The 221,099-nt window shown below is 49.8% G+C and overlaps 14 protein-coding genes and 6 non-coding genes across 28 annotated transcripts; 9 read left to right on the top strand and 11 right to left on the bottom strand.

Moving 5' to 3' along the window:
* Positions 1-538: 538 nt before the first annotated feature.
* FDXR (ferredoxin reductase) lies at positions 539-30,241 on the bottom strand. Of its 4 annotated transcripts, XM_074922013.1 has the most exons (15): positions 30,155-30,241; positions 27,794-27,924; positions 25,184-25,252; positions 18,867-19,201; positions 10,315-10,412; positions 9,036-9,131; positions 7,650-7,772; positions 6,982-7,095; positions 6,368-6,469; positions 4,929-5,036; positions 4,631-4,715; positions 3,784-3,983; positions 3,343-3,514; positions 2,697-2,870; positions 539-1,976 (listed from the first exon to the last, which is right to left on the bottom strand). In XM_074922013.1, the coding sequence occupies exons 3-15, from the start codon at positions 25,198-25,200 to the stop codon at positions 1,846-1,848; spliced, it is 1,755 nt and encodes a 584-aa protein (XP_074778114.1). In that variant the 5' UTR covers positions 25,201-25,252; positions 27,794-27,924; positions 30,155-30,241; the 3' UTR covers positions 539-1,845. The 4 variants fall into 4 exon arrangements, with proteins under 4 accessions (XP_074778114.1, XP_074778115.1, XP_074778116.1 ...); XM_074922014.1 differs by lacking the exons at positions 18,867-19,201; positions 25,184-25,252; positions 27,794-27,924; positions 30,155-30,241 and adding an exon at positions 11,061-11,127; XM_074922015.1 differs by lacking the exons at positions 18,867-19,201; positions 25,184-25,252; positions 27,794-27,924; positions 30,155-30,241 and adding an exon at positions 10,505-10,535.
* A 26-nt stretch (positions 30,242-30,267) lies between these two features.
* Positions 30,268-56,238, top strand: OTOP2 (otopetrin 2). The gene is made up of 8 exons (XM_074922166.1): positions 30,268-30,283; positions 50,449-50,636; positions 51,261-51,698; positions 52,179-52,315; positions 52,960-53,018; positions 53,675-53,808; positions 54,261-55,150; positions 56,068-56,238. Exons 3-8 carry the CDS (start codon positions 51,293-51,295, stop codon positions 56,236-56,238), a joined length of 1,797 nt encoding a protein of 598 aa, XP_074778267.1. The 5' UTR covers positions 30,268-30,283; positions 50,449-50,636; positions 51,261-51,292.
* On the bottom strand, positions 37,113-47,431 carry USH1G (USH1 protein network component sans). 2 transcript variants are annotated; one of them, XM_074922048.1, is made up of 3 exons: positions 47,102-47,431; positions 38,236-39,477; positions 37,113-37,506 (listed from the first exon to the last, which is right to left on the bottom strand). In XM_074922048.1, the coding sequence occupies exons 1-3, from the start codon at positions 47,263-47,265 to the stop codon at positions 37,503-37,505; spliced, it is 1,410 nt and encodes a 469-aa protein (XP_074778149.1). In that variant the 5' UTR covers positions 47,266-47,431; the 3' UTR covers positions 37,113-37,502. The 2 variants fall into 2 exon arrangements, with proteins under 2 accessions (XP_074778149.1, XP_074778150.1); XM_074922049.1 differs by lacking the exon at positions 37,113-37,506 and having other exon boundaries at positions 38,232-39,477.
* Positions 56,239-64,068: 7,830 nt separating the features above from the next.
* On the top strand, positions 64,069-69,710 carry OTOP3 (otopetrin 3). The gene is made up of 6 exons (XM_074922090.1): positions 64,069-64,459; positions 65,550-65,686; positions 66,420-66,478; positions 67,115-67,233; positions 67,876-68,807; positions 69,540-69,710. The coding sequence occupies exons 1-6, from the start codon at positions 64,069-64,071 to the stop codon at positions 69,708-69,710; spliced, it is 1,809 nt and encodes a 602-aa protein (XP_074778191.1).
* Positions 69,711-72,530: 2,820 nt separating this feature from the next.
* Positions 72,531-103,780, bottom strand: HID1 (HID1 domain containing). 3 transcript variants are annotated; one of them, XM_074921732.1, is made up of 20 exons: positions 103,537-103,780; positions 95,233-95,382; positions 92,778-92,948; positions 89,947-90,060; positions 86,981-87,087; positions 86,395-86,511; positions 85,428-85,650; positions 84,970-85,026; positions 84,733-84,873; positions 84,232-84,322; positions 83,428-83,579; positions 82,091-82,169; positions 81,284-81,448; positions 79,900-80,127; positions 79,271-79,404; positions 77,450-77,497; positions 76,132-76,212; positions 75,647-75,738; positions 75,179-75,337; positions 72,531-74,714 (listed from the first exon to the last, which is right to left on the bottom strand). In XM_074921732.1, exons 1-20 carry the CDS (start codon positions 103,600-103,602, stop codon positions 74,651-74,653), a joined length of 2,439 nt encoding a protein of 812 aa, XP_074777833.1. In that variant the 5' UTR covers positions 103,603-103,780; the 3' UTR covers positions 72,531-74,650. The 3 variants fall into 3 exon arrangements, with proteins under 3 accessions (XP_074777833.1, XP_074777834.1, XP_074777835.1); XM_074921733.1 differs by lacking the exon at positions 77,450-77,497; XM_074921734.1 differs by lacking the exon at positions 77,450-77,497 and having other exon boundaries at positions 76,132-76,194.
* Positions 103,781-106,560: 2,780 nt separating this feature from the next.
* CDR2L (cerebellar degeneration related protein 2 like) lies at positions 106,561-127,061 on the top strand. The gene is made up of 5 exons (XM_074922222.1): positions 106,561-107,056; positions 119,615-119,727; positions 121,031-121,179; positions 122,120-122,284; positions 124,101-127,061. The coding sequence occupies exons 1-5, from the start codon at positions 106,978-106,980 to the stop codon at positions 124,984-124,986; spliced, it is 1,392 nt and encodes a 463-aa protein (XP_074778323.1). The 5' UTR covers positions 106,561-106,977; the 3' UTR covers positions 124,987-127,061.
* Positions 127,062-130,320: 3,259 nt separating this feature from the next.
* On the top strand, positions 130,321-133,442 carry MRPL58 (mitochondrial ribosomal protein L58). The gene is made up of 6 exons (XM_074922018.1): positions 130,321-130,503; positions 130,822-130,858; positions 131,715-131,774; positions 132,437-132,519; positions 132,627-132,796; positions 133,085-133,442. Exons 1-6 carry the CDS (start codon positions 130,342-130,344, stop codon positions 133,167-133,169), a joined length of 597 nt encoding a protein of 198 aa, XP_074778119.1. The 5' UTR covers positions 130,321-130,341; the 3' UTR covers positions 133,170-133,442.
* Positions 133,443-133,932: 490 nt separating this feature from the next.
* Positions 133,933-134,005, top strand: TRNAR-UCU (transfer RNA arginine (anticodon UCU)). Its single transcript has one exon. It is a non-coding gene; the product is annotated as a tRNA-Arg (tRNA).
* Positions 134,006-134,785: 780 nt separating this feature from the next.
* TRNAR-CCU (transfer RNA arginine (anticodon CCU)) lies at positions 134,786-134,858 on the bottom strand. Its single transcript has one exon. It is a non-coding gene; the product is annotated as a tRNA-Arg (tRNA).
* Positions 134,859-135,269: 411 nt separating this feature from the next.
* On the top strand, positions 135,270-135,342 carry TRNAR-CCU (transfer RNA arginine (anticodon CCU)). Its single transcript has one exon. It is a non-coding gene; the product is annotated as a tRNA-Arg (tRNA).
* A 464-nt stretch (positions 135,343-135,806) lies between these two features.
* On the bottom strand, positions 135,807-135,879 carry TRNAR-UCG (transfer RNA arginine (anticodon UCG)). Its single transcript has one exon. It is a non-coding gene; the product is annotated as a tRNA-Arg (tRNA).
* A 3,041-nt stretch (positions 135,880-138,920) lies between these two features.
* On the bottom strand, positions 138,921-138,993 carry TRNAR-CCU (transfer RNA arginine (anticodon CCU)). The gene has a single exon. It is a non-coding gene; the product is annotated as a tRNA-Arg (tRNA).
* A 139-nt stretch (positions 138,994-139,132) lies between these two features.
* Positions 139,133-139,205, bottom strand: TRNAR-UCG (transfer RNA arginine (anticodon UCG)). The gene has a single exon. It is a non-coding gene; the product is annotated as a tRNA-Arg (tRNA).
* Positions 139,206-145,750: 6,545 nt separating this feature from the next.
* On the bottom strand, positions 145,751-148,818 carry ATP5PD (ATP synthase peripheral stalk subunit d). Its single transcript, XM_074921671.1, has 6 exons — positions 148,698-148,818; positions 148,173-148,303; positions 147,405-147,501; positions 146,469-146,540; positions 146,091-146,153; positions 145,751-145,954 (listed from the first exon to the last, which is right to left on the bottom strand). The coding sequence occupies exons 2-6, from the start codon at positions 148,292-148,294 to the stop codon at positions 145,823-145,825; spliced, it is 486 nt and encodes a 161-aa protein (XP_074777772.1). The 5' UTR covers positions 148,295-148,303; positions 148,698-148,818; the 3' UTR covers positions 145,751-145,822.
* Positions 148,813-159,537, top strand: KCTD2 (potassium channel tetramerization domain containing 2). The gene is made up of 6 exons (XM_074921669.1): positions 148,813-149,208; positions 150,735-150,843; positions 151,502-151,593; positions 152,292-152,387; positions 155,315-155,440; positions 156,030-159,537. The coding sequence occupies exons 1-6, from the start codon at positions 148,915-148,917 to the stop codon at positions 156,057-156,059; spliced, it is 747 nt and encodes a 248-aa protein (XP_074777770.1). The 5' UTR covers positions 148,813-148,914; the 3' UTR covers positions 156,060-159,537.
* A 9,279-nt stretch (positions 159,538-168,816) lies between these two features.
* SLC16A5 (solute carrier family 16 member 5) lies at positions 168,817-176,651 on the top strand. The gene is made up of 4 exons (XM_074922108.1): positions 168,817-169,036; positions 173,062-173,205; positions 174,205-175,071; positions 176,410-176,651. The coding sequence occupies exons 1-4, from the start codon at positions 168,817-168,819 to the stop codon at positions 176,649-176,651; spliced, it is 1,473 nt and encodes a 490-aa protein (XP_074778209.1).
* Positions 176,652-182,759: 6,108 nt separating this feature from the next.
* Positions 182,760-184,538, top strand: ARMC7 (armadillo repeat containing 7). Its single transcript, XM_074921697.1, has 3 exons — positions 182,760-183,000; positions 183,079-183,222; positions 184,180-184,538. Exons 1-3 carry the CDS (start codon positions 182,934-182,936, stop codon positions 184,515-184,517), a joined length of 549 nt encoding a protein of 182 aa, XP_074777798.1. The 5' UTR covers positions 182,760-182,933; the 3' UTR covers positions 184,518-184,538.
* Positions 184,539-185,829: 1,291 nt separating this feature from the next.
* NT5C (5', 3'-nucleotidase, cytosolic) lies at positions 185,830-191,962 on the bottom strand. Its single transcript, XM_074921696.1, has 5 exons — positions 191,780-191,962; positions 187,106-187,206; positions 186,968-187,028; positions 186,064-186,178; positions 185,830-185,972 (listed from the first exon to the last, which is right to left on the bottom strand). The coding sequence occupies exons 1-5, from the start codon at positions 191,960-191,962 to the stop codon at positions 185,830-185,832; spliced, it is 603 nt and encodes a 200-aa protein (XP_074777797.1).
* A 1,001-nt stretch (positions 191,963-192,963) lies between these two features.
* JPT1 (Jupiter microtubule associated homolog 1) lies at positions 192,964-204,369 on the bottom strand. 2 transcript variants are annotated; one of them, XM_074921700.1, is made up of 5 exons: positions 204,187-204,369; positions 200,941-201,083; positions 200,208-200,305; positions 198,270-198,297; positions 192,964-193,949 (listed from the first exon to the last, which is right to left on the bottom strand). In XM_074921700.1, exons 1-5 carry the CDS (start codon positions 204,240-204,242, stop codon positions 193,786-193,788), a joined length of 489 nt encoding a protein of 162 aa, XP_074777801.1. In that variant the 5' UTR covers positions 204,243-204,369; the 3' UTR covers positions 192,964-193,785. The 2 variants fall into 2 exon arrangements, with proteins under 2 accessions (XP_074777801.1, XP_074777800.1); XM_074921699.1 differs by having other exon boundaries at positions 192,964-193,934.
* A 7,996-nt stretch (positions 204,370-212,365) lies between these two features.
* On the bottom strand, positions 212,366-219,302 carry SUMO2 (small ubiquitin like modifier 2). Of its 2 annotated transcripts, XM_074921805.1 has the most exons (4): positions 219,075-219,292; positions 217,223-217,354; positions 213,977-214,048; positions 212,366-212,450 (listed from the first exon to the last, which is right to left on the bottom strand). In XM_074921805.1, the coding sequence occupies exons 1-4, from the start codon at positions 219,093-219,095 to the stop codon at positions 212,388-212,390; spliced, it is 288 nt and encodes a 95-aa protein (XP_074777906.1). In that variant the 5' UTR covers positions 219,096-219,292; the 3' UTR covers positions 212,366-212,387. The 2 variants fall into 2 exon arrangements, with proteins under 2 accessions (XP_074777906.1, XP_074777907.1); XM_074921806.1 differs by lacking the exon at positions 213,977-214,048 and having other exon boundaries at positions 219,075-219,302.
* Positions 219,303-221,099: the final 1,797 nt, after the last annotated feature.

The raw sequence follows: 221,099 nt of genomic DNA, 5'->3' as shown, positions 1-221,099 counted from the left end.
GGGCCAAACGCTGCCCTTAATCTGTTATCACAGCCCAAAAACTACCCTGAAGCATCACCAGTTTGGGAACAGCCATTTGCCATGCTCAGCAGAAGCACAGTGGCCTGTGTGATGGCTACAAAAGCACCGCGACATCAACATTCAAGGCCATGTGGAAGAAAATGCTGGGGAGGAGCTGGCTCATCTCTTCCTGATACCTGCAGATTTGATGCATCCACAACCACCCCTTCACCGACACATTTCTGGCAGGGCTATCTACCAAAACAGCTGCTCCCTGCCCTGAGCACAACCCCCTCGTATCCACACCCCACTTTCCAAAGTGCTTATTCACCTCCAAACCCAGAGCTGATGTAATCTCCCGCTCAAGAGTTCAGCAGTAGGACTGCATCAGCCCCGAGACGTAACGAGAGCCACATCACACAAGCAGCTGCTCGACAAAAGCTTTATTGCTCGTTTGTGTACGAGTTCCCAGTATCACATTTCCTGAGTTTCTTAATGAGCTTGCAAATGAGATTTAAATAGAAAAGGAAGGGGGGCATAAAGGAAAAAACAGAGAAGCCAGAGATCTCCCTTTGCTAAGGTTGGACCAGAGATGGGTGGGAGTACAGTGCCCCGTGGGCAAGCCCTCAACCACAGGAGAGGGCCTGGCAGAGATGGAGGTTGAGCGTGGACCTGAGACAATCTCCCACCAGCTGCCCTGTCTCGATTTACCCTCTGCTTCCACCGCAGAGCCTGATTTGTTTCCAACACACAGCCACCAGTAGTTACCATTGTCCCTGTTTCCACAGGTCAGAGAGGAGTGGTCGCAATCCTGCAGTGCTCCTGCTAGGAGCATGGGGGGTCAGGGACAGGGTAGGTGACAGGAGGGACAGGGGAGGGGACCACGCTGGCACAGCCCCTGCACCACAGATAAAGAGATTATGGCTCATGGCTTGTAATCTGGTTTAAAACCTGACACCACCATCATAGTCAATTTGGGCTGAGAGGCATTTAATAAGCTTCAAAACACACAGGCCAAAAAAAAAAACCAGCCCCACCAGTGAATGAAATGAAAGGGCTCAAGGCATTGCTTGCACCAGTCAGCGCTGGCAGGTACCAACCAACACAGGATCCCTCATGATCTGGAGCAAGGCAATTACACACTTGTTATCCTAATCCACCCCACAAGCCAGAACCCAGGCCCTGCTGGGGTTTAACTGTGGGAGGCAGAAAGCAAGTTAATGCCCTTGTCTGTCTGTTCAGAGCTCACAACAAGCGGAGAGCAAACAGTCCCTCCCTGCATGAGAGGAGCTGCCTTGCCTTGGGACATGTCGCAGGAGACACAGCGCTCGGCTGGCTGCTCCAAGATTAAGGCAGTCACAAAGAAGCCAGACTCAAGCAGCAGGTCCAATTTGGCTTTCCTGGAAGGGTTTATTAAAAAAAAGTTATTAAAAGAAGCCTGCTTGGGCACCAACGACAAGGCAACAAAGCCATTTGGCTTGAGGCTTAAAAGAGAGGCAGCAAGACGCAAGGAAGTTTCTCTGTGCGACTTGCCACGGGGACGGTGCCTGGCCAGGACTCCTGCCAGCCACACACCTCCCTCACCTGCCCCGGCCAGTTCATTAATGCTCGAAGGACACGAATGACAAGAATCGTCCCCAGGAGCGGCAGCCGGCTGCAGAGGTGCAGGGTCAGCCAGCAGCCTCAGATGTTTGGAGACATTCACTTTGGGAACTCAAGTTCATCGTTACTAGAGAGGCTCAAGTGTCACACACATCCCCAGAGCGGCCACTAGCCCCGGGCACAAGCCCTGTGCTCCTGGCCCTGGCTGTAACCCGCCACCGTTCCATCCCCATCGCTGCTGCTTTAGTGACCGATCAGCCGCAGCATCTCCTGAGGATCCACTATCTTCTCTCGGGGTTTGCCAGCAGCTTTGCCTCTTGCCACTTCAGCAGCATCTATCTTCTCCCAGTCCGAGAAGGAAACAGGACGGACCCCTGAGGTGACAGCGAGAGACAGGAGAGAGAAGTTAACCACGTAAAAACAAGTTCAGCCTCACCTCCCTGTTAGCAGGGACCTGATGTGCCAGCAAACCTTGCCCTTTTCCAACACAGCATCAGACTTCAGTCTCACAAGGGAATAATAATTTCTAACACTGCAAGGAGAGGGATGGCAGGTTCCAGTCAACTCGGATCAGTCGGACCTTTGTGAGCCGTAACAACGGCGAGCACAGCACCACCTTAGGGGACAGAACGTTTCCAGTTCACTGTTAAACCTCAGACGGTTAAGAGCCAGAACACACACACTTTAATTGAATGCCTTTAAACACAGCAATAGCAAATTACTCTCTTGGGCATTTTAATCTTTCCCCCAACTTGCCTGGAAGGATTAATAGAAAAACCACCCAGGAGCAATAGCTCACTGTCTAGGCAGCTGACAGAGACATTTTACCCAAGGTCCATGCTGTTTTTAATGGCCCTTCCCAGAAAGTGGTCGTTAACCTTAGCAGTGACACCAAATTTGAGGAAATTCAAGTCCCGCTCTCCCTGAGCTTTGGAGCAACGGAACAGCAGCACAACACATTTCCATGGTTCAGACTTTGCTCCCAAGAGTGGCTCACAGGACTTGCTGCCCCAGGATACCCAGATGCAGGAGGAGTTTGGCTGCTTCATACCTTCACGCTGGCTGCTACCGCAGTTCACACCCCCCCCACTGACCTCGGCTGCGCAGGATGCTCTCCACAGCCCCAAAGCCTTCTCTGGAGGTAGACACGTCCAGCACACCCCCCTGGAGATCCTCCAGCACTGAGTGGGCAGTGTCAAAGCTGTCGTTCATGGTGGTGATGATCACACCCGTGGGTCCTCTCTTCACCCACCCACTGCAGTACAGACCTGCAGGGGCACACAGAGCAGCCAGGCTCAGTCCAGCACGTGGCCGTGCTACACACTCCTGGCAGCAAGTCCTTGCCCTGTCCCTGGGTGTCACGTCAAGGTGCAGGCAGTGGAAGAATCCACCCCTGCGGTGGGAAAAGAGCACGGCCCTTCGACGGTGCTGTCACAGGGATTTGTGTACCTGCAGACTGGCACTAAGCAGCCGTATCGCTTCAGTAACGGACTCCAAGGCCCAGTAAAACCACCACAAACTTCAGCGCTGTTTGCTGCAAAACCAGACACCCCTGATGTGAGCTGGGGGTGGGCCAGGTCTTAACGCCTGACAGGCAGTTCATTTCCTCAGTTTCCACTCTCTGAGGCATGCAACCACCTTGTATCAGTGCCCTTGGAGAATGGAGCTTCCCGCCCCAAAATCCCCAACCCACCAGCTGTGCTCAACACACACCCCACACATACCCCTGCAGCCACAGACCTGGGACACCCTCCACCCTGCCCGAGCTGTTGGGGATAACGCCGCGCTGGGTGTCGAAGGGTACCGCTGGGTCCAGGGGCAGGCTCCGGTAGCCAATGCTGCTGAGCACCAGCCCACACTCCACCTCCTCCACGTCTCCAGTGGGGATGGCTTTGGCAGAGTCACCTGAGCCCTGAGAGAGGGAGGAAGAGGCTGCTGACCACCAGTCACCAGATGCAGAGCAGCAGCCTCCTCCAGTCCCCTTTGGCACCCTGACCCCTGGGTATTTGCTAAAGGCCTTTCTGCAGCAGCACGGCAAGAGCTCCCAAGCCTGCCAGCGGCCACTCCAACCAGCCAGGGCACACAAAGCCACCTTTGGAGAAATTCCCAAGGGCTGCAGCAGTGTCCTGCTCCATCCCTGCAGCCCTGCTAGGGCCATACCAGCTCCCCCCAAGCCCATACCTCCAGGCGGGTCAGGGCCAGGCGGATGCCCCTCGCTCGCCTCCCGTCTGTGGTGGGCAGCACCTCCTGGGGGCTGCGCTGGAACTTCAGCCCCCACTCCCGGGGAGCTGCTGCCTGCACCTCCATCGGCTTCACCCCAGGCTTCTCCAGGGCCGTTTTGATCATCAGCTCAGTCAGTCGCTTCCTGGGCCTGGGGGCATCTAGGAAAAAAGAGAAAGCTTCAGGACAGGAACCTCAGCAAAAGCCCCTCAGGACATGGCATGGAACCAAGGTCACGCCAAGGCAGTTTCAGTGGTCTGTGAGTGTCCTTTTGGAGTTTGTCACACTGATGGGACTCCAACGTGTTTGCAATGACAAACCACAAATCAAAGTGACCAGGAGAGCTCCTGAGGCTTGAGGCCAGTGGGACACACAAATCAAAGCCTGCGATTTTGCTGTCTTGCTGGTGCTCAGAGGCAGCAGCCTGTGGAGAAGAGCAAGTCTCTGGACATGCTTGAACTCAGTGTTTTCTTTTTAGGTCTGCAGGAAGCTCTTAAATCAACAGCCTTGGGATCTCTCCTGTAAGGTTCCCCCAGCCCTCCCACATCTCCTGCCCTCATCACTCAGAGAGCAAGCATCACTCCCAAGCAGCACAGTGGCTGCACAAACAGAGAAACAGGCTGTCCCCTTGCCTTTGTGGCCTCCTAGCACTCTGAGGACAAGCCACATCACGGTCACCTGGCTTTCACATGCCATGCATTAAGTACAGGGCAGAGTTTCTCTGATTCTGAGCATCTCCAAATCACTCCTGGATGCTTGCCTGTCAATGTGAGTCCCTGTCCGGAGGGGCATGGCACATTTCCCTCACCTTTAATAGCATTTTCGAGCTCTGTGAAGTCAGCAGGGTTCAAGACAGGTCTGGCACCAGGCAGGTTTATCATCTCTCGCAGCTCCTGGGAATTGCAGGCAGGAAGATGTTACCTCCAGGGCAGAGAGGTTGTCCAACAGCCCCATGCCCTCCTCCCCCAGCAGTCCAGGCTAGGAGCCAGCAAATGGGTGCACACAGGTTCCCCACCCATACCTAGACCATCTCTCCGCTCCAGGGACAGGCAGCCTGGGGCTCAACGCTGGGAAACACAGCTGCCCTCCAGCACCCCCAGCCTTACCTTGATAGTGAAAGCAACTTGGAGAGGTCCCCTCCTCCCAACCAGCCAGACACGCTTCACCTTGCTGCAGGCAAGAGCTGCCAGGGAGCCGTCAGTGATGTCTGTCTTCTGCAAGACAGAGACAGGAGAGTGGGATGAGGGCAGATCTGGAGGGAGCTGGGGGGAAGGTACAGCCTCTGAAGGTGAAAAATCAGCAGAAAAGCAGGCTGTGCATGCAGAGAGCCTGGGAGAGGATGGAAAACAAGTAACTTCCCTTTGCACAGAGCTATTTGCACAGCTGGTCCCTCATCACCAAATGTACTTTCCGAGGCCATAATGCACTAGAGGTAACGAGCCAGCACCCCACAAGACTGCCTCGGGGGATCTACCCAAGTAGGTTAACCTTGGGGCTAATGGAGCAAACCTTTCCAGTGATCTCAATTTTGGGGTGCCTGCAGATGCTGTTGAGTGACTTCCCAGCTCAGGATATACAGGCATTTGGGCGAAACCCACTGCAAACCGCAGCTCAGATCACCGCCTGCCTGCCCCAGGCAGCTCCCAGCACAAACACAAACATCACCAGGGCTCAAGCGACAGTTGGCATCATGCAGCAACCCCATGCTCTGTTTCAATCGTGTGCATGTATCTAGATTGCAAGATCTTTTCCAGAGAAGCCGTGATGGGAGGGACACCAAGATAAACCATTCCAGTCCAATATTCTTAACAGGACACTGCCTGCACACCCTGGCACTCATTTCCAGTGCCATGTCCTTTGCAGCACTGCTTCCCAGCTGGGTTTAGCCACTGCTTGGCAGTGCCTCCAAGTTGGTTTTTTGATAATTTAATTTAGATATTAATACAGAAAACTGTTGCACAGCTGTAACAAACCTTGTAGCATTTCTCCAGGAGGGAGAGCCTTTGCTGCCAACATCTGGGGCAGCAGCTGTACAGAGCAGCTGGTGCACACCAGTTCCCAGCTGTTTATAGGGCAGCATGGCAGCAGGAGAGGTCCACCAGCTTGGACCAGCCACCAGTGTGCCCAGCACTACCAGCAGAAACCAGGCTGCTGCCCTCAGCTACAGTAGATAAAAAAAGTCCCAACAGGAGAAGCTTCTAGTTTGGTGGTGGAAAAGGGCAAGCAGCTCCTCCTTTGCTTCTTGTAGGAAAGGAAGGGATGAAACTCAGTTGCCAACCTTTTAGGTACCAGCAGCCAAGCAGGCAGCAGCAATCCAGAGAGCTCTGCAGCGTTACCCAAGGCATGGCCACAGCCTTGGATCACTCCCTACAGACTGTGAATCCACAGAGTGCCCCGAAAAGGCAACAGCCTTCCCTGGGGAAAGATCCCAAAGACAGGAGAGTCTGAGGTTTTGCTGAGATGGGTGGGAACCAGCACCCACCCAGCAGGGAGTGAATGTAGGCCCTGGGCTGCCTCTGGGGTGCAGAGGACCCCTGTGACTCACCCTGAGGAAATGCAGCGGGGAGAGCAGGATGCGAGCAATATCCAGCGCCACGTTGCCGTGACCCAGAATCAGCGCTGTCTCACAACTCAGGTCGGGCTTCAGCTGTGGGGAAAAACCTGTCCATGAGTGAATCCACCTGGCCACCATGACGTCCACCTCCTCGGACCCGCTCCTGTCACCCAAACTCCCTTCCACCCCTCTTTTCCCCAGAAAGAGGTGGTGCAGACAGGGAACTCCACACCAGCCTCCTCCCCAAACAGACAGCAACCCAGCCACTCTGGGCACCCCGGCCGATCCCTCTCACCCTCCTCCTGCAAGGGCATCTCTGGGAGCAGGAGCTGTTTTGGCCAGAAAGTCTCCACAGGCCAAAGCACAGCATCACCCCCCAGGTTCCCATCTGGCCTGGCCAAAACATGCTGCCAGCCTACAGAGCCAGCTAATCCGCTCTCACTGATGTGCAAATTGTTCACATTTCTACCATCTAAGAAGGATTTAACATGGTGCCTGCTAATCTTTTCCAATTGCAGGCCTTTCAGGATTTAATCTGGAGCTGAATGCATGTGTTTAGATGCAGGACAGGGAGGAAGGGCAGGGAAACACATCACTGTACTCACATCCCGGTTCTCAGGCAGTCCATTGTACCAGCCCACAAACGCTCGGGCCGAATAAACACCAGAAAGATTCTCCCCTGGGATCCCCAGGACCCGGTTATCTTCAGCACCATAACTCTGAGGAGGGAGCGAACAGAGTCAGAAATGTCACCGTGCACAGGGTTAGATACCAAAACACAGATCTTCCCTTCCAGCTGCTGCCAGGGACCCTGCACAGCTGCCAACCCTTCCTGAGGGCTGGGATACTCAACGGAGGGGCTAAACACAGGAGCTTCATCCACTCATCCCCCCGGGCTCCAGAGCCAAACTTGACCTCCCCTTGGGCTGAGGCGGAGCATGACAAGCTGAGGACTGAACAGGAGGGACAAATCCATGTTGGGCTGAAACGGGTATTGGCCATCACAGGGAAGAGGTTCCTCAACCACTGCCCCTTGCAGCGGGGTTTCAGGGACGTGCATTTGCTGCTGTGCTCCAGAACATGCTCCCTGCAAGGCTTTGGACAAGCCTCGCAGCATGTGAGCTGTCCCAAGGTCGGGGAGTGTTCACCATGGTAATTAGGCACTCAGAAATGTCTCACCCAAACCCTCTTCCCAAGATCCCAGTGGGGAATAATGGTGCCCCGTGACTTCTGGGGAGCTAAGGCAGGCCTGGCTCTGAGGCACGGTACCCACCAGCACCACGGCGTGGTAAGCCTGCCGCAGCTCCGCCACCGTGACGTCCCTCCCCACGCTGACGTTCCCGTAGTAGGCGCAGCGCTCCGAGCGCGCCGTCTGCGTGAAGGCGTTGATCACGTTCTGCCGAGATCAAACAAGCGCCAGGGAGTTACGTCCCAGCCACGGTCGGGGCCAAGGCCTGCTGCTGACAGGAGGTCCCCATCCTCGTCACCCCCAGCCTTGAGAAGCTTCTCCCCCTCTCCAAGTCAGTTATTCTGAGACTCTTATCTGACAACAGCCACAGATAATTCACACAGAGATAAGCACAGCTGTGACTTGGCACTCTTTCCACCACCCTTTGTGGAAAAGAAAATCCATCTTTTGCACCCACCTAGGGAGGGCCCTCTGATTAAACCCTGCTGTAGGAGAAAACTCCTTCCCAAAGGTGAGGCTTAGTTCCTCCAAACAACCCCTTCTATCAAGGGTGCTGCCTGCCAGACCCCCCCCTGCCAGCCTCTCATCTCAACCCTTCCTGAAATCCACTTCATCAAGAGAGGACACAGAGGAGGATGGTACCCAAAGCCTTTTTTTTTTTTCTGAGCTATTTGGGCCACACAGCAAAACAACCACCTCTTCCCCTGCAGCTCCCACTGGACTCAGCCTGGTAATAGGACAGATACCACTGTACTGGCGACACTGCCCCAAACCCACACCCGTTATGTCCACTCCTCCTCTCTCAGCTCAAAGGGATCCAGGCATTTTTGTCTGATGACGTCCAGGGATTAGAGGAAACCATCACAAGATATTGCTGCATCTGGATCTCCTGTGTCCTACCACTCCAACCACCTCCACCCCAGGTCAGACACAGCAGATAAACCTGGGAACAACTCACACCCACTGCAAGGCAAAGGAAAATGGTTGATTTCAAAGAGCTCCTTGGCTGAACTTCTCCTTGCCCAGGTGTGCATCTACAGCCCAACTCCATCACCCCTAATAGCAGATCTGTGCATTCCCAGGCACCCAGAAGGGGCACAGACTGATCAAAGGCAAACAGCAACTGCAGCGAGCAGGCAAGATCCTGCCAGCATAGTTTCCTGGTACAAAGAAACCCCTCTGTGCTCCTTGGTCTTGCTCTAGGCCAGACTGACCAGCACCAGGAGCAGCATTTCCCATCACAAGCCCCTCTTTTGACCCACTGCCCAGAGCCCTCTTTGTCCCATATCGCCCAGCCACGGCCTTGCTGGGTCTCAGCACGGACAAGGAGGAGATCTGGACGTCTCCAGTGTGACAGCTCCACACCACAGCGAGCCCTGAGGCACCATAAAGGACAGCGACTGCCTCCCCTGCACCCACCACCACCGCCACCCTCAACTGCACAGACAAGGGGAGGAAGCCAGCACCAACCTTCACTTCGGGGTGGTCTGGGGCCACCCCAAAACGGACGAGCCCGAAGGGAACAGGCAGCTTCTCAAAGATGTCCACTCGAGCCCCGCCGTGGTGCTGCAGGAGAAGGAAGTCACGGTTAAGGGATGAGGACAGAAAGGCCACATGAGCCCAGCAGCTCAGGAGGGACACACAACGTTTGCCTGCTCCTGAGGGAAATATGGAGCAGGAGGGAAGGTTGCATCAAGATCCCAGAGCCAGAAACAGCCTCTTCCAGACTCTTCCATGCACACGATGATGCTGTGCCTGTTACTGCCAGCTCAGACCGCAAGGTGTAGTGAAGAGCGTGACCCCAACCACCACCAAGTACATCTTGTGGGGAGCGCCATCCTCCTACCTACCCCACAGCTCCTCTTCCCCACTAACTTGCTGGCTGTCCAGTACCCGGGAAGCTGACAAAAGAGCCCCCACACTGGCTAGCAAGCAGCCAGAGCAGCACCCTGGGTGCTGGTGAGCCTGCCAGGCTGGCTGCCAGGCCCCCACAGAGGTGCCCGTGCCCTGAGATTCCCCTGAGCTGAGTCACCTCAGGGTCGGAGCTTTAGACAGATGTTTTGCTGCAAGGCTTTTGTTATCTTGTATTTTGAGTCAGCCTCTTCCAGGAGATTAAGCAGCCCTGAAATTTGTCCCTGAGGCTTAGTAACAGCTATTTTCCAACACATACTGGAGACAACACAGCACAGTCTAATGACGGGGTTAAGCTGCTGCATCTCTGGTTGGTGCCAGCAGCCCAGTTCTGTGCTCAGGTCTCATTTCCCAACAGAGACCCGACTGCCCAAAGCACTAATGATTACAGACACCAGGTAAAGGATTACCCGTGCACCTTAATTCCACTGAGGAAGGCAGGAGGGCAGGTCCTGCACATTCCCTTTAACACACAGTTAATGTCACCCCTGTTGTGTGACAACAGCTCCAAGCCAGGCAGATCTCTGCTGCTTATTTGATTCTAGAAAAATCACTTGAGCTGAACTTACAGCAACCCAGCCAGGCCTGGGTCTGGTCCAAATGGCCCCGGGGCAGGGAGGACAGAGGCAGCAGTGCCCACCCCAGGCGAAGGGGCCCAGGAGGACCCAGTGAGGTCTGGGCTGCCCCAAGCAGCCCCCCAACAACACAGACCTGGCTGGAGTGGGGTCAGGAGCCCACAGAACCACTCCCCAACCCCGTCAGAGCCAGGCAGCATGGAGATACCCCCCTCAGCAGGCAGGTGCCTGCCCTCACACGGGGCTAAATCCCACCCCGGTACCTTGAGGATGTGCTGAGCCGTGTAAAACCCCGCGGGCCCGCTGCCCACCACGCAGACACGAGGAGCCGGGGCAGACGAGGACAGCCACCGCTTGAGACCTGGAGGTGTGAAGGACAGAGAGGACATGAGGCCGCAGGAGGTGCCGACTCCCAGGGCTGGCCATAGCCCTTCCCTCGAGCCCAGCACCGACCCAGAGGGACTCGTCCCCCCGCGCCGGCCATGGCGTGCAGCCGGGCGGCAGCGCTCGGTCGGGGTTTATGTACGAGCCCGGCGACGCGGCCCCGGAGAGGTTTGAGGCGGAAACACCTCGAGGTCAAGGCCAGCGGCCCCCGCGCTGGGCCAAGCCCGCGGCCTTGGCGCTTACGGCTGGGCCGGGATGGGGCCGGTGGTGCCAGAGGGGCTGTCTGCTGCCCCGGAGAAGGGCACCAGAAAGCACCATACCCGAGACACCCCCGGCCTCGTGCACCGGCAGGGGAAGGGGCGTCCCGGTCCCGGTCTCGGCCCTAAGGGTACCGAAGCCCCAGTACTCCCGCCCCGGAGCACGGTGTCCCCCGGCCCCGCGTCCCTCACTTCCCCAAGGCTGGAGCACGGGCCTGCCGGGCACGGTGCCCACAGCCGCTCAGGCCCACAGCCCCGGCTCTCCCGGTCCCGGCTGCCCCCGAAGCCCCGGTCCCGCCGAGCCCAGCACACGTGTCCTCCCCCCCGGTGCCGGTTGCCCCGTGACGCCGCCAGGCCCCGCCCCTCACCGCTACCGCCCCTCCAGCACGCGCCGCCCGGTCCCATCCCGGCCGCCGCCGCCGCTGCCGCCACCGCCGCCGCCCCGCCCCTACTCTCCGCCGACCAATCGCGGCACGGGAGAGCGCGCTGCTTAGCATAACCCCGCCCCCTCAGCGCCGCGTGGCCCCGCCCCCTAGCCGGCAGCCAATGGCGACACGCAGTAGCCACCGCGGCAGGCCGGAAGCGAGCGGTACCATAGAGAAGGAAGGACGGAGAGGCCGACTCGCGGCCGGTCTTGCCGCCGCTCTCGATGGCGAGGCCTCCGCGGTATCCCGCCTGCCTGGGGCTCCCCCATCAGCACCATCCCGGTGGCTGCTAAGTGCGTTGTGCCCCTTTATTGCCAAAAGTGATTAACTGCGGAGGTCTTCCGCGGGAAACCGAAGCTCTGACTGAGTTTAAGCACACCACTGCGCAGCCGTCCACCCCTGGCCAGGAGGGATCCACAGCATCCCCTCCGTAAAGGATAAAACACTAGTGCCGGAGGCAGCGGATAAATGCTGCTGCCAGAGCTCCCCCCAGCCTCCCCCACGGTCCCTGCTTTATTTCCTCCTTAATCCACATCACTCGGCTTATTTCAAACTACCCACACCTCCTGTGCAGGAGCACCCCATCTTGCTTCAGCCCCTGAGCAATGTTCCAGGCAGGAAAATCATTCTCTGTGGGCCCAGGAGATGTTTAAGGGTTGTACAGATGCCAAAGCATGCAGACAAGCACTAACGGGGCTTTTTAAAAGCAATTAAGACCGAGAGGAGTTTACAGCTAGAAGCTGATTTTAATAAGGGTCATAAAACCCACACGCTTTCTCGCACAGTCTTGAAAATGAGTTCATGGCTTTCTGCAAAGGCATGCTGAGCATGGCAGCTGGCCATATGCTTCCGTCTGCATCCGCTCCTTCAGGGTGTTTGCAATGAGGACCAGGATTTCCGACAGCTTCAGTGCCTGTGCTCAGAGCCTCCAGCCTTAGCTCAACACAGCCATTACCAACTCATTGCTCAGAGAGGCGAGGCTGGAGGCACAGTTCCAAATATCAGCATTAATATCATCCACAAAAAAAGCATTGAGTTTAAATCTGGGCCATCACTTGAGGCAGAAATTTGCGGGGTTCTAAGCACAAGTCAGAAATCTCCCTTTTCCCCATTAACCTCTGCTACATCTGCCACTTCTGACAGGGAATAAACTACATATTTCCCAAATCACAAGTAACGTCCCGCTGGCTGAAGGACCTGTGAACACTTGCCTTTAGATGGCACTGCGTTAAACAATATCCATGAAATCCGGCTGAGGACAGGGCTGTTGTTCCCACCAATGCTTAGAAACATTTTGGGATTGATCTCTTTGCAACAGGGGAGGAGAAAGAGCATTCTGTGCCCACAAATGGGGACACGTGAGGCTCAGATTACCCCAGCTGAACCAAAAGCACCTCTAATACGTGCTCAGCCCCCTCCTTGGTGGAGCCAGGAGCGCCACTAATTTGGCACATTTAGCATAATTTAACTCTGATACTCAATTAAGAAATTAATCATGAGGGAAGGAGTGCACCTCTGGGGAGGGTCTCTGCCACCCTCCAGCCCTGGGTGACCCCCCAGGAGCACTCAGGCCATTTGGTCCAGCCACCTCCCACAGCTTCCTCCCCACCTATAGACCCGACATAACCCATGCTCAAAGGGCGAGAATTTGCCCTTTGGATGTTTCACAATGTTCTGGATTGATAAACCTGCATGGGGCCAGTTAGAGGTGACTCAGCAATGCCACCAGCCCAGGGCATCAGCATCCCCTGGCCCCCAGCCCAGGATAAATCAGTAATTCCCTGTTTCTGGTGCCAAAGGGGTCACACTGGATGGATCCAGGCCCAACTTTCCCCACCTCCAAGTCTGGATCTGCTACACAAGGACATGCTGTGGCCATTCCGGCTCCAGCCCCACGTCACAGTGGCCACATGGGGACCCTTCGACAGTGGATGTCCCTGCAATCGGTGAAGGAGAACATGGGAGGACAAATACCATGGACTGTCTCCTGCAGCCGTCACTCTGCCACGGGCCAGGACCAGAGCAGAGCATCCCTGTGCCTCAGGACACATTTGCAATGTAGAGCCCTATAAATCCCAGTTGTGAGGCTGAGGGGGTCCAGTCCTGGTCGGGGGGACAGCATGAATCAGGGAGCAAAACCCCAGGCTCAGAGCAAAGCCTCCCAAAGCTCAGGGCCAGCACTGACTTCGGTGTTGGTCCCACTTGGGCCAGTTGTCTTTTCCGCTGCCAGCTCCCCACTGTGACACTACGCTTGGACTTTGTCATAGGTCTGGCAGGTTTGGAACAGCAGAATGCCCTGGGAAAGCCAGGGACGTCATCCCAGAGGGGGCTGGAACTGGCCACGTGAGCATCCCACCCACTGGCAGTGGCTCAGTGGGCCGAGTTCACCCTCCCTAAGCAGGAAAAGTCTCCCAAGCTCTGGAGAGCGGCCAGAGCCTCCAGCAGGTGATTCTCCCACTAAACTCGCAATAGCAATTACGATGTCTGGGGTCACCTCTGGCACACCAATACCGATACCCCACAAGGGGAGAGGGTCTTTCCCCCAGCCCTGCCTTGGGCACTGCAGGATACCAGCACGATTTGCTCTGGCAACAAAACCCAGTAATAAAGAAGATGCACTTCAACATGTTAAGGCTGAATTTGCCAAATCATTATTCCTACAAGGGACTGATTTACCCCAAAAGTCAAGCAAAGTGCAGGCAGCAGTGACACAACCCCCTCCCCACAATTAACCTTTTCCCTGAGCCCCCGACCACACATTTTCAGCCCCTTCCTACGGATCTTGGCAGCTCTCAGCCAGAAACCAGCTCCAGAAGCTCCGGTCACGGTGCCGCATCCCCAGCTGCAGCCCCCCAGGTCCTGCTGCAGGGAGACCCCAGCCAGCAGATGGAGGTTTTCTCTCCCTAAGCGTGAAAGCAGAGTGGATAAAACTAAGCCCTGGCTGGGAATAACTGGGGGACACCCCCCTCTTTTCCTGTCCCCGGCGTTGCACCGCCCAGCTCTCCTCCTGCAGTGGCTCTGTGCATCATTATCTAGCCAAAAGCAAGACATCAGGGAGAGATGTTTCCTACGTGATGGTTTTATGGAGGCGTTTGTCTGTGAGCCCTGATCCTGCTAAAACCATCCCTGCCACAAGTGCCCCATGGGAAACAGCCCCCCGAGTCCTGGGGCCCCGTCCTCACTGGATGCCCACCAGCTCCGTTATGGGGGGAGCGTGGACCATCAGCTCCTCGTATCTCTGCAGGAAGAGCTGGAGCCGGGAGATGTAGGTGTCTTCATTGTATGGCAGTTTCTTCTGCTTCAGATACTGGGAGACGATGGGTTTGATCTGCAAAGACAAAGGCAAAATCACCTCCATGGGGGATGCCCCAGTGTTTGTACAAGGTTCCCAGCCTGAGGCATTGCCGAGCTCCCCGTAAGGTGCCCAGAAAACCCGTCCCACATGCCCAAAATGGGGCTGGAGACCGCAGCACCAGCAAGAACATCTTTACCATGAAAATTAAGAGGAAGGTGGTTTCTGATTGCAGCAACACGGGGATTCCACCCTTGTAAAACACCTTTGTACGGCTCTGGATTAGGAGAGATGCTCTAATGAGGCTTTTAACGAGTGCCAGCCACGCATGCTCATCACTTGCACCCATCGTTATTCCCACATGCCCACACAGCCAGCTCAGCAGCAGGGCTGGGAGGCTGCTACCAGCTTAATTACCCCTTCCCTGAAACACACCTTTGTGGGAGGCAGGTCCTACCGGCCCCCTGAGCTCAAGCAAAGGGCATGACCCAAAACCCCCTGGTGCTCCTGCTCCCTCTATTACTATTACTTAATTTTTCCCCTGACCTAAGACTGAAAATAAGTACATGGCATTTAATGAGTGGAGATCCCATGATGAAGGGCAGTGCATGGACCTGCCCTGGGATGCCCTCAAGCAGGGGCAGCACTCAGAGCCCACGTTTTGAACACACCCCCCACCTCAGAGCAACAAGTAAGGGCATGATGAAAATTATGGGGGGTTTTGCCTGAACGCTGGCTGAACCAAAAGCCAGGTTATGCAGTGCTGGAGATGCTTTCCCAAGGGAAGAGTTGGGAGGATCCTGGAAGGTTGCTGCTGGCTGGAATGGTGACCAGGGGATGGAGCAGGGAGTGGAAACACAGGAGAAACAAGAGTGGGGATGGAGGGAGGTGGGTTAGGGGCTGTTGCAAAGCAGTGAGAAGTTTCTAGCATGGGGGGAGCAGTGCAGAGGGTTCTGGTGGCAGGAAGATGGATGGTCTCGTCCCCATGTCACCCCCCAACATGCTGGTCTGCCCCGCAGGGCTGTCTCACCTTGAGGCACATGTTGTCAGAGAGGCTGGGGAAGAGGTGATGCTCCACGTGGCAGCTGATGAGCGAGTGGCCGAAGGACCAGTCGAGCAGGGCGTTGCGAGGCAGGTTGAGGACGCCCAGGCTCATGAGATGGATCCGCTTGGGCTTCCGATCAGCCGCGAACATGGGAAGGCCGATGTGCTGCAGGAGAGGCAGGGTGGGCACCCCGCAGCACCCGCCAACCCCCAGACCCTTCCCAGAGGAGCCAACCACTGCTCCAGTCATGTGAGGGCACGAAAAGTGCCAGCCAGGCTGAGCCACGTTTTTGGATTTGCCTGCAACCCCCGAGCTGGGTTTGTCCCTAAAGTCACCCCATCCTGTGCTTGTCTGTCCACGGAACCACCAAGGAGCACTCAGGCTCTGTCCCCACAACGCATCCCCACTTTGAGCCACCAGCCTCTCACTGTCCCAGGACCTGTGATACCAGCTCCACCTACACACACAAACACACCAAACCCCAGTCCTGCAAGCCGCCACAGAGGACATGACCCTCCAGCCCTTCACACCCATCTGCCCTGATGTTCTCCCAGGGCCACCACTTTCCACTCCAGGACCACCAGCCTGATCCTTCCCATGACAACATCAGCACGAGGGACGTGACAAGAGAGGCTGCTCGCCTTAAGCTGACACAAGCCCCAGCCAGCAGCATCAGGGCTATGTCACCAGTGCTGGGTGGTGGCTGGCCCATCTCCAGTGCCATCGGGACATCCTGGAGCTTCAGGTGTCTACCTGGAATATGTTGACATGGATGTAGGGATGGGCCAGGAGGGACCGGGTGAGCAGCATGCAGAGCAGGGCGGACCACGGTGACTGGAAGCCCGAGACGTGGAGCAGCACCCAGTAATGGCAGTAGAGACCCAGAAACATGCAGCAGAGGGTCCGGAGAGCTGCTTTCCACTCCACGTTCCTCAACAAATCTGTGCAAGGAAGAAGAGGCAGCACATGGGCAAGGTGCTGATGATTCCCCACCACTGCTGCTCCAGGGACTGCCTGGCATGACAATAAATCTACAGCCCATCCCATTCTTCATCTCCCTTTCCCCACCCTCCAGGTTGGCCCAAAACCCCAGCCCTGCTGACCTGCTGGATTTTGGGGCTGGGGCCTGTAGTTCCCCCAGGGCAGTGGGGCAGAGGCTCCAACTGTGCGTCATCACATGGGAATTCGGCTGCATCTTCATTTCTTACAACTTGCCAGGTCATTGTCTGTGTTTTTGGCATTGCCCTGAGCTGTGTGTTCAGCCCAACGGGCTGGGCCTCCTCAGCCTCTTACTATTTTCTAGGCTCTTCTCCCCGATCGTTTTCTGGCACCATTATTTTCCCTAAGCCATTGCCTCATCTGCCCAAGCTTGTTGCATCCTGTCCCCTGCAGACCCCCACACCTTCACCTGCCATGCAGTCAGCAAAGTCACCGTGATGCTCTGACCAGCCAGAGACCTACATGTGATGCTGAACCCTGCTATGGCCAAGGGTCTGAATCAAGGGTGAGCAAACCTAGGGCACTTCAGGCTCATGATGGCTTTTCCAACACAAGAAAATGTGAAGCGTTTCTGAGCACCAGAGGGATGAAGCAGATGCCTTCCCTGAAGCAGATGCAACATCACCTGCCTTCACTGCAGCCCTGTGTCCCACCATGGACTGGTGTAGTTAATGTGATGCCTCCAAATGAAGCAGGACCCTTTGGTGGGGTGAGACCTGGATGGTAGCAAGCTTATCATACCCAGCACCCCATCCCAAGGCGTTTGAGACACATACCAAGTGCAACCAGAGGGGTTATGATGGGCACTGCAAGAGGCGCGATGAACATGTAGACGTAGCGGTTCAGGAAAGGAAGCTTCCAGGTGCTGGAGTCCCCCAGGCCGATGACATTGGTGTAACCATGGTGGATTTTCACATGGTTGTATGTGGCTTGCTCAACCGTGAAAGCTGAGCAGAGCTGGGAGGGAAGAGAAAGGAGGAGATGCCAACAGCCACAGCACCAGGGTCAAGCACCACCTGGCTTGGACTCAGAGGAGAGGTGCTCAGGGGAGATGCTCCACACTCAGCGGAGATGCTCTGCACCCAGGGGAGATGCTCTGCATCCCACAAACTCCAAGCCAGTCTGGAAATGTACTTCTTAAAAGTTAAGCACTGGAAACCATTCCCACCATTCCCCACAACTCATTATCCTGCTCTGCACCCCCACAGCCAAGACCGACACAAAACCCCACAGCCCAGAACACCACAGGAGCCACCCCCAGCTGGGGGCTCAGCCCCCACCCCGCTGCCTCCAGGCAAAGCCCCACAAGCAGGGATGATCCTGATGCTCCCTGGTGTAGCATCGCTTTTCATTTAACCCTGCTGCACATGGATCAGGAATTGGATTCATCTTGTGAAGATGAACAGTGGCTGTTCCTGATGGGCTTGAGGGTGCTGGCAAGGTGCTGATGAGGCGGGGGGGGCGGGGGGGTGGGCTGATACCTGAACCCCCCATCCCTGCTCACCTCAATGAAGAAGATGGCCCACACTTTGCCCCAGGACTTGGACTCGGTCAAGGCGTTGTGGCTGGCCAAGTGGCTGCCCTTCACAGTCAAGGTGTGATGCACCACGCCGAGGGTGAGGACACCCACCAGGAAAGGGGTGGCCTGGGCTGACCGCAGGCACAGGAACCCTACAGAGAAACCAGCTGGGCAGGAGCTCGTGCTCCTCCTCACCTCTCCCTGCTCACGGCTGGGCTGGAGCTGTTGCTACACCCAAACATGCCAGCCACTGCCCTAAACCTGTTTTTCAGACATAGTTACAGGTATTTAAACTGCCTGAGCCAGAAAGCTTCCCTCCACACTGCCCTGCATGGCTGGACCAGCCACGCTCGCCACCATGCTGAAGGTTTGGCCACTTCCAGCTGCGATGTCACCAGGTTCTGCTGGTCCCATCCCACAGCTCTGGCTGGGATCCCACTGGTGACAAATACGACCCTGACAGGATTTCAGCATCCCCAGGAGTTCAAAAGCAAGAGAATGCACCAGCTTCAGCTTTCCAACTGTGCTGCTGAAGCTCCGTGCTCAACCGTGTCTCACTCACCAGCCACGGCCAGGGCCACTGTCACCAAAACCACTACAGTTTCCCTGCCCCATGTCGGGACATGGATGGGACATGCTGCTCCCTGTCCTGCTGTGTGCCCATCTGCCCAGGCACTGTCCCCTCACCCCAGGCTGTACCCCAGGTGCTGCCATCACCTGCTATGGGTTTCCAGTGGGGTCAGGGTGCCCCATGGCACCGAGTGGTCACAGACTTAAAAGGCTGCTAATAGGCTTCCAGCACAAAGTTGTACCAGCAGTGCAAAAGCTGCGAGGAGGCAGCGGGACCCCCTGGGACCCCTCTGGATGCAGTTTGGGAGGGCTGAGACGTGTTACCTGCTGGGAGCAGGAGGAAGCTGCAGGCAAGGATGCTGATGTCCACGCCGTGCCGCTCCCACCAGCTGCTGCTCTTCACCACCTTCTGCACCAGCTCCGAGAGCTCGGCCATCAGGGCTTCCTCGTGCCGCCCTGCTCGCTGTGGGGTCCCCCCGGGCATCACGTCCCCGCCACCCAGCGCTGTCCCCGGCTCCCTGCCCTCTGCCATCGCCTCCATCCTGCTGCTGTCAGGTGCTGGTGTGCCGTGGAGCAGGGGGTCCCCGGCTCTGCTGACTTCATCGTTGACCCGCTGTCCCCTCTGCCTCACCGGGTCCCCATCCTCCAGCGGCATCTCCCTGCTGAGCAGAGGCCACTCAGGGCAGCACCCACGGAGGAGCACCCACAGCACCCCGACCCACTGCAGACGGGCTTCCCGGCTCCTTCTAAAGGACACGGGAAGGGCAGTGATGGAAAAATAATAAACAACCCGAGGAGGACGCAGACGGGGGAGACAGCCAGAGAGCCACCCAGCCTCCCACACCAGGGACACCCCAGCCACCACCCGGCCACCGCAGCCCCCTACTCACGCCAGCCCTGGCACGGTGGCTCTCCCGGCGTTGGCCGCCCCGGCCAGCCCGCGCAGCACCGCACACCGGTGCTGTACAGCAGCGATTTGGAGAAGGGAGGAGCAGGGGAGGACAGGGAGGAGGGCAAATGCAGATTAGCAATGGTAATAATCCGCCCTGGCGGCCCATTTCGGGGAGCAGCCGTTGCGGCAGGGCCATGGGGAGGACACTGGGCCGAGGGCACGGGGAGGCAAGGGCGGCGGAGGAGGGAAGGAGTGGAAAAAATGATGGAGAGAGGCAGTGGAAATGCTGGAGACGAAGGAACGGAGTGCCAGAAATAGCCCCAAGAAACCCAAGCGGAGCACCGAGGACGGGGATAGGGTTTCGCTTCTGCCGGGGAGCAGGAGCAAACATAGCCTGTCCCGCCTGAGAGCCGTTTTGGGGAGAAAACCGGCCTTTTTCCACGGCAAGGAGCAGGCTGCGGGAAGGAGGGGGCAGTGCACGGCTGCGCAGCTGCCTGCCCGTCTGCCTGCCCCAACTGCTGCTGCCGAGCCGCTCGGCACCCTCCTCCGTGCTGGGGGGGACGCTGAGCTCAGGGGCACCCATCGGGTCACCCCAGAGCTGTGCCCAGCAGCCACGGCACGCAGCCCTAACCCCCACAGTGTCCCTCTTCTCTTCCAGGCTGTTTTCAGGAATTTGGTAAGAATTTCTTCCCTTTTCCATTGCTGCCTCCTGACTAATCACTCAGAGACAGCACAGCCACCCCAAAAGCTTTGGGGATGCCTGTGCACAGTCTGGGACCTCCTGATCCCAGTTTCTTTACAGAGGAAGGCCAAAAACACATCGCTTCTCACCGGGTACAGGATTCCTTCTTACTTTGCTATTTCTTCTAATCAAAAACAAAATCAGGTCAACTGATTCACCAAAACCTTGATGAACGCTGACATCTAACAAGTCCATAGACAAGGCTGGTTTGCTGTACCCACTGCTGGGGTACCCCAGCCCCAAACTGGGAGAGGTGCAGCACCTCCAGTAACAGCACATCACTGCAGCGACTCGCAGGGAAGCAAACCTTGCACCCAAGTTTCTCCAAGCCCCAGAGGACTGTCATACTCTGCACAAAAATTAATAACAATTAAAAAAAAAATCACACCTTCTGCAAAAGGGACAGAGCCAAGGGTGCATTAGAGACCTGCTGAGGTTTCATTTTGACTGTAAGAGCTTGTGTCATGAAAAATTCCCAAAGCCAAGAGCGCTAGTGAATTACAGCAGCATCTGAAGCCCAGCAAGCTGCAGGGCTGGCTGCAGCCAGCTGGGTCAGTGATTAATTCTGATACACAGTGTGGCTTTCATTACCTGCTCATTAGCAAGGGAAGCCTGTGGCCGGGAGAGCACCTATGGGTGCTGCTGGGCCAGGGGGAGGTGGATGTCAGACCCGACGGGTGCTTCAGGTGGGGCTGCTGGGTCCACTCCTGAACGATGACTTCATTACCATCATCACACCTAGGATGTCACTGCGCAGGATGGTGGTGGCACAGTGACAAAGCCCTGCTCTGAGGGTGCTGGGCTGCTCTTTGGTGGGGCCAAAGGTGAGCAGTGGTGGAGCTGCCATTGCACAAGTGCAGAACAGGGCAGAACTGGTTATGTGGTGGCAACCGAGGAGGAGGTGAGTATCAGCCACACTTCCAAGACCAGCATGAGCCATCAGGGTCCCACTGCAGCTGGCAGCGAGCATGCCAGCATGCACAGGAAGAGACAGGCACGTGGCATCGCTCAGTCCTGTGCTGCCACTGGGACCCGAGACCTCCTGGGAGAAGAGAAGAAATAATAGGTTGAAAATCATGTGGGAGAGGCTGAGTTTTGCCTTCTGGGGAAAAATGTCCAACCCATAAGAGCCTCTTCCTGGGAGCTGCAGCAAAGGTGGGAGTCACAATGCTCACAAGAGATCAGCAGCCATACAGAGAGTCTGCAAAGCCATAAGAAAGGCTGGCAGATTTGGGGTTATAGCCCTAAATCTGCCTCCTTGCTGCCTTGCAGAGCTCCATTTTCAAAAGAAACTTTTAAACCCCAGTTTATATCTGATTTTCCACCATGCGCAGGCCATGCCATGCCATCACACTGACCCCACTAAGACTTTAGGGATGAAAACAAATACTGACTTGGCCCTTGCACCATGAACGCAAACACCTCCAATTTAGCAGGAAAAACACATTAAAGACTCAGAAATCCTTCAACATGCAGCAGGGCAGCAGGAGGGGATCAGCGTAATCCCTGGAGCAGTAAATTCTTGCCGCCAGCTGCCGACCCTGCAGCCGTCCCTCGCCCCAGGCAGTACGGGGGTCCCACAAACAGACCCCGCTGCCTCTGAAGGCAGCTGCCAGCCCCGAGGGAGCCCCAAGGATCTGTCCTCCCATGTCACTGCTCCCAAATGAGGAGAGAATGCGCCATTTTAGCATGGCACAAGGGCACACATGCCAGGCTGATAGGACGCAGTGGCTGCAAATGCTCCCAGCCGATCCCCCTGGGGTCCCCCCAGCTTGTGGGACAGAACCCACTGCAGCCCCCAATGGGGCCTTTTCCAGTCCCAAATCCAGGAGTCATTTGCAAAAGTCACGGGGACAGAGCCCCCTTGGCAGACCCTCTAGCCCCACAGCCAACCATCCTGTGCGCCTTCCTCCACCTCTCCCCTGGCTGCCACAGCTGGACACCCCAAAGCCACCTTCCCCCCACTTCTGCCATCACTGGGGCTGGGGGATTTGCTTTTTTAATACCCTAGTTTGAGTGGGGTTCCCCCTCCTTGTCTTTTAGGCCAAGCACATTTGTGTAATTAATGTAATGAGGAATTAGTTACTACCGTGCTCTCCCCAGCAGGGAGAGCCTAAGCACGGTCCTCTTTCCCTTTTGGGGTCTGACAGAGCCACTGTGTCCTCAAGAAGGAGAAACTCGTGGGGTTTAACACCTCACCCCAAGCCTCTCCCTGAGCCTGACGGCTGAGTGAGGAGCTCCATCTGCAGGCAAAACCCTGTCTCCATCACCCCTGAAAAGAGCTCTGTTCCCCCAAATCCAGGCCCTGGCACAAGGGTGCTTGGCACATCCTCCACTCCGAGCAGTTCCCACGGCTGCTGCCAAGCCAGGAGCTCGGCCCCGGTTCCCACTCACCCACCCACACCGGGGCTGCCCCACGGCCAGCTGGGGCACCCCAAACCCTCCATCCCTGGGGCTCTGGGATGAGAAAAAAGTGAAGGACAAGCTCGGGAGCCTCAGGGCAGGCACCAGAGGGAGTTGCAGCTCCATGCAGCGGCGGCTCTTGCTGTCATTTTGCCAAAACCACGGGATGCTTAGCCCTGGGCTGGTGGACTCCCAAAAGGCAAGACGGAGCCTGATCTGTGTGCTGGGGCAAGGAGCTCTCAGGGGGGGTGGAACAGCCAGCGAGCCCCAGCCCACGGGGTGAAAAGTCCCCTCCCAGGGACCAAGACCTTGGGTGAAACCACAGCCTCTCTCCAGCTCCGATGGTGCCAGGCTGGGACGGGGCTGACAGGGGTGGTGAGATACCGGATCCGTCTGGAGCCCTTCAGTAGCCCACGTGCTCCTAGCCCTGTCAGGACGTGGCAAGGCCATGCTTTTAACCTTAAATAAATACCCTTCCAGGATGTCTTGCTGTTTGCAGGACACAAACAGCCACTTCGGGCAATGGAAAACTTCCCGCTGTGCTTGGCAGCTCCAGGAAGAAACTGGATCCCAGCGCTGGCTAATCTGGCCGATCTGTTTGTGCCAGCCGGCGTGGCACAGACCGGATGGCGGTGAGACGGGGCAGACAAAGCCCCACTGCCCTGTCTGGGGTCATGCACGGGCTGCCAGGAAGGCACTGTGGACAGAGGTCGATGGTCTTATTCAGGCTCTAGGTTGGTCCAATGTCACCTTGTGCTGCCCAGACACCTGGAGAGGGAGGCGGCTGAACAGTAGAGCCCCACAAAGGGCCCACACCCCCAGTGTCATTCACACCACCCTTTGTATCGCTGCCTTATTTTTCTCATCCCTGTTTGATTCCCAGATGTGTGCTGAGGGGGTCACATGTCAGGAATTACTCTGCTAAACCTCAGTGATATTCACCCTGGGATGAAAAGACCCGGCAGCAGCCAGGTACCGCGATGTCAGCTGAGCTCCTCGGTGCTGCAGGCTTTAGGGGCCACATGGTGTGGCAGGACCTGAGCCCTCCTGGCTCTGGGGTTGGGACGATGGTCCCCCATGTCCTGGCCAGGCCAGTGTGCTGCTGTGCTGCAGGGATGGACCTACTAGCATCCCCCAACTGCAGAGTGGGGACGGACCCACAGGGCTGCCCGTGTAGAGTGGGAGGCGCTTCCTTGCGTGGGGTCGAGCACATGCCTGGTATCAGCTACATCATGGAGGGGAACGCAACCACCTCCCTTCTCCCTGTTTCAGTAGCCAACTGCAAACACAAGAATCCCAAAGCTCAGGGGCAAGCCCCAGGTGTAAGTCTCTGCCTTCTCAGGGCAGCAGAGGCTGGTGCAGGAGGTTTATTTGAAGCCAGCTGTGCATGAAAACCAAACCCAGCACAAAGGCCTCCCTGAGCCCACAGAGCCCTGCCCAGGGCTCAGAGTCACAGCACCAAAACCCATCCTCACCCATGAGCACCCCAAATGCCCCCAGGGGACCTGCTGCATATTCACCACCGGCCCTTTAGGCCACCACCACTGGAATATCCTGATACCATACCCAGACTGTGTTTTCAGTTTTATATATCAGCAATGAATAAAGGAGTTGTCATCCACCCCCTGCTCCAGCGCGACTTAATTTCCAAAGCCTGGCTGGAGGTGTCAACTAATCACAGACTTCCTCCACTTAGCAGCTCAGGGCGAAGGTAATCACTGGTTTGGGTGCCTCTGCTCTTGCCCCGACCGAAACTGCTTGCCCCCACCCCTGTCCGTGGCGTCACTGCCTGGCCAGGTGTTACCCAACGCGAGCGCACAGTGGAGATGCCGTGGGCTCTGTCCTGCTCTGCTTCCAAAGTGCTGAGCCTGCTGCCAGTGGTACCACCATGAGATGGTTGAGGCCTCTCACCCGTGGGCCTGGCAGCTTTTTTGTGACCCTGGAGGGCTGGGGTTCTCGTCCTGACTACAATGAGTCCCAAGAAGGGAACCAGCCATCAGGCAGTGATCAGAAAGACACTCTTGAGCACGGTGCTGCACCTCCAGTCCTCAAAAATTACATTTTTCTTTGTAACCACAGCACTGCACAACCCGAGCCCCCCGAGCCCCTCAAGGTGCCTACCTGGTCCCCAAGCCCAAGCCAGCGGGGCCAGCCACGGCAGCTCCCCAGCATCCACCCACACAAAACTTTTACCGCTTGGTGTAAGCAGGGTAACTCCAGGCTCCATCCTCTGCCCTCTCTAGGAAAGAGGGATGTTTCCAACCTTCTTGGCATGCAGAGGGAAGATGAGGACCCTGAGAAGGTTGTGCCAGAGACGGCACTACCCAGCACTTGTCACCTCGAGCTGATTCATGGCCAAGCAAGGGCCGTTTGCTGGGGTGGCTCAGTGCCGCTATCCACGGCTGCTTTTCAGGGCCAGGGCTCCCTGACAGCTCCCACCACCAGCTTCATGGGCCAGAAGGGAAAGAGGCTGGGAAGGAGGGTAAGGGCTCGGAGCCAAGCCTCTCTTGCCTTCTCCCCCAGGAATACATGGACACTCTCTGGCAGGGCTCTTGTGTTTGCCCTGTTTAAGAAACCAGATCTAAAGTGAGCACAGACCAGTACCTGTGTCTTAATTCCATCGTTGTTCTTTGTGGAATCAGGAGATGCTGAATTCACAGAAACCAGAAATCCCTGCAAGACAGAAAGCTCCCTGCTCATTAAGAAGCCCATGAATGTCTTAACTGGCAAGAGGAGGGGTTGCATGATGCTGCCTCTGCACCCAGGATGGGCACTGCCCTCCGCTGTGCCCAGGACCATGCTCTGCCCTGGTGACAACTTTGCCCTTGCATGGAGGGTTGGTGCCACCCTGGGTGCAAACAGCAGTTGGGTGCCACAGTCCACAGGCAGGTGCCCGATCCCACGCTGCTCGGGCCGGAGGGGAGGCGAGGGCAGCCAGGGCTGTGATGTAACCTGGCGTGCCCGAGAGGCAGTGCCTGGAAGGGAATGAGCCGCCCAGTCGGTGTGGGAAGCCAATGCGCTGCGTCACTCCTTCAGGCTGGAAATCTGGTTGGGAGCCAAAGGGCTGCCTAAATCCAGCCGGACTCCAAGAACGCACCCCCATCTCCCCAGTTCTCGCACAGCTGTAACCTACTTCCCTGCTTTTGGCTGCTGCGGGGAGGTGGTGGTTGAGCCGAGGGGCTTGGGAGAGGGTCTGCTCTCCCAGCTCCATCACACACGGAGGGGCTCCATCTCCCTGCCAGGCTTGGGGATGCATCCAGCCAATAGCCCCCATGTCCACCCTAACCATTACACATGGGGCAGCCCCAAGCCCTGCACAAGGGGGACTGACTTTCTGGGGTTGATCTGTCCCAAGCCCACCTTCCCCAGAGAAGAGCCCGTCCTTCCCGAGGGGCACAGGCAGCCCACCAGAGCCCTGCCGAACTTGCCTCTCACAGGTGCCACCACACTGAGGGAAGTTTTGTTTCTTCTTCAAGGCAAGCGCCCAGATGCACCCTGCCAGCCAGAGGGATAACTCACACACTGCCTGGCAGCTATTTCATCAGCACGGCTGGACCCATAAAACCAGTTAGCTTGGAAAAACAGGGACTCTTCTAATAATACCTTTGGAGCAGTGGTGCTCTGGATCTCAGTCCACCAAGGGAATATCTGGAGGAGGTTGAGGGTCAGCTCTGGCTGGCACATGGCTGCATCCCCAGCCCTACCAGCAGCACCAAGCCAAGGAGTCATCCTCCATCACTAGTGCCTGAAAACTGGCATTTTGTAGCTTTCTAAGAAAACACAAATACCAGGAAAGTTGCTAATCCTGCAACCAGTTTTGCCACAAAAGCAGTCTCCCCAGCACCATTCCTCCAGCTTTCACCTTCCTACCATGTTGTGGAGAAATCCAAGGTGCTGCTCCTTAATCTCAGCCTGGGGAAGCAAGAGCCACCCTGACCCAAACAACCTTGATGGTGCATTTTATTAACAACTTCAGTGAGGCTCTGCTGGGATCGGGGTCAGCGGTGGCCGGAGCTCGCTGGCAGGAGGGCAAATTGGGGCAAAGCGAAAGAGGGAGGAGGCCCATGAAAAAAAAATAGGGCTTAGAATAGAAACCAGGTTAGGGATAAACTGTAGGTGGTAGGAGCTGTCATGGCAGGTAGAGCTGGCTGCGGCTGCCAGCCCAGGGGACCTGGGGGCCTCTGAGCTATCCTCAGCATCCTCACCAAGTTTGCATGGTTGCCAGTCCTCCAATTTTGGGAGTCGCTGGGCTGGAGGGCACAGGGGCAAGGGGGCTACAGTGAGAAGTCTGGGTGCAAAGAGACCAAGACCTCAGCCCTTGAACCGTCCCTTCATTCTGCAAAAGCTCTTCTGGCCCTTTGAATGGCCAGTGCTTGGGACTGCCCCTCCAGAGGGTCCTTGTTGCCCCAGGAGAGCTGCACCCAGGGCAGTGGGATGGAGACTCAGCGGAAACAGAATCTCAGATAGCAGTTCTGCAGAAAAAGGAGTAGGGTTTGTTTTTTGACTTTGTTCCTGAATGGGAAAAGAACAATCAACAATGAACCAAGCTGACCGCAAAGCGAGATAAGACTGACCTCCCGTGGTGCTCCAGGCAGCCGGATGAGCATCACCGGGCACTTGGCACAGCCCGGAGGGCTCCCCCAAAATGCACAGAGGACTCACAAGGTGCCACTGGCACCACCCTGGGACCTATCAGCCCAGAGAGCCCACGGGCGGCCAGATCCACAAACAAACACAGGAGTCGTCCCACAGCCACGTCCCCAGCTGGGCGCAGCCAGCTGGAGCCAGGCAGGGAGCTGATAGCGGGATTTGCTAAGCGAGACTGGAGGCGGTTCTGGGAATAACTCTGCTGCCTGGCATGATCCTGCTTCCCAAGCAGGATGTTGCCTTCCGGCACACGGCATAGGCGATGGCCCCGGAAAACCGGGTGATTTGCTGGGAGAAGTGTGACTAAGACTCATGGTTTTTCGGAAAAAGGGGTGAAACCAACCTCCTTGAAGCTGATGGAAAGTCCCCATGGAGTACCCCAGGTTCACCTGGCACATGGACCAGTGACTTTCCCCAGCCCATGGACCATTTGTCACTCAGGATTTCACTCCATCTGCTCCTGACAGGGGGAGAACCATGTCAAAAAACATCCCTGTGACTTCCATTTTCCCCAAACAGGAAGTCTCCCTTTTCCATAGTGAAAAGTCCTGTGGTCAACAACATTACCTTTCCAGAAGACAAGTCCACAGTGATATTGTGAGTGGGTTCCTGTGGCCATCCTCTGCCCCTCTGGAGTGCCAGGCATGTTGCCCTCAGTCCCTTGGGAAGGCTCAGCTGGTGGCAGGGCTGGTGGGGAGCTGGGGTGAGGAGGACATTTGAGGAGAGAGAGCAAGTGCTGCCAGCACATAATACCCAATAATTTTGGGTATTAATAATACCCAATCATTTTGGAGAAGAATCAGTGTAAAAAGGTGCTTTTTTTAGTCTTCAGTCCCAACACAGCCTTATCCTGCTGTCAAGTCTGGGACAGCTCTTGGCATCGTCTGCCCTTGGGGTGGTGGGGAAGGAAGCTTACCATCCCCTTCAGAGAGAAAGGCAGCCATCCTGTGTCACCTCCTCCAGCCCCTGGTGTCCATGGGATGCCTGGGGAGACCTGGGGACCTGCTCATGCACCCCTGGCACGGAAAGCCACCCAGGAGGCACCCACAGCGCCCAGCCCCTCCACCTTGTTCAGGGTCAAACCAGGCCCAGCTTGGGGATACTGGCCCCAGCCGCAGGACTGGTGCTCCCTGGGGAAAGGTGGTTTGAGCACGTGGCATCCCTGCCTGGCGGGGCTGAGAGCAGCCCCGGGCCGGGTGAGTAACGCCTTCGGCCGGCTGCCTTGAATACCGAGGGTTTATCTATCACCTGGTGCCGGCGGGTGAGGAGGCATGCTGCTCCGCTGGCACCTAGGGGCCCCTCTCAGCACCTCCAAAATGCCTCCTGGGGAGGGTCAGGGAGCCTCTTCCTGCTCCTCTGAATGGGGCTGACCCAGCTCAGCACCATGTCCCAGTGCCATCCCCTCGCTTTTCTGTGCCCTCTCCCATCCACTCACTCCAGGCAACTGGTCCCCATGCCCTGCTCTTGCCACAGCAGAGCACTTGCCACCTTCTTGCCAGAGACCCTGCTGCCCTCCACCCCAACAGCCCAGGATGTGTCTCTTGGGCACATGGACACCACCAAGACCATCTTCACCCATCTCCAGTTGGCTTTTGCCCCTCCATGGGTGCTGCCCAGCCCACTGTGCTCCTCCAGGAAGCCTGTATTTCCCCCGTGGGTACCACTCCAGAGTGCCACTGCCACTCAGGGCTTTCGTGAAGGATGCACAGCATGGGGCAGGGGCTGGGCTGTCCCCATTCCTGCAGACAGTATTCCAGAGTGAGAGCAGAGCTCCAGTCACAGACATGCTGATGCTGCTGCCAGCACCCTGCCTGCATGGGCTTGTATAACCTCTAACGTCAGACAGTGATGGGCCACGACTGAGCCAGCTTCTGCTTCCCTCCTTGCCTGCACCAGCCTGGCACCACAGCCATTCATGGGGCCCAAAGCTCCAGGGTCTCACTCCCTGGGGACCCCTGCAGCTGCTGGGTGCACCATGGGTCCCTCTGCCCAGCAGCCTTCCCACAGGGATACTGGTGGTTGCTGTCACCTGGTCCCCACTGCAACACAAGCATGCTCATCCTCCACCTCAGGACCCTTTGGGGCACGGTCCTCCTTCACATGGAGCATCCTTTGCTGTTGTCTTTGAAAGCAATCAGTAAAAAGGGATACTTCTACTTCTCCCAGGGGAGAGGGGGCAGGATGTGGCCAGGGCTGCTCCCTGGCCAGTGTGGAGATGAGCCCAGCACAGCCCCACAGGTGCCCAGAAAGCCTCCACCTCCCCAGCTGTCCCTGGCCTGCTTTCCAAACTCGATCAGCCAGGTTTCAGGGTGCTGGAGGTGTGCCAAATCACCAGGGCAGCAGGGCAAAGGCATTCCCTGGCACCAGAGCAGGCAGGACACTGTGCCAAGAACAGCACGCGTGGCTCATCTCCCTTTCCCAGCCCCCAAAACATGAGCAAAACCCCTGGGGAGATGTTGTCTGTGGGTGCAACCGGTGGCTGACTTGTGGCTGCCTATCAGTGCCGTCGAGGACTGCGTGGCCCCCACAAAACCCACAGCCGGGGTCCACACACCCCTGGGCATGGGTAGTCGAGCCCATCCGCTGCTGTTGAGGACCCACTGTTGCCCCTCAGGCATCACTTGCAGGTTGCAAAGTGCCGCAGGGTTTGCTTTGGTCCTTGGCGCTCTAACGTAAGGAAGCGGGCGCGCAGTGGGGATGAACCCTGCTTTGTAGGTCAGAACATGGAGGTGCAGGGCAGTTAGGGGATTGGGCTAGGTCAGCCCGTGAGTCAGTGGCAAAGGAGGGACCGGCGCGGCGGAGGCTTTATTAGCTGATGAGGGGTGGAGCAAGGCTCCGCAGGCAGGCGAGGAGCCACGCCAAGACACAGCATCGACCGAGCGGGGTCTCGCTCTCTCGCCCAACGCGTCCCCCAGCACCCCGACTCACCGGCGATGCGGCCCCGTCCCCGCTCCTCCTCCTCCTCGCCGTGCCCCTGAGGGGCAGCGGAGCCGCTCGCCCCCTGCCGCAGCCCTAAACTCGCCCACGGCGCAGCCAGGAAGGTGGTGATGGAGCAAGGTCAGTGAAACAGGTTTCTCCTCCTGGGTTCCTCGAGCAGGCGTCCTTCCCCGTGCGGGCTGGGGAGCTGCAGACTTGTTGACAGCGGCTCTCGTTAGCTCGGTTATTGAGCGGGGCCGAGCTGGGCTCTCAGCTCTGGAGGTAGCAGCTCAGATGGGGTTATGGCCACTCTGTGCATCTCCCCATCCCTCTCCAGGTGGGCAGCTGTGCTGCTCAGCCTTCCCTGGCCTCGTGGGAGCCCCCTGCTCCGAGACACCAGCGGGGCTGGGGTGGCTGAAATAGTGGGTGTTCCTGCGGAACCTCTGCTGTGCCGGGGACCCAGAGGTGTTTGGGGGCTGCAGCCCCAGCTGACCTTGGTGCTGTGGCCCGCAGGTGCTGGCACATGAGCCAAGCAGCTGGTGCCAGGCTCACGAGTTGTTTGTGGCTGTGGAGAAGGGCCAGGGGGTTTATCAGAGCTGAGGTAAAAGGCAGCATCCAGGCCAGGTGCCAGGATCTTCCCGCTGCTCCATTCAGGCCTTTCGCCGTCTTGCTGGAGCTGCTGCGTGTTCCTCTGCACTGCCCTTGGCTGGTGGCACCACACACCAGGAATGGGGAAATGTGGAGGTCAGCCATCCCATCCACGGGCACATTTCCAAAACACAGCCAGTGAGCCTGGGGGCAGTGTCCCAGTGGGGCACCTGTGGGTGAGGGTCCCCACTGCCAGAGCCAGGTTTTGCCATGACATGGCTGCGCCAGCCAAGCTCTGCCGCTTCCTAGCAGTGAGGTAATGGGTCGGGAACAAAGGGATGTTGCAGCAGCCAGATCCATCCCTGGCACCTCCCATGGGGGCAGAGCCCATCCTTGGGTGAGGGCAGCATTGTGCTCAGCCCGCTGCCAGCAGTGCCCTGCTGCAACTTCCACCCAGGGATCAGCAGGCTGCACCTTCCCAGAGATGGGAAGTGAACCCCAAAGAAATCCATCCCCACCAGGGCTTAAATGCTTGCATAGGACTTAGTGCCTGGGTTTAGGTGGTTTCTGTGCTCAACCACCCCTTGCAGCCCTGCGCTTGCTCCTCCCAGTGCTGTCCCATGGGGAGTTGGGTGGTTCAGCCTTCGCCTGGGCATCTCCTCCGGTGACAGTGGCTCCTGGTCCCACCAGGACCTTCAGGGTTGGGTGGTTCTGCTGTCTTTGAAGAGTGCTGTTGAGTTGGAGCTCGGTGTCCTGCAGCAGGAAAATATAATTGTTGTCAAAGTATATCCTGGAAGGTTAATACTCAGACAAAGATCAGGGACCGTGAGCAGTGGGAATGTTGTTCCTGTCCCTCTGAAAAAGTGGGAGGTGAGAGGTAGTGAAGAAAACCAGGATCACTGCCTGTTCTTGGAGCTGCCCCGGGGCCCAGGCTGGCATCACGGGGCTCGGCCACAAGTGGGGGTCCCCAGTGCCGCAGGGCAGGCGGTGCTGCGGGGGCAGCAGCACAATGACACATGCGCCCATGGGCGCTGGCTGACCCCACGCCACTGGGGGTCACACAGCCCCCCAGCACCTTCCCCACCCACCTTCCTCCCACCGAAGTATCTGGGGCAGGATGTACAGGCCCTCCAGGGCACCAATCCTGCAGTGCCAGTGTTCAGCCCAGCCGACCGCATGGTCTCAGCTAGCAGCGCTGCCACGGAGCCGCTGTCGGAATTGTCCATAGGGTTTCCCACCCCTTTCCCACCTGCTGTCACCTCTGGGACCCACGTGCCCCCCTGCTGGTGGCACTCTGGTTCACACAGGGGATGCCCTGTTGCTGGGGGCTGCACAGGGCTGCTTGGTGCCCTCACCTCGTCAGTGTGGAGTGGCACGGAGTCAGCTCATCACTGGGGTTAGAGTCAAGTCCTCCTAAACCACAGTTCCCCACAGCTTTGGCATCCCCACAGCAGGACCATGCTGTGCCAGAGCTGGCCAGGAGCCTGGGTGTCAAGAAGGATCAGGGATGTCCAGCAGCTGAGGACAAAGATCAGGTGGTGCCTGTACTTGCAGCACACTTATCCTCAGCAGCACCCTCAGTGCTCAGCAGGATGAATCCAGACCAATGCCACGTACCTGGCCGCAGCCACATCTTCACCCCAACTCATAGTCCCCAGCTATGGGACCTTAAAACCCTCCCTCTCTCTGTGCTGTTGTGGAAGGAGCCCAGGAGAAGACGTCTGCCTTTTCTGGCTCCACACAATGCCATAGCTCCCCCTTAGCCCCCAACCCACCCAGCCTGAGCACTGAGGGACTCTGGGGGGGCCTCGCAGCAGGGGCAATTCCTTGCATGCTTCTGCAGGAACAGCTCCATACCTCTGCTGAGGCTGGAAAAGGTTATTGCAGCCACAACCCCACAATTACAGAGCAAACCTGCGCTCTGGCCCTGAACTGAGCCCCGTGGGAGGTGCTGCCCTGCTCCTGATGCTCATTCAGCGGCAGTCAAGGATTTTAGCTTAGCATGCAGGAGGGAGCATCTCCCTACCCTGCACCTCAAGTAAACAGCCTACCCGCACCAGGCACCGCAGGGAGGCCACCAAAGGCAGATGGGCCTGGGGCACCGGTGACACCCACACCTTGCTCTACCCCAGATGCCCCCCAGGGATGCTCAGTGCCATCTGCAGGTGCTCCTTCAGTCACCCCAGCTGGGAGCAAGCCGGGGTGATGGGTGCTGGGACTGGGTGCTGGGGAGCTCACTTCGGCCCTGAGACCCTCGGTGGCAGAATCCACGGCATCGCCTGATATTTTGCAAACAATTATGAATTGCATGAAGCAAATGTAGGAAATAATTCATCCTGTTAATACCTAAAGCCAGCATTAAAAGAAAATTACATTCCATTTCTTCTGCTTTCCTGGCCTGCTCAGCAGCTCTCTCAGGTGGACACATTGAGCCGTGTCCATGTTGTGCCTTTCAGGGTGGTTTGGTTTTGGGAACAGCCATGGAGGGTCCCAAAAGCTGTTGCAAAGCCCCTGCGAGATGCTGCATCCAACCCAGGCCATAACAACGCCACATCCAGCCCTGCACTCGGCTGCTGGGGGAGCAGTGGGGGGTCACGGTGCAAGCTCATGGCAAAGCCGGGGTGTGCCGCGGGTGCTCTGCATGGAGCCCCTTCCCGCTCGCCTCCATTCCTGCCACCGCACGTTACTCAGCTGCTCGGCCAGGAAGTGAATCCCCGGCGGGATGGGCAGGAAATACTTAAGCAAGTGGTGTGCAATGGTCTGCGCTGGCCTGGCAGGTCCTGGACCCCAGTGTCACCCTCTGGTGTGGGCACCATGGCCATCACTGGCTCCGGGTCAGGAGGGAGGAGAGGAGCATCAGGCAGGGCTGAGGAGTAGGTGCTCCTGCCTGACAGAGTTGCCTCCCCGTGGTCCTCTGTACCTGTAGAACCCACCTGGTGTCCCACTGGCAATGTCCCTTCTCAGTTCCCATGCCAGCCCCATGTGGCATGGTGACCCCAGTTCTGCTGGCAGCCTAGGGGACACAGCCATGTCCACCCCAGGCCAGCCACGGTACTACCACTGCACACCCTCCGTCACCCCCAAAAACCTCCCCTGCCTTCTCCCTCCTCCAGACCACAGTCTGGGAGCCCAGCCAGCTCCTAAGGATGGGGAGACAAAAGCACCTGAGTGACAGCAAGTGCCACCACATCCCCTTGTAGCAGCTGCATGGGGATAAGGCCCAGGTCTTGAATCGGCATCACTTTTGTGAGCAATGCTCCTTCAGTCGAGGAGCTGGGGCTGTCTGGTTCAAGGATGGGGTGTCTATGCCACTGTCACGGCCCCTTGGCCTCACTCTGCTCCCCACACACCACCTCCTGCACCACTGGGGACTGGAAAATACATGTCTAAGCTAAAGCCAGGGGACTGGTTTTGCTGGGAAGCCCAATTTAACATGGGCGCAGGGTGGTTTGGCGTTCATGGCTTGGGGCATTGAGGGACAATCATCCCCAGGCTCACAGGTTCCCCACTGGGAGATGCTGCCACCCACTGCCACAGCTCCTGCAGGACCTGTGCTGTGTCCGACTGCCCAGGCGCCGCGGGCAGGTACGAAGGCTGGTGTTTGCTCACTGGCAGCACCGGCTCGGGGAAACCTGCTGCCTGGCTTGGTTTCTGTTTGGGAGGGTATTTAAGGGTGTTCTCCAGGGTGTGCCAGCCCTGGCCTCCACCCTGCTTTCACAAGCGCCCTCCCCGAAAGGAGTTTGTTGTTCTCAGCTGTGGAGCAGATACGATTAGCACCAGCGAGGTTCCCCCGCAAAGGCTGGGCTGCTGATGGGCAGAGCAACAACGGGGCCTGTCTGTGAGGACCTGGGGACAGCCACATCCCCTCCCCGCACCCAGGGCAAGAGGAGCCTGGTTCCATCACGAGCCTGGTGGGATGCAGGAACCCAGCCAGCTGGGGGAGAGTTGGAAACTAGGAGATGTCTCCTGGGCTGAGGGTTTCAAACACCCTGTCCTGCAAGGGCTGCATCCCTATGCTTCTTGGGAGACAACGTGTTTGGAAACTGCAGACTAAACCCAAAGCCAAGTAACAAGCCCAGAGAGCAGGTGCTTGCTCTGGGGCTGTCAGTGCCTCCGACAGCCACCCCCATGCCCACAGACCGTCCTTCTCACCCCACCTGGGGCAGCTGTGGGCCTGAGCCCGTTTCTTGGGCTCTGCCACGCTGCATTGGTGCTGTTCTGGTCTCTCCCTGCGGCTGTGGAGGTGATCATGTTGGTCTTGAGGCTCATCAATCCTGAGTGGCATTTCTGGGCTCGGTCTTAGCTGTGTGGGGATGTGTCCCATGGCACTTGGGTACCGTCACATCCCCAAACCACTGGCTCTCTGAAGGAAAGACAAGCTGGGAGAAGGGATCTCTGTCAGCATCAGCCCAACATCAGCAACTGCTTGGGTGCTCCTCAGCAAAAAGGCAAAGTTAGAGAGTGTGCAAACCCCAACTGCCTGGCAGCCCTCAAATACCTGCTGCATCCCAGTACCCGGCCTGTGAAAGGCTCCAGCAGGTGCCAAGGCAATAGATCCACTTCTCCCTGTCATCCACTGGGATAAACTGGTCCCCACTGCACCAGAGTGGCAGTGATGTGAGCCAGGGGAAAATTTTCCCCTCCTGTGTCCAGCACAAACCCAAAGGCATGATTCATTGCTCGGGGAATTGGAGCTGGTTTGTGGCAGGCAGCTGGCACTCTGCTGGTTATCCAGAGCCAGGGCAGAGGGCTTGGGTGAAGTCACACACATGCATGAGGAAGGGGGTGAATTTAGCCACTGTAACCTCACCTGAACGTTGGCCTTAGGTTACAGGTCCCGCTCGCAGCAGGACTTGGTGGCCATCCTTCTGCTGGCCCGCATCCCTGCTGCCTCACAGCCCCAGTGGGTCCCATCCTGCTCTCCCAGATCCAGTCCCGGCAGAGGGAGCTGTGACATTAGCACGCCAAGCCACTGCTCTCCCTGCAGGGATAGCAGCCCTGGCCCTTGGAGAGGGACCAAAGCAAACAGTGCTGGGGCCCTGGCACCATGCAGCCTTCACAAAGGACTCACTGACTCAGCACATCTGATCGCTCACCCTTTTGCCTAGAAATCAAGCCAAGAGTTATGCAGAACTTGTAATTTCAAATATAAAAGCACTTTTAGCTCTAAAATATCATGTAGAAAAACTTCTCAGTTTGTATCCATAAAGAAAGATCTTGGACCTTCAGCACAGCAGTGGTGTTTAGCTGATGCCAGAGCATCTCTGTGTGCAGTGGCACAAGGCTGGGACCCCACAGCTCTCCTGGTGGGGCTTCAGCCACTTGGGGGGCAGTAGGACAGAGAGCCACCTTGCAAAGTGTATTTCTTGCTTGCAAAGAGGTTTTTTCCTCTCCTACACACACACACACTCCCCCCAGGGGACACACAGGGAGGGAGCAGCAAAGCTTCTCACCAAAAAAATCCCCATCCTCCAAACAGCAAATGCACAACCTCCCCAGCCCCGAAGGGCGAGCATAGTCCAGATCCCAGCCAGAGCCAGGGTGAGCACTGCCAGGAGTCACTGTGCTCAGGTCATTCCTCATCATGTGCATCCTTGAGATAAGGCTCGATAAGCAGTACCAGTAACAACGTGCGGCATTTCTCTGATCTGGTAGTTTGCATCACAGTCTGAAGAGGCGCATTGCCAGCACCCCATGGCAAGGGGCTGTTGACTCTCTCCCATTAGGATATGTCACTGCCCAGGTGCCCATCCTGCTGCTGCACCCCAGAAACCCTCCTGCCACCCAGGAACCATCCGTGTAGGTAAAATAGTGCAGTGGAGCTGGGAGCTGAAAAAAGAGTGCAATGGTCAGCAAAAGATGTGATGGCTCTGTGCAGAACACCTAACGCTACAGTTCAGAGCTGTGTTTTGAGCATTGATGCACCAGGAATACTTGGAAGAGGGTCTGGGCTGCAGCCCTGAAAAGCTCATGGAGGCAAAAGTCAGGGTCCTTCGCACACAAACTGCTGATGCAGCTCAAGTGCCCTGGAGAGATGGGACAGAAACCTTGCCTCCATGGGACAGCCATTAGACCACTGGAAGGCAACTATCGACATGTTCAAACCACCGTATTCATTTCAGATTGTTGCCCTCAAGACAGCACAGACTGGACTCACAGACACGCTGAGCACCTGCGGGCTAAAGTCAGGGCTGGCATGTCTCAAGCTGAACAGCCCCAAGCAACAGTAACCAAAACTCCCTTCTGAAAACACAGCAGCAAACAACACAACCGAGAACAAGGAGCAAGGCCAGGACTCCCCATCCTTCTGCTCCACCAGCTCAAACCACAAATCAACCACTTGCTGAAGCAAGAATGGATTGTAACGATTTATTCTGGGTCCCTTTGAAAATACCATCATGCATCACCTTCCATTCATGGCTTCGTGTGGTCTCTCAGCCTCTGACAGCACAGTGTCCTAGCCAGCTGTGCAGCACACCTCTTCCTCCAGCGAGCAGGCAACCATCATCCCTTCGAGGTTGGCAGGTTGGAGCTGCCTAGTCCGACCTCAGCAGTCGTCCCTCCACACCAGGTACCGCCTGGGAGCATCGCGCAGACAGGGAGCGGAGCGAGGGAACAGGAGGGCAGCCCAGAGGGACTGGTGGGGATGGCTGTAGCTTTCAGCTGCCCCAGGAACGGAGTCTCTGGCTTGTGTTTTCTGGCAACTTAGAACTGGGTTTGTTTCTTGATCATTAAAAAAAATAAAATAAAATAAAATAAAATGATGCTGCTGCTATCTGCAAAGGGAAAGAGAAAAATCTGTCAGTACCTTCAGGATCCAAGACAACTGTACTGAAAGCCTGAAAAAGCAGCAAGAAGCACACAGATATTCAGAGGCTGGGAAGCACAAACAACACAGTGGATTGGGGTGTCAGTGGACGTGACAGTGGGGAGACCCACACTAGTGCCTTCCCTTCACCTCTACAGCAGTCACATGATCCTTTGAACCAAACCAACCAAACCCTGGAAACACCATAAAATGGCAACAACTCCAACCCAGATATGCAATCTCCAAAGGTCTGAGTAAGATCTCAAGCATTTGGGGAAGGATTCCCAATGCCACTGGGCACTGCCGTCAGCCTGCTCCCACCAGGAATTGTGGTTTATTTCTTAACGCCTTCAGAAGGTGAAGAGTCAAGACAAGCCTGAGCGTGGTTGAAAATCTCAGCTACAGGGACTCAGAAGAATCAGACCACAGAGCAGTTTGCATTCATATAGGTTATGAAACAAAACAAGGGCTTCATGTCCTGCCCAGCCACATCAGAGCTGTTGAGTAATGAACTAACACTATTGCCACCTCTCCGAACTCTCATCGTTTCCACACGAGCAGGAATTTGCCCACACACAGAAGACTGAAGTTACCTGGACTCCTACTCTTCCAAGTGGATTGAAAACAAGATCTTACATTATCCACATCTCCACCTGCTGAAGGGTTTAATTGCTCGGAGGCCCCATCTCCTACTTACAGTTCAGTGTCTACAATGACATCTGGCTTCTCCAGAGTCTGTCGTCTCCTCTGGATGGCATCCACAATCTTTTTCCTGGGGCCCAATGGAATATTGATGCTCTTCAGGTCATTGTCTGAACATAGCATGAGGGCCTCCAAGTCAATCTTTTCCTTCTTCAAGATGGAGATAAACTCAAACATGTGCAGGGAAGCCAGAAAAGTCTCCAAGGGGCTGGTGTCTGGTTCATCATCATCATCTAAGCCCAGCTCCACCTCATCCCAGGGTAGCTCCTCCGCGTTCCTCTCCTGCAGGCTGTTGGCACTGCCAATGCTATCGTTGAGACTTGGCGAGCGCTGCAGGCGGCTCCGCAGTTTGACACCCATCCCGTCTGCGCTGTCTTCACCCATCCCACCAGCGTCCTCCCGGCCGATCCCAAAAAGCCCGCTGCTGACGTAGTTGCGCCGGAACACCATGGTGCCCAGCCCGGGGCGGTTGAACAAAGAGTCGTGGCCAGAGTCGGTGCTGACTTCCGAGTGGGCTGAGTCCATGTGCAAACCCGGGTCACTTATGGCACGGGAGACAGTGTCTTCATCTGTGAGGAACATGTCTCTGATATTACGCCGAGTCCACTCCTTGGGGCTGGCATATGTGCCCTGCTTCACAAACATGACATCATTCCCCAGCTGCAGACCAGACAGAGACCGCACACTTTTCCTCCCATCCTCGTAGATCTTGAACGTCCCATCCACCTGCTTCTTCTTCTCTAGCTTCTTTTGTATTTTCGTCTTTCCCTTGGCTGTGCCATGGATGGTGGCTTGTGAGTATGGCAGGGAAGTCACCATAGACATGTGTTGGAACTTCTTGCTTAAGGTGCTACTCGAATAGCTGGAGAAGCTCATGGTATCCGAGTTATCCGACATCTCCTTTCTGTACCGCTTCTCCATCCTTTCATGGTGCTTCTTCTGCAGCTTCACACAGTCCTTAATCCTCCGCTCTGCGTCCCGAAAGGCCTTGTCCTTCAGTTTGCTCACCAGCTTGGGGTTAAGGCTGCTCTGCTTGGCAGCAATAGAGTCCAGGTATCGCACACACTCCATGTGCCCCTTCATGGCTGCCATGTCCAGCGGGGTGTGGTAGTCATTGTCCAGGCACCAGATGTTGGCCCCAAAAGAGATGAGGAAGGAAAGGCAGTTCAGGTGGCCGTTGGCTGCTGCCAGGTGGAGAGGGGTGTTCCCCCAGATGTCACATTTGTCTGGATCGCCCCTAGACAGTAAGAAAATCAACCAGTTAGCATGCAGGCATGGCTGACAGACTCTTCTCAGATATTCCCAGCTGTGCAGGGCAAAATCAGCTCCACGAACTGTTGCCTCCTCAAAATATGAAGCTACACAGCTCTGGCCCCCGCAGCTTAATTTTAAGAGGTCTTCTGGAAGGGTGCACCGCTGACATGGAATCACATGCCTGACATGCAAGTCTGTGGTAGTTCCCATGACTTGAATTTAGCTCTCAGGAGACATATGTTCCTGCACCAAATCAGCTTTTGGAGGGAGGCAAACCAAATTCTGAATAGTCCAGAACTGAGATACGGGGCTGATTCCAAGTCAGACCTTGTGCTTGTTATAAAATTCCAAATCTCAAACATCTCATTAAATTCTAGTCAGATTCTATCTTCAAATCTTGACTTTATTCAGATTCTGCAGAGAGACATCCCAAAATCCCTCTCTATACAGCACATCCTGTGTGGGACACCAAGGGGTCCCACCATGATGGTAGCACCACCATGAAACAGCCATCCTCAGCAATGGTTCTGGAACCCACCAGCTGTTACACCTTCCTACCCTCCCATTCACTGGTGACTGGGGAAATCTGGGGCACAAAAGGGCACGTTGCCAGTAGAGAATAAGAGCAAAGTTGCTAGCATTGGCCTTGGGGTTGGGGTTTTGTGGGGTTTTTTGCTGTACTATGTAGTACTTGGTCTCGACTGCATGTCTTGAAGCACATTGGTATTAGCACATCCTGAGAATCCAGTTTCAGAGAAAGTGGAGATTAGGTTTCTGCACTCCTCAAGAGCTGGACGCTCGACTAATGCCATTAGCATCTCTTCTCACACCGTGCTGGCCCCTGCCCCAGCAAGCTGCTGATGGGGCATAACTGCTTGCCCACATCTCCTGCCTCCTGTGAGAGAACAGACACAAACTTAGGATTCAAGGGAAGTCTGTCCTGACGCTGCTCTGTATTTGTGATCTGCTGAAACAGGAGATAGTTCACACCCCTGCTGGCACCAGCCTTCGCCTGAGCGCGTGCGCTAATGATATGCAGCCAGCAGCAGTATCTGTCAACAAGACGCTCTCCCTTTGTGCACATGGATAAGGCAAAGCCTTTTATTAAGGCTGTGCAGCTCCACCACCCTCAGGAGCAACTCCCCGTGGGCAGCAGGGCCCTGGCTCCTTCCCATTTCCACACCACCCTTTCACTGAGCTCTAGAGGAACCGAGCACTGCCCCTCCACCACGAAGATCTCAGCCCCAGTGACACCAGGAGTCTGGAAGGCAAATGCACACTTGAGACCCTCAGCCTGTGTTACTTTACTCCGTGCTGCTTTAGGACCTGTGTTGAGCTGGGAGCAGCAAGCCCAGAACCCTCTCCCAAACCCCACATGCTCTGTGCTACGGCTCGTCTCACTTGAAGGAGTCTGAAAACTACCTCAGAGAAAGAGCACGGAGATCACGGAAGCTGAGGGACTTCTTTCCCCTGCTGCTTTGCATCTGCACCACTAGCACCCATGCACAAGACCCAGTAACAGCCTCGTCCAGCACATTCCCCCTCCCATACTGCAGGCAGGCCCGTCGCTGCCCGCTCCGGACACCGATGTCCAGGGAACAGCGGGGCCAAAGCAGAGCAACCCAGCTGGTGTCATGACTTGTTTGCAATCCTCAGGCTTTGCCAACATCTCAGCTATGTAATACTGAAGGGAAATGATTCTGCAAAAGACAGAAGCAATAAAAACAGTGTCCAGAGGTTAAGCTGGAGATTATTTAGACACAGAGTGTGAGCTTTCTGGCTGTATTTCCTGACACCTGCTATGAGGTGTGCTCAGCTTTCCCCTTGTGGGAGCATCAGCAGTAGCTCCATATGCACGTATTTTCATAAAATTTTAGAAACTTCATAAGTACAACTTTGAGCCAGCTGGCAAATTCAGCAAGTTAGTCAAAAGGTTCAAAACTGTGTAAGGGCCAAAGAGACCCACAAACCCTGCAGGACTTCTGTATCCAGAACCTTTGACATCTCTCATAGAAGCAGAGAGAGGCCTCAAAGATGGGTGCTAGGGAGAAGGGCATGAGATCACAGGGTTGAGGAGGTGTGAAGCCAGTAGAAGGAGAGGAGGAAGCTGCCAGTACTGCGGCAATGCGGAGTTTCCAGGAGCGGTATCTCCCCAGCCCTCGCCTCTACACTCATAGTGACATGTCCAGGCTGGGAAATTCATGGGGAGGATAAATATTTGATGAATTGCAAGAGAGCAGTAAATTATTGATGGAGCTGGATTAAAGAGCCAGTGAAACTGGAACTGCTGGTGCTGTCGGTGGGACTCCAGCGCGTGGAGGGTTGTTCGTTTGTTTACATGTGCTCTGAATGGGCACATGTGTGCCTGACGTGCAGGCAGATGAGACAGGGCACCATGAGGGTCCCAACACATATATGGACTCAAAATGTGGACAGTGACTTAGCAGAGGACTCACTAGAAATGATCTTGCTCCCCAAGCCAAGAGTATGGATGCTCGAGCCATAAAGTACCTCCCAGAGCCCATTCTCCTGTCTGTCTGGTTGAGGTGGCAAAGAGCGAAGCCAGGGAGGTCTCAGTGGATTCATATTTAAAGGTCTACTTTCCTCGTACTTTTTACTACCTCAGAGAGTGAGTGAGGGGAAAGAGCATCAAAACCAGCTTTCCTCCGACATTGCCACTGTCTAGAAACAAGAGTATTAGAGCAAAATTAGATCTCCAGGTCCCTTTGCCCTATAAATGTCTGCCGCAGGCGCTAAAAATGCATCAGAAGGAAAGAACAGCGACTTGCAAAGTAGAGGTGTTTGATCTGGCACAGATAATAAACATGAGGCCCTCCCTCTGGCAGGTGTCTGTCCCAGCAAAACTTCACCTCCAGGGCGCTGCACACGAGGAGATGCTGACTGCAGGGTCCACTAAGTGGGAACGTATTTTAATAACAGGTGTGAAGTGCAGCACATCTCAACTTCAAAGCGTTTTTGAGTGCTGAGTCAACTCCTGTAATAATCATTATTAAAAACGCTGTTAATTGAGCCCCTTAGGTGGACGTGTGCATCTCCTGAGTCACTGCATTTGCACCATGACTGGCACACTCACTCCCTTCCTGCTGGTTTTTCCCCTCCACTTCTCCCATAGGATCCCAATTAGTCGGGGAATCCAGCGGCACTTACATAAGTCCTTCCCTGGCTGCACGTGTGAAGTTCCTCTGATAGCAATGGGCTGGCTCACCCCCTGGTTCATGGGTGTGCGTGAAGGATCAGGCCCTCAGACCAGGAGCCAACCGTATGCAGAGTGTCTCTGGCTCCCATAAAACATTTTTGGATATAGGAAAAGGAAAAAAAAAACATTTATGGCTCGAGGGAAAAAAGCCCACCAGCTTCAGCGTAGCCAGTCAGGGAAAGGACCCTAGCAAAGCCTAGAAATGAGCAGAAAAGATGAGGGTTTGGACCCAGAGTAGAGCCTTGGGTCCTGTATCCCAAGCTTTATCCAGGTGGTGGTAGGTCAAGGATTCAGCTTTTCTCTGAGTTCAGATGCCCAAAAATCCAGCACAGATGCTGTAGGTGAGGTTCATCTCAGGGCTCTCTGCCTCTCGTAGCAGCAAAAGCTGGGCTAGCAGTTAGCGTTACTGGCGATCATTAAGGCTGGCCGTGCTGTGGCAGTGCCTAGGGGCACGTCTCCCGCTCAGCACTCCACCATGCCCAGATCTCACACTGACTTCCAGCAGCCAGCTCAGGCGCCGGAAGCGACAAAGCTTTGACAGTGCTCCACCCTGCTCCTTCACCTTCCCAGCAGGTCACCACCCCGGGAAAGATCCCCACCAACACGGCCACGCTGCTCCCAGCACCCACGTGGCCGCCAGCCCTGTGGCGTGCAGAGGATGCACATCACCTTCACGTGCCTTGCTGCAACCTCCACTGCAACCCTGACCCAGCCAAGGTGACGTGACTCCCTCGAGTGGCCGGGCTGATGTCAGGAGACATCTCATCCCCTCTAACCCACTGCTGAGCCACTCGCACCCCTCTGTCATTAACACCCAAAGCATCTGTGATCCCCATTTTTTGTAAGAAGGGAAACTGAGGCACATCTCTGCAAAGAAACACCAGGTGACAAAGCTGACTGCAGACCTGTCTAGCAGAAAGACACATCCTCACCTCTCCTGTCGTCCACTCCAAGGCAAGAAAATCCTGGCTATTTCCAGACAAGGCTCCCAGACCTATGGTTAACTGGAGCTGGACTGATGCCCACCACTGCCACAGCAGTTCATAACAAACCACGCTGAAGAATTACTGCCTCTGAAAAGCTGCAATACTAAATGCCAGTTAGCCTGCCTTTTCCCAGCCATCATGTTAATTGAGTTTGCTTCCCTCACTGGAGTCCAGTCAGGAGGAATAAAAAGGCTTTTTGTGTTGCAAACCAGAAGGACGAGCCACTGCTGATCCCTTCGACTCAGACTCTCTCTCCATCCCCATGCAAAGGTGGCACAGAAGCACAGACACATCACTAGCTGTTACAGACAGAGCAATGTCTGCTTCCTTACCTCTTCTGTGTGGGTTGAGATGATGAACTTTCCTCAAGGATCCACCAACAGATTTATTATACTTTCTTTCCCCCTCCCCATTTCAGCCCTACACCACAATCTGCTGAACATACAGGCATATGAATGAGGCTCCTTCACTGATGCCAGAGCCTAGATAATCCTGAGTGTCCATTAGCTTGGCCTGAAGCGGGGCACGACAATCAGTCGTGATTTTTGCCCCCAGCAGCCCCTCTCCCACAGCTCTGCTCTCTCAGGGTTAGCCTCTGGCCAGCCTCACCAGGACATTTCGTAACAGCCTGGCCCCAGCACTTAATCTCTGAACTTGTCTGGGTACCAGTATCACTGCCCAGCACCAGCAAGGAGAATTCGGTGTTTCTTGCTGCCCCAAGACTCTCCCATCACCCTCTGTGCCTTGGCATCCCCCTGAAATGCAGTTGGAAGCTGACCAGCCCCTTCAGACCCTGACACTGCCTCCCAGCCCATCCCTGCACGGAGCCAGCCCAGCCCCAAAGCCTCCGCTCCCCCAGGCACTACCCCATGCTGCGAACCCACACTGTCCTCTCTCGCAGGGCTCTGCGTGCTGAAGGAGGAATATTTTGACAGCAGAAGCCAGAGAGAAATACCCTGACATTTTAGGATACTCAGGGGCCCTTCCTCTTGCCTCACAATTGTTATACCGCAGGTGTAATAGCAACATATCCAACACAGAGTTAAGTTTCAACTCTGAACAAGACTTAAATACCGTTGCACATTGTCCTAAGTATTAGCAGAAAGTTTGCCCACGGGCTCTCCTGGGTCCTGCATGATTGTCCCTCTCTGGCACCCCCATCCCCAGGCTGGGGCTTTCCTGCCTCTTGCAGACCCAAAGCCGGCTCCAGGGAGCAGAGGGTGTCTGCCTCTGCACCAAGCTGAGCAGCAGCACAAGGAGGCTTCACGGATCTCTGCCTGGTCCTGGGCAAGGATCTGACACATGGAGATGAATGCATGGATGAAAACGCATCCTGCAGCCCCACAGACATACACTTTGCTCCACCATCCATCACGTAAAGGGCACTGGGCTTTTGCCAGGCTATTTTCCCTGTCAGGAACAAATGTATATTAGGCTGTTAATTAAACAGCAGCCAAGCTGCACTCGGACATGATTGAGCCCACAAGGACCTTTTAATCTGATGTGAATTTATAAAAGGGGCCCCTCCATGGCTAAGCAGTCCTTGGGTTTTGTGGGGAGGCAGAAACTGCTGGCTTGGATGTGTAGGTTGGTAGGGCAGGCAGTGGTGCTGCAGGGTGTCCTGTGATCGAGGCAGGCAATATAAGGAGATATAATGATATAAAGAGATGTAAAGCCTTTGTGCTTTCTGGAAAGGCATTCATCCATGGTGTGGGCCTTTCAGACTGACTTCTTGGCCATCAAATAGTCTTTGGAACCATTTCTAGCTCTGGGGTCCCCAGAGCTCCTGCCCTTGTCTCTTTGGCTCTGGGTGGCGATTCCTCTCCCAGCAGGAGCTCAGAGCAGGTTTCTGCTGGGCACAGTCCCTCCTGGGAGGTACACAGTCAGTCACACAGCCCCCACCCAGGGAATCATCATGGGGTTCTCAGCCCAGGAGCATCTCAGGATGCACCACTCAGAGCAGTATCTTGCCCTCTCCCCTCTGGACTCTGAAATCATCTCCTGACCGCACTCCTATTGCATCAGGCACTCAAGGACTTCTCAGAGTGACTCTGTACACAGCCTTTCTGACCTCAGGATCTGAAAATTAAATGCTTTACAATGGAAGGACAGCAACGTGTGTGGGAGATCTGTCTGTAAGTACAGCTGGCCAGGGCCAGGGGAGCCAGCTGAAGGTTTTGTACAAGCAGACCAGAGTATCAGGAGATGTGAGAGCCCAGGAACAGGCACAGTCGAGATGCAGCTGATCAGGTGCAAGAGCTGCAAATGCAGCCCAGGCTGGGCACAGCAAATCCCTGCTTGGGAGCTGATGGCCCCACCTAGCCCTGACCCAACATGGAGAAGCAAAGCCATTTCAACAAGGCATGATGTACATCCAGGCTGCTGGCCTCAGCACTATTCCTCAATATTAGAAAGAAACAAATCAAAAGCAGCACTGCCACCAACCTCTCAAGACAAGGCAGAGGCCACCCCACCTTGGATGCCTTTAGATGCCTTTAGCTCAGAAAAGCTACCAAAGCAGAAGGAACCATTGGCACGTTCTCCCTTGGGAGGTTGGTACAAACAGGAGAGCCAGTGCTGCTCAAGAAAGAACTAGGGATGGCTGATCTTGCCTTAGCACAGACCTTCTTGTGCGGTTCCCCCAACACCAAAATGTAAACCCCCCCAGTCTGACAAGTCCCCTCGGTTCCACTCCCTTCTCTCCACCACATCCACGCTTACAGAGCCTGAGACCCTCAGATTTGGCAGTCCGGGGTGAGGTACTGAGACACACATCAGCATCAAGCAGCTCCCGTGGGGGAGACTGAGCTTAAAGAAATCTGCTCTTGGGGAACCTGTTTCTGAATACTCTGGGCTGCAGGTGCATGACAGGCTGCCCAGGGGTCACAAACTGAGACCTCGCTTTGGGTAAAACAGACAAGTGCCACCTACTTCCAGCTGGCACTGCATACATCTCTCTGTGAGCATTTCTTGGGACAGAAGGAGCAGTTATTCCCTCTGCTCCCTCATTTAAAAAGGCTTTTTTTTCATGGCAGCAACACAAGGGGCTTTGCACTTCAGCTCTGCCTGTCTTTACAGGACCTGACACGGGACTCAAAGCACTTGCAGGGGGGACTCAGCCCCGCCTGGGGAGCTGCAGGCAGGGTTTGGGGCAGGAGTGGTTATAGGCTCAGAGGAGCTGGGAAAAAGCAGAGCAGTTGTCAGGAGTGTTGGATTAGACTCAAAAGCACCACAAAGAGAGAAAAACAACAGAAGGGAGTACAGGAACAGGGGTGTTATGGACAGAAGCCATAGTTTTGTGGGGCACATGCACCCACACTGACCTGCAAGCAGGGAGGGGGGAGAGACGGGGTCCCAGCTACTCTGTCCCCCAGGACCAGCACCGTGCATTCGCCCACGCTCACCCTCTGCTGACAATGAGGCGCAGGGCGTCCAGGTTGCCGTGGTAGGCGGCCCATAGGGTCGGGGTCATGCCATCCTCGTCCGGCGAGTTCAAGTCCTTCTTGGTGGCTTCCTTCAGGAGGTCCAGGTAGCCGTCCCGGGCTGCTCGGTGGTACTGGTCATTCATGGTGCAGAGCAGTCCCTGGGTGAGCTCATGGGTGCCCAGGGGGGGCTCAGAGGATGGGCATGGACGTGGGGAAGGGGGAGCTGCCAGGAGGGCCCAGCTCGCCTGGCTCAGCGCCGCCGTACCAGGACACCTGAGAAGTCCTGGCCGGGGAGGCAGGAGCTCCTCCAAGCCCAGCCAGCCAGGCTCTCCAGCGCTTCCCCTGGGTCCTAAGCATCCTCCGGCCCTGACGGCTCCTCATGACAAACCGTTCACGCACCACTCCACCGCACATTAAAAGCTCCAGTTAAGCAGCATCACTGTGTCAGGCTCACAGGGTCGTGCAGGGACAACTCGCCAGGTCTATGTGTCCCCTAAGCAGAGCAGCCTGCCAGAAAGGCTCATGGGCTGTATCCTGCCCCATACTCCTGCATGCCCCTCGCTGTAGCTACCCCATCTCGAGTGAGGGGCAGCAGCAGCCACAGGAGGAAGCACGGGCTGATGGGGCATGAGCCCCCCACTGCCTCCACTCGCAGCCCTGTCAGAGCAGGGCAGCAGGTGGGGCCTGGTGGGGTGCTCCTGCTCCATGCAGAGATGGCCGAGAGCAGCTTTGTGACTGCCTCTGGTTTCAAAGCAACACCGGGGGTGTTCACAGATCCGTTTTTCCTGGTTAAAAAAAAAAAAAAAAAGAAGAAGATATAGATATATACATGTGTGTATATGTGCATATATAGATATACATATGTATATATACATGTACACACATGTATACATACATGTACACGTACATACATGTATACATATATAGAGGGAGATATATATATCACTATATATATATATATATATATATATATGTCCCTAGGAAGACAACAACAGACCCAGTCACCATCCCTGCCCCCCAACTACCCTGCCTGTACCCACAGGACTCTATTTTTCAGGGACCTGCACAACAAACTGCACAACAGGAATCCACGTCAACCTAAGTAACTCATACGGGCTGGAAAAATTCCTTTTCTCACTCCCTCTCCCTCTTTGGAGACCAAAAAAAAAAACCCCAAACCAAACCCACTCCCGTCTGTAGCTCAGTACTATGAGGTGCTCAAGGGGCAGTGTCTGGCCTCCACCGTGCCTTTTATGCTGACACAGAATTTCTGGCTGGGGTGAGCCTTGCAGGGAGCTGGACGGCCCCAGGCAATGCCTCCAGTGCAGGATTCCCGTGCCCCGGGCACCCTCTGCTGTCAAGAAGAGACAGAGCCAAGCCTGGATGATGACCAAAGTACTCAGGTTTTACAGCACATTGCGCCCAACGGTGAATCGTACCCCCTAGGACACGCTGTCACAGAGGAATTTCCTTCTTGTCCTTGTACATTTTGCCTACCATGTCCTGGCTCCGGGGATGGAAGTCTCCAGGGCTGGACCCTGAACATCTGCCACCATGGCCCTGGGCCAGCACACGGGGATTGAAGAGGGTGAAGGCAGAACCAGAAGATGGGTGAGAACAGGGAAAAAAGTGCAAAACTGGAGAAAGACTGAAAAACAGCAGCAGAGAGGGTTAGAAGGTAATGAGCAGAAAGGAGGAAAACCAGAGAGAAATACAGCTTATTTTTGTAAGCAAAAAAAAATCCCCAAGACAGCAGGGTGACCCTAAAGCAGTCCCTGGTGCACCCACACAAGCTGCAGTGATTAACCCCTGGGTGACCAACATGAAGTCACGGTCCCGGCTGCCCGGGGACACCTGTAAGTGCACCAGAGAGGGTCTGCTCCTCGCAAGGTTTGCTCACATCGGCAGATTCACACTCACCAGCTCAGACTCCTCGGGCGAGTCCTCATGGGATGTAGTAGACATCGAGGTATTTGCCACTGTAATCCTTCCACGTGAAAAGCAGCATAGTAATGTCTGCAATTCATTACTGAGGTTATTTAATGATTCTTGTATTATTACTAATTAAGCTCATTACGCTGTATGGTGGCTCCCAGGGGGGGACAGGGAGCATTGCCCAAGGCAGTAAACGCTCTTTCCCCTGTTCTGGTTGTTAAGGACAAAAGAGGGAGGATAAATCAGTGCATTTAGTCCAGGAGGACTCTGAACCTCTGGCCTCTGCAAGCCATCACCATTATCAGCTCAGATTCATGGCACGGGGCGGGGTGGGGGGGGTGGGAAATGTGTGTCTGCGCTTCCCCTGGGAAAGGCTACAGACAGAAAAGATCAACCGCTCACCCCAGAGAGGAACCCCTAAGGATCAAGGCAGAGCCACTACTTGTAGCAGCCGGCTGGTGGCAGCACGGGAAAGATGCATGAAGGTCTCCCTGGGCTGTACAGTAGATCCTGAGCGCTCTCCTTCACCATCCCGCGCAGTTCGGTTTGATGCTGTGCCTGTAGTGCTGCAAGAAGCAGGGTGGTGAGCAGGCAGGAATGGGACTGAGAAAATGCACAGCAAAGAGCCCATCTCTGTGCTTGCCCCGGAGGAGGCAAGCAGCAGGGACGTCTCCAAAAGAGGCGTCCTCATGAAGGAATAAAACTTGTCCCCATCCACTCAGAACTGCCCTGTCTCTACCACCAAAATGTAAGAGCTGGGGTAAAAGAGATCTTGAGCAAAAACTCTCCCCTCACCTGGCAAGTGCTTGAATCCCATCTGCGCTGTGGTTTGCAATGTGACTTCCTTCTCCTTGAAAGGAGAGAAGTCAAGCTCCTGAGGGCCAGAGAAAGGTGATCCCACCCGGAAAAGGCAAAGGGTGCGTCAACAAAGGGGATCATGGACGCCAGTCCCCAAATCCTGCCCTGCTGTAACGCTAAACCTTCCTCATTGTTGCCACCATGGGTAGAAAAAGATTGAGCTACCCTTGGCACTGAATAGATACAAAAGCAAATTTCTTCCTTTTCCTCAAAAGCATTCCAGGCATAGAGCATATTTATGGATGGAAATAGTACAGGGTGAGGCACAATATTTATTGTGCTCAGTTAAGCAGAAAGCCAAGCCCAAAATCATCAGCAAAGATAAGTTCATCACCTAAACCACCTTCTCTCAAGGGAAGAGATCCCACGCAGGTAGGGAAGATGGGTTTGGCAGGGTGGCTTTGCTCTATCTGTGGTGACCATGACCCTGCAACCGAGCGGTCTCTGCCATGCTTAGCAGTGCTGTCACCTCACACCCTCCCCGGGTAAATAACCCTTATCTCCTCATCTCTCTCCTATTTCCCCAAAATCAGCTATTGCACAAAATGGATCACATGAGTTTCTCTGAGAAGCCCACGAAGCACTGCTGTCGGCTCCAGACATGGTATAAATCACAGAGACATCCCAACAGGTATAAATGCTTTGGCTGACCAAGCTGCAGCAACGGGGAAACTTCTCAGCCTGCCAAGAGCAGAGATTTGGATACCAGGCACCAAAACAGGTTGGTGGAATGGCTTTGTTTGAATGGTTACTTTGCCTTGTTTCATACTTTTTCTTGAGAATCAATAAGTCCCCGGCTTGGCACAGGCAAGAGGCTTTAGTGGGAGTAACAGCAGACACAGCTTGCATCCTTCTTACAGGAACTGGTTTAAACCATGATGTGATGCTTCAAAGACTCCCAGGGCTTTCTTACCTTTCAGTGGCCTGTTCCTCAGCCAGGAAGTATGACATTTTCTTCAGAATGTTTAGTGGTTGACATTTAGAAATCAAACCACATTGGCCATTTGCCCCAGGATATTTGATCCTGTAAGTGCTTTCCTGGTGCTTTTCCAGTATCTTGCATCAATAAACACCTAAACGCTCTGTGACAAATTAGGCATGCTTTGTTAAACTGACCTGGGATCCCCCCCCATGCAAAAGCATCTTAAGCAAGAACTCAGCCTTCAGGGAACCAGGAAGAGAAAGGTTGAAAATGAGCTCATCCCTCTTCTTGCGCTCCCTGTCTCAGCCTTCCCTGTTCCTCTGATACGTCCTCTCCTCCTCATCACATGCTCTGCTTTCGTCCAGCCCTGGACTATTCAAAATGAAGTGACGCCTCCCATTCATGGGGCTCTCCTCCCAACAGCATTAACCCTCAGCTAAAGCATTAGCTGAATCATGACCGAAGAGCCCGTGCGGAAGGACAGTGAGATCAGACGCCCCAACTCCAGCATGGGCTGTGGACACAAGGATGACAAAGCCAGCCTGGCTTCGAGCCAGATAGCATCTTTCAGTCACCAGCCTCATCAGCCCCCCTCCACTCCTGCCTCCAAGGAAGTGTGGAAAAAGGGCGGCCGCATGTTCTCCATCCTGCTGGCTGTGCACTTAGCCCTGCTGGCCTGCACACTGGTGAGCAGCGGGGCTTTTGAGAAGATTGCTGTGCATGACTATGATGTCTTCTTCCTGCTGACTGTCATGATGCTGATAGTCATCATATGGATCATCTTCTACCTCGTTGGCACCTCCCGCTGCCCAGATGCCATCCTCTGCAAAGACTCCCACGCTGGGCCCATCTGGCTGAGAGGTAGGAGCTCTCGGGGGGGTAGGGCTGGGGGTGAGATGCAGGTGGACAGTTCATGGGGGCATCAGTTCTTTCAAGGGAAACAGCAGTCATCTGGGGCACAGTCTCCTCCCCTCTTGCCAGGGCCTGGCACCATGCCCTGCTCCTATTTAGTGGAGGGAGTAGGTTAGCTCCTACTCCCTCCACTGGCTTCACTGCCAGGTCTCCCTTTGTCTGCAAGGGCTTCTGGTACTTTACACCAGCCTTGCCATTGCTTTTGCAAGAGCTGTGAGTCAGACTACAGGGTTGACTGAAAATCCCTTCCAGCCAAAATTATTGTACACTTCTGTTGGTGTCAAGATAACTTGGGTGCTGGGAGAGGAAAAACAGAGGTAGAAGCAAAGCCTCTCCATGACAGTAGTTCCTCTTCTTCCTCTCATCTATCTGGACTAGCCCACATATGCATACATCTGTCCAACCACAGATATTTTGTTTCCTCAACAGGAGGCCTGATCCTATTTGCCATTTTCAGTCTTGTCATGGATGTGTTCAAAATAGGATATTACTCAAGTTTCTACAGCTGCCTGTCTGCAATCAAAATAATCTACCCCATTGTGCAAGCAGTATTCGTGGTCATCCAGGTGAGATGGTTGTACTCTGTCTCGGGGATGGGTAGAGAGACAGAGCCACCAGCAGAAGCAGCTCTGATCTTGTGGACATAGTTCAGCTCCACCAACAGCAAATGCAAGTGTCTTAACTCAGCCCCTGCCCAGCTCACATCATCCTCCAACCACAACTTCCAGCTGTGGCAACTCACTTTAAAGCATTGATTTAAACTTGTTCCCTTCCTGGGACATTCTGGCTTATGTCAGGATGGCTTGACACAAACTCTAAGCAGCTCCTATCCAGCCAGGTCTCCTCTCCCATGAAGAACAGAGGGAGAAGGACAGGAGGACTGTCTTGAAGTTTGAAGTCCTACACAGAGGACCTCCTGCTCTGGGACAATACCTAGAATGGAAGAGGTCAGATAGGGACAATTTAGACAGGAACAGGGGCTGACCATGGGCAGAGCAATGGCAGTGGGACAGGGCAGGAGGAACAAAAAAAGAACAGACCACATCCAGCAAATGGCCAGGATTATGGGCTGGTAGGCTAGGCCCAGATGGACCCAAGCAAAAGAGGCTCCAACTTGCTCTCTGCTGAGCAGGGAGATCCCTGCTTCAGAAAGATGTGATTTGCTTTCTTGTTTTGTTGGAAATAACTTCTTTCTTTTTGCCCCTGTCAGACGTACTTCCTGTGGATCTCTGCCAAAGACTGCGTCCACGTACACCTGAACGTTACCAGGTGAGCAACGCCACTCTGCATCCCACTGGCCCAGAAGACCTGGGCCACTGCAAACCTGCAGCACTCTCTCACACAGTTAAGATGCAACAAGCAATCTTGCTTAATGCTGGCCAAAACTAAACCTGCTTAGTCTCCAGCTAGCCTTAGATCCTAGCTCAAGTGGTTGAGGTTCATGACCCATGGATCTAGCAGGGTTGGTATTCAATTCAAGAATACAAGCATTGCTCAAAGCAGATTAGTATTAAATTAATAATTAGCGTTAAATAAAATGATTCATAGCTGACTTTTGCTCCCCTGGGGAAGGCAACGATGCAGTGGGCAAGCCTCAGGCTAAAACAAGATCTTGTCCACTTTTGCAAGACTGGATCCTACTGGAGACCAATCCAGACCTATTAAACCCTTCACTATTGAGAAGCTCTTCCAAAACCAACAAGAGAAATCAGGTCTTGCTAATTCTCATGATTATGAACAAAAAATAGAAAGAGAGTGAGAGCAGCAAAGCAAAGGTCAGGATTTCTAGCCTTGACCACTAGAGCCCTTGTACCACTTCGGGCAGCTCCCACAGTCCCTCTGAGCACTTGCACATCTATAACATGGATAGGAGAAACATGGCCTAGAGCCATTGCTTTAATTTCATGAACCTTCTTCTTCTGTAGGTGTGGCTTGATGCTAACACTGACTACAAACTTAGCGGTGTGGATGTCAGCAGTGACAGATGAGTCTGTTCACAAAGCACATTCAAAGTTGAAGAAGAACATGACAGAGGAAATCTTCAGATGGATCCTGAAAGGTAATCTGCCCTTTTGTGAAGCCATCTCGTCCACAGAGGGAGCCCATGAGGTAGAAATTGTTCTGCAAGTCAGGTTTTATCCCTTTTCAGAAGGCCTATTGAGAGCTGAAGGTTCCTTTAACAGAGCTGCTGTATTAAAAGCCAGGTCTTAAAGTTCATTTCTTAAGCTGTATCCAGAGAAATCTGAAAGGTGGAAAGCCCTGGACAATTGGGATGGGAATGAAGAAGGGAAGGAAAAAGAGAGATTTAACCTGCCACCTAACTTCTTCAGAAAGAACACGAGCATCAAAAAGCTGAGGTTGAAGTGTCCTTGTTTTCAAAGTGGTCACATAGTCTTCTGTCCTTGGTCTTGTTTTGCACTGGCCCCAAGTATCCAGTTCTTCAGTGCTGCTAACGAGTGCTGGCTCCTTGTTTTAACACCACTGCATCTGTATGTTTTTATCTTGTTTCAGCGGGAATGAGGAGTAGCTCAGCCGAAGAATGCAACTGCAACAGCCAAATCTGCCAGGTCTTCAAGAACGGCTACTTTTGGCTGTACCCCTTTAACATTGAGTATAGTCTCTTTGCCTCTGCCATGGTCTATGTCATGTGGAAGAATGTTGGACGCTTCATAGACCACCACTCCCACCACATTCACCGCCTGAAGTTCAGGCTCTTCCGAAGGACCTTCTTTGTAGGCATCGTGTTGGGCCTCATCATTCTGGTGAGTGGTTTGGGAGTCCTTATTCTTTATGAGGTGCAGGTAAATTCCAGCACTGAATACAGCAAGAAGAGCCAAGCACTCACCATGTACTACATCTTCAACATTGTCTGTCTGGGCCTGATGTCTCTGGTCTGCATTGGTGGCTCTGTCATCTACCGGTTTGACAAGAGAGACATGGATCGGCACAAGAATCCAACCAGGACCCTGGACGTGGCCCTGCTGATGGGTGCAGCCTTGGGGCAGTATGCTATTTCTTACTACTCCATTGTGGCCATTGTAGCCAGCACACCAAGGGACGCTATCAGTGCACTCAACCTCACCTACGCCCTCCTAATGATTGCTCAGCACACCTTCCAGAACATCTTCATTATTGAAGGCCTTCATCGGCAACCCCCCAAGGAAGACCACAAACACGATTCTCACCAGAAGGATCTCTATGGACTCACCTTTGTCAACATCAACGCAGTGTCCCTCCGTATGCCCGACAGTGGCAGCGCCTTGGCCCCTAGTGCTGCCTCTGGCACTGAGGCCATCCATCCTTCTGACCTCGTGCGGTCCCTCACCGCCCCCAAGAAGATGAACTGGAGGAGGAAGTTCTTAAGGGAGATCTCCATGTTCCTCCTGCTGAGCAATATCATAGTGAGTACATGCAGAGAGAAGAGTTTGTTACAGTGGGGGAGAGGGAAGCAAGCACAAGGGAGAAGTGTCTATGAAGGAAAGGATGTGGCCCATGCAGAAACAGTCCTTTCTGTGCCTCTGCTATACAGAAAGCACATTTACTTACATTTGTATGTGCAGAGAGCTGGGATTTCCTTGTCACTTAAAAGCAAGAGCAACTGCCCTGGAGTTAAGACATTTTGGGCTATGCCAATAGACCTGTCACTTATTAGCACAATACCAGACAATAAAATCAGTGGGTACAAGAGAAGAATCAGTTTCAGTATTTTTATTGGGTATTAGCTGATATGTAGAATAGATTACTAAAAGAAATAAACTACATTAAAACTTCCCTTTACACCCCCAAAGAACAGATGTAAAGTGGCAAATACCTGGGGTGAAATCTGGGTTTTCTTGAAAAATGGCAGCATATCTCTTCTCAAAACCCATGGCCTAGGAGCCCAAACACTGATCCAAGTTGCTGTGAGGAGAAACTGGTCACTGGTAACTTCAGTTGGGGTTCCCACTTTCATAAGCAGCCAGGGGACCGCAGTTTCCTGCAAAAGAAACGTAGGATTACAGCTGCACTTCCAAAGCAGCCAAGCACATGCTATGTCTCAAGAGAACTTGCAAATCCCCAGCTAGTCAGTCACATCATGTCCTCAAACTGATTTTACACATAAGCTCACAGAGAATAAGCTGACAACCCCCATGCAACCAGATACACGTGCTGGGTGGGCTTCTGAGCAAGATGCACACAACCAAGCCTGGGGAGACCAAGCTGCTGCCAGCTCAGCCCTACCCAGGCTTGCTTCATCCAAGGAGTTTGAACAGGTCAGGTGCTTGCTGTACCACACACCTTTCTCACTGCAGTGTTATTTTCCCATTTCTTCAAACAGCTCTGGATCATGCCAGCGTTTGGTGCCCGGCCACAGTTTGACAATGACACAGAACTGAACTTCTATGGTGATTCCATGTGGCCGGCCATCGTGGACATTTGCCTGCCCTTTGGGATCTTCTACCGAATGCATGCAGTGGCCAGTTTGCTGGAGGTCTACATCATGTCCTAAAGAACTCTCTCACAAGGAAGATGAGATCCTCCTCAACCAATCCACCTTCTTCCTACCCCAGGGCTGAGAGACTGCCCAGATGTCCTGAGGGGTCCCCAGCACCCCTTGAATCATGTCCCCTTGCAGTGTTGGGGCATTTATGAACTGTTAGTGAAGATCATCCAAACATAGTCCAGATTTTATTTTTGCTACTTGTGTGTGGATGTGCATGTGTGTGTCTGAAGTTCTTAAAGCTTAAAAGAAAAAAGATAAAAAAAGGAAGGTGTAATTACCCTTGGTTCATGTGGAGACTCACCTTCCTTCTCAAAAGCCTGTTCGCTCCATGACACTGATGTACTCCTCAGCGGGTGCTCGGCACCCTCAGACAGTCAGTGCCTGCCTGCACGCAGAGACCCCGCAGGTACGAGGGGCTAACGCAGGCGTGGAAGGCAAAGAAAGGGAAACCACTTCAACTTCTGGTATGGCCAGTCGGAAATCACTCCCCTGCAGAGATGTGAAAAACAAACCGGTGACCACCAAAGGCTTTGGGAAACATTTTAATCTTTCCTCTCTCTATTGCCCTTTATGCTGGCCCTCTTGACTCTTCCCTGTATCAGTCCTTGCTGTTTTCCTTCCTCTCCAGGGAGGCATCACTGCTGCTGAGAGGGTTTGCTCACTGCAGCCTCCCCTTCCTGAGGGCCAGGTCGTCTCTACAGGAGAGCTGTGCATGTGGTGCTGGGCTGACCCTGATACAGGACTGCTCTAAGCACAGGTTTTTCCCAGTTTTCCTGAATCAGGGCTTGAGAAATATAAAGATCATATGGGCAATACAGTCTGGGGAACGATAAAGAGATTTGTTTTTCTTTTTTCTTTTTTTTTTTTTTTAAATAGATAATGATTTTTTTAATATATGAACATTTTTGTACGTGAAGTTATTTATTGATTTTCACTGTAACACTGAACTCCTGAAGGGACCTTCTGTGACCTAAAACACAGAAATCAATCTAATGCTTTGGACAATTTGATCTCCCGTGCCCTGAAGGGATGCTTGTGCTGCACCCCCAAGCCTGTGCGCGCTTTGAGGCTGAGAGCACAGCCCCAGCAGCCAGGCAGCCCTGTGCATGTAGCAGTGGGGCCCCAACACAAATTTCTGGGTGCCTGCAGCTCTCCGTGAACCACTATATGATTGAGGGGGCTTTCAGAGCTGAACTCCTGGGCTGCAGGAGGTAGAAATGGGCCCCTTTGCTGTACCCAGAGTCCAAGTGGAGCCTCAGAAAGCCCAGGCCGCCAGGTCGAGAGGGTGCATGACAAAATGGCACAGCTGAGCTTTGTCTCAACCCTGAGACATCAGGGTTTACTGTTCCAATAAAGCGTTTATTGTTCTGTCAGGGTTTATCATTCCAATAAAGAACACTGCAGAGGTAGCAGAAATCATCAAGCCTTTTCCTACGGACGTGTGTGCATCTGCCAAAGGAAAAAAAAAAATAAACGGAAATCACGGTACTTGAAATGGAGTGATGTGATTTTCCACCTGCCAGCCCAGGTTCACGTGTTTCAAACCTTTCCCCTCCAAACTTAGATCACCAAACCAGAAGGGACCAGTGCCTCTGGCTGGTCTGACACCAGCCTGCCTGCCAGCAGCCTTTGTCTGAGGCGGGTAAAAGATGGGGTAAATCCTGATTTCCTCTGCCCCCAGAGGACTGCACCAATCCAGCATCTCTGGGGTGGGTCAATCCTTCCTTTCCATTGATCTGATAAAGATACAATCTCTCCCTAGAAACTTCACCTTTCATAAAACAAAAGCCTTATTAATTTCGACTGCAGGAGCCACAGATTAAGGCAGAAAAGAGACGTAAACGGTGCACAGACGTCAGTCTTACGTACACTCCTACACATTGTTTTAGCACAAGCTGCTGAGCTCTGACTGGCACAGGAAACATTTTTAATCACCTACTCTGTTCCTGGAGGGCACATCAGATTTTCCTCCTATGCACTCTTGCTGGTGTCTGGTCCCAGGTTCCCACGGCTGGGCTCACCAAGCCAGGCAGGGCAGAGTCTGACCTGCTCTTTTGTCCCAGACAGTAACTGTAGGGGCACTTCTGCAGATAAATAAACTCAGAATGGGTGTAAGGAGAAGCCCACGACAGCCCAAGCAGCACTGATACAGGCAATAATCCCAAATCAACCCTCCAGGGTGGCGGGTCAGCAGGAACCACAACCTCCAAACACAAGCAATCATACCAGGGTAAACCAAAAAGGCTCTGGGTACAGCACAAGCTCTGCAAGGCCCCTTGCTAACCTGAGGCATCTCCAGGCTGCAAGTGCAGGGGCAGAAGGGATTGCCAATCAGGGGCTGTGTTGTTCTTCTGCCCTCCAGACACATACATTCATCTTGGGAGAGGCAGCAGATGGAAAACAACCATCAGTGAGCCCTATATATATACCCAGAAAGGGGGACAGAGGGCAAGTGAGCACCCACAAGTCCAAAAAGAAAAAAGAACAAAACCAAAACCCAAACCCTAAGAAAACCCCATTGTAAACACGGGCCCTGCTGTGTGCTCAAGGATTGTCTAACAGAAGGTATCAGCTGTGTGCAAAGGGGTGACCTCCAAGGCTGATGAAGAATCGGCCAAACGTCTCTGGGCAACTCCTCCCAAACACAGCCAGCACCCCAGGCATGTCACCCAAAGCTGGGTGCACCCCCAGAGCTGGCACTGCCACCCCTAGTTGCGTGGATCTATGCCCTTCCCCAGGACTCTGCGCTGTCACTGCCCCCTTCACCATGGACCCGGGACACGGCTCCTCACAGCCCAGCTAAAGAGTCTCTCCCTGACAGAGAGTTTTGTGAAAGGCAAGAACACCCCAAATGCAGAGTACCTGAGTAATGTGAAGGGGTCCCGCTTGGTCCTTTGTACACATGTCCTCGTGACAGATCCCTGCGGAAGAGCCCTGCTGTTAGCTCCATTTTCCACACCTGGGAGAAGGGAAACCGAGGCATGGGAGCTGGGCAAACAGAAAGCCTGTGTCAGAGCAGAGAATGAGGCTGAGCCCCCAGGCCACCGGCAGCATCCTGCATTAGGGAACGGGGAACAGGAATAACGATGTGCCTCAGGGTGACTGTTTAAATGGTAGCCCTGCAAATGAAGGGCTACAGAAAAGCAAAGGGCTGCCCTGAGGCTCTCATGTCTTGCCAGGGGCATCCAGTCTGGCTCACTTTGGCATAAAAGCCACCTTGGGATCAGAGTGCCTGCTGTGCTGTAGAGGTTTGGTGGGAGTACTGAACCCCAACAGCAAAAACCACTCCTCAAGGTACGGCAGGGTTAAGAACCCAGCTCTGACCATGCTCAAGGAGCACCAGCCCTGCAGATCCAGCCCCAGGACACAAGCCACTGTGTGAGTGCCAAAAAAGGTTCTGATTCAGACCCTGGCCTGAGGCACACGGTGCCAGAGCCAGCAAGGGAGAGCAGCAAGAAGGTGAAGAGACAAAGAGCAAGAGATCAGAAATCACCGCTCAGAAAAAAGTAGGGAAGACCATAGCCAAGGCCAGAACTGAGTCATCATCCCACTGCTACCAGGGTTTTGCATCCCCTCCTCTGCTTCTTAATCATCTGTTATTTGAGGGTGAGTTTTGTTTTAGTAGTGGGGGAAAAAAAGAAAAGCCTTTTTATCTGGGTGATTGGGTCTGAGGTGTGTCAGGGACAGGGGAGGAATCCAAGTTAATTATTATCTGTCAATATGGCATCTGGAAAGTGGATGCATTGAGAAGGTCACAAGGCTGGAGATGAGGGATGGGTTTGCAGCACAAGGCAAGGTGCAGCCTGCGAGGAGCAGGGCTGGTGCCGGGGTGTGCTGGGAGCCAGGGCAGGAGGTGGTGGTGGAGGAGGCACTTCCCAGGGACCAAGGCAGTGGTCCTTACCTGTAAGGAGAAACAGCACTGGCAGGAGATCAAAGAGACCTTCACTGAGGGCAAGCAGGGAAAACACAGAGCCGTGCTTCACGAGTGGAGCCAGCACATACCCATGGAGGTACAGGGAGGGACGGAGCTGGGGCCGTGCAGCACGGCTCACCCTCACCCTCACCCACGCTGGATGAGGCTGCTCTCTACAGCCACCCCTAAAGGTGCTCACTCACCAGCCCCACGGAGACGTCACCAGCGCGGTTATCGGCGGCGAAGAAGGAAGGGTGTGGGCCGGCTGGGGAGTCGCGAGGCGCACGGCATTCCTCAGTCGGCCTTTGGGCAAACACAGCGGCTGGGCACGAACCTCCTTCCTCCCCGCGTCCTGTTTACAGATCCGCTTGGCCCAGCCTGAGTGTTATTACTGCTAAGTGCACAGATAACGCCATTAATAAGCACACTGCTGATAGCAGAGGGGCAAACATCGCTCCTAATGTTTAGCAGCTTTCTCTCAGCCTCTGAGTAAAGGCAGCTTCTCCAGGGCAGAGCAGAGCAGTGATTTATGTGATCGATCCAGTTAGTTCAACCCATCCTCTCCCTTCCTGCCTCTCTCCTGCGTGCTTGCTTACTTAATGACTTGGTTAAACCTGTGTCAATATATTCAAGTTAAACAGCTGCTCTTCTTCAACACAAAGGCCAAATTAGGAGCATTAACCAGTCTCCCAAGGCTTTACAACTCCTCTGGGTTCAGTCGCAGCTCCAAAGCCACAAGTGGGCAAGTCAGGGTAGGAAGGATGCCTCATCTTTGCAGCCCAGACACACAGTCCCACTGGCAAAACCACTGGGGCACAGCAGGGCCTGAAATAAAATGTTGGAGTTACCTTTAAAAGAAAAACCTCCTGCTTCACCCAAACTTTTTTTCCCCAGAATATATTCAGACTCCTGGCCTCCCAGTTCTGCAGAGCCACCCCAATTTGGGACCATGGCACTGAAAAACAGCCAGGTTTGTTAACATCTTGCATGTAAATCATTGGCTTTTTGTTGAACAAAGAGGCCACCACATAGCTCTTGGGAGATCCCAGTTCCCTGCTAACCTCTAGAATGGGGTCCAGAGAAAAGCCAGGCAGCTAAAGACAAGCCAAATTGCACTCAGGAGATCCCAGAGCATCAAAGCAAGGACCAAGAATATGGTCATCCAAGCAGGCTGGAGATGCTGATGCTTCAGAGAAAAGCAGAACAAATCGAGCCATGGATATTCATAACAACCTGCCCAGATGAGAGCGTCCAGGCTCCACCACAGCAGTTCAACGGTTTGGTCAGACAGTAAACATGACCGTTTTGCTGGCAGACATTAAATGCAGCAGCTACCCCAGTGCACACTGTGTGTTCTTGCCCAGGAGCAATGGGCCCCTTTCACTCTTGTTTTCCATCCCTTTCATCACATCCCCACACATGATAACCCGTGCTCCCCCACCCACTCCTACCCCTAATCAGCTTCTTGGGAAGTGTTTCATGGCTCTGAACGCCCAGCTCATGTGTTTGCCAGCTGCAAGAACACCAGGGCTTGGGGGTTCATCCAGGGACACACAAACAGCTACTCTCCTTCCATGAAGAGGTGCTTCCGCTCCTGATGGACCCTCTAGACTCCCCAACTCAATCAGGAATGCCAAATCCCCATTGCCAGCCACAAAACCAGGGGGATCAGCTCACCACAGAGTCCCAAGACAGAAATCGGTTTGCCCTGCAACAGGAGAGGGAACAAGGACAGCAAGCTTGGACCTAAAGCACCCCCAACCCCGCATGGCTGAGCCTGTGGGGTTTGCACATGAGTGTCTGGCTCTGAGATCAGCATTGATAGGTCATAGCTATCACCCCCAAAAGCAGCAACCCTTCTGCCAGAAGTCCATTAAATTGGCATCATCCCTGCACCTAGGCTGGACTCTGAGGTTTGCCTTTCGGGTCAGTCTGGGTATCTGTGCTCTGGATAAAGGCACAAAGTAATGGTATACTTGAGAAAAAAAATCTTAAGATCTACCTAAAAACAAGGGAGTGGGTAACTCAGGTGGATTTTAGCCAAAGCAGTGTGGCTAAGCACTCCCAGCACAAGCCTGTGCCAGGAGATTAGCTCTATACTTGCCCGAGCCATGGCACAAATTAGTCACCGCAGCTTGTGGTTTTACCAGTTGGCACATCCTGTGCCGAGGCCGTTGACATGGGGCAACTCAGCAGGTGTATAAAGGAGCTAATCCCCATTGGCTGCCCATGGCAGAGTCGAGAGCTTCTCACTGAGTAATTAGTATAATGACAATAATAGGCCCAAAGTAAACAAGGTGAAAAAAAAAAATCAATGGGCTGGGAGCAGAGGCCGCAGTCAGCGGAGAGCAGTCCTGACGGCTTCTGCCACCAACTTGGTCCATCGGAAAGACTCACATGCATCCTGGTGGTACTCCAGCGAGTGGTTTTAACATCGGCTGTAACCGAGGCTGTGCTGGCAGCTGCTCCCACTTGGCAGGCAGCGGGAGGCTGCAGGGAGGTAAGGGCTGGGGCTTGGCTGCTCTCAGCAGCACGCACTGACTGGGTCAAGGGGTTGGGTCCACGGCAGCAGCTACTGTGTGCAGCTTGTCTGGGCACTGGGGTACCTCCTGATGCAGCCTGGATGGGTTTTCATCTGATCCTTCTGATTTTATGGCCTCTCCTCTCCCTCCCCTGTTCCCAAAGCAGAGGAGTTATGGCCCTAGGAGACAGGAGGGCATTTGCTCCTGCACTACTAAGTTAGGAGAGTTTTGGAGCCAAATGGGGAAGAGTTTAGGATCAATCTCCATTAACAGAAGTGCACGGAATCCCCAGAGACCAAAGAGACAGAGCACGTCAGTGCATGTGCAGAGGAAGAGGGAAGCACTGAAACTTCAACGCTCCTCAGACAACTTCTCTCCTAAAGCCTCAAGACAACTACATCTGATTCTCCCCATCCTCAAACACATCTCAGGGGTCTGCTTTCACTCCAGTCACCTCCCACTGCAGCCAGAGCCGCTCCCTGGAGTGAAGGCACCTTCCATATACTGAATCTATAGAGGCTGATCTTGCCCGGTTGCTGTACACAAGCAAGGAGGTTTCTCTCTCACGGGCAATACGGTACTACTGAGAATTTTTCAAAAGCTGAATAGAAAAGCTCCCAGGCACTGTATGTCTATCTGGGCCAATCCCTCAAAGTTCTCTGTGTCAGTGTGCTCACGATTCTGTGTTTTTTCCTCTGTGCTACAAGTAGAAAAAGAAAGAAAACCAGATATTAACTTTGTCTCAATCTCAGCCTGCCTGGGTAGGAGGTTGAATCTTTTCCTGGTAGCTTAGATCAAAACTTACAGACCCTCATTTTATTCTCTCCAGCTCTGCCACAATTTCCACGACCATACGAGGAGTGTGGTGTAACTCTCACAGCCCCAAAACACAAGGAAAAGGTTGGACCCATCAACCAAAATCAAACAGCTCTGAATTTTAGAGCAGGTCTGAGCTTGCTCTGTATTTCCACCTAACCCTTACTTCAACAAAAGGAAAGGAGGAAACCTGAACCCAGGGCTGTACACAGAGGGGTGAAAGGTGAGAATAGGAACTGTTTGGGCACCTCTCGTCCCAAGGGCTCCAAGTACTGGTGGAGCAGGACAGAGACATCAAATACCCATTTCAATGCAGGTGTCTCTGGACAGTTTTTGGCACAAGGACCTTTCCCCGGTGCCCTGCAATGACTCTGTCCACCAGGACATTTTTAATGCCTAATTTGGGCTAAACGCCAATCTTTTTTCCCCCCTCATCCAGCTTCTGGAGAGGGAAGGGAGGTCACCACACAAGTGTTTTTTACAGCAGAGCACACCACCTCTCATCTCAGCATGTCCCCCACCATCTTTCTTACTTTAAACCTTCCCTTTGTTCAATGCAGCAGGTGATCCCCGGGCAGATGAGCCATGTCAGGCAACAAAGTCTCGAGGCAAAAGCCCTGCCATCACTGCAAGAGCAGGTCCACGTCAACCCCACCAGAGACCTCCACAATCCACTATGAGAAGTTCTGGCTGTACCGTCACTGCTCTTCAGTGCAGCAGAGTGACAGGCAAGCTCAGAAAGCTGGGCAGCTCTTCTCAGGGCTGCTGGCCATGAACGTGGTGTTTCTGGGCAGTGCCTTCATCAGCAGTATGATTTTCAACCACGTGGCCATCACACTGGCAGATGTCTGGATCCTGCTCTCCATCCTCAAGGTCTTGTGCCTGTGCTGGATCATCTACTACCTGCTGGGCACCAGCCGGCAGCCGCACGCAGTGCTGCACCGCGATTCCCACGCTGGGCCCATCTGGATCAGGGGTAAGTTCTGCTTTTATTTATCGTGCTTTCCCCCTTCTTTGCAGTGCTTGGAAGATAAAGAAATTCTTCCCCTACTACTAAAAGAGCTAGAAGCCACAGAAGATGTAGTTAGGGCACTGGGAATCTCAGCTTGTGGTGTGAGGCTGGGGGAAGACGTGGGCATAGTGGAGGCCACAGAGGAACCAGAGCAGCCAGGAAAGTCTTGAACTTGGCTTCCCTTCAGCCTCCAGTCCAACTTTGCTGTGTGGCCTCTTCCCAAAGCACAACCCAGGCATCTCCCACCTGCAGCCCAGCAACGGAGCATGGTGGGAGAGATGAAGGATTTAGGCATAACCACTTTGCAAAGTGAGAGGAGAACCACTAGGTTTACCCTCCAAGTGTGTCAATGGCCCCATGCCACCTGCACCCTTATTTAACATCACAGCAATCCTGTTTCCAGGGAGATTTCTGGCCTGTGAGTCACATCCCAGTGACACCCAGGCTTTCCTGGGAGATTTCCCATCAGTAGTTGCCCCACTTTGTGAAATGACAGTTCTCTAAGCAGCCCTGCCTCTGGTCTATTATGGAATTTCTAATTAGCGCAGTCTTGTCAGCTAAGCACAGAGAAGTAAAGGGAAGAAAGCTACAAGGTACCTGAGTACCTAAAGCTGCAGAGAGGCTTTCATCCAAGGCACACTGGAGAATCAATTAAAGGGTCCAAACATCAGCAGACAGGTGCTGTCAAAGGCCTCAGCAGAGTTGTGTTCATCTCGGGTTTTCTCCACAAGACAGAAACCACGACCTGCCATTAGCTTACCTCTGTCACTCTAGATTACACAGAAAAGGCAAAAAACCCTCTTCCTACCTTGCATACAAGCACAAGAAAATACCTTGCATTGTCTCAGCACCTTAAACCAGCCAAAGCACACAACCAGGTCCAGGAATGAGGCTCTCCTTTGACTCTTTCTCTCAGAATCATGAGACTTCCAGATGGGAAGGTCTCCAGCTCCACTCAGATCCAAGAGGCATGAGGGCTCCAGTCCCCAGGTGGGCTCAGATGCTCCCCAGACACATCTCTGTTTATTTACTGGTGCTTTTGCTGTTTGCCCAGGGTCAGTGCTGCTGTTCGGCAGTTTCAGCATTCTCCTGAACGTGTTTCAGATCGGCTACAGCGCAATTCTCATCCAGTGCAAATCCAGGGTGGAAATTGTGTTCCCCAGCATTGAAATCCTTTTTATTTGCACCCAGGTATTACCCTTCCGGAAGCTTGTTTACTTTTTTTGTCCCATTTTTTGTCCCATTCCTGGGAGCCCAAGGGGTGGGGGGAAGTGGGGAGACTTGGGAAAGTGGGTGCACGTGAGGCATTCTCATGAGCATTGAAGTATCACATGCCATTTCAAATACCACCCCACTCCTCATGTGCCAGACTGAGAAAGTAGTAAGATTTAGAAAGAAATCACTCTAGCAATACCTGACATACTGCAGGATCCAGAGGAGTTTGTTTTGAAGCATCAAAGCAGAGAGAGAGGAGAGGAAATGTCAGATTTTGCCAGAGATGTCTTTGCACCAGTCCGAGATCCAGCCTCTCTCTCTATTTATTAATTCATGTCCCCAAACAAAACCCTTTATGCACAGAAATATCTCACACCCTTTGCAACTCGTTACCCTGATACCAATCATCATCTTTCCAGGCCCAAAGACATTTCTGAAAAGTAAAGTAGTTCCCATCTCAGCAGCAAATACCCACATATACAGGACAGGGAAAGCAGATTGCCTGGATCTGCACTAGGTGCAGGCACCTAAGGATGCCAGCACATGCCTCAACACCAAGATGCAGGTGCACACATGCCCCAGCAGCACTTGCACAGAGGCAGGTTTGCTCCCACTCAGACATGTGCCTTCTTGCTTGCCTGTCCCTTGCCACCACGTGTGCGGCAGGCTGCCAGCTTCACTCTGCTCACATATTATTATTGATTTGCAGGCTTTTTTTCTGTGGCATCACTCTAAAGACTGCATTCAAGTCCAGCACAACTTCACCAGGTACAAAGAGGGGGAAAAAATTGCCTTCTACTCCTCTAAAGAAACCCTTTCTGTCTGCTTATGCTTATTTCTGCTAGAACTGTCTTCATCTGATCTTACACAGACTCTCTATACTCTGCATCACACAAGAACCAAGCCATGACTTGACCAGACCCATCCTCCCTCCACTGACCTGGGCTTCCCAGTTCTGTTAGGTTTTCTCTTGTGCCCTGGAGCACTGCAGAGCTTGTTGCTTCCTCCTAACCCCAAATACCTTCCTGCTGCACAGCTCAGGGACAGTTCACTGACTGGAGAATGAGGTGGGGTGGCCTCCCCATTCCCATCACTGGGAGATGTCTCAGCTTTCCCTCCCTCAACTGCACCCAGACCTAGGCCAGTTTCACCAGCACTGTCTGCCCTGCTCCTTTGGAAATGGCCAAATGGGAAGGTACTCAGCCCTATTTGTGTGTGTAAAGCCACACTCCAACACCCATATGCAGAACAGGCACAAAGGCACTGCGTGTGCACACGTTTGTGCACGCATCTGTGCACGGGGAAATAAGAAGCAAAAGGCAGCACCACATGGCAGGTGGACACATAGGTCATAAACAATCTCCACAGGCAACACACTGTCGAAGTGCCTTTCTCTTCTCCCAGGTGTGGGCTGATGCTGACCATAGCCACTAACCTCCTCCTCTGGCTCTTGGCCGTGACCAACGACACCATTCACATGGAGATTGAGTCTCAGCTGCGTGAGGTGGAGCAGCGATTTGCAGGCAAGGCTCTTTTTTTCACATCCCTCTGTGTTAGGCTGATTTAGATGACTTCTAGACAGACAACAGTTCTTGATCTCGGCAACTCAGATATCACAATCAGTTCCCCCAAATGCTGCAACTTCCCTGTTACTGGAGGTTGTCTCGAGGAGATGGGCTGCAAGGGGAGAACATCTTCACCTGGAGTTGAGGATCTGTTATAAAACCCTGCAACTGAGGGCTAGGAAAGGAAAAACCCACCATAAATTAGCATTTTTGCTCACATTTACCTGTCAACTGCAAGCAAAAGATTGCCAGACCAGAAAAGACTCAAACATAATTGCTGTTGTTTTCTTTCTGAGGATACAGGGGAAAAGGGGAAACTAATATGCCAAGGGGAGAGATAGAGGAGGCTTCACTATGAAGAAAGGGGTGTCTCTCTCATCCAACACCTATGTTATGGTATTTAGGAAGAGACATTTGCTAAACCCTGTTGTTCTGAATCCTGACAGCCTTGAGGGCTGAGTGGTAATCACTTCACTTCCTACTGATGGCTCTTTCTGAGATAGACAGATGTTGTGCCTGCTCTCAAGAAACTCCCAAAGATAACCACAAAATCCAGGCCATCTCCCTCTTAATTGTTGCCTTCCTCTTCTCATGCTCCAGGCAATGAGACTGCCTCATGCACATGCCCAAACACAACCATCTGCAAAATCTTTCAGAAGGGCTACATCCTGCTCTACCCCTTCAACACCGAGTACTGCCTCGTCTGCTGCTCCGTGCTGTATGTCATGTGGAAAAACGTGGGGAGACGCATCAGCCACCACCATGTCCCTCACATCAAGCCCAAGTTCAAGCTCCAAGGGGTGGTCTTTGGGCCACTGCTGGGCGCCGCTGCTGTAATCATCGGGATCTGTGTCTTCATGATGTACCAGATCCAGGCCACCGGCTCAGCCCCCAACCGCCAGGTCTTCGTGATGTATTATTCCTACTACATCGTGCTCCTGCCCCTGATGAGTGTGGGTGCAGTGATTGGGACAATCATCCACGCCTTGGAAAAAAGGGAGCTGGACACGCTGAAGAACCCAACCCGCAGCCTGGATGTGATCCTGTTGATGGGGGCAGCCCTCGGCCAGATTGGCATGTGCTACTTCTCCATTGTTGCCCTTGTGGCCACTGACCCCAGGGACCTGTTGAACAGTCTCATCCTGTCCTATTCTGTTCTCCTCATCTTTCAGAACATCACCCAAAATGTCTTCATCATTGATGGGCTTCACCGGCAGCCCTTTGTAGCAGCAGCTGAGGCCATACACACAGGACACATTGGGCAGCATGCAGCAGCTTCAGAGTTACCTAGTGAAGAGGAAACCACGACCAGCAGCGAACAGGAGCACACGCAGATGTCTCCTGGCAAAGAGGAAGAAATAAAAGAAGAGCAGAATCACGAAGCCCACAGCCAGAGACGAGTGAGCATGCTGGAGCTGGGACAGGAGATCCGGAAAGCTTCTCTGTCCTATATCCACAGCTACTCTCACCTGAATTGGAAGAGAAAAGCATTAAGGGAGATCTCGTTCTTCTTGGTTTTGTGCAACATCATAGTAAGTATTGCTCTCTCTGCCATGTCACAGCTTTGCTGAGCCATGATGACCTGTGATACCGATGTGCTCTCCTTGTCTTTCTCTTGAACTGCTATTCCAGACAGAAAACCTTTGCCCACAGTTTCAACCTACTGGTGAGGCAAGTCAAGACTGGTTTTGCTGCTTATCCCCCACTCATAATTATAAGGTCTCTCTTTTAACCTAAAAGTCAAATATGGCTACGTTTCCTGGGTGCAGGAAGGAGACAGCTAATAAAACTTAAGTACCAAAATTTTAACCTCTGAAAAAGTTAGCAAACTCATTAATGGTGCTTCATGGAGAAACACGAGGCACGAGCAGTGAATCTTTGTTAAGGACGAGTCTCCAGAATTGAAACTCACCCAATAAAGTATACTGTGCTCTGGGATCTTGAATTAACAAGGATCTTAATTGAAGCCTTAATCCAGTGAAAACAAATTGGCCAAGGAAATAGTGAGATTCTGTGAAAAGAGGAGGCTGGCTGGGGCAGAATGAGGCTATCATTAAGTTTCCAGGAATCTGACAGGATTTGACTTACAGCAAAGAGTCAGCAGCATAACTAGGGGATTCTCCTTCTCTTCCCTGGCTAGGAGACTCCTCTGAAACCCCTGAAATATTCCTACAACAATTTAGGCCAGCGCTGAGATTAGAGTGCAGGTAGGACACAGTTTGTCATCCTCTGACTTGTGCTCTTTTTTCCTTACATCTCTTTAGCTGTGGGTCATGCCCACATTTGGGGCTCACCCTGCCTTCGAGAATGGACTGGAAAAGACATTTTACGGCTACTCCACCTGGTTTGTGATCGTGAATTTTGGCCTCCCACTGGGTGTGTTCTACCGAATGCACTCTGTCGGGGGACTCCTGGAGGTCTACATCACAGCCTGAACCAAGCTGAGTCCCCACCCAGAGGCTGGGGTGAAATAATGATGCTGAACAAAGATGCAGTAAGCAGCAGATATGTACATGGAATTTTCCTCTTCATCTTCTACTTTGACTTCTTGCACAACATCTCCATGAGTTTCAGAAGAAAAGGAAGTTGGTTTATATGGCTTTGAGTCTATGGTGAAAAAAATGATAATATAAACAAACTATCTTACTGCTCTAAGGAAGTGTGCATGCTGGTACTTTTCAGTAGTCTGCCAACAGATGCTCTGTGGTAGCTACTGGGACTTTATCAGCTCCTATTGAAATCTTCCAGATAAAAGAATGCAAGAGCAGCCTTCAACAAAAGCAACAAAGATTGACCTACACTCCACAGAACTTCAAAAATCCACAGTCAAGGACCACCAGCCCCACCACTGCTCAGCAACCCACCATCCTGCAGCACAGAAGAGACATATCAGTACCAGCCACACCAGAAGCACATACAGTTACACTCATTCAGAAATGAGCCAAACCTACACTTTTTATGTGCAGTTTTCAAAAGATGCTGGTAGCTGCTTTAACAGTCAGAACAGGGACTACTTCTGTTTGTTCCTGGTGCTGACACCTGGCACATCAACTTGTGCGAGTCTCGTAGGACCCAGCCCCACTGCTTTTGCAGCTCTAGGTACCGAAGAGCAGGACAGGCCTTCAGACTGGTTCGGTGCATCTCCTCGCATTCTCCAAAACAGAAACTCTAACGTTACCTTGCCATTCTGAGAATAAACACTGTTTCTTCTTACAGGCACTCACAGAGCCTCAAGTGAGAAGCACTAGAGAAGTACTGTGCCTGGTCCCTGACACCACTCCTGCGTGGTGTCACCAGTGTGTGCTAGCAAAGGGCCCACCCTTGCACACAGAGCTAGTTCAAGAAAGAGCTACTGCCCAATCTACTGTGAATCCCTCCCTACCCCAACACTTTGATCCACAAATCGTTTTGCAAGGTGCACTGTGTGTAAGGGAACACGGCTGCACAGCGTGGTGCGTGATCCAAGACCCGTTAGTACTTGTTCCATAGGAGATGCTGGCTTTGACAGCACACAGGAGAGCAAGGGGGCTTGTGACTGTGGGTCCCAAATACAGAGCCTGGTGAATGGAAATAAAGAGAGATTCATTTGTCATGTGTATCCTGTGAAATCTCTGGGCCTGCTCTGCACTCAATGACCAGACTCAAAGTCTGTTGACATTGACTTACACCAATCCTGTGTTCAGAGGTTGTATGAGATTTAAGGGCAGGCCTCGTTCTACAAATCAATCAACATCTTTCATGACTCTTAGACAAGGCAAAATAGCACAGTACAAAAGGCATCTACATTATTGCTTCTGTTCCTCTATAAATCAATCCCAGAAGCAGTGTGGGTTTAGAATCAGAGCTTATTTATGAGGGGGATTTGCAATCCCCGAGAAAAGCAAACTCTGCCAAGACAGCAACAATGATGAGAGCTACAAACTTCTAAGCACACATGTCCCACTCCCCTTAGGATTCAGCATTCAGGCAATGATAGCACCTTTCTGTGAAACTGTGAGAATGATTGCATGAGCATGAACTTTGCCCAGTAAGTGTTTTTACTTAGGCCTATGTCAACAGAAATATGTCATGAGAAATAACAGCTGGATAAATTAGGCTCCAATAAAGTTAATTATTATTCTCATGTCACAGTTTGTACCAAGGGATCTACAGGAGATACATGTGAAGGTCTGGCCCTTTTAAATGATGAATGGGATCTGAAACTCTCTTCCTGGTTATTGACAGCTTGGAGACAAGAAATGCTGTACTTCATGGGCAAACCCATGACCTGGATTTTATCTGCAGTGTAATAGATAAAACTCTGTTTAAGTTACTGAGCCTTTGCTGAGCAGGTAACTTTAGATGTCTCCCACTGAGGTATAAATACTGGGTCCCGTAGGTACTGTGTACAAGTATGGACTGAAAGAGAAGTCAGTTTGTGATTGCATGCTGGTAAACAGATGGACTGCCTGAATACGTGATTAGCACAAACAGGGGTGAAACCCACCAGCTCTAACTCTTAATCACAGCCACTATAGATCAGGGAAGCGATCAAGGCCCTCTACATCATTTCCTGTCAACACCCAGTTCTAACAATTCAGGTGAAGGTAAGAACTCCCATGACAGTCAACAGCAGAAGCACTCTTCCAGACCAAAGTGAAATGTAGGGTCCAAGGTTTCAGCCTTTTCACTTAGGAGGGTTCTATCTCAGGACTGATCTGTGTCTACTACCTCCAGGAGGGGTAAAACCACGAACACACTGTTTGTATGCAGCTAAAACTGCCTTTGGCTCTTCACAAGACTGACAGCAGGGCCAGGCACAGTAATCCAAAAGCCTCATGAGAAGTGAGCTAGCTGTGACTCCTGAATCCGACACAGCCGTGACATGCAGTGGCCCACCTGCTCCTTTGTCACCTGTCACCTGTGAGTGACATCCAGAGCTCTCTCAGGGCCCTCCCAGGGCCATGGTGCCTGGTTTATGGGTGCAACTGCACAAAGGTTTTAGTACATGGTTCACAAAGTCAGGAGACTTGATCCTGTTTGATCCAGTTCTTTTTCTGTGCCTTTTAAGGCCATTGCCTTTGATGATGTCTCATGCCATAAATATAGAAATGGCCAAAACCACACAGTTCAGGCTCATTTTCCAGACTCCAGTCTTCATTTCTGTTTCCAAAAAAAATCCACACACCACAGAGGAAGCCAGCACATGGTGTTGTGTAGCAAAAATCATCCCAGCATAAGACAAACAAGATTATAAACATTTCTGGGAAAAAAAAATAAGCAACCAACTGCATGTTTCAGATAATCTTTATCTTTCTCTCTGTAAGTAAGCAAATAGTTTACAGTGCAAGTTGATTCCACAGGACAAGGATCAGACTCCAAACACCAAGAAACAAACAAGAAGGTTTCCAGAGAAACTCACAAAGAAACAAAGCAGAAAAGAGAGGATGGAAGAGATCATGAGAACCAGCAGATCCATGGGAGGGAAGAGGCAAGCACGTGGGACACAGGATGCCCCATTCCAGCTGTGAGCTGCAAGTGCCATACAATCAGAGGCTGGCCCCACCAAATCACATTCTGATATGAGAGAGATTCCAAGTAAAACAGAGACCTCACCCTGCTTACGTCTGAACAGAGATGGGGTCAGGATGGGAGTAGTGCTAGACGGCAAAGTGGGTTGGAGATGGGAGGCGGGTGGGGGAATAACCTCTATTTCACATATTTCTTATCCTTCAGAAAACCGTTCAGGTTTTAGTTCAGCTTTTTACTGGCTTTCAGTGCCCCAAGAAGGAAACCACCTGACTACTAGTTAGCAGGAGCCAGCACTACACTAGAGCAGCACTCTCGAGGAGAGCATGGTCACGTTGCTAGCGCTCTAGCTTCAAAACTTAGGCAAGGGTTACAAGACACAGAAGTGTGCACCATACCCGTCCCCTTACTTTAAGGTGTGAGACCAGTTTCCATGGAGTGATCCACTGGTTCTAGGCTGTGGCAAACAGCACATGGCCAGTGACCCTCCCAAGAGCCTGAATACCAGAGCACAAGGACTAAGCTTTGGTGGAGAGGGAAGGGTATCCATTCATGACAGGACCCCTAACGTTTCATTGTCTAAAGACCACATGGGTCTAAAACAACAGCCCCTCCCAGCAGAACACAAAATTTGACTCAAACCCCAGGATGTCTCCACCTACCCATGTGCAACCCCATGCTGCTGAACCAAGCCAGCAACAGCAGGTCTCCCACAAATTCTAATTCTGGCTTCCCAGACCTTGCATGCTTGGAACCCAATACATTCAAGATCTGGTAACTTGGTCACTAGCAAAATGCCCTGAAGAACTGAACTTTGCTTCAGCACTCTCCACTCCCTACTGATATGGAGGTGCTTTTCCTCCTACAACTTCCAAATTCCTCCTACAACTTCCCTGAGTGCCTCCTTCAACCCCCTGCCTTAGACAGTAGTGTGCAAAAGACCCTTCCACTCCCTGCATTGCATCAGCCTGCCAGGCAAAGATGGAAGGATATGGTTCCTTTCAAACCCAGGTAACACTGCCCTTTCAGTCAACGGGAGAAGACTGGAAGAGTTGAACAGTCACATCTCTTCTCCTTGCTCTCACTGAGCCAGTCTCTCTCTCCCTGTGTGCTCAGATGGATTAAGCAGGGCTTGACAAAGTGACACACACTCCATTGCAACAGCCCACCATGAAGGACAGGCTGCTGGGCCTGGAAGCCAAGGAAAAGTCATGCCACACCAAAGCACCGGCTACTACATAACTTCTTAAGCAGCTTTCCAGGAAAGGAGTAGAGAGATTCAGAACTGAGACACAAAGTTTTCCTTCAGCAACTTCTCCTTTCATTCAGATGGGAAAGACTTCCCTACCAATATGCAACTGAGACACCAGGGAGACACCTGCAGCCAGAAGGGATGCCCGGGAAACTTTATGGAGCCACAGGAAAGTAACTGCAGCTTCCAAACCCCATCTCCTGCAGGAATAGCAGCTTCTCCCTTGAACCCAATTTACAGCTAGTCTTTTTCAATTAAATGCTGACTCTGACCAGGGCAAGGACAGGGTCAGATTGGTTTCCAAACCACATCCAGGAGATAAAGAGTAACAGAAGAGCTAAGAACAGTCTGATTTCTAGTGCAACCGCAACGACGGACAATCCCTTCGACATCTTTCACTCAAGGTTCATGGTGAAGGGTGAGGGAAGAGAAGTGAGCTGGGGGGAGGGATGTCCAAGCAGGTCCCAATTAAAGCTTTACATGACAGGGAGGTAAATGAAGTGATTGTCCTTTTGGTCTCTCAGCTGGATGTGAAATGCAGGAATAGCTGTGACGAAGCAGCACACAGCAGTCCTTAGATCCAGTGTATTTCTCTTAGTAGAGGTAAGTGCTCTCTTAGACCCGTTGAATTTCAAACAGCTTCACATCTGTGTCATACCAGATAGGGGGATCCACATTCCTGAGACAGAAAGACAAGAGCCATGTTACTCTCTGTGGCCAGGTACATAGAATTCAAACCTCAAAGCCGAGATTACAGGAGCTGGCTACACACAATGTCTTCCACTTTGCAAAAGAGGAAATCACTGTTTGACAGACAATGCACCTTAAAGGGACAACAGAATCTACAACATCCCACAAAGCCAGAGCTTTGCATGAAATCTCTGCACCATCCCCTCTAGGCAGCTTTTCTATTGCCTGCTGTTGCCAATTCCCAAACAAGCAGTTCTCCCAGAACAACCCCCCACACATCACCCGCTCAAAGATTTGAAGCGGCTGATTCATCCTAGTGTCTTCCAAGGGAACAACATCTTTCTATCCTGTAAACATAAGACAATCCAGAGCTGGCCAAGTGCATGCAATTCCCTCTCCAGGCCCCCCTAAAGTTTGGAAAAGACCAAGTTAGACTGCACCCAGCTGTTTTACCTCAAATAAATAACTCCCCACATGTAGGTCCGGAACCACATGGCAGTGCCCGAGTTAGCCTGGTACTTGCGAATGAGGATGGGGTGAGGCACAGGCAGCAGCCCCACCAGTGTGCCATGCTGCAAGAACTTGAGGATCTCTGATTCATCAGTGAGACCCCTGCAAAGACAGAGAGCAGGAACATCCTTAGCATGTCCCACAGACACCCCCAAAACTGCTGCAGCGCAAAGTATCACAGAGCTAGCGACGATGGCCACCAAGAACACACATCCTCTCCACTGTAAAAAAGAGTTGAGAAGGGATCAAAGAAGAAGATTGCAAGAAAATAACAGGTCCTTTGCTGAGACCGTGATGCTCTTTCAATTATACTTTACAGGGTTTCCCCTAGAGACCCTCCAAAATTCAACTGCCAGCCTCACAGAGCTCTTTACACACTGCACAGCCCTTTCTCTCCAAAAATGTACCTACTTGTCAATGCAGATCTTCTCCACCTGAGGGACCAGCACCTGTAAGAGCCGCATGATTGTCTGCAGAGGAAGCTTTGACTTCCAAGACATCACCTGTAAGGATGAAAGCCCGAGTGGAATCAGTGCAATGAATTAGTAGTTTTTCTACAGTTATCTCCACAACAAATGAGGTTGACAAAAATCACAAAGGTGGTGGATGAACTGCACACACAACAGCAATACAATAAATCCTGGAACTTCAGAATTATGAGCCACTCAGTGAAACTAGCAGGGCATTGGTTTAAAAAAGGTAAAACAAAATACTTCTTTGCAGGTGGTAGTAAACTTCTGGCGCTTTAACCGCAAGTCAAAGACACTCCCCATGAGGAAATGCTATTCTGGGAAAGTCTCTGCTGGAGAGGAGAGGAGAGGAGGAGGGGGTGGGGTGGCATTTCTGCCACAACTCTTTCCCCTCATTATTTATTTCCTCTGTCCAGATTCCCTTACCCAGTCAGGAGTTGGGGTCCACTGTCCACTGGAGGATGCACTAGAGAGACGCCTTCGATCCCGCTGGTGATGTGATGCCTCCTATCAATAAGTAATAATTTTTTAAAAAACAAAACCCAAAGAAACTAACAAAAGCAAATAACACTTAAGACCAAGAAATACAACCCATTTTCTGCTGACTTTCCCCCCCCAGTTTTCCCAGAGCACTGCTGGGAAAGACAGTTCAGTCTGTCCCTAGAACAGATCAAACCTTTGTTCACCAAAACCATATGCTTTGTCCCAGTGAGTGTCAATGTTTGATGGGGTTAAGTTGTAGTACCCTGTGGCAAGGTCACAACTCATGTCACCACTGCTGACACTCTGTTGAAACAATCCACAGTGGGAGAGTTAGAACAGGATAGACAAAAAAGACATGCTTGCTTCTTTTAGCACAGAGATTAAATAGCTAAAGGGCACAGCTTTTCAGACCTCCGTCTACTGAGTATCTTTAGGATTTTTAGTGCCCAAAGAGTCTTTTTCCAAGGGTGGAGTCTCACCAATTCCTACGTAACAACCTCTGCCCCTTAAGGAACGACACACTCATACCCCACAAACACAAACACCATCACTAGTCACTTTTTGGAAAGCTCTGGTCAAAAGTCCAAGACCCAATTTTCTCTTATTCTTCTCATCATCACCATTTTCATTTCTCTTATGCAAAGACACTACTAACACTCCAGCTTTCCATATTCATGGTGGGAAGGAAGGAAATAACCCTTTAAAATCACTATCAATCACTGCAGGAGGTAAAAATAGAAAGGCTTTTCCCTTTTGCAATGCATCCTGACCAGTCATTACTACAGCCTAGAGCTGACTTTTCTATGAAACAAATAGGAACAGCACTTCCTTCCAACAGGCATCCTACACCTCCACACACATGGACTCATTCACACGTCACCTTCGCAACCAAAAACAGCAGGCTTGAGGCAGAGCTGTGCTGCAACCCCCTGAAAGCTGACAGTGTTTTACCAGTGCTGTTCTGACTGGGGAACAGCTCAAGCCAGCTGCTGGACACAGAGATGTAATGACCCATGATGATGTTTCAGCAGCTGCTGGAAGAAAACCTTTCTTCTGCAAGTTCTCAGCCAAGATCTTACTTAATGATGACATAATTAATTGTATGCTTAAGACATCTTGCTGACCATGGGCCTTCATCTGGTATCAGGGAAGGCCAGGAAAGGTAAGGAAAACTGGTCCTGGGATATTCAGGAATTCCGTTTATTCCAGTTTATTCAAAACCTAAACAGCAACATTATTTTGCAACGTTTGCAGCTACAACCTTATCGTTCAGCCTGTTCAGCTTCAGTGCCGTGTCCTCATCAAGCTTCTAAAAATAAAATTCATAAAAAGATAAAAAACTCTGATTTCCTTCAGATGATCCCACCCTCTTCCTCTTTTCTTCTCACTCTCCCACAGCCCTTGCCCCCTCACAGCTGCCATCCAAATGCTGGCAGCCAGCTGACACATTTAGAAGAGGTAAGATGGAATTACACTGACATATGAAGGCTGTTGAATGTTTCACGAGACACTTTTGAAATGGTTATGACTGATAAAGGAAGAACATTGCAACAGATAAAGGAAGAAAATTAAATCAGTCATAAGGGTGGGTATCCTAAAATTTATCCAGTATCTCTTACTAATTTATCTTAACTCAATAGGTTGGAACCAGGTTGGAATGTAGAAAGAAGATAATATTCAGATAGTCTGAAACACCACAAACCCTGGAGACAGGCGTGTGCTACCCGAAGCGCCATGTGATAGCAGCGATGATTCTCCACATAGCCTATCCCACACCCACTTTACTGCCCCTCAACCTCCTGTCTGCTTTTTGGCCCCCACCCCCCAAACACTGAGACATGCAAACAGTATCGCTGCAGCCAGGTGGGGCAGTGAATGGCAACTCTGTGTGTAACACCAAAGGCCCACGTGCACACACACACAAGCAGAACAAGTGGAGGATCGGGACATAAGGGTATAACATAGGAGGTCTTCAGCCTGCTCCACTGGATTGCGATGCTGCTGCAAACATCCCCCTTTTGGATCCCAATTGTGCAGTACTGTCCCAGCCAAAACCATATCAAGAGCAAAACAGTCTGAAAGATTCTTGTAGCACCACCACAGCCCATAGCAGCCCATGATAAAATGCATCATCCCAGCTCATGACCTCCTGCCCACACCTGGTGAGAGCTGGTGGGTCAATCTGGCCATCCCAGAGAAGACTAAGAGAGGAAGAGCTGGGAAAGTTATGCCTTTCACCATGGGGTAGCCACACCTCCCTGTGCAAACAGATACATGTTCTCACTGCAGTGAAAGGGCTCAGCAGACAGTGAATGTCAGGCAGAGCATGAGGCAGCACCAGGTGTATAAACGTGGCCTTGCTGAAGGAGGAGAGGACAAGCAGCACAGCCCTTGTAATACACCTCCTGCAAGACAGCCTAGAGGTTATCAATACTGGACAGGAAAGGACACGGACTGAGGAGTTAACAGAGAACAATAAAAGACTACTGCTCCACTGAAACTGGAAGACAGCTGGTTTATAGCTCTCGATGGGAAAAACCAGCAAATGCCAGAAGGCTGACATTACTCCAGGGCCTAGGAGGGCAGCGCAGCCTTGATTCACAGACTGCAAAGCCTCTGTGTCATCTACATGGCAAAGCAGCCACCACTCTGAGAGCAGCACCCAAGCCAAGCCCTCGTAGGAACACACTGTGCACACCACCAGCTAGCCAGAAGATTCTGGAAGAGCTCTCCATCCCAGAAAGGAGAGGAGAAAGAAGCAGCAGTGAGAACCTGAGTTGAAAAAGCCTCTGGATCAATAATACATCCTTTGCAATTACACACTTGCTGCTCTATCAGTAACTTTCAAGGTGGAAGAAGCTCTAGTGTCCTAGCTCTTGTGTCACTAGCACAAATGTGAAACACCCAAGATGATGCCACAGTACTTCTGAACCACAGTGTTTTCTAGCACAGTGCACGTGTACATATTGCCTCTAATATGATGCCCTTCTTCAGCGGGCCAACCAGACCTCTCCTTCTGAGTCCCTCATTTTAGTTCATTTCATACCCCAGACCTTCCCTACGCACCAGTATCAGGCCTTACCCCACTCCAGAGCTCCCCATCGCTCCCAGCTGAGGGCGGGTTACTGTCTGGAGGCGGCTGTGAAGACTCAGGCTCCAGTGAACGCATGGTCCCATCCTCTGATACCTGCGACTTCTCTGTGAGCTTGTCAATTCCTGTGTTCAAAGAGAAAAAGCTCAGAAACACAAGTAAATTAAATTCACTTAAAAGAGGGAAGCTCTCTGCCCTACCATGCACAGACACCCTATGCATCTGCTGACATCTGAAATGCTCTCCTTTCAACAGGAAAAGCAAGATCTAGACTTGATTTCACCACCTCAAAGGAGTTTGTTTGTCTCTAGGAAAATGCCCCCTGATGCAAGAGAAACACAAGTTCACATGGATACAGTTAAACTGAGGCAAAATGTCAAGATTAGGACAAATGGCAAGGTGGACTCTAAGTCTGAGAGGAGAAAACCTCAAGGCAGTTTACTTTGACTTGTTTGTGATCAGCTTAGGCAAACTGATCTGAAACTCAGACTGGAAGGCAGTAAGTCATTCACAGATGTAAACTCTTAATCTCTCCCACGCCCAGTGAAAGGGTGAGTCTACACCGTATCTCACAGAGAAAACAAACCTCTTCCCTGTTACAAAGGTAAACTAAAGCTGACCTGGAGTAGCCACCAAACTTGTCTTCAGTGTCCCTGGTTCAGCGGGGGCAGCAGGACGTGACCCTTCCATGGATACCCCATCCTGGGAGTTGGTGCGAGAAATAGGCTCAGGCGTTTTCTTCTTGCGCTGCAGACCCTTCTGGATGGACTGTGAGTCCGTGGGTAAGTTGGCCAGCTGGTGAAATACATTCCGCTTGCGGATAACAGCATAGACCAAATTTGAGTTCCCTGGGAATCACGGCAACAAAATGAGCAGAGAGTAAGACTCAAAGAGCTCTGCCAATACAGCACAGCTCACAGGGTACACAAAGCATGATTGTGGAGACCCCGCAAGCTCAGAGAACCATGCTTCCACCCACAAAGGCAATGACACGAGAAAGAAAGAGCAGAGCTCGATATCCTCTTACCAATTACAAAGCAGTACAGGAAATTCAGTTAAATCCTTCCTAGGCTGGAAGGCTGACAAGAAATGGCTTAAAAACTGACATTCAAACAACTAAGAAGGAAAATGGCAGTTTAAACCACATATCAGCACCTATTTTGGAAGAAAAGGTTGTTAGCCAAGATTCGACATTTCTCCATCTTCAAAGGAGTTCACAAAACAAATCAGAGGCATTCCATCTGAGGAGAAACAAGCTTGAAATAGCAAAGCCAAAGGGCCAGAATTCTTACTGTCTGCAAGGTGGCAGAGAACAGAATGAAACCATCCCCTAAAATAAAACACAAATCACAGCCACAAAGGCCGTTTTAGGACCTGGTAACCACCACTTGAGAGATTTCTATTAGGGAAGCAGAATGGCCACTCCTGATTTGCAGTTTTAAAGCAAAACATCAATTTTTGAGCAGGTTAAGGGACCTCACTCTATTACTTCCTTGAGGTAAAAGGCTGTCATGCTTTTAAGAGGGAAAGCAGAAGGCATTTCCTGGAAAGGTATTAAGTGCCAGAACTTTGTTTGGATGGGGCTGTTTGATCTTCAGCTCCAGTGACCTGCCAGAGCAGAACCAAGAAGCACTTTTAAGAAGGAAGTTGTTTTGTCCCCTCACCTACATTGCTGAGCAACATGAGCAGTCTCACAGCACCATCCAGCCAGTAACAATTTAAGTGTTACACATTCACTTTCTCTTCTCCTTCCCTTCCACCACACATCTTATCTTCTGTTCTGCAGGAGACTGAGGTTATGCTGATATGCTACCATCTCGTTTTGCTCTAACTCAATCTGCCTGGGTCTAACACAACTTCTCAATCCTAGGCAAGTCTCCATGTAGCTGGTTTTTAAAACCTCTCCCCTTCTCTCATCTGTTTGGACCTTCTCTGAACTTCCACCTCATGTTCTCTTAGACTAAACCAGTACAAACCCACTAAATACAACAGTCAGTCTCTTACCATCAAACTGGTACTGAATGATGTTGTTGAAAACTTCCAGCAAGAAGAAAACGAGATGGTGGTTCTGGACAGCAGAGAACAGGAACCAGGTGGTGGAAAAAGCCTCCAGGAGATGCAGCAACTTGTTAGCAGCCACCATGGAGAGAGACTTCAGATACGGAGACACTGTGGAAGGCAAACTAATGAAAACTGGAGAAAGAGCCAAGGTGAATGTATTCACATAAATACACCACTAAAATGTTGCTCTTACCATCCTCCCACCCTGCATTTCTCAGAAAACCTCATGGAATAGCTGAGCCCAACAGGGTTCCACAGAAACATTCCCAAATATAAAAGAAGTGAAACAGAAGTGAAACTACTGCCTAGTAAAAGCTGGCAGTTCTGCTTTTAGAGGAGAGGGTCGTGTGTAGTTTTACACTAGTAACATCGCTTCTGGTGTGCCTCCTGAAAAGCTTACACAACTGAAGCCACCTGGACACTCACTAAAGCCCAAGGGAAGCTGCTGCCACCGTGGGGAGGTGGCACTCCCTGCTGGAAAGGGACAGCACTGCCAGCCACGCTCACCAGGCCTTTTGGCAAATGCCACCCCAGAGTGGCTCCAGGGCTCTGCTGTCCCACCCACTGCTCCATCTGGCTGAGCCCAGGCTGGCAACTCCAGCACAGACTGGAAAGGGTTAGTCTCCAGCAGCAGCCACTGACACTGGTCAGTGTTAGGGGGCACAGGCAGGAGCGCAGGGAGAGGGGAGTGAGAGCAGCCAGAGCTGTCCCCAGTGTGGGCTACAGCTTCACACCACACACAGTGCTTACCGTTCACAACGATGGTGAGCAGGCAGTCAAAGAGAGGCTGCAGCCGCTGATGCCCACTGGTTATGATCTTGTGAAAGACCTATGGTAAGGAAGGGGTTCTTGAGCAAGGTAGCACACCTTACTGAAAGTGCCTTCTCAACCAAAACCAGTGCCACCCCCACACTAATCAGTTCCTGACACCATTCCTTCCTAGGCAGGGCCCTGCACACTCCACAATTACACAGGTGGGGAAGGCTGCTCTCGCTGCAGACTTGCACTCTGGGAGTACAAGCTTTCATTTACAAGGAATTCTTCGGGGATGTGATGAGGGCTCTACAACACTGCAAACAGAAACTGACTGTGAACTGTTCCAAAATCACAGGCAGCCTGAGACAAAAATAAACTACCAGGAAGTAAGAAACATCTTCACCTCCAATAGATTTTGACTCTTGAACCCTGACAATAGCTGCTTTAAATACCACAGAACTAATAATTTCACATTTATATTTTAGTGCAAACTTCTAACTCAAATCCTTTTCTTAACTATACCCTCAGACATGGGAAGATCCAATCTTGGCCCTCCCACCTCTAGCTGGCATGCCTGTAGAGAAGACCTTGCAGCATAAAGAAAATACAGAGATGATCTAAAATTAATGGAATGTAACAGCAAAACACAGTGTCAAGAACAGTTTTGGTGGGCACATTTCTTCCTACTCCTTCTAACAGGAATCTCCTCTTGGAGGTTTATCAGAAGCTGCTGAGAGATTCCTCTCTGGCAAACGAGCACTAACACGACAGGAGGGTAACCTGAGTCTGGTACTGTTACACACACAGATGTTTGCAGGCAGTATTGTGGCCCTGAGCACTACAGACTGAAAGATAAATGAAACCTTGCAGCAACCCAGAGCTGTAGGGTTACGCCTGGTATCACTGTTGTTCCCATTCTGACAGACGTGCCCCACACAACTCTGGTTACTTGGGATGGAGCCAGCAATGCAGTCAGATCTCCTGCCTTCCCCACCTGCAATCAAGTCTGGTGGAGATCATGCACCCATCCCACTCATACCAGTCCCAGAGTCCTCCAGACATCAATCCAGCACCACCTGGGATCCTGGTTCTTGAGATCATCTCATGCAGATGGAATTGTGGCTTATGCATATGCACCCTGACAGACACCACCTCAGAGTTAACACCCAGCAAGGATCCCACCAGTGCTTGGATACATCCCACACACTTTCTAGCTACTTAACAGGCTGGCCATCTAGGACGGATGAGTATATTGAAGGAGATCAATAATTTGTGGAGGTATGAAACAGGAGTTAAGAGGGACAGAAAAGAACTGCTGGAGCTAAACTCACTATGATGAGCAGATCTGCATGTGTCCCTGTAAAAACAGGGATGTCCATAGGCACTCGTACGGAATACGGCTTGTTCAGTCGAACCCCGAAGTTACGCTCCCCACTGAGAAGCAGGAGGATAAAGACCCCAATGTGCATCAAGCCCACTCGCGCTGCAGGAAAAAAAAAACAAAAAACAACCAAAATCCACACATCACAGTGAGGCCAGTGGACTCCTGAAGACAGAAGGGCAGTGAGGGGAGAGGAGAAACACTATAGGACTGAAAGTAAAACCACACAGACCAGACCATCCCGGTAAGAGACATGTCACACACAGCTCCCTTCATTGTCAGTACCAGCGTCCTTCCCAAGCACATGTACAATGTTAAATCTTGGACAGATCATGCTTTTCTTCATTATGATCCTGTTGTAAACCCATCATCATAGTAGAAAAGATCTGATGACTTCTTTCCACTACCCAGTGATGGAATTATATCTGATTTACACCAAGGCAAGAGCAGATTGCTCATTTCTCCCTCTTCATGGGATCAGGGACACAGTTTTTGACATAAGGACTTAAAATAAGTTAACACATACTAAGGAGCTCCCTTCCCTGTGCTGTGGTATAGATCACATCCTGCTTCTAGTCTGTTAGAAACATTAAAACCCAGCTAACCGAACCACTCTACTCCATGTCTGTAGAAGGCTATGAACATGCACTGGAAGTGCTATCATATCTATGTGGTAGGGAGGAACCATCTTAAAAACAGTGTAGCTCAACTATTAAGCACAAATCATTCCAGATATTGAAAATAACAAACTTACACTGGTCTGCTCTGGCATCATTGAGAAAATACAAGATTGGGACAAGGATGTCCAGAACATCGCTGCTCTTCAGCACAAAGAAGAGGAATTTCTGGAAGAAAGGGGAGGATTTCAGACAATCACAAGCATATCTGGTTTTCTGCATCATCCGAAGGACTCAGGACAGGTATCCTCAAGCTAATTAGTCTCTTGAGAAGGTTAGAAAGGCTGGTGTCCGCATCAGCTCTTCAACCCCAGTGTTACTTGTAGTTCTTATAATACTTGCTCCAGCATTTGCCTCAAACACTGACCTTGAGGGGCTGTAGGCTCTCTCACAAGCTGTCCCTACAGCCAGACCCCCCTGCCCATGCAGCAGGCTGTGGTGCTGCTGACAAGAGTACCACAGAGTCACTGCTAACTACCTGCACACAACTCTTCACCAGGGCTTGGCGCAGTCACAGCCACACCAGGCTCTGGGCAACAGGAGAAGGGGGCAAAGCTCAGCAAGAAGCAGATCCACACCTTGTTGAAGTCACAGAGTTTCCAGAAGAGGACGAGGAGTTCCTGATGGAATTGGATCTTCTTGGCAGAGTTTGGCAGGTAGGTCTGGACCAGCGGGTTTGATAACAAGCGGGCCACTCCTTTCAGGATGAACTGGAAATCCTGCCAACAGACCAGGAAAGAGACTGTGGTGGGCCCAGGGCTCAAGCAATCAGCATGGAATCAGACAGGAAATAGTTCAGGACAGGAGCACTTTACCTCCTCTCGGTGTATTCTTGAGAGGTAATTCACAAACAGATTGTCTGGTCCAGGAGGCTGCATTCAAAGAAAACGAGTGAAATGCTTACAGGCAACAGGGTTTACTCAGGAAGTCAAAGTATAACAACTAACTCTGGGGGCTAACGTCTCTCATTTCAGCTTTCATCTCTGAATGGTCCAGTTTTAAACGCTAGTAGACAAAGCACCTCAGGGAACAGTAAAGTCAGGGTTTTTTCACTTACATGCACCTGATTCAAGTCAATGACCAAAACGTAGTGGCTTGGTCATGTACAGCTGTTTAACAACCTACAGGAAAGAAGCAGGACTGGCCCAGAGACAGCAGACTGCAAGGAGAGGAGTGGTGCTGGGCCCTACAGGTCAACATTCAATGCAAGCTGGTGTAAGAGGACCACAGGGAGTTCAGGATTGCAGCAAATACAGATTCCAGTGTCACTCACATCCGCATCATCCATGGCCGTGCCAGTGGTCGTGCCATCCACGGTGGGGCTGGAACTGGTGGAGCTGTCATAGTCCAAGGTAACAATCAGCACCTGGGCTGCCTCCTCCACCAGTGGCTCGCGGTAGTCAGAGAAAAGCAGGTGATTGTAAGGAATCCCATAACCCACTGGGTCGTAGGCACAGACGACGTTCAGGAGTGAGGTGAAGAGTGGGAGCGCATGTCTGGGAGGAGAAAACATTCTCAGAAGGCAGAAGCAGGAAGCAAAAGATGCTGCCTTGAGGAGGGACAGACAACTCTCTCCCCAAGAGTTTGTGTCATGACAACACACTCGTGTCTTCCCTAAGAGTGGCCCATGACTGAGCCACCTAGAGACAAGAGCTGACACTCCAGCTCCCAGCTGGTCTCCTGGAGTACAGCTGAGAGGGAAGAGAAGGTGAAAAAGGCCGTGGGGCCTCCCAGAGGAATCCTGCGCAGCAGTGTGAAAAACGGGACAGGACCTCAAAGCCCTCTAGACTCTGGAAGGACAAAACTGTCTGGCTTCAGCCAAGACTGCGCTCCCTGAGATGAACAATTGTCACCTGAGGAGCTGAAAGTCCCAGTGAGACAATGTCACTAGAGGGCAGCATTCATCCGCCACCCACACCACAAACCACCCGCGGCGGGGCCACGCCACCATCCCCACGAGGGAACGGGGTCTAGAGCAGCGAACAGGATCTGCCATGTCCCACAGGGCAGGGATCAGTCCTGCAAATTCCAGCGAGAACCAAGCTGTCCCTTCTTTTGCTGCCGAGGAACAATTCTCATTAAGTAAAGATGCTAATGGGGTATATGTAAGACAGGGACAAAGAAAAAGGACCACAGCTCCTTAGCAAGTTCTATCATGCCCATTACGAACACACTCCATGGAAGATTTGAAAGCATTTCTTTCTCCCCCTGGCACCCAGTCCCCCATCCTTCACACTCACCTGTTCTCCGTAGAACAGAAGAACTGCACCCAGGGGTTGGCATTGCTGCTGTCCGAGGAGGGAGGCAGATACATGGCCTCGGAGAAACAGGTCAGCAGCAGCTTAAGCAGCTCTGTCCTGAAAGGAGGGAAGCAGAACCAAGGCCCGGGGCCATTCAGGAGCAGGGACTGGGTACAGGAGGCACAATCACTTACCACGATAACACATAAGGAAAGCTCAGTCCCTCCCCACAGAGAGCTAAGCCCATTCCATTTTGTCAGTAATACTGCTGTCACTGGCAAAAAGCTCAGCAGAATTGCTGCCTTATGAAAAAGAAATACAGTACAGAGCTCCTAGGCATTTTCAAAGCAGCAATGTTTTGCCAGTTCCTGTTGCAGACACCCTGACTCCCATATCATATTACAAAAAGCTATTCAAAAGGTCAGATGTTTGGTGGGGTTTTTTCTGTGTTGCCAGTCCTGTTAGCTCAAAGGAGCAAAGAGAAAGCCCCTTGGGAATCACAGATACACAAGCAGAGCCCATCTCCCCTAAATCCCACTCTCCTGAGCCCAGTTTCTTTCCATTCTGCCTTTGCAGACCCTCTTACCTATTCAAGTCATGGATATAGTTAGGCTGTGGAGAATGAGCAAAGCCCACTCCTGCCTCCCAGATGTACTCACAGCTGTCAATGGAGTGGATATCTTCTGCTGTGTCCTGTGGAAAGAAATAAGAGGTTGGACCACAGAAGGCAAGAGCAAAGACTTGACAGCACTAGTGGTATCCAAGGCAGTTCAGTCACTGTCTTTAGCAAAGAAACCAGGAGAAAAGCATCCAAACACTCAGACTGTACATACCAGCCACACCCAGGGAATATCCCCGACAGAGGACCTCTCATCTTTAACAAGTACTCAGCACCATGCAGAATGAGGCCCTTCTTCTGCATGCTAAGGTGCAATGTTAGCCACCACCACCTAGAAAGGCCACCCAATGCCAAACGATCCAAAACACATCCTGTTCTCATTACTGGATGTATCAGCATCTCCTCTGCTTTCTTCCACATCCCATGAAACACAGCCCGGGGGTCAGGGCTTTTCATTTGCAGATCAAGAGCACTACACATGGGGTTCAGTCCTGCTTGACACCTCGACCCTATCTCGGAGCACATCATGATGAGTTTACCGACATAACAATGACTCGCAGCGCCTGCACCCCAAAAAGGCAGAAGAAGCAGCACATTAACCCTCACTGATAATAGAAGCGGATATAGCTGTGACTTGCTTTTCAGAAGGTAAAGCAAGAAGGTGACTGCGAATATGTTGCTTCTCCTAGCCAGAATGCTCCCAGTCCCTTGCCAGCTGCTGGCATGACTCCCAAGCTCTTGCTTTGCAACCTGAGGAGATGAATCACAGCAGTTTGCCCTTCTTTGTCATGGACAGTCAGGTCAGGGTTGAAGCAGCTTTGTGGAGACAAGCAGTCATTGAAAACAACCTGTCGACCCTCCAGGAATGACCAGGAGCAACGGCCCAGATGTTTGCATCAAGTGCACTTAGCACACTTTGGCTGTCTCTTTTCTGAAGCTTAATTAAGCAAATTCTACACCTGCCTTTTTTCCTCCCTGCACTCGGGGAAAGCAGATCAGAGGGCTGTTTCTAATTGCTCTGGGTTCCTACTGCATAGCCTCCAGCTCTTCCTCCCTCTCAAAGGCACTGATCTCAGGACAGCAGGGCTTGAGGGCAACCAAGATGCACTTATCATCCCAACCACGACTCCCACAAAACCAGTGTGCCGACAGCAGCTACTGCTGGCAGAGGCAACTGCAGCTTCCTCCACAGTCCAGGCTTTTCCTGCCTTACTACTCACTTCCTACAGATAGGCTGGAGTTCACCTGCTGTCAGGTTTCTCACAAGCTCCTCAGAACAACTCCTGCTGAGACTGAAGAGCCCAAGACCTCCCTCCACAACCAAATCTCCTGCCAGGCACAGGCTTCATGGAAGGAAATGCAATTACACCCACAAACCTGCTTCTACCATGTGTGACTAAGTAGGAACGCTGGGAGGAGACAGCATGTTACCAGCCATCATTACAGCAGCTCTCCAGGCCTAAAAAAGCAGATGCTGATGTCTTCAAAGAGCTAAGCCTTCGCAAGTGATAAAAAAAGAGATGCAGGCACTGTGCATGACAAAGTGATCCCCAGTTTCTAGCCATAATTCCAGGGCTGACTTCAATAGGAAGACAAAAACCAAAAGAGTATGGGTCACTCCTGGGACTCCTTTGCCCATTCCCTCCCAGCTCTTGCTCTTCTCTTCACTCAACTCTGCCTCAGCAATTATCCACCACAATCTGTACCTTCAGGGCCACACACTGTTCTGCCACAAGCAGGAGATGGTTGTACCCATCTCTGCTCTTAACCTGACCCAAAAGCATAGGTCAGACCAGATCAAGGGAGGGAAGACAGCTAAGCACAGACTGCAGAGGCTGCAGGCAGCAGACAGACAGCAAACAGCAAGGAACATAAAGCATTCACCATCCCATCATGTAATTCGACTTGCCAGAGCCCTGGAAAAGCCAGGCTGGCTGCTGCCAAGGGAGAAATCACAGGTGCAGTGGTAGGGGTCTCTCCCAGGAAGAAGTGTTGTCACCCCAACTTGTGCAATCCATCCTATGTGACAGCACAAGACAAGGCCATCTCTTTCAGCCACACTCCCACTTACTCGTAGCACATACCTATGTGGCTCTGATCCAGCCTCACCCCCTCTTTCCCAGGTGACAGATTTTAACCCTGTTTCTACCACCCAGAAATCTCAAGCAAGCAATTTAGTACTCAGGTTTGTCAGGGATTTTTGCAGCCATCAAATACACAGTGGTCTAGCATGTTCACTTTTAATTTACTTCATAGCTGTATCCAAAAAGAGGGCTGCCCAGTTTTGTTTACAGACTGGACCTACAAGAAGCACCAGAGTCGGTGGTGGGGAGAGAGAGAGGGGGAGGGAGGGACATGCACCAGAATTTGTCCTTAGCACACCTGGTAGGAGACCCCTGCTTCAGGGAACTCCTCTGAAGTAAAGACAGTCACCGCAAGGATCAGAACACATTTGTCTTTGCTACAGTGATACAAACAGGAAGAGAAGGTGGAAAGACACAACAGAGACCATCTACTCATTCAGATCACAGCACCTCTGATCAGGCAAACACCTGCTTCCTGCCCCAGACTGCACCAAATTGCCAGTGAAAGGAACAAGGTGCTAAAGGTCTTTGCTCAGCTGGCAACAACAGAAGAGCAATTGTTTGCCAGCATAAACACTTTTTCCTGAGGGGCAAGCTGTAGTGCAGGGGTAAGCACCAGCCACTCCAGCTGAGACCCACCCAGCTGTCTCAAAACATCTGCTTTAGAAGCACAAACACCACACAGTGAATCCAAAATGTTGATCAATATTAGTCACTGTGGGTTCAAGCTCAGCGACTCCATGTTTTCCTGGATGCAGGTTTGCAGAAAGCTGCTGGAGTTTTCCAGGATATCCCCCCTACCATGCAGCTAAACTACCTCTACACAGATAATCTCATGATTCAGCTTACCACTGTGCTCCTCCGGTGGCTCTGCACAGTGAAATCAGGACAGAAGAGCAAGTCTGCAACAGCAAGGAGCAATGACTCAGCCAGTGGCCGGGCATTTTCATCATCTTCATCTCCCTAAAAGCAAGAAACACAGAAGAGTATTGTCAGCCAACGTTAGCAAAGACCACACAGTAACGCTAGTATAACACAGCAAGAGAAGATACACTCCCCCAAAATACACAGGGAGTCAAGAAGTTACATAGGAATAAGAGGGAGAAACACGCAAAACCCAGCCAGTACAGGAAAGAAATTCACCCCTGGAAGGTGATGACTAAACAGCAACAAGCTCTTTAATGACACCAAACTGAGCAGACAAAGGCCTAGAGATGCTGGGGAAACAGAAAAGTAGCACTGGACCTTGCCACATGGAGATGCTTGACTTCCTGAAGACAAAAGGAAAAGGAACCATTTACAAAGAGGGTTTTACAGTCATGAAGGAGAGTGATTTGGATGGTGCACAGAGACAACAATAGGAAGAAGCCAGCCAGCAGCGATAAGGTGTAAAACCTCTCCAAGTCCTGCATGGGCTGCCCAGAACTGGAGAGGCTGTGTGCACCACGCCAGGGGCTGCCTCAGCCTGCCATGGCAGAGCAAGCACAACAGCACAGGGGATTTTGCCATCTCCAGCGTTCAAAGCAATCACTCAAATCATGCATGGCTACTCCTCTGCAGCCGTTGCCACGGGAAACCTTGCCAGATCCTGCCTGTCAAAGAGCATCCTGGATGGGAGGCCTTCCCCACCACACACTGGGGCTGAAGGACAAGGCAGGGAGCATGAATGGCAGGAGCTTATCTACCTCAGCCAGGCCTCTGTCAGCCTGTGCATGACACACAGCTCTTAAATCACAGCCATCAGCGAACAGAGATAATAGGCTGTGTGGCTCTGACGTGTGTCTCAGTGATAGCAGGCTACCATTGAATACATCCAGGATGTAAGGAGAGGCCTAGAGAGGATGGATGGACCCAGCAAAGCTGGCTTTTACTTGAGCTCACAGTCAGAGATGAAATGACAAGCATTAGGGTACAAGGGGGTTTCTTTCCCAAGAATGTTCTTTGCTAACATTGCCTCAGCTGCCAGAAAAAGTCCCTGCAGAATCTGGCTACCACCACATCCAAAATGGGTAACACACAACAAACCAACTGATCTGTACACAATACAGACGCCCCTACAGGGAGAAGACACCCACGCTCCAGGAGCTCTGCCATCCATCACTGCATCTTGAAGCAGGCCAAGGATAAGCACAGAGATATTTACTATCTGAGGGCCCAGGCATACCATCATCTTCCCCTTCAGATCCCAGGGAGAAATCAGCCTTCAGGCAGCAGAGATGTTGCTCCTAAATTAGACGTGGCCCCAGCTTCCCTAACGTCTCAGGGCTTTATTTATTATCCCCTGCCAGCCTTACAGCTGCTTCTGCACATGGTTAAGTGATGGAGCACACTGAACTACGACAGTTTCACTGATATTTAGGAGGCACAACACAGCGGGAGGGCTCCCAAACCCAGCACACATGCACTGGGCTGGATCGCCTTGGGGTGACTTCACCACTCCAAGGCTGAAAAACTCTCTCTTCCAGGTGCTGAAGAAGGTGGAAAAACAATTCTAACAGAAGCTTGGCTAGATCAGAGCACCAGGCACCCCACGTGTCCCTTCCCCAAACAAGCTCCTCCATTGTTAAGCCTCTACATAATTCCCTGCAGGGATGAAAGGACAGACAACCACCACCCTCCCACTCACACAGATCACACAACAGAGCAAGGCTAGGAAAGACTTCCCTTCCCACCACCCAGAACTTCCCCTTGAAGTGCCTTGGGCAAAACAGATTAGAGGTGACAGGTAGAGACAACGTAAGGTGCAAGGTCTGTACTGTACCAGCCACTGCTGATCCTTTATAACCTCCCCAAACACACTGGAGCACACTTAACGTTCAGGCAAAACCACATGCTTCAGCACAGCCATGCTGACCTGCAGATTCAGAAACTCACAGGAGAGTGCTCTTTATGCACAGAGCAGCAGCTGCCAAAGGAACAAGCAGTCAAATATGTATTCCTGGTCTATTTCAACACTATTTCTATTTGCAGGAGATCCTAAAGCACTTCCATCCCATTCCTTTGAGAGACACAGAAAAGGACTACCATGCCTGCTCTCCAGACAAAGAAATGCAGGGAGGTTCAGAGACTCCCCTGAGGTTAAACACATCACTGACAGAGCCAGAAACAGTACCCAATTCTTTAATCCTAATCCTTTCGGTACTCTTGCTCAGCTGTGGGCTTCACCTATCAGGCTAGGCCCCTGGTTAAATCTGTACCCCTCAGTTCATAAGCAGGGTATTGAGTCATGATGCTGAGAATTTATCTTGCTTTAAACGTGACATTGTAGAATCAGTGGAAATGACATGCTATTTCAGTTTGACCTGAATCTTAAATCAACTTCAGTTAATGGGATAAGGTCATTTTGGTTTAGGAAAGTCATACAGCCTTTAGTACTGGTCTCATGTCCGATTCACACCTTCAGTTATACTGGAGAAGCCTTCCCTCACATACCAGTGCTCTTACAGCTACACACTCAAGTGAAATATTCAGATGATACAGCAACCTGTGCTAAACAAAGCAGCTGAGGGTGAGAGGAGAGCAGCAAGAAACAAAGGAAGGAAAAGAACTTAGAAAGTGCCACCTAATTTCTGACCAAATAGAAATAACTGGAATAAAGTTGCCCCAAAAAGTAAATAGGTCTCCTTGCTGCAGCCTCCCATTCACCCTCCAGGAAGAAGAATAAGTGCCAAGAGACAGACCCCTCCTCGGCCAGCCCCAGGGACAGTTGACCAGAAGAAACCTCTCCAGTCTGGGTCCTCGAAGATGTAAGGCAGGATACGGGTGAGGAGCCGGCAGCAGTTCAAGACGATTTGCCTCTCCTTCTCTGTGTGGCAGCCACTCTCTGCTCCCTGCACCAGCTTCTCCACAGCCTGAAGGAAACAAAATCAAGGCAGGTAGCATTAGCCTGGACACAACTTAGCAAGAGTGGAGCAGGTCTGTCCTGCTGGTGACACCCTCACGTAGAGTTATAAGCAGTTCTTGGAGCCCATTTTCTTGGGAGTTCAATGGTACAGGCGCTGTTGCTGTTTGCAACACTGCAGAAATAGGGTTAATGATCTTAAACAGACCTTCCTGAATTTCTACTCTCCCCTGCAAGAGAGCTCAGATGCCAGGACTAATCCTGCAGCACACGTGTCATGCCATGTGAGACAGACAGCCAGCACCAGAAGGCTCCTTCCAGCACTGCTCCATGACACCACACACTGCAAAAAGCAGATCAGATTAATCAGCCTCATCAGGCACAGGAGAGGCAGGCAGAACCAAGGCAGCAGCACCGTGCTGCACGGCGTGAGGTGCTGGCAGGGGAAGACTGCACAGGAACACACAAAGTCTGACAGATCTGTGTGTTCTGTTGTGATTACAGTGGGGACACCTCTCCTGACTCGGGAGGTGGGAGCTAAGCTGCTGTCTGTGACTCTTAAGTGACCCTGGGAATAGGACTGCTGCTCTGGAAAGAACTTCTGGGTCTCTGCAGTCCATCCAGTCACTGCTGAAACTGCCAATGGGAACCATCACACCGAGTTTTTCAGAATAGGATGTGGGTCTTGCCAGGCAACAACCACAGTCCCAGGAGGCATCGGCAGACACAGAGCAAAAACGGCAGCTCCTTTCTCCAGCAGGTGCACCCACTTGCTCTTACTCCCTGATCCCAAGGGGAAACTGAGGGGGAATGAAAGCCAAAACATTTACCAAGAATTCACCTTGCTGCTTTTTAATTCATGAGGTCATGTGTCCCTGCTTATTTTCATAGCAGACTGTCTGGGTCACTGACTCCGCTAGCCTGCATCATCGCCTTAATGGCTACTTAAATGCTGTTTGCGTAGTCTCAGTCTGTCCACACGCTACTCTGTGACTAAGCTTAACTATTTTTTTTCACGCACATTTATGACTGCACAGTCTGAGTCTCCAGCCATGACTGTAAATGACATTTCAGCCATGCTGCTGTGCTCTCCACGAACATGCAGCATTGCTAAGTCCAGTGGCACACTGCACCAGGCACAGGTCAGGGCCCTCAACCTGGCAAAAGCACTGCAGGAGTCTGGAGGCTCCTCTGACCTGATATCCCAAGATCTAGAGCTCCTGGATAAATAGCCCTGGAGTCACCAGGTCTCCCCCCAACACCTGCTTTCAGCAGGGAGAACAGCCCATATTTCAGTCTTGGTTTGGGGGAAAAGGGACACAGTCAAAGTAGTTATGTAGGAGTACAGGTCTCCTCAGCCCTTCTCAATTCCCAAGTTGCTGATTGGCAGAAGCCAGGAGACAGCACTAGGGAAGAACCATTGCATTTTTACTCATTTTTGTATTCCTTCTCAAGTATCCACTACAGGGGTCTGCCTGAGGCATGACTCTCAGTCAGAGGTACTTTGGTATGATTCAGTAGGTTTCATTCACATTTTGTAGAGAAGGAAAGAAAAACAGGACAGCAACAACCATTTAAAACTGGGAAAACACCATTCCAAATGTTTCCAATACTACAGATTCAAAGCTACTCTTTGCATGGCTCAAATCAGGAGCATTATTAACACCTGCACTTTCCCAGGCAGAGTAAGCCTCACTAGCTTGAGTCCTGCTCACCAGCTTGACAATTTGCCAGAGCTGGCAGGGTAGGAAACGTGAGTCAATGTCCCTTATGCTCCACACAAGGACGTGGCAACACCAGAAGCAGCATCAGGGATGTTTTGATGTCACAGCAGAAGGAAGAAAAGTCTTAAGATCTCCCTCAAACTTCAGCCAGGCACTTGTACAGTGACAATCTCCACATCCCTCTGGATCTATTGGCTTGAAGCCAGACTGATGCACGGTGAGGAGCAGTCAGATGCAGACAAGGGATCAGATGTACCAGCTTCACCACAAGTATGCAGCCTTGGCACAAAGTCCCCTAAGCAGGAAGCAGTTTATACAGCAGGCAAGACCCAAGAGGGTAGAGTGAAATATAGGAGGGGACAAGAGGAAAAAGGCTCCAAAGTGAGCAAATGCCAGCTGTGGTCTGTGCTAAACCAAGAGAGGAAGGGCTGAGAGTCAACACCAGGAGGAGACAGGGACAAGCAAGCACATCATGTGGCACAAGGAAATAATATGGTACCTGTCTCCCCTTGGGAGCCACAGGACTGGTTATCCAGGGACACCCCCCTACTAGCACAGCACCAACTTTACCTTATAACACAAAGTCGCCAAGTTTGAAGGTGATTCTTCTCTCACTGCTCGGATCTCTGCAGCTGGTACAAGGGCAAAAACATCCTGCACTGAAGTGGCTGTATCTGCCCAGAACTGGTCCCAAAAGGCATCATCTGTTGCCTCCACGGGCTGTGGAGAGACAAACGTGGTTACAGATGTAGAACTACCATTCTATGAGATCCAAACATCAGCCATTATGGCTGGCTTGGGGATGGGACCAGGCACAGATGAGGTTCAATAAAACAGACTGGCACTGGTTTTGTACCTCAATCTCTTTGTTACCAGGGCTGTGGCCGATTTGATCGCCCAAACAGAGCATTCCCTCAGCAAGAGGGTGAGCAACAAGACATTTATGTGACCAGCTGCATCAGACTGGGACTCCCCAAGTCTTCCATGCATTCACAAGATACATGAGACCTCCTGCTTGTCTGCAATCTAGGGCGTGTATTACAAGATCTTCACCAACGCACGTGGGCCAGGCTGCTCTCGTGCTCTGTCACCTTCAGAGCAAGCCAAGGATGCCCTGAGAGTGCACTGGAATTACTTCTGTTGTAACCAAAGTCTTGAGGAAGCAATCAGGGATATCACACATTAGAGCACAAACAGACCCACAGAACTGACAGACCCACCTCAAAGCACTTAGGGATGCAACAGAATTGATCTTGCTGAATGAAATATTTATAGGGAACTGGACTCAGTGCAGCTGGTCACTGCCAAGGCTTTGTTCTTAAAAAGCACTAAGTGTGCAATTCAAAGAGTTAGATGGAAGGAGAAGACTGATACACCAAAAAAAATCAATCTATTTCAGACCTGTGGTCTGAGAAGCCCAACCTACCCCACATGCCTGGGAATAACCTCTTTCCGTTACCTGTTTTGGCTCTGCAGATGCAGATAACCTCCTCTTTTACCAGCACTGTTGTCCCCTTTTCACAGTGAGAGAACAAGGATTCTCCTCAAACCCACTCTGAAACCCCAGTGATAGGGACACTGGCCATGAGGATGGTCTGTTTGCCAGACTGCAGCTGGAAAGACAGCTCTGTACAGCTGGCTGCAGAGCCCCAATATTATTCCCCCATGCTTCTTCCTGATAGTGTGGTATCTAGTCAAAAATCAAAACAACAATGATGACAACCTGGGTATCAGGTTATATGTAGCTGAACAAAGTAGATTGGACCTTGCTTTGCCTTTTGTGGCTCTGTAGAGCCAGAGAGCAGCGCTGACCATTCAAGGGGAAGCAGAGGCTCAGACACAACAGGCCAGCGGTGCCTCCAATCCTGCAGAAACACAGCCATGACCTGCCACTCCCCAAAAGGTGAAAACGCCGGCACTGTTTGCTGAACAAGAATGCATCTCCATTACACAACATCTCAGGCATCCAAAGCCTGGGAGCTTTCAAGAATCAGGAGAGACTGAACTTTTCAGCCAGTCTAAAACTAAGCACAGCTCTTCCCATCTGAATGCTAATACTTGCCAAGATACAGGCATCACCCAGACAAGGCTGGGAGCGCTCATCCAGACCCAAGGGTCCAGCTGCAGGGGTGGGATAAATACATGCCTATTTATACCAAGCAGTGTGAAAGAGGTAGATCCAAAATTTTGGTCAGAAGAGGAAAATATCAGCTTTTCCAGAGGAGTTTCCCCAGCCAAGCCAAGGCACGGTGCCACACTCGGCAGGTCAGGAGAGCCATCTGCCTGAGCAACCCCAGCACTCAGCTTGGGGTGAGGGGGAGCCTCCTGCCTGTGACGTGCACCAGCTCTAAAGCAAACAGCAGCTCTTGCTAACTGCGATAATCAGCACCGTGGGCGGGTCTACCATGTCAGATGGCAAAAATATGAACATGTGTTTAACTTAAACAATTCCTGCCCACTCCCAGCTCTGCTGCAGCAGGCAGAAAATTTGCCCAGCTTTATGCTGTTTCTAAATGCAGCTAAGACAGGAGCTCATTCACAGCTCTGACACGGAGAAGTGCTGCATTCCCCCTTTTGCTATCACCTCCTGAATTAACAGCCACAGTCTTGGAGCAGGTGATGTGTCACTACCACCCGAAGGCCAAAAAGTGAGAGGGGCTGGCAGGCAGGCCGCCCCCAAACTGGTATAGCAGGTTACTGCCCTGCAGCTCTCTGCCTTAACGCTCCAGTGCCACTGAGGCTGCTTACTGCTTGTTCTGGTCCTTCCAGCCATGCAAACGCTGTTGCCCAAGCAACATTTCAGTCTTTAAAAACAAAACCAGAAAAAAAAACCCCACATGTTTAGGCATCTTCTTAAACTCTGCCCTAGTGCTGAAACCCTCTTATCACCTGGCCACCAAAGCAAGTTCCCACCAAACCTCTTCCCAAGGGAAGAGCAACTTTTTCTAAATGGTTCAAGATCACAGCTCCTCAGAGGGGATCTGTAGGAACAGCCAAGTGTTTACAGCCTGACTTTCAGTATCCTGAGCGTGTGAAGAAGCTATGTGCTTTGTAACCTGGGCATGAAATACTTAAATGGAAGCAAAACTATTTTGCATATCTCATCTCTAATTACACTCCCCAAAAAGAGCCAAGTATTCGGAAATCCAATCTATGTAATGCACAAAACATCCTACACTTCCTACACCCCCTTTCAAACCATGTACCACAACCGTATGTATAATTGCCACATGTACCTACTGGCTGCCTGCCACAGCCACTCCCACCAACAACAGTGAGCAGCAATTGCTGCTAATTGGAGATCATGCATAAATAATGGCTTCACTCTCATCTAGAGGGGAAGCAGAAAACCATTTCCCTCCAGTAGAAACCAATCCCTTTACCTCCCACTAGCCTGAGGCCTTTTCAGAGGCTGAACACAGCCGCTATTTTACAGATGGTAACACAACAGCTAAGGCAGACTGAAGAACACGGTCTCTGACTAAAACTACACAGAGGTAGAGAAGCATAGCAGCAATTAGCCAAGCTGCAACGTTGGATGCTGCAGCCACATTAACGTCACGGCTGCCATCTTGGCAAGCAGATTACTCTAAAACATCATTTCTTTCATTTTTAATAGCTGCAGCAAGTCAGCTCCACATCAACAGATGGTATCCCATGCACAATTCTGGGACACGGTTCAGTACTGAGTCACTCACATCCCCATAGCCCCCCTGTTTTAATTAACAGTCTGCCATCATGAAGCAACTCAATCCACATAATATTCATCTCCTTGACAGAACATTATGGGATGTTTTTAAGCTGATTGTATTCCGCACACAGCATCTCTGGGGATCTAAATATCCATTTCCTCATGCGGAGCTCACCCAACGGCCTGTATCTAGTTCACAGAGAAGAGAAATATAAAGACCTAGAACAGCCTTGTTCACCAGCCATGGATATCTTCATTTGGAAATGTCAAGATTTAGTTACAAGCGTTGGTTCTGCACATGTTGCAGTAACAAATCCCACAGCACTGCAACTAGCCTTGACAGTGCTTTAACCAGAAGAGCTCACGAGGAGCTGAATTCTCACCAGCAGTGCTGTGAGCTGAGGCCACTTCGGATCCTCCACATCAGCAAAGACCTGTCCCCTTTTGAGGAGGGAGCTGCAGCACAGATAAGAGCAAGCCTGATGCTCCTCCAGTACAGTGCAGAGAGCCAGCTCTGCACCAGCAGTGCAATGAGAATGAGAACGTCATCATTGCCATAAGAGTTGAGGGATCAGTAGCTCTGGAAACACAACCCACAGATCTGGAGAGAAAAGAAGTTCCTGACCTCCCCCCACAGCCCACTGCAGAGGCTGCTGAAGTTACAGAATTAACTGTCAGAGACCCGCTGCCTGAACCAAGTTCTCCACACCAAAGGGATGAGATGACCATAGCACAGCACGGTTGCCAAGAACATAGTGGGCAGAGCGGAGGTGATGTGACATCTCAGAGTGGGCAAGGAGGGAGACTTTTGCTTTCAGTTCACCTGGGCAAGGTGTAAAGACCTTCTACCCACACAAATGCAGAACCAGTCCTACTGGACACCTCCAGTCTTTATTTCCCAATAGTTTTAAATGTTGGGTTTCAGATTCTTTAAAGCACACTACACACATGTTGCAGGAGTCAGAAAAGGAAGACTCTCATCTTGCCAGCTACTGAACAGAAAATCACGGCCCTGAACAGGCAGTCCCCAGGAAAACAGGATATGTCACAGGAAACGGGAAAACAGAGGGGAGCTGACCATGTCCTATAAACAGGAAAAGGTCCCAAGGCACAGCCTCCCTCCATTCGTTACTGTCTTCAGCCTAACGCGAGCACCACCTTCGCTTTCTCTTTCAGACACCATCCCTCACAAACTCAAGCAGGGTGAGTGCACCTTCCTCCCAGCTAAGAGCTCTCTGCACTTACACCTTTATATTGAATGCCTATTCCCAGCAATTCCTCCAACAGGGCCATACCTATGGACTGTCTTTAAACCAATTCTACAGTTGCTGCAAACCATTAGCAGAGAACCCAGGGGACAAGCAGCCACTTGTCTTGCTTCTTGACAACACGCCAACTGAGTAACCCACCAGCCAAGGTAGCAAGGCATCTGGGGCAGGGACTCTCCTTTTTCTGCAACTCCGCAGCAGAGAAGGTCTCTCATCCCTGACCAGGGTTTTTAGCCAGGACTATGCAAGCTCAGATAACGTGTAACAGCAGTGTGCTCCTTTCCACCATAAATAAGGTCGAACTGTGGACTGTAATGACCAGAGAGCCATTCATGCAGCACTTGACTGAGCTCTAGGAGATCAGGCAACCCTGCAGGGCCAGCGCATTAGTTTTGAGGCAATTCACACACTTTTGTATCACCTGTTTGTGAGCCACTGTGCAAGAGGAAAGGCTGGGGACAGATTTATTCAAAATGTTAGTAACTAGTAAGATTTCATCCCTGCTGCCAAGGACAGCAGCTCCACACAGATTTCAGAGCAATAGAAAATTTTTCTATAGGATCTTTGCAGTCAGCAGTGCAGAATCAAGGAGAGACTCCACAGGAGTCAGTTGCCAGTTCTCTGCTCCCACAGCAGAGACAGTGTTACAAAAGAAACTGGAAAATGGGATTTGTAAAGTCTGGCAGAGAAAGTCTAAGACAAAAGTCAGCTGCGTGAAGTGTTAGTTACAGCTTTGCTTTTAAGACAATAATTTTGGTTTTGATCGACCTAAGACACTTAGACACTGGAGTCAAGCTTGAATACTATCAGAAACAGGCTACCAGAAACCAACCACTCTAAGTGCAAGATGTGCTTTTATCAGGCTGAAAATAACAGCCTGTTGTACTACTGCATTTCCACATCAGGGAAAAAGAAAGGACTGGAGTCTGTCCCTCCTATTTGATCCTTTCTGTCTCTTTAAAAGCAGCGGAATAGCTAGCATCAAAATCTAACAAGCTGGTTCACAAGATTAAAATGTCTTATCTTCCAGTCGGTTGCTTGCAGGAGCCATTTAACCGCCACGCAGCTGAGAAAAGAAAGCCCATTTCCCCGGCTGGTAAGACTCCCAGCTTCAGTTCCCTGCTCTGCCACTGATTGGTTTTCATTTCATACAGTCTGTTTCCCTTCACAGGGGACAGCATTTTTATGGACAATTTAGTAAGGCTCACATATTCTCTATGATAAAGAACACCTGGTTTATTATTAAAAGGGTGGGCTCTATCAATTTAAAGGAGTACAGTGTTATGTAATATATACGTATCATTTAAAAATCCAAGAGACCATTTCACCATGTGTGATTATAAATATACATCTGTAGCATAAGTTAATTCTTTCTTTATGGTACTACTTCCCTTTTTTAATCATTGAAATCATTCCAAAGTGATTTTTTTTTAATACTCTTACACCTCGCAGTTTCTCTTTGGCAATTAAAAAAATCAATTAAGTCAGTTTCATTTGTGCCCATACTCGGTTCAGCTTTCAAGTTCTGGGCTCCACATGCTCTACAATCATTCAAGTGCTATGTTCCTTACAGATTGAATTTTTTTTAAAATGTTAACACAGGAATACTCATTTTTTAATTAATGAAAACCTGGAGATTATAAGAACTTATTTTTTAAGAAAAATTTAACTGCAGTGCCAACTCTGAACCTTTACCAGTGAGTGAACAGTGCTTTCTGCTCAAGCACTTCCTTCCATCAGAGCCTTAGGAAACACCACATAGTGCATTACTAAACTCGTGGTTTCATGTTACCAATGATTTGACAAAAACCTATTTGTCCAGCTACCTAATGTCAGAGAAGGCTGCAAAAAACAAAGACATCCTGCTGAAGAAGCAAAGCATATTTTGAGCTAATAGCTTTGAAGGATTTGCCTCTGTCCATTATTGCAGTCCGGTTTTGAATCCAGGGTCTCATGGACTAGGAGGGTACATGGAGCTTGCTGCTGGTATGAGCTCAGAAGGCTCCAGGAGAGTCACACATCCTGCACAAGCAAACACCAGTGCCCTTCTACGGTATGTAAATATGGGAGCGCCAATACCCCACCCTTTTTCCACATGGCAGTTAGTCTCACCTAGACCACAAAGATGTGAATTAATCCAATCAAGAATGAAGCTTTTTATCCTTCCATTATTCAGGGCCCCAGTGAACCTTCTTTCATTACACACATCAATAAACCAGGGGAGGGGAGCACTCTCATCTTGGCTGGCGATGTGAAGGATTGCCTCATACAGGATTTTCTTTGTGAACAGCAGACTGAGAAGATCCCTGTAGGCTTGATTTCCCACCCTCCAATCTCACTTATAAGCACGTTTCCCAGTGGAGGAAGGATAGACCAAAGCTGAAGGCATCTGATCTATTTGGCATCCAGAAGAGACTTTGGAAGAATCTTAAAACTTTAACTCATCCACTTCTCTTTTTGCCTAGGGATGTTGTGGAACATCCACAACTGGAGGTTTTTAAGAACATGTTCATAAAAGCCATTTCTGAGCAATGCAGGTAGAAGTGATGCTGCTTTAGAAAACATAAACATGGTTTCTCAAAGGCTATTCCAGCCTTACCATCTGTGATTCATTTCCCAGTCCCAGTCTTCATCTCTTGAGTTTTCACAGGTTTTCTCCTATTACCTTTGCCTCTTTGCATCCATTCCCTTTTCTTCTGAATTCATTTCCCATCGTTAAATATCTTTCTGCCATCATCCCCAAGTTTTCTTAGCAGCTATTAATCCCTCATTGCCAAAGGTGGATCATAACAGCAATTCTCCATTGTAGCTTAGAACCTGAGATGTGATTTCTCAATATAGCAAAATCCCTCTCCTCCTTAGACAGGAGGACAGCCTACTAATTTTCTGCTAGTATACTGCTGCTAGTGGGCTCTCAACTTAAGACAAGAACTAAGCTAGGTCCCAGGACATGTGCAACATCTGTTGGACCTCACCACCCTCCCTATACACAGTCCTAACTTCCTTTCACTTAATTTCTTCTCCTCTTCAGCCTGCAGAAATAAAGCATTATTTCACAGGTCACAGATGGAAACTGCTTCTGCTGCAAAAAGCTCTCCCAACAGCATGGTTGGCCAACAGCTCTTTCAACTGACTACCACAGAAAAGCAGGGCAAGGTTTGCAACCAATTATTCAGGAAGAAAAAAAAAATAAAATATACAGAAAAGGGGGCATGGACAAACATTGTGGTGTTGCAAATCTGCAGCTGAATACATGAGGAGCTGTGGACATCCCTTATGACACCAGCCTCTCAGTCTCCTACCACAGGACGCCGTTTAGCGAAGCACAAGATGTCAGAGGCGGCAAGTGCCACGACACAGGCACGGCCCTGCCAGACCTGACACTGTCCCCCGGAGCCGGCTGGTGCCCCCAGGTACAGCCCATGCCCCTCCACAGACCAGCGACTCGGAGGATGGCAACTGCTTGCCCAGACCCCCCAGCCTCAGGGCAAGGCCTCATCGCCACAGCCTGGCCCCGAGCCAGCCACGGCCGAAGCCCCGGCGGTGCTGTCACCTCCGCCCCGAGCCCCGCGGGTCCCCATCAGCCTTCAGCCCTGTCCCCATGCCCGAGGCACCCGCGGCGGCCCCCAGCAGCGGGGTCGGGCTGCGGGGGCAGCGGCCCGGCCGCTCCCTTCCCTCGGTACCGGGGGTGTCTCAGGGCAGGGCCGGAGAAGAGGGGCCTGTCAGCCCGCCCCAGCTGGCTCCGAGCGTTCCCGGCCACCGCACAGCCGGGGGAGGCAGGCGGGCGGCTCCCGACATGGCGGCCCCCCCTCACCTCACCCGCCTCCCGACATGGCGGCCCCCCCTCACCTCACCCACCTCCCGACATGGCGGCCCCCCCTCACCTCACCCACCTCCCGACATGGCGGCCCTCACCTGGGTCTTGGTGGTGAGCTGGATCACCGCCTTCCTGAAGTTGAGCTTGGAATCGGCGCTGCCCATGGTGCGGCCCGGCTCGGCGGGGCTGCGGCCTTCAGCCGCGGCGGGCAGAGCCGGGCAGAGGCGTCCCTCACGCCGCCGATCCCGCCTCCCCTGCTCGGGCCGCCGCTGCCGCCATCCCCCTACCCGCGCCGGCGGCTCTCCCTGCCTGCCTCCCTCCTGTCAAACCCGGCCTCGCAGGTCCCGGCCCTCCCTCCCCTCCTCCCGCATCCCTTCCTCCACCCACGGCCGCAGCTCCTCCTCCGCCGGCCCCGCCGGCACCTTCCTCCTCCTCCCCCTGCCTCAATCTCCCCCCTTTTCACATCTCTTCCTGCCACCCCTTACCCACTTCACCCCTTCCCACTCATGCTCCTCCCGGGCAGCCCCTTCCCTCTCTCCATCCTCTTTTCACCCACACTTCGCTCCCCATGGCCGCGCTCCCCCTGCACCCTCCCTCATCTCCCCTTTCTGTGAGGGCCCACCACAGAACACGGTTTTCCTTTATTTCACCCTCCTCCTCCAGCCTTCCTCACTGTCCCCTCTGGCCTAAGCTCCCTCCACCTTCTCTGCTCCTCACTTTCCCTGATAGCCCCCTTTTCTTCCTCAACCTTTGCTTTCTACCCCCCCATCAGCTTCCTCAGCCCCCATCTTTCCCTTTTTTGCCCCCTTCTTCCTCCCCTCTGCCCGCAGCCTTTGTTCCCCGAAGGCCCTTTGCTTAGCTGCTCTCAGGCACAAGCCCCATGACAGCTGTCTCTCCACAGGCAGAGATCCCGGCCGCTCTCGGCAGCCTGGCCCGAGCCCAGATGGTCAGAGGTACAGCGGGATGTCGGGGGAACGGCCAGCTCCAGCCTCTCCCTGCTCCTGGGTTGAAAGGGACCCAGAGCGAGTAGACTTGGTAACAAGTACCCTGTGCAAGCATCTTACAAGGAGCTCGTTGCATGCAGCGGCCCATTAACCCATGAAATTCAACCCACTTGCAAGGCAAGGATGTTTTATAACCCTGGGGACTGGGAATTCAGGATTTAGCCCTCACTGAACACCTCAAAGCAGCTGTTTGAGGTGATGCAGCGTTGCCTTTGAAGCTATTGTCACTGTTTTCTGCACTGAACAGCTCTGTGAACTGCAAGCAGCTCTTTTTGGTGTTGCTGAGTTACATTTCACATGCTCAGCTCTGCAAATCTCCTTTCTTCAAAGGAAATGAGGTAATTCTAATCATTTTGCAAAAGAAAGCAATGTGCTGACTCCCCAGCTGGGGCAGACTGTGGGAATTCTCATTTGTTGGCATATAACCTGTACAGAAACCATCAATGTTTGATTATATTAAGTGACAGGTCAGATCTGAGACATTCTTGTAAAACCTGCAAGAAAAAAATATTTTCACAAAATCATGTCATCTGGCTTTTGCTGCCAAAGAGCCTAGGGCTTTGCATCCAAGCACTCGCTCAGTATGGCTACGCTATACAAATAAATGAAAATAAGTTACTGGTAGGAACAGAATAGTTTTCACAATTATTTTTCACAATTAATAGAACAGCTCGGCTGGACTAGATCATTGTAGGTCTCTTCCAACTGCCTGACCACTTCAGGGCTGACCAAAAGTTAAAGTATGTTATTAGCAACATTGTCCAAATGCCTCTTCAAAACTGACAGACACAAGGTAATTAAGATTTTTCCATTTCTGTATTAAAATCACTTAGGTACCAGTCAGAGATGGCTTTCCCCCAGACACACCAAAAGTGCTTGATTAACTTTGCTGAGTTATAAATGCCAGGTTAAGAGACTCCTGGATTCTGGTCTGCAACTGCATTAAGGCAGAAGACTTTTCAGGCAGTCACCGAACTTTGGGAGCATGTAGATATAATAAGGAGATCTGTGAGGAGAGAAAGGGAGAGGAATTGCCTCCAATTTATCTCTTATTCCCTGCTTTATCTTCCTCCTCTGCTACTGTACACAAAAGCTGAGTACTAGCCATCACTTTAATCATCCAGGGGCTCTCAGCTGCCTGTCACTGCTGGATTGGACAGAGTTTTCCGACACAGATCCCATCTTTTCTGGATGCAGTCTGCTGCTCTTGCATAAACATCTTATATTGCCTTTTCTGTAGGCACCACTGCAAGGTAATGCAATCAAGTATAAATTCAAGGAGCTGCATCACACAGAAGGAAAAAAAAAAAAAAATCATCTAAACCCACTGTCACATGAGTTAATTTCGACCTTAGAGTCTCTGATGGATTCCAGGGCTGACAAGGACAAATAAACCCCTTGGAGCAAACTCAACACTAGCAAATAGGAGAAGGGCCACTTTCTCTAACCCTTATTCCCTTAAGCTGAAAAGCAAGTACCAAAATCCCAAGTCTTCTCTGAACTTACTTGTAAGACACATTTCCTCCTCAGAACTCTACAAATCCTCATTTCCCTCAACTGTAAGCTCCTTCCACCCTTCAGAAAGACATAAGGGTTTGTTCTCAAAAATAAGACCTGCATCAGAAGCACTGATTTCTCATCAGGGTGCAAAACAGGGAGAACACAGAGGCAGAGGAAGAGCTGGGGAAGACACAATGCTAAGGTGCCACTGTGGGGCGGTTTTTTCGGGTTTTCCCTTTCATAGTTCCAGCCAGGCAGCTTAGAAACACCCCCACCTCGAAGAGCAACCCAATGCAAACCCACCGAGGCAGAGAAGGCACTGACATCCCCACTCGAAGGGTCCCGAGACTTGCCCAAAGTCCCTGTGAAGCCCATGGCAAGGCCAGGACATCCCAGCCAGCGCTGGAGCCAGCCCTGCTCCGGGCTGACCTCCCCGGGGGTGCGGGGACCCGGCCGGCGGCATCGTAGCAGGGGGGGGGGTCTGCGGGGCAGCTCCCTCCTCCTCGCAGCCCGGGTCACCCCCACTTGCCAACCCCAAACCCCGCTCCCTGCAGCCCCAGCGGCAGGGCTGGGCGGAGAGGAGGAGGGAGGAGGAGGAGGAGGCGGCGGCCGGTTTCGCCTCCCCCCCCCTTCCCTCTCGCCGGGTTTCCTTGCAGCATTTCCATGCTAGAGGTCTCCACCGAGCTGCGGAGAGAGGAGCTGCCTGGCTGCGCCGGGCCCTCTTCCTTCCTTTGTGCATCCCCCAGCCCTGTGCAAGCCGTGCCCCCCCGCCCCGGCCGCCACGTCCCCGCTTCAACCCCCCGCCAGGAGCCCTCCCCGGCCCTGGAGGCAGGAGGAAGCCGCCCCCCGGGGCAGGCAGAGCTGGGGCAGCGGCGAGGCGCCGGGTGCCACGTCCTGCCACCCCCTCCTTCCCGGCCGGGGCACCGAGGCCGCATCCCCGCCCGCATCCCCGCATCCATCCCCGCTCCGCATTTTCGGCGGCGGCGGGGTCCCCTTTGGCGGATGCTGCGCGTCTCCCCGGGCCGCTGGTGCTAAATGCTGAGCGCCGACAGGATGGAGGAGTTCCAGAGCGAGGAAGAGGAGCCCTGGTACGATCAGCAAGACCTGGAGCAGGGTAAGGATGGGGACACCCCGCAAGCTGGCAGCGATGGCAGGCCAAGGGGACGCAGGGGCAGGAAAGGGGGCAAATCCCCGGTGCAGGAGGGTGGGATACCTTCTCTCAAGACTCATATTTGCTTGTGCCTCGTCCTGCAGCGGCACCTCAATGGAAATCTTGGCTCTGCTGCTCCAAACCACTGTCCTGGCCATGGAAAGTTTAAACCCGACGGATAGAGACAGGGAGCTCAGACCTGTCCTGAGCATTAAGGGGGTAAAAGATGTGGTGTGTTACATCCACAGGAAAGCTGGTTCCCCAGAAAACTTGCTGCAGGCAGAATCAAACATGAGTAGTTATGACATTGCTTTCATCTCAGAGCGGTCACAGGTAGAGTTAGCAGGTACATCAGTTAGAAATTAATACATTGGAAATGTGTTGCTAAGCTGAGGATGCTGAAGGTGCCTCTCAAAAGCTTTTGCTGCCCAGGACCAAATCCAAAGGGATCTTCAGCTTCTAAGTCACCTAATTACTTCCGGAGATTTTTCCAATCAGCTATAAAAGCAGGAGAAATTGGGAAGAGAAAAAAAAAAAATAAATCAAGGCCAAGTTTCAAACAGCAAAACCAGTCTTGTTCAAAGATAAACATTCACTTGTGTAGTTTGTTTTGAAGTAACTGTTTCTATGTTTGCACTAGCTCTATCTAATGTTTATGCTAAGGCTGGACAGTTGGTAGTTGTGCGTATTTGGAGCTTCTTTTTATTTTCTTTTCCTTAACATTTTGAGTCAACACTCAATAAGTAAATAACTGGAAGAAGTCCTGTTTCAGGCCTACGGCCTGGGAATGAACTGAACTGATTTGTCAATGCATAGGGTAAAGTCATTCCTAAATACAGTACCCCTCCCACACGTTCTACTATAGGTAGGGTACGGTTATATATTTGCTTTAGCCAGCTGACTGTCAGCAGGGACATGTGGTCCAGCTGCAGTGCCTCTGCCCACCATTGCTCCAGTACATTATGTCATGATTTAAAGTTTATACAACTTCAGCTGTAGGGCAGAGGCCCAGGAAGGAAAGATAACCAGCCCCCCCAAGGATTGTTGCAGCTGTTTTTTAACCCCAATTTCTCAGTTAACAGGAAGTATCAGTAGCGGGATACTGGGCCCTGTTCTTTGAAACACAACGCTCAAATTAAGCAAGGGCAGAGCATGGAGATGGAGCTATCAGCTGAATAAACAGTGCAGCCTTTGAATGCTCAGAAATTCACATTTCTGGGTGACGTCTTCCCAGGGCTCACAAGGGGCCTGGGCAATGGTCCAGGGGCAGCATGCAGGCTGAGGAGCAGCAGAACTACAGATGAATATAGGGAGTGTTGAACAACAGGGGACGGATTGATTTTTAGCCTAACGCTGTCCCTGGTGTCAGGTTCATGAGTCAGCACTGGCACGGTACAACTGGCTCACAACAATAAAACCACCTTCCCACTGCAGGCCAGGTTCCTAGCTCTGTCCTGGCAGTATAAATGCAGAATGACTGCCTCCAGATGATGGATTGATGCTGGGGATAGACTCCACCTTTGAGCACATACAGGACTGGAGGAAAACACAGACCCAAAACAAAGCCCAGCTGTGGGGTTTGCAGCCTCCTGTATGAATGGGGGCTGCACAGGCTTGCACCAACTCAGAAGAAGAGATGGGGAAGGCTTTAACTAAAATCAGCCAACTGGAAAGGTCCTACAGGGTAATTAAAACCATAATTAATTTGCATGATGCACAAAGCATCATGAAGGACAGTGCTGGACTTTGTCCACATACACTGCGCCTTTGCATTACAGCCATAGTCATATCCGAAGGTCTTTGGTGACAGCACAGCTGTGAAGCTTTTGGTTTGGAAATGGGGGATGGAAGTACACTGCAAGACACCCAGCGTAGCACGATTAGGAGGCGGTTAGGAGGCGGTCACGGGCTGGCATTACTAAGAGGATCGGCATGCCAGCAGCCCAGGGTCGCGCAGAAACCCACGCCTGGCAGCAGCGCCAGGAGGGAGGAGGACAAAAGCATAGGCTTAAAGACTGTTTCTTAGGCACGAGGGGTGGGAGAAACAAGAAACAACCTAAGGTAGGAGAGCAGAGAAGGTTCTTCTGTGAACCAGTTGGTTGCTGGGCCTTTATCGTCATTTTACAGCATCATCAAATATTTATTACATTTACATCCAAAACAGTTTGCTAAGCAACAGATGGCTTAACTGGGAGCTCTGTGATGATTATGTTAATTAACCATTTTAGCACCACAGAGGAAATCATGCCTCCAGCTCCACTCCCAGCACCTGTTACTTTCCTCACCATCCTCCACAGAGCTTTGCCTTGCTGAAGTAACTAACTTCTTCAAGAAAATAAACCCTAGTCACTCTTTTTTGCCCCTGAAGTGCCTACAGTGACTAACTGCATCCACCACATGCCTTGGAGGCTGCAAGATCTGGTCTCCAGCCTCAAGGCCCATCCAGCCTCATTCACATGAAGTGGATGTCTTTGAGATTCCTTTACCTGTTTCCTAGCATGCTGTAAGCCTGCGTGGTTCAAGGCATTGTACCAAGATGCTTTAGCACAGAAGCAGAGACTCAAATCCCAGCCAGTAGTGGTATCCTCCGAGATGTTTCATTCTTATGATTGTTCCCTCTGGGAAGGCTTGCTAATTTGAAGAAAATGGTAAAAATGGAGCTCCGATTGCTTTGCATATTTCCAGGCTTTCTAAGCATGAATAGATGTCAGTGCTGCTTTGGTTCAGCCAAAGCCTCACCTTCCAGGGGCTGGGGAATCCATGCCTCCAAGTGTTAAAACCAGAATACAGTGATAGTGAATCTTTTTCCAGGCATTGAGAACTGATGATGTGGCTACAGTTGCATCATACCCTGTGCACAGAGTGTACGTGCAGTCAGACCCCAAGAGAATGAATGAGCTAAAATTAGAGAGTCTGAGCTGGGGATAAGTGGGGACACCTTTTCTGTTCATCAGAAGTGTTTGTGTTCAGAACGGCTGCATGCCAACTCAATTGCATCTGGATCCAAACAGAGCAGAGACCAGTCCAGCAGCTAAATCTGCTAGCCACTTCCAGCCTTCATCTTCCCCGCAGCAATCTCCCAGGACAAGTCCTCCTTGCAGTCACTCTGCTGCATTCCCTGATCTTTCGAATCTCCCTATCTCCTTGCCAGAATTCAGGTCTAAGCCAAAGAGCACAGAGTGCAGCTCAAGAGGAGGGTTCTCAAAGCCATCCTTGTGGTCTCTGGAGCCTAAATACAGCCTAAGTGCTGGGGTGTTCCCTCCCATGTAAATAAAACAGCCTCACACTTCTCTGAGTTAGCCAGCAGGACCAGAAGTGGTACAAGAACCAGCATATCATCTCATTGCCACTGCGAGACTGATGGTCCTCTCCTCCTGGGGAGCCGTAGAAACTTTTGGGCCAAACCATCTGCAATGCAGGCTTAGGACTTTACGGCTGTAACCTCTAAAGGTCTCCAGATATAAGGATCTTATTTTAATTCCTCTTCCTCCTGCCAAGCATCTGATTGCTTGCATGCTAAGAAGGAAAATGACACAAGGTGCTGAGCTTGCACCACTCTCAACTCATCCGTGTAAAGACAAAGGGTCACCAGTGCTCTGGTGATCAGCTCTTGACATTGGGGTGAACCCAGGGGATCAGTGCTAGCACCCACTAGCACCCATACCTACCTGTTTTCTGCATCACCCAGCCTACAGGGGTTGGTCCACAGAGCTGCAATTCACTATCAGCTTGCCCAAATGATTCACTGCACTGGGGAGAGGGTGGTACCCCAAATTCTGTCCCTCATGACACAGTTATCCCAGCAGTCCAGCTCAGGACAAGCCACGCAGCTTGCCTGTCCTTCAGGACAACAGTTAACTCGCTGTCCTTCCTCCCCAGCAGCAAGCCAGAAGGACAGAGTTTTGTCTGCAGTAGCTGAGCCACTTACTTAGCAGTGCAGTACAGCAGGTAGCTTATGGAAGTGGAAAGTTTTCAGTGACTAATTGCAGAGCTGCTTGGGAATGACAAGAGGGACTAGAAAAGTCACAGGAGACAAGAAAATGAGATGACAGTTAGGTTAGTCCAAGGAAGAAATTAGAGTCTCCAAATCTGGGGAGGAAAAAAAATATATATATGTATTTTCCTAGAATAAAAATTCCCCTGTAATGTGAAGGCAACAAGAAAACGGAGCATAAGAGAGCCCCACAGGATCGTCTAAGATCTCCCTCTTGATATCTCTCACAGAAATTCCTTCCTACATCTGCTGAACCCCAGGCACATACTTCCAGCTGCAGGAGGGAGCAGAATTAGAGGAACTGCTGGAAAGGAAAGAAAGAGAAGCAAAGGGAAAAAAGAAAAAAAAAAAAATAATCAGAGTTTTCCATTTCTCACATCCTGAAACAATCAGCGAACAGTGGCATTTCTCCTTGGCAAGGCCATGTGTGAAGGATTTATGGCCTGAGTCCTGAAGGACATTCCTGCCACGGCAGCCCTGAGCCCCAGGGACTGGGAGCCGAGGCACCAGACACTAACACCCTGCACATGGAGGCTGTCCCTCCACCCCAGCATTTTCCAGTCCTCTTTCTTTACTCCTGTACCAGTCAGCGCTGGCTGGTGACAGGGTGGATGCACTGACTCAGTGTGCCAGTCAGGAACCACTTAGAGCCGTGACAGCACCAGGGTCCAATCCTGCTCCTGCTAAAAGCACTGCCAGCGCCAGGCTAGTGCACAGCTTGCTTGCTCCTGCACACACTCGATCTCTGCTAAAAGGCCTTTCCCAGAGCAGCACAGTGGTATATTCCCACCTCACCCAGCTAATACATCTGCATGCTCACACCAAATGCATCATTAGGACTTCTAAAGCTTCTACTTAACCTGCTCAAAAACACATATGTGGGCCAAGAATTTATAAAAATATCTCTGATACAAAATACCCCGGAGAAATGAGACCAGATGTTACACAACTGCCAATCTTTGCACAGCTGGGACTTTTAAAGTGATTTTATGTTAGAGTTTGTTCTTTGGGTTTTTTTCCATGAATATTTAACAAACAGTTGTAAACCTTCTCTCCAAAAGGTTACAGTTCTTTTAATAGTTTAAACAGCCTGTTCTTCTGCAGCCTTCTGGGAAGTCACTCCAGTTTATCCCATGTGCAGTGCAGCTGCCCTGGCACTGCTCAATTAACTTGTCTCCTCCTGAAGAATTCAGTCCTTTGAATGTGTAGTAGCCATGTCCATGCTGACCTCTTCCAATTATGCAGCTGCAGCAGTGTCAGCTGGAGCTAGAACATTATCATGCCGTCTTCCAAGTTTTCCTGGCCTACAAGCAAGCGTTGAGCCCTGGGAAGGCACACTGGGAAGGCATGGCTGAGCACTGGTCTCTGCAGGAGGAGGCAGAGCAAGGAGCAGCAGAGCACATCCCCCCCGAGCATCAGTCCTGGCTTTAGGGACACTGGTTTTGGTGTTGGGCTTCTGAAAGAGGCATTGCCCTACATCCTGGTCGGGACTAGTGATGAACATAACACTGTCTCGAGTACATCAAGTATCCCATCACTACCTTTCCTTGTAAACTCAGACTGGAAGGCTACAGCACTGTGTTCTTGGTATATGGCTCCACAAATGGCAACAAACCTTCACCTGAGGTCAGGACCTCTTCCCACATGAGCAGCATCTCCAGCCAGTACCCATAGCCAGGCACAAGGCAGCTGGGCTGTGTGTGAGCTTAGCACCTGGAGGAACAGGGCTTCAGAGCACTTCCCAGCAGTGGATGGGAAGGGAGCACTAGTGGGGCAGCAGCGTGTCAGATGATACACTTTTCTTTAAAGCCAAGCAGAGGGGCTGCTAGAGGAGAGGTGGCAGGTTTTTGCTGTTGCTGCAGAGGGTCAGACTTTTATCTGTAACACACAGCTGTGGAAGAAGGATCTTCTCTGTCCCTACGTGCCTCTGGCACATGAGAAGTAGCAGACAGGAGTAACCAGCAGCCATGGAGCTGGCAGTGGTCTTGGGGGCTGCTGCAGCTGCACCTGGCAATTGTGCTGGAACTTGGTTGCTCCCTGAGAGACCAAACCACTCAGGACTGGGGGTCCCACCTGCCTCTCCCCAGCAAGAGGGCAGCAAGGGCGCCGAGTTGGCTGGCAAGGGCTCAGAGTAGGAGAATACATTGTGTGAGCACAAGCAGGGCTGGAGAGCTGACATGGTCGTGGCAGCCCATTGCTGTGGGCACCGTTCCCCGCCACGTGAACACACTGACCTGTCCTTCACAGGTCTCTTTGCTTGGGGCTCTGCACATGCACAGTACTGTGGTGCAGCAGTAACAAACAATGTGTAAAGTCTCCCTGGTGCTCATCCTCCCTGTTCATCCTGGGTCAGTTACAACCTCCTGCCCCCCACATACACCAAAACACACTGGGGAGATGAGATTGCCACATGGCAGCAATCCATATGTCTGTGTCTTTAGCTCTAAGAGTTAAAGCCTCTATTCATGGCTCTCTGCATCCCAGCATAATTAATTAGTTGGAGCTTTGTTGCCCGGAGGAGGGGTGCATGCAGGAAAGCACTGGCTGCCTTTCTGCCTCCTCTTTTCTCGCTTCTCCTCCCCAACAACGCCACTTGTATGTATTTATTTAGGACGCTTTCTGATCCAGGTGCACTATCAGAGCCTCCGAGCCGCCAGTCATCGAGCTCTTTGAAACCATTTTAGCCTACAAGGCAAACACAGGCACCAAGGCTGTTTAGATAAGAGAACAGCAGGGAAAGACGCAGATGGGGCTCAGCCATGGTCTAATAACATACTCCGTGTTATCATGCTCTAACAACTTGGCAAAACACACGTTGATTGCTGTGGGCATGAGGATGGGACTGCTGTGCATGTGTTTGTACAGACACATACAGCTTATAAGCAGAGGTAACCATCCTAGGTTTCAAATGTTAATGTATAGGAGAGGCTTTGGGACACAGAATGATAAGAGGGCAGAAGGAAAAGGCAAGTATCAATTAAATCAAAAAAGCCTGATGAGTATCTGAGACGAATAAAAAAAGAAGAGCTCATAGAAAGGAAATAATGAACAGGATTGATAAATACAGAAGGCAAGGAAGGGAGCAGCAGGGGCTGAGAAGGCTGGAGGGCTTCCCTGCGGCACAGCACAGTACAACAGTGCATCTCTGAGCCCCTCGTCAGGGTTTTCCACTCCTTGGTGGTGCCACTTTTGTTCAGGGAACCAGAGACAGCATGGAGGGAGCTGCTCCCCATTGCACTGTGCCTGCCTCAACACCCTGCAAACCACCTCTCTCTGCCACCACCTGAGCTCCCCACCTACCAGGGATGCTCACAAAGCCAAAGGCAGCCCATGGATACATAACAGATTACACAAAGGAAAGAAAAGGAAGAAAAAAGCAAGCAGGAAATCCACCAAATCTCATTAAGCTAACAGAAATGCCTGTGTGACCAACATCAGCTCAGTCCAGCTAGAGCCACAGTTTGAAACGAGGAGAGGAAGAGAGAGGCAGTGGCTGTGCTGCCAGGGGCTTCCCGCACACCCTGTGCCTGCTCTCACCCAGCCCTGCCACAGGCATCTTCCCCCCCCCTTGCTGCACTGGGCTGCTCTGCAAAGCAAACCCTGCCTTTGCAGTACACCTGATTACACCAAAACAGCAGGTCCCCATGAAAAACACACAGAACATCAAGTGCAAAGCTGAATTGGGTAGCAACACCTGAGTTATGTCAGTGTAAAAAGGATGGAGAATCCACGCCTCAGCAGTAACACTGGTGGCTCTCTGAAAACTCTGCCTGGCCATAGGAAACACCATCATCTGTGGAATGTGCATGTTGAAAAGGCTTTCCCAGGTTGTTTGAAATATGCTGTTAGATGACACTTGCTTCTCTGCACACCAGCATGTTCCATTGCAAAGGCTTAGAAAGGCTAAGTACACAGATTGCCTCCATCACCTGTCATAGAGCAGCAGTAAGTGATATACAAAAGATGATCTTCATTGTAATGTACCCAGACAGCACAACCCCTTGCAAGTAAGAAGAAAAATAAATGAGTAGCAAGTACACCCTACCCTGGGGTAAACCAGCATAGCATCATTTATTTAGATTTTGAAAGGAATAATTGCACCTACCCATGACTCTAAGTACCCATGTGTAATGAGGCAGACAGCAAATGCAATTAAATTAAACGTCAACAGCATTAAACATCAGTTCTTAATTCTCAACCTACCCCATCCATCAGCTAACAAGCACCCTGAACTTCCTCCAGAGACCTCCACACCAGAGGTCTGAGAGTGGCTCCTCCTTGCTCTTTAGCAGGTGAATTCACCGTCTGCAGCAGTGGGAGAGGAGCAGCCCTTTCCCCAGCCCCACATTTAGGAAGGGACCAGAGTCATTCCTTCATAGATGCTTAGCTGGAAAGGACCTGCAAATACATACACCATGAACCCCTGCATTTTGGCACCACAAGCCAAAGGACTTCTATCACCCCTACAAGCCTGCCTGTCTCACAGGACGGGGAGAGGGTTGGGTTATTTCAAGGTGAGGGGCAAAGCGCAGCACCCCTCACCTGCACTCGGAGCAGTGGGCATGTTCTTTCACAGCCTAAACACGTGAATCCCTCGATGCAAGAGACACAACAGGGGACCGCTCAAAGCAGCTGCTCCAGATGGTGACTGTCTCCAGAAAGCCGTATTTACGAGGACCATCTGAAGAGCTACTGCATCACCGTCACACAGAGAGCAGCCGAAACCTCTCCTGCCCGGCGCCAGGCTTACGCTCCCCCGAAGCCACAACCAGGAGACGCTGGAGGAAAAGCCCTCTTCTGAGAACAGGACATGGCAAAGACTGCTCTGCCCAAACAGATGCAGGCCAGTGCTGGGAAGGCAGAAACGGCTCCAAACCCTCTCTGAGCCTCATCGCAAGCTGCTGGGAAGGCTGGGGCAGCTGGGGAGCGCTCAGTTCCACAGCAGCCCCGTGCAGCGCCCATCTGCCTGTGCCAGCGTTACCACAGGATGCTGTGGCAGGGGAATACCCTGCAGTTTGTTCCTCAGCCTCTTTTGGTCAAAGACAACCTGCTACTGCTTTTGGATCTGGATTTTTTTATCAAGTTTCCTCAGTGAAACAGAGCTAGCAGAATTATCACTGGGCTGCTGATCTCTGCAGCTCGGGGATGGCTGTCTCCTCGATGTACTGCCCTGCCATGCTCCCCTGTACCAAGCGCTGCTCAGATTCAACTCCCGCTCCTTTCCCACCATATGTTCTCTCTTCTCTTCCCCTCCCTCCTTGCTCAGATGCCTTTCCTGCAGAAGCTTGCAGAGAAATGCAGCCTCCCTCCCTCCTTTTGCTTTGCTCCATAGGCACAGCTCTTTGTCTGGGGACACGGGATGTCTCCTTGACTGGTGTTAATTAGAAGGGTCACGTCAACACTTGTGGTACTGAGAGCCAAAGGGCACTGAGCTGGTGCTTCCCAGGACAGTTTGCATCTGCAGTCCTCCCCAAACAGGGTTTGGGCAACACCCAGGCCCTCATTTTTTAAGTTGAATGTTGGCCATTTCATGGCAGTGCCTTCAGCACAGACAGGCTGCAGAGGGATCGGGCACATCAAGCAGCACGGTCACTCCCCACCACTCTATTTCTCCTTCTGCATCGAAAAGGGAGGGGCAAGGGAGGCATCAGCATATCTGCTAAATTAGAGCAAGTCATACAGCACTGATGGCTGATCTGGCAGTGGAGAAGCAAAAAGGACTACAAAAACTTGTGGGGAAGCTACAGTACTATGCAGAGAGAATCCCCAAATTCCTAAATAGTTCTTTTTCCCCCAAAACAACTTAGGGAAATTTCACATTCAGCCTCAGGTTTTCAAGGCCTCCAAGGAGAGGAGCTGCTCCCCCAGCCCGTGCAGCATCACAATTAGTGCAAAGATCAAGAGTGATCTTGTCTAAAGACAATATTAAAGCACTGCCATGCAGCATCCCCTCCCTCCCCACAGTCCCACAGCCTGGGGGAGACCAACAGGTGGGGAAGAGGTCTCAGGCACAAGGAGTGTGGATGAGACAGGATTACCAAGGATGCTTTGGCTGGTTGGCAAGCAGAGCGTGAGCAAGCGTGTGTGTGACAACAGCTGAAGCAGTTAAAGACACTAAAAGAATCAATTCCCCCATGTCCTTCGAGCCTGGAGTCTCCCAGGCCCTTATGCTCAAAATGAAAATGAAGAATCAATTTCCTCCTCAGAGCTCAGCCCCTTTCTTTCCTCTTTCCCACTTGTCCCCAAACGCTGCCCATTTCCCCCATTAAATTATTGCTGACAGAGCCCTTTAAATTACAATGCAGGATCTTGCACTGCCTAATCCACTTAACTCTACCCCAGCTGATTAAATTGGATGCCATATGGTGGGAGAGCACTGGTGTAATCCGTAGGGACGGAGACACACTTGACTTATTACCTGGAGCGCAGCACGGAGCCCTCTCGCTACGCGCCTCTGCGCCGGGGCCCTGCTTGCTGCAAGGGATGCAATTTGCAAGGTGCCAGTCTCCAGCAACGACACCAGCTCTGGCGAGGTGGCTGTGCCATTAAACACAGCCCCAAGCAGCTTAAAGGCACAAATTGTCCTCCAGCTCTACTGACATCTGGCTGTTCCCCTGTCCCCAGCTGGCGCAGTAAACACTCAGCCTCCCAAGGGCACTTTGGAAACCAAGGAAATTTGGTGCTTGGAAAAAAAAAACATAGCTGAGGAGATCTGTCTATGGGGAAATGTGCCAATGTCTTGATTGCACTGATATAGCTGCGATTGCAGCCCACAGACCAGGTCACTGTGCAATGATGAGGATTATAATAAAAAAAGGTCACAGGCTCGGATAACACCCTGCAATGCAGGCCACAGCTGGAGAGCACATTCCCATGGTAAAGGGGAGATTCGAGGACACGCTGAGCAGCTGTTGGCTGGACCACAGCTGGGGAGCCAGCCCTCCAGCACGGCTGGAGCCACACGGAAAGAAACACTGCTATCACCCAAACTAATAACATATCAGCACGTACCACAGTGCAGCATTATCCATCAGGAAAGCCCCATCCCAAGCACTGACAGCACCAGTAGCACTCCTCCCAGCCAGCACTCATGTCTGAGAGGTCAGCATGAGCCTCGTTTCATGATGTGCCATTTGAAGTGAGACATCAGTGATTTTCCCAGGCTCAGAATACATCCTAGGTGTCCTGGTTCCCCTCTTGTCTTAGTGACCGAGTATCCCTCTTTCCCAGCCAGCTGCATGGCCAGATTAACTACTGGAAAAAATTATAGCTGCTCTCAGCTCTGGCAGAGCCGGTGCAAAATACATGATAAGCTGCAGACTAGAGAGGAGCATTCCAACAGGCTGAGAAAACACCAGGGCAGGAGACCCAAGTCCTCTCACACACTGCAGGACTGCCACTCCTGGAAAAAAAAAAAAATCTAAAAATTTTATCTAAAAATTTTTATCTAAAACTGCACAATAACCATACCGGAGAAAGAAAGAGCATCAGGACCTGCTTCCTTACCTTCTGAAGGTTTAAGGTCAGATTTTCAGTCTGCCACCGTAAGAGCTAGAAACTTATCTCTGAAAGCACCAAGAAAAATAGAAACCCACGTAATCCTAGGAGGTCAGGCTTAAGAAGACAACCCATTTCGGTGAAAGCGAAGGGGTGTTATCAGAGCCACCTGAGCCATCTCAGGCCCACAAACAGCATCGCCTGAGGTGCTCAAGCTTTGGCCAATACAGGACCCACAGGGTCCTGGGACTTTACCCACAAGGCAGCAAACCCAGTATTTTAAGCAGGTTACACTGTCAACATCTGTTTTTCCCTGCACTTCTCCCAAAATTGAACTATTTCAGTAGTTTCCTAAGGGCAGAGAGTGAACACAAAGCAGTTTGTCCTTACCCTGGAGCTGCCCCAAGGAAAGAGCCGCAGACCCGGCCAACACAGAATTTCCTGGGTGGTAGATGCAGGAGGTGCTTCTAGCCCCCTCAGGCCACGAGTGGTTTTATTACTTATGTCAGTCTATTAGCGGGTGATGGATGGAGGCTGACGGGGAAGGCAAGGCACTCCCTTCATTAGAGATAATAATATAATTTACAGAGCATCCCCAAGGCCCTGCGGAGCTTTACCAACCTTTGCTCTCATTCTGACAGATGTTGAGCCCCTCTCAGCTCCACAAATCTCGGTGATAGGGATGGAGGTGCTGAGAACCTGCCACAGCCAAGCCTGGGGCCTGATCCTGGCTACGCAGTGTGTAGTGCAGTGCAGAAGGGTTACAGAGCCAGCCAGGCACCAAATCCTCATTGCATGGCAGAGCTGCAGATGTTCTGAGCTCAGCCTCCCCTTGTTCATGCAGCCCAGCAAGACAAAAGAGGCCAGATCCTGTATGTCCCATAAGCACGCATCCATGTCAAAACCTGCCAATAAAACCAGTTGTGTACAAAATGTGCTACTGTATTTGGTGCGGTGGCATTCAGGGACCCTGCTGCATCCACCCGCGGAGCCACAGGAACTGCAGCAGCTTTTTCCCATCTGCTTTTCAGACTTGCATTTGGCTGCGGAGCTGGGGAAAACGCTACTGGAGCGCAACAAAGAGCTGGAGGACTCCCTGCAGCAGATGTACGCCACCAACGAAGAGCAAGTGCAGGAAATTGAGGTAGGAACACAGTCAGGCCAAGGGTGGGGATGGGAGCTGCCTGGTCACTGCTGTCACCTAAGGGCAATGGTGGGGATGGGGCGCTTCCGCCAATGCCAACAGCTCAGATGCCAAGAGAAAGGAAGAGCTGAACCATGGGGATGGGAAGTAAAGCCCATCCCAGCCTTGGAGAGGATCCGCTTTCCTAACTGGGATTTTCCCTCTTCTGACATCCCCACCCCCTGCCCAGATGTGCACGCCAGACTTTGGCACCAGGTTACATCTGGGTCACGTTTGACCTTTCTCTGCCTATCCACCAGCCTTCAAGCTCATTTCTCTTTGCTCTGCTAAACCTTTCCCTGGATTACAGTTATTTATAATCACGTTTGTTCCCAGCTGGGCCCTCAGCACCCCCATAACACAGCCCCCTTTGTCTGAGGCATAAAATAGCTCTTTCTCCAAGAGCTGCAATCTAAACTACTGTTTGAAGTATCCTTTGGGGTCAGGGCAGTATTTCTAAGAGCCCACAGAAGTGAGCTTAGAGGCTTAAACCTGCTGTGCCAGGAGGGTTTTCATCCATTGGAAAACTTCTAGGGATTTGTGAATTAAAAAAGATTGGAAACTCCCTGATTTAAAAAGACATAGGGCAGAGGATGGCTGGGAGTTCACAAGAGCAGCACACAGTGGCTGCAGGGATCTGACAGCTGATGTCCGAGGAAACTGGTGGATGGATTTAGCCATCCCCCCCCCAGCAGCCCTTCAGAAGCAAGTCCACTGCAGGATTTGGGATCTGGTCCCAGCTGAGGGCAAGCTCTTGGGTAAATGCCCCTCTCCCAGTCTTCGCAGGATGAAATCTTGCGATGACAGACTCACAGAAAAGCATCTGCAAACACAGAAACTGCTGATCTCATATTTCACAGACTCAGAGTTTTAGCCTGAATTCCCAAAGAAATGCAGCTTCTGCAATTGATCTGTCAGACGATCCAATAACCAACCAGCCCATTTCAGACAACTCTGGTGAAGGGTCACAGTCTCAGGGATATCAACTTCCTCTGGGTACTGGGAATAAAAAACCAGCTGAATAGAGAGAGATTGAGGTTAGTACCCTTCACAGAGGGCAGGGAAAGTTCAGTTGTATTTTAGACGCAAAACTACAGTGGGCAGCGGGTATGAATATTTCAACTGTGGGAGAGACTTCAACCAGGCAGAGAATAAATCAGCAATAAAACACATTATCAGAGGAGGAAGAGGCTGCAGAAATTTCAGCCTGTGAAACAACCTGGAATTTGGATGTGGAGTGTTTCTGTTTCACTTTTTCTTGCAGTACCTGACCAAGCAACTAGAGATGTTGCGGCAGATGAATGAACAGCATGCGAAAGTCTACGAGCAGCTGGACCTGACAGCACGGGACCTGGAGCTAGCTAACCAGAAGCTTGTGCTAGAAAGCAAGACATCCCAACAGAAGATTCAGTGGTATGGCCTCCCCTCCTCCCAGCACTGTGATGCTGTACCCAAGAGACCTTCATCTCACTTTTCCCCCGCCCCAAAGCGCAGCATGTCCTTGCTATTTAAGCTATTCTCTTATCAGTCAGGTTTTGCAGCTATTTACAACACAAGCTCATTGCACCGATGCTGGATAGCAGAGGTCAGCCAGAGCACAGACACCCCTGGGACAAGGGCAGGATAAAGGAGTGTCTCAAGCTGCCAGGAGAGAGGCACGGCAGCCTCTCCTCGGATGTGTTTCCTTGAAGAAGAGGCACATAATATCAGGGAGGTCCCCAGCACTCAGCCCAGCAGAAACACTAGGCACAGATCCAGCATCTAATGAAATCCTGGCTAGTCCGTGCTGAAACACCAGTTTATCAATAATATTTCTTGCCTAAAACAAGCCCATGATCAAGGTCATCCCTGGAAACAACAAACTAAGCCGTGTCCTTGCAGTGCAGAATCTTTTGCGAATGACTGCAAAACAGTTTCAGAGCAGAATGCAAACTGCATTCACAGCCAGAATAAAACTAAATCTCTGCCCAGTCTCTCTGTGTTTATCTCTACAAAATAAGCAAAAGGAAGAGAACAAATAGTTCTCCTGCTTGTTTTTCGTGCAAAGATATTCCTGGATAGTGTTTATATCCCAGAGGTGACTGTTTTAGTCAACAGATTTGGGGATAGAGGGTCTCAAATCAGTACAATTCCTTGCCTCCCTTTCCACTGCTTCAGTCTTCCACCCTTTTCCACAAACACCCCCATTCAAGAGTAACCATGCAAAGATCAACCACTGCCATGAAAAGCAAGTGCTGTCTGTTCCTGGGGCACACACTAGAAACTGGAAGCACCTTCCATAGACTGGGAAAAAACAGCTTTGAAGGACCTGTAGTGCCTAACTCCTCATCTGCACTCCCTTCTCTCTCTGCAGCTTGACAGAAACAATCGAGGGGCTGCAGAACCAAGTGGAGGAGCTGCAGAAGCAGGTGGAGGAAATGCGGAGCTTGGAGCAGCTCCGCATTCGGCGGGAGAAGAGGGAGCGACGCCGAACTATCCACACCTTCCCCTGCCTAAAGGAGCTGTGCTCCAGCCCCAGGTACTGCGCCCTGCCTTTAGCAACCCCTCCAACCTTCTCCCTCCAACTCCTCTGCCTGTGAACAGGGGATGCGGGACCCCCTCTGGGGGTGCACAAACCCCCACCCCCACCCCCACAGAGATCTAGGCTCTGCATCAGAGCCTGAAACTGGGTGCTGGAGGTGAAGGGAGGACCCCCTCTCTCCTGCCCACCCGCCTAAGAAGGCGGCATTGGCAAAGCAGAGCCTTCATGATCCCAGCATCAGCGATGCCTCAAATGAGGAGACATAAGCTCTTTTTCGGAGAGCAAGAACTCAGGAGGATCTGGATACCTCATGCAGCTGCGCTGGGCCAAGCTACAAGGGACAGGCATTGCCTGGAGGGGCTGGGATTATCCTGGCACGTTGGCAGGGAGCTGTGCGGGAGCACACACCGACAGGACACACTGCTTGAGCTCTAGACAGCTCAAACCAGCCTCTCCCAGTACAGCCCACCCAGTAACACATCATGTGACGAGGACCCTCACCTCGAGCTGCCTGCACAGCTTCCCTTTCCAAACCAGCACAGCCCATTATCCCTTTGCAGCTGCCTCCTAGCACAGTATCAGCACCTCTGGCTCACTGAAACCAGTTGAGATGGTGTATTTTCTCCTGTATGACTCCAGTAGCCCCAGGAGCACCAGTCACACACCAAGATACACCGTGTGCTGCCAAGTGCTGTACACCTTTAGCACTATTGCACACTTGATCCTCCTTAAAAGCCAGCCACTGTGTTAATTCACTGACCTCGTGAGGACATTTCTTGCTCAGCTTTGTCCATAATAGAGGCTTCTTTAAATAGATAAGCAATCGATAAACTTTGTTACTGAAAGCATTCCTCTGCCAGAGGATACAAACAAAAGACACTTTTACCACAGCAGCAATGGGGATGTTTATGAGGCCATAACCTAACCCCAAGCCAAATCCACTTAATGTCTCTGTGGCTCTTGTCCCTCCAGCACCCCAGTCCCACTCTCCCCCCAGTGCCTCGGGACCTCAGTTCGGCTTGCAGCTCTGCAGTTGCTCTGAAGGTCAGGCTGCCCTTCAGTAACTTGGAAATCTGTTCGATACCCCCCACCACCAGTCATGCCTCCCAGGGGAAGCCACAGTCCTTGCTCTTTTCCAGTCAGTTCTAACCAGATAGGACGCCATGGGCACTTCACTGAGGAGCAGAAAAATCTGATTTCCCAACAGCAACATGATGGAAGGGGGAAGTGCTTGTTACCAGTTCCCAGGCAATGAGGAAGGGGCAGCTCTGTCAAAAGCCTCTGTCTGCCTCCTTTGATATATAAGTCTTCTCTCACTCTCTCCGGAGCACCTCCCAGACACAGGACAGCAGAGCCTGTGCTTCTGTTTTTTGGCTGGGTGGGGTTTGGGGTTGCTGGCAGATGCAGTGAGTGGCTGATGAACTCCAGCAGGAAAAACTCAAAGCCTTCTACTTTCAGCTCAGACTGGTAGCACTTGAACATTCATCCTTGCTTCACGGCAATGTTGGTGGCTTGTCCATTAACCAGATGAGTCTTTTACTTTTTAGGGTTCTGTTTCCCTCCTGTCTTTCATCACTCCTATCAAATGAGACTGCAGGTTCTCTGGGACAGAGACTGGCCTCTGTGTTCAGAAGAGCCCCAGCCACACCTTGTGGTCTCTTGGCACACGGCAGGAGGCATATCTCACTCCCTGAGCTCATGTTACCTTCTTTCTGGGCATCGGTGGAATTACTTACATGACAATAAGACACAATGAGTCCCTCATGGACTGTCACTTAGTCAGACTCTCTCAAGAGTCTTTCTTCTCTTTCAGGTATGAGGATGCATTTCAGGTCCACAGCTCTTCCACAGAGTTTAACCAGAAGCCACTGGAGAGGGAGAACGAGCGTCTCCAAGCCATGGTGAACTCCCTGAGGTCCCAAGTCAACCAGGAGAAGCAGCGGAAGGAGAGGGTTGAACGAGAGTACACCTCTGTTATTCAGGAGTACTCGGACCTCGAGCAGCGGGTGTGCGAGATGGAGAACTGCAAACTGCGCATCAAGGAACTGGAAGCAGAGCTCCTAGAGCTGCAACAGATGAAACAAGTCAAGAAGTATTTGCTCAGCAGAGAAGACAACTTGTCCGAGGCCCTCCTTGAGCCCCTGAATAACGCCCCAGAAGCAGACTACATCGACCTCTCTGAGGAGGAGGGAGGAAAAAGTCACGGGCCATCAATGACACCTTCCCCAAACCACCCTGTTCGGAAAAGCTGCAGTGACACAGCCCTCAACGCCATCGTGACCAAGGATGCTGTGAGTCGGCACGAGGGCAATTACACGCTGCATGCTAACAATGTGCGCAAACGGGGCATGTCCATCCTGAGGGAAGTGGACGAGCAGTATCACGCCTTGCTGGAGAAGTATGAAGAGCTCCTAAGCAAATGCCGGCAGCACAAGGACAGTGTGCGCCACACAGGGGTCCAAACGTCCCGGCCCATTTCTCGTGACAGCTCCTTCAGGGACTTCCGGGGAGAGGGACATGAGTTGGAAGAGCGGAAAACCATGGAGAAGACCATCAGCAAACACGTGGAGGCAGTGGACAAGCGGCTGGAGCAGAGTCAGCCTGAGTACAAGGCTCTTTTTAAGGAGATCTTCTCCCGCATCCAGAAAACAAAAGCAGACATCAATGCCACAAAGGTGAAAAACAAGAGCAGCAAATGAGTGCTGCCTCTCTGCAAACTCCCACGTGCAATCGCAACAGTCAAGTCTTCTCTTCAGCCCCAGGAAACGCCACGTGGCTCCACTGCTTTGAAGGTTCAAGAGGTCTACAAGCAAGAAAATGTCACGGAGACCTAACTCAGTTTTTTAAACTTGGGCTCCGGACAACTCGTTGGGACAACTGTACATTGTAGTTAGAGGATTTCAGAAGCTGTATGACGGATCTCTGCATGAGTTGCTGCCGCTGCCAGACATCACAACAGCAACGTTAACCACACCACAAAAAAAGAAAACCGATTGCCTCCTCCACCCTTTTCAGCTTGTCTCACAGCCCAGTTATCTGCAAGCAAAAGCCTGGATGTCCTCCAGCACCCTGCCACAGCTGGAGCGCAGTGTTTCAAAGTAAGACAAAAAGAACTTCAGGTCTGCTCCAGCACACCAGCCCAGCCCTCCACTTTGGTTTTATGGCTAAGAACCTACGCTTGTACCCAAAAGACTTCCGTCTACGCCTTTCCCTTCCCCAAAGGGCAGTATGTTCTTGCTATTTAAGCCATTCTCTTATCGGTCAGGTTTTTCAGCTATTTACAATGCAAGCTCATTGCAACTGGAAAAACTTGAAGAGAAACATAAAACTGATTGTTCTGTCTTCATCAGCATCGCTTAGTATTTCAGTCCATACTCTCCAGACTTTGTAGGCACATGGGATATCCTCGCTTTCAATCTGCACCAGTATTTCAGCCCAGGTGAAGCACTGTGCCTGGTAGGAACTTGATGACCAGGGCTTTCCCATCAGCTAGACAAAAAGTGCTATTACAGCATCAGAGACATGCTTTCATCTCATGGTCTGGGTACCAGCCCTCTGTGCTGTGCTCTTCAAGAGGTTGTCATTGCCCCATTGTAGCAAACTCCTCAAATACAGCTTGCATGGGCTTGCAAAACTGACTACCAGTGACTTGCATGCAAGCAGAAGGACAAAGCATCTTACAGCGTCAGGAGCTCTGGCCCTGGCAGTAGTGCCGACCACACCTTGCCCCACACTTTTGCTCTGAACATCTCCCCAGCCGAGAGGACAGATTTCAGTTTTCTGCTGAAAATAATCTTTCTTGGCTGAGACACTGTCTCCAAAGGTTTTCACCTCTCATGTTCCAGTTCACTTTCCAGCACTGATATCTCCTCACTTTTGCTTCCACAGACATGCAAACACACAGCCAAAAGGCCACTGCAGTCTCAGGAATCACCAGTTTCCATTTTTCATGAACTAGATGGTGACCTTGTACGGTCAGAGACATGTTTTAGGCAGAGAAGCAGCATTTCATTACAGCTTAGGCAACACCCTGAGCATTGAGCCACAAAAAAATCGAGCAGTTCAGTGTAAGCTACCTATTCTGTACAAGCCTGGAGACAAACCAGGCCAGATTTGGATTCTATTTTCACCAGTTTATATCCCAAAATCTTGGGTAAATGGTTGGGATTTTTGCAACATAGAGGTAAATAAATGAGAATGTTGATTGGGAGGGGGAAGTCTGTTAAAATGTAATGTCAAGGCCCTAGACTTGGAGGATAATTACAAGGAGCTACTCTACTTTCACTCAGCATGGAATTAATGCAAAAATACTCCCCCAAAATACCCTCTTTTGTTAAGCTGAGTACCACAGAGGTAAGTTGGCAGGAGTGCAATGCCCAAACCATACCTGCTCTAGAAGTCTTCTCTTCAAACCATCCACCACCAACCGCTCTGCTCTTCCACACTCTGTATTTTGAGGTGCCCTATGGCCCCAAACTCAAGAAACATTAGGAGCCATACGCACGACCGTGGCTACCAGCTCTGTAACAGTATGGAGAACCTTCATGCCTTATTTATTTATAATGGAAAGCAGTTGTCTAATAAAATAAAATAAATAAAAATGAACAACAGCAACAAAAGCAGCATTGTTGATTTTTCTCGGAGCATTCACTACCCTATTAATTCAACATTTGTAGCAAGGAATAGCTGAAGCAATGTTGGTTTAAGTCAGCCAATGTTTACCCTGCAGTCATCTGGTTGCTGCAGAGGTGTGGGAAGAGGATCGCCTTCACTTTCCATTTTAAACAACCCCATGTGAATCAGCATCACAGTTAAGTGTACAGCAATATATTTTCAAATGCTTTATTCTCGAATAAAAAGAAACACCAGTATTCCCAAAGCCAAGACTGCCTTTACAGCTCTTTTTACTTTTAAGAACAGCAGAAGAGTTATTTCTTTGATTTTCATGTACAATTCAGGTCAAGAAAATGCTTCAGGCTCCTTTGCAGAAAGCAGAGAGAATATGCTGAAGTATATTGCTGCATTATTTATATAACATACAATTTATGCATTTGGACTGCTAACATTTGCCACACTATAAAAACCCCTCTTTTGTCAGCTCTGAAGTCTCTGTAAAACTGCACAATTTCTAAGCTTGCAATTCAAATGCTATTTTTGTTTTGGTCTTTCTTGAAAACCACGCATCCAAAAATGACTGATGTAAGGAACATGATATTAGTATTTGGCTTAACAAAGGAACAGCTGCCGTATATCAGCAGTTTGTTCAGCAAAGTGCTGAGGGCATTTTTTTTCTGCATCCAAAAATATTAGTGGCCATATATATATGTCCTGATGACTCTGTGAGTCAGAGTCACTTGATTTTTTTCTTAAGTGAGGCTTTCAGCGATCAAAGGAGGAAAATATAAGCATCTTCTGGCCTTTTATTCCACCTTCTATGTAAACTTTTCAAATTGCTTTGAAAACACCAAGGAAAACTGCACAACTCCATTAAGAGGTAAGAAAAGAGTATTAAGCAACCACACTACTCACCACAGAAACTGGGCTAATAGAGAGCAACAGCTATTTAATAGCACACCCTCATGACTCGAGACAGAAGGAAAAATACTGCATGCAATTAAAGTGGATGATAAAAAGTATGATATAATAGAAAATAATTATTAATTTCAGCATTTGGCAAAACCGATGACCTATTCAGCTCACACCATTAAGATCAATAAGGGTACAGCTTGTCAAGAATTCAGTTTTATGCTGAATTTGAAAGATGACATTTAGACAAGTGCATTTCCGTTAGATCTAGTGTGGCTTCTTACCTCACCACCAGTTTGAATAACCCTTCAGAAAAGCACCCATCATTACAAACAGGGATGGACCATTTGAGACACAAATTCAAGGGTTTTACAGAGCTCAAACTCTCACAGGGAAGGAGATTTGCTGATTCAGCAGTCTTCCCTCTCTTAGAGGAGCTGAGACCTTCTGGAAAGCCCCTCAAAGTCCTGATCTGGTCTTACATCAATGGCTTCTGCCTTTGCTCACACAAGGAGCAACCGGCTCCTTGGACACATCAACTTTTGCATCAGGTTTCAGGGATGGCTCCTTACAGCTCTTGCTCACCAGTAACCACCACCACCAAATGGAGTGAACTTGCTTTCTAAGCCAGCATCAGTACCGTGGCAGCTCATTTCTTCAGCTTAGAAGTCAAAAGCCTGGCTCTGCTTGGGTCACGCCAAAGCAAGACCTTGTCATCCCAAGCCCTGCCTGCCAGGAAAGCTGTTTCCAGCCATCCAAGCGGAGATCACTCTGCTGTTTACCAGGGCTCTTTGGACATCTGCATCCACCAACACAGTGTGGGAATGAAGCAAAAGCAGAAAAACGTCCTTTTAGATGGGTCTGGCTTCAACTGTGTGACCTTCAAGCTCCTTTCCCAGCCTCTCTGTGCACCACACAATGACACTGTCCTTGGTGTGTGTCACCAGCACAATAACAACGCCGACATGTTTGACAACAGTTGGTAAAATGAGTCATCCTCCTTTGAATATTTTACTCATCCCTCTGGCTACAAATCACAAACGTTTACCTGTTCCCTGTTAGAAATTAAGGTCACCAGATGGCATGGTTTGTCTCTGACAGTTCTGGTTTTTTCCTTAAAGCATTCTGTTTCCAGCTGAGTTTGGATGGAGGAAGCAGAGCAGAAGAACCCCAGGACACTGAGATTCAATTAAAAAAAAAAAAAGGCATGGAGCCCTCTGGCCCCCTAAGCGCTGCTCAGCCGCAGTCAGGGCAGACTGACCAGCAACATTGAGGACTTGCTGCTTTCCCAAGGACCGAGTTTCCTGATTCTGCACTGATTATCTAGATGGGACCCAGCTCAGATCCTTAATCACACACTGTCTTTGTATCAACTTTAAAATACCCGTTTTGACTTTACCCAGAGCTTTAAACAAAAGATCGTCAGCTCCTGTCAAAATACCAGAGTAAATGACAGCCCCATCCCTGCCTGTGCATTTTCCTACTGCCAGAAATAGCAATCCCCACCCCTCTCGGATGCACAGCCTCCTTGTCAAGCCAAGCTGACAGTTCCAACAAGAGTATGAGATGAAGGATTTCCACAAGTGCTTCACTCCCCTGCATCCCCCATCCACCTTGGCATCTTTCTTGCAGACCTGGAGACACGTCTGTGCTGCTCTGTCAGCATTCAAAAAAACCCAACTATATATATACACACGTATATATAAAACTTTTTAGCACTCTTGAGCAGATAAAAATCTGAAACGTCCCAGGTGCAAAAACAAGACAGTACATAAAAAATGCTGGATGTATCTTCGCTGTTACACCCATCCGTCACTGCTCAGCTTGCAGAGGTGTGGGGTGCAGGCAGGAGCGTGCTGTCCCCCACTGCTGCCTTCACCACGGGGAGCTGGAAGCGACCTGCCCAAACCAGCCCCTGGTACCTGCCCCTGGGCCTCTCACACCCCCCCGCCCCCCTTCCCTGCCCCACGGCTCACACCAGGCCACCACTCAGCCACCTCCCCAGCAACCTCATCCCCAGCCATCGCACCCCCCACCACACCAGGGCCTGCCTCAGCCCCCCACAGAGCCCACCTATCCCCCAGGCCCCCCACAGAGCCCACCTATCCCCCAGGCACCCATACCCCCCACTCAGCCCCCACAGAGCCCATATACCCCCCCCGACCGCCCACACCCCCCACACGTTGCCACACAAGACCCCGTGCAGCCCTCTAGACCTCCTATACCCCCCCACGGTGCCCCCCAGACCACATCACTCCCCCCCCAGACCTCCTACATCCCCCACTCAGCATCCCACAGCCCCCACCCCAGACCTCGCGGACATCGCACACCCCACAGGTCCCACGCATCACCACACGTACACCCCACAAACCCCATACACCTCACAGGCCCCACGTAGCCCATACAGCCCATATACCCCACACAGCCCCCCCGCGCCGCTGCCCCCGTAGGCCCCGCCCCGGAACGCTGGAGCGCGGCCGCCGTTTCCGTGAGGACGCTGTTGGAAAGGGCGCACCGCGGGCGCCAAGATGGCGGCGCACACGCTGTGGAGCCTGTGCCGGCCGCGGCTGGAGCTGGGGCTTCTCAGCGCCCGGTTCTCGCAGCGGGCCGCCGCCGGGACCGAGTACCGGAGCGCCTACAGCCTGGACAAGCTGTACCCGCCGCGGCAGGACGGCGGCGCCAGCGCCCCGGTGAGGGGGCCGGGTGGGGGGGGGGAGGAAGACCGGGAAGGGGCGGGGCTTGATGGCTGAGTGACATAGATCGGATGGGCGTGATTTGTGTTAAAGGGCGGTGCCCTCGTTGGTGGGCGGGGCTTAACACAGAGGGTCGTTGTTGCGGGTGGGCGGGGCCTTAGCGGGAGGGGCGGAGCGATATCGCTGGGCGGGTTTTTTAAGGGCGCGGTGAAATGTGGGTGGGCGGGGCTTAGCTGAAGGGGCGGTGCCGTCGCGGGTGGGCGGGGCCAGGCCTCGCCCCAGCGCCTGACGCGGGCACCACGCCGTGTTTTCCAGGAGCGGGCGCAGCCGGCAGGCCTCGACATCCCCCTGGGTGAGTCTCCCCCGGAACAGACCTGGGCCAAGGTGCTCGGCTGGGCCTGTCCTGGGTTAAGCGCCCGCAGGAGGGTTAGGCTCCGGACTACAGAGTCCGTGCTCAATGCACAGAGCTAAACTCTGAGTGAAAGAGCCCCCGAGCCACAGCCGTCCTTCAGGCCTGCGTGCTTGTCGTGGCTTAAACCCGGCAGTAAACACCACGCAGCCACTTGCTCGCCTTTCCCTTTCTGAGGGAATGGGGGGAGAGTCGGAGGGAGGGATAAAGTGACTCGTAGGTTGAGATAAAAACAATTTAATAATTGAAGTAAAATAATAACTATAGTAATGGTAGTAATAATAGAATATACAAATGAGGGATGCACAGTGGGATTGCTCGCCACGTGCTGACTGATGCCCAGCCCGTTCACGGCTGGCGATCTCAGAGGAGGGAAAATCCCAAAACTGCAATTCCCAGAGAGGAGAGAGCACTTCCCGGCCAACCCTCATCTATAGACTGAGCACGACATTATATAATATGGAATATTCCACTGACAAATTTGGGTCTGTTGCTCTGGCTGTGTTCCATCCCAGCTTCTTGTGCATCTGCACGTGGGCAGGACACGGGAAGCTGAAAAGTCCTTGATTTCTTAGCAAAACCAAAAACATCAGTGTATTATTGACATCCTTCTCGTACCAAATCACATACTGCATCCAAAACACAGCACTGTTCTAGTTACTGAGAAGAAAAATTAGCTCTATCCCAGCCAAAACCAGGACAGTGCTGCAGCCTGGATCATCCCCGTTCCCTGCTGCCCACTGCAAAACCAGCTGGGAAGGGGTCTCCGGGTCAGCATGCTGCTGCTCTTCTCTTCCAGCTCGCCTGACCGTGTCCTACTGCCGGAGCAGTGGCCCTGGCGGACAGAATGTTAATAAAGGTGAGGAAGAGGTTCTCCCACTTCAAAGGAAAAATAATAGTCTTCAGCTGTTTCTCTGTACTTTGCAGTAAAATATTGAGAACTTGAAATTAAAGAGCATCTTTGTGCTGCCTAACACTAAGTTTTCATTATCATTACCATACATTTTAACAAAACTCAGTCTTCATAGTGCTCAGTGCAAGCAGTGGTGACACATTTGATTCTCCTAGAAACGCTCTTACTGGGTTCATTGGTGCTACACATGCCACATGAAACATCACCTCTGTCTGATCTGTTTTCATTGATCAAACATACAATAAGCCAATTGGATTCTGAAACTTCATGGTGCAATAAATTCTCAGCTTAATTCAAATAAACTAAAAATACTTCCTATTCTGCCATCGCCATTGAAAATAAGGTAGCAAGTGACTGGCAAAAGCAATAAATACTGTAATGTCTAGAAAGGCAAATACCATGATAGGGTCTCCATAAAACTTTAGAGTTTGTCATGTAGAGTGGTATGTAAAAATATAGCAAGAAAAAAAAAGTGATCTTTCAGAAAAATAATGCTGGAATCATCCTGTGTTCAAAGCCAGCAGTGAACAGACTGAATTATCTCATAAAACTTAGGAGGGCAAGCCATTACATTGAAAAAAAAAAAAAAATCCTGTTTTTCCTCCCAGTGAATACCAAGGCAGAAGTTCGGTTCCACCTGGCATCAGCTGACTGGATTCCAGAAGCTGTGAGACAAAAAATGGCATCAATGGTAACTACCCCTCCGCTTCCAGCCAAGGTTTAAATGTCACACTTTCAGACAGAACGTGACGCGTCTGACGAGGTTTCAGTGATCACATCACGTTTTCCCCTCTGTAGCAGAGGAATAAGATCAACCGAGCTGGTGAGCTGATTGTGAGCTCTGAAGAGAGTCGCTACCAAATGAAGAATCTGGCAATTTGTTTAGAAAAAATCAGAACCATGGTCACAGAGGCTACTGAGAAGCCCAAGGTGGTGTCTAAGGAGACGACACAGAAACTCATAGAGAGGTATCTTTATTGAAATGGCCTTTGTTTGAGATGGATTCAGTTTATCCTGTTACATGATTTAGTTTGCAGCATCTTTAAACACAATCTTACTCATTTGGATTTCTGTTTTAAAAAAAAAAAATCACTGGTCCATTAGATTTTAACTGCTTTCCTGGGTAGCACCCCAAAACCAGGGACTGTTGTTTGTGGACCGTTGTTGGCTCATCAAATCTCCATTATAACTGTGCTCAAAGTTGAATATTTAAATGTTTTCCTTATATGCTGAAAGAGCTTTTCATTTTGTTTTAGGGTGGAAAACATGAACCGTGAACGACTACGACAGAAAAAGATACACTCAAATATAAAGCAGAGCAGGAAGGCAGACTTTGACTGAGAAGAGCAGAGATTGAAGTCCTTGGCACACTGTCTTTTTAAAGAAATGGCATTGGCAGCTGTAAATGATGCTAAACTCATGCGCTATATTGAATAAAAATGGCCTAAAAGTGTAAATTTAAATATTTAACACCTGCTTTTGAACATAATGATACAATGTGACAGCATGTCAATCATTGTGCACAAAAATTTCTGTTCACGTCTGAGAAAAACTAAAAATTCAGATTTTTGCCACCTTTTTTTATTAAAAAAAATAAATTCTTTGTGTCCTTCATGCAGCCCTCTGCTCTGTGAGAGCACCCTCTGCTGCTGAACACAAAAGCAGCATTAGGTTACTGGGGAAAGAAAGGAAAAAGTAAAAGGAATCTTTATATATCTAGGTAGCAAATAGAGTATTCACTGTTTCAAGCACTTTCCTTACATTTTAGTTGGCTTTTCCCTAGCCAAAAAAAAGTGCATGTCATTTTGTTAAATTAATCCAAAGTCAGGGCGGCAACTTGACAGGAGGACGTTGCTCTCTGTTAGCACTGAAAGACAGAAACCACCCTGTAAGTACCAAAACCACCAAAAATCCTCCGGCTGAGTCTTGCAGGCTGCAAGAATCACTCGTTAGTGGGAATCACTCCTTAGTGGGCCCTCTTTAAACAGAGCGAGGTTTTGCAGTGTAGTGGGGATCTCAGCACTGTCGGATCGGTTCACTGATGGGGGGGTGGGGGGGGGGTCTCAAAGATACTGAAATTACCCCTTTTTCACCGTTTCACAGGGCCCCAGTGGCCTAATGGATAAGGCACTGGCCTTCTAAGTCAGGGATTGTGGGTTCGAGTCCCACCTGGGGTGAGGAGAGATGGTTCTGTTTTAGGCAAAAACCCAAATAAGAAGGAAGTGCTCTGTGCTGGGTTGCACTGGGGCACAGGGGGGTGTGGGGGGCTCTGGTCTGGACACTCATGGCTCTGCTACAGGCAGCGCACAGTTCCCGTTGGATGAGAGCTCACCCTTATGCAGCCCAGATCAGCATTTATATCTGCAAAACTCAGCTCAAATCCCGCACCCTCCCCAAAACAGGCTGCCTGGGGGGTGGAGGAGCACACCAATGCATCCTGACTGGCCGCCTCCCTCTCTCCATCACACCCTGTCCACCAAGGAGCAGAGAAACTAATTTTTCTCCTGCCTAAAGCTTTTCTGCATGGGAGAGGGATGGCTGCCAGCTCCCCCCCCCCTCACAGGCAAAGGTGTCTGCAAGCTCCTGGCCCTTACAGGCCAGGGGGGTCACTGCTCCAGTCATATTTCTGACACTGAAAGTCATCCCATGAACATCAACTGCGAGAGCAACAACCTCCCCTGAGCAGGAGACCTCACTGCCACCTATCAGCCGCTGCTCGGGTGATAGGTTGTTTACAGTAAAATCTGCAAAATTTTGCTTAAACCCAGCCCGTGGCACTGGTGTTCGCGGGAGCGGGACCTTCTGGGGATTAAAAGCACATTTCAGGATCGTGCCTGTTCAAACACCAACAAACCCAGAGTCGGGGTGACTGAGCCAGAGGACGGGGAGCCCCGGGAGTGCCCCGGAAAGGGGCGAATCACCCCCGGGGCCCCCCAGGACACGACGGCGAAAAGATTCACCCCAGATGGGACTCGAACCCACAATCCCTGGCTTAGGAGGCCAGTGCCTTATCCATTAGGCCACTGGGGCTGCGCGCAGAGCGGGTTTTGGTGCCGTAACTTAACTCTCTGGTGGCCGGAGGGGAGCGGCGCGGGGGGGGGGCTCGCACGGGCCCAGGGGCATCCTCCGGGGCTGAACGTCCCCCCCGAGCCAGCCCCGGCCCCCCGCAGCTCCCCCCCCCCTAAAACCGCGCAGCGCAGCCCCAGCCCCCTGCACAGCCCAGAAATGCCCGTTGCGGGGGGGGTGGTTTGGGGGGGCGAGGAGGGGCTGGAGACCCCCCCGCCGGGCCCCGCTCCGCCCTCGCCGCGCTCTCCCGCCCGCCGCTGGTTTTCGGCGCAGTAATTCACCCCCCCCCCCCGCCGTCCTGCCGGGGCCGCTCGCTCCGCGCCCCGCGGAAAAACCGCGGGGGGGGCGGAACAGAGGAGAGGTGGCCCTTACGCGGCCCCAGTGGCCTAATGGATAAGGCACTGGCCTCCTAAGCCAGGGACTGTGGGTTCGAGTCCCACCTGGGGTGGCAGTCGCATTTTTTCCACACCTCGGCCCTTCGCAATAAAGGGGCGACGCGGGGACCACCCCCCCCTCAGAGCCCTGTGCCTCGCCCCAGCCCCGCGGGAGCTCACCGGGCGCTCCGCTCCCAGCAGCGGTGAAAAGCCCCAGCCCGGGCCTCCCCCGCCCTCTTATCTTCCCCCCCCACCCCGGGAACCGGCCCCAGGTGGGGCTCAGCCCCCCCGCAGCGTGGAGCCGGGCTCTGGTTCGCCTCCACGCCGGGGACAGGGCGCCGTGGGGCAGAGCCCCAGGGACACGAATCCCCCCCTCCGGTCCCGGGGACCCGCAGGGTTAAAGCTGCCCCCAGCACAGGCGCGTATCCTCGAGCTTTGCCCCCCGGGGGCGCTCTCACCCCACGGGATATCGACCCCCCCCCCCGGGTCCATGGCACGGGGAAATTAAACAATTCGAGGATCTCTCGTGGCTTTAAAACAACCACGAAGGGACTCGAACCCTCAATCTTCTGATCCGAAGTCAGACGCCTTATCCATTAGGCCACGTGGTCCCCCACGGCAGCGCCCGGGGCCGGTGACACACACGGGGGGTCCCGGCCGCGCCCCCCCCCCCCGCGCCCCGCTCCTCCTGGGGCCGCGACCGCTCCTCCGGGCCAGCACCGCCGGCGGGAGCGAGCGGGGGGGCCTCCTCCCACGGGACCCCACAGGGTGCCAGCCGGTCCTCGTAACCCCCCCGCCTCAGTGTCCCCCGCGCGTGGAGGGAGGCTCTGCGGGGCAGGATTCCCGCGGGCCGGAGCAGCGACGTTCCCCTCCCGGCAGCAGCTCTGCCGCCCGCTGCGCAAGCCGTGCTGCTGAGGATGCCAGCAACTCGGAACACAAATGTGGACCCCGTCCAGGAGACACCCCCAACACAGAGAACCTGGGGTCACCCTCCAGCTGCCAGGGGTACACGAGTCCAGGCCTTCCCTGACATATCCTCGCCGAAAGACAAAGTCAAGACTTTTATTCCAGCCGAGGCTGTGTATGAGCCTTAAGCAGGAGGGAAGGCGTTTGACTCCCAGGGTTGGGCATTACTGGAAAGGAAGAAGGGTGCAAGGAGAAACACCGTGGGCCTCGTTAAGCTCCTGTTCATTATCAGTAACACCTCCTGCATACTCCTCCTGGTGCAGCTTGGCTTCTCCCCAAAACCTTCCTTTCTCATCTAATCCTAAAAACATGTTTCCCAAAGCCAACCGCAGAGCAGGAAGGTATTTTAACCTCTTCTGCGGCCACAGGAGGTTTTGGGGACGTGTTGGTTCCTGGGCTACACTCAGCTCAGCTTCAACCTGTGTGTCTTTTCCACTGTGTCCAAACAAAAGCTGAGCAGAGACATGCTGGAAAGAAAATCCTTCACTAGAAGACTGTACACTGCGGGTGTGTAAAGCTTCCCAGTATGGCCGGTGGCAGCAGCCAGCAGCCAGTCCAGAGCATGTAGCAGCTCCAGCTCCACCCAGCCCCGGTGCCCCCCAAGAGCTCTCCAAGGCACAGGGACACAGGGGTGTGGGGTGCAAATCCCAGGGGTTTCAGATGGGGAGGGGCCAGTGTGATGGGGGTGCAGGCAGGCAGCCCCAAGCCAGATGTGGGGTGGGGACATCATGGCCAAGGGGGTCTGGTGCCTGACTGCAGACCATGCAGTGAACCAGTCCAGGCCCCTCAGGATGCTGCCACCAGGACATCCCAGCAGGAGTGCGGGTACAGCACCTCCAGGAGATGCAAAGAAAACACTGCCTGAAGGAAGCCAAGTGATCAAACACCCCCAAGAGCCACCTAACGCTTTCCAAACTCTTAAGAAGGGTACAAAAAATGTTTTCTGGCCATGCTTTCGTTCAACGGCCCTGAAGCTGGTCACCCTAAGAGGTAGAGGGCAACCCAGCTAAAATCAGCCTGGAGACACCCCTTTAGTTCCTAAGCACAGGGACCTGCAGCTCGGCTGCCTGAGGCTGCTGGTGGTCCAGCACCAGGGGCTTTGACAGGTTTGCTGTTTTCCAGACAGCAATTTCCTGCCACACCTAAGAGTGAAAAATTACTTGGAAAGAAACTTCACTTTAGGTTTTACTAGTGTGATATCACCCTGACCACAGCTGCCTTTTAAACTCCGTTAATTGCATAGGAAAAGACCCACCAAGCATCTTTTTAATGCAACAAACCTGAGAGCACATTATCCCAAAGGCACTTACACGCAGGACTCTGGTCCCAGGGCAGCACAGCCAAACTGCGCGACCCCAGTGACCAGCCCTTTGTGGAGATGCGGTTTCTGGCAGAGGAGTAAAGCTTTCTTCTCATTAGATCTTGTCCTGCTCTAGGAAGAGGTTTACTTGCCACCTGTAAGGTAGTCAACCCCCAGGATCAATTGGCTTTTTTGTTGAGGTCGGATGGAGCTGATGGTACAGGGAGCAGCTGGATGGGGTGAAAATGCAGCTGAAATTCCCTGCTCAACCCTGACCCAACACAGACCCAGCTCTGCCCAGACAAGGCCAAATAAACAGCTTTACCTGCTCTGCTTTTGCACCTGGGACACCTTGAAAGATGTCTGTGCCCAAGCCAGAACCATCCTTTCATTAACAGCTCTCCAAAAATCATCCTTTCATCAACAGGTCCCAGGGCAAAAGCTCAGTAACAGCCTCACTTGAGCACTCAGCACGCAGGACCGCACAGCCGGACGGATAAAGCATCCACCTCTGCACGAAACCTGGGGCAGTTTGTAGCTGCTCCTCGCTGCTTCCCTTTCTCATGAGATGTAAATTGGGCCTGCTGCCCGGGAGCAGATAACCACGGTTACAGTGGTTGGTGGCACAGCGAGCAAGCCTGCAGCTACCGTGGGGCTCTCACTGCCCCAAAACACACATCGCGGACCATCCAGACCTTCCTCTTCAGTCTTCCCCGCTACAAGCTCTGGCTCCAGTGACTGTGCTCAGACACAGACATTCAGCAGCGCTGGTTTATTCACACTTCTGGGTTCCCCTGGTGCACTTACCTCACAGAATCACAGAATCATCTCGGTTGGAAAAGACCTCCAGTTCTCACACTGACCGTTCCCAACTCACCAGACCCCTCAGCGCTGGCTCAGCCCGACTCTTCAACCCCTCCAGGGATGGGGACTCCCCCCCTGCCCTGGGCAGCCCATTCCAACGCCCAACAGCCCCTTCTGCACAGAAATCCTTCCTCAGAGCCAGCCTGACCCTGCCCTGGGCAGCTTGAGGCCATTCCCTCGGGGCCTGGCGCTGGGGCCTTGGCTCCAGAGACTCATCCCCCCTCTCTGCACCCTCCTGTCAGGGAGCTGTAGAGGGCGATGAGGTCTCCCCTCAGCCTCCTCTTCTCCAGACTGAACCCCCCCAGTTCCCCCAGCCGCTCCCCAGCAGACCTGTGCTCCAGACCCTGCACCAGCTCCGTTGCCCTTAATTGACACCTGTCACCAGTGATGGGGAACGTCTGCCCACCGCGCAGTGAAAGGCAGATCCTGCTGGGCAGCAGCAGCAGGAGGAGGAGGCCCGGCAGCACTAAAACGGCGAGAAGGAGCAGGGAAAGGGGGCTCGGCACGGGCAAAAGGGGGACTCACCCCAGATGGGACTCGAACCCACAATCCCTGGCTTAGGAGGCCAGTGCCTTATCCATTAGGCCACTGGGGCTGCGCAGGGCGCGCGCCCGGCCCGCGGGAACGGCCCCGACCCCCCGGCGCGGAGCTGCGCGGCCGCGTAACCCCCGCGGGGAGCGGGCGGGGAAGAGCCGGAGCGGGCTAAAAAGGGAGGGGCGGCGGAGGAAAAGCTCCGACCACGAAGGGACTCGAACCCTCAATCTTCTGATCCGAAGTCAGACGCCTTATCCATTAGGCCACGCGGTCGCCGGTGCTGCAGCCCCCCCAGCGCTGCTGCCAACCCCCAGCATCGCCCCCCCCCCCCGGACCCCCGGGCACCGGCACCCCCCGGGATGGGGGGCGCGGGGACCCCCCCGGGAGCTAGGGGGCGCGGGGACCCCCCCGGGAGCTAGGGGGGGCTGGGACCCCCCGAGCTGGGGGGCGCCGGGACCCAGCAGACGCGGCCGGGGCCGGGGGGGACCCGCCGGGAGGGACCCGGCAGTGGGGGGATGGCCCGGGGCTGTGCGGGGGGGGGGGCAGGAGCGGGGGGGGCGCTGCGCAGAGGGGCTCCCGCTGAGCACCCACCGCCTCGGCCAGCCCCGCAAGTGCCGCGCGGGCCGGCCCGCCCTCCTCCTCCTCCTCCTCCTCCTCCTCCTCCTCCTCCTCCTCCTCCTCCTCCTCCTCCTCCTCCTCCTCCTCCTCCTCCTCCTCCTCCTCCTCCTCCTCCTCCTCCGCTGCGGGAGGGGCGCGGCGCTGCAGCGGGACGGGGCGGTACCGAGAGGAACAACGGGGCCGATCCGCAGCTCCGTGCACTCAGATCCCACCAGCTGCGGGCAGGCGCAAGGGATTGCTGAAGGCCAAGCCGCCTCTAGCACCGTTCGGGGGGGTCAACGTTGTCCCACCTCCAGTGACAGTCACCCGCCAGCGTAAACCCCCACAACCAGCACAGCCCTCAGCCCCCAGCACGGTCACCCCTACTTCTCGCGCCCCTTATGTCAGATCAAAACCCGTCCCATGGCCCCTACGCTTCCCGCCTCCTACCCCAGACACAACCGGTGTAATTACCACAGTAATAAGGTGTCATCTATGATGTCCCAGCAGGATGGGACTTCCCAAGCACACAAGAATGGGGGCCACTTCCTCCCACGGGAACCATCGCTTTGAACACCTGGAGGTATCGCTGGAATCAGAAAAAATAGGCAGCGATACAGAGGAGGGCAGCTGAGGGAAAGACGGGTGGAGATGTACATTAGACAGTCTCTGAGCCTTCCGTCTTAACTGTGAGGACTTGGAGAAGAACCTCGAGAGCACAGGAGATCAACAAGGAGGTAGAAACAGAAAATCCGTGGGTGCGCGAAAGGCTCAGCGCTCTGGGAAATGAGGATATACCCCAACGCCTGCAGCCTGGCTGCTACGGAGCAGCACCAGGCTCGAAGGAGAGCCGCCTCTCCTCTGTCTCCCCGGCACCGCTCACGTCACACCAGCACTAATTCCTATTCCATTTCTCCAAGGCTGCAGCAGACTCTCCGCCCTGTAAATGAGTCAAGATTTGTTTCTGAGTGGCTCTGGCTCCTTGCCTTTTCTTTGTGGAGACAGGCCCTTTCTTCTTCTCTCCCTCAAACAGGCGGATTTTTTTTTAATGACCTTATTCTTCCTTTACCACAACTAAAAGCTGCTCCCAAGAGCCAGCTGAGTGCATCAAACCATTAGCAAATTCTTCCTTCCAATGCAAATAAATACATAAAATGTCTAGTTTCTGTTTACAAAATATCCGTCTCATTAATAAATATCAAATCAACTTCTACATAACAAATGACGTGTCATGGAACTGTTCATAAGACACACGGTACCATTTGCCTCCTTATTTGGAAGCAGGACACGATGTGGGGAGCTTTTATAGTTATCCTGACCTTTTCTCTTGGGACAGGTAAGTTCAAGAAGGATAGAAAAGCTTTAAGGAATTCTGTTCTCAGCGATGTAAGAAGGGATTTGCCTGTGTTAATGATGGTTTTTATATCCACAGCTCCAGCTCCATACCCTTTCTCTTTTGGTACATCCTCTCTCTTACAGGTTGAGATCTTGCCTGATCCTTTTCTGATTTAAGTGGAATTTTTTTTTTTTTTTTTTTTTCTAGCAGGGGCTGCTCCACGGTATTTCTGCACCTACTATGATGTTGTTGAGTACCTGAACATTTCCTCTCAGAGCAAGCTGCACGCACACATACTGCCCAAGACAAACTCGAAGGAGCCTGTGGAAGTGAAGATGGATTTTATGCTGATTGCTATTCTCTCTGTGGTAAGGACCCAAAATTTCTGTTGAGTCTTTATAACAGAAAGCTGGGCGGTTGCTAGATTGGGGTCTGGGTACTCTGCCAGGCAGAAGGCCACAGGTATGAGAATCAGCTTCTTCCACTTCTTCAGCTTTATGCTATTTGAAAGCATTTTTGGAAGATCTGGAATATTTTCTCCCACCTACTTCCAGGAAAAAGTTCAGAGATAGGTTCAAATAGCCTGCTTTATAGCAGGCTCTAAAAATAAGCCTGTGGGGTGCCTGAACTGAACAATGCATTTGCAGGGCACTGGCATGTAAATGTTAACAATCATTTATTTTTTTTAAACCGTTGAACTGTATGCTCCCACTCTTCAGCCCTAGGACCAAGATCGCTGAGCTCTCCTGCAAGAGCAACGAGGGAGAGCTTCTGGGCTCTGCATTGGATGTATCTAAGAAAATCAGCTAAACATCTTTCCTTTTGTTTCACCAGGTGGAAAAGCTCCAGACAGTCACTTTTTACTTTGTGCTGAACCTGGTAGGTCCCTTGAGAGCATTTTTCTCCTGTGATGCCCAGCGTGATGGCTAGTGACAAGCCCAGCACTCATTTGTCTCCTGCAACTTCTTTCCTCAGGAGTGGGAAAACACTTTTGTAGGCTGGGACCTGCAGGATTTCTGTAACATTTCCAAAATCATTCTGCCAAAGGATGCGTATTGGTCTCCCCCCATCTTCATTTTAGAGCGGTAGGTTCCCCTTTCATTTTTATTCACTGGCTTAAGAGAAATACAATGGATGCAAACTGCTGGCATTATTGTGGGAAATGGGATAAACTCATACGGTTAAAAGTTGTTCCCATGAGCTCTCTGTAACTAAAAACCTTGTAATTTAGATTAATGGTGACCACAGTTTATACAAAGCACTTTGTGGCTCTGTAACATCTCCAGAAATGTCCCACCTAGGCTGTAGTTAAAGCTGAGGAAGCAGCAGAGACCAGCAACATCGTGGAACGAAGTGACCCTTAGTGCTTTGCTTTAAGAGACAGGACAGGGGACTGTGGGTCTGCCGGAGGGAAGGGCACCGCCGCTCCTCGACTGGGGGGGAGGAGGGGGAGGCAGCTCTGCAGCACAGCAGAGCCAGCAACAAGCCCTTGCCCTGGCTGAGAGCATGAAGCAGAGAGGAGGGAGCAAGGAGTTTCCTTAGGAGACGCAGAGCTACTACTAACCTCAGTCCAGAGGCGCTCACCAGTCCTTCTTCAAGCCCCAGATTTTCTCTCCTCACTGCTACAGCCTGTGGCTGGGTGACAACGCAGAGCCCTCCTGAAGGGATGCTTAGAGCCCAGGCTTTTGTGGGACCGAGGAGCATTGCAGCCTCTTGGACCTTGGTCACTCTCCTCTTTTGTTTCCTCCAGAGTGGATGGACAAAACTCGAACTTGGATTATATGACCGTCATGCACAACGGCAGCTTCAACTTCACCCAGCCCTTCCAGGTTACCTTAACATGCAGCTTGAAGATCTTCAAGTTTCCCTTTGACACCCAGACATGCAACCTGAGCATAGCTTCATTTCTCTACTCAGGTACAGCAGCAAGCTGGGTTTTACCACAGCTGGGCTAAATTTGCAGAAGGAGGAATAGATGAGATAGACCCTGGCGAACTCCTGGGTTCCCTTGGCAGCACCACACTCTCACGCTGGGTTAGCAGGGTTGAGGTGATGTAACACCAGGGGAAATGAGCTAAAACACTGTCATTCTGTTCTGGCATGTTTCCCAGCAACATCTCTGGAAACATCTGGATGTTCTGTGGCAAGTCCTTCCCAGGGTTGGTCTCTACAGACCAAGAGACTAGGAGGCTTCCTGCAACAAGGATATTTGCTCACACACAATTTTGCAGGACTGATCTTTAAACATACCTGAAACGCATGGAAACAAAAGGAAATTAAGGACAGTTTCATGGATCCAAACTGCAGAGTCCATCCCAACGGGAAGGGTTGAAAAATAAGCAGAGGTGACACAAAACCCTCCCGCTCCTACCTGCAGAGGACAACTGTCCTAATTCACCAGATTTCCCCTCTGATCCACATGCCCAGAAGTCCAGCCAAGTCTCTTTATCGGAGTGCTTTTTGATTTCTCTCTGATGGGCTAAGAAACTCCAGCAGTGCAAGAAACATTGCCTTTCCTCATTTGCATGCGCCCTTGGTTGGGGGGAAAAGGGAAAGGAAATAACTGACCTCTAATAAATACCTAAATTCTGCAACTTCTCTCTGCCTCCTGCCCAAGCAGTAACAGACCTTGTCATGAAGACGAGACAGACACCAGACGAGATCATAAGAGAGAGCCAGAGTTACTTCTTAACTGATGGAGAATGGAAGTTCACCAACCTGAGCATCATTGAACATGTAGAAGAACAGGGTGATGAACACTTTCCTGTGGTCACCTATGTGGTACAGCAGTATTTTCATATTATATTGCACTAATTTGCCACCAAAAAAAAAAAAAAAAAGTATGAAACAAGATAATTTTCTACATTAGGGAACAAGCATTCGCCCAACACAGTAAGTTATCTCCTACTCACCTAAATTTTGTCCACCTTCTTCAACAGATTTCCATGAAGAGACGACCCACTCTGTACGTTTTGAACCTGATCCTCCCAACATGCGCCCTGTATCTGCTGGATATGGCTGTGCTGTTTGGACCCAGCTCTCTCGAGGAGAAAATCAGTTTCCAGATTGCCATCATCCTTGGCAGCTCCATGTTAGCTGTGATTCTCAACAACATCCTCCCAACTTCCTCCAACAAACCACCCGTAATAGGTACCCATATTTATTGAATAAAAAATTATTTTTACACAGGTACTGACACTAGGGAAGGTCTTTGGGAGTTTATGGACATGTTCATGAACACTGAAGTCATGAAGAGCTAAGCTTTATTAGCTGGCTGAAGTTAGAGATTTCCTCCCTTCCCCAGCAGGCAACTGAATGCAGACAGGATTACATTTGAGAGAATTATGCCAATTATCACAGGCTCTCTTTGTTTTCATATTGTTCTGCAGTGGTATTCTTCTTAGGCACCTTCCTGCTCATGATCATGGCTGTGTTGGACACCTTCTTCCTGTTGCACCAGCAGCACAAATCTCTGCACTTAGACAAGATTCTCAGAAGCTTCCAGCAAGGTAAAACCACCCATAACCTCTTACATAAGTAGGTTTGGTGCATTTTACCACAGATTCGTCTGAGCAAGGGTGGGTTTCCTCGGGGCAACCAGTGCCCCGGGCAGTTATTGCTTGTGGTAGCCACCCACCAAGCCCCTATTTGCTCTTCACAGACGGGCACGCCGAGCTGCCACTGAGAGCCATGAACCACCAGACCATGAAACACCTCGCCAAGGAAGGCGCCCGACTGCTGAACCTTCCCAAGGCGGCCCAGGCAAAAGGGCACATGGCCAAGCCCCACTCGCAAGCACAGAAGCGGGACCTATTTCTGCTACTTCTGGAGAAGGTGCTTCTCTACAGTCACTTCTTTCTATCCCTGTTTTTTTTTGCTATTATTTCTATAAAATGGAGCAGCTAGAGACCAGCTCTGCACAGTGCTAGTTCCGTTGTTCTCCACTGTCTTGCATCTAACCCCTTCACTGTGATTTTTTTCCTGCTTGATTCATAGACCTGCAGCCGTTTCAGTTGCCTAAACAAAATTAAAACCCCAAACCTCCAGGGCACGAGATCTGCATGCTTAGTGCTTTGTACTCTAGTCCAGTAGAACTACGTATATTCTTAAAATTCTAATGTGAGCGCAAGGCATATGAATAAAACAATCATGAAATCTGGGGATAATACCTTCATTCTATCCATCTATAATTCTTACCACAAACATGATCAACAGGAAAGGGAATTAATGCCCTTCTCTTATGGAGATGTTTCCATTTTGGGGAAAGGTGTTTAAGAGTTCCACCTCAGATAATTAAATAAAACAGTGCAAGTCTGGAGCATGAGCATTTGTACCACTGTTTCTGTGAGTTTCAGTGAGATCCTCATCATTCAGAAACCCAGGACAGAGAGAATAACAGGATCACCAGGATTAAAGGGGTGATACTTGGAATGTTCTAAAAGAATTTTTTTAATCTTATTTTTTTAAAGGGTATCGACATAACTACACTCTTCTAACTCCTTTTGCAATTGGCTGCACATAAACCATCACAATCAGCCTAGAAAACAGCCCCAGACCTCTGCCTGTAGAATGCATCTCCCACTGCACCACAGATCACTACTAAATAGACTCCAGCACCATAAAATGTTCCACTTTTGCCTGCATTACCAGAAGAGCTACATTCCCTGCACCGTGCAGCTACAAGGCCAACAGACAGTTTATCTGCATTACAGAAGATGCAGTGAGATTTGGTTTGATCAACAGGTCTAGCTGGGATCTTTGCTACAAAAACAAGCTCACAGGTAGAAAAGACAAAATCCAGGAAAAGCAGGCTGTTTGCACGTTAGTGTATTGTTCCACGTTTCTCAAAACCTTGCAACCTCATGTCTGAGATCTAAGCCACAGGCAGCAGGGAAAGTTCTTTATTTAAAAGATCAGAGAGTCTGACAGTCGTTAGACAAACTGCTTCCAGACAAGTTTACAGATCAGCAATGGGTCTGTGGGGCCAGTACGGGTATTTCTCCTTGTCCAGCTTGGTTTCAGGGAAGGCTTCATACAAGTCTTCCAATGTCATCTGTTCAAAAGGAATCATGTTTCTCAGCTTCTGAAGCTTGAAGTGGAAGCAGAGACAAACATGTTACAAGTCACTCATCAGCAAGAAAGACCAAAGCACACACAAGTAAGAACGAGGTGTGTGCCAGGCTGGGTTAAAGAGAACATTCACCAAGCAAAAAGTCCAGACTTACTTGTTGCTCATACTGGGCAATACGAGCTTTGGAAGCCTGCACGTATTCAGCAGTGCTCTTCGCCTGCAGGAAAGCAGAGGACGTGGTGAATATGGTTATGATAAAGATAGTGACCTAGAGTGAACCTGCAACCCCAACGCTTTAAGTTGGCATTCAAATTTATCATCGTTACACCAGGTAAGTGGACTGAATCTTAATCAAACCCCAAACAGCCACACCCAGTCTCTTGCTCAGCCAAAAGCCAGACACATGTATGAAGACCAGAGCCGTGCTCTAGCTCGGCCTGCCCTGCCTGTGCAGATGCACGTACAGAACATCCCTTCCCTCTCACAGAAGTCAGAGGCAACCCCAGCATTAGGGAACAGTTTAAACACTTACAGCTTCCTTCTCTTGGGCATCAATTTTGGCAGTTTGTGTATCCACTGGCTCAGGAACCTTTAGTGCACTGAACTGCAAATTGAAAGAGAAAGTTTTTATACGGTTTGATTGAAACAGTCCTTCACACCAAGGTTATTTTCCCTGTCAGCATTCCCTCCTTTCTTCCTAGCATATGCTCACAACCATGTCAGTTAATGGGCTCTCTAAAACCAGTCACTGCAGCTTGACTGTGTCCTTCAGAAGTAGCACTGCTCACCTGTGAGCTTAAAGCAATCTATCCTGTACTGCATGCCACCACCAGGACACGTAATAATACACACATTCATCACAGCACTGTAAAGAGCAAAGCACAGCATTGTAAGGAAGCAAGAAAGTCTTAATACCAAAGACTTATCATATCGCAAATTTATTTCCCCCAAGACAGAGTTCCCAGATCTATCTGAGGTTGGGTGGGTTCTCCCAGTCTTGGGAGGTCAATTTTCATAGTGCCAGGGACATGTATCCTTCAGCAAAAGCCTTGCCCATGCTTTTCAATTCCTGCTTATAAAGAGGATGGCAACCCCTGCGGGCATCCACAAGCTTCACACATTTCACAGTGCAGAGCCACACTTGCCAACTTCTCCCATTCTGTGAGTTAGACAAATATTTCAAACGGTTGCTTCAGGAGAGGCACTACCTGAATGCACTTCTGCAGCCAAAATAATTTATTTTCTTTCACCAACTTTCTCACTGTAAGTGCCACAGGTTTCCTCCTGAAAGACATCACTGAAGTGACCTCCTCCAGGTTAGTGACACTGATCTGCAGGATGCAAAGCTGGGGTACCTGCTAGCTAAAAATCAACCTCCGCTGCCAATTTCGGTGTTTTCCTCTCAACACCAAAGATGTTCCCCATTTAAACCTCCAAAGAGCAATATCCAGCTGACAGAGCGACTGACCTTCTTCTGAAATTCATCCACCATGCCAGCTTTAGCAACAGCAGCCTTGTAGTGAGCCCAGTCAATGGTCGGGGGCTTCTCTGGCAGGGCAGCCAACCTAAAGAGATGGAAGAGATCAGTCACAGCCAGGACCAGAAGTAACTCTGCACTATCATCTACTCTCTACTACAGTTACTTTCCAGACTATCAACAGAGCCTGCTTAGTTTATTTTAAATATTCTCAGGTCCGTCACTAACAAGCAGCGATGAACCACTTCTGCAAATGCCTCTGCCCTTGGAACAAACTTCTCTATACAGACAAGAGTTCAGCCTGCAGCCCTGCCCCACTTCAAACTATTACATCGCACCTCCAGGTGCAGCCCTGTTAGAAAGGATTGGGCGGTTTTCACAATACTAAGGTAGAAGCAATCAGCAATACTCACTGTAATAGCCCACAACATTTATATCAAGCAGCATACACTGAATTTGATAAGACTCATGAATTTGTACAGCATTTAACTGACTAACAAAGTCTGCAAAGTGTTTTGAATGTGCCAAAGCAAACTGCTTTCATAGAGCTGTTTTTTTACATTGCGGCTATTGTTTTACTCCGGGGAGGATTAAGTAAAGATGATTTGCCAGTAAAAGCCACCAGCTGTCTTGAAGGTGACCTGTTTTAATACCTATCAGGACACTCTGCAAGACCAGTTACCAACCCAGCTCAACCCTGTACCACAACGGGTTCAGCTGAGGGGCTGAACTGCCCCACGCGCAGGAGCTGACACTCACCGAGCTGACAGCGCATCGCTGCGGGTTTTCAGGGCGTTGAACATGGCTCTCTGGTTGGCGGGCACCCTCTCGGCAAAGGCCGCCCAGTCAATGGCCTTGAGGGCAGCTCTGCGGCCCGCCATGCTTCCAGGCTGCGCCCAGGAGAGACGACACCAGGCAGGTTATACTGGGGGGAGCGGGCAGGGCCCAGCAACCGCGGGGAAGGGGAGGACGGCTCCGGCCCGGGAGCGCCGGCACCGAGGGGTGAGGGCTGGGGCGGGAGAAGGGACCGGGACGGGGGTTGGGAGGGACGAACGGACGGACACCGGGACAGGGCGGGGACCCGCTCCTCAGCCCGGCCCCGCCGCGGCCTCACACCCCCCCTACTCCCCACAACACCCAGGCCCGCCCCGGCCTTCTCCCTCTCCCAGCCCCGGGAATCCCGGACCTCCCTTCCCGGTTCTCCGGCCGGTCTCCGCCCCCAGGACCCCTTCCAGGCCGTCCCGCCCGCCCCCCGGCCCCGCCGCGGCGTCTCCCCGCTCTCACCTTCACTGACCGCCACCGCCGTCCCCGGGCGCTGACGCGACAGCGCCGGAAGTCCCGGCCCTGCCGCCCAATCAGAGCTCACCCCCACCGGAAGCGCCCTCCCCCTCCCGGTGACGGTCGCTGCTGCCCCGGAAGTGCTTCTCGGCCGGAAGCGGCGGCGGAGCGGGGCGGCGCAGCGGGCGGCGATGGCGACGCGGGGGCGCTGAGCGGCACCGCCATGGCCGAGCTGGCGGCAGCAGCAGAGGGGCCGCCGCGGGGCCGCACGCCCAGTCCGGGCCCCGGGGGGGCGCCGGGGCCACCCAGCCCCCGTGCGGCCGGAGCGGCGGCGGGCTCCGGCGGGGCGCTGTCCCCGCCCGGCGCGGCCCGGCCGCCCGCCGCCTCCTCCAAGTGGGTGCGCCTGAACGTGGGCGGCACGTACTTCGTGAGCACCCGGCAGACACTGTGTCGGGAGCCCAAGTCTTTCCTGTGCCGCCTCTGCTGCCAGGACGGACCCGAGCTCGGCTCCGACAAGGTGAGGCCGCGGCGGGGCCGGCCCCCACCCCACCTCGGGACGGCGAGACCCCGGGCCCAGGCGGTGAGAGCCGCTCCTTGAGCCGCCTTAGTCCCCACGGCAGCCGGTGTCACCGGCGAGCAGCGCCCCGACTTGCTGTACGGGCTGGGTGGCAGCCCCGGCTGCCGGTGTCCCCAGGGCCAGCACCCCCTGACCGCGCTGTACGGGCTGGGTGACAGCCCCGGCTGCCGGTGTCCCCAGGACTGGCATCCCCAACGCTGCTTTACAGCCCCAGCAGCCCCAGACCCCGCGGCGTGGATGGGCCGATCTCCACAGCAGCCCCACTCCCGCGGTCCCCGGAGCACATGTCAGCCTGACACACGCCATCTCCATGTCCCTCTGTGCCCATCACACGGCCACAGAGCTGGCCGCATCCCCAGGAACGGGGCTGAGTCTGGCCTCGTGCCTGTGACACCCCGGGGCTGCAGGCTCCGATGCCCTCCATGGTGACATGAGTCCCCTCAAGGAGCAAACCAGCACCTCCCCACAGTGCTTACAGCAGAGAGGGAGCTGGAGGGAAGCTTTCCTAGAAACAGGAATCTTAATGATTTCTCACCCTGAGCATGTATTACTATTTTTTTAAATATATTTCACTATGGTCTCATAAAAGATCACTGTGCACATTCCCTACATGGGTGGTTAGTTTTGAACTGATTGTTTATCGTAAGGATTTTGCAAACATTCTTGTAATTGCAGGTTTTCTGTAGCATCCGCTGCACAAAGTTTTGTAAATATTTTGTGGGTAGGTCAGACTGAGAATTAGTCAGGGTTCTTGCCACTCCATTCAGAGTTTAATCAAAAGATGAATCCTGGTTGTTATCAAAATAGCAGTCGCCAGCATCAGTGAGTAGAGGAGATGACACTTCAGAATGTTTTTTCAGTTTCTTGTGGCCTTAGAGCAGATTGATTGGCAGAACAAACATTGCTTTAAAGTGATTTAAGGGAGTGATATGAAAGGCTTCAGAGCTGGCTCAAGAAATGCTTTTGGTTGTGAATTGTTGGTTATTTGATGGCAATAGCTATAGTATTGCCAGAGACATGGCTGGGGTATTGCAGTGTGCATTTTCAGTAGTGGAAAGGAGAAAAAAAGAGCTACTTAAACCATCATATGCTGTTAGCCAGACCTGGAGATCCAGTTTGCCTCCAGAGTCTCCTAGTTAAACTAGTCTGGAAAACAAATTTAGACAGAACACAATTGCTGCTTTTGTTTTGCATTATTGCAGTGAAGAAAAACTGCTTTTCTTTCTGGGTATATAAACTCTGATCACAGAAATGCTTAACTTGATGTATTATTGACCTGCAACATTTGTAGCTAAGTTCAAAAACTGAAAAAAAATAAATGTTGGTTTAAATGTACAGTACATCTTTCACGGGCAAATTAATCCATGTTCTCAAAGAGAAGATGTTCATTCATTGTTTTCAACTGAAATTATTTTTTCCTGGTACCACTTGACCATCCCCGCTTCATTCCTGGACACACTCAACAGGATGAGACAGGGGCGTATCTCATCGATAGAGACCCCACGTACTTTGGTCCAATACTGAACTACCTCCGACATGGGAAGCTCATCATAAACAAGGAGCTTGCAGAAGAAGGTAAGATAAAAAATACAGGGCATTTTTTAGAGCTGCAAACGCTGTCGGATAATGGTATCTGAGAACCCTTGTCAGAAGCTTGCCTGAGTGCGCAAGGTTCCTGACGTGGCGATGTGTAAGGTGTGAGCAAGCCACATTTCCCTCTAGTGTTGTTAGTACTGTTAGTTTCTGAAAAGGATACTCATTAACAGGGATTAAATCATTAGATTCTATATCTTCCTGAAAGCAGAGGCCTGCAGTTTATAGTACAACCCATCACTGTTCTGCTTAGCTTAAAGTTAGCAGAGCAAAAGATCTGTCAGCACATCTCCTCTCCCTCCATGGACAGCAGTTCTCGACAAGCAGGCAGCTTCAGTGACTTTCCAGTAACAGGGCTAAACAAAATAGAGATTGTACCACAGGGTTTCTGATAATCCCGGGGAAAGGGGAATAATCTTTCTTAAAGATCCTCTAAGTCATAGAAGGAGCTGACAGCTAGTTGGTCATTTTTTTCCAGCTTGGAAGCATGAGATCAGTGGCACAGCCTATTGGGGATTTTCTCACTAGATTTGGATTCAGGAGCATGTTGCATCAAGGTTGCGTCCTTGTAGCAGAATCATCTTCATTCTACCCTGTACAGAGTAACAGAATTTGTCTCTACTTCTGGTTTCTTTCTTAGGGGTACTGGAAGAAGCCGAGTTTTACAATATTGCATCTCTTGTGCGGCTGGTGAAGGAGCGGATACGGGATAACGAGAACAGAACCTCTCAAGTAATGCACAGGAACAGTTGTGTTACGAAGTCAGACATTTTCTGTAGCGCAGTAGAAGGACAAGTGTGGCTGTAGACACTTCTAATAGCAGTTCTTTGGTTTAGTAGTCATCTTTATCAGGGGGAATAAGTGCTTTTAGGTAGACTCAGGACACAGCTAGGAAAGTATCCAGTATGGTTTCATAAGCACAGACCACTCGGTCATTTGTTAATGCTGCTGGGAAAGGCAATGAACAGTTAAACAAGAGGGACCAGGAGCAGAGATGGGTAGTTATAAAGCAAAACACCACTCTGGTCAGTAAAGAATAGTTCAAACTCTTCCTTCTCTGAACTGTTTTCTTCCCTTTATATCTGTCTCTCTGTGGCACTTTTTCTTATTACAGCTCAGCTGATACTAACACTCCCAGTAGATTCAATTTCATAAGAGAAATGCTTTTAAAAGGCAGCAAATGGCTTTGAAAGCCCATGAAGTTTTGCTTTCACTGGCCCTTAGATGCCTTTTAAGAGAAGTGTGCCAGCCATATGTACCTGTTTTAGAATCGGTTGGATGGTCAGAAGGATGAAACCTCAGAAAGCCTGTGGGGCTCAGACTTCCTTAAATAACAAGATGACCGAGCAGGAGAGGCTTACTAATTTTCTAGCTTGATACTAGTATAAAAATTACTAAACTCATGCTTATTTTTATCCTCCATGCTTTAGGGACCTGTGAAGCATGTGTACAGAGTCCTGCAGTGCCAAGAGGAAGAGCTCACACAGATGGTGTCCACTATGTCCGATGGGTGGAAATTTGAACAGGTACCATTACCAAAGAATGGCAGAATCCCTTTGAAAGCTGAATATGAAATAAGCAGTTTGCAATTGAATTGCACTTCACACTGCTCTTCAGAATAAGCAGTCTGAACTGAGCAGCAGACCACTTATGTAAAATAACTGTCAGGGAAAGGCAGAATTCATTCAAACTGCCAAGAGAGATTTCATTTTCCTTCAGGACTTCTTGTATTCCTATCAGGACTTCAAATCCCAGAGCAATTCTTCCATTATTCTGCATTTCATCACCTATACCAGGCCCCAGTACAACAGTTTTATCCAGGAAAATGAATAGAGCCATAAAAAAACCACAGCACGACTCTGCTGGAAGCTCAAAGTCATGACTCCTGCATTTGCTAAAGAGGCGCTGAGTGACATGAGAAATACACTTCCTGCAGATGCCTTTGTAATGCAGCCGGTTTTGGGGCTAGGTGTCACTGAAGCTGCATATGGCATTAGTTCCAGATTTGGTTTCTGGAATCAAATACAGTCCTCTTATTTAGGAGGATGGAGAATTGGAAACCAGCTGGCCTGCATGTTAATGCTATATTAAGAAACAAACTGCAGAATAGGCTCTGTGGATTACAGCTTTGCTGTCTTCCCAATTAGTCCAGCTTCAGTACAAGTGGATGTTGTGGGAAATGTGCTGACACGAAGTGAGGCAAGCACTTTGCATCACTTGTTCATATATATCTGTTCTGTAATGCCTGAAAACTCCTACTGCAGAGTGGAGAGGCAGCCAAAAACTCTCGCCCCTGTGAGCCGGGTGGTGAAATCTTGTGACCAAGAGCCACTAGCTGCTTTATGGAAATGCAGTTCTCCAACACCCAGGTTTTGCTCTCCAGAAATTTACTTAACAGAATTTGCCTTTCACACATGCATGCATACACCCCCAAAACCAAACGACTACAGACAGTGCCCTACATGGGAATCTGTGCTCTTACATCTTTCCTAGTCTTGCTTTTCAAATCTATAATGAGAGGGTCAAGATAGTAGCTACAAGCAAATTCTGGGGTGTTCCCTTCCAGTTCCCTCCCTCCCTCTGCCATCCACAGCCTTTGCACAGACCCCTGAGATCCCTGCCACCTCCCTTCCTGTACACTGCCGGCACCAGGAGAATTTCCTGCACATCCCCCTCCCGCGCGCTCCCACCATCAGGAGCTGTTCTGGCCCTCCCCAGGATTTGCATTCGGCTCAAACACACCCGGGAGCAGCAAGCCAAAACAGGACACCAGATACAATGCTTTGGTCAGGGCTAGACCTCACACAGCAGTACAGCCTCTCTCCAGCTGCGAGATGTCCAGGCTGGGTCACAGAGCAGGAACGTGGTGGTGGTGCAGCACGGGCTGTGTCCCATGCTGAAGCAGGCCCTGCTGGGAGGCACACTGTCGCTGTAGCCTGTTGCCAAGGTATTTCCCCAGATGTGCAACCCAGCATGGCTTCTGCCTTCCGCCAGATCGCACCACTTGGCAGGCTGCGACATGTTAGGAAAGATGGTAATGGATCTACAGTTTTGGGACAAAAAGAGGCTAGTGCTAAATCTTAGCCTGGATGGCAGCAACTGAAGAGAGCAGACGTTCCCTTCATGGGCTCTTTGGATCCAGTCACTTGATGGCACCACAAAGACTGGTTCAGAAGCCTGGTAGTAAAAGCTGGTGCAGCCTTATTGTCTGTCAGGCATGGGTTCTCAGAGGAGCATGTGGCCTTTCAGGTTCTGTGCCTTGCACCATTCAGTCCAGCTTAAGTTAAGGATGAAATAGAAATTTTCTATTTTAAACAGAAATCCGTTCTCCTGCCCACCTACAGTTCAGTAGTCTGGAAAATTGCTGTCTTTGTCAAGATAATTTCTGTTTGTTGAGTAAATAGTGGTGTACGGTATTGAAATATCCAAGAGCTTCAACAGTCAAGACAGGGTGCAGGGATGCAAAAGAAAAAAAAAAATATTTTTTTTAACCTGTGTCTACCTTGTGCTCTCATTACAAACATCAAAACCTATTTAAAACAGTGCTGGAGGTCAGTCAGTGCGACAGCCCCCCACATCTTCCTGCAGCTGCACTGTCAGATAGTCATCTGTCTAGGAAGGCTGTTGACAGCATCTGCCTCATATATAAATATGGAGCTGTCTCTTCTAAAATCCATTAGGACAGGGAAGTGAGGGTGCACGCTGCATATTAAAGTTCCCTAGATATACACAGCTGATAAGATTCACATTGCTTTCTTCAGATTACTTAGATTTATTATCTGGAAAGCAAAACTGAGTTGTAAATGACAAATTAGCTCTGCACTCCAGGATGTCCTTTAAATGTAATAATGATAAATGAGACAGATGGGATTGCTTGGATCGAGTCCAGACCCCTCATCACAACAGTCACAGAATATAATCCCATTTATACAGATACCAACCTCCATCTTGACAACATCTACGTAAAGTATGGTGCCAGTTTGCCATATGTCCCCTAGTTAATCTAACATCTGTCTGTGGTTAAGAATTGCCTTTCCAGTTTTTACACATCAAAGTCACAAGGCAAGCTGAGAGCTGAGTTCAGTGTATTCTAGACCAGGAAGCCTGCACTGCCTGCCCCATATCTGAATTACTTGGATCTTACATATTCCAAAATCTGACAGTTTTTCCTTTTTCTGCCCTCAGTAATTGGAAAATGTTCTGTTGTGTTCAGCATTACAGTTTCAGGCTGGAATTTTCTTCCTGGGGCTCCAGGTGCCAGTAGAGGGCTCTGGAGCTCAGCCCTGTCCCTGCCTTCCACACACAGAGGAGAGCCTGGGACACAGGAACTGCTGGGGACACTCCAGGTCCAGAGCAGGTCTCACTGGACAGTCCTACCTCACACGGCACTTGTAGGAATAAAGCAAAAGTCAAGACTTACTGATAGTTACCTTGGCTGTCTCCTGTCACACAGCTGATCAGCATTGGATCTTCCTATAACTATGGAAACGAAGACCAGGCAGAATTCCTCTGCGTTGTGTCCAGGGAGCTCAACAATTCTACAAACGGCATCGTGAAGGAGCCGAGCGAGAAGGCAAAGGTATGGCATCTGCTCAGATGTATTGACCTGAATTCCCCTGTGCAAAGAAAAAGCCCTTCTTACACTAGCAGGTCCATAATTTGCAGTAGCAATTCCATGCACCAGCTTTCCTGTTTCCTCCTGCATGCATGATCTTCCCCTCTTGGAAGAATTCATTTTTTACTGGAGGACAAGAGCTAAGGTTCTTTGTAGATTTCAAATGAAAACCAAAAGAAAGTTGGAGGAAAGAGAGACTTGAAAAAGGAGGACAGCATAGCAAGGACCTTTGAGATTGGTCCCGCTTTGTGGTTGAAGGATGTTGCAGGGAGATGCAAGCTTTTTTTTCCTCTTTTGATCCACTCTTTTTTTTTTCCCCAAGTGTCACCTTTTGTTGCTATCCTTAACTCCTGGCAGGCAGCTAAGCAGGATTTCTAGATAAGGGGCTCAGTCAGCTTTAACCAACCTGTTGTTTGTTATGGTAGCATAAAAGCCAGCAAGCTCCTCTCACATTAGTCCATCTTTCCTTTCTCTGCAGAAAACAAGGATTCTGAACATGAACTCTGCATGTAAACTTGTCCAAATTATTTATAGAAGCTTTCTTCTTTTTCAGATTCTTCAAGAGCGAGGATCCCGGATGTAATTCAAGTGTCCACTCCGTTAAAACTCCCAGATGTCAAAAGGGCAGTCTAGCTGGGCAGAGCATCTCTCCGCAGTGCAACCTTGCCCTTGTACAGTAACCAAGCTAATGCAAAGCAAAGCCGAGCCTGTCCTGCCAATGGCGAATAATTCTGGTCATAACCAAAGGCTTCCCTCTTACCCCGGAAACCAAGGAAGGAAAAGACTCTTCCAGTTGGATAGTCCTTTCCACAAGTATTTGTTTTATTTTCTTGGCCAGCGCTGTATTGAATTTTTCCAACAATGGCTGGGCTGGATTCCCAGTCGGAGCCTTTGTGAAGGTTGCTCAGGTCCACAGGCCCCTGTAATCAGTCCCACCTTCCCCAGGCTGGCAGGGGTGGGAAGATCTGTATTTGAGCTGTGCCATTTCTTGCACCCAGGTCTGCCACCAAAAAAGTGCAGGGACCTTGCAATGCTCCCCCTCCTGATCAGCCAGACCTCCCCCAAAAACCAGAACAACAGGGCTTTTAAAGGAGGAACAAAACAACCACCAGTAGAAAACCCACACAGACTTTTCCATTCTTGCTTTGTATTTGTTCCTTGTTCAATTCCTAAGAGCTGAGTTTAGATACTAAGGGGAGGGGAGTTGTGTGTACATCTAACACGGGTCTCGCTGTTAACACTATTCCGTATGGGCTCCTGGCATTTTCCAAAGCCCATTACTTCACGTGCATAAACAGAGAGACCTGTGTTCACCCAGAATAGCGATAGAGTGATAGTTCTGTCCTTCACACTTCTCTACTGAAGAAGAGTGGTGACATCTTCCCCTCCAATACCCTGGCACGGCCATATCTTAGCCTGGTGCAAAGTCACAAGGTTAGGAACTTGTTGCTGCCAAGTTCAGCTTTGCCTTGTTTGTCTCCAGCAGCACAGGCTCTCTGTCTCCTTCCTTCTCACCAAGGGAGGACTTCAGGCAGAATTTCTTTTGTACTGTAGCAAGCAGGTAGGTTTGTTTTAACCCATGAGATCCTTTGCGGAGGAGATCCTCTATTTACACGCAGAGATTTATCTGCAGCCCCCTCATGTCCCCACCTTTAAGAGATCACCTCAAATTACAGAGGGGCATCACAGAGCTGGGGGGTGGGGTGGTGTGAAAAGTTGCCAAACTGTTGTAATGTTTCTTGTCCAAAGTGATGTGTTGACTTCTGTGACCTTTTTTTTTTTTTTTCTTTGGAATGCCTTGGATGGGTGTGCAAAATGTTCGTTTGTGCCTCTCTTGAATTCTAATCTTAGCCAAACTGCAGTCACTGGTTCTCCTCTGTTTTAATCTGTGCCATCCCTAACCAAGGGCATGTCCCTCCTAGTCTGGTAAATGGAATTTCTTAGGAATTTGCTGCATGTTTTTCCCCTTCCATCCTGGCTTTGTTCTTTGTAGCCCGAGTGTCCAGGCACTTGGGTCTTTTTGAGTCAAGTCCCAAACTGACATTAAACGCAGAGCTTCAGAGATGCTGGAATTCAGAGACATTGACAAGCTCAGAGCAGATGTTTCTCAGTAAGGTACCAGAAAATTCCTCACCTGGACTGCAGAGTTGGGCTCCTTTCTGGTGGACTTCAGCTACCTGTGGTCTCCTTAAAGTTTTGAGAGAGAATTAGGCAGGTTTCCCATCTTATCACTTGTTGCTGACAGGGCCCTGCAGCAGCATTACCAACAGCCCAACATCCAGTTCAGCAAACAAGACGTGCAGCAAAGACACTGAGCGACACCGCTGCACTCTCTGCCTCTTCAGTCCTTGTGTACGTACTCTTGCCTGTCCTCTTCCATCCTGCTTTGCCAACGTACCTCCTCCGGTGGAGGCTTTGCCTCATTCTCAAGAAAGATTGGTTAATTAGCAGTGCTAGTTTAATCCTGGTAACAACAGACTGTGCCAAATGTCTTTGAATTCACGTAGTGTCAGTTGCAGGCTGTTGAAACGCAGCTGGCTTGCCATCATGCTGAAGACCCCAGCTCCTCTTCTTCCCTCCATCTTCCCTGTTTATAATGTGGTGAGATGGTATTGGTGTGATTAGACCGTACGCCTTGGCTGGGCCTAAATAACACTGTGATGTGTATAGATATCTCTCCTCTGTTGTTATCTTGTAGCCTCAGTCATTGTCCGTCTGTGCTCACAGCTAAGAAATCAAGAAGCACATGTGTGCAATTTAGCAGCCTAAAAAGCCCTTTAACACTCTCATCTGTCTTCTTTCCCTTCCTCAGAGGAGGGAGTTTCTGGGAACTGGTCAAGAAATATCAAACTACAGGCAGCAGGAACTGATTGAGCTGCGTGTCGCGTGGATGCCAGCTGAGCACCTTGCTGTTCAACCCATGGAGCTCAAAGCAACACTAGTTGCAAAGGGAGACTTTCTGTCCAGTACAGCTCAAGTAGATAAAAAATGATACCTCCTTGCTTTTTTGTATCACCAAAAATGCCATACGTGGTGAAGCCCACCGGAGGATTGCCTGATGCGAGAGTGATGCCATCACTATCCCCTCTGAGCCAGAGAGCCTAAAAATTACCATTTCCAGTTGAATGGAACAGCTGTTTAACTCACATACACAAGAAGGACTATCAAAGTTGCATCTTGGTTTTTCCCCTCCATGCTGCTTTCTGCAGCGAGGATGAGCCGGGGGATTGAAGACTCTTTGGGTTTAATTGCAGGATCTTTAAGTTCAACAGAACAAGTTTATGGTAGAAAAACAGTCCTTGGTACTGGACACTCAAGTTCTTGGGTGGTATTTAGGACCAGGCATGAAGTCCATGCAGAGCAGGTACATTCCCAGTGGACGATTTCTCCTTTCCCAACTGTGCTAGGTCACCTTTACCTTGAGACCAAGACAGGTCTCAGCATTACATACCAGTTGCATCTCTTCTGTGCTCAAGACAGGGCTTTTTCTGCCATTGCCTTTCACTCAGTTACAACTATAACAAAACTAGCACTGAATTAGGATGAAATTTGTCCCATTCACTCTAAAAAAAGGTAGCGTGTTGTGGTGAGTCGGGCAGGTGAGCAGAAATAGATCTACTGGATATCCAAGAGTGCTTGTGCCTCTTGGGAAGGTTCACGATAAAGCATTAATCCTGGGAATGGAGTACGACACTGGGGTTTTTTTTAAACTTTCCCAGTGGCCTAAATTGTTCCATTATGGCAAGACTGGAAATAACTTCTTAAAGTGTCTTTGTTTCTGCACATTTTTAAAAATCGATTTTTCTCAGGGGTGACTGAGTGGGCTGAGGCAAAGGGGGTTCGCTGCAGGGCGATGGGATGGAGCAGCTCCCCAGTCCTGCAGCTGGGCCGTGGGCTCCTCCCCTCGCGTTTGCCTGCAAACCGGCGGTTTTGTACAGTTTGTCACGTGTCAGTGCCCTTTGCTACTGTTTCTCTTTGTTTATTAAATGTGTTTGAATAACAGTTGAGATGCTGTGATGAATTTTTTTTCAATAAAGATTCTGAAATGGGTTTGAAAAGTTTGAACAATCAGTCTGCAGCCTGCTGCTTTGTCTGCATCATTTGCCACCTCACCACGTAAATACTGCATAATGGGGAAAGAAACGTGCAAATCGGGTACCTGCTCCTGGCTCCAATTCATGTATAACAATGATTTGCCAAGAAGAGTATATAATTAAGATTTTGGAGTCCTTCTAGTTTATGTTCAGAGAAAAACGCAAACCAAACCATGTTTCTGATTTTCTGTTAGACAAAAGAATCTAAATTTCTACATTTATCTTTACCATTTCCACTGACAACCACAAGCAAGTAGAAAGTCAATACAAGCATTAAATAGGAGTAGCTAAGCAATGAGGAGGGTTTTTTGGCCAACTTTGGTTTGCTAAACCCCTGTTTGACTCTGGACCAGCACACATGGCAGAAAGGTCTGACTGTTTCAACAGCTTTGCCCCTTCCTCTACCACAAAGACCCACACCAGACATCTGCAGAAGCCTGCAAACAGCTCTCCACTTTGCCACGCAAGACCAGATAGGAGGTTCTCACATCCACCAAGATAAAAAGGGAATGAACAAGAGAAAAGCAACTGCAGTTTATTAAAGCTAGCTTCCCCTTGTGTTCTGAGCGAGACTGCCCTGGGCATGTGGCATTAGCCCAGAGACCCTGGAGGATGTTTTAAATAGTTGCTCTGTTACCTCCACCCCAAAAGCTGCCAGCTTGCCCTGCATTTGTGTCTTTAGCAAGACTGGTGGATTAGCTGAGATTTAGATTCTTTCCTGTTTACAGAGCATTGCAACTCAGAAATGCTTGAAACACAGAGGTTCCAACAGATGGACAAGCAGCGGGGAGGCAAACCAGATAGTCAAGCTTTGGTGATGCTGAAAGTTGGATAACACTGACAATTCAGTCCCAGAACAGGGGGAAAAGGAAGAGGAGCAAAGACATAAGTGAAGAATGGGAAAATTTGGATTAATTTAGTCTTAATTTGATTACAAGTGGCTGCTGATCCCTGCAGCTGCTCTGAAGGCTGCCCAGCAGACACGCTGCCTCCCCCCATCCCCACCGCGACAGAAGCCTCAAAGCAACCAAGCAGGGAGGGGGTTGGCACATCCCAAACCGGGGTTTAACACAACATGGACTTTTCCCTCCATGGGGCCACACAGGGGGAGCTCACAGGCATCAGGGGCAGAAACCACAGCCGAGCCCAGTCAGCACATAGCGTGGGTTGATTTAAGAAGGTACATTTCAAACCTCCTTGACCCATCCCCACATCTCCGTGCCAGACCTGACAGCAGGTCTGGACTGCCAGTGAGCTTGCCCAAAGCAGAGCCATGCTGATGTGCAGGCAGCATCTTGGGCAGAAGCAGAAACTGCAGGGCTGGCACTCCGGACGCCACGTGCCTATGGTCCTAAGGTAGGACTTGTCAGCAGAAGTTTGAATTACAGCCAGTATTTCAGGCCTGCAGCTATAACCTCCCTGCTCTCCCATTTTAGGACTGTCCTATAAGGCCACATAGGCTGGAAAAACCTTTGTGCAGACCTTTAACCAGCTCCAGGCCTGCCAGGCAGGCAGTTCCCCTAAAACAACGCTACATCACCATGCAGAAGACGCAAGCCTTTCTACAGAAACTGCAAGCTGGAGCAGGCAGGCCTTTGCACCACCCCTTGCTTTCCCATCCACGGCTGGGCAACACATTTAACTCCTTTTAAAAATAATTTCTTTACTTCTTGCTGCAGAAAACACAGGCAATGCCCCAGCATTACCTAGAGCTGAGAGGTTGTGCAGGATAGGCAGCAGTGCTGCATGTGTTACCTTACCCAGTATAAAAATGAACCCTATGCACCATCTCTTAATAAGCAGTACCTGCTGTTGCCAGGGGCCAGGCCACGGCTCCAGCTCTCCCTGTTGCCAAAGCCCAGGCTGCTCTAGACCTGTTGCAGCAGCACAGAAGGGAAAGAGGGGGACAGTCTGCAGCAGAACTGGCCTCAGCAGAGGGTTAAGACCCTGGCTCTTGGCTGGGTTTGTTAAATCACCCCAGGCTGCCCTGAGACGATGTGGGATGCCCAGTAGAGGCACTTCCCCAGGCACAGCAGCTCCTGTGGGCAAGGGGCTCCATCCCTGGGGCTGTGCTGCCACCGAGGCAGGAGGTGGATGGCAGCACAAAAGCACCCAGGTAGCTTAGTACCTGCCTGTGGCAGAATTTGGACCCCCCTACCTCCAGAGGCAACTGGGGGAAATAAATCCCCCAGGTGGCTTTGCCAGGTGCTTGGGAGGAAGATGAGTAACAAAACATTGCTGAGATTTTCCAGTAGCCACAAAGTCAGTAAGCAGCACATGCATCTGAGCTGCAGCAGAGGGACTTTAAACCCCCTTTTTAGCTGTTTCTGCAGTGGAAAGGGCGTAAAAGGAGCAATCCCACATCCCTCCTCTGGAAGGCTCAGGCTCCCACCAGGGCTGAGCCCACCCTGGCCACCACTCTCTGTCTGGGGGCCACCCAGCTCCCCAGGCTTCACCTCGCTGCAACACCACAAAACTCCCATTAGTCACCTCAGCTGGCAGCTTGGCTTGCCCCAACAATTTTTCCTGGAGCAAAATTAATCTGTTTTTCTGGCCTGCCTGCTCATGTCTGTGGACAGAGAAGAAACCTGAATTGACATTAAAGATAGGAAAGGGTTTTAGCAGCATCGAGGCCCCTATCAGCATCTGACTGATTGGCCTGGGGCTTCAGCAAGAAGCAGCAGAAACTGCTGCTGTGTTTCCCCTCTCCTCACACATCTGGGAGGGTGAAACCTGGCAGTGTAGAGGTCTGGCCACAGCCATAAGTGCATCTTGCACAACACATATGCTCTTCTGCTCTGCCTCAGGCTCTCGCGTAAAGACGAAGGTCAGTTCGTCACTCACCCACCCACCTTCACCCGGAACAAAGTAATCAAGCCAGATCTATTTGCAGACAGAAAGCCTGCAGATATTTTCAACCCAGCTTGCTAACTTGTTTGGGAAACATGGACCTTAGCCATGTCCTTCCACCTAGATCTGGTTTTGAGACAATCACTGAAGGTTTAACCCAGTTTTCATATGGACTAATAACTCCCATGTACCCTATCCCTTCCAGGGCTGGAGAAACACACTGATTTTTCCAAACCACAGTAAAGGATCCTCAATTCCCTAGCAATTGCCTTCAGATGGTGGTGTAACAGATGAGCAAAGGCATCAATATTTGACCTTCTGGCAATATTTCTTATTGGAGGCCTTCATCCCTCCCAGGCGTTCCCCAGACTTCAGCAGATGGGAGTCTGATGCAAGTCCATTGTCAGTCTGAAGTGTGAGGAGTCCTCAAGTTTCATGGGTCTCAAACAGGTTCTCCACGAGCTGAGGGCTCAGCTGATGTCTGCATCACCAAGAAAATCCTTGGCAAAGGTGAGCACCTTCCACCTGTGATTTAGCTCAGGGCAGTTTGGGCAGCAGGTCCTTGAGCACAGCCAGGAAAACACGCACCAATGGTCTTGATGAATTCAAATGACAGTGGCTAAAAATGAGGAAAACTATTTGGGCAACCAAGCAAAGAGCCAAGCCCTTAACCCAGGTGCTGAGTTCAAGATGTCTCAGGAAAGCAGGCAGATTATTCACTAAAGGGCTAGGAAATACCTAATGGACAGTCCTCATCCTAATATTTCAGTGGGTTTTCATCTAAAATTTGAATTCAAAGAAACATGTGAAAACTAAGGAGATGGTCATATTTGCTAAACCAAAAGGGGTTTATCCATGAAACAAAGGCCATGTTTTGCTGTTTCCCCCACACATCCTCCACCACTTGCACTTCCCAGTGTGATGAAAAACTCCCATCTTTCCTTTTTCCAGGAATCACCATGCTGAATGTCATGATCCCTCTGTGTGTGGGCAGGAAAAGCCTGGAAGTTGGCATTAAGTTGTTGGATCACCTTTCCTGTCCTTTTGTGACTTCTAGGCATCACCTGCACCTTCCTTGGAGCAACTGTCCTTGGAGAAGAGACCTGAGCGGGACCTGGTTCAGATGGCAGCACATCTGCTGAGAGCAGCACAGCCAGAGCTGCTTCTCCCAGCTAGAGCCCAAAAGCCTCCTGGCTTCCTAAAAACCACACTCCACAAGTTCTGGCTGCACTCCACAACCTCTTCCACCTGCTCCAAGGATCCAGCAGGGAAACACTTTTCGTGATCCTTCCCCCACTAAGTCCCCTATTCCTCATTAATAAAAGGTAAATGACAGTTAACAGCTTGATAGGTCAGATCTGCTAGAGGGAAACCCTCCTGTCACTGCTCAGGGTCCCCAGATGTCAGTGCATGGGACAGATGGGCTGCAGCAGGGTTAGACTCTCACCCCCCACTGCAGTGCAGCCCATTGACCCCTCCCTGGGCCTTGTCCTCATCTACTGGCTAGAGTTTTCATGCTGCTAATCATAAGGTAACTCCATTTCTTCAAAACCTTTCAGGGAACACACCACCCTCCTCACCTTCCTAAATGCACGAAACCGATAGAAGAAAAACACCAGCAGCTTCCAGGTTTCCTCAACAACCTCAGCCAGGTTCCCAGCAAAGTCTCCATCTGTTTGGGTAGCCCTGTGCCAGCATCGGTCCCCAACCCTGCCCCACTCCCCAGGCACCACAAACCCACAGCACAGGGCAACGTGGCAGGTCAGGGTGTCACACACTGTGAGCCAGAGCCGCTTCCAAAGCCACCTCCAGCACGAATTTACCCAAGCACATCTTTCTCCGACTCCTCTCTGGAGCCATCCCCGTTGCCTCGGGGAGAGCTGCCCTTCCTGGCACCGACCTCCCCACGTACTGCACAAAGCACAGGCTCTGGGAAAGCTACAGGCAGCGACCCAGGAGCATGGCAGCAGCAGGAGGGCAAGGGCCAGCTTGCACACAAACCATTTGCAAGCACTCACCAGCTGGACATCTGCCACCAGGGTGAAGAGCAGGGACAAGACACATCTTGCTGGATTCCTGCAAGCTGATGGGAGCTGTCAGTACATGCTCTGGTGCCAGCTGCCTCTTCGTTCCCTATTTCCCATCTCCACACCAAGCAGTGTTATCCCTGGTACTAGCTAATGGTCATTAAACCTGGTCCCAAAAGGGGGATTTCTCACCTGGTGTTACACCCACATTATTGGTGACTAATGAGCACAGAGCAGCCATGCAGACCCAAAATCAACCCAGGAGAGTAGAAGACAGTGGTAAAACAGATTAAAGACCAATCTAGGTAAGGAGCTGGTCTTAAATGCAGCTGGGGAACAAATGGGGGAGAGCGGGTGTGGGAGGAGGCCCCAGATGAGGCTGTGTCAGGCTAATTAAGACCCATTAGTGCCAGCAGGACCCTGATGCCCTTTGCAGGGGGAGGATGTGGGAGCAATGCTATAGGCACTACTAGGGAAACTCACGATAAACCAGCACTTCCCCATCCTTGGCACAGTCCCATTTTCTCAGCATGACCAGAGCTGGTCCATAGGGGTTTTGCCAGGGTTGTTCAGATCCTGTCCCTGCCTCAGTCTCAGGCCAGGAATCTGTTTTCAGGTGCTCGGAGAGCTTGGTTTCTTCTGGGTCTGTCTGGCTTCAAGGGAAGGATCAGATCAGAGCAGGAGTTTAATTTGGGACTGAACCTGGGGCAGAAATAGCTCTTACCCCAAACTGCTCTGCAGTCCCACAGCTGAAATGTCACTTAGTTTCCCTTGCTTTAAAAATAAAAACCACCCACATAAAAAAACAAACAAACAAACAAAACACCCTCCCTGGCCACTTTCTCTGCAAGACTCAATCTGTCAGATAATTTGCTAATCTGGATCTCTGGAACAAATTAAACCAGTTTTTTTCAAAAGCAATTTGCAAGCTCTGAGGCATTTGCACTTTGGTTTCCAGGCACACGGTCTGCCCCAAAACTGCTGCTGAGGCTCCTGAGCCTGGGACCAGTTTACAGAGCCGTAACATGCTGGTAAGGACACGCACAGAGCGGGGGACCTGCAGCCACCTCCACTGTGCCCCAGGCACAGCCTGTCCCTTAAGGGCTGTGAGGGACAGCTGACAAGTGACATCCCGCAGACACAAGCCCATAGCTTGGGCCAGGCCACACTACTCGGGCCAATGCTTTCATCAGAGCTAGATCTGGATTCTCTGCCCTCAGCTTACTGGGTGACCTTGGAAAAGTCAGCCAGGATATAATACAACCCATGTGGGAGACGATAGCAAAGCAAATCAAGATCTCAGTATGAAAAAGGTACTTAAAAAGTCACTTATAAAGGTATTTACCAAGAGAAGTACTCAGCTTTCCTACCCCCAACACTAAGTGACCCCAAAAAACAGTTTACCACCCTGCGCAGTTTACAGTAAACATCTCAATTCTGTGCATGCAGCTTATTTTACACATTCATAAAATACGTGTCCAGCACACGCCAGGGCTGAGCTGGGGTGGCAGGAGGATGCTGCTACAAGCAGGATGCAAGCTTGTACCTTTATGCTGCAAGCAGGATGCAGAGACCTGAGGTACCATGAACAAGAAACTTTCCTCCCCGCTTCCATCTCTGCTCCCCAGCCTCAGGCATCAAACGCCCCTCCAAGCCCCATCGCTGGGGGCAGCAGTTTTTGCCCTCCCCCAGGCACAATCCTAACTTCCCCACTGGACCCTGCTGCCGGGTCTCCCTCCTGAGCAGCTGCAGGGGAGAAGTGAGCCGCTCTTCTCCCCACAGAAGTACCCCCCAGCTGCAAGTTCTTACTGAGGACAATATAAAGATATCATCATCATCATCTGCAGGCTAAATATAAACCTCTTCCTAGGCTGTGAGGTACACAAATGCCCCAGGCCCCTGTGTTTCTCAGCATAAAGGGCTGCCCGCCCTTGCAGGGAGCAGCCAGCAACTCTGTCAGGTGCTCTTATCCCAGCAGCTGTCTGTGCCCCATCACAGCTGAGGGAAACTGAGGTATAGACAAAGAAAGGAGAATCACTGTGTGAGCACTCCTGATCTGCTGCCATAAACAACTACTACTAGGGCTACTCCATCACAGATAGGAAAATCCAAGAAGCCTTGAATACTGGTGTCTTGGGAGTCACTGGAGGAAGAAGAAACATTCAGATCTGAATGAGAGAATCAGTTCATTGGGGCAGTCAGTGACTGGCAGAGAGTGGCCAGAAAGAAAGATTGAAACAGGCACTGTGCTCTTCCTTGTCTCATGCAGGGCACCTGTGCATCCCCAGGCACTGCACGGGCTGGAAGCACCTTTGCACCAGTTCATCTGCTCCCAACAAAAGCACACTGTTTGCAGTAGGCACCCAGGTGTGGCTATTGCTGTGAACTTCAATCCTGTTCCCAATGCTATTAGCACAAATGATCATGTGCACGTGAAAATCTGCCTGTGTTTCACAGATGTCCCTGCTCTTTCACATTCATCGCTGACACCAGGAGCAGGTTGCCTGAGAACATCAAGCCCATCGAGCACGCAAACACACACTAGCCCTCCACATTGGCACCTTCCATCCTATCTGGGTACCCTGGGAAGAGTTAAACCAAGGTTTCATGGTGCTGCTGTTGCTCGGTGTGGCACAGCCAGCTAAGCCAGCGCTGGAACAAACTTGTTCCTTTACGTTTATGCAGGCAGAAGGCAACGAGGAGGCCACGCGGTGCTTGGCAGCGCATCTCCAGGGTCCTTGCAGCGACTGTGCAAGTCGGGCTGCCTGGGGAAAAGGTGTCCTGAGCCAGGGGCAGAAGGTGGACGGGAGCCATGGGGTCTGCAGCCCCACTGCAGAGTCCTCCCCAGGGAGCAGGCGCACAGGCAGATGTGAGTGGAGCCAGAAATCTTCTGCTGGACAAACTCAAGAGTTGGACAGGGCAGCTGGGAACAGAGAGGAGCTGTGCTTCTGCCTTTTTTTGCAGGTTTGCTGTTGCCGGGGAGAGGTTTTAGGCTGTCATCCAGCTAATTCACACCAGAGAGACAAGCACTTGAATTAGTTGCATTATCTGCACCCAGCTAAAGTGGACAAAGGATTAAAGTGTGCTGAGCACCACCACCGTGATTTGCATCTCAGAGCCCCTTCCCACGGGCCCCCTCTGCTCCTGGCCTTTTTTTTTTCTTTTTTTTCTTTTTTTTTTTGGCTGTGAGCCAGCCAGCGTAAGAGCCCTGTTTACAGAAGTGATGCCTAGGTTAATATTGCAAAAGACTCCATCAAAGCTTTTAGTCGCTACTGAAGCAGAAGCATCTAACCGTGGGCCATGAGCTGACTGGGCTGCGCACACAGGGGACGAGCCACCCGCGCCGCGCACGCAGCCACGCGCCCGCTACCCTTCGTTTGACCAATTCCAGTCTCAGCCTGAGGTATGAAAGTAACTTTGTGAGTGTGCCACCATGGCGAATTTTAAATAGTGAGTGAGATCAAACTATTATTCATTTTTAAAGCCGCACACAAAACTCAAATGTAGGTATTGTTTTAGGGACTATTGGTTTTAGGGACTGTTTACGGTTTTAGCAGTATTTGAGTGTTAAACAAATATTGCACTGTGCGGTGACCTTATGGGCACTTTTTTGGAGCTCGTTCAGCTGCCAAAGATATTTTTTAATGTGTGTTTATTCACGTGGAGAGGATGGGGAATGCTATTGCTCTATGTTTGGTGCTGCCAGTCTCAAATAAATCAAAACTGGGATCTCTTAGAAGAAGCTCTAGATCAAAACAGAGGTAGAGCAAAAGCCTATCTGCAATCCCTGGATCATAACTAATTAACGGCTTTAAAAATGTTTTTTCACCACTAGCACTTTGTAGGTAGGTGCAGCTTTCCTGCAAGGTTCACACTGAGCTCTGCTGCGACATGCAAGCTTTATACGTTTCTATTCTTCTTGGCATTTGGAGAGTTTTTCCTTCTCTTCTCAGACCGAGGGCTAAGTGACCTTAGCAATTGCCAGCAAGGGGACTCCGTATGATGAAAGCAGGTGAAAGGGAAAATAAGGGCGGGAACTAGGTAAGGCCAATTCATACCTCAGAGGAGGTGTGGTCCTATTCTGTACCTGCCTGTGGTCACAGTCTTGTGAAATATAAAAGGGGAAGGCAGTTGTTTCTCGAGCAATCTGCTGCCAGGATCCTGTAGTGAGAAGGAAGGGAGGTGCTTGAAGAAATGCAGAGCAAGAAGTCTAGAGTGTCAGCTGCAAAAGGTGTGGGACACACTGGTGGCTCTGAGCCTTGGGAATACCGTCAGCTCTTCTCTGTAGGTCCGTTTGCTGGGCTGAGGGTTGCATGGTAGCTGCACTCCCTTCCTCAGCAGCCTGGCTTAGGAGGAGAAAGAAGCCATCATGTCCCAAGGAGGAGCAGCACCATGCAAAGCTGCCAAGCCCCAGGACCGGGGATGGGCATGGATGGTCCTGCTCGCCGCAGTGCTGCTGCAGGGGCTGACACTGGGCTTCCCCTCCTGCATCGGTGTCTTCTTCACGGACCTCCAGCACGAGTTCCAGGCCAGCAATAGCGAGACGTCATGGTTCCCATCCATCATGGTGGCCGTGCTGCATGGAGGTGGTAAGTAATGGCCGCAGGGAACGCCCTCCACCATCTCCTGCGGCTGTGTGGCTGATGAGGGGCTGCAACGAGGGCACTTTTAACATTTCATTAAGGCGGATAGTGGAAGGGACTAGGAGGTCTGAGCAGACTGGCTGGTTGGCAGTGCACAGCATCTCCCAGCCCCTTTGATCACACAGTCCAAAGGTAAGTGTCCACAGATACCAAGCTCCCTTTTGCCACTCTAAGAGACAACCAAGACCCTTGGTCAAAGGAGGTGAATCCCTTTCTCAGTCCAGCTTCTCCAGACCAGCAAGAACTTGATTATTTCCCATAGCAGCTCTTTGAATAAGCCATCAGGTAGCACTGGAACTTGGGTGCTTTCTTGATTCATCTTCTGTCCACGAGAGCACATCTCCTGTGTGCTACATGACAACTGTGTTCTTCATGGCTGAAAAGATGCCAAAAGTAAAGCTCCTCCAGGCTGCTAGTTGAGGCAGAGTATTAAAAGCAACTCTTTGGGTGGTGGCATAAAGTGCACACCTAAGCAGGCATCAGGGTGGATGTGAGCATGGCTGGATTAATGCAGAATGTGGGTAGGCAGCACCCTCCAGGTGAAGAGGAATGGAAGGAGGGCTGTGCTTTGCAGATAGTGGAGTGAATCACTGTTTTTTCCCCCCAAAGAAAATGTGGGAGCTGCACAGGACAGGGTCCCCAGATGGGTATTTCTGCATAGAAAAGAAAAACAAATCCACAGTAGCTTGAGGACTTCCCAATGAGCAGTTTGTGTCACTGCTGACCCCTCCATGCTTATCTGATAAACAGGCTCCCCAAACCCCACCTAGGCAAAAGAAGCAAAATATCCCGTGGCATCCACGTATCTGAGCTGCTCCCTGAGTTCATACCTGCCCACTTCCTATACTGGTGAAAGGTGACACTGAGGGGGAAAAAAAAAAAAAAAAAAAAAGCAAGCAGAGCCCTGAGTCATGCTAACGTGAAGGCTGTGGCAGGTTCAGTCTCTCCGGCGTAGGACTTGGCTGACAGCCACCTGACATGGGAGAGAGAGTTTGCACCTTCGCAGAAGCAGTTGGGTCCAGAATTGCAAGGTGAGGATGGAAAGAGACTTCAAGAAAAGCAACAAGGGGAGGAATTATCACTGAAGATCAGCAGAAATAGAGCGGTGTCCTTGGGGCGTGGGATCTGGAAACTGCTGGGCATTTCCAGTGCTGCCTACCATCCCCTGTGGCCCTGCTGCGGTTAGTGGGAAGGAGCCAAATGGGACCTGCTGGTTCTGGGAAATGGTCATAGAAGCAGCTCAGTCCCAGCATGCCCAGGAAGGACAAGTCTGGCAGTATCTGCAATAAAGTATCAACTATCCTATCTTCTTTAATGAAGTAATTGTTTGGTAGGAGGCCGGAACCACAGTAAAAGGTAATATAAAGGACAACCAATAAACAGATCCAAAAGTTACAAATTAGACAAGGAAAGAATACCCTCATGTTAATTATACTCACTAACAGAATCTGTCAGGGCACAGCCAGTGAATTACAAGAGAGTTGTTCCTTTGCTTGCCAGTTAATGTCTCCTATTGCTGGTCGTTACAGTAGAAGAGTGTTTGTCCTTGTCCCCCAATAGCATAAGGCAGGAGTAACACAACTGTAAACCAGGAAGAAAAAGCATCAAAAAAACAGAGATAAAAGACTCTGTCTCCCGCCAATCACATATGGCTTTTGCTGCGACTTCTGACCTCCTCTGTGGTGGGCTGGGCTCCGTTTGATTCAAGTTCTCCAGTTTCATCATCTTGGCACTTAAACCTTGTCCAAAATTGCATTCTGCTATGTCACCAGTGTCTCTTAAAGGTGCTTCTCTTTTTTCTTCTTAATTCAGAGGAATTGAAGGGGAAAAGAAATTATTTGTTGCAAAAATTGGTAAACAGGAAGGGGAACGGACAGAGCAGCCCATTCTGAGCGGTCAAGTGCAGTGAGAAGGTCCCATGCAGGAGAGCTGACCTCAGCTCAGCAGAGCTATGGAGGGGAACAGGGAAGGGCACAGTGAAAACAATAGCTCACAACTTAGTTAAGCCAAACATATCTTATTACTCATGCTGTGTTCCCAGGTAAAAGCTATTAACGACTATTTTATTAAAAGGATCATTTGAGAGACCTCAGGATTCTATGGCTGGCTCCAAAAGGGGAGTTCAGAGCCTTACAGGGTCCTGCTTTCACATATTCATGTGCATGTAACTCTCTGGACTTGCACTCATACAAATGCAGCACTTCTGTTGATTTTTGTGAAGGAAAGCACAAAAGCCCCAGGCAAGTGAGAAATAATGTTTGAAACCTAGAAAGCAAGTTAACAGGAGCAAATAATGAAAAACCCTTATGATTTTTAGAGACAATCTCATTATTTTGGAGTGTTCAATTTATGACTTCTGGCTGCTTGGGTTGGTTAAACAGCAGCACCATCCTTAATGTCATCAGCAGGAGGAAAAATAATCCAGTCACCAGTTAGCTGAACACTTTTTCAAAGGCCATTTGAAGTCTGAGGTGAAAATCTCCCAAGCAGATCAAAATACAGACAGCTGCACTCCTAATTTTAATAATGTTCCACTGTTCACTTGACTACGTGGATTTTATTTCAAACCAGATGTTGATTTAGGTCACAAATATGCTACAGGTTATTTTCCCTACACTGATGGACTCCTAATTCTGGAGTTTACAGTCATTTTGCATTTGCTTGTATAACAGTAAGTGTTCAGAAGAGGGAAAAAAAATAATAAAACCTGGAAAACTTTGAGGATCCTCAAAGGAACAGGAAAATAAACTACCTTCAGATCCTCTTCTGCCAGATCATGCAGAGAAGCATATTTCCTACTGATGGTCTGCATGTCTGACTAATCTTTTCCTACCCCAAGATGAAGGATGCTAAATGACATTAACAAACTGGTAATTTACCACAATCTCATGGAATTCATCAAAAGTCTATGAAACTTTAAAAATTAACTGACCTTAAACACACACCTCCACGCCTATTTGTTCATTGCTTTTTCTGATGAAGTAACAGAACTCCTTCCTAGTAAAGCCTGCCAGCAATGTAGGTACACAATAAAATGCAAGTTTCTGCCCAAGAAGGGCAGAGCCGGGCTCTGGCCCATCAGAACCACCTGGGTCTCGCTCCTTCCTCTGAGGTGTTTGTGCCGGAGAAGGAGTGGGAACCAGGATGTGCACGGTCTGCTCCCAGGCTTCTGTCCTCTTGGAAGTGGACACGGTTAAACCTACCCACCCCTGCCCGGGTATGCCAGGACAGGCATGTGCAAAGAGCTGTGCTGACAATAACATGTTATTTTCCTGGGGAAGATGACTTGCAGGACAGACGCAAGACTCCACAAGCTGCAGCTTGGATGCTACTGCCTAAAGTTTAAATTGATTCCCATGCGGACATGAATATACCTCTCCAGTCATTTTCAAATAATCCTCCTCAATGATGTCTGCTTTTCTTCCATTCTTGATCTAGTTCAGAGTCAACCTGCCTTCTCTTGCATTGAGTTCCACCAAGGTAGCAGGACACCAAGGGCAATTTAGGAGATTTTGTGGCAGAACATCTGAAAAACAGTGAAATGAGAGTGGAAATATGCAAACAGAAGTATCACCCTGCTTAGCATCTCTTACTCGGAGTCACAGAAATCCAAGTCCTCTCCTTTTTCAAATCATTCCCAGAATTTATATCATGTGAAAATGAAATTATACTTGAAGGTGCTTCTTCCATTCCATTTCCAAGAGTTTTAACTGAAATCCATCACAGGGAAGCTTAGAAATCCCACTCGATGGCCAAAATCCAAGCAGATCACATGAGCCTTCCCCTCAGCTAACAAGTTGAACATGCACTTGGGAGGATCAGGGGATATATTTTCTCTTCCTGGCTCCCCTACTGCATTATGCTGCTGGGATAATGCTCGGGGTCTCTAGTCTGAACCATTTGATAATGGCAGCAGTTCCAAATTATTTTTTACCTCTCTAACTGCTTCCCTTTTGTTTCTTTGCTTCCAGGGCCCCTCTGCAGCATCTTGGTGAAGCGATTTGGCTGCAGGTTTGCTGTGATGCTGGGAGGCCTGCTCAGTGGAGTGGGCATGGTGTCCAGCTCCTTCTGCAAGTCCATCAGCCAGCTCTACTTAACAGCTGGCCTCATTACTGGTAAGTACCAAAGAACAGCAGGAAAACCCAGCTGCTGTGCTTGACTTGAGAGATGGGAAATGGTGAGTCCCGACTAAGTGCTCACATTTTCCATTCATCTGTGACATAAGATAAATCAAAAGCCCCACAGCACAGCATGAATCGTATAGCAGCTAGACTTACCCTTCACACCCCTTTAACACATACCTCATCCAGCCAAGCTCACTGGAAAGTGCTTCTCTGGAAAAAGCTACAGGTCTCCAGAGGGCAAAATGGAGAGCAAAGATGTCTGTTCTTTTTAGTAACTTTTCAGCCTTTTGTCTTTGAAGAAGGGAGGGTTTTTTCCAATCTTGGAACATAATTTGTCGGGACAAAGTCCTTCCCAAATTCCCTGGGCTTGTATTTCACCACTCCCAATCTGGGGAAATGTGGAGATATCTTTTTCTAACAAAAGAACGTGTTGGTTTTGAACAGAAGTAACAGACGGGAACTTTTCCTTTCCAAATATTTCTCCTATCTGACTGATGTTCAAATCAGCTTTTTTTAACACAGAGAAATTAATTTCTTCAGCCAGGTTACTTTGGGACCAAACCTGTTGGATCTTGCAAGCTAAGCTGTGTCCACTGCATAGAGAGAAAAACAAGTAACTCCCTGAGCCCTGATGGAAGTGTCAGGACAACAGCGCTGCTTGTTGCATACAGTATAAACCCCAAGTTTTTAACGAACAATTCCATAACAATTTTAGGAATGGCAGTGTGCCCCAGACAAATGTCAGCTTAGATCAGTATATTTAGCATACCCAAGAACACAAGTAGTTTACACACAACATCCTTCTTCATCCCTTGTGTGGGGTTTCTGAGTATTTATCACCGGAGGTTGTGCAGCCTGGCAGGTGAGGAAATGGTTCAGTGGCAGATGAAGTCATCTGTGGGTACACCCTGAGTTTGGGTTCTTTTCACCCTTCAAGACAACATAGAGGGACCACACATTGTAATTTTCTCTTTTATATCTTACCTTTAGGTCTGGGATCGTGCTTCAGCTTCCAGGCAGGAGTGACTGCGCTGGGCTACTACTTTGTACGGTGGCGAACGCTGGCCAATGCCATGGCATCCACTGGTGTCTCTCTTGGTTTCACGCTGTGGCCGCTGCTTTCTCAATACTTGCTGGATGAGATGGGCTGGAGAAACACTTTTCTTATCTTTGGAGGAATACTATTGAACTGTTGTGTTTGTGGAGCCATCATGAGACCAGTTCAGCTTGCATCAGGGTCACCACTACAGTCACCCAAGCTTGGAGAGGAGCCAGGGAGAAGAGCAGAAGAGGCACAGCTGTCCAACGGAGCATCTTCTCCCCACCCCAAGCTCCAGCAGCAAACCAGAAGGACTGCATGCTTCCAGATGCTGCAGAAGTACCTGGCTTTTGACATCTTCTGTCAAAACAAAGGTTACCAGATTTACACTATTGGAGTGACCTGGATGATGATGGGGTTTGCATTACCCCATGTCTACCTTGTGCCTTATGCCATCCAGAACGGGGTGGAGGAACGCAGGGCAGCCCTCCTCATCTCCATTATCGGGTTCATCAACATCTTCATACGCCCTTTGACAGGGCTCCTCTCAGGACACAGAGTCTTCACAGGGAGACGCATCTACCTGTTCAGCCTGGCTGTGCTCCTCTGCGGGCTGAGCAATTTCATTTGTGTCACTTCAGCTGAGTTCAGTGTGCTCATCGTCTACTGCGTCATCCTCAGTATAGCCATGAGTGGCATCGGGGCACTCACCTTCCAGGTGCTGATGGACGTGGTGGAGATGGACAGGTTCTCGAGTGCTCTAGGGCTCTTCACCATCCTGGAGAGTATCACCCTCCTCATCGGGCCCCCTCTCACAGGTGAGAGGCTGTTAAAGCAGGCTGGGGAAAAATTGGTTGTTCAGACACTGGTGACAAGTGTTTGGGAGCATAAAGAAGATAAATTAGGGAGTTTCCAAACCCACGTAGGCAGGTGAGTTATGCAAAGGGAGCAATATCAAAGAGAGAGTTGGAAAGGAACGCTCAGCCCCTTCTTGCAGCTGAAGGTGGGTCATTTCTGCAGCTGCCCAAGTGTCACTGCAGCAACAGCAGACAGTGAAAAAGTTACCCACTTGGCAGGCAGTTCTGCTAGGTATGGGAGTGATGAGAGCTTTTTTCCAGTGAGTGGCAAGACATAGAGAGGAATTACTGTGGAAGGATCTGGCTGTCTGTGAACTCTTCCACTGCTTTCCCAGTTTACATTGTTTTATCTATGAAGTCTCAAGGAACTGTGAACATCCCATTAAACAAACTAACTGTGATCAGAATTATTACCAGTCCTACATTATTCAAGAGCCTTATAGTGAAAGCTTCTGATCTGAAGTGTATTAATTTTTCTCTGGAGTCAAGAAACGAGCTAGTTATGACCCCAAATCCAATAAATTATTCACTGATTTCACAGTTCACTCCAAATGCCACTAAGAGACCTGTCCAAGATGCACCTGCTCCTGCAGTACAGCAGCAAATCCAAAAGACTAACAAACAAGAAATGTGAACCTGAGCATGAATCCTCAATTCAGGCTTTAGTTCTCTTCTCCAGACAATGAATTGTGTGCTATTCAGCAGGAAAATGTCTGTTCTGAGAATGGGATGATACCCTGCACCATATTTCATGGTATTCCCTGGCATTACTGTGTCAGTCACTTTTCTCAAATGTCAAAAAAGGCCTTTTCTTGGACATGTCTGATAGGAGTGGCAGATGGGCAAAACAAAGTACAGTAAAAGCAGTACCATTTCTATTTGTAGTCCTAAAATCTACTAAAGAAAAGTGTACCATGAAAAGAAACATCACCAATCTCTACTGACGAATACAAGCAAATAAACATTATTCCAATATTTCCATATAAATAAGCAGCCTATAGAAGCCATCATATATTTGACCTGAGTATCACCTTTCCACTTCTAATATTAGTGTTAAATTATTCACTTACAATTTTCTTTCTTTCCTGATTTCTCTGTGTATTGAGAAATACTTGATACAGAAGCAGAAACATCATCTAAGTGGTGACCACAAAAAAACAAAAAACCCTAGAATCTAGAGAGCTTATCTTTTGTATATGGCAGTTTGCTGACTGATTTAGGTTTAACATTTATTTAAATGTCACCCAGTTACCTTTAGTATGCATCTTCTCTTTGACTAAGCTATGGCTTCTCTTTCAGGTCTGCTGGTAGACATAACTAGTGATTTCCACTATGTCTTCTACAACTCCAGTTTCTTTCTGATATCAGCTGCATTATTCATGGGGTTCAGTTTCTGTGCTCTGGAAAAAAAAAACAAATTGAAAGAGGCTTCAAAAGTACCTTTGGATAATGCCTCCAGATATGAATACAATGAAATGCCAACTGAACCACAGTCTGAAAGTCAGTCCCCTCCAGCTGTTGTGTACATCACAAGCATATGAAAAGAAAGAAAAGAAGAAAAAAAAAAAAAAAAAAAGAGGAACACAAATGATTATGTGGCCTGTACAAAGCTACTCGAGGCCCAGCACTGATGGCAGATGAGAAAAGAACCGTCTGCTTTCCACAACTGTCGTCATCCTTCTGTCCTGCACTTCCACTCCATGGGGCTGTGTCAGACTCCAAGCGAGTGATCCAGACCAGAGGCTGAGCCCCAGACCCAGCACCAGCCAAAGAGCCGAGGGACAAAGAGAACTGTGCGCTCGTAAAGCAAACCATGGGATAACGGCCATGGTAACCAGCGCTGAGACAAAAGCTGTGTCAGTTCAATTGGTTTAAGTCAGCGCCTTTAAGAAGCCACTGGACTTTCGGATGCACGTTTCAGTCGGTAGCACTGGGCAGTACATATTAATGGCTATGCACAAGGGTAGTTCTTTCACAAAGGAGCGTTATTGCCTCGTCTGAATGTGCAATTTTGGTGCAGACTTAGGTGAAGTTTCCCGGTTGCTTCCCATGTTGGGGGTGGCAAGACAAACACTTTCCACAGGAAGCATGTTATTATTTTCCACATCTCTAAATATTATATGGAGGCTGCTGCATAGGTTGCAGAACTCAAGTCTCTAATAAGATCAGATATTTTCTCCTATGAGATATATATATGAGTTCTTCATGCCAAGGGCATTTTCAAAGCCTCAAAGATTCAACTTCAGAGCATCAAAAAGAAAAAAAAAACTCCCCAAACCTTAACAGTGCCTGCTTTGTAAAACTAGTAATATCTCAAGTGCTTTTTGATATATTATAAAACAGGATTCATGGCTTCTGTAAATACACAGCATTAACTGGGATCCAATGGGGGGGCAGGAAAGGTGTTACTAGACATAAGAATAAGTGCATTCATCCTTATATAGGGCCAAATTCAAAGCCATCATAGTTCCCCCTTGTGTAAATTAATTTAGTCTTAGATTCTCAGACTTAATTACACCAACATTTTCATTATAGAGAAGTTTGCACAAGTATAGCTTAGATTTCTTATAAGCACAAGCAGAACTTACAAAGAAATCTGTGCAGAAAAGTATACTGGGAAAAGTCAGTGTTACTGACTTTCATATCCATACAGCCTTGACTGTAAGTGGATTTTCTTGCTACGCTCCTGGCAGTTACACTTGTAAGTACTAAGATGACAGCTGCATTGGCCTCTAGCCTCCCTAGGCATCAGCTCGAGTTGCAAACTGTTTAGATTCTGCATCATTCCTGATCTGACAGAAGCAGATAACAGCTCATAAAGCACTACAGATGAAGATTACTCAACACATTAGAACCACCAGAAAAACAAAAGCATAAACTGGGAGGAAATGGAAGAAGTAACAGCATTCAAGTCGGCTACAGGGCTTATCTTGAGAACTGTTACATCAAATTCCTAGTAACAAAACCACAGTTTTCATTAGAGCTGTGAGCTCCCCAGACAAAATAAACAAACCAACCAGAAAACCCACACTGGATGAAACCATTGGAAAACTGACTCTAAGGTCTTCAGAGACGATAATGACTTCACAGTTGGCTTTTACAGTGGAAGAGGTATCTGTCCTTCAGATGGAAGGTGCTCCCACAGCTCAGTATCTTCTTCAGTACTGCTCTAGGATTACTGAACCAGCAGCCTTTGCATTTCCTGATCAAACGTATACTTAAATGACTAGTTAGACACATATATATCTAATCTCTCGTCACACGTGTTTATTAACTTGTGTAACCGTTACATGGTCCATAACCACAAAGTAAACAGAGACTGGTGCTTCTCAGCTTACTGAAACAATGACTGCTGTACATTCCTAGGAGAAAGATGGACCTTTCTCAGTCTCAAAAAAAAACCCCAACAATGAAAAGGGTTCAAGTCCCAAACCTCTTCTAGCTATTACAAATAAAACAGTTAAGCAGCTGAACAGATTGCCTTTTCTTCTGTGCGTATTTCTTAAATTTTTAACTCTGTCCACCTTTCTACATTCCCTTTCTGTTTTCTTCCAGAAATACGGGGTCCTATTGTCTCAAATCCGCCCACTGCTAAAAATGTCCTCAGCAAAACAGACAAGATATGGTTTAATCTACAAGACATCAAAATTTATCACAGGAAAACAAAGGTTAGTTGAAGGAGCAATAGACTGCATCTCCTGGATGTAGCCAACTGCTCTATCTGCAATGCTTTAGCCCTAGCTGGCTCATAAGCAGGGAAATAGATAGTCTAATGCATGCTTGCAAGATGCAAGGGAGGGAAAAATAAAGGGTACTCACCAACTGAAGGTGACACGCAGAGATCAGCTCCTCCTACACCATGGCAAAGAAATCAGTTTCGACTATTTCTCAGCTGTGCACAGCAGTGCGAGATAGGACAGAAAGTGAGGAGAGTGCGTTAGAGAAGTGCTTTTTGATACTCCCAAACTCAACACCAGGGTCACTGGGACTTACTTGCAGAGGCAGAGAGATGTTATTTGGAAAAATCCTCCAATGAATTCACAAATCCATTATTTTAACATTTCTCAACCTGTTGACTAAAAACTTTCCAGCAGCCTTACAGAATTTAAGATGCCTGAAAACAGGGTTGTCTCCCCTGGTTACTTTCCACAGATCCCTTAGCATTAATCCACAACCCACAGGTTGGAAACAAATTTTGGAGAGAGAACAGGTAACATTTTAGGCTGTTTTTTCACAGGTAAATAAGATGTCTGAGCTCCCATAATAGAGAAAACTAATGTCCTCCTCTCCTGTTCCACAGCTTTCCTCTCCTACCTCTCTTTTCAACCTAAAACCCAAGCTGCCTTGAGCGGGAGCTTTGTAAAGTTTAACTGAAGGGCCCGTGCATACTGAGCATGCTACAGTATAATAAATATTCCCCCTCAGAGCTATGGTACAAGAGCAGTAATACTCAGACCTTAAGAATCTTGAGGCCCAGAAGAAAAATAAAGCAATAAAAGTTCCCTTCATTAGTTTAAGGTCGTCCCATTACACAAAGCAACCACAGCCCTCCTGAAGCAGTTTTTTTAACACCTACAGACAGTAAAATAACCCTGGCTTTAATTATGGACAAACACTAATACTTCAGCCAGGTAATAAACCTCTGAGAACTAGCAGAGCAACACAAATTGACCAGAAATAAATGTCTCTCTCTCCTCTAGTCCCCTCTTACCCCTTCATGCTCCCTTTATCATTTAAAGTATCATTGACCTTGCAACGTAAGCATTTTTGCAACAAGCACCTTTCCTTACTGCAATGAAACGTTTACCAGGAAGTTCACACTGAAATACTGCAAGATCATGATCCTTAGGTACTCGTAGATATTCTGCCAACGTTATTCTTGGAAAAGTTTAATAAAAACCCAAAGAAAGGTCATGGTAAACTTACATGCTCTAACACACATCAGAAGTGCAAAATCACTTAAACTAAGAGTTTGGCATGCTGTTTGCAGACCTGCCTAGTGACTGCAAGAGAAGAAACTAACTACTAGAAATGAAAATTCACTGAATTCTAACTTTGGCACACTATCAATGTCACTAGACTAGCCCCTGGAGCTGTGAATAAATACCCCAGCTATACTAGTCCATTTTGTGCTAACTAATCTGGCAAACAGCAAGTGCTTGAAGCATTCAGACGATTAAACAACATAGTCAGTACTGGGTGAGTAAACAGCCAACTCTGTCTACTGCCAAGTGATCTCTCTGGATGACAAACTCCCGGCAGTAAGTCAGCACAAAGACAACAAGCACACAGCTCGGTAACAAAGCAGGTCATGTAATGAGCACTAGCATGGTCTGCCACTCCTGCAGAAAATCTCCAAGGACTACAAAACCGGGGGATGTCATCAAACTCTCCTCCAGGAGGCAGCTCCAACACACCAAATTAAATGTAAAATGTTTCTCACATCTCTTAACCAGCTTTGATTAAACTAAATGCAAGACAAAGGCTAGGAGAAGCACAGCTGGCAGTTCCCAGGAAGACAAGTACAGGTTCCTCTCCTCCTGGTTTCTTCTTGGAACACACTGAATAACGTGACCTGGAGATGCATCACCTGAAACTCAGCCAGCACAGCCACCAGCCTTTTCTAAACACCACTGGTCGTGAACCCACTCTGGGGGACAAAGTTCCTACTGCTTCTATGAATGCAAAATTATACTGACTGACCACAAATGTAGTACTTGCAAACGGAAGTAACCGTATTTTTCCTCTTTAAATACTGTTTTTCACCCCTTATTAGTAATCCCCAGTATCCTTAATAACTTCTCTTTGTATTGACTAGCTCCTCCTTTACTTTCTCTTTTCTTTTCTCACATTAGTCATTCACTTTCTGTGTAATGACAGATATGGCTTTAAAGTATGTCAACACCACTTACAAAGGTGTACATTAAAAGAGATTTGTTAACACACTAGCAAAACACTCTAATATAAAGGCAGTTTGTGGCACCTTTGCTAATAATTTTCATATATATACAATATATACACACATATACAGATATATATACACAAATATAAATATATACACATCAACTTCAGCTGATAATTATGATGAGCTGAAGTTGCTAGCACAGACCTGGCTTAAACTTTTATACCAGGTAGAAATAAATACCTTCACATTCTCTGTCTTCCCACACCATTGCAATGTTTTTTGCATTACTGCATTCAGTGTAGCTTCTTTGCTCATTCTTCCACTTAATGTGGTCATGGTCAGATATTTTACTACACCCAGCTATGTGGTAGGAGAGATTATCAGACCAACATGCTTGTCACTGATGCCACATATCTGGCCAATCAGTGCATGTTGAATTTGCTTTATATGAGAAATTAACTGCATTTGAAATAATACAAAAGACATCTGCTCACAGCCTCTTTGCCAGCTGATCTGCAGAAGAACCTCCATGCATTTAATTGCTTCAGTAAAAGCAACACAAATTTCTGCAGAGTCCACACCCCCCCCCCCCCCCAGTTTATGATGTTTACGTACCTTTACCTTATATATTTGCACAACATGAACCACAATTGAATCCACTTGCAGCACTTACAGTCCCAGTGGTTTCATTGGACTGGGCTAGTTCAGAATCATGTGATTGCTCAGCTTTGTGCTTAGACCAGGGCATTGTACAACCAGGGTGGAGTTATCTGCTGCTGTTTTAAATTCACTTCTTAGCATCACTTCATTTTTTTTCCATAGGTAATTTATCTTACTGTGCATGCATTGTGCCCTCTTTTTACCTTTTCCCTCGGCTTCTAATCCTTTTTCCTTTACAAAAGGCAAAAAATCTCTTTCCATTGCCCTTCTTTAGCCCATGAGTTGCGATCGCTTCCACTTCCTCCCTGGCAGGGTTCAAGGCCAGGTTGGACGGGGCTCTGAGCAACCTGGGCTAGTGGAAGGTGTCCCTGCCCGTGGCATGGGGTCGGCACTGGATGATCCTCAAGGTCCCTTCCAACCCAAACTATTCTATGATTCTGTGATTGAAACTGAAACTAGCTAAACCTTTATGCCCTCCAGCGTCTCTTCCTACCACCCCAGCCATCCCCGCACTCTTCCACAGCCATCGCTTTACCATCTGCACATCTCGTATTTTACCACAGTGAACACCCACCCCCCAGAGAGACACGGAGAGCAGCTGGGCCCAGAGCTGGGTCATGCCCGGGGGGGAAAGCCGGCCCGCAGAGCCCAGCCTGGGCAGCAGCTCGGGGTTTATCCACGCTGAGCAGCTACAGTTAACTCTGGAGAACCTGGAAGGACAGCAGGAAACTGAGCTGAGAAAAATATATACACGTGAACATTTTCTGAGTAATTAACTATCGAGTGAGAAAAGGTTAGCTCCTTTCCAGTGCGAAGGATTGAAATACCAGAGTCCTGTTGTATACCGAAATACAGAGTCCATCACCTCAACACACGTTTCTTCCCAGCGACCGGTAACAAGACACACGGTCCGCAGGGCAGGACACCCCTCGCCCGCCGCCCCACGCCCCACCGGGGGACCCACGCTCGGCAGCCGACCGCCTGCCGCCGGGCCCCGCCGCACAGCGCCGGCCCCGGGCCCCGCAGGCCCCGGCCGCCCGCGGCGAGCGACAGCCCCCGCGCCACGCCCACAAGATGGCGGCCGCGGGCCTTCCCGCCTGTGCCTGAGGCCGCCGGCTCGTCGCCACTCCGCGGGACTCGGCCCTGCGGCGGCTTCGCCGTGAGCAAGCGCTGCCCGGGGGAGGGGAGACCGAGCGCGGGGTGTGGCACAGGCGCTTAGTCGCTGAGCTTGGGGCATCGCATCGCTGCTGGGCCCGGGATGGAGCTGGGCCGGCTGGAGTACCTGCAGGCCCTCGTCACCGAGTTCCAGGTGACGGACAGCCCAGGTAACCCCGGGCACCGCCGCTTGCTGGCGCTCTTCATGTTGAGGGTGTTTCCTCACGACTGGCGCTTCTCTGTTGCAGAGGCCAAGGAGCAGGTACTGGCGAACCTGGCCAACTTCGCCTACGATCCCAAAAACTACGAGTACCTCCGGCAACTCCAGGTGCTCGATCTGTTCCTTGATATGCTCACCGAAGCCAACGAGACCCTCGTGGAGTTTGCGATTGGTAAGGGCTGCGCCTCAGTACCCTCGTAAGGGGCTGAAGGGGGGATGCCACTTTTGTTTAGTGGTTAACCTCCACCCCGTGAGAGGCGGGGAGTTGTGCTGCAGGAGCAGCCCCATGCCGTGCTGGTAAGGCCTCATTTAGTGGAAAATAAGTGGAATGGGGAGAGAGGTAGGAGGAAGGCATCTCCTCTTCATCCTAACTGAGCAGCTGCACTTAAAGATGCTTTCTGGATTTTTTTTTTTTTTTTTTTTACCCAGACTGTAAGTAAACAGTAGCTGAATTACTTTTTAAGGAAATCTCTCCCATAGAGCAGCAGTCATACAGGGCAATATTTATGTATTAATGACTGCTGCACTATAGGATCCAATGTTATTATTCTGCTACTGACAACCAGTCTTCTAGAAAACTTGGAATTTTTGAGTTAAGTCCTCTGAGGAACTGCCTTATGGTGATTCATCATGGCCTGAACATAAGCTAAGGGGCCAGATCCTAATTGTGAGGCATTCCATGAGATGATGATAATAAATGTATTTTGATTTTTAAAGGTTTGTGGCTGAGCTACACCAGGATATGGCTTCATCTTAAAGTTTTAGAATCAGACATTCTGTGCCTCTTGGATAGTACTGTTAGCTCCGTTCTCTTTTTCTAAAACACCTGCAATAAGCTGCTGGCTTGTAGCCTCCTTTAGGGTTAAGTGATACTGGAATTCATTCTGTTGAAGTTATGTCCAGCAGTAACAGTGCCCTCTAATGACATACAGGAGGAGGATTGTTTTGGCGGAAAGAATCAAGAAAAGATTGCCCAGGAAGCTATTAAAAATTTTCCATCCAAATCTCACAGAAAATCTGGATGCTTATCTCTGTATTAGAAAAGAGGTATAAGCAGTGACAAAAAGATGAGGGTGTGGAGAGATGAGTTTGTCTTGAATATGTCGGACACTTTCTTTCGCCGTTTCAGGTGGTCTTTGTAACCTGTGCCTGGATAAAACTAACAAAGACTACATCTTGGAGGCGAATGGGGTAGAGCCCATCATCAACTGCCTCTCCAGCTCCAACGAGGAGACGGTCATGTCAGCAGTCACCACACTGATGTACCTGACAACACCGCAGTCGCGCCAGCAGACCACGGCTCTCCCGGTGGTGGAGTGCATGCTTCGCTTCTCCCTCTCAGCCAGCAGAAGGCTAAGCAATCTGGCAACCGTCTTCCTGGAGGACTACTGCACACCCCTGCAAGTGGAAGAGGCCAGGAATCTGAGCAAACACACAGCAGTGGGGATTCCTCTCCCCAAGGACTGAAACAGCACGCAGTTGTTGAGAGGGAGACCTCCCTCTGTTTTCCCAGGCCTCCACGTTCTGCTCAGCAGGTCAAGAGTGTGTCAAGAACAACATTAAAGAGGGAAATTGGTCATACTAGCACTGGATATTAATTAATAAAGGGGGTGGTACAGCACTACCATGTCAGTCAGACCAAGCACACAGCTAAAACTTTGGGCAAATATTTAAAATAAAACAGGTCATGGCTGTTGGAGAGCAGGTTGCCAAGTACAGCCCAGCACCCAGCTTGCACAAATAACCCCTCCCAGCAATTAGGGGGGTTTCTGCTTGGGTTACTGAGCAGCTTATATCCTCTCCAGCTCCGGGCTGATTTTGCTGCCACTCTCCTCTTCAGTGTCAACTCAAATGACTTTTGAAATATCACATAAACTTTATTTCTCCTGCAAAAGAAAGAAGGTGTTTCCCTGCCCTGGCAGTTTGCAGTCCTACTGCATCCAGTTGGTACTAAATATGCCATCCTGTCATCACGCACAGGCACTACACAGGGCAGTTTGTAGCTATCCTATATGTGAGGAAGTGGAAAGTTGTTTCTTTCATTACCACTGGTGAGAAAGGTGAAGATTAAAAAAAGAGCTCATGGCAGTCTGGGTCATGAGAACAGCTGTCTTGTAAAAGCTTCTCTTAATAAAACATTAACTTAAATGCTGTGTAAACAGTTTTGTATAAGCTCATAAATACTCCTCTACATTGCTTGCAGCCCAGCTTTCGCCCACTCTTACTCATCATGCACATGGGTCAGAAATTGAAGCCAGCTTGGTCTCCTTTCATTATCAGCCAGTGATGCAAAAGGCAACTCAAAAGCCAGGGTGGCTAAATACATAAAATCCAGGTCTGGCTGTGGAGCACAGTGCTCCCTGACAGACACCCACGCTGTGTCTGTTCAAGTTTCAGAGCTTTACTTCCTCCTTCTTTTCCCCTCTGCCCCAGTCAACCCAAAGCAAGTGGGAGTGAGGTTAAAAGCACATGCACACAAGAAAGAAAAAAACCTCAAGAAACAACCCCACAACTGCTTGAATTTTATAGTTTCTCTTCGTCAACACCAAGCATCCAGAACTCTATGCAGATTATCTGAATGCAGAGCAATCTTCCAGAGACCTGGAGAGGAGTCAGCTCTGCAGCACATCTAACAGGGGCAGCTCATTTCTTACTACAACTGACCCCCCGTAGTGCCCCTGCCCGGGTGATGGTGCTCGTGGCCTCCTGGGAACGGGTCCCTCTGCCAGATGAGCTGGTTCCCCCAGCAGTGGGAAGAGCAAAGCGTCTCCTTTTTGCGTCACTGCCTGCGCTTGCTCTCCAAGATGGCCTTCCAGTCATCCGCCCAGGAGAGCAGCCGCCGGCGCGGTGCCTGCAGCTGGACGTGCCTGTTGTGGCAGCAGGTAAACAGGACGTGCTCCCAGCTGGGGTTCAGCTCTGCGCCTGAGAGGGGCAAGGCAGGAAAGCTGGAGTCAGCTGGGGCGGGGGGTTTCCCTCCCCAGCTAACAGCAGTCGGTGCAAATGCTTTTCAAACCTCTAATGGTATCCTTGTCATCGAACAGCAAGTCAGCAGATACGACAGTCTTATCTCGGGTTAGGATAATCCACTCCACAAACTCGGGTCCCAAATGTTTTTCAACCCACTTATACTGCAGAGGCAAGAAATAAGATAGGAGAAAATCCTGTCACACTTTCAGCTTGCACACTGCTCAAGTCAGGTGAGCCCTAGTACAGCAATCTTTTCCCCTGTAAACCCACATCTGTGTTTGCGAATCCCTGCCACAGTGACTGGCGATGGCCTAGAACATGGATTTAACCTGTACTTGTAACAGCCTTCAGCCAGCGCTGCGTTTGCCGTGCCTAATCATTGCCGGGTTTGCAAGCGGCGCTGGCTGCTTGCCCAGAGCACGTGGACTGTGCCCGTCTAAGTCATTCCAGTGATTACGGTCTCCCATCTCTGTTCTTGGTGCCAGTGACCAACGGGACTAATTCCTATAGCCTGCTCTTAACTCAGCATTGACCTCTTTCAGGATAGCTGGGTATCAGGCTCTGGATTTAGACAGAATAAGGTTTTGTCAGTTGAGGATTCTCCAGTGTGGAATCCCCTGGGAATATCCCACCCTCAGGGGCCATGCTACAACAGTTCCTTTGCCGTCACCTGCTGACCCAGCTGGAGCAGCAGTCACACGCCAGCTCCAAGAGCACAGGGCTCACGTGCCCCACAGTAAGCCTGGCATCACGTGGCCCTCTGAGATTCCCCATCCCGCTCTATTACTCTGTGCCTGGGCAGCTGCCCCTCAGGCAGAGGGATGGCAGGGAAGCCCAGCAGCCTGCGCCAGCTACTGTCTTTCTAAATGACCAGCTCCGGCTTGGGTGGTATGAAATAGCGAGGACTTGCAAAAGCAGCGTTAAAAGCAGTAAAATAAATTCTCTCCCACCTTTTCCACGATGCAGTGCTCATATTTCCGGAGAGGACTTGTGCAAATAAAGACTTCGGTGCTGAAAAGAAACAGCCTTCATTAGTAGCCAGGGGAAAGTGTGTAAGAGAATAGAAAAAGGCTGCAAAGTGTCCTTACTCCTGCATGTGGATCATCTCCTGCATGGCTTCAAGGGCTCCTGGAACTGGATCCAACCCTAGAAAGAAGCCAGGCGATTCATAGATGCTGGCTACCTTAGCCTGCAAGAGACAGGAGGTCCATTAGCAATGCCCGTGCTTTTATCTGAGCTCTGTGCACCACGGTTGTCTGGTCACCCCGTGTGTAACAGCTGTCAAAGGGGCAGCACTTCAGAGAGTGAGGCGATGCTTCACACCAGGAGTGGATTATAAAGTTTCTCACCTTTAGGGTTCCAGGAAAAATCCAGCTCAGGCATACAAGAATGAGGAGTTAACTCTCTGGTAGCTTGTTTGGAGTGAGGAGGCGAGCTGATCCTAACCTGGCTTTGTTTCTGCGAGCTGCTCCATGAGTAGCACCACAAACACGGCACTGATCTACAGCTCAACCTGCTGATGTCGGATGGAGGGAGAGCTCACGCCTCACCCCTCCCCAGCAGGTCTCTCTCTACTAACTCTTGTGAAAATCAAAGGAACAAGCTTGAGGCTTTTGGTCTTCTGTCACATTTGACTGAAATTTGCTTATGGCTCAGGTATTTACCAGGGATGAATGGGTAGACACATGTATTATCTAGTAGCCCTCTTTTCCTTCAGAATAAAAAGGGTGATGTGACCACGCTAATTACCATCCTCCACAGAGGGGCCGGGTCAGCACACCCACACTTTTGGGGTTAATCCTTTTAGACCAGAAAAAACTTAGCAAGTGGAAAGGAAGAGGATGGGAGAGTTAGGAAAGCTACATTTCTTTGCTGCTTTCTACGATTTTCGATCACACACACAAATAACAGTTGTTAAAGGAGCAGATCTTGACTTCAGCATGGACAGCTCTGTGGAGCAAAGTCTACTCAAAAGACTGAGACTGCAGCAGGAAATTCAGAGGTGGATCCCTGTGCTGCCACAAGAACCTTTGGCTTTGTGAACAGACCTGTGCACCCCTAAGAGCCCCAGCTGGGCTGGGCTCGGTGGTGATAAGGGTGGGTCCCACCTACTGCTCCTCTCATCTGACTCAGAGCACACAACCTCAGCGGCGGACTGAGCAATACTTAAGGAGATCACAGCTTTATCCCTTTTCCCTCTGCACCTGCTCTCAGTGGTAAAGCCGCCTTCAATACATGCATGTGGGATGCCACATGAATCAGAGAAATTAACTGCAAAAAAGTGAGAAAGGAGTTTGTCTCCAAAGTTAGAGTAATTTTTAAGTGAGTATAAATATGAAAAAAACAAGATTACTGGAGGAGCAATGTCTTCCCAGGCTGAAGTATCTAAAAAATGGTGCAGAAAGGTAAAAAAAAAAATTAATGTGGCATCTTTAATCTCTAAAAGGAAAAGTAGTATTTCCAGGGCAATTCCTGTGCCTCTAGGTAGTAGGACTGTCCTTCCAGCCTTTTTTTTTTTTTTTTAATTTACTTATAAGACATTCTTGCACCTTTTGTTATTAGGCAGTTCACTGGTTTGAATCCAACTCTGGTTAGTTAATTTTAAAAATTGCTACCTGGTGACTGTTCAGTGGCCTGGGTTAAATCAGAGCATTTCAGTGCAGGTCACAGCGGACGGCTTCCCTTATCACACAACCCATCATGACAAAGCCCGCAGCAGTGGCCATCCCAGCAGCATTAAGGGCTGAGTCGTCTTCCAGGCCTAAGTTTCATTCTCAGACAGAGAGGTTAAGCTTCCAGTATCAATTCTACCTTAAGACAAATTAATCTTACCTTCCCTGGCGTCATACAGTGAACTCCAGAGGTGCCAAGCTAGCATTCTTCTTGCACACATGAAAGTTGTAGATTCCCATGCATGCAAATAATTTGGAAAACTTAGTTCTCTGTTAAGTATTCTTCAAAGGCAGGCTGGCAGACTTTGCTTAGAAATTGTACAAGACTTCTTTACCGTCCAGCTGATGATCTCCTTGCCCTCTACATCACCAGTGGAACATCAACATAAAAACACTTCGATTAAGCAGCAGTGAGGAGTCACCATTAAACAAGTCTCCCAGATCATGGTGCTCACTCAGTTATCATAATTTACAAATACTCATAAATCAACAGCCAGAAATTTGGAAGCACTGGCTGATTTAACATGCAAATCAGAAGAGGTTAAGGATTCTAGATGAAGATGTGGCAATCAGATCTGCCCAGATCTCTGTTTCCATGCAAAGCCTCACTGATCTCAGCAACAATTCCCTGGAGCTCTTCCCAAGGAGATTCAATTACAGAATCAGGGCTTGTGTCTGAAAGCTCTTTTATCCTACAGCAAGACACCAGAAACTGGCAAGTTTCCACCATGTCACACCAAAGTCTGGCTTTGCTCGAGAAAGAAATTGGATTTGATGACTCTTAGAAGCAAAAGCCATTTCTCCTCCACAAAAAAAAAGACTAGAAAGTAAAGCAATTTTCTTTCCTCCTTCTCATGCCACCATTGCTGGATGTTTCAACTTCCATTATCAAGATAACAACTTGGATACAAAACTGGAAGAATTACATCTATCCCTAAGCTTTCTCATTTGCAATACTTAAAAATAATTCTAGAAAATTTTGCCTGGAGATGTTTAATCCATTTTTGAAACTGTCTGGGGCCAGGTAACACATCCTAAATGCCTGGGAGATAAATCCCCATCAACAAAATTGCTGTACACACAGGAGACCAGTTAGGTAAGTACAGTAAAGGAAGTCTTGAGCAAAATACTTCGTTGTAAATGAAATGGATTTACAATGTGAAATTAATGATCAACTTACAATTAAAAAAGAAAAAGCAAAGTAATGATTCAGATTTCAAGAGGCAGCCTCTGAGCACTAACAAAGCATCTTCGTAAGAGGGCAGGGGCAGTGTGGAAACCAGTATCTCAGTACTTCCCACACCCCTGTCACTATAATATCTTACTACATGGGGCGTTCATGGACAGAGCGAGCAGACACCTGCCACAAAGAGCTTGGTGTCAGGCTGATCCCCCTCCTTTCAACACCTGACAAACTGCAGATTGGGTTTCTCTGCACGGTCAGGCAGCCCCGCAGACCCCCGCACACCGCTGGCACAGGACGGACAAGCTGCTCTCCGTGTCCGGGCAGCCGGTTCCTGCCAAAGCTTTTCCTGCAGCCAGAGGCAAGGAGAGACCTTCTCCTGCATCCCACATGCCCTGCACTGTCGTGGCAGAACAAACAAGGTCTCTATTTTTGACCAGCTGTGGTATTTACATAAAACCTGTAGAGGCTTCAAATCTTTAAAACTTTGTTCTGCCAAATGTACCTGGAATAGCCCAGAGCCCCAGAGGTTACTGAAGAGGGGGACAGATGCACAACTACATAAACCTGATTTCCTTAGGAAGCCAGGCTAACAACAATCAGTAAGATAAAAGCTTTCTGCCACTGCTGATCTGCATGGGATTCAAACCAGTTATCTGGTTATTCTATTGACATGCCTAAGGTCTGGGAAGGAACAGGATGAGCATGAACCAAATTAGGGAATGGGAATGCCAGAAACAGAACAGAACGCAACTTTCAGATCAGATTGTAGACCTTCTGCCTAAGAACAAATAAAAATCCATGGCTCCTTGAATTACTTGCCACTTTTTTGTCCCACTATACCTAAATGACACTCACTTAAGGAATACTCATTTAAGCAATAAATCATGCTTGTTTATATAAAATGATAAAAATATAAAAAATAATCATGTCTACTCCCTATATTTACAAGTTTCTAGTTTCAGGAAGTTTTGAGCATCAATAGCCATCGATGAAATCTCAGTCAGTTTGGAGCCTGTGGAAATGCTGCCCAGACCCAGCACTCTTGCCTGTCTCACTGGTGCGGGAGCCTGTACCTCGCTATAAACAGGAGGAAAATGAACGTGAGCTGTCATTTCTTAGTGGTAAAAAACCTACACGCTCAGTACAGGATCTTAGAACTTCTTAGGGGAAGTGCAGGGCACAGCCTGGATCAGCATCCATTTCGTTTTCTTAGAGAGTCTCCAACTGTCCTGCGGTAACCAGAAGGAGGTGTGAAGTCTGGTTTCACAATACTTTTAATTTTGCCTTGCAAATGCCTGGTATTCCTTCAGTCATTAGCAAACATTAAAAATAGCAACAATTTGCACAGATTCAGGGTGTACCACAAGCTTTTTACATACTGTCCTAGATTGCTTACCTACCGTGCACTCTGCTTGTCAGAGCACGCAGAGGGGATGATACAGATAAGGGGCTTTATTAGCTGTACAAAACCCGTATATAGCATTTTTATTTCTTGCCCTGCTATGGAGCTGCATTAACACTTGCAGAGTGCTCAGAGCACTTTAGGTAAGTTGTTACTGCTGCTGCATGGCGAGGGCAGTCCCCGAGTCGGTAAAGAACAAGCTGAAGATGGCTCAGCGAATAGTTCCATCCAGTTATTTTTATGACAGAATCACTCATTCCCAATTCCCACACACAAAACTCTTTGTAAAGGGCTGGCAATCCTCCTGGAAGAAAAAGCACTAATTATCACTATACAAATTAAGGCTGCTAGCATGAAACAACCCATTGTAGCACCCCCCTTAAAAATAAACCCACCAACCAACCCTCCCCTCTGCTTTGCATATCCACGGGGGTAGGAAGAGATCTCCTGTAAACACGGCGCAATCTCCCCCCCAAACACCCCCCCCGCCGTGGCCGCTCACCCCCAGGTCCTCCCGCAGGCAGCGGTACTGCTCCCGCACCGAGAAGCCCCTCCGCGCCGCCAGCTCCACCCGCGGCTCCCCGGGGAAGCGGCGCCCGCAGCCCCGCAGCCCCGCGCCCTCGAAGTCGGCCAGGACGCCGTCCGCGTCCACCGGCACCCGCAGCGGCCCGGCCGCGCCGCCCATGCCGCCCCGGGCTGCCGCGCCCCGCCCCTAATGAATATGCATGAGCGGGGCCGGCGCACCTCGGCCCGCACCCGCGCGGGGTCCCGGGTGGGCTCCACCGGTGGCCCGGGGAGGGGGGAGCGAGCAAGAGCCCGTCAGGCTTCCTCTCCCGGACACTGGGAGGGCGGGTGGGAGGCGCTCGCCTGGCCCGAGTCTCAGCAACCCTAAAGCAGCACTAACAAGGCCCACAGGTTGAGGGACTTGCAAAGGAAATAAAATTTAATTATTTTCCTCCTCCGAGGCCAGAAAACAGGTAGGAAGGATTTCCACACAGCCAGCAGCCACGCGGGGTTTAACAGCAGCTGGAAGGAGCAACCACCCCCAGATGGAGGCGAGGAGCACGGTAGAGCAAATCCAGTTTTAGCGGTTTAGCACCTAAGGCCAGGGCTTCTCCAAACCCGTGGGGAAAGGCGGGGTGTTCCTAGGCACTAGTGCTTCCAGGAGGAGGGTGGAAAAGGCCCGTCCTCTCCAGCAGAAACACCAGTTCTGACAAATCCACTGCTGTGGTTTATCGTGCAGCAGATCCGCTCCAGGACAGCGCAGAACTTCGGGGCTTGAGCTCCCTTCCACCCCCTCCCATGTTAGGGTTGTTTTTTGGCTTTGTTCGGTTTGGGGTTTTTTTGTTTGTTTGTGGGTTTTTTGTTTTTGGGGTTTTTTTTGTGAGTACGAGAAACTTTCCTCTATTTTCTTGAAAGAAAAAAGTATTTTGGATAAAGCAGATTATATATATATATATATAAAGCCATATTCCACTCTTCTCTGATTGAGAAGATAAAAATGAAGAGGTAAATCAGACACTTTCTTCAGGGGAAGATGGCACATGATGGTGACCCTCAAGGCAGAACTCACCAGCTCTGCTGCATTCCACCTCTATTAGAGTAGGGCATGTTGGCTGACACAAGGACAACTGAGAACATAGCAAAACCAAACCCGTGAAATAAAACCCACACAGGAAACACTGCTTCAAAATTTCTATATTATTTACTTTTAAGCAACAGTCCAGCTTTGTGAAATTACAACACACACTTTAAAGGACGAGATTTTCACCTCATGGTCAAGCACCAGCATGATCATGCACAGCATTGAGTCAGTTGTAAAAAAAATGCCCTGTAATTTTTATTTATTTATACGATCCACTCCACCTTTACTGAATAAAGTCTGAATAAATCCCCTCCTAGCATTAGGCCAGGCGGCTCTGGTCATCAGCCCTCTATTTGGCACATACCCTGCTTCATAGTAGTCCAGTATCAAGATTTTTCTAATTTTTTTTTTTTTTTTAAAGGCAGCATGGTGTACACTAACCACTTTATGATTTATATGGCACAGCAGGGCTCAAGGCATTTACCACATGCAGTCAATGAAGCCTTTTAGATCCCCAAATCTCACATGTGGAAGAAGGGACTGCTCTTGCTGATTGTTTGCTGGCCTGTTTAACCAGGATTCTAGACCCTTGTAAAGCTAAGGGGTTCTAAAAAAATCTCAGTACAAAAACCCTCTAAGCACACTTAGAACCAATCTACTCTCCTTTGAATTACATTACTATACTTCATAAAGCTTTCCCTCAAGTCTATCACTAGAAAACACTCATGTCACTTCCAGTAGATCTGGGGGAAACACAGGACAGAAGTGGAAAAAAACCTTGATCTCAAAAAAAGATGGAGTACATAAAGTGCTTCTTTTTAATGAAAGAAATTCGAGATGTACAGTCAGGCTCAAGTTGTGCAGTTCACAAGCATGGGGGAAAGAAACAGACACGAGTTCAAAACAGTCAGGAAAGGAAAGGTTTAACCGAGGACTAGGCTGGACTTGCCACCGGGTGGATTTCTCCTGGACGGTGCAGGTGCTGGTGCTACTGGGCTAGGAACAGGTGCAGCAGGCAGGGATTTTTCTTCATTCTGACCTGGGGCAGCTTCTACATCAGCCTCAGTGTTTTCTAGAAGAAAAGAAGCTTTTAAAGTGTTTGATGTGGACGATGAAAGCCAGATTTTTTCCTGGCTTAGACAGAAGATCAGCTCCTGTAAGTTTTCTCCAGGCTTACAGACACGCTCAGAGTGCTGCTGTAACCTGCCGGCAGGATGGACTTCAGCCCTCTGAAGTGTTTCTCAGATGCCTCACAGTTCAGCTTCAGGCATTCCAGAGCCACATTCACTCAGTTGCTATTAGGGGACCCCAGCAATTTTTTATTTTAAAATTTTTTTAAAATAACAAGCAGCTCAAGTCTGAAGTCTGGTACATATTAGTCAGCATGTGACTGTGACAATTGTAACTCAAGTCTGAGCAGGTGCTGGAAACCAAGTCACAGAAGCACCAGTACTTGTAAGCAAGAGCTCAGATTTAAACCACATTCCCAATTTTGTAACTAGGGGGAAGAGAATCTGACAGACACTTCTGAGGCTTCACAGAGAACAGACTAGGGAATAGCCATGCATGGGTAGGCTCCGATCATACATTCCCTGGAAAGCACACGATAGTTTAATCTATTTTAAATACTTTTCAACAACCACAAGTGAAGACAGGACACAGAAGGAATTCTTCCCAGGAAGCACTTTAGATACTGTAGAAAATAACTAATGTATCTGCTTCATTGACAATTAATTAATGAGCACAGCAAGTACATTAGCATCTCACATTTTGATAGATTAACACAAATCAGTTATGAGTCAAAGGCCCAAATGAGCACCAAGTAGCCCCTGACAGTTGGGGGGGGGGGGTGGGGAGGGGAGCTTCACCACCAGCTCTGTGAAGATGCACTTCATCTGTTTTTAACAGAGCCCTTAGTTTCACCTAATGGTCACTAGTTCTTGGTTTGGAGGATTCAGGGAACAGCTGCACACTCACCTTCACCACCACCTTCGTGATTTACTAAATCTTGATCGCTTTCCCTCTCCCCCAGCGTTCTCTTCAAACTGAAGAGGCACAGCCATTTTAGTCTCTCCTCATAAGGCAGCTACTGCACCCCCTTCCCTTTGCCATTACCTTCCTCTGCCCTTCGTTTACCTCCACTACAACCTTCTGGTCTTTACATTTCAAGGATGATATAGATGATTCAAGATGTGTGTATATATCATTGTTTACAGAGCCCAAATGATGTTGTTTCCCATTCTTTTCCTGATGAAACTCAGTATTTTACTGGCGACTCCAAACATTTCAGAGACCTTTCAGTAAGACGACTCAGGGCAGATCCTGGGAGTTAACTGCTGCACAGAGCTGAACACAAGACTGTCCTGGTTTAGGTGTTGGGGTTTCACCCCCCATTCCACCCCAATGTATTACTTTATACTTACTTATACAAATATTATCCTGCCACCTTTTTACCTGCCTACTATTATTTAGTTGAGTCCTGCTGACAGGGAGATTTTCTCACCATCAGCACAATTTGACTACTTGAAAGAGCAAATACCGACAACAAAATTGGAGACTTCACTCTCCATTACCTTTTCCAGGTCACGGATGAAGGCACTGAATAAAACTAGTCCCAGCATCACTTCCCATGGTTCATTTTTCCATCCTGAAAAGCAATCACGGAGCCCTACCCTTTGTCTCCTATTCTTTAGCTACTTTCCAATTCACAGGAGCAGCTTTCCTCCAATCCTGAGGCAACTCAGTTATTTTTTCTTACAATCTTTTGATGCAGACCTTTATCAGAAGCTCTGAAAACCCACTCGTGTCCACTGAACCCCCTGTACTCGTGCTTGTAATAATATTAAAGAACTCCAGCAGCTTAGTATAGTCTCCATGCAGTCAGAAATAACCTATAGATTCTCTGCTGTATTCATTAACCCACGGGCACGTCTGAACACAAGAGTTAATACAAAATTTTAAGCTTGAAGCTTCTGTAGCTCATGCATCCCACTGCCTGCTTACTCAGCAAGCCAAGAACAACCGTGGCTGTGCCACTGCTCGTGCAGCGCCGAGTGCTCCATTGTCTGCGCCGTCAGCAGACGGTCCAGTACTGTGCAGTACTCATGACGATGATCTGTCCGCCAAAGGCCAGACTCCACCTTCCTGTGCATCATGTAAAGCTGGTCACTGGTGACAGTCAATTGAGTGCTGTCTAGTTCTCCTTAGCTAGTCACATTCATTAAGTACACAGTGCTAACTGAATCACAAAAGAAACAAGAATTACTATCACAGGAGACTTTGGGGGAAGGTTCTACAGCATTTAGAGGCTCATGGAGCCAGCTGATATACACATTAGTACTTCCCACATAATCACAGTATAGATAAGTTTGCCAACCTAATAGCTGAAATGGTAAATGCAACAAGATCACATGTTAAAATTCTTCCCTTATCAGAAGAATCTCTGAAACAGCTTTCTATGGAGTACACTGCAAAGCACTGGATGCACAAAAAGGAACTACAGCTTCCAAACAGGCAGGAATAACTCTCTGGCAAAAGGAACAAGTTTTCTTCCCCTAGACAGGCATGTTAATAAATATGCATACCTGACATCTACCTGGTGTCTTATAACCAGTTACACACAGAACATAATTTCCAAATTCAAAAGAATAAACTTGTTTTTAATGATGGAAATCCTTTATGAATCTAGTTATGCTGTGAACTTGTAAGCAGACAGTTTTACTTGGAGGTGTATTCACTCATCCCCTTGCAAAGCCCAGAGGCAGCTCCACATCATCGAGTACAAAATCACATGTGCAACAGGTGGGATGCTCACCAGCTCATGTCTGCCATCTCTCACAGCAGGAATATCAAGTGGAGTGACACAGCTAGCTCAGCAAGACAGTGCTCCACGAACCCATGATACCCAAAGCTATCAAAGGTAGAAATTAATTTATCAGTCCATCAATATCCCAGTTATCTGCCACAGACACTATTTCCAGGAAGCATTAACTTTTTACTCCTAAGTACCATCAAGTGGAAGTTTAACATTCAAACCTTTGCCTGTCATTTTTTTCTCTTGACCATCTTCTAAAATTTAATTTTCAGTCATGGTCACAACAGTAAACAACCCCGCTTACTCTCCAGTAACACTTTTTTTTTTTTAAAAAAAACAACAACAACAAACAAAACACTTCCTTCCCAGCATAAATATACTTGGTACTTGATAAGAACTTCCTTCACTGTCACCTACCAGAAAGAAACCGAAAGCCAACAAATATGGCACCTGTGAAAATGCGAACTTTTTTTAGCACTTTGTACTCAAAGTTTCAGTCAGCTGTTGCTAACCCTCAGGCAGCCCCATTTCTGCTTCCTCCCATCCCATCTCCTCTTGCCTCACCGCTGCTTCCAGGCTCTCCTCTGACCCCATGGTGAGCTGCTTTAAACAAATACCAGGAAAAGCAGCAGAGCCTTTAGATCAGTTTATTTCTATTATCAAACCGCATCCTCCTACTTAAGACATAAACTCTAGCTGCCTACAGTGCTAATTAAGATCAGACAGATATAGGGAAGAAATACTAAAGAAGCCTGTATAGTTTGATTAGAAGCAGACTGCTAAAGAAGCAAGACTTATTTGGGGCACAGATACCACTTAAGAGGTAGTTAAAAACATTCTGGAAACTCTCCCATTCCCAGCAGAAGTCTTTTTCAGGACATGGAACTGCTAATGGCTTTAGTGATCGCTCACAGCTCCCAGGTGTTGAAAGCAGCACTTAGAAAGCAGCAGTCAACATACACATTCCTTTCATCAGGAAGTAAGCTATTCTTCAGGTGAATCTTACAAAGGAGATTTCCAGCCTCAGAGCTAGAAAAAGCACTTCAAGGTTAACATGCATGCTGCTAGGGGAAATGCCCCTGTTTACATTAAATTTGCAGTATGCATATGAGCTTCCTTGGCAAAAAATCAGCATTTAAAAAGCGACAGGAACTTAAAAGATAGTTAATGCAGACACTTTCAGATGCAGTAGCTGGTTTTGATTATTTCTGTGAATGTAGTGTTTGCTGTATGAGAAGACAATAGGAAAGTAGTAAATTGCTCAACTAAACTAAAGGTGACTACTATTTCATCATAAGCTACTGTGACAGCAGGATAGTCTTTCAATCACCAACTGCTGCTGGCAAAATAAATGAACTGGACTGTCCTCGTTTTTAACCTGACAACTAAAAGGCACTCCACCATTTCATTCCATATCCACACTTACACTGAAGCAGTCAGCTCACTTTACTGATTCAATGGATTCAAGGGACAACCCCAAGCTGTCTCTCTCCTAATAGATGACCATTTATATATCCTGCAACCTCTTCTATTTCAAAAGCACCTAACTGCAAAAGGCTTTTTTTACTAGAAGAGTCTGAAGGAGTTACTCACCAGAAGTTTCACCGCCACCATCTCCTCCCTAGAAGAGAGAGAAACACATTATATCTCACACTTCACAATGTATTTCCCCCTTCCATTGAGGGGGAATTCAATACTCCACGTAATGACCACAGCGGCTGAGCACATGGTTCTATCCAGCGACACTTTGAGTCACAGACCCAATGAAGCACTTCTAGGCCAGCAACAGGCTCTCTAGGGACTGACATCAGCGTGGCACGCTGGGTTCTGCATACAGATTTCTGCAGATTCATATTATGGGTTTCTAAGCATCAATTCTTATAGAGTGACTAATATAATTTCATCAGCTCTTTATTTACCTAACATTTTAAAAAGTTTAAACAGATACAACTGAAGTAATCCTGATGGCCTGTAACACATGGCCTATTTGTTATTCCCACGCTGTGAAGGATGCAGGTGGGCAAGAATACTTCATTATATACAGTATCCTACATTAGGCAGCACTGACAGTAACCAGAACACTCTAACTGTTGAGCAGCAGTGGCAAGAAAGTTATACTGCAAGCATTTAGCAATAGTTCAGTGTCCACTCCTTCCCACTAAGCAACTCTTTCCAACACCAAACATTTATCTGTTGGCAAGGCCAAGAGCATTTGTTCTATCCAGGATATTTAACTTCATTTGTGAAATACAGATCTGTTTTTTGCAGTGTTACTGATAAAGTTTCCTTCACTACATAAACAGCTAAATGTTCTTTTCATACAAAGATACAAAAAGTCTTCAGCAGCAGCCAAGGCTCCTCAATGGCATGAGGTTTTATCATCTTCTACAGATTTAACATTATTCCATAGTGAAACTGCAGTCATCGGGGTAATAAATGCACAGAAACTCACACAAATGTATCACCTTATATCTCTGACTGGGCTACGGTACTGCTGTTTGTAAATGTAACTACTGTATAAAATTAAAGTATTCCACATTGGAAGAATGTGTTTGCAAAGCTGAGAACCACAGCAATGGTAAACAACATTAACCATTAAATAGAAAATAGAATTAGACTAAACAGATTTTCTGTGGTAGCAGCTATAAATTTAATCCCATATTTGCTAAATTGGAACATGACACTTTCTGCAACAATGAACAGTTTTGTGGCCCAAAGCGCCTATTAATTACAAAAATGGGTTGTGATGATCTATGCCAATTATCAAAATAAAACTTGCTGTTTATAACCCATGAGGCAAAAGGTATCTGCGACAACATTTGAGATCAACAGTTTAACTACCCAGTTCTTTTCAAAAAACTTAAAGCTGGAGAGCTTTAAAGAACAATGTTGTGGGTTTTTTTTACTCTAGAATTTGTTTATGCAAGCACAGTCTACCCTAGATGTCTGTTTTTCTACAGAGGAATTACTACTCTTCATCCTGGTTTTCCCATTATACATCTAGCAATTCATATACATCATACATCTAGCAAACCCCACATTAACACTGCAAATCATGCTCTATACTGCTACCAAGTAGACAGCTTATATAGAAAGTCACACACCTGATGGTATTTATTAAAGACACTAACAGAACTAAAACAAGCATTCATGCTACTGAGCTAAGTACTTGTTGGGATGTGAGACCAAGGCCTTTGTCAGATCCACGCAGAGTTTGTTGTAACTATTGTTTGTAAAATCTGTTAAAACACAATTACACACATGGCTGAAACTACATTTCACACCACTTCATTTCTGTCTCATCAATAAGAACAGTCAAGAGCTCTAGAAACTGCTCCTTTCAGAAAAATTCAGCCCTTCACCAACATACTGTAAGACTATCAGGTGGAAAAGAACCTTCCGAAAAGAACAGATTTGAGAATAAGGCTTCAAATCCAACAATGCTTCTAACTGTGTGAATACCAGTGATAAAGCCATCACACAGAGCATGAATTGTCCCATTATCAGGCTCTGCATAGTTAAGGTACTGACCTTGGGATCTACAAAGTCTCCACAGTTTGCATCAGTTGAGTTTCTCCTTTGTGGTCCAGATGATTCACAGTCATCTCCGATTTCACCTGTCTTAGTCCCTACAAGCAGAGATTGATTCTAATCAGGTTGCAAGATAAATTTACTGGGAAAGCAGATCATAAAGTCAGAGGTTTTGTGGGGTTTGGGTGCTTTGCTTGTTTTTTGAAATTAAAGCTTTACCATTCTAAGAAGTCCTGATCCTTTAGACAGTAACTCCCAGATTACTGTCTTACAACAGCATCTCATGCAGCTGAAGGTGTCATTTAAAGAGATGGAAACCAGGGTCCCAAGGCCATCCATACTGGCAGCGCTCTGCAGAAACTGAAGCTTAATCCCAGCTGCCAGTAAAACACAAAGCTAAACTTCCTCTGAATAATCAAGACCCTTCAGTGCAACTCTAAATACTAAGATACAAGTTCACCTTACTGTGACTTGGTTAACTTGGAGAAATTGCAAACGAAATACAATTCTCCGCTTGCAACATCTATGCCCAAGACTTGCATAAAACTCTCTGGAAGCAATTCAAAAGGAGAAATAAAAAATCCCATGCAAGTAGACATAATTTATAGCCCCAAACTACCAAGCAGGAATTGAACTCTGGTTTCCACACTGAGCCACCAGCAGCTTCAGGCTGATACAAAAAAATGCATTAATCGATGTCAGCAGATCTGGAAACAAAGCACTATGTTCTTACCTGATGATTTAGCCCAGGAAGGTGGGTTTTCTTCAGGAGTTCCAAAGATGCTGGATGCCATTTTGTTCCTTCGCACAGGCTGTTCCTTTGGTTCATCAAACCCCAAGGAAAAGTTGGACCCACCACCAGGAGGACGCAGCACTCTGCAGAGAGAGTCAGCTTTAAAATCTTGTGTGTACCATTACCGTACTGCGCTCCACGCATAAATCAAGACTAATAAGCCAAGAGGATCATTATTGGCTCTTGTAATGGGCAGTCACACAGGCTAAACGCTGTCCAAACAGAAACCACGAGATGACTGTATTATGCATTGGCTTTTCACAAATGACACAGACTGTCATGTCTTCAGTGCATAATTTGAACTATAAAGGTAAGCTGTCTGCAGTGTTCAATCCAGGCATTGCATCTCCACTACCCTTCTCTTTAGCAACACAAAAATAAAACACTCCTGCACTCTACTCGTGTGCTTGCTTCATTTGGTGCCAAGGAGAGCTGCTGCTACCAGTCTTCAGTCTAAGCCAATTAAAAAATAAAAACAACTATGTGGGCATGTCAAATTCCAGCTTTTTTAAGAGAACCCTGTGAAAGCTAATAAGCTCCAAACTGGCAGCACAGCAAAGGCTAAAGTTTGGCATATGAGCCAAAGCACTTCACCAATGATTGGGGGCTGCAGCCTTTATCTAGACTTGTTTCATTGGAAAAACCCTCAAGTCTGCAGCACGCTACCGGACTGCACTTAAAAGGTGCAATTAAGCAGTTTTAAATTAGACTATTTTTAGAAGAGACACGTACAAAACTCCAGATATGTAACCTAAATCTAACAGTCTTCTATCAGACACAAAAGAAGTCTATGTGGTACTTCATGTACCATGGCTACGCCATGGTCTGCTTTCCAACTTGCAGCAATCAACAGCAGCAAAACAGATGTTTAAATGTAAATTCCTTCAGATCTTATTTTCTTAAGCATGAGATCAAGGCTGATGCCAGACAAAAGCCAGGAGAATAAAAATGTATAAAGCCATATGAGAACTGTCACAACCCCCAGAGAGGTGCAAGTAACACCAACAGAACTGGGCTTTCAAGACATCCAGTGCTCTGAAATAAAAATCAGAACAAGCTAGGGATGATGTACTTCCTCTTCTTTCCAAATAATTTAATAAATTAAAGTTAGAAGTTCACAACAGAAAACAAAATACAGCTCATTAATGCACCAAACCCAGGAATTCAACACAAAGAACGTGTCTGATTTTACAATGTCATCACCACGACATTATAAAGCATTCAGATCTTTTGAGACTTTGTGTCTATTACATTCCAGGCGCAACACAAAAACACTTCTCCAGCCTTCAGAGCTCAAACGCCGCCACAGCAAGAAAAATTCACAAAGGTGGGAGGCATGAATATTTAGTGTTACTTAACTAGCAAACTACTTTTCTTTACAAATTTTTCTCCAAAGTTCTAATTACTAATGTTCACAGCTGCTAATAAGAGGATCCCAGGAGATTGTGTAGTATGTTTTAAGAATCCAAGAACATTTTTATGACTTGCTTTGTCTCCCTTCTGAATTAAGAGATATGGTATAATGGTCTTGAATCACCTCCTTATCTTTTTTTTTGCCAGAGGAAATGTAGAAGGTTAATTTTCTTAGTTACATGTTGCATTTACTAATCTGAAGAACACTCTGTTCAAAGGAGGGGTTGTTCCGACATCTTAGATCACTTTTATTTTACCAGAGTAGTGAAACCAGTACTCGCAACAGTGCAAGTTTCCACTGACAGTCTTAATGAAATTAACAGAAGAGGCAATCGAAGGGAAAAAGGCATCAGTCAAACTGTTAAAAATGAATAATCCCTTTTGCCAAGCTCAACTAAGGGTTGACAGATTAGAAGCCTCTCAGCCTCCAGATGTAACACGCTTCATCAAAGCCACATTTAACACTTCAAGCAATGAACTGCTCTTAGAACTGCACCTGATACCAGTGATGTACAGTGAAAATTCATCCACAGCTCCATCCAGGAAGCACTCTTGTAAAGAGTCTGGTTTTGTTTTTTTTCCACTTTGATTTAAAATGCACCTCAAAACGCTAAAAGCAAAGAGGAAGCATCTGCTTTGTCAGGCCAAAACCTTACAGAAAAAAAGGACACGATAGCTTGGGGAAAAAAAAAAAAAGAAAAAAGCCACAATCCTCTCCAAGCCAGCTGTTACTCCTGCAGAAACGCGACAAAGTGCCGTGCATCTCTTCCAGACGTACCTGCCAAGTTTTCTTTGTTTCGAGACAGGCTACGGCTTCCTCCCCGCCCCTTCCCAGCCGCAGCTCCCCAGCCCCCCCTTCGTCCCCCCCCCGGGAGCCCGGCCGAGGCCCCGCCGCAGGGTCGGAGCCGGGGAAGGGGCGCCCCCCCGCTCCCCGCGTGCCGACGGTCCAAGCAGCCACAAAACGGCCGCCCCGGACAGGGTGAGGGGCCGGCCGGCCGCCGCGCGGGGACCGAGCTGCGAGCGGGGCGCGACACCGGCCGAGCCGGGGGCCGCCGCCGGAGCGGGCAGGTGGGGAGGGCCGGGGAGAGCAGACAATGGAGCCCGCTCGGCCCCACCCAGAACGCGGCGGCCGCCGGGGCTGCTCCGCCAGGCCGAGGGGTAAGGACGGTCCCAGCAGCCGCGGGGAGGGGCGGGCGGCGGGCGCAGGAGAGCAGCAGGGGTGCAGCGTGTGTGCCCCCCGCCCCAACCCCCGCGATGGGGCTGCGCGGCCGCGCAGCGAGGCAGGGAGTCGCCTCCCTTCTTTGTTAGGAAGAGGCAGGACGCACACGCACACCCGAGCAGCCCGGGGTGGGTCGCGCCAGCTCCCACCCCTACAGCTCCCGCCCCCCCACCCCCGGGCAGCTGCGGCAGGGCACGGCCACGGCCCGAGCCCCCCCGCGCCCCCCACCCCCCGGCGGCGCAGCTGACTCGCCGAGCCCACGGGCAGCCCGCTGCCCCGGGGTGGGTGCGGCCGCCTCCGCCTCCTGCCGACCCGCCCGGCGCGGCCGGGAAACGGCAAAGAGGAACCGCACACGCCGAGTCCGGACCGGGCGGACACCCACCGCTCCCGTCCCCGCCCCGCGCGTCCCGCCGCCCCCCTCAGAGCCGCTGCGGGCAGCCCCCGCCCTGCCCGGCCGGGCGGGCGCTCGGGCCCCGAGGCGGGAGGGAGGGACGGCCCCGCCGGTAACGCCCGCCGCCCTAACGGTCCCCACGGCCCGCGAGCCCCCGCCGGACCTGGAGCTGCTCCTGCCACTGGGGTCCATGCCCGAAAAGGTGGTCGTGGTGGTCATGGCGGCAGGGACGGAGGAGGAGGACGAAGGGGAAGGGGCAAGGGCTCCGCCGAGAGGCCAGCAGGGAGTGACAGTCCCGGTAACGGAGCTCCCCCCCCGCCCGCCTTGCCCTACTGCTGCCGGTGACAACTGCAGCCGCCGCCCTCACCGGCCACGCCTTTTATACCCAACTTAATGCCCGCCCCCCGGCGGCCTCCTCATTGGACGGTTCAAACCCAATCCCGAGCTCCTACTCGACCGCGCCCTGCCACTCTGCCCTTTGGCCCGCCTCACCGGCTATTCTGATGCGCTTTGCCTCATCCCCAAGAGCTCATTGGTGAAGCAATACGTCTGCTCTGCAGTGATTGGCTGTGCCTGGGCGGCGGCGCCTTTTGTTGATGATTGGCGGGAGGCCCGTCGCTCATACCAGGTGAGCTGTGATTGGCTCAGCCACACGAGGTGAGACAAAAGTCTCGGTGGCGTTTCCCTCGGGAGGGGAGGCCGCGCTGCCAGTCCAGGCAGGGGGGAGGCCCCACCACTCGCCTTCCTCGGCAAACACCCCTTCGTGCCCCGCCGGCCCCCAGGGCCACCTTTAAGGACATCACCTCAAGTACCATCGGGGCACCAAGGCCCATGCCTGGTGCTCCACTCGGCCATCCCCGCCGAGGCCCTGCTCCCCCACGCTTACCACCATGTTGGGAGGTGGCCCAGCCCGTGTCAGCCTTGAAGTTGCCTCAGAGCGCATCACGGCGCATCGAAGTACGGCGATGAACAATACAGGGGCCATCAAGGTGCGGGAGGTGTCTGCACAAGGCCACTGCGGCGTTACAGGTTGGCTCCAACGAGAATGGAGAAACATCCAGTGGCCTGCAGACACATGCAGGGCTGCTGCAGCAGCGACAGCGTGAAACACTGTCACCTCAGAGCAGAAATAATACAATATTGCCCCGCAGAGCAGTACAATAAAATAACTGGCAATATCAGACGATTTTGGAGCAGTGGATTATTCCACTGAGTCCCAGAACATCTATGGCAGGTAGACCACAAAGCCCAGCAACACTGCTCACGTGTGTCTTAAAAGCACGAGGCTGCACACTTTTGTGCCATCTATCTTCCACCAAGCGACAGCACAAAGCTGATAGAGCACATTAAATTACCAGATGTTGTCTGTTGACCTGTCAAGTCCACCTTTGATTCGGTGACTGGGAGCTTCCTGAACTACCTGCCATATTCAGACACAGAGATGCTTCCTTGATCACCACAACTTTTATTCCAAAATTAACACATCGAGACCTCCCACTGCAAATGTTATTTTAATTAGTACTTGCATAAAGGAGGGAAAGGGAGAAGAAAACCCCTACCTGTTCTACTGACCCCTCCCAGTTTGCACTAATAACAGCCCTTAATATTCCCAAATCACTTTTCGCTAGAAAATCTTTTTGGTCTGGAAAAGGCAAGGTTTGTGCTACTTCACCTTATGCACAACGTGAGGTGCCAAGCGTCTGAATTATCACTAGCCTTAATACTAACTCATGAAAGAGCTGAACTGCTAAAAATACACAAATAGGACCATAGTATTTTATTTTCTCTCATCTGGGATCTATAAAAAAATTCTTGTTTAAAATAAAATCCCCAACCACTATTTAGGTCCCCAGGGAATTCTGTCACATCACATCTTTCTAGAGGTAGATTAAAGGGAAATTTTAAGTAACCTGACACAGTTGTTTTAATTCTATTATCCCTTAGGCTTGGGCATTAAGAAGGCAAATGACACCTACTTGCATACAGGTAAGCATCTGCTCTCTTGGGAACTTTCAGAAGTATTTTGTCATCTAAATGCTTTTTATTCAAACCCACATGATTTGACTCTTAAATTCGTACCCCTGAGACATATGGAGCCATTTTTTAAAGTCAATATGAAGTAAAACCTGTTCCCTCTGACAAAGCTAGTTTTAACAAGCAGCTTTAAAATTCTAAACCTTCACAGTATTTCCAAGGGACCCCACTGGTATCTCAGGCAATCCTGACTCCAGAATAGTCTTTAAATAAAAGTTGCTTTGCTGATTATTTACCCATAACAAGATGAAGGGGTTTACGAAGATGGCTACAGAAACTGAGCTTAGGATCCTTCCCAGGATGATGACATTTGACTAGAACAATTCTCAGCAGCTGTCTGAAAACCTCAGACACCAAACAATTCCACCTGTTGTTGAAATTCAACCAGCAATGAACGCAAAAAGCATCTGGAAGTCTGAACAAGACTCCAGGAAATGCAAAGGTTAGGCAAGGAGAGATACCATTGGTTTGAGAAAATCCTTGGCTCGGTTATCATCCTGTGACCAAGGGTTTCTTCTTCACACCAGTCTCTACTACTTACAGCACAGACAAAGAGCTTTCTTTATTCCAAGCACATCATACAAAAAAGATGTTTTGATTCAGTCTTGTCCTCTTCCCCCAATTCATTCAGAGCTGAAGGTTAAAAGTAAGTGTCAGCTAATAAATAATCCTTGTTACAGCTGGATTTGCAGCTGCCAAAGACTTTCACATCTGAAGTGATGCATGGTAGAAGTTCAGTGGAAGCCTGGCACTCTACAGATTCAACAGCTTCTCCTACTGAGCTGATGCTGTAGCTTGCAAGAGTTGTGAAAGTTGTTTTGGCGCCTCTCTACATCTTCAGGTAAAGTTCTTAACAGTAAGTTACTGTGATTCAAACCTCCTTCCCAAACAATGTCCAGACTCCTCTCAAAGCTGCAGAGATGTAGTTCTGAACATAAACAGCGTAGCCAATTCATGATGCTGTTCTTGTCTGGGCATCCAGCATTACCAAGTCTGGCAGTGTACTCCAAAGCATTGTTCCTTAGTGGAAAAAAAGACAAGCATCACTGGAAGGGGAAGTCAGAGTCCTGACAGAGTCCTCAAAGAGCTCCTTTCATTCCACTCTTGTTTTGTCTGAGTCTGCTTAAACTGATGTTTTCTTAATCAAGTGATCCTTCAAGAGCCCTTGCAGGGCATCAGATGTACTTTAATGAGATCTATGGACTGGACGCTGAAAGAGGGAGGGGGTGGTGGAATCTAAGCCACCAAAACAAACACAAAATTAATCAAAGGGTGTCCTTTGCATCCATGTCTCCCTGGAAAATATTCCTTTCCCAAGGAGAAACAATCTATTAACTATTTATTTGAGCTTCCACAACCTTAGTCCTTCCCTGTGCTCCAAAATCATCCTCGTATCAGGATTGTTAAAACCTACAACTCTCCCCACAGTCCTCATCCCCGCTGCAGCTCCTTGCCAACTCATACACTTGTCTTTCTACCGCACTCCACTGACTTTTGCTACTTCCAGGATCTCTGCTGACAGCAAACCACCTCCTTCATAGCATCACCAGCCCTACCTCATCCTTCTGCACAAAGGGAAATTTTTCAGGGATACGAGAAAACTCTTCCTCTCCAAGGAACTCAAACCATTTCATAAGCACCAGCTGGGCCTCCCAGCATCTCCATGTTAGAGTAAGACCATCAGACCCATGCTACTAGTGAAGAAACCAGGAAACCTCTGTAATTAAGCATCTTGAAGGCCAACCAAAAACTTGAAACAGAGATCAAAATCCAGTCTTCTATCTCCTATACATCCTTACACTCCTACATCCTAATCACCAGGGAGAAGTGCTGTACTACCAATTCATTCTGACACCAAGTACAAAAAAGCAAGATAAATTAAAGGATTACATTATTCACTATCAGAACACATTCAATTTGGCAACCATTTAACAGTCAGAATGAACAAACCTCGATAATCCAGAGAATTAAATGTATTAATTACAGTGGTAATATAATTAAGAATAATTCAAATCATTTAAATGCTTTTGATTGTCTTTTCGTTCTGCACAACAGCTCATACAAGTGTACTGAGAAGAGGCCACAATCTTAATAAAAATCCTTCAATTTATTGTTCACTTTCAATTTAATAGATGATGAAGGAAGCATCTAGTTTTTCATTTTTAGCTTTGGAAACAAATTGCTATTCCTTAGAAATTCAATTCTTTCCAACTGGCTGAAGCATAGAAAGTATTCTTTCTTTGAGCCAGTCACATTATACCTTTTCATTAATGTTGCAGTAACAGTCACAATAGAACCAGTATCCAACACACAAAACAACAGCACTTACATTACACTGTCTGACTCGGAAGTAATGAAGTGAAGGTACTAGAAAGCAATATTCTTGTGAGAAAATAATCTCGGTTTGACCATAACCTTTGCAGAGATGCTATATCTGTCTTGATATTGTAGTTATCTTGCAGCAGCAGTTATCTTAGTGCTACTTCAGGGATTTTTGTTTTATTGAGAACACCTCCATATGCCAGTACAAGAATCTCTCTCAGATTACTACTTGGAGGATTTCCTTACACTCTTGGCAGTTTAGCATATTCCATTTCAGAACAGCCTTGAACTCCCAGAACACCTTTTGAACCAGCATCTCAGGCCACTTAATATTGATCCTCACAAGAGCCTGATTAAATGGGTATTATCCCCATTGTGCAGATAAACCAAGGCACTGATTTTCAGGTGTTAACTGAGGATCCCACCAAAACCAGCTATGCTTTCAACCTGTCATTATCCCCCTGTACATGAATAAAAATGCCTTACTTTAGCTGCCTGAAACAGTTTTGGTTACATTTTTTTAAATAACTGGTCGTGTCCATTCCACAACTGAAACAGAAACTGTCTGAAGGACTACAGACCCAGCATATACTACAGACAACATCTTACCATCCACAAGAACTCACTAGAGTATTGTATCCAGTTATGACTTACTCCATTCTTTTTAACTTAAAAACTATGAGAGGACTATTAACTAAATTGCAGGGCAATCACTTTAGAATACATTATTTGAAAATTGTAGGCAATAATATAATTTGCCCAGACTCTTGAAAGATCCAAGCTGTTTAATAAACATGGAAAACTTACCTCCCAACTCGCTTGATAAGACCCTTTTTCCCAATTTTCCTCCATCCTCCGCCACGTGGACTTCTAGTAGTCCATCAGGCTACCGGTGTATACACAAGAACTATTACAAATCAAGCCAGGCCAAACAGCTAAGTGAACTCCAACTAATCGATCCAAATTGTTTATATCCCTGTACTTCATACCATTTCTGAATCATCACCCCTAGCAGTAGCTTCCTTAGTGAACATGAAGTCACGGCAAAACCACTTAAGTCCCAGCAAACAGGAATCAACACATAAATTCTCTAAGTGGCAAAGGAGCAGTACCAAAAAGCAACGGGTCTGTTATAAGGAGAGTATTTGCAAGACCATGCAAGAAGAGTTCTAAAAATACAGTTTTTAAAAAGAACAGGTTAGTATTTCTACATTGCTGTGTACACAAATATGTCATGTGTCAGAATGTGCCGGTCCACTTACTCTGCTAGATTAATGGAAATTAAAAGTTTGAGGCTCTTAAGGAACTAGATAAAAATTGAGAAACTCAAACAAGAAGAAAACACCTCTCAGAAAAGTCCATTTTATCAGTTTTTGATTGAAGTCACCATCTTACATAAACACCATCCAGCACTGTTAGAGGAATTATTTCAGAAATATGAAGGGCAAGCTCAGGTGTATAGCAGAAGGATGTTAGAAATGGAGAAATTTAGGTGATCAATGCCTCTCCATTTTTTAATAGCCTGTCACTAAATACTAGAGGAAACTTCAATTTATGCTGAATTAAGGTGTATTTCCAAAGTTGCCACATCAATTCAAAGGTACAAAATCCTATGTTTTTAATTTCTGCACAGGGAGATTTTGGTAAGCTAATCAAAATTCATGTTAAATGGTCTCATTTTATTAATGGAACATTATGTTACAAGAATCCTGCACCTAAAGTCATGACAGATGAAGCACCACTCTACTAATCCAGGAAATTAAGACGCTGGTTTTGAAAGCGTGCTGTTCAGTACCTGTCGCTTGACATACATTGCCTCAGGAAAGAAAAAACAGTAGGCAAGATACAACAGGGAGTTTTGAACTTCAGAGTCTTAAGCTGCACTGAAAAAAATCTGTATTTAAGAAGACCTCACCCTTTCTTCAGAAACTAAAGCAAGTTCAAACATCTTTTTTGGCCAAACAAGATAAAAGACAGCTTTCTCCTGGGAAAAATCTTGGCATGACATCAAGTTGAAAGAATTTTATATACCAGTATCAGAATTCTATCCAGGTTGAAAGCCAGAGATTCTAAAGCCAAACAGCAATGTATTCCATGTCTAATCTACAAGAGATGTTGAAATATATTCCCATCACCACTTTTTTCCCCAAATGTTTTTTCCAGGCCATTTGTGGGTTTGGATATGAAAACATTTGTTCACAAGAGGGAATTCCAACCTTGCAATATACCACAGAAGTCTAAAAGATACATACCAGAATAAGAAATAATCTGCTTAGCAGTAGGATTTCCTAGAATTAAAATCATGGCATACAGTAGATTACATTTTTCAGCTACATAGTCAAAAGCAACTGCAAAAAGACACAACTTTTCTTATATCCTCATTAAACATAATTAATGTAATATCAGATGTGTGAAAACCATGACAAAACTCAAATAGATCATTGTCTATCTGCTAAAAGGACATTTTACCACAAATTTTAAGAATTTTCAGATCCAGCAGGCACTGGCCTACCATCTAATAATCACTTCTTGAATTAACTATTATAAAAACTATCTCCAAAAAGTGAGCTCTGCTAACAAGTTAATACCTAAAAGAGCATTAACTTACTGCAAACACTACAAAAGATTAGAACATTCCTAGGACATCAGAGAATGCTCTGGGGCTGTTGAGTAGACAGGTATATAATCTTTCATGAACATCCATGGATTCCACCACAACCTCTAAACTTCCCCATGAGAAAACTCAGGAACAGCCTTGTGGAAAGGACTCATGAAAAACATCACTGTCACTAGCTCCCTTCGGTACTTCAAAAGCCTCTCCCCCTTTCAAGCAGGAATACCACAACAGTAAAGCAGAGCTTGAAATCTACACCACCATAGCTAAATACACCCCAAAACAGAACTCAATCTTTTATTTTTACTTTACATTTCCAAGCATCTCCCATTTGATACCACAATAAACTGAAAGGTTAACGAAATTATTTGCTCTTTTTACATCAAAAAGCATTCAAATACAGAGTTTCAAATAAGCTACTGTAACAACAATATTGGTGTTTCTATCAAAAACTGACGAAAAGAGCTCAACCCAAAGGCATTAATTAAGTAGCCCAGTATTTTGCAGTTTGCCTAATCAAACATTTTTGGCTTAGCGGATCATACACAAAAATAAAATAATCAAAAGACAAAACTGATTTCCATTTCCAGTTCAACTACTGACTGACTGAGAGGTCTCAAGGAAGCCTTTCATTTCCAACAGTCCTCTGACTGCAGGAAGGGGATTACACTTACTTACCGCATAGAAAGCTCAGAATTGAGAAGCATGAAGTGCTGCAGAGAAAGAAATACAAGCGCTGAGTACTATTACTCCACAGAAAAATAAAGAAAACTGGTTATTTTAAACAAGAAGTTTATTTAAACAACAAGACGCTTTACTTGAAGGGAAAACTATCTAGGATTTTTTTTTTTTTTTTTTAGAGTAATTTATCCCTACTTAGACAGAGATTGCTCTACATGTAACAGCTACGTACAAAAAAGTTATAAAATTGTCCTTGGTTTTACAATGATAAAAGAAAAACATTGAAATTATCCAATCAAACAAGGTATGCAAGGTGGGTTTTTTTAAACAGTGAGAGCAAAATAACTTACTGGAATATAAAGATAAAAGTAGAAGGAGCATGCCACTAACGGAGAAAGGGGCATTTTCACAGAACCAGTTTATTTTCCCACCCCATCTCCATTAAATGTTGATCAAAACATACCATTGGCCATTTAGTTAAAAAAAATATGCATTATGTCTGTGCACATACACCAGTTACTTTATGTACAATAGAAGGAATAGGAAAAAAAAAAAAAATCAGAGAGAGAAGAGAGAAAACTATACTGCAGTAGTCAGGATGTGGCTGAACCAAGTCTCATTTTTCTAATTGTGAATGTGTCGCCTGTGGGAGCACAGTTCTGGAGAGGAAAGTAGCAGGTTCATTTTTGTGTTTGTTTTTTGTTTTTTTTTTTTTAGTAAACTCCTCCTGTTTGCTGCTGGAACACATCAATTGTATCTTCATCCTCCATTTCCAACTATAGCAGAAAAGAGAAAAAAGGCTTTAAACTCTTCTATCTACTATAGGCTGGGTTGTTCTTACATTTCCCGTCTTCAAGTTTACATTTTATGCAACTCAATCAGACCAGCCCCGCTCCCCTCCATCAACATCACTTTGTACATTTAACCTCCCTCACCGTAACTTAAAAGCAAACAAATTACATGGAAAAAAAAAGCGCCAGTTGATAACTGTTGTCCCAGAATGAATTCTATTATGTAACTTCAGGGTGCATTGTGTGACTCCTATGAAAAATATCAGCATTCATAATATTTTAATTCTGTTGCCTACTTGGCCACTGCATCTTCTTTCTCCTATTTACTTCCTCAGTTTACTTTAGAACATTGCCACAATTCCACTTTGCTGCTGCTGTTCAAATGTGCAAATGGCTTCAGCTGAAGCACTAAAGAAAGCAGACCATAATTAAGGCCCCTAGCCCAACCAAACATCATCAAGCACCAAAAAATTAAAAGCACTTTACACGGTCAACCATGCAACAAACTGCCAGTGAGGAACAGCAATACTTCATTAACATAATTCTCTCTTTTCACTTTAATTTTTTACAGTTGATATTCCTGGGATGTTTATGTTACCTGCTGACAAAATCTGTACCAAGACTGAAGGAGTAGCTATAACTAATGTTTATATTTCTAAACAGTCTTAATTTCTGCTCCAGGAAATCAAACTGGTCTATGGCATTTACTGCAGCTATAAATAGACTGATCCTTAGCTTCAGCATAACATGGATGGGAGAAAAAAAAAGCACCCTGTTGCCTCAATTACCAGTATTCCAAGTTAAAAAGTGTCATAGAATGTGGCCATAAGAGGCACATACTTTGGAGAAACTACTTAGAAAACATAGATCTACTATAAACCTCCTAAAAACAAAAGTTCCTTATTTCATAACAAGTGGTTCTGAAAAGCCTATAAAGCTGTATCACTTGGAAAGGCTAATTAAACACAGCCACATGGAGCAGTCCAGAAAAGAGCCACAGTGAACTATTCTGTCCTTGGAACAGCCTTTGTTTTAACCAAGTACAAACAGACAACCCAAACTTCACAGATTCATCAGTCTTCTGCTGCTGAAGCAGAACTTCAGATTACACATAACAGAAAATTACTTTTGTATTACAAATGCAAGTTTGCAAATAGGATCTCTGAGAACATCCTGGCAAAAAAATAAAGCCATTGCTTCAGGAAAAACTCAATTCTTAACTTACTGATACTTTATCTCAGAGTTGTGACTCAGTAAAGTGACAGTTTCATCATCTGTACACTGTACTTCATTTTCTTATTACTACAGTGATGCAGACTAATTATTCAACACACTTAAGTCTAAGATTCCATTTCCAACAATTCTAAACTAGTAATACCAAAATAATGGTAAAAAAGATTAAGTTCTATCATTAATATATACAATTACCCAAGTATTTTATATGAAACAGAAACGTCAACTCCTGCAGCAAATTTCAAACACAGTTCTTTAGTCCTGCTTCTGTTGTTTACCTGTGCAGGTGTGTCTGTTTCATTAATTGGCTGCCCATCGAACCGGAATCTGATTTGCCTCATTGACAACCCCTGGACAAAGAGAAGTAACACAAAGGGAAGTAAGTCTGGCGTAAAAGTACTTGCTAGTTTTCTCATGAACTTGTCACTGGAATTGCAGCATGATCATTACAAGCCACCATTCATAATGTGCAATACGTTTTTGTACTCCCCTCATGCACTGACTTTAAGGCATTTCACTACAAATCCTTGCAATCTGTTTTATATTAAAAATTGCATTGTGTCCAATAACTAAGAGAAGCAACAGTGCCCCCACTGACTGTAAGTTAAAATAAAACAACTTCTAGTACATAGGTCTCATCCCAAAGGCCGGGATTTTTATAGTGCGTTTTAATAATAATTCACTTAAAAATTAGATGCAACACTTTGCGTAACAAATGTCAAACAGTAATATTCAACACTCCTTTTTGATCTTTCCCAAAATCAAAGGTATTCTAAACCGCATTTTTTCCAGAAATGCAACCACCATCTTTTAGTCCACAGCAGCAAAGAGTAGGCAACAGTAACTTTTTGACCTTGAATTCCTATTAATGAGATCAATGGATCGAAGTTTTTCCACGCACAGCTGGAACTTTCAAAAAAACTAAAGGAACTTTCTACTTTTTCAAAAAAACTAAAGGAACAGTATTTCGAACTAGCATTTCTACCACACAGTAGTCATTTTGCTGAGCTCTTCCATCCCCAGGTCTTAACTCTCATTGTCACTTGAGCCAACAGATGGAAAAAAGAAGACTAAAGAGCAACAATCCCTTCTACTAACAAGATAAGCTTCAAATTTACAAGTTAGTTTTCAAAGGTATTCTACAGCACACTACATTCTGCAAAGGAAGATGAATGAAGTTTGAGGATACAACCAGAACCAAGAACCCTGGTGTCTACTTCTTTCCCAGTTCTATCTGTTCTCTATACAGAGTATCTAAAAATACAAGAAGTCTGGCTGGTTTTGAAGTGAATTCAATCTATCACATGGTGCTGCTCTGGCATCTCTGAATTAGAAAAGAAGCCTTCATTTAGCCATGCAAGAGCGGATACAACACACAGAAGAGAACTTAATGTAGTAATTATTTTTGAGAAGCTGATTTCTCAGGAAAATATTTTAATATAGAATGTGAGTAAACTTTTTGATAAGTCTTTATAGTTCACAGTAAAAAGCCTTCTCTAGTGTGACTGAGATTCTGCACCGTTCACTCAGAACATTATCTTGTTTAAGAAAGCCATGTGGCCAAGTGTCATGGCAGCAACACATTTTTGCACAGCAACATTTGGTTTGAGCTGTTTTCTCCAACATTGTGTTTCTTAAAATATATATTTCTTATTCCAAAAGTGTTGGGTTTTTGCAGGTTCCTGAGAACTTTATGAGCTGAATAAATGCTAACTGAGAACACCCTGAAAAAAACATACCTTGGTGAGATTAATGTCCACAAAAAATTAAGTATATTCCATGGACAATTTTTCCCCACTTAAAACAACTGCAAATAGTCTTCATCTTCTAATCATAGCGTTCAAGGTTTAGTTACTTCCATTTTAGGTCTACTGCATGCGATACATGATTTTCATTCTTTAAAGATGCTAAATTCTCATATTATCTAATTCTCATATTCTCATAATACTCTATACACAGCTTCCACCTCTCCAAAGTTAAATCTAGAGGGCACACTTTAGGGATTTTAAGATTGGGCATTCCTAGTTAGGAACATGAACAAAATCTAACTTTTGGAGATACACAGAACAAATTATTTTAAACAAAGTTTGAGAAGTAAGCATCTAAGAAATAAAATTTCAAGACAAGTCCACCTCCACAGAAATATCCTTTGGATACCTACTAGCTTAAAACTGAAATCAGAAAGAACGCCTCCCTTTCCAAAGATTTTTTTTTTTCCCCTCTCCCATTGACACCTGGGGTTTTTTGTTGGGTTTAGGTTTTTTAAAGCAGATTAGAAATTTAGGTGAAAAGTTCTAAAATCTGACTTCCATTTGTATCCAAGTTACTGAAATATGAATCGTACTTCTAAAATAATCTTTCCCAGGACTTTAGAAATAATTAACCTATCCTCTAACGCCACAAAAGACAGATAATAATTGCACTTTAAGTTTGGAAAAAGCAATACACAGGGATTTACATAGCATAACTTGAATTTGTATGACAGAGGTAGGAAAAAATGAGCTCACAGCCTCAAACATTCACTAATTTATCCCCAGAATACCCATACAAGCACATATTCACATTTTCAGTAAGAGCTGATTTTCCCTGTCTTTATTCGTCTCACTATCCTATTGCGTCCAAGGGTAAACCAAAGAGGTTTTACCACTCTGAGAATTGCAGTTTGTTTTCTTGGTGGTGAAATAGTTACCTCAATATTTTATACTGATTTTATTGTATTCGATAGTTTCACTGAATATTTGTGTTCAAAAAAACCCCTTCCCAATTACAAACACTTTTGTAGACATGGAACTTTTTAATGGCAGACTTTCATTTAAAAAATCACGGACAGCAGAGACAAAATTTTCCTAATCAGAAGCTTCAGAATAAAGTGTTAAATAGCACTACTCTTACACAGGTGTTTTTAAAATTTGCAATAGCTGCCTGCAACACAGTAGGTTGGCTACAGTTGCCCCTAGCAAAATACATTTTTTTTCTCCCTGGGAGGGTTAGTCTGACAACTAGGCCACAAGAGAAAAAACAAAGCTCATCATTAAATGTACAAGTTCCTTCTCAAGCTTTAGACACCTTTAATCCCCAAAATACTCACTGATGTTCTCTCACCTTAACACAATAATATTAAGCTAATAATCAGAAGTCTATGACCAGGCTATAAAAATACCTCTGGATTATCATTCAACTCTCTATCTTAAATTCATACTGCAGGTTCCTAACTCACCCTGTCTATACTGATATTTTGGATCAGTAGAGCAACAGTCGCCTCCCAAGAGCCTACACCTATAATCCACATTTCACAAAAATAACAACAGAACTTTATTTTACCCATTTCCTGTCACAACCCTGTCAGGCCACTCTATGACAGATCCTAAGAACAATACACTTTCCACAACACAATTAGTTTCTGTTAAGCCTCTATCGTTTTGCATATTTACACAGTTTTAAGACTTTACTATCTTCATCTTTCTCTATGAAGATCACCTCTCCCCCAGACACCAGTGCTCCTGACCATCATACAAGTACCATACCTGTCGTTCACAATAGGCTTTCATTAGTTTACTAAGTGGTGTATGCCTCTTAATCTTAAACTGCACCACAGACCCATCTTGCCCTGCCACCTTCAGATTAATGTGGTCATTGTTTTCAGTCTTCACTCCTTCCTGTTGAGGAAATAAAGAAAAAAAACACCACTTTTTTAAAAGGTATGAAACAAGAAGTTAACATTTTATCAAAGTGCAACAGGTCATTCAAAAGCAGGAAATAAAGATATTATAGCTGTTTACCAACTTGAAACTTTGAATTAGGAAATAAAGGTCAGTACTTTTTATTGAAAAAAAAGCCACACATACAAAAAGCCCTAAACCCTACTAATACTAGTTGTCATTCTTGAGATTGGTTAACATGCAAAGTAGCAGTGAAGACTTACTATGCCAGCTGTTTTAAAACAAATTTTAAAAAAAAAGTTATTTCTATCAATAATATGCAGTGCTACTGTTCCCAATCGAAGGAATAAAGTTATTTATATTATAACTATGATCTCAATCACCAGCTAAGTCTCTTTCTTGCTGTATCTCAAACTTTTTCATATCAGCTGAGGTACTTCTGAAGAAAACTTCCAAGATGCTTTAAAGGACTGTACTTGAAAAGGTCACAAAACTCGAAAAGAACTATGCTTTCTCCTTCAGAAAACGTTTAAGAAAAACCCCTCCTAAATAGCAGCCCGATCCTCTCGCTTCCATTAGAAGCGGCACACAGAAACTGCAGAGAAACCAACTTTTAACTCCTTTGCTCGTGTTCCGATGCAGAGTACCACGGCAGAAGCAAAGAGAAGAGCCAACGCTCCCCAGCTCCTAGGCAGCGCCCGCTCCTGAGGTGCCCAGAAGCGTTTTCATCTTTGTTTTCTTTAGGATAAACGACCCGAGGCCAGGGAAGCGGCGAGGGTGTCGGATGGCCCCGGCCGGGGTGCGGGTCCCCGCCATGTGACAGATCCCCCGCCCGCCGCGCTCCCGGCTACGGCCCCGACACACCGCCCCGCCGCAGTTTATTATGTTCTGGCAATATCAAACTCAGTTTAAAAGCGGGAGGGGGGGGGGGAGGGGGGGGAAGAAAAAATTAAAAAAAAAAAAGGAACGGCGGCAGCGCGGCGTTCGCTGCTTGTAGGGTGTTTTTTTTTTTTTCCCTGTGGCTGTTTTGTTAATTCCTGCTGTTGAAATGCGAAGCTGCCCTCCGCCCGCGGCAGTCCCCCCCCACCCCGGGCGGCCCCTCCCGCGGCCAGGGGCGAGCGGCAGCACAAAAGGGGCAGGGAGCGATGCCCGCCCGCCCGCCCCGCCTGCGGCGAAAAGGCCCCGGCGCGCTCCTGCCAGCGGCACCGTAGGGAAGGGGCTGGCAAGTGCCCCAGCGAAAGGCTGGTTACGAGCGGGGATGCTGCGCCCGAGCCAGCCCGAGCCACCGCCAGCAGCGCAGGGGAGGCCGGATCCGGCCCCGCGAGGAGGAGGGGGAGGGGGAGGAGGAGGAGGAGGAAGGCAACAGCAGCAACCGCCTCCGGACCTGCCTCTCTCCCTGAGGAGGGCGGGAAGGGAGCCCGGATTCGCCCCCCCCTTTTCCCCGCCGCCCTCCCCGGGGATCCTCCGCCCGCCCCGGGAGGCTGCGGCCCCGGCCCCCCCTCCCTCGGCGGGGCGGGAAGGCGAACGCGGCCTGGGTGCGCAGGAAAATGGCGCGCAAAGCCGGCGCGGCGGAGCCGAGGCCATCGGCTGACCGGGCCGGGGCCGGGCTCGCGGCCGGGCCCCGGCCTCCTCCCGCCGCCGCCGCCGCCGGAGGGGCGAAGTGAGGCGGCGGGCGCGAGGGAGGGCGGCGGAGGGGGCGGGAGGGCGCCTGCCTCACCTTGGGCTTCTCATCGGCCATGGCGAGTCAGCGATGTCCGGGCCACTCCGAGCGCCTCACAAAGGGGGGGAAGAAACGGCCGAGCGCGGCGGAGGAGAGAGGAGGGAGAGAGAGAGAGAGAGAGGGGAAGGCGGGGGGGGGAAGGGAGCGCGCACGCACTGCCGCGGGGCCGCGCCTTGCCCCCGTGCGTGCGCGCGCCCGCCCCGTCCGCCGGGCGCTCCCCCGCCCCCCCCGCGGCGCGGCCCCGCCGCCCATTGGGCCCCGGCGGGCGGGGGGGGAGCGGGGGGCGGGGACAGCGAGGGGGGGTGGAGGGAGCGCGCGCGCGACCCGGCCGTTACATAACGCGGCGGCGGGAGGCGGAGCGTGCGCGCGCCCCGGCCGCTGCCCGCGCTGCGTGCGCGCGCCCCGCCCCGCCCGCCGGGCGCAGCGGGCCCTGCCGTGCGGCGGGTATTGTCCTCCTCAAAATGGCCGCCGGGCCGCGGCGCCCCGCGCCCCTCCCCACCGGCCCCGGGAAGGGCCCCCCGGCCCGACCGCCTCGGGGCCCCGCCGCCCCTGCGGCTCCTCAGCCCGGGGCCCAGCTGGCTGCCCTCGCTCTGGGGCCCTGCCGGCACCTTCCCCCGTCGCTCCCCCGAGGGTGACCCCTCCATCTCCTCTTGCTCCTCTTGGGCCTCCTCAAACCTGTCGCATTCCTTCCCCCCTCCTCGCCCTCGCTGTTTTATGGGTGACCCTGATACGGGCTGGGAGGTCCGACAGCAGCCGTGCTGCTGGAATCCCCGGCCTTCCCCCCCGGGAAGGTGAGGTGTGAGTTGGCCCTCAAATACCCAAGGTTTCTGCAGAGGGAACCAAGACCCGCTGTGCCTCTGTGGCGTCTGAAAAATGCACCTTAAATATAATTAAAACAATTGCAGTCAAGGCTTACTTATATTCTTCAACAAGCTGAGGATGTGATGCTGCACCTCAAAAATTTAATACATAAGAGGATATACTACTAATTATGAGACCTCTTCACGTTCATTTCAGTGGAGGGGAGGAGGAAATTCTCAGTAACTCCACAGATTTCACAGGTTTCCACAAACCAGTTTCTGAGCCTTTTTTCATCAGCGTTACACCCGCCGCCATAATTTGTCAACTTTTTCTCCACAGCACGTAGGTGGAAAAGAAACACCACAAAAATGACCCTTTGTAAATCCTTCAGAGGTGGATTTACCAGGTGGGCATTAGTCCACAGCAGCGCCACTCCACATGGTGAATACACTCCGGATCGTGACACAGAGGTCACGCACACCCTCTGCTCCTGACGTGACAAAACCCAGGCCTGTGTATAACGCACCTCCTGCACCATTTTGGAGCCATTAGCAAGATGGGATTTGTCCAGAATAAACTATTCAAGTAGTAAAATATCAACTGAAGAGAAACTTAACTCACGAGCAAAGCACGGACTGCAGACTCGCCTTTCACTGTAGATTCTGATCCCCCTCCTCTGCCTTTTATCACGTTATTTCACATTTCAGTACCTTCCTTCTGAGTGAGGACACACGGGGATTTTTTTGTTTTACTGCAATTGTCTGGAAATTGAAGAAGAGTTAACACCCGCTGAGGATAGGAAGCTGAAGCCAAACCTGTACCTGAGTCCACAGTTGAGAAAATACAGCCACAACCCTACCTGAGGCAGTGAACACGGCCGGGGCAGCCAGCTGAGCTTCCACAAAACACAGGCAGTGAAGTCCTTCACCACCTCCTTGGAGACTAGGCTCCCATATATTGTAAGACTTGCCCTCTGCTTCAGTACTCTCAAAGATCAAATTTCATGTGAAATTTCATAAAATATCTCAGTTTTAGTATTTTACTGCTTCTAAAGAGTCTGAGTCAGTTCTGGAAAAATCACAGGCACTAGAAGAACTCAGTCTGATCCAGGAAGGCAACTGAGATGCTGTTTTAAATTGTGACTACAACTCAGATACTCCTTTGAGCTGTACTTTCCACTCCTACCTGTGTCATTTTCCTTGATTTATCATCAAAAGACTG

This window comes from Athene noctua, chromosome 18 (assembly GCF_965140245.1).
Source record: "Athene noctua chromosome 18, bAthNoc1.hap1.1, whole genome shotgun sequence".
Lineage (NCBI taxonomy): Eukaryota > Metazoa > Chordata > Aves > Strigiformes > Strigidae > Athene > Athene noctua.
This window is presented reverse-complemented; position numbering and strand designations above follow the sequence as displayed.

Bases quoted from the DNA above. Each gene is read 5' to 3' on its own strand.
- FDXR (XM_074922013.1), bottom strand. The intron at 7,773-9,035 runs GTTGGTGCTGGC...TGATCTCGGCAG, and splicing joins CAGACCACCCCGAAGTGAAG to AACGTGATCAACGCCTTCAC. The intron at 3,515-3,783 runs GTATGGGCTTGG...TCCCTCTCTCAG, and splicing joins TGGCCCTGACCCGCCTGGAG to GGCTCAGGTGACTCTGCCAA.
- USH1G (XM_074922048.1), bottom strand. From the start codon at position 47,265: ATGAATGACCAGTACCACCGAGCAGCCCGGGACGGCTACCTGGACCTC. The intron at 39,478-47,101 runs GTGAGCGTGGGC...CTTACTGTCTAG, and splicing joins CGCCTCATTGTCAGCAGAGG to GGGCGATCCAGACAAATGTG.
- OTOP2 (XM_074922166.1), top strand. From the start codon at position 51,293: ATGACCGAAGAGCCCGTGCGGAAGGACAGTGAGATCAGACGCCCCAAC. The intron at 52,316-52,959 runs GTGAGATGGTTG...TGCCCCTGTCAG, and splicing joins CAGTATTCGTGGTCATCCAG to ACGTACTTCCTGTGGATCTC. The intron at 55,151-56,067 runs GTGAGTACATGC...TTCTTCAAACAG, and splicing joins TCCTGCTGAGCAATATCATA to CTCTGGATCATGCCAGCGTT.
- OTOP3 (XM_074922090.1), top strand. From the start codon at position 64,069: ATGTCAGGCAACAAAGTCTCGAGGCAAAAGCCCTGCCATCACTGCAAG. The intron at 64,460-65,549 runs GTAAGTTCTGCT...CTGTTTGCCCAG, and splicing joins TGGGCCCATCTGGATCAGGG to GGTCAGTGCTGCTGTTCGGC. The intron at 65,687-66,419 runs GTATTACCCTTC...ATTGATTTGCAG, and splicing joins TCCTTTTTATTTGCACCCAG to GCTTTTTTTCTGTGGCATCA.
- HID1 (XM_074921732.1), bottom strand. From the start codon at position 103,602: ATGGGCAGCGCCGATTCCAAGCTCAACTTCAGGAAGGCGGTGATCCAG. The intron at 86,512-86,980 runs GTAAGAGGGTCT...CCCTCCTTTCAG, and splicing joins TATATCCATGACTTGAATAG to GACAGAGCTGCTTAAGCTGC. The intron at 75,338-75,646 runs GTAGGTACATTT...CTGTCTTTGCAG, and splicing joins GAGAAGATCTGCATTGACAA to GGGTCTCACTGATGAATCAG.
- CDR2L (XM_074922222.1), top strand. From the start codon at position 106,978: ATGCTGAGCGCCGACAGGATGGAGGAGTTCCAGAGCGAGGAAGAGGAG. The intron at 119,728-121,030 runs GTAGGAACACAG...TTTTTCTTGCAG, and splicing joins AGCAAGTGCAGGAAATTGAG to TACCTGACCAAGCAACTAGA. The intron at 122,285-124,100 runs GTACTGCGCCCT...CTTCTCTTTCAG, and splicing joins GAGCTGTGCTCCAGCCCCAG to GTATGAGGATGCATTTCAGG.
- MRPL58 (XM_074922018.1), top strand. From the start codon at position 130,342: ATGGCGGCGCACACGCTGTGGAGCCTGTGCCGGCCGCGGCTGGAGCTG. The intron at 130,504-130,821 runs GTGAGGGGGCCG...CGTGTTTTCCAG, and splicing joins ACGGCGGCGCCAGCGCCCCG to GAGCGGGCGCAGCCGGCAGG. The intron at 131,775-132,436 runs GTGAGGAAGAGG...TTTTCCTCCCAG, and splicing joins CGGACAGAATGTTAATAAAG to TGAATACCAAGGCAGAAGTT.
- ATP5PD (XM_074921671.1), bottom strand. From the start codon at position 148,294: ATGGCGGGCCGCAGAGCTGCCCTCAAGGCCATTGACTGGGCGGCCTTT. The intron at 146,154-146,468 runs GTAAGTGTTTAA...GCTTTCCTGCAG, and splicing joins ATGCCCAAGAGAAGGAAGCT to GCGAAGAGCACTGCTGAATA. The intron at 145,955-146,090 runs GTAAGTCTGGAC...TTCCACTTCAAG, and splicing joins TTGCCCAGTATGAGCAACAA to CTTCAGAAGCTGAGAAACAT.
- KCTD2 (XM_074921669.1), top strand. From the start codon at position 148,915: ATGGCCGAGCTGGCGGCAGCAGCAGAGGGGCCGCCGCGGGGCCGCACG. The intron at 152,388-155,314 runs GTACCATTACCA...CCTGTCACACAG, and splicing joins ATGGGTGGAAATTTGAACAG to CTGATCAGCATTGGATCTTC. The intron at 155,441-156,029 runs GTATGGCATCTG...CTTCTTTTTCAG, and splicing joins AGCCGAGCGAGAAGGCAAAG to ATTCTTCAAGAGCGAGGATC.
- SLC16A5 (XM_074922108.1), top strand. From the start codon at position 168,817: ATGTCCCAAGGAGGAGCAGCACCATGCAAAGCTGCCAAGCCCCAGGAC. The intron at 169,037-173,061 runs GTAAGTAATGGC...CTTTGCTTCCAG, and splicing joins GGCCGTGCTGCATGGAGGTG to GGCCCCTCTGCAGCATCTTG. The intron at 173,206-174,204 runs GTAAGTACCAAA...TCTTACCTTTAG, and splicing joins AACAGCTGGCCTCATTACTG to GTCTGGGATCGTGCTTCAGC.
- ARMC7 (XM_074921697.1), top strand. From the start codon at position 182,934: ATGGAGCTGGGCCGGCTGGAGTACCTGCAGGCCCTCGTCACCGAGTTC. The intron at 183,001-183,078 runs GTAACCCCGGGC...TCTCTGTTGCAG, and splicing joins CCAGGTGACGGACAGCCCAG to AGGCCAAGGAGCAGGTACTG. The intron at 183,223-184,179 runs GTAAGGGCTGCG...TCGCCGTTTCAG, and splicing joins CCTCGTGGAGTTTGCGATTG to GTGGTCTTTGTAACCTGTGC.
- NT5C (XM_074921696.1), bottom strand. From the start codon at position 191,962: ATGGGCGGCGCGGCCGGGCCGCTGCGGGTGCCGGTGGACGCGGACGGC. The intron at 187,207-191,779 runs GTGAGCGGCCAC...TGTCTCTTGCAG, and splicing joins GCCTGCGGGAGGACCTGGGG to GCTAAGGTAGCCAGCATCTA. The intron at 186,179-186,967 runs GTGGGAGAGAAT...TTGCCTCTGCAG, and splicing joins AGCACTGCATCGTGGAAAAG to TATAAGTGGGTTGAAAAACA.
- JPT1 (XM_074921700.1), bottom strand. From the start codon at position 204,242: ATGACCACCACGACCACCTTTTCGGGCATGGACCCCAGTGGCAGGAGC. The intron at 200,306-200,940 runs GTAAGAACATAG...CTCTGCTTGTAG, and splicing joins TTCCTGGGCTAAATCATCAG to GGACTAAGACAGGTGAAATC. The intron at 198,298-200,207 runs GTCAGTACCTTA...TCTCTCTTCTAG, and splicing joins GAGACTTTGTAGATCCCAAG to GGAGGAGATGGTGGCGGTGA.
- SUMO2 (XM_074921805.1), bottom strand. From the start codon at position 219,095: ATGGCCGATGAGAAGCCCAAG. The intron at 217,355-219,074 runs GTGAGGCAGGCG...TTTCCTCAACAG, and splicing joins TGGCCGATGAGAAGCCCAAG to GAAGGAGTGAAGACTGAAAA. The intron at 214,049-217,222 runs GTATGGTACTTG...CTCTTTGTCCAG, and splicing joins AAGCCTATTGTGAACGACAG to GGGTTGTCAATGAGGCAAAT.